This window comes from Taudactylus pleione, unplaced genomic scaffold (assembly GCF_031769625.1).
Source record: "Taudactylus pleione unplaced genomic scaffold, aTauple2 ptg000068l, whole genome shotgun sequence".
In the NCBI taxonomy this organism is placed as follows: Eukaryota; Metazoa; Chordata; class Amphibia; order Anura; family Myobatrachidae; genus Taudactylus; species Taudactylus pleione.
In genome coordinates, this window is record NW_028284470.1 from 87,259 (window position 1) to 375,616 (window position 288,358).

Consider the following 288,358-nt stretch of genomic DNA (forward strand, 5'->3'; position numbering starts at 1 on the left):
TGCCGGAGTACCACCTGAGATTGGCTCCCCAATCTCAGGTGCTACTCCGGCAGCCCGGAAAACCATTCAAGTCTGGCGGAGCTGCGTCACGTCCAGCTGGTGCCAGCCACTTCCCGAGAAAAGTGTCACATCATTGTAGCCACGATGATGCAATCGCACTGTCGGGTCCCCCATCACACCTACTGATGCTGCACCACGCTGTGCCGACCTGGCTGGCCCCAGCCAGAAAGTCGGTAACTACGCTCAGTGTTCGGCATGGAATTCCTGCTTTCAGTGCAAACCATTGCAGTGAGCAGTGTGTTTGAAAAGATCACTGTATTGATTTTTAATAAAAAAACATATTTTTCAAGCCTGGAGATTTTTTTTTACCTTTTTTTTTCTTATAAAGTGTCCACAAGTCTGTTAAATGCGAAAGACGTGAATGAAAATGATTCTCTGTCGAGTTGCCTACAAAAGAAAAGTAACAGAACGAGCGAAACTTGACTCCATGCCAGAAAGCTCAACTTCCATTTTACTGGTTCGGAGGGAAAAGATGTTAAAAGTGTTAAAGGCATTTTTCACAGCTGAATAGATGTGGCAGACTGTGAAGATTTACTGACTTCCGGCTACTGGTTATGGATTGGGAAGGAATAAAAACAGGCAGTGGCCCGCCTCCAATTGCCATCTGTCCGGATGTGATATTAAAGAAGAATGTCAGTGGTCTAACTTTCATTAAATAAACCCCCTCAAAAGACGCATATAAATATTTATGCCCAAATGCATAGTGTAGTATAAACAACTTAATGGCCTCTTTTAAACAAAACCACCTAAAATAATCCAATAAAAACCCTGTGAGGTATTGCACACTAAGCTGGGTTCACAGTGCAAAGACGTACTGGTCGGTTATATGACGTTCAAACCCCACCGGCCCTAGTGTGTCCATGTGTGAGTGCCTGTGATAGAGGGATGGGATGCAAGTTACACAGGGATATGGACAGAGATACCTGAATAATATTATTTGATTGCACATCGCTATATCAAATATAATATAACAATGACAACAAATGAGAGACAGGTAGCATAGCCAGACAAAATACACGGATGTAACTGAGGGGTCTATTTACTAAGCTTTGGATGGAGATAAAGTACCGGCCAATCAGCTCCTAACTGCCATGTCACAGGCAATGTTTGAAAAATGACAGTTAGGAGCTGGTTGGTTGGTACTTTATCTCAGTCCACTTTATGTCCATCTAAGGCTTAGTAAATAGACCCCCTAGACCTCAATGACTGACAAATGGCTATAACACATTTAGGGGTCTATATATTATCCCTTAATTTCTGCAAAAGTTGGTGAAAATTTAAATTTTCATCTACTTTTGCAGAAATTGACATTCATTATAATGGTAATGCAGGAGACATCACGATATTGCCGGCTGTCCCCATACAACAGTATGGTGACCTAAATCCATCAATTTACAAAAATACAAATTTCAGAACTTGACAGTGGGAACCATCGCCATCCTCAGATGGCATGCGCTGTAATGCTGCTGAGCTACGGATGCCCACAAACCTTGCTGAGCCAGGCATGTACACTAACACTACTGAGTCACACATGCACACTAACACTGCAGAGTCATGCATGTGCACTACCACTGCTGAGTCACACATGTGCACTAACACTGCTGAGTCACACATGTGCACTAAGTAACACTGCTGAGTCACGTATGTGCACTAACACTGCAGTCACACATGCACACTAACACTGCAGAGTCACACATGCACACTAACACTGCAGTCACACATGCGCACTAACACTGCAAAGTCACACATGTGCACTAACACTGCTGAATCACACATGTGCACTAACACTGCAGTCACACATGCACACTAACACTGCAGTCACACATGCACACTAACTGCAGAGTGACACATGCACACTAACACTGCAGTCACACATGCACACTAACACTGCAGTCACACATGCACACTAACACTGCAGTCACACATGCACACTAACACTGCTGAGTCACACATGCACACTAACACTGCAGTCACACATGCACACTAACACTGCTGAGTCACACATGCGCACTTACACTGCTGAGTCACACATGCGCACTTACACTGCTGAGTCACTCATGTGCACTAACATTGCAGTCACACGTGCACTAACACTGCAGTCACACATGCACACTAACACTGCAGAGTCACACATGCACACTAACACTGCAGTCACACATGCACACTAACACTGCAGTCACACATACACACTAACACTGCAGAGTCACACATGCACACTAACACTGCAGTCACACATGCATACTAACACTGCAGTCACACATGCACACTAACACTGCAGTCACACATGCATACTAACACTGCAGTCACACGTGCACACTAATACTGCTGAGTCACACGTGCACTAACACTGCAGTCACACATGCACACTAACACTGCAGAGTCACACATGCACACTAACACTGCAGTCACACATGCATACTAACACTGCAGTCACACGTGCACACTAACACTGCTGAGTCACACGTGCACTAACACTGCAGTCACACATGCACACTAACACTGCAGTCACACATCCACACTAACACTGCAGTCACTCATGCACACTAACACTGCAGTCACACATACACACTAACACTGCTGAGTCACACATGCACACTAACACTGCAGTCACACATACACACTAACACTGCAGAGTCACGCACATGGGTGGATTGGCCATAGACCTCACAGGGAGTTTTCCCGCTGGGCCGGACAGTTTTGGGGCGACTGTAAACAATTTATTTTTCTGATCTTTTTTTTTTTTAAATATGTGACCCAACAAACCCAATGATAGTCAGCCCTGGCATATTAATGGCTGAAACTGTCATGATTTTTTCAAGGTGGCTGACCCCTCCCCAGGCTGTGCTTCGCAGATCAGGCCACCCCTTTCTGATCCACTACTCACCCTCCCTTGGTCACCCGCTATTGGCGTCAGGTGATGGAAAGTAGGGATGTGAAGTGAGCAGCACAGGCAGCATCTCAAAGCCGGGGTCACACATATACACTGACTGCCTGTCGATCTATTCTGTGGATGCTGGGATTGGAGGCTGCTGCTCCTCCTGGTCACTGCAGCAGAGGTCACCTGTCACTTCCGCTCCCCTGCCTGCAGACCCCCGGAGATCATCTTCTCTTTCATCACCGGGCATGAGTTAGCCAGCAGTGGACACCAAGCAATGCCTGCCGCTGGATGAATTCCGGAGTGTGCATGCACCTGGGGGGCTGCTGTCTGGGGCACTGCTGGGAGTTTACCCACTTGGTTGTCTGTGAGGGCTGCAGCATCTTTCATTGCATTGTATTACAGGCTCCTGGAAGTACGCCAGGGTATATAGCCAGGCAGACTGGAAGTATGATAGGGTATAGGCTGGTGGTTTATGTGTTCCCCTCTCTGCCCTTACAGGACCTGGTCAAACTTTGAGGCTCTGGAGCTGGGTGCCCTCTACTCCTGGTAATCCAACTCATGTAGGGTCTGCAAAGGGGTGAACAAGTTGTGACTCTTGTTGCTAGTGTAGCTGGGGACAGCCCTATGGGTACTCACTGCTAAAGGTGGTACCTACACTGGTGCTAGCCCCTTGGGCACTCACTACTGAAGGTGTATCTACACTGGGCCCAACACACTGGACTAACTGCTGAGAGGGTACCTACACTGTGGTTAGCACTCTGGGCACTCACTGCTGAGGGAACACCTGCACTGGAGGCAGCCATGAGCACTCACTGCTGAGAGGGCACCTACACTGGGGCCAGCCCTCTGAACACTCACTGCTGAGGGGGTAACTACACTAGGGTTAGGCCCCTGTACAATCACTTCTGAGGGTATGGGTGGATTGGCCATAGCTTCTCCAGTAATTCCCAGTGTACTGTTTTGTGTTTTTATTTTGTATATACTGTAAATAATATTTTTATATTGCCCAGTGGTGTAACTTCCCTATGTGCATTCAAATAGGCTACATAACACAGTCTGCACTTACTGTGTACTGTGCAGATGTATCTGCCACAGCTGAAATTCCACTACTTGTCCTGCCCCCTTTATAAAATAAGCAGCCTTGCTTCTCCTAACCATGGCTGACAGGCAGGGCTGCATTAAGGGCTATATGGGCCTGAGGCTGTAAATGTACAATGGCTTATATTGAGAAGGGGAGAATCTGTGGCCAGTGCTGTGTGGGTGTGGCCAGTGCTGTGTGGGTGTGGCCAGTGCTGTGGGTGTGGCCAGTGCTGTGTGGGTGTGACCAGTGCTGTGGGTGTGGCCAGTGCTGTGTGGGTGTGGCCACCCCCTACACTCTCAGCCCCACTGTCTCCCTAAATACATAAAAAGAGAAAAGTTGCAGAATTTTGTGAAAAAAATAGAAAAACCATTTTAATAGTTGAGATATATGGCCGACTATTTGATGCAGCTGATCACCATCATGCTGCTATGATGATGGGCCTATTTTTATGTGGAGGCCTTAGCTCCCTCCCTGATGGCAGGAGAAAAAAAAACGCCCCAAGTCCAGCAGCTGGGAAGCTCCCTCACAGAGAGGAAAGTCCTGTCTACTCGGTTACCAATGAGCAGGGCCGGTTCTCCCGTTACGCATGGTACGCAGCAGTGTAAGGTGCCACATAGTGAAGGGCGCCTCAGCTGCGTACCATATGGGCCGCGGGCAGACTGTGTCTCTGTGACACAGCTGCACCGCGTGTGTAACGCTGACCGGACGGATTTCGGTCAGCGCTACACAGCACAAACATACAGCCGCCGGCTCCGGCAGCTGTGTGTTTGCTTTAGCAGCTGATGAGTGTCAGACAGACTCTCATCGGCTGCTGCTCCCACTGCCAGAGCCGAACATCTTCCGGCTCCCGCAGTGGGTAATGGGAGTGACGTCACTCCCATAATGCAAAGCGGCGGACGGAGGAGCTGATATTGGCAGCGGGACCAGGAGCAGGAACGGGTTTCAGGTAAGTTTATTTTTTTTAATTACGTCTCTACAGCGGAGGGGCGGGGGGGGAGGTGGATTACTACTGGGGGCACTACAAGGGGGGGCTACTACTGGGAGCACTACAGGGGGGGCTACTACTGGGGGCACAAGGGGAGATTACTACAGGGGGCACTACAGGGGGGAAATACTACTGGGGCACTACAAGGGGGAGAATTACTACTGGGGCACTACAAGGGGGGGATTACTACTGGGGTCACTACAAGAGGGGGGACTACTACTTGGGGCACTACAAGGGGCACTGCACAGGGGCGACCACTACCGGGGCACTGTAAAAGGGGCACTGCATAGGGGGTACCACTACTGGGGGCACTGCATAGGGGGACTACTACTGGGGGCACTATATAAGGGGAATACTACTGGGGGCACAAGGGGCACTGCACAGGGGGGACCACTACCGGTGGCACTGTAAAAGGGGCACTGCATAGGGGGGCGCCAAAAAATATACTCGCTTACCAAAAAATTTGGGCTAGGGCCGGCCCTGCCAATGAGCTTGAGTGGGTCCCAGCCAACAAGACCTCCCCTCCACATGATTTAATTGACTCTTCCTGTCTCATAAATGGGGTGAGGGAAATATTACATAAGCGTCCAAAGACACTGTGCACATATGAAGATCCCTTTATCAAACTAACAGAAACATACGTTATTTACGTTGCCAGCAATCAAAATACAATTGCGATTAAACCAACTCAGGGATACATAATTTGTCATTCTCGTACTCTAGTCTGCAGAATACTAACTTTTTAACGAATGGCAGGTTATGAGAAAACATACCTCTGTATAATAAATAATTAAATCAAAATTCTGACTAATTTTTACTAAACTATAGGAAACAATGACTTAAAATACTGATGCAGACTAGAATAACTATGAGCACCTAAACAGCAGGGCGGATTGGTCGTAGGCTTCACTGGTAGATGTATGTAATTTGTTTTGATCAACATGTAACAGTAATTGGGCAACAAGGGTCACTCAATTATGGTGATCTCCCATTATGATGTACTGTATGGCATCACCTTGATGCTCAATTTACTGTATGACATTCCATGGAGTGCTGTCTGTACATGATGGCAGTCACTGGGATGCTGTATGGTGATGATGGTATATAGACTTTGCTGTATGGTGGTAGCTGTTTGTGCTGTATTGTCACAAGGATGCTCAATATAAAGTGTGCCAGCCCCTGGAAGATCTATGTACTTTATGCTGGTAACCAAGATTGAGATGCTCTTTGTACTGTAAGATGTTTACTGGGATCACAAGCATGACCTATGGGGGCCCAAAAGCAAAATTTCCAAAGCCCCTCACCCCGGGCAAATTTTGATTGTAAATGACCTAATATCTACTGTACCTACTTAGCTGACATGCAGGATTAAATAAATTGTAATTAGCATATAGTAAGCATTGTATACGTAAAATATATATTAAAAACTATTATATAGTCTCCCTAATCCTAAATGTTTATGGAACAGCATGGTATATAAGAAGGCTATGATTCACTAATAAATCAGTTCATGGAGAGAGATGGAGGCAGAGACGACTGGGCCAGTGGCAGCAGATGCCCTGCAGCAACGCTCAAAGGCCGCCTGGGCCCCATAGCCGCCCCATTCTCTGTACCTACTGTCTGAGATTTGCTGCACAACTGGACAGGTGTGTAGCTATATACTGGACAGGTGTGTAGCTATATACTGGACAGGTGTGTAGCTATATACTGGACAGGTGTGTAGGCATATACTGGATGTTGAATCTGCATCCAGGTCTCCAGTAGGATTGTGTTAACGGCCTGGCCTGGAGTTGAATCCTCTTGGACAAGTGTGTATCTATCTTAAGTCATGCAGTGTCATATCAGATAAATAATTTGCTTATTCCATTGTTTCTAAATTAAAAACCGCTGGTAAAATGGAGGGAGGGGTAAGGGTGACAGGCCAAAATTTATTCTAAAGTCCTTACCTTAAGATGTTATTCAGATTCTTTTTCTAAAAATGTTGCTGTTCAGGACCTTATTAGGAGATATAATCCAAAGTTCATATCTGTAGTCGTTATCCAAAGTCGCCTACATAAAAAAGGAACTACTCAGAGAGTATCAATGTAGGACAATATGTGACCACAAAATGGCTGCCAGTAGCTGGGCATCCTTTATATAGGGCTGTGATCTGCACTGTGACATCACAATGCATGCAGGCAGCAGCTAGAGATGGCTAGAGTTAGATCAGCTCTGGGCCTAGATGTCCTACAGCAGCACTCTGGTGAGTATAGAAAAGCCGGGGCCCAGGAGATGGCGTTTTACTCAGTGCAGGGAGAGGGTGTCTGTAGCCCTCTCTGCACCTACTGTAGCCCTTGGCTGGGATGCTGTTTGTGCTGTATGGCAGACACAAAGCTACTCTCTGTATTGTATGGCTGTCAAGTTGGCTGTTTGCTAGCACAACTTATGATTGTTTTGGAGCGCCAAATTTGAATGAGGCCACTCTCAGAATTTTTTCCAGGGCCACTTTAAGTTCCCAATCCGCCCCTGGTCACGCATGTGCACTAAAACTTCTGAGTCACGCATGTGCACTAACACTTCTGAGTCACGCCTGTTCACTAACAGTGCTGAGTCTGACTCGGCAGTGCTGGGTTTCCTTGCTAGTAGCATTGTTAGGGATCATGGGTACAGCTAATCTTCGCAGTGGATTCAAATTTGTTAGTGATATAGCTGATACACAAATGTTTATTTCATTGTCTCATATTCAGTAAGGTTTCAGGTGTTTCACAGCGCTGTTATTTATCCTTTTTTGTTTCTTTCTATGGCTGGCAACCACAACAGCAGCGTGAAACACCTGTCACAACACTAAATAGTGTATATATATTGGGTGTTCTTTGCAGCGTCAGTGGCTTTATTTCTGTTTTTGCATTGAGTTGGATACCTAATTATCTCGGGCCACCATGCCCCCAACACTTAATAGGCCCCTTGGTGATGACAGAATAATGATTTCACTCCTTGCAGTGCCAAGCACAGACTTGAACAGATGCAGCGACACTGGAACACGCTGCCTTATCACAGCTAGCTCACCTGCTTATAGGCTGCTAGTACAGTCAGAAGGGGTTAAAGAGCTTGTGCACACAACTGGACTCAAAGGGCCTGATGCAGAGGTGGACTCAGTGCCAATGTTTGTGCAGTTGAGTGATTATTTCCCACTGCACATGCTCGAAAAGTCCTGAAAGCACCAACGGCACATGCATTCCCCAGAGTGTACGCGGAGTCTGCATTTGCCTACAGAGGCGCTGGTAGTATTAGAACTGGCGTGGCAAAACCATGGATGTTGCTGGGTGGTATCTGGGAGGTGGCCTGAAGTGTGCAAAAAAAAAAAGGCCATCTCAGAAGCGTGTTATGGTAGTGTCACCGGAATGTCAGTGAATGTGGCTGAGTTCATAAATGCAGAGCCGAGCCACGGAGGCCATGTTTAGCCGGTGTTGAGAAGGAGACACTGCATCAGCCAGAGGTTGGTGGAAGTGTTGATGGTGGACGTGATGGTGCACCAATGGTGGAATGTTTGGAACCACCAGTGGATTTGCACTGTCTACGGGCAGTGATAGTGGGTGTTTCAAGGCTTGCACTGTCCGGCGCATATTACCGCCGATGTGACAAAAAAAATCGCAAACACAGCGGCATTAACATCCACCTCTGAATCAAGCCCAAAGGCTGGAATGTTTAGCATAGGGCTGGCATATATATTATTGGGCATCTGCCCCCCTGTCATTTCCTGTATCATGATTTATACTAAATAAAGCCTTATCCACTGAAACTGTGAGTGCTGGTCGTACACTTTGGGGTATATTTACTAAGATGCGGGTTTTTAGAAGTCGTTTTGTTGCCCATAGCAACCAATCAGATTCTAGCTATTACCTTCTAGAAGGTGCTAGATAAATGTTAAGTAGAATCTGATTGGTTGCTATGGGCAACAAAACCACTTCTAAAAACCCGCACCTTAGTAAATATACCCCTTTGTCTGTAAAGGATGAGGCGAGTACTTTTGCTTAAGGACCATGCGCCATTCTTATTACACTGCCGTGAGCGCTTTCTCGGACTGTATATATATATATATATATATATATATATATATATATATCTATTTTTCAGCAGGAGCTCAGGGCCTAATTCAGACCCATTCGCTAGGCTGCGTCTGCACGTAGCCTGCCGATGTTTGCAATGTGCGCATGCGTACAAGATGCAGTGCGCGTGTGCAAACTAGTCCATGCGATCGGGAAGTGTTCGCACCCTGTACATAGAAGCCTCGCTAGAATGAGTGACAGGACGAGCCGTTTGTGGATGGTGACAGGGGTTGGTCGATGGAAACGGGGGTGTGATGGTGCGAACGCAGGTGTGTCTGTGCATCTTAACGCCGTTTCAGAGGTGTGCATAATTAAGACTGCCAATGTTACTCGATGTTACCGATTGTTGAATACACTTCCTGGAGATGACGTGTATTACTAAGGGAAAGTGGCCCTGATTCAGAGCCGGACGCTCTGACAGAGCACTCGCTCTGAATCAGGGCCGGGCATTTTTTTTTCCAGAACGGCCTCCTGGCCGCTCGCATAGCTGTGGGTGACCACCCACAGCTATAGCGAGCGGCCATGATGATGGTCGCGATGGTCAAGCCCATCACGACCATCGGGCTTGCGACGAGACCCTTGTGGAGAGCCGAAAGCTCTTTCACTGACATCACTTGTGATTTCAGTGGGGCCGGGCCCCAGACGGTAGGTGTTCCCATGGGAACGCCTCAGTCTGGGCAGCCATGTCCTCGGCCCGCCCACTAAAGGGGGCGTGCTGTCACCTTTGGTACGAGACCCGGAGCAACGGATTGCCCGTTGTTATCTGGGTCTCGCGCATACGCACGACGGAGCCGGCTCCGTCGTGCGCATGCACACTGTGCCACCATCGACCCGCTTGCGAGCGCACAGCCCAGTGGGCATACTTTGGCTGCTGATGGCTGCGTGCGAACGCATCTAGCAAGCGGGTCTGAATAGGGCCCTCAATTCCTGAACCTCTAATTAACCAAGACTTATGGCTTATACACACTAAACGATGTGCTGTATAAGTGATATTGGTGAAAAATTTCCCTTGAACTTTCCATAGTGCAGAACAAACGATATTAGTTGTACACACTGAACAATATCGTTCATTGACATCATCTTGCCACATCCCTGAACAGGCACTTTTTGACGATATCATCAGATTGCAAACAATAAGTATGGTGGTCGCTCATATCAGTTTAATGACATAGCACAGGTGCTTGTAAAGGGCGCGGTTTACACTGAACACAGAAAAAAAGGGATTTGCCCTCCAGCACACTGCAGCAAAATCAACAAAAATACTTAAATCCTACATGATAATAGAGATTCAGAGGTATTAGCTACATACATTTGCAAATATATGAATAAGCGCCAGGCCATCGTCAAGGCTCCTCTATACTGGCGTCCCTAACATTAAGGGGTTCACGTCCGAGAAGCAAGGTACCCCAAAAATCCAGCCAAGGACCATCCCCAGGGCATCACACGAAAAGGGGAAAAAAGGTGATAGTGAAGTGTAAAGGATAGATGTGTAAAGATAAATCAATAAGTGTTAATGAAATGAGAAAGAATTAAAACAACATAAATAATAAACTAACAATTAGAAAAGTGATAAAAAATTTCTATGTGAATTAAGTGGTGATGCCATGAGAAAGGTCCAGCTAGAACAACTCCGGGGGGCCCCACTCCCAAACGCTCACCCCAAAATTATTATTGCTACATAATATTAGCACCCACTCTGGGTCATATAATTACAAATTGGTGTACTGCATAATAACAGCACAGGTATAAGCTGAGAGCTTACTCACCTTGAGGTACCCCAGAAACCTCCACATGGCACTATAAGGACCAGCACATCCTCACAATGCTGGCTCCCTTCATGCCTCTCAAGACTGCAAACAAAAAGTATGGTGGTCGCCCCACGGGAGACTGCATCATTGGTCGTTTGGTGCATGCACACTGGACGATATGAACGATATATCGATATAGTTATCGTTCATAACGTTCATTTTTATCATCTAGTGTGTATGCCCCATTAATGTCCTGGGCCAAAATGTATTTTCCATAACAGAAGTTTAATTTTAAAGTCGCTTTTGAGTGCCTTCTATTCTAAATATTTTATATATGCAATATATATGTACACAGTTGAGTCACATTATTATGACCACCAGCTAATAGCCAGAGTAACCAACGTGTGCAGCTAGACGGGCTGGGAGTGACTCAATAAGATGCTGATAGGTTGGCAAGGGTACAGTATCTGGTGTGCAGTGAATCCCACAGCTGCTGGAAGGTGCGTGGTGGCGTATTCATAGAGCGTACACAACGATTGAGGTGGTCCCACAGAAGCTCAATTGGGCTCAAGTCCAGGGAATTAGGGGGCCAGGGAAGTAGTTGGAAGTCTTGGTCGTGCTCGTCCAACCACTGTAGGACATTTCTAGCCATGTGACATGTCGCATTGTCTTGCTGGAAGATCCCATCCGCCACAGGGAAGACAATGAATGGGTGTACGTGCTCTGCAAGGATGGATTCATAACCAAACCTTCCACATGGATGAGTGGGCCCAGAGAATGCCATGAAAACATTCCCCAGCCCATAACGCTGCCACCACCAGCTTTTGTTCTTCCAGCAATGGGTGCAGGGTGTTTGTTCTTCGATGTTTCTCGTCTGACACGCCAACGTCCATCCATTCGATGAAGCAGAAAACACGACTCATTGATGAAAGCAACCCTTCGCCAATCAGTGGAGGTACAATTCTGATACAGACATGAACATTGAAGCCTTTCCGCCGATGCACCTTTGTTAGGATAGGTGCAGTGACCATCCATTTGCTTTGGAGCCCATACACAGCAGGGTTCGCTGAACTGCCATTTTAGATGAATGTCTGGTGGCCCCCAGGTTCACAAACTGCGCTGTGTCAGAAATACTGCCACCCTTGGCCCGAAAGCCAATATTCATCCCTTTTTGCAACTCGGATAAATCGCCCCTTTTACCTATGACAACAACAAATGATATGTGTGCAGGCAGCATATCGCACACCTTATATACCCACCTAGCCAGCGTACAGCACGTGACGTAATTCATGGGCTATGCGCTTCTGACATCAAATGTAGGAGGTGGTCATTATAATGTGGCTCGACTGTGTATATATAATATAGATAATATATAATTGTTTTTCTATAGCTCCACCCCCAGTAGCTCCACCCAGAGTTCCTTAACCTATTTTTCCAGAAAAATAGCCTGGTATATATATATATCATAGAAGAAAGACTGCGGCACTCCGGAATTTAAATAATAATAATCATCTTGTATTGGCAACAAATACCGACGTTTCAGAGCAACATACTGTATGCTCTTTTTTCAAGGTGGCCAAAAACCAAGTTACATCATATACATAGAGAGACAATTGCATTCAGCAGGTCTTACCTTAAATAGTAAATAGTAGCCAGACATGCTACAATACCAGAGGGTCAAGGAAATCTTCGTATCGGGCTGTAGTACCCAGGGCATGATTCAGACCCGGACGCTAAGCCACGAATGCACGCTATGTGCGATTGTCGCCCCCGTCTGCGCATGCGTATGTGCCAATATGCGCATGCGCGAGCCACTCTCTGCGATTGGGAATCTTGCGCTTGTAGTACACACTCTGGACGCTACTTTGAGTGACAGACAGTGCCGTTTGAGGGTGGTGTCAGCGGAAGGTATATGTAAACGGGGGTATGGCTGTGTGAACGCCGGATTTGCCTGTATGTTCTAACGGCGTTTTATAGTACACGTCACCTGGTTGTATTTCAGCCTGCAGTGATCGCAGTGCTTGCGGCAGGATAGGGTCTACCTCATGGGGGCTACGAGCAGCTCTGATGGCTCTCAATGTTACTGATATTACATACACTTCCTGGAGATGAAGTGTGCTGCGACGGAAAAGGGAGCGTCTTTAGACCGGCGTGTGTTCGCTCTGCCATCGCTCTCTAAGACATAGAGGGCATCCTTAAGCCTTGCCGTGCAATCACCAAATTTGCATACCCTGTCCCTGATGGCTGCGAAAGTGCGCTGCTTTGCGTCCGAGTCAGAATCGCCCACTCAAACTTCAAATAGCTAGTGAGATATACTGTATATTAACTAGAACACTAGCTGTTTGAAGTCTGAGTACTACAGTTCGATACCATGCCTGTCGGGACCTGATGACGTCACACTCCTGAGCGCACGCCATCCGGTGTTCCCCAGGCTGCCGGGAGGTTGCCAAGCAACAAGTGTAAACCACCACCGTACTGTTAAAAACAAAGTAGCAATATAGAAAAACAGCAATCCTATAATCTTATTATCTAGCCCCTTATAGATACTACCTACATAATAGTAGAATATTACTTCAACTTTGAAACAATATACTCTTAAACCCTCCATAATATCTGTATCATCAATATGTACTCATATGAAACAATTCAGATTCAAGTTTTCATTAAGGGCCTGATTCAGCAAGGATGGTTTTTTGCGATCTGCGCATGCTTTGCAGTGCGAGTGCCCCAACTAGCCACTGCAATCGGGAATGAGATCGCAGTGTGTATGCAGACTTATCGCAGAGTGATTGACAGGAAGTGGCATTTGGGGGTGGTGACGGGGGGCGGTTGAGCGAACGCAGGTGTGTCAGGGCGTTTGAACGCTGTCACAGGGGCGTGCATGAATTATCCACTGCGAAACCCATACGCAGCTTGAGCACTCGCTGCGTGCGGGAAGTTTAGCAATTCCTGAGTGAGGTCAGGTCAACCACTATATTGCGCATGGGTCCGATGGTACTCGATTGTACCGAAGTTTTCGCAATCTTGCTAAGCATTACGGATGGGAGTAAAGAGAAAATGGGGCGGCTTCATGTAGTGCTCGGCGTCTGAGTACTGTGCTGCGGAGGCATTGCGATCGCATTCATTTGCATATTTTCACAGTTTCCGGGTGCGTGCGTCTTAGCACTTGCAATCCTTGCTGAATCAGGCCCTAAGGGCCTGATGCAGACCCGCTCGCGAGCGCTATGCGCTTGCAAGCGGGCCGATGGTGGCCCAGTGCGCATGCGCACGACGGAGCAGGCTCCATCGTGTGCATGCGCGAGACCCGGATAGCGACGGCCAAGCCGTTGCTCCGGGTCTCGTAACAAAGGGGGCGTGCTGTCGATGTTGAGTGACAGCACGCCCCCTTTGGTGGGCGGGCCGGGGGCATGGCTGCCCAGACAGAGGCGTTCCCATGAGAACGCCTACCATCTGGGGCCGGCCCTACTGACATCACAAGTTATGTCAGTGGGAGTGCTTCCGGCTCTGTTAGAACCGAAAGCTCTCTAGGGCTTGCGGAAACGAGACCCTACCGCAAGGTTCTCGTCGCAAGCCCAATGGTCGCGATGGTCTTGACCATCGCAACCATCATCATGGCCAGTCGCATAAGCTGTGGGTGGTAACCCACAGCTATGCGAGCGGCCAAGATGCCGCAACCAAAAAAAAAACAAAAAACACGCCGATTCAGAGCGGGCGCTCGTTCAGAGCGTCCGGCTCTGAATCAGGCCTTAAGTCCGCATGGGGATACTGTGTTGAGTCATTGTATCCAACGTAGCTCACATCTGAGTAGGGCATTAGCCCGTTCTCCTCCTCTGATGGACTTAAGGATATAGTCAATGATTTTGTAACATGATGTTGAAAGATTGTGTTTACACATCTTAAAATGTCAGGGCACCGGCTGGTCCACTTCTCTTCCCTCAAAGGCCAAACGAATAGAGGATCTATGTAAGGCCATTCTCTCCTTAAACTGCCTTGTGGTCTTCTCAACATAAAAAAGACCACAAGGACAGCGAATAAAGGAAACCACGTGTGTGGTAGAACAAGTTACAACGTGACGTATCTGCATGCGTATGCCAGTAATGATGGATGCTAGCGGGTGGCATGCAAAACTGTGTTTCTGTCCTAGGTTTGTGGTATATGGTGGTATGTGAACACTTATCCATTTGAGTAACTTGTACGACCAGATAATGAAGACCAACACTACTGATCTCGAACGTAAACTTAATGTCCTCATCCAAACTATTTACTATGGACAGAGGGCCTGATTCAGCTTGGATCACAGTTTATAATATGCACGCAATAGGATGTTTATGTTCTGCGCATGCGGAAGCATCGCAGCGCGCGTGTGCGAAATAGCTATTGTGATTGGGACTGCGACTGCAGAGGCTACGCAGACCCCTCGCAGAGTGATTGACAGGAAGAACCGCTTGTGGGCGGTGACGGGGGGTTGTCGGAGAAACAGAGACGTGCCCGTACATACGCATGCCATTGCAAGGGCGTGCATAAATTAGCCCACAGAGGCTGCGGGCTGGGAGAAGGGAGACACGGGGCAGAGTCTACAGGCTGGGAGCGTAGAAAGCATAGATTAAGGGAAAAGTATCATAATTCCGAAAAGCTGACTCAGCTGAAAGAGCAGTTTCTCCTTCATCCACTAGGGGACGCTGGAGGACTTCAAGACAGTGGGGGTATAGATGGTGCTGAGTGGAGCTGGCACTTTAAATTTAAATTAAGTGTGACTAGCTCCTCCCCTCTATACCACCCTATAGGCCGGTATTAGTTTGTGCCCGAGTGGGAGCAGGTCAGAAAAAAAAAAGGATCTCTCCTGCTCTTAGGGCTAGGACTACAACACTGAGGACAGACAGGCAGTAGCTGCAACTGCCTGTCTGCTACACGGGACGCTGCCGGAGGGGACCCACTCACAAGTGCATGCACTTAGCCTGGAGTCCCCGAGACCTGAGACCTCAGTCTTCGGAGGGGGGGCCACATGCCGCTGCTTGCAGCGCACATCGCGGACTCCCCACAGTCAGAGCCAGCACCGGCAGCAGCAGGAAGCTCACCAACCTAAATGTGAGTACAGCTGGCTCCCTGATTAGCAGGGCAGCCAGCTTTTATAGGCGACCCCACAGTCAGATCTGCGCCGGCGGCCAACTTAGCGCTGACAGAGGCGGCCTCACAAGACCCCCCAGAGAGCGCACCGACGGCAGTACAGCCAGCGTGTCTCTTTTTCTCTATGTACAGCTGGCTCCCTGATTAGCAGGGAAGCCAGCTTATGGCTATCAGAGGTGGCTTCCTGTGAGCTCCGGCTCCCTGATTAGCAGGGTAGCCGGGGTGTTCCTGACATTAAGCAGCTCAGCATAATACTGCAGAGGCAGTATATATATATATATATATATATATATACACAAGATATACTGGGAAGCGCCCGTTTACAAAACGGCGCTAGAATGCAGGGGGCGGAGCTTAGCTCCGACTTCCCTCTCCTGCCTCCCATCAGCCCCAGCGTTTCACTGCAGACTACTGGCGGCCATTACAGGGAGAGGCAGCGCTTGACAGCCTACAGACCTGTGTGTATTACAGCAGGGGTTTAGGCTGATATAAAGTGAGCGTTTTGGAGCAGAATAATAATTAATCCTTTGCCTGGCGTTCTGGCACTGCTAGGAGCGCTGTTGTGGGCAAGTGTGACTGTCTCCAAACTCTCTGTACCCCAGTATATTGTTTTTTCTTACCTTGTCACTTAACCTCTTCGTGGTTTGTGTGGGGTCTGTATGTAGCATGACTGGCAGGTCTAAGGCTTCGCAAAAGTTATTTACCTGCAAAAAGTGTGGAGTAAAATTTACACAGGGACAGTCATCTACCTCCAGATTGTGTGACGGTTGTTATACAGATCAGCAATCTGCAGAGATGTCAGAACCACCGTCTTGGATGCAGGTTACATCTGTTATGTCCTCTGTCTCGGCTGAACTGGAGACTTCTCGCAGAGAAAGAGAGGCTTATAGGTCAGCTGCTACAGAGGAACCAGCATGGGCGAGATCCCTAGCTGTTTCTATGGAGGGGATTTCCAAAGCCATGACAATGGCGTCCGCTCCGCAGGTCTCTACAAAGAGATTGTTACCCTCAGTCCTCCATTGGGAGGATCCAGAGGAGGAGGATATGCCGGAATTAGAAGAGGGTGAGTATGCCCCAGATTCACCTAAAGAGCCTCTGGAGTCTGAACCTGAACCGGTATCAGAGGGAATAGAAGCATTGATTGCTGCAATACGACAGGTATTGCAAATACAGGAAGAATACTCAGGTCCTGCAAAACAGTCTTTCTTTCTTAAGAAGCAAAGACAAGCTACGGCTTTCCCTATATCGGAAGAGCTGGATTCCCTTCTAACGACAGCCTGGGAACATCCAGATAAAAAGTTTCAGATATCCCGGCGTTTATTATAATTTTATCCCTTTCCAGCAGATAATGGAAAAGCTTGTGAAACTCCCCCTACAGTAGGTACATCTGTATCGCGATTGTCAAAAAAGACTATGCTCCCTGTTCCTGGAGTCACGTCGTTAAAGGACATGTCCGATCGGAGACTGGAGAGCACTCTTAAGTCCATTTACACCGCTGCAGGGGTGACTCTTCGTCCAGCTGCTGGACTAACAAGGCTATCGAAATTTGGGCTAAGCAATGGGCGGATGGAATGAAAGATCAGCTGGAGGAACTCATTCCACTAGCAGAACATATAGGTGAAGCAGCAGCTTACACTGGAGAAGTGTCTAAGGATGTTTGTTCTATTGCCTCCAGAACTTTAGCTCTGGCAATTTCAGCATGGCGGGCATTGTGGCTCAAAACTTGGCAGGCTGACGTAGAATCCAAAAAGGCTGTGGAAGCACTACCTTTCACTGCAAGTGTTCTTTTTGGAGCAGAATTAGATAAGTGGATATCTCAGGCTACTGGAGGTAAATCCACTTTTCTACCAACTACTGCTCCTCCACCTAGACGATCTTACTTGGGACCTTTGTTTCGGTCCTATCTGGCCCCGGGGCGCTCATGTGGTCGTTTCAGAGGAGGATCAACAACGTCCCGTGGTTCCAGAGGTTGGAGTAGAACCGCAGCCATCACAGGCTTGAGTCTACAGGAGGTTAAGTCCACTTCTAAACCCAGTGCATGACGGGCTTCCCTCACACCTGGGGGACCCCAGAGTGGGAGCGCATTTTTGGGACTTCAGCGAGGTCTGGACGGAAACCTGTGTGGACGCTTGGGTCCAAGATCTAATAATTTGGGGCTACAAGCTCGATTTCCAACTGCAACCCCCGAATCGTTTTTTTACAACAGGTTTGCCAGTTTCCAACGACAGAAGTGTGGTCTTACAGAAAGCAATGGACAGGCTTCTGTCCATGAAAGTGGTAATCCAAGTCCCCAGTCATCAGAAGGGAAAAGGATTTTACTCCAATCTTTTTGTCATTCCGAAGACAGACGGCTCGGTCAGACCCATTCTAAAATTAAAGGATCTCAATCCATACTTAGGGATTTTCAGGTTCAAGATGGAGTCTCTTCATTCAGTAATTGCAGGCCTGGAGGAGGGCGAGTTCATGGTATCTCTAGATATCAAGGACGCCTACCTGCACATTCCCATTTGGCCACCTCACCAGGCTTTCCTGAGATTCACAGTTCGGGATTCACATCTCCAGTTTCAGGCCTTGCCCTTCGGCTTATCTTTGGCCCCACGGGTATTCACAAAGGTTATGGCTGTGATGATGAGTCTCCTTCGGAAACAAGGAATCACTATTATTCCGTACCAGGATGACCTACTCCTGAAGGTGAATTCCAAGGATCAACTATTACAGGACATCACCGTGATGCACAACCTCCTCATTCGTCATGGATGGATCCTGAATTTTCCCAAATCGCATCTGCAACCATCACAGAGATTGCAGTTTGTAGGAATGATCATGGACACAGTGTCTCAATGGGTGTTCCTTCCCCAGGACAAGATAACTTCCATTCAGGAGATGGTGAGGTTGGTCCTTCAACGTCGGCAGGTTTCGGTTCATGCATGTATCCGACTTCTGGGGAAGATGGTGGCAGCCTTCGAGGCTGTCCAGTACGGTCGTTTTCACTCCAGACCTTTTCAGCTAGATCTCCTATCACAATGGTCGGGATCCCATCTGTTTCTTCACAAAAGAGTCAGATTACAACCCAAGACTCGGATTTCCCTACTGTGGTGGCTAAACTCAGTTCACCTTGCGGAGGGAAAGAGCTTTGGAGAGTGGGATTGGATGCTTCTTACCATGGATGCGAGTCTAAGAGGGTGGGGGGCAGTAATTCTGGAGCATCACTTCCAGGGACACTGGACAGCACAGGAATCGAGTCTTCCAATCAACATATTGGAGTTAAGAGCAGTTTTCTACGCATTACAGACAGCAGCTCACTTTCTGAGGGGCCGAGCAGTCAGGGTCCAGTCCGACAATGCCACAGCAGTGGCATACATAAACAAACAAGGAGGCACCAGAAGTCATGCGGCCATGAAGGAAGTCAGCCGCATTCTTATCTGGGAAGAAAGCTACTCAAGGTCGATTTCGGCAATCTTCATTCCGGGCATCGAAAATTGGGAGGCAGATCACCTCAGTCGTCAGGATGTACATCCAGGAGAATGGGCTCTACATCCACAGCTGTTTCAGCAGCTGGTCCAATGGTGGGGTCTTCCACAGGTCGACCTCATGGCATCCAGGCAGAACCATCAACTGCCCCTTTACTGCTCTCGAACAAGGGATCCACAAGCGGTGGCTGTGGATTCACTGTCAACACCATGGCGGTTCCAATTCATTTATCTGTTTCCTCCATTTCCCCTTCTTCCTCGAATCCTTCAACGCATCAAGAGGGAACAGGCCAAGATCCTGCTGATAGCTCTGGACTGGCCTTGCAGAGCTTGGTACTCCAACATTCAGCTCCTGTTGGTAGACAATCAGTGGCCCTTTACCACTCAGAGAGGATCTGCTCCTTCAGGGTCCTTTAGTCTATCCAAACTTAAAGCAGCTACGTTTGATGGCGTGGTTGTTGAAAGGGCCATCTTAAGACGTAAAGGGATACCTTCCAAGGTGATTCCTATGATGCTTAGAGCCAGGAAGGAAGTTACTTCCAAGCATTACCATTGTATTTGGAAGGCATATGTAGCCTGGTGCGAACATAAGAGTTTTGCCTTCTATGGAGTTCAGTCTTCCCAGATTTCTGCTTTTTCTGCAAGCAGGTCTCTCAGCAGGCCTTCAGTTGGGATCTCTGAAGGTACAAATTTCAACACTCTCTGTTTTCTTCCAAAAGAAATTGGCCTTATTACCGGACGTGCAGACTTTTCTGCAGGGTGCGGTTAGATTGCAACCACCTTTTGTTCCTCCTACAGCTCCATGGGACTTGGACTTCGTCCTGTCTTTCTATCAGTCTTCGCTGTTCGAGCCTTTGGAGTCGGTGGAATTGAAGTATCTTTCATGGAAGGTGATACTTCTGCTGGTTCTAGCTTCCACCAGGAGGGTGTCAGAGCTGGGAGCTTTATCATGTCATCCACCATATTTGGTATTTCATGAGGATAGAGCTGAGATGCGCACCAGAATGGATTTTCTGCCTAAGGTGGTTTTGGCCTTCCACATCAATCAACCCATTGTGGTTCTGGTTCTTCCACAGGATTCTCCTTCTTCTAGATCCTTGGATGTGGTTAGAGCTCTTTGTATATATGTAGACAGGACGGCAGCCATTCGCAAGACAGATACTCTCTTTGTTTTGTATCATGCTGCTCGTCTGGGTTGGCCAGCTTCCAAACAGACACTGGCTCGATGGATTCGTCTGACCATAAGACAGGCGTATATGGCCTCGTCTAGAGAACCTCCATCTTCCATTACTGCACATTCCACTCGCTCACTGGGTGCCTCGTGGGTGGCTGCTCGAGGCATTTCTATGGAATCTCTATGCCAGGCAGCTACCTGGTCAGGACGGCATACTTTTGTTCGGTTTTACAGATTTGACACCTTTGCGACTGCTGCAGCGCAATATGGTCGGTCTGTTTTGCAAGGTTCTCAGCGCTTTCCCACCTGTGATGGGAGCTCTGGGACGTCCCCACTGTCTTGAAGTCCTCCAGTGTCCCCTAGTGGATGAAGGAAAAAACTGGATTTTGGTACTTACCGATAAATCCCTTTCTCCGATTCCACAGGAGACACTGAACGCCCACCCGGCGCTGTTCTTCCTGCCATACCTGTTGGCGACATGTTTGTTGTCTAGGGTGATGTTATGAATGTTAGAGACATGTTTGTCGTCTCTTGTTTCATTCTATTTTACTTTGTTTTCAACTTTCAGTTGTTATGTGTACTTTTGCCTCCTCTTCTGTCAATCTTTTTTCTCTGCTCCCCTTGGGCAGGGTTCTAATACTCGCCTATAGGGGGGTATAGAGGGGAGGAGCTAGTCAAACTTCTTTTAAATTTAAAGTGCCAGCTCCACTCAGCATTGTCTATACCCCCACTGTCTTGAATACCTCCAGTGCCCCCTGTGGAATCGGAGAAAGGGATTTATCAGTAAGTACCAAAATCCTGTTTTTTCAGAAGTGATACTTTAGTTAATGAGGCATGATGAATGCTTTTGAACAGTTTAATGAGTTGCAGCAAGTTCAAAACATAATTATCACCACTGATTATGTAATGATGAATAGACCCCTGAGTGAGAAGGGCTTACATTGCCATGAGAGGCAGAAGAATGCCTGAGCCTTTCCTTGCCATTGTGTGTTGTGATTGGCATTTTGGTAATTTTATGTTTTTCTGCAATTAACTTTCTGCAATAAACTTTCTCTTTATTAGAAACTTTCTTTTTATTTTTTTCTTTACCACTGTAAAATATAGATTTTTTTATTTCAAATGCCCTGACGCTTTAGTAGATGACGTTGAGGAACTAGTATCGGATTTGTCATGATGACTGGTGTCAGCAGCTGCAGCACTAGTATTTGGTTGCCGCTTCTGCTTTACTCTTCAGTGATCATTATCCATATCGACAAATACAGAGATGTAGTGCAAACAATAGAAGAAAATATTTGTTTCTACTTTTTTTTAATTTGCAGCTCAGCTCACACTGCGTGCAGTCACAGCGCTTATATGTATGTGAACAAATGCACTGGGGTACAGCGCAGACAGGTTGTATAAAAATAAATATATTTTTTTAACTTTTTCTGCAAATAACTGCAGAGTCACACTGCTTATATGACTGCAGTGGGGTATGGCCTGTGGAGTCACAGTGCAGCACCACTATGTGACAGTTAGACTAGTAAGGGAGTGGATGTACACAGCTGCAGCCACTGGACGCAGGGGGTGGATGGACACAGCAGAGCAGCAGCCACTGGAGTTGGAGAAGATGGACACAACACAGCAGCCACCGGACAAAAGGAGTGAATGGATACCGCAACAGCCACTGGACACAAGGACTGGATGGACACAGCACAACAGCAGCCACTGGAGGTGGAGGGGATGGACACAGCACAGCAGCCACTGGACACAAGGAGTGGATGGATACAGCAGCAGCCACTGGACACAAGGACTGGATGGACATAGCACAGCAGCAGCCACTGGAGGTGGAGAGCATGGACACAGCACAACAGCCACTGGACACATTAGCACACACAGCACAACTCATCACAGACTGGAGTCAGTGTGACATGACGCCCGAATCACAGCGGGAGGGACTTATATAGAATCCAAAACCCATGAGAATCCGAGCAAGGTGAAAAAACCCGATCCGTCGCTTGGATTCACTCGGATCCATGAGGTTCGGGGGGGCTCCTTTTTCTGAAAACCAAGCCCACACATCTCTAGTTAATACTGTACATCTAAGACAGCTCTGCAAAATTATATAGCTTGTTGCAGCATGAAAAGACACTCTAGGCGTAGTGTGGACCAGTTCTACTGATGGAATGGGTATGAAATCCCGACACTGGAAGCCCTACAGTTCAGCATCCCGACGCGGACAGGTAAGTCCCCTATCCCTGTATTGTTCATTTTACGTTCAGGGGCAGATTCCCTTTGAATAACTTTAACATTATGTGTTTCCTAGTCTGTTTGCTTTCAATTATTTTTCAAATAAAATCAAGGGGTCTATTCATCGAGGTGAACGCGTCCATTACACAAGCGGTAGTCTCTGCATGCTTTATGTAACAGACCCTCATTAGTACCCCAATGTAACTGACGTTCATTTATCAAGCTCCAAAAACTGAAAGCAGTGGATCTGCGAGCTACACGGAGTTGTGCGGATGCCTAATTACGCCTGTTTTCAGACAGATCTCCAGCAACAAGGACAGGGCTGGTGCAAGTAGTGCACTAATGATAATGATGACGACAACTCGGAAACCAAGCTTACAGATAGGGGCGGACCAGCCGCAGATATGTGTAGAACCCGGCGTAGGCGCAAGTACAGTATACTTATTTAGTTCCGTGCGCACGGTATGAGAGCAATTACTGCCGACTTGTGTTCCACTGTGCACCAGCCCCTAGTGTTCAGCATTAAATCCCACATCTTGAACGGATTTCACGGTCATTGTTTCAATTTAAACATTGTTCAAAATTGCGGTTCCCTAAATGCAATCAAATACCTGAATGATGATGAATTAATTAATGGTTTTTTAACGGCAAACTGTTAAGTTAACAACTGTGGCCCTGTTGTACTGTCTCCTGGCATAGATATATAACTGTAATACCCACTTGGCACTTGGCCCTGATAATAGTTTGGGATTTCCTTCACTAATCTCTCACCACATAGCCACATAACACGGGATACACTCAACAGCTGCAAGACCCAGATGCTAGACTTGTAAAGATCATTTCTTAAATATGTTTTCCGTTTGAGATTTGCTTGAATTCCTGTTCAGCCAACAGAAAGTCTAACATTAAAATAGACGTAAAAAAGTATTTGGTTTAATGTTAGTGTCTAGGTGTTCACAGCATTGGCAAATCATGGTAATCCCTTATGTTTTAAGGGAATAGTGCCTATCTCTTTTCCAGAGCCTTAGCATTCCAGAATCTGTCCAAACAACAGCTGAGCTTAAAGGTGGGTACACACTATACAGATATATCTGCAGATGATGGTTGTTCGTACACACTGAACAACCATCATCTGTGTCTGCCGGCAGGTCCCGACATCCAGGGTGTGTGTCGCGGCGGGAGGGGGGCGTGTCCCCCCTACACGTGGCTGCCGCTCTTTGTGTACGGGCGGTCTACCGACCGCCCGTACACACCTGCCGATGGACAGATATGTCTGCAGACATATCTGTCCATCGGCTGTGCAGCACAGCCAATGCTATATGTCGTTGAACGCCGACGTTCACCGACATATCGAGGGTATGTACTGCCCGACGGGCAGCAGATACATTGGCCCATCAATTGATCGCCCAATGTATCGGTCAGTGTGTACCCAGCATAAGACACTAACAGCAGTGCCACCGACAGCAGCAACAGCGAGATAAAGGGGTCTATTTACTAAGCAGTGTTAGGAGACCAAGGGGCCTGTTTTCGGGGGTTTACCTAAAATATTAAGTATCCCCCGGATGTATGAAAGAGGGACCGCAGCAGCTATCTCCGATACCTGCTGCGATCCCTCCATTGCCGCCGGCAGCCGCCTCCCCCATAGGTTTCTATGGGGGATGCGATGCTGCCAAATGTATCAATATCGGGAATGCGAAGCAAGGGAATGAGATAAGGTGCCAGCCAATCAGCTCCTAACTGCCATGTCACAGGCTGTGTTTGAAAAATGACAGTTGGGAGCTGATTGGCTAGCACTTTATCTCCTTTCACTTTGTCTCCTAACACTGCTTAGCAAATAGACCCCAAAGTTGCAAGAACAGTTAGGAGAGAGCTTCACAGTCTGTCCTGATTTGGCTACACTGTCTCTAGGTGTAAGGACTTTGGCCCTCATTCAGAGGCGGTCGCAAGAAGCGAGCGTTCGCTCTGAATGAGCAAGACCATCACGACCTTTGGGACTTGCGACGAGACCCTAAGGTTGGATCTCGGCAACCGCAAGCCCCATGGAGCTTCCTACTCTGATCGAGCAGGAAGCTCCCCACTGACATCACTGCTGATGTCAGTGCGGCCGCCCACAAAATGGCAGGCGTTCTTTAAGGAACGCCTCCGTTTGTAAAACCAGCCCCCCGCCACTCCTACAAAACGGGTCGAGCTGTCGATCACCATTGACAGCCGCCCCTTTTGTAGTGAGCTCCGGAGCGAGAGAATTTCTCTCTCGCTCCGTTGCTTGCGCACGAGCAGTGCGGCCGCTGCGCGTGCACAGGGCCTAAACATCGACCCGGTTGCGAGCGCTCGCGACCGGGTCTGAATGAGGGCCTTTGTCCCATTTCTTGCTGCTCTTTTTGGTAATATGGTGCCTCCTGAATTTCTTGTGTGTTTGCAGGCTAAGGTTATGGACGCTGGCAAGCGCAGAGCTAGCCACACATTTTCATGCTTACACAAATATCAACAAGAAGCCAAAACACAGAGAAAGTTTGGGAAGGGTTCCAGTGCTTGATATCTACTTACACCCGAACATGTGGGGACAGTTTTCTCTCTTGTCCAGTGCACTATTAGGATTTTTTTATTTGACTGTAAAGGATTTTCCTGAGCTTTTGTATAATATTGGCTGCTGCAGAATTTTACATTTCGGAAGGGTAGATTGGAATAGAAAGCGCCCGTCTCATAACCCCACCTCTGTTTTGCAGGAGGTAAAATAAATACTTATTTTGGACATAATATTGACACAGTCACTAAAGTTCATATGTGCTATAAGCACATTTATTAAGCAAAATAATCGATGATTACTGCGCTAGTTGGGGTAAACTACAGGCATCAGACTGAGAGCAGACACAGGGGCTACATTCCTTCAGTATCTTTTGGTGAGAAGTCAGGCACAGTTGGATTCGCTGAGTTTTATTTACGAAAAGCTGCTTGAGTCACTAGTGTTACTCTGAGTTACATTAATGTCTATAACACTGATTTATTCTTCTCTTTTGAGGAGTCCAGAGATAATAATAGGCTCTTTAACCATTTGTTCTGCTCAAAACATCTATGACTGATGCGATTAAATATAAATGTTGCACTTGTTGATCTTCATATTCTCAAATAGACCTTCCACCTACTCAGCAGGATCCAGCTGTTGTGGAACTTCTAGGGGTAAATTTACTAAAGTGAGAGTTTTTAGAAGTGAGTTTTAGAAGAGATGTTGCCCAGCAATGATTGGACATGATTATCTCACGTGGTGCCGTACCAGGGCGACTTTCTGTCTTGTGCCATTCCCACACCCAAACATGTAAAATCACAATGCCACAACGAGGGGACGGGGTCATCAACACCAGGAATAAGACCACTGCTTGGAGCATCCTAAGGCTGCAGCTTGTGTGTCTGGAGTGTCCTGGGCACTGGGCAGCTCTGTAGCAGCTCTTTAGCCTACCGGGTGCCGTTCCAGGCACCATGCAAACCAAATACAGGTGCGTGGTGCAACGTTTGCCTGTGCTGTGCATGCGGCAGCATTGCTCACACACCCCTAGTTATGGCCTGATTACACAGAACATAGGTACCTGGCACGGCAAAGCACATGCCCATTCGTGGGCTGTATGATAGACACAGTCTGAAAAGTATAGAGGCTAGGATTTCTGAGTCAGATGATGTGGAGCATCTGTGGCCAAACCCGTGCTTGAAACTGCAGATTTATGGCTGTGTTCAGATTCGGCTGGATCTATGTGGTGGCACCACCCCTATCCATACGCTTGCGAGGACAGCCATCATCCCAATCATCACGGATTTGCACCAGCTCTATCCTGAGTGCAAAAGATCTGTCCGAAATCTCCAGATCTTTGTGAATGCCTAAAGGCCCCCCATACATCTACAACAGATTAAGGGCCTGATTCAGACCCACTCGCTAGATGCGGCCACTCGCTCCTTTCATATGTAAATTCATCTAAGTGACGTCAAGGCGCTCGCACAGCAAGACATAAGCACGCCCACTATGTCTTGGCGAGTGATCACTTTGTGTTTCCAGATGCCCACCAGCCTACGTCATCTCCAGGAAGTATATCAACCATCGGTACATCGGGAACCATCGGATCAGACTGCAGCGCTTGCGGTTGACTGTACCCTACCGCAAGCACTGCAAGCACTTCAGTGTAAAAAATAGGCATGTGACGTGTACTATGACGCTACCTGTTAAGTATGCACTCCACTCCTTCGTTACTACTGCTGCCCTGCCCCAGGTACCACCCACAAACGGCCTCTCTTGTCACTCATTCCACTGGGCTGACTTGGCGGGGCAAGGGAGCACATTCCGATCGCTCGTACTAGTTTGCGCACACGCACTACGAACTACACGCATGCGCACATTAGCGAACATCGTCTGCAACGAGTGGCCGCTTGCTAGCGAGCGGGTCTGAATCAGGTCCTAAGCCCATTCCCCATTCTGCCGACGGCTGAGTTGGGGAATTGTGAATACTAAATATTTTTAGGGATCTCAATTCCCCGATCCCGACCCGAATGATGGCATCACTTATTGACCATCTTGTGAATGAGTTAAAAGCCGAGCCGTTCAGATATGGACGGGATAGTAAAACTGTACAGTTCATTTTCCCGTACAAAATATTACAAAATATTGTTTTAGGTTTCGTTCCATTTCTAAATGTTACCCCCAGCATTCTGATGTTGTTCCTGATACCATTATATAGCTTCTGCGTGGGTTCTTTATTTCTTTTTATCAAGGACTTTCTTGTTATGGGTTCTACAAAACATTCCAGCACATTGTAAAAACAATCAGAGAGGATTATATCCGCTGTTTTAGTTTGTGGACTTGATAAACTTGGTTCCAAAACCTTTAACAGAGCTCACTTGAATGTAACTTTTTTTGGAAAGGGCTGAACATTTTTTGTGGTTGGTCCAACTGCTTCCGAACCTGACTGGCTTAGAAATGCTGGTGTCGAGTCTATACACAAATGAATAGAGTGAAATGTTTCACATTCCATTGTTTGAATCGAACGAGGTGTTTGCCCAGCACCCTGGGCTGAGCTGGACAATCATGTTTGAGTTTTATCATGCACAAGACTTATTCAAATAATATATATTTTACATATATAATAAATACCCTTAAATTGCGAGAGATAATAATCACTGTCCAGACAATTATTGTGGTTCCAACGCACAAAAGTTGTTATTGTAATAAAAGAAAGTTACACACTTTCATCTAGCACAATTAGCGCAAAGACAATAAAATACAGAATACGATACAGCCCAATAAATACGCGTGCGCACTGGTCCCAACATACAGTCATCAGTCCAGAAGCCTGTGGTCATCCAAAAAGAATGGCTATATACTAGAACCAGTATGCAAGCTATATACCCTCCCAGAACAAAGAAACTAGTTAACGGGTTTGTGGCTGCACGTGCATCAACAAAGGAGCAGCGCCAAGCGTGCGCCTGTGTCCCATAAGTAAAAGGCCGGCTGGCTTGTCCATTAAAGGGTGCTGTAACCCCTAAAGGGCACTCCAAACAAAATAAAAAAATATATTTTTTTGTGTTTGTGAATTGTGTGCGCAGTAGCCGCACGTGCCTCAACAAAGTAGTGCCAAGCGTGCGCCTGTGTCATAAGTAAAGGGCCGGCTGGCTTGACCGTTAAAGGGTGCTGTAACCCCCAAAGTACACTCCAAACAAAATAAAAAAATATTTTCTGTGTTTGTGAATTGTGTGCGCAGTAGCCGCACGTGCATCAACAAAGTAGTGCCAAGTGTGCGCCTGTGTCCCATAAATAAAGGGCCGGCTGGATTGACCGCTAAATGGTGCTGTAACCCCCAAAGGGCATTCCAAACAAAATATTTTTTTTTTTCTGTGTTTGTGAATTGTGTGCACTGTGGCTGCACGTGCATCAACGAATGAGCAGCTCCAAGCGTGCGTCTGTGTCCCATAAGTAAAGGGCCGGCTGGCTCATTTCTTAAAGGGTGGTGTAACCCACAAAGTGCACTAGTCTCCAACAAAAATAAAAAATTATTTTCTGTGTTTGTGTGCGCCTTAGCCGCACATATATATCAATATAACATAAATGGAGGACCAAACTTTCTCCGATAAAAATAAAATAGGGAAAGATCAAGAACCACTTCATCCTAGTGCTGAAGCTGCTGCCACTAGTCATGACATAGACGATAACATGCCATCAACGTCGTCTGCCAAGGCCGATGCCCAATGTCATAGTAGAGGGCACATACAATCCCAAATGACAAAGTTCAGGAAAATGACCTTGAAAAAAACATTTAAATCATCTGAAGAGAAACGTAAACTTGCCAATATGCCATTTACGACACGGAGTGGCAAGGAACGGCTAAGGTCTTTCCCTATGTTCATGACTAGTGGTTCAGCTTCACATGACAATGGAAGCCCTCATCACGCTAAAAAAATCAAACGAGTTAAGCTGGCAAAAGCACAGCGAAGAACTGTGCGTTCTAAGAAGATATCACAAATCCCCAAGGAGAGTCCAAGTGTGGTGGTGGTTGCGATGCCTGACCTTCCCAGCACTGGACGGGAAGAGGTGGCTCTTTCCACCATTTGCATGCCCCCTGCAAGTGCTGAAAGGAGCATCCACAGTCCACTTGCTGATATGCAAATTGAAGATGTCACTGTTGGAGTACAACAGGATGAGGATACTGGTGTAGCTGGCACTGAGGAGGAGGTTGGCGAGGAGGATTCTGATGGTGATGTGGTTTGTTTAAATCAGGCTCCGGGGGAGACAGTTGTTGTCCGTGGGATGAAAAAGCCCATCACGGTCATGCCTGGGCAGAAGACCAAACATTCCACCTCTTTGGTCTGGCAATATTTCTATCCAAATCCGGACAACTGTCTTGCCATATGTACCATATGTAAAGGTGCAATAAGTAGGGGTAGGGACGTTAACCACCTAGGAACATCCTCCCTTATACGGCACCTGCAGCGCGTTCATAAAAAGTTACTGTCAAGTTCAGAAACTTTGGCTAAGACTGTAAGCAGTCCAGGGACACCTAAATCCCTTTTTCCTGTTTTATCCAAGGAATCGGTGGATGAGGATGAGGACGACATCTTGCCTCCGTAGAGCCAGTTTGTGCAGGGACACATTAATTGCCAGCTTGTTTTGTGGGGGCCCAAACGAACCAATCATTTCAGCCACAGTCAAGTGGCAGACCCTGGCGCTGAAATGATTGGTTTGTTAAAGTGTGCATGTCCTATTTATACAACATAAGGGTGGGTGGGAGGGCCCAAGGACAATTCCATCTTGCACCTCTTTTTTTTCTTTGCAGTATGTACTGTTTGGGGCCTAGTTTTTCAAACTGCCATCCTGTCTGACGCTGCAGTGTCACCCCTAGATGGGCCACGTGTTTGTGCCGCCCACTCGTGTCGCTTAGCATAGTCATCCAGCTACCTCGGTGCAATCTTTTGGCCATAAAAACAATATTGTGAGGTGTCCAGAATAGACTGGAAATGAGTGGAAATGAAGGTTATTGAGGTTAATAATTGCATAGGAGCAGAAAAACCCACACATTCTGTGATTTAAGCTGTTTTTATGCTTTTTTTCAAAAAAATACAGATCCAAAACACAAAACCCAGAACCCAAAACACGGAAGGGTGGTTTTGGCAAAACCAATCCAGATCCAAAACACGAAGAAAGATCCAGATCCAAAACCAAAACACGAAAAGTGGCCGGTGCACACCCCTAGTTTAAACTTTAAACTAGTAAAAAACACTTCATACAGCTTCACATTCTAACCACTAATTTTCATATAGTTCATATCTTGCGAACGCATGATGCGATTTCCTTGCGGGTCAAACCGGAAATCTGCAAATAAACAGTGCTTTAGAATGGTACCAAACATGATATGTCTACTAGCTTATGTACCTTAAATATCGTATACATTACATTTCACAACATAAGTATTCGTTAATAAAACCTCTGATTATAAGCTTTTAATGCAGAGGAACCTTTTTATAAGTTTTGGTATGTGTGAGAATATTGCGTAAAGTCGCTAATATGCGTGGTGCGTTTATGTGTAGAGTGCTTTGATAATCAGCGCAACTGTGCGTTGTGCGTCTTGTATATTTTATATTATTTATTTAATGTGCATATGGGGTATGGTAGGACTTTCAACAATATGCGGTAGCAACACAGATGTACGACGCTAATAATCGCAACACAAGATGGCGTCGTCAGAGGAGACACAAAATGGCGTCGCACGATATTAATTTAAGATTTGCTCTCAGCCAATCATCCGGCTTCGACAATATATATATATATATATATATATAATTCAAAGGGCTGCTAATTAGAAATATGAAACAGTTTCATATAAAGGCCCCCTTTAAGAAAAGTACCTATGACCCCAATCTACCTAATATACTGCTCTTCAGCCATACGATCTCCTGCTCACACATTTGACAGTCTTCAATGCCTTCCGCTCTTCACCACTAAAGATCATGGGGGCAGCAGGGGATGAGTTCTTCTGTCATTGAGCCCTGCAGTGATATATCATTAGCCGCTTGGATAGTAAATCACAATGCCACTATTGTATTAGCACACTACACAATTCCCCTGGGCTTGGCGGGCTGCAATCGTGGGAAACACACCATAGGGGAGCGCCATGTGGATGACCCGATTCTGAGGGACTGGTTATCTTCTCTAATAACTGCTTTTGATTCATGGTTCACCCAGCGATACTCACGACTTGTATTCCTCTACCCCATTCCCCTCATCATGGGGATATTTTAAGCAGCTACTCAGGAGAAGATATCCGCCCCTCCTGCCAGAGACTCCAGCCAAAAGATGAAGAGTGACTGCAGTGTGACTGGAGGAAGCAGGAACTGGAGAGGCTGTCTGACATGACTGCACAGCACACTGAAGGCAGTAGGAGGCTTAGCTGTGACTGTCAGGTTTGTCTGTGACTGTCAGGTATGTCTGTGACTGTCATTTTGATTTTGTATTCTTTATAGGAGCACTGTGGGGAAAATAACATTGTGGGGCATATGGTGCACTAAAGTATGGTGGCATGTGGGGTATTTCTATGGTGAGCTATTTTTGTGTGGGGTTTTTCTGTGTGGGCATATGGGGTATTTCTGTGGTGGCATGTGAGGTATTTTTGTGGGGGCATGTCACTTTTTGTAACAGAAATCATTCTAAAATTTGTTCGTTGATCCCAATTATATAATAATAAGTGCATATCCCCCAACTTTTCATCCTCCAAAGGAGGGCCAGGTCTCGCGCGGCCGAAAAGAGGGCGTGGTTTAAGGAAAAGGGGCAGTGCTTACAGAAAATGGGGCGGAGCCTCTGGGCTTCTCACGTTTTCGTCACTTTGGGGGCGTGCCTAGCAGTCTCCGAAACGCTGGGCAGCCCCCAGGCTCTCCCTACACAAGAGAACAGATGCCGTGCGCATGTGCACAGCATCTGTTCTCCCAACTTTCCCCCCACTGCGGGACACTGCAGCCTGCGGGCGGGACAGTCCCAGAAAAACAGGGAGGTATGTAAGTGGCTTTGTAACATGCCACTTATATTCTTGAGTCCAGGCCCCATGCACTAGCGATGGATTGTTGCGATACTGAGATGCCGGGTTGCAGGATAGGTGAAATCCAGCATGTTGGATTTCACTGATTTGCCGATCACAATCAAAATATGATCGGAATTAGCAAACCAGTGAAATGTAACACCGACCCTCGGACGGATCGTGGAACATCGATAGCTGCCGGTAACCAATGCCAGGATCAGACAATATGTTGCCTGGTGTATGGGGGCTTTACTTCACATGTCTTTTGTCTCCCATACATGCAATGGTACGGGCCCACCGAAGGGAGGCGGTGTAAAGCTGAAGAGGAGATGCCAGCCGATTGAGGGGGTGTGGCTGAGAGTGTTGTAATGCCCGCCATATTATACAGAGAGCATCACAGTAACTGCCATGTAGTACGGGGAGTATCGCAGTGACCACCATATAATGCAGAGAGCATGACAGTGACCGCCATATAATATAGGGAGCGTTGCAGTGACCCACATACCTATATAACACAGATAATATAAATAAATACACTCCTCACACAACAGTAATATACACCACTGCCACCTCCCTTCGGTGAGCCTATACCATTGCATTCCCTCTGTGGGCCCCCAATGCGCCAGTCTGACACTGGGCTCGGGCCCAGGTAATTAGTACCCACTCCCACTGTCTCTGCACCACTGGGAATGCAGCAGGGTGACTTACTCTTCTGGGAATTTGTAGTACTTCCCAAAACACTGAAAGTTGGAGAGCACTACTGCACAGTCTCCATGTTGTTCATTTAGAGAAGCATTAGTACATAACCAAGATGTCCACCGTTTGGGCTTCTGCACATGCGCAGCGCCATCTTGTCACTGTGGAGAAGCGCCACCGTGGAACATGGACGTGTTCCATTTAGCTTAGTGAGACTCTGATTTCCACATCCTGTACCTACATACAGAGCCGGATTTAGACCACATGGGGCCCTAGGCAAAATACCAGTTTGGGGCACCCGTCATCAATCAATCCTGTTCATAAATTACAGTAGGTGTCGCTGAGGCAAGATACACACATCATATTATATACACACATCAATATATATATATATATATATATATATATATATAGGGGGATAAAGAACGGCACTCAGAGGCGTCTTCATATGCAAAAATATGGTGTATTAGGAGCAATATTTCGAGGTGTAACCCCCTTTCTCAAGCCCACATCACTCACTGTGTCAAACAGACATAGAACACTTACCCCAGTAAATACTCACACTGGTGCATGTGTTGTCTACACTGCCATCACCACTCACTCACCAGCCAGAAATACCTAGATGATGCAATTCAGGGTTCTGCATACCAGTGTTTGCTAGCAAAAGCAGACTTGCATTCCAGGGAAGGAAAGGTAAATCTGAGTTTCATCAGCATAGAGATGATAATGGAAGTCACAAGAGCTCATGAGTTCCCCTAGAGAGGACATATAGAGGGAGAATAGGACCTTGGGGAACACCTACTGTAAGAGTCTGTGGAGGGGAAGAGGAATCATGAGAGGAAACAAAAAAGGATCGGTCAGAGAGGTAGGAGCATGGCCAGGAGAGGGCAGTGTCACTTAGACCAAGCGAGTGAAGGATTTGCAGAAGGAGAGGGTGGACCACAGTTTCGAAAGCAGCAGAGAGGTCAAGAAGAATGAGCAGAGTGTACTGGCCCTTGGATTTCGTAGCAAGGAGGTCATTGCTGACTTTCGTGAGGGCAGTTTTAGTGGAGTGGAGAGAACGGAAGCCTGACTGAAATGGGTCAAGGAGGGAGTGGGAGGAAAGAAAGGCGATAAGGCGGTTGTAGACAATATGCTCCAGGAGTTTGGAGGCAAAAGGGAGGAGAGAGATGGGTCGGTAGTTAGATAGAATGTTAGGATCAAAGGTAGTTTTTTAAGAATGGGGGAGACAAGGGCATGCTTGAATGCAGAAGACACAGATTAAGGAGGTGGGCAAGATGGGAGCAGGCATAAGGAGAGAGGTAGCGGAGGAGGCGGGAGGGGATAGGGTCAAGGGGGAAGGTGCAAGGGGGGAGGACCGGATGAGGGCCATGACTTCCTCTCCAGATATAGGGGAGAAGGATGTCAAAATCGGTAAAATGGATGGGGAAGGATGATCTGGGTAAGGAGGAGGTGGAGAGCTGGGGGACTGTTGGGATATGATGTCCTGATGTATGGAATCAATTTTAGATGTAAAGTAGGTAGCAAAGTCAACGGCAGAGGAGGGGAGATGAGGAGGGGGTGGGCAGAGGAGGGAGTTGAAGGTGGTAATGAGATACTGGTGATTTCAGGACTGGGAGGAGATGAGGTTCTTGAAATATGACTGTTTAGAGAGGGAAAGGGCAGCACTGTAGGATGAGAGCATAAATTTGAAATGGAGAAAATCTGCCTGAGAGCGTGATCTTCTCCACTGTCGCTGGGAGGTTCGTGAACACTCTTGCAGGTGTCTGGTGTATCTGGAATGCTAGGAGCAACAGAGTCAAGAGCAGAAGTAAGGGAGGCATTGTATAGGGAAGCAGCTTGTACAGGGCAGGAGAGAGAGAGGATAGGGGAGAGAAGTGAGTCAAACAGGGAAGAAAAGGAAGCGGTGTTGATAGCCACAATGTTACGCTTAGTGATGGTGGCTTTAGGAGGTAAAGGAGGGGAAGGAGTGAGAGATAGGTTAAAAAGAGAGAAGGTGATGGTCAGAGAGGGAGAATGGGGAATTGGAGTAAATAGAAATATCACAACAGTGAATGAAGACCAGATCAATTAAATGTCCACTCACATGGGAGCATGAGGAGGTCCATTGGGAGACGCCAAGTGAAGATGTGAGGGTGTGGAGTTTGGAAGCAGAGGATTCTGTGGGGATATCAATTGGAATATTGTAGTCACCTATGATAATCGAGGGAGGGTCTGAGGAGAGAAAGTGAGGGAGCCATGAAGCAAAGTTGTCAAGGAACTTGGAGGGAGGGCCAGGGGGACGGTAAATGACAGCTACTTGGAGATATACTGTCTGGAAGAGGCGTATGGCATTAATTTCAAATGTAGAAAATGTAAGGGATGGTTCTGAGGGTATGAGTAACCGGGGGATAGAAGGACCCCATTACCACCACCATTAGAAGCAAACACAGTAAAGCTAACTATAGAAATTGTCAGAACAAAACTGTTGCTGTTCCAGAAACGTGTGTTAGTTGAATTGAAAGCTGAGAATAGTGCATTACACACCAAAAATGAGAAGCCCAGAAAATACAAGTGTTATATATGTCACAAAATAGGTCACAAAACATTGGCACGGCTCTCTCAGCCAACCAGTGCTTCTCCATTGACTTCAATGGGAATTACCATGAGTGGTTTGGTTATTTCACATTACATGTCAGCCTGGGATCAGAATTGTGTTATTTTATGTTCCAAAGACCATGGACTACTACAGTATATGGCCCAAGAGGATCCGATCCAAGGGGTTAATGAGAACAGATTTTTTAAAAATAAAATAATACTCCCTTCTGTGTCCATTTCCTGTCATTATATTAATATTTTCTTCACAGTGGGACTACAGGTACCAACGGGAACTTACTGTCCGGGCATGCTGGCACTTGCTGTTACACAAGTGTCTGCATGCCGGGGCAGGCTTGCTGGGACATGTAGTCCCACTGTAAAAAGCAATATTGTAATTTTTTTTTACACAATTAACCCTACATCCACTGGCCAGGGATGCGAGGAATAGTCCTGGGGGAGGGGGGACTCCATTTTATTTTTGGGGTCGCGACTTACTGAGGATTTCCAGTTTGGGGCTGGTTTTACATTATGACCCCATGCTGTGTGTCACCCAGCTATGGTGCAAGCCCCCCAGCTGGTTCAGCCCTGTGCTGGTTATAGGAAACTATTGGGCACCTCACACCGATTTGTCCCCCTTTTCCTGTACCTGCCCAGGCCTGAGAGGTCTGGGGCTGGTTATAGATTTAGGTGGGAAACCCACTAATTTTTTTTCTAACTTTAACCATTTCATTACTGTTTACTATAATGAAGCTTGCACAGATCACAATGATTTGTGCAGTGCTTCTCCTAAGCTCATCTGCCACAGGCAAGTCTATTGTTTGAATGGGTTTTCCATCGTTTTTGCATTGGTTTTTGGTTGGTTTTAAAACCTACCGTTAGTTTATCTCCGGTTTCTATTGTCGTTTATGTGAAAGTACTGTATCAATTGTTTGTTCGATGTTCTAGTAGACTGTTCTAAAGATTGAGTTTTGCTAGGTTCTGCATTGGTTTTGAATGTAGTAAATCTCCGATTTGCAAACTCGATGTCAAATAGGAGAAAAAACAAAATTGTCCAAAATAAACATTTAATAAATGTACCCTAAAACTGCAGATGACTAGTCCCACAAGTTGTACTCTTCAAGGGGATCCCGCCAAAACAAAAAATAGAAAAAAATTGCCTTCCCTATCAGACTGTGCAAACAGTGGAGACTTGCTTGTAGTATGGGGGGAAGGACTTTAAGTACCTCTATCTTCCCAGCCCTGGCACCTACGGGTTCCCTCCTTTGAAGAGGGTGCCCCATAAAATCTAATGACTGGTGATCAGTGTGGACACTAGACATTAACCTCTACATGCCATAAAAATAATGGAGCACTGTGACGGATGAAGATCTTCCCTCAACGTGGCATAAGGAGCACCCACATTTGAAAGACTGGGGTCCCCTTTTCAAATCATGGGGCCTTTTAGTAGTTATTGTATGGTGATGACCAGACAATATTATCCTGTACTCTGGAAAACATATCTGCCCTACATGCCCTTTCACACCTTAATTGCCCCTGTACATGGAGGAACCCATATTTTAAAGAGGGTAGTCTTTGAAATGATGTAGCCCACTTGCAGATAATGTGCAATGATTATCTGATGTTAACCAAGACTCATCACCCAGCGCTACCAAAAAATATAATTTTCCATAGATTAGGGAGCGGTATCTCCCTCACACTTACCAGCACATATAGGTGATTGGGGAGGTAAAGGGGGGTATCTAGACCACCCACAGCTATTGCGAGCAGCCAGGATGATGGTCGCAATGGTCAAGACCATCGCGACCATCGGGCTTACGACGAGACCCTTGTGGTAGGGTCTCGTGGCCGCAAGCCCCAGAGAGCTTCTGGCTCCAATAGAGCCGGAAGCTCTCTCACTGACATCACTGGTGATGTCACTGGCCCAAGAGGACATCACCAGTCATCACTGGTGATGTCAGTGGGGCCGCCCACAGACGGCAGGCGATCGCTTGGGAACACCTCCGTTTGTGAAGCCACCCCCTCGCCACGCCTACAAAACGGGGCGAGCTGTCGATCAGCATCGACAGCCGCCCCTTTTGTAGTGAGCCACGGAGCGAGTGCTTTTTGCGCTCGCTCCGGGGCTCGCGCGTGCGCACTGGGCCACCATCGACCCGCTTGCGAGCGCTATGCACTTGCGGACGGGTCTGAATCAGGCCCATAATCACAATACAATTGCTGAGCATGCGTAGTTGTGCTTACAAGCATGAGGAATGACTTACAATCTTGTGTGTGACTTTGCAATTCAGGCGATCAATTTCTACTGATCATGAATCAGTGGCATCACTAGGGGGCTGTGGATCTCACTGGGTGACACCAATCCTAGTGACGCCACTGCTTTTATGACATAGTGCCTAATTCAGGAGTGCATGCAAGTGCACTGCTCAATGCAGATTCCCGATTATCCAGAATCTGCGCATGCGCAGGACTCATTCTGTGAGCGTGCAGAATGGATCCTTCGTAATAGCACGGAACCCATTGAATGCCTCTGGCTGATTGACAGGCAGAGGCATTTAAGGGGCAGTGCAAGGGTGGGGTTGACCAGCGTTCCCACAAACGGGGCGTGTCTGCCCTGTTTTCCCAGAGTGGCCAGCCCAGGGACTGCGTAAACGTACGCAGTCTCCTGGTCTTGTAAACCGGCCAGCCTGAGTAAGCTGACTCAGCTGGCTGGCGGCATTCACCATCGCGACCATTGACCATCACTGGTTGCGATGCTGATCAACCTCCGTCGCAGTGCTGGGATCGCAAATGCAGCTGGGGGTATCATACACCTCCTGCTGCATTTACATAATAACAAGGACCGCAATTGCAAAGCTGCCTGCGAGCATTTTTGCCAATGCGATCCTTGCTGAATCAGGCCCATAGTGTAGTGGTGTACAAGACCTACAGGAGATGGGACTGGAATATGGATGAGACAGGACTAGACAGGAGGAGAAGGCAGGATTAATTGTTAAACCGCCCCCCCTAAAAGACAAGTTCTGATAGGTTGTGCTGCCTACATAAGCTGCTGTTGCCAGCTAACAGCACCAGGATGTATGTAGTTTGGGAGGCGGGGCATCCTGTATGATTGACCGGACGGGTGCCTCTCTGTCTGCTGAATAATGGCAGGACAAACAGACCTGAGACCTCAGACCAGGTAGGAAGGAGTACAGAGAAAGTGGCTGCAGCTTACAAGATCCACGCCCGCTGTCCAAGCAGTGTAAAAGCGCAAACGCCGACCCCGGGTAAAGGCACGCAGAAGTGTCCGGCAGCCGCAGCAGACAGCTTTTGGTTTGCACTCCACAGCAAAACGCAAATCCCGGAAGTGCATCAGCTGGCAGCCAGGGAGAGCCAGCCCGGCAGAGGAGAGCATGGGATTGGCCCAGCAATACCATTCCCGCTGTCCCGGTGGCCCAATCCGCTCCTGGCCTTGCTGGGGTGTAATATTATTCCTAAACACAGTAATTGTTTAATTCAGGATGGCGTAAATTAGCGCAAAAAAAAAGCAATTTATTATCATTTTCAAGTGCAGATTGTTTGGTGAAAACCTACTGTACATGCAGAATCCTATCGGCTGCAATTTTGGATTAATGCTGAAGCAAGAAGCGCAAAGTATTTGGTTCACTTTCTTGACACTTCTTCAATAAAAAGAAAATGTCTGTCTGTTTTGGTTACATTTTATTTGCCGTGTTAGAATGAGCGTATCGCCCTACAGTATGGGATTTTCTAAAAATACAAAGACTTCTTGGGAAAAATCAAAGTATAACTTCTAATTTGCGTGGTTACTGCATAGAAAAATATCAGTGATATTGATTTTGGAATGTGACGGCTGTAAAAACCAAAACATGGCCTCAGCGTAGGGGTGAGAAAACCCTCAGCAGTAAAAGTAAGAACCTCCACATATAACAGTGGGCCTGATTCAGACCCGCTCGCAAGCGGATCGATGGCCGGGCAGTGCGCACAACTGTGCATGCGCGAGCCCCGGAGCGAGCAAGAAATCACTCGCTCCGGGGCTCGCATCCAAAAGGGGAGGCTGTCGATGTTGATTGACAGCTCGCCCCGTTTGGTAGGCGGGCCGGGGGGGGGGGTGGCTGGCCAAATGGAGGCGTTCACGAGTGGTGTCAGTGGTGAGCTTCCGGCTCTATTAGAGCCGGAAGCTCACTGGGGCTTGCGACGGACGAGACCCTACAACAAGGGTCTCGTTGCAAGACCGATGGTCGCGACCATTGATACCATCACCTGGCCTCTCGCAAAAGCTGTGGGTGGTCACCCACAGCAATGCAAGTGGCCAGGAGGCCGGTCAAAAAAAAAAAAGCGGCCACCCTGATTCAGAGCGAGCTCTCGCTTTTTGCGAGCGCCTCTGAATCAGGCCCAGAGATCCCACATTGTATCTTATAGGTTTAACCAAGTTAAGCCATGTTCATTTCTATTCTATTTAGCTTACAAATATTGCATTAGGAGGACATTGTAGGGACAATTCTTCTTTGCCATTTGTACTCTTCCAACCTTTTGTCAGATACCAGTGTCTTAGCAGAATAGTCAGGGCCGGATTAAGGCTTGTGGGTCCCTGGGGCAACTAAGTTGTGGGGGCCCCCACCAAGCCACACGGAGCCTCGACAGGCTCACACCAACCCTATGTGGGCATGGGAAAACGCAGGATTTTCTGGGGTGGTTCTAATATGGGATGCTTTCAGCATCCCGGCAGTCGGGATGCCGACACTTACATTACCGGCGCCGGTCAGAATCCCGGCGCCTGCATCCCGATCGCCGGGATGCCAAAGGTAGTAGCGGGGTTGGGGGGAAGGCTTAGGTTTAGGGTTCGGGTAGGGGGAGGTTAGGTTCAGACACGGGGGCGACATTAGTGTCTCATGTTAAACATGCACAGACACATATATATGTAGCAATATGATATATATATATATTATATATATATATATTACATACATACTAACACACATATTCAGTGTACACACAAACACATACACAGTATACACACACACTAACACATATATACAAATGAACACATACATACACATATATACATACTAACACATTCACAGTATGCACACAATAACACATACAGTATATACACAAACACATGCACACACATATATACACAGTAAACCAGTACACATACTTACATTTTTATGCTGCAGCTGCAGGTTGAAAATGGGGATGGGCACCTCACATTAAACCCCTCCCCCTCACGGCATGCTGCCGTTATTAGCGGGTAAAATGGGGGCGGGGCTTGTCAATTTGGCTCCGCCCCCACTTTGCCGGGATTTGTCCGTCAGGGGGGGTTTCTAAGTACTCAGAACCCCACCTGCCTGCGCTTATTAAGGGGGCCCATCTATGTGTGGAGGCCCCGGGACGCCCGCACCTGTCGCCCCCCTCCCCTTAATCCAGCCCTGAGTATAGTAACAGGTGTCTGTGGCGTGGACCAGGCAAGTGCGAATGTCCAGAACGGGTTCTGCATGATTGCAAGCAGACCCTTTCTATGCCTCTGCCTGATTAACAGGCAGAGGCATTTAAGGAGTGGTGTGGGTGCGGGGATGGCCGGCGTTCTCGGAAACGGGGGGGTGTTGGTCCCATTTTCTGGGAGTAGCAAGGCCAGGGACTGCGTCTACGGACGCAGTTTCCTGGCCTCGCAACCTGGCCAGCCTGAGTAGGTCATACACCTCCTGTTGCATTTGCATATTAGCAAAGACAGATTTGCAAAGTTGCCTGCGTGTAGCTTTGCAATTCCGTCCGAAGCTAAATCACCCCAATAGTCTACAGTTTCCGACAATAAAAGATAAATGCTATTTCATTTTTATTTTTATAAAGCAACGTCTCTTTTTCATTAATGCCCATCCTGATACTTTGTGATGTCTGTAAAGGGATTTTATTCTGATTGTATAAATCAGCAGACAAATCTTAGCTTCCTCAATAAAACACAATCCCATGCATTTCCATCATGACTGGCCAAGGTACAAACCAGTGTAGAGAACAATTTGGGTCACAGACAGCGTATAACCACTGCTTAGACTGCTTCTGACACTTCCCAACACTACGTGTGTGGTAGAACACAGCCATGCATTGCTTTTAAGATGTTCTCTTTATGTTCAAGACAAATTCATGTAAATTTCTAGGTCTTTTTTTTTCTTCTTTTAGACAACTAGAAACAGATCTATTTATTACTGTAACACAGATGTAACTGTTATTGTAACAAAGAGCCAGAAACACAATGCCAGGCTTCAGAACCCAAAGGGAAATATTATGCTGCCTGGCCATTTAATTTATTATTATGTGTTTTTATATAGTTTTATTTGTTTCAGGTGTTTCAGACACCAAGGTGAGCCTGGAGCATACTGTTATTCCATAGAAGGTGAAGATCCTGCACAACCGATAAGAGAGAAGACTGCAAGAAATTTGTGCTGTATCAAAACCTCAGATTTAGACTTCTCTATCTATAGATATTATCTTGCAAATATAAATATCTTAAAAGTATAGTAGCTACAGGGTATAACTTCCTATCACTGGATCCTGCAGTGTGCAGAAAAGGAAAATTTAAGCTAACTAGTTGGCAACATTTTTTTCCCACTTTCTATCAATTGTAAGCTGTAAATGGGAGCTATGGGCTGGTGGACAGAAGCGAATTGGCAACATTGATTGTCAGAGTAACTGTGAGAGGCTGATATAAGATGTATCAGTTGCTAGTCCCAGTCTCTCACTACCTGGGAAACAGGCAGCAGGTCTGTTGAGAGATACTGTGATTATTGGCTGTAAGTACTGTGCTAATACTGTTGTTTTGTGAGATGGACATTAGGTTCCTCCAGGCTGAGAGAGGGAATCATTTTTAGCTAGAGGCGGACAGGTTAGGCCTTTCTTTTACCTTTATGCTGCAAATAAAACTAGCTGTGTCTACTTGGGTTGGTGTGCTACTAATTGACTGCTGTGTGAAAGTACATTCATCTACCCGAGGAGACGGCATCTTAATCTTGCCACACTCTAATAATAAAGTAAAAAACTAAATTTAAATAAACCAAAATCACTTTTTAATAAAACTCCCATCTTAGTAAATTTACCCCATAGAGTAGACCACAGGTTCTCAAACTCGGTCCTCAGGACCCCACACAGTGCATGATTTCCAGGTCTCTTCACAGAGTCAAAAGTGAATTATAACCACCTGTGGATCTTTTAAAATGTATCAGTGAGTAATGAATACACCTGTGCACCTGCTGGATGACCTTGAAAACGTAACGTGTGGGGTCCTGAAGACCGAATTTGAGAACCACTGGAGTAGACTAAACTGAGCAGTATTTTTGACAATTTTTTTTAAGTTTTCTATGATGAAAATGATGGAAAGGGGTAGTTCCCATAGTTTCTAATGTAGTAGAACTTTGGGGTAGATCTCCCGTTTCCAATTGGTTTTGTGACAGTTTATCCCGCCGAAATAAATGATCTGTGACTGACATTTTTGAAGTGGCCACGTTTCCTAGGGATTCCACCCCTAGACTGAGCAGTCTAGGGCTGGTTAAAATTATGGCAGAGGGTCCCCATGCTGCATGTCTACCTGCTATAGTGTCATCAAACCTGGCTGTTTCAGCCTAGGGCTGGCTAGTGAAAAATAAGGGGTACCCAGTGCATTTAAGCTTTATGAGGGAAACTTATCAAATCTTCTAAGGAGTGGGAAAGAGTAGAAGTTACCCATAGCAACCAATCAGCTTTAAACTGTCATTTATCAAGTACATTCTATAAAATGATAAGTAGAAGATAAAGATAATTGGTTGCTATGGGCAACTTCTCCATTCTTTAGAAGGCTTGATACACATTGCCGTCAGTACCATACAAACTCAAAATGCTTCTTACGACACCAGTTTTTATGGAAAGGGCTACCCATAGTGGGGGACAGGGATGACATATTTTGGGGTGCTCTGAATGTCAGAGGGCACACTGGCATGTCTGTCTAATGTTAGCAGTCATGCACTCTTTTTTTTGCTCTTTTAAAATGAGACCAGGTCCTCATTTTCAGCTGGCCCTGATGGGCTAATGGGAAGGAGGAGATTGGGGCCTACAGTGTACTAAGAAATCTATGTACTAAGCCTTGGAGAGAAATAAAGTACCACCCAATCAGCTCCTAACTGTCATTTATCAAACACAGCCTGTAAAGTGACAGTTATGAGCTGATTGGTTGGTACTTTATCTCCGTCCACGGCTTAGCACATAGACCCTTAAAGCCCTGCAGGAGTGCACAGGTGCTTCCTACCTACGGAAGCCCAGTTGTGTCAACCTAGCAGGGAAAGCAAAATCCAGACTTCATATACAGTATAACAAGACGTATCAGACATAACGACTGAGAGTCCTGGTGGGCCTGGGTGCTGGTGGGGATCTGGCCACAGACACAGTTATACCACTTTGTGTATTAATTCTCTTAGCTGTATATGTTGCGCTTTGGGGGCATGGCCACATCGTAGTGGGGCATGGCCATGGCATAGTGGGGGCATGGCTCCATGCAATCCCAGCCCCTTACAGAGACTGGGCCCACATCATCACTACCCACTACCTTCCCCTCTCGGCACCTCCGGCGTCAGAACCCACTCAATGAAAAACATGACATCTGCATAAGCCGGAAATGCAGAGATCCCAGCTGATAAGTCCTACAGAGGTTTCTAATTTTCCTACATTATGCAAGATAATAAATGTCGTGGCTGTATTTGGCTACCAATGCAACCCTGCCTGCCAGTGTTAATACTGTAGTTTAACTAAACATATAGATGAATACACGTGTGTCAAGCAGTCCCTGAGGGATTGCATTATGGCCCTCATTCAGAGCCACTCGTAAGCAGCAGCTCGTTCGCTCCGAGCGATGTTTGCCAAACTGCGCATGCGTACGGATCGTTATACGCATGCGCGAACCAGTCAGTGCGGCTGAAATTCACGTGCTCGCAAAATAGCGAATGCCTGCTAATTTGAGTGACAGGATGAGGCGTATGTGGGTGGTAACAGGGGAAGGTGCTTGAAAACGGGGAGTGGAAATCAGAACGCAGGCGTGCTTAAAGGTCAAAACGGGCGTTTTATGGGTGTGCATATTTAAAACAGCAGCGTCATTGACCACGTCACTGGGTTTTTTTTAGCCAGAACTGCTCGCAAAATTGTGGTAGCAAAAACCAACCACAAGAATAGCGAGCAGTTCATACCCTGTTCGATGTACTCGATTAATCTAATAAATAGCGGACATGACGTCGGATGCGAGCGGCCAGGGGGCGTAGTTTCCCAAAAAACGACCGCAAGTTTTGCTCGCTCGTTCAGACCTAGAGGCGTGAACAGACCGCAAACAGCGAACGTTTCATTTGAATAGCCACCCCTATTTTCTGGACGAGCGAGCGCAAATAGCGACCGGCTCTGAATCAGGGCCAATATCTCATATCTTTCCACCTTTGTTGGATTGATTAATAATTATGTGGCTTTTCGACTACAAATAATATTTTGCTACATTTTTTTTGTCATTTTTATCTCTATTTTTTGTTTCTTTTTGTGTGTTTTGTTCTGTTGTCTGTGCTTTGTTGTTGCTCTGTCCCACTGTCCTCTTGAGTTTTCTCTGATTTTCTTTTTTTGTGTCATTCAGTTATATTCTTGGTCACTCGATAATCTGATAATACATCGATAAACAGTGTCGGACTCGAGCATGAAGGGTCCACCGGGGGTTTTACATCAGTAGGGCCCATGCTTAAGGGGTGTGGCCATCCACCACAGAAGCTTGGCAGGAGGGCGGATCTTGGTGTAGAAACAAAGCAAGCATACATGTTCATCCATGTTCCTGCTTTACCAGGTAACTGACCCACTAATAGAGTAACAAAATATAATACGAGTGCAAGGTCTGGAACCTGACATTAGAGGATGGGTTGGGGCCCACAGGCAGTGGGGCCCACCAGAAATTTCCCCTGTACCCCTGTGGGCCAGTCCGACCCTGGCAATATACTACTGCCTAGTATGGTATGATATAGTCAGCAGGTTTATTTTAATACAAATATTCTGTCCAAAATGTCCAAAAACATAATACAATTATTCTAAACTTTATTTTAATAATTAGAATGTGAGGTAGAGGAGGTGGGGTGGAAGGGGGGGGGGCGCTGGAAGGATCAAAAATTGTCAGGGGCCGCAAAATTCCTATGGGCGACCCTGGGGGTTGGATAGGTACACATTAGAAGCATTCACCTGTAATGTTAATCACAAAAATATGGAATGTCCTTGTCATGCCTTCAGCATAGGGTTTGTTATGTTGCACTAATTCACATTAGCAGCCCCACCTAGTGGTCAGGACAGCAGCAGTTTAAATCTGATCCATTTTGACCTTCTTAGCATTCCATAGCAGTCTAGCAATGCATTCTGGGCTAAAGGAGCTGTAAGCAGCCATTTTCCTTTTCACATGGTCCCAGGCAGTCTTCATTACATATGCTCAACCTGGTACAGCATCCGATGGTGAGTTCTAAGCTTCAACTGTGCCATCATATTGTAGATCTGCTTAGTCAGTAATGCATGTTAGCTGTACTATGTGACATTGCAGCCTGTAATTTGCATACTATATGTTTCCTGTTGTTTGTATATCTCATGTTATGTATATGTTTGCCATGTATTCCCATGTACATATAGTAATTGCTTTTCATTGTTTGTTTACAGTTTTACCACGTCACTTGTCTTATCATCACATCACTTGCCATCACTTATCACATTATTTATCATCGCATTACTTATCATTTCTACACAAGTTCCTCTATCGAATAATAAACTCAGTTCTTCAGATCACATCTGACTGGATTATTGGAAGATAGAGTATTGGTTATGCTGGCTGCTCCAAATTTGGCAGACACTTAGTGCGGGGCAGTACAGTAAAACATTGGGCTCCCAGCATGTGATCCATATATCTGACTTCGTCAGCAACTTTTCTGTCAGCAAGTAAGACATACTGACTTACAGATCTGTTACGCTGCCAGCCAGAGCTATCTGCATATGACAGTACAAGAGTTTCTATACAGTATAACTGTGGCAGCTCAGAGATAGGAGTACCGCCATTGACTACACAGGAATTTCACACTGTCAGTACAGCCACCTGCATATGGCAAGACAACAGTCCCTGCACAGTCAAACAGCCTAACAACAGTCCCAAGACCCTGACTACTCAGAGACCTGCTACAGTGTCAGCTCAGTTATCTGCACATTACAATACAGCATCCACCACACAGTCAAGCATTTCCATTCCATCATCATGTCACAGACAATGACTTCTTCATACAAAACAAGGTCCAAAGTCTCTAGTTCCTCCAAATCTTTATCCGTCAGCAATGCAGCCATAATGGCATGCGCAAGAGCGGAAGCTGCAAAATTGCAGGCCACCTTTGCTGAACAAGAGATGCAATTGAAAATAGAAAAACCACGTTTAGAAGCAGAGAAAGGAATAGAGAAATCACGTCTGGATGCAGAAAGAACACGTCTGGATGCAGAAAGAGATATGGAGAGGTCATGTCTGGATGAAGAAAGAGATGCAGAAAGAACACGTCTAGATGCAGAAAGAGATATGGAGAGGTAGCATCTGAATGCAGAAAGAGATATGGAGAGGTCACGTCTGGATGCAGAAAGAGATATGGAGAGGTAGTATCTGAATGCAGAAAGAGTTATGGAGAAACAACGCCTAGAACCAATTAGTGAGAAGCTCACTGCAGAGAAGGAAGCGGCAGTCCGCCATGGCTGAAGCAGATTTCTTAGAGTCTGTAGAACTTATTAATATAAGGAGGATCAATGTGCTTGACGCAGAGCTTGGATTGCAGAATTCATTTCAACGTACATCAGTGTCACGACCAGGGTCTCTCGGCATGGTAGTCGACGGGTTATACCTGTGAGGACGCTATGGCGAGGGGCGTCTGGTGGTGGAGGTGGTGCCTGGCGAAGAGCATTGGCTGTGCGTGGTTCTGTGGGGGCATACTGTCACTCTGGTCTGGTTATGCCTGGTGGTGCTTCCGTTCTGTTCTGGCATGGGCGCCGCCATCTTGCCTCCGGACATGTGACCTACAGTAGTTGCGCTATCCTGGTGTGTCACATGCTCCTTTCTGACCAGTCACGGCTGAGCACTGGGGATTTAAGGGAGTTCAGAGCTCCCTTGCATTGCCAGTGCAACGTGTTTCTCTGCGAGAGCTGAGAGAGAGTGTTCCTGTGCTTAAACCTGTCTGTTGGATTCATTGCCTAAGCCTGCTTTTCCTAACCTGCTAACCTGCTCCAAACCCTGCTGGATTCCCCAACCTCCTCCATATACCTTTCTACCTGCCTGAGTACCTGAACCTGCTGTTTCCCCACTTTTTCATTTGTCTGCTCCTGTGTGTGCTTCTGTCACCACCCCGGGTCCACAACAAATTCAGAACCTAACAGTTTGCACTGGCCCCATGGATCCGGCCACGGAACAGGAGTCTGGAGCGGATTTTTTCCGAAGTATTGCTGGCCGTTTGGAAAACCTGGAAGCTATGCAGCACCAAGTGGCTCAGTTCATGCAAGAAATAACTAAACAACAGGATTTAATTCAGAGCATAGCAACTCGCTTGGAGAGTGTGGAGACTATACAGCGACAGATGGCACAGTTTTTGCAAGACATTGCACGCCGTCTGAATACTGTACAAGATACTCCTGTCCCCACTCCTGTGATTTCTTCATCTGGATCTACTCCTCGTTTGCATCTTCCCACACCTGATAAGTTTGATGGTACTCCAAAACTGTGTCGTGGATTTCTCAATCAGTGCGATGTGCACTTTACTTTGCAACCCTCTAATTTTCCTGCTCCTAGAACCAAAGTGGCTTACATTGTGTCCTTGTTATCCGGCTCCGCCCTAGAATGGGTTTTTCCGCTCTGGGAGCGTTCAGATCCGCTTCTGGACAATTACCCAGAGTTCATAGCAACATTCAGGAGGATTTTCGACGAGCCTGGAAGAACTTCCTCTGCTTCCTCCAGTATTATGAAGTTAAAACAAGGGACCCATCCTGTCAGCCAGTACGTCATTCAGTTTCAGACTTTGGCATCTGAACTCAAGTGGAACGAAGAAGCCTTGACATTGGCCTTTTGGCAAAGTCTATCAGATCGTTTAAATGATGATCTAGTGACTCGCGAATTACCCTCTAGTCTTAGTGATCTAATTTCCCTCTGTAATAAAGTTGATATACGCTTTAGAGAGCGCCAAAATGAAAAACACAGAGCTAAGCCTTTCCCTTCCCCTACCCGTCCCACTCCCTCCCTTTCCGAGGAAGAACCCATGCAGGTAAATCTGACCCGTCTTTCTAATGAAGAACGACAGAGACGCTTTAAAGAGAACTTTTGTCTATACTGTGGAGACTCGGGTCACCTGGTGGCTTTCTGTACCCGCAAGCCGGGTACAGGGTACTCAGCTAGGAGCAATTCTTCCGTCCTCTAAATGTATTGACTCTGTGTTGTCCATAGCCTTAGACATTAAGTCTAGCCCTGTGTTTGTGTCTGCCCTTTTGGACTCCGGGGCAGCGGGGAATTTCATGTCGTCTCGGTTGGCAGATAAATTACAAATTCCCTGCAGCACCTTGGATCATTCTGTCTCCTGGACCTCTATTGATGGTAAATCTCTTTGTTATGGAACTGTGTCTAAGAGAACTCAACCTGTTTTAGATCGTGTTGGAACGCCCTCCATGTTGAACATATCAGTTTTTTCATTATACCCAAGACTTCCCATGAAGTTATACTCTGATACCCGTGGCTGTGTAAGCACAACCCCAGAATTGATTGGAACACTATGCAGGTTCAGTCATGGAGTGTGGAATGTCAAGTGTCTTGCCTTCCGAAGACCGACGCCTTGTCACGGTCATTATCCCCTGATAGTGGTCTAGAAACACTACAGAATACACCTATGTTTGGGGCAAAGGTTTTGACAGCTATACAACTACAACCGCCTGTTGGGAAGTCCTTTGTAGCCCCAGGAGGGGTGACTCCAAAGCCTCAACCCCAGAGGATGTCTCTAAGGTCTCAACATCAAAGGAGGTCTCCAGAGCCTCAGCCCCTTAAGGGATTTCTGAGTGTCCAGCCCCAGGATGGGGTTTTCAGCCCCATACCTTGAGAGGATGTTTCAAGTTTTGTTCCCCAGGAGGGGATTTCATATCTAGCACCCCAGGAAGGGGCCTCAAGTCTCATACACCAGGAGGAGTTTTCAGTTTCCAGTTCCTGTTTCTGTTGGGCCAAAGCTGAGGATATCCACGTTTCCAGTCCTGTCAACAAAGTCCACTTGGCTCATCCTGAAAAGCCTAGAAGGTGTCCTGAGGCCACCCATAAAGGGGAGGGTACTGTCATGACCAGGGTCTCTCGGCATGGTAGTCGACGGGTTATACCTCTGAGGATGCTATGGCGAGGGGCGTCTGGCGGTGGCGCCTGGCGAAGAGCATTGGCTGTGCGTGGTTCTGTGGGGGCATACTGTCACTCTGGTCTGGTTAGGCCTGATGGTGCTTCCGTTCCGTTCTGGCATGGGCGCCGCCACCTTGCCTCCGGACATGTGACCTAGTTGCCCTATCCTGGTGTGTCACATGCTCCTCTCTGACCAGTCATGGCTGAGCACTGGGGATTTAAGGGAGTTCAGAGCTCCCTTGCATTGCCAGTGCAACGTGTTTCTCTGCGAGAGCTGAGAGAGAGTGTTCCTATGCTTAAACCTGTCTATTGGATTCATTGCCTAAGCCTGCTTTTCCTAACCTGCTCCAAACCCTGCTGGATTCCCCTACCTCCTCCATATACCTTTCTACCTGCCTGAGTACCTGAACCTGCTGTTTCCCTGCACCTTGCTTCATTTCACTCCCAGCTGGACTTCACTACCTCTGTCTGCATCAGCTACAGCTCACCAAACCTGCATTCACTTACAGCTCATCAAGCATGCATTCTGTTTTAGCTCACCATACCTATACTGGACTGTTCTGCCTGTCACTACCTGGACATTTGTTCATTAACCCTCACAACAGTTATCATGTGCACTTTAGTGCTATACCTGGACTTTTGTTTACCACTCCCATGTCTTCTCAGTCGCTTATTAAAAACCCCACTTTTTCATTTAAGTCTGCTCCTGTGTCTGCTTCTGTCACCACCCCGGGTCCACAACAAATTCAGAACCTAACAATCAGAATATGTAAGTCAAGCATCCAAAATGGACAACAAACCTCAATCAGTACAAAGCATGCATTCAGATTTCATCAGTGAAACAAGCCAAACACACAATGCAGTGCACACACTAGTCAACAGTGAACTGCAAACTTGCAAACAAGAGAATTCTAGACACAGGGAACCCATGAGGGACAACCTTCCCCCACACCAGGTGTCTGAATCTGCAAACTACAACAAAGGCACAATTACCCGCACACAAAAGTGGTATGATACAAACCAACAGGAACCATACAATCCTAACAGGTATGACCACACACCATTTACTCACCATGTTAATGCACAAACAGCATCTCCTAGAGCTAATCAAGACACATTAGACTTTGCCAAGATTCCGCTTCTGCCTTCACATCCCCAAGGACCCAGCTAAACCAGGTCCGGTTCATGGTTGATGCTTTCCGCTTTTGCCAAGTTTCTTGCTCACTGTGAGCTGGTCACAAACGGACTCTCAAAGTTCATTGATCGCCCTGAGAGCTTCAGAGCCTGGCAATCCTCTTTCCAAAATGTAATCAGAGGGTTAGACCGTTCACATAACGAAGAGATAGACCTTTTAATTAAATGGATTGGGAATGAATCCGCTGAACATGCTAGAAGGATCAGTGATCAATATTAACCACCCTGAGAATGGCCTTAACAAGATCTGGGATAGATTAAATGAGTGCTACGGCTCACCAGAGATGATAGACAGTGCACTATTCAAAAGAATTGATGATTTCCCTAGGTTACCTAACAAAAGCTATCAGAGACTGAGAGAATTAAGTGACCTACTAATGGAGCTTCAAGTAGCCAAGTGTGAGGGAGATTTACCAGGACTTGCTTTCCTTGACACAGCCAGAGGCATTAACCCTATAGTGCAAAAGCTACCTTACAATCTGCAAGAGCAATGGCTCATTCATGGTTCCAAATATAAGCAGCGGCACAACGTACCATTTCCAATCATTTCCTGTTTTTGTGGACTTCGTGCACCAACAAGCTAAGACCAGGAATGATCCTAGTTTTGCCTTTACCCTGACTACCTCAACCCCTATTCTACCTAACCCCCGCAAAATGTCAGTTGCAGTTCACAAGACTAATATGCATTATACAGATTCTTCCCACAGGTCTACCTATTCTACTCATCAAGAGAACAAAAATAAAGATCCCCTGTATAACAAACTGCATCCTCTCCTGAAATGCAGAGCCTTCAGAGAAAAGTCCCTGGAAAACCGCAAAGCATTCCTAAGAGAAAACGGCATCTGCTACAAGTGCTGCTCTTCTACAACCCACCTTGCCAAGGATTGTAAGGTTAGCGTTAATTGCATAGAATGTCACAGCACAGAACACAACACAGCTCTACACCCTGGATATTCCCCATTGACTTTACGACACAGTTATGGTGGCACAGAGCATGGCGGGGAGCTCAGTGTGGAGCAAAGAGACACTACTGCAGTACTAGCAGAGATAACTTCACAATGTACTGAAGTCTGCAAAGACACTATTAGCGGCAGATCTTGCTCCAAAATCTGTTTAGTCAGAGTCAAACTTTATGCAATCATAGATGATCAAAGTAATAAGTCTCTAGCCAGATCAACCTTCTTTGAGACCTTTAACATCAAAGGACCCCGTACTCCATACTCCTTAAGGACTTGTGCAGGGAGTTTTGAGACAATGGGGAGAAGAGCAATCGGCTATCAAGTCGAGTCCTTAGACAGAAAGACATGCTTCCCTTACCCACTATCACTGAATGCAATGAGATCCCTGATAATAGGTCTGAAATCCCTACACCAGATGCAGTAATCCATCAAGCACATTTGAAACGTATAGCACATCTGATACCACAACTGGACCCACTAGCCCAGATAATTCTACTCATTGGGAGAGATATCTAACAGGTCCACAAAGCCAGAAGTCAGATTAAAGGTCTACACAATGCTCCTTATGCTCAAAGATTAGACCTAGGATGGGTCATGATAGGAGAAGTATGTCTTGGAAAAGTGCATAAACCAGTTACTGTCAACAGCATGCTTACCTGTACTTTAGAAAATGGATGCCCTTCTCTATTTCAACCATGTCACAATCATTTCCTCATAAAGGAACTACCACACTGCACTGTCATAGACTCTCCTAGTGACAACCACATCTGTGACCGCTACCAAGAACATTTGGGGTGCACAGTCTTCCAAAGAACAAAAAGGGATGACCAAGTCGCAATGTCCATAGAAGACAATCTATTTCTGGAAATAATGAAAAAGGGACTAGTCAAAGATGATGCCAACAGCTGGGTTGCACCTCTACCCTTTAAAACACACAGACGGCGCCTACCTAACAACAGAGAACAAGTATTTAAACGCTTCTCTTCACTAAAATGCAACTTCCACAGGAAGCCAGAAATGAAAGATCACTCTCATGCTGAGATAGCTCCCATTCTTAAAGACACAGATGAATGCTGGTACTTACCAATGTTTGGAGTATACCACCCAAAGAAACCAGGTCAGATCAGAGTTGTGTTTGATTCCAGTGCCAAGATCGAAGGCATCTCCTTAAATGATGTTCTCCTGACAGGACCAGACTTTAACAACAAACTCCTCGGACTACTCATACGTTTCCGTAAGGACTCTATTGTCTTCACAGCTGACATTCAACAAATGTTTCATTGCTTCCTCGTGAGGGAAAGTGACAGGAATTCCTAAGATTCCTTTGGTTCAGAGACAATGACCCCTCTAAAGATATTGCAGAGTACCGCATGAGGGTACACATCTTTGGTAACAGCCCTTCCCCTGCAGTTGCCATCTACGGACTCAGACGTTCAGCTCAAGAGGGCGAGCTAGAGTATGGTTCTGATATTAGACAACTTGTGGAAAAAGATTTCTATGTAGATGACTGTTTAAAATCTATGCCAACGGATGAGACAGCAATCGGCCTCCTCAAGAGAGCTCAGGAAATGCTTGTCTGCTCTAATCACAGGCTTCACAAAATAGCTTCCAACAGCAAAAGAGTCATGGAAGCCTTCCCTTCTCAAGATCATACCAGTGACTTAAGAGATTTAGATTTAGGAACTGAGGGCCTGATTCCGACCCGCTCGCGAGCGCTGAGCGCTCGCAAGCGGATCGATGTTGCCCAAGTGCGCATGCCGTCATTATGGGTCTCACACTAAAGGGGCATGCTGTCGATGGTGATTGACAGCACGCCCCCTTTGGTGGGCGTGCCGGGGGCGTGACTGCCCAGACGGAGGCGTTCCCATGGGAATGCCTACTGTCTGGGGCCAGCACTAGTGATGTCAGTGGGAGTGCTTTTGGCTCTGATAGAGCCAAAAGCACTCCAGGGCTTGCGGCAGATGAGACCCTACCACAAGGGTCTCGTCGCAAACCCGATGGTCGCGATGGTCTTGACCATCGCGTCCATCATTTTGGCCGCTCGCTATAGCTGTGGATGGTCACCCTGATTAAGAGGGACGGCCCTGATTAAGAGCGAGCGCTCTGTCAGAGTGTCCAGCTCTGAATCAGGGCCTGATTCTCCACCAGCTCAACGCAGCCTTGGACTCTTATGGGACTTAAAATCCGATTCCTTTACGTTCCAAGTGAACAGTGAGGAAAGACCCTACACCCGCAGAGGTGTCTTGTCTGTTATAAACAGCTTGTACTGTATGACTCCTTAGGATTTGCTGCTAGTGTCACTATCCAAGGTGAAGCCTTGCTCAGAGACCTAACCTGCGAGTCATCTGACTGTCACATGCCACTGTCTCCTCAGAAAAGAGATTTGTGGGAGGAGTGGAAAAGTTCTCTGTCCACCTTAACCAACCTTTATTTTACATGTTCATATGCTCCTATGCCTTCTACAGAAGTACAAAACCAGAGACTATGGGGGGTCATTCAGACCCGATCGTTAGCGCCGATGCGCTCGGACTGGGTCGATGGCCCCCCACAGAGCATGCGCACGACGGCGCCGGCGCCGTCGTGCGCATGCGTGAGACCCGCTATGACCAACAAAGCCGGTCGTAGCGGGTCTCGATCCAAAGGGGGCGAGCTGTCAATGTTGATTCACAGCTCGCCCTGTTTGGAAGGCGGGCCGGGGGAGTGGCAGCCCAAACGGAGGCGTTCCCATGGGAACACCTACCGTTTGGGGGAGGCCCCACTGACATCACTAGTGATGTCAGTGGAGAGCTTCCGGCTCAGACAGAGCCAGAAGCTCTCCGGGGCTTACGACAAGTGAGACCCTACCCTAGGGTCTCGTCGTAAGCCCCGATGGTCGCGATGGTCTCTGACCATCGCGACCATCACCCGAGCGGTCGTTAGAGCTGTGGGTGTTAACCCACAGCCTAACGACCGCAACAGAGGCGGGCGGTCAGGATGCAAGTCGCCGCCCAGTTTCTGAGCGACCGCTTGCATCCTCCATCCACCTCTGAATGAGGTCCTATGTGTATTTTCTGATGCTTCAATCCAAGCAATTGCCGCTGTTGCATATCTTAAAACTGTGGATATTAGAGGCCAGTGTCATATTGGGTTTGTCATGGGCAAACCCAACCCATAGCACCACTAACACAACCACATAACCTAAACCCATAACACCACTTCCAGAGCATACCATACCCAGGCTAGAACTTTGCGCTGCAGTGCTAGCTGTGACAACGATCCATACCATGATCTCACATTGTCAACTTGAGCCACACAGATTCCAAAGATTCTCAATTTGGAAATCACTTCTTAGAGCAATTACCTGCCTAACTCATACAGCCCGTTCATTTAAACGTGCCACATTTCTAAGAGTGACTGAATGTATAGGTTGGCATCACTGTCAAAATATTTAAAGAACTACAAATTCGCTCAAACATCAACACTAAATGTTTAGAAAGATACCTCAGTGAGCAAAGTTGTACATGGACTTTCAACCTGCCTCATTCTTCTCATATGGGAGGTACATGGGAAAGGATGATTGGCATCATACGCAGAATCCTTGATTCCATATTCCTACAAGTAGGTACTGCAAGACTTACTCACGAGAGTTTAACAGCTTTCATGGCTGAAGTCTCAGCTATCGTCAATGCTAGACCTTTGACTTCAGTTTCTAATGACCCAGAAGATCCGCTTCTACTTACTCCTGCTACTCTTCTTACTCAGAAGACCGGGACTATCTATGCTCCTTTCGGAGAGTTTACCAACAAAGACTCATTCAAATGACAATGGAGGCAAGTTCAAAGCCTAGCAAACACCTTTTGGGACAGGTGGAAAAGACAATATATCTCTACCCTGCAGCCAAGGACCAAGTGGCAAGTTGCCAACCCCAACCTAAAACCTGGTGACATTGTGCTTGTCAGAGAATGCCAGTCACAATGTAACGAGTGGCCTTTGAGTATTGTCACCAAGACGTTCCCGAGCAAGGATGGAAAAGTTTGTAAGGTCGAGGTCAAGATCTGTAAGCAAGGAGAGACTAAGTTGTTTCTCAGACCAGTGTCTGAACTGTTTTTACTGTTACCTACTTAGAGTTTAAATTTGTGGTATCAACGATACCAGACGGGGAGTGTCATGCCTTCAGCATAGGGTTTGTTATGTTGCACTAATTCACACCTAGTGGTCAGGACAGCAGCAGTTTAAATCTGATCCATTTTGACCTTCTTAGCATTCCATAGCAGTCTAGCAATGCATTCTGGGCTAAAGGAGCTGTAAGCAGCCATTTTCCTTTTCACATGGTCCCAGACAGTCTTCATTACATATGCTCAGCCTGGTACAGCATCCGATGGTGAGTTCTAAGCTTCAACTGTGCCATCATATTGTAGATCTGCTTAGTCAGTAATGCATGTTAGCTGTACTATGTGACATTGCAGCCTGTAATTTGCATACTATATGTTTCATGTTGTTTGTATATCTCATGTTATGTATATGTTTGCCTTGCATTCCCATGTACATATAGTAATTGCTTTTCATTGTTTGTTTACAGTTTTACCACATCACTTGTCTTATCATCACATCACTTGCCATCACTTATCACATTACTTATCATCGCATTACTTATCATTACCACGCATGTTCCTCTATCGAATAATAAACTCAGTTCTTCAGATCACATCTGACTGCATTATTGGAAGATAGAGTATTGGTTATGCTGGCTGCTCCAAATTTGTCAGACACTTAGGGCCTGATTCAGAGCCGCTCGTAAGTGGCCGCTCGTTCGCTCCGAGCGATGTTCGCACAACTGCGCATGCGAATGGGTTGTATTACGCATGCGCGAACCAGTCATTGTGGTCGGAAATTGTGTGCTCGCAAAATAGCGAATGCCTGCTAATTTGAGTGACAGAATGTTGCGTTTGTGGGTGGTAACAGGGGAAGGTGCTTGAAAACGGGGAGTGGAGATCCGAACGCAGGCGTGCCAAACGGTCAAAACGGGCATTTTTAAGGGTGTGCATAATTAACAAAGCAGCGTCATCGACCACGTCACTTGGTTGTCTTTTAGCCTGAACTGCTCGCATGATTGCGGTAGGAAAATCCAACCACAAGCTCTGCGAGCAGTTCATACGCCTTTCGATGTACTCGATTAATCTAATAAATAGCGGAGATGACGTAGGATGCGAGCGGCCAGGGGACGTTTTTTTTAAAATAGCGAGCGCATGTTTAGTTCGCTCGTTCAGACATAGAGGCGTCAACAGACCGCAAAGAGCGAGCGCTCTATTTAAATATCCGGCCCCTTTTTCTGAATGAGCGAGCGCAAATAGCGGCTGGCTCTGAATGAGGTCCTTAGTGCGGGGCAGTACAGTCCTATTGAACAATGGAATGCCTGACAGCCATTTTCCACATATTCCCACCTACAAGTGTTATTCATCAGGGCTGCTCAATTCAAATGAAATCATTTTCTAATACAATGTATTCCCTCTTTAATCAAAAGCTTATTAGCTTTCAGTTGACTCAACGTTTCCTCCACTTGTGTTTCCTTAGCAGAGCCGCCGTTTCTTTTCCCTCTGGAAACATTTAAACATTGAAATCTCCTCACATTTGCATGTTTTCTCATTTTGAAGGTTTGCATTTACAGGATCCTGCGGAGAGGAAATTGTAGACATACTGTACCAGTTTCTGAACAGCTGAAAAGGTGGGGACAGAGGCGTTTGGTAGTCCCTGTTATGTTGGATTTCCATGAGGAAGTAATTCCAATGTGTCTGTAATACGGTTTTGGGTAATTACACATTTTTACGGTAAAAGAAGTAGGATGGTTTCAAAGTTAACATGCAATTCATTTGATGCATGATAACTCACTCTGGCAGCTAAGTTTAAACCACCTCCAAGTACACTGAGGAGTGGAATGTCTGCAATGAGGCGGAATCAGCAGACCAAAAATGTGGGATGTTCTCAGAATATTGTTCACTGCTAAAAACAGGAGGAAAAAAGGAAAAGTCTAGAAAAAGTAAAATATTCTATCAATCTATCCAGTGGCGGATCTTACCTAGGGGCAGCGAGGCTGAAGCCCCCTCACCCCCTCCAGTAAAACCAGCCACTTCAGTGAGCCAGTGCACTCCGTGACTGCACTGGCTTCACTGTGACTAGAGGTGGCTTCCCATTGGAAGCGCCACCTGCCAGTCACGCTGAAGACATGTAGCCAGGGGGGCGGTGTCTTCTCCCCCTGGGACTGCCAGTCTGGGCTGCGATCAGCAGAGGGCGACTTCCAGTGGAAGCCGCTGCTTTGCCTTTCGGGCAGCCCCAACGGGCTTCTCGGGGCTGCAACCAATGAAGCTCCGAGAAACTGGTGTTAGGTGTGCGCATACACGGCGCCACCGCCGCTCATGCGCATGCGCCGGTCCCGGGCAGGAGCCACTGCTGTATCTATCTATCTTTCTATCTATCTCATATCTATCTATCTATCTATCTATCATTCCATAAAATTTAGTACACAATACAAATGAAATTGTATTACAGCAGATGCCAAGACATTTTCAACTTCATTTAATGAACTTAAAGCAACTGTCACAATGACTTCAGATGATGTAGTTAATATTGGTGACTGGTTCTATGTTGAATATGATGGATAAGATGGTGAATACTTAGTGGGCCTATTCATCGAGTTTAAAAAATCTTTTGTAGGACTTCATCATGCCTCACTAACAAAAGTATCACTTCCGAAAAGCTGCTCTTTTTGCGGAGTTAGCGTTTCAGAAATGTGATACTATTCCCCCTTAACACTGAGGTATCCATAAGGATTCCATCACTGCCTGCCCCCCCCTTCCCCCCGCAACCAATGGTGTCCGACCCCCCTTCCCCCTGCTGCCACAGATGTCCGACCACCCCTACCCCCTACTGCCTACGGTGTCTATCCCGGCGCACCCCACCAATGCAGTGTCTATCCTGGCGTCCACCCCAACAGGTGTCCATTTCGATCCCCCCCTCCCCGGGTGTCCATTACAGCCCACCCTGCGGGTGTCCATTCTGTTTCCCCCCCCCCCCTGCACGCGAGTGTCCATTATGGACCCCTTAGCTGGTGTCCGATCACCACCTAAACCTCGCCCCCCTCCCCTGACCTGCTCCCTCTTACCTATGTGTCTTCTGTCGCTGGTGCCTCGGAGCTCTCAGCTTCGGGGCTCTGCAGTGCAGGCACAGCAGGGAGGGTTCTTAATAGATCCATCTGCTGGCTGCAGTGGCTGGGCTGCCTTGTAAATTTTCACAGGCTGCTGTGTAAACTAGGGATGTGCAGGCTTGGATAGGTTCGAGTTTGCACTCCGAGTTCAGATTTTTCCCTCCAAAAAAATGGAACTCAGAAAGAGGCAAAACGTCATCTTGCATGGACAAACATCATCATTACTGGACTTTTAACTATACTCAGGTGGAGCTTGGTGGTAGATTTTGGCATCACGTTTGGGGACAAGATCTGTCCGTACTTCTATCAAACAGCCTGAAATCATGTGCCATGGGAACATAAAAAAATGTTTGATATTTAGATAGAAAGGTTGAAGAAGAAGAACTTTATTTGACAGCAGTCATTGAAGACTTCTGAACTATCAAAAGTATTAACTTTGCATCCACATCTGACCATGCCTGAAGGAAGCATACTCGTATTTTCTACAGTGGTGGGAGTTTAGCTGTGTCGCTCAGAGGCTGAATCACCCTATTCTCTCCTGCTAAACCCCAGGAAAATCGTCTAAACTTCCCCTTCCGTAAAAGACTTTCAGTTGGTCCACTCGAAGTACTCCAGCATGAGGTATCACAGTCCTGTTTCCAGTGGAGGCACCAGAGGTGGGGTTGCAGCACAGTCCAAACTTCAAATAGTAGAGCCACACCAACTGCCACTCCAAACTTTGGCAGCCGGGACTCACTGGCAGTTGGTGTGGCTCCACTATTTGAATTTTGGACATTCCCGCAGCCCCACCTCTGGAGCCGCCACTAAATGCTTCCATTTTTTAAACAGTCAATGAATCAATCAGATCAAAACAGAAAACTATCTGCTACTGTGAGACAGATCCCCCTGGTAACCCTTAGACACTAAAGGCATATTTTTGTGGGGTCCAAACATTACTGAGAGGCACTAACACCTACAGTATAGACCTTACGATCCCAACTCCCGTAGTTGTAATTATTACACCATTTAGTGCCAGATTCATCCAGGCACAAAGCGGCAGCAAGTGTGGACGGCAGGGGCAGCCCGATTAACTGCCTCATTCTAATACAAATATCTTCATGCATATGGGTCTCACTACCCACTGTTTTTCCGTCTGCAGCTCCAAGCATCATAATTAGTATTGGCACTTACACCTGCCTCATGCAGGATGCGAAGGATCCATCAGACACAGACACCCCTTCTCCATGTATGCACCCTAAACGAGCATGGAAGTCTGGCTACATAAGCAGGGTCTTTTTTGAGGGATGTGCCCAACATAGCCACACCGTCTCTTAGCCACGCCTACCAACACAGCCTACTCACTATTTCGTGGGGGCCGCCTGATGACCTGGATTGAAGCACCTGCCAATGTCCCTGCTTCTGCCAGCCCAGGGTATGAGGCTGGGATAGGCTTCTGACAATCCCAGTTACTGCCAGTGGAGAGACTCGACTAAGGGTTGTGTGGGCGTACACCCTGCACATCCTATGCTCACATCTGTGGCGAAATCCGGCCTTGCACGGAGCAATGTAGCCTAACTTGTGAACGTCTGTGAACTAATTGAAAACTTTAGCAAAATGAATGTAAAGATGCCTTCTTAATAAATGATTGGGAAAATGTAAATAAATATATATAAAATTTCTGTTCATAATCAATTCATCACGACCTCTCAATTTAAATATCTCACAAAAATGTCCAGGTAGGACGGATCCTGTAACAAATTCCAAGAGTACTTTATAAAACAGAAACATCGCAGAATTCAGACCATAGAATTTTTTTTTTTTTTTCAGAACTATAAACATGAGGCGTATTGTGTTCATGCCAGGAAGAATGATGAAAGGATGTGAGCCGTGCTGACCATAATTTGCCTGGAATTAAAGTGCAGACAGATTTGAAGCCATATGTAAAGAGACAAGAAGAATGTTAAATGAAAATGAACACACGGCAAGAGATTTGTACATGCCAGCAGCCCAGCTTTACAGCCTGTGATCTGTTGCTAATCAAATCCTGAGCGTAAACACAAAATCAGAAAGGAAAATCTCGTCTAGTCTACGCTAGTCCTAGGTGTTTCCGAGATGCACTGGAGGCAGTCACATGGACTGCAGCGAGTGCATCAACTTAGATAAGACCTACTTTCCCAAACTAACCAATGGTAAATTACTGTGGCTCAGAGATTGTGTTTTATGCATTGCTCTCCTAGTACTAAAGTGATTAATGTCTGTAACTTTGTTCCTCTAAACGTATCCATTAAACAACATTTTCTTCAGACATACTGTAGTATCTTCTAAAATTCAGAATATCTAGAGTATGCAAGCCTGTGAGCACAAGGGGGCACACTGGCACTGCGCACATGGTGAGGTCTGGGTGGAATACACACAGTGCTGTGGTATAAAGACGAGAAAGTAAGAAATCTGAAATTAGGGGAGATTGATTTCCAGTTAGATATTAAATGAGAAGTTGAAATTCAGTAAATAAAGATAAAAAATAGATGATTTTAGCTGTTTTTAAAAAGTACAAAAAAATATATAATTTTTGCAATTCAAAACCCGATATTTGGATTTAAAATCTGAATTCCGAACCACAGGAAGATCAGAACTGTCTGGATCGCCTCAGGAGATTGGAACCGCGACTCGGCTCTGTCTGGATTCACGAAATTCGGGTGGATTCGGATTTCTGGGTGCAGTGGTATAAAGAATAGAAAGTAAGAAATCTAATATTAGGGGAGATTGATTTCCAGTTAGATTGTAAATGAGAATATGAAATAAAGATAAAATATATATATATCTAAACTATGTGATAGCATCTACCAGGTTTCCATCACTGTGACGGATAGTGTAGGACCTGCAGAAAGTGGGGTCCCGTGATGTGGGCTGCGGGCTTAAATGCATTGATCAATCCATGAACCAAATCCCCATTATTTATTTACTTATTTATACATCATTGTGGGTGTTTAAACATGGTGAGTGCTGGGTTTTCTGTTTTTATTTATTTAAGCAATGTGGTCACAGGCCACTTGCACCCCAGTCCTGGGAATGGCGAGTGCAGGTCTGCACCCCAAATCTAGGAGTGGCGAGTGCAGTGGATTTCTGACTTTGTTTATGCGGTTAATTTTTATTAACCTTTTGCGATCATAGCTTTCTCATGCACCCCATGTGCAAACTCGTTTATATTAACCTGTGTCAGCTGTCTTTTTGGTAGTGTGATAGAAGCTATGTCAGGTGACTGCCTTACCTTTAAAAGCCTATAGCTGGCAGGTGAGCTTTAAACCAGGTAACATTTTTTCAGTCTAAACTATGTGATAGCAGCTACCAGGTTTCCATCAGTGTGACGGATAGTGTAGGACCTGCAGAAAGTGGGGTCCCATGATGTGGGCTGCGGGCTTAAATGCATCGATCAATCCATGAACCAAATCCCCATTATTTATTTACTTATTTGTACATCATTGTGGGTGTTTAAACATGGTGAGTGCTGGGTTTTCTGTTTTTATTTTTATATATATATATATATATATATATATATATATATATTTATAAACCAATATTCTGATGAGTATTGTCTAATTGAAATAATAACATCATCATAATTACGCAATTTTTATGGGTAAAATAATTACATGGCGGAAAACCCAGTACCAGTTTTATAAATAAAAAAAAAGCCGCAAAGACCATTATACTGTAAATTTAGTTTTTAGCTCACAACACATATATTAATGTACTATTATTATTATTATTATTATTATTCTACTGCACTTATAATTCAGAGTCTATATAACATATATTTGAAAAGGGATCGGTATGAAACACCGCCGGACTCATGTTCAAATCCCGATGCCGGAAGACCGGCAACAGAAGATCCCGACAGGTAAGTTTTTTCACTTACTAACCCTCTCCCCCCCTAACCCTCCCATAGGGGTGCCTAACCCTAACCTCCCCCCCAATGCCTAACCACCCCCCCTGTAAGTGCCTAAACCTAACCCCCCCTTCCCCGCAACCTAAACCTAACCCTCCCGGGGGTTGCCTAATCCTAACCTCCCCCCGGGGGTGCCTGACCTTAAGCCCCTCTTCCCCTAACCCTCCCGGCGGAGTACCTAAACCTAAGTCCCCCCCGGGAGCCCCTAACTGAACCCTCCCCCCCCCACGGCTGTCCGCGCCCGCCGCCCGGCTTACCTTCGCTTGGTATGCCGGGTGTCAGGCTCCCGGTGTAGGGATAATGATAGGCATCAGGATTTTGTCGCCTATCATTAGTCCCCTATCGGGATTGCACAGTCTGGATTGCACAGTCAGGAAGCCGGCGGTCAGCATTCGACTGTTGGCTTCCTAGTTGCAACCCTTTGAAAAGATGTCTGAAAAGGTGACTTTTCAGGGAACACTTGAAGGTTTGGAGGCTAGATGAAAGTTGTGTTGTGCGAGGGGAGTGTATTCCACAGAGTAGGTGCAGCCCCCAAAAGCCTAGGAATGGGAGCAGGTAATCATTGTGGAGGAGAAATGCAGAGCTTGAGCAGAGCTGAGATGTTGAATTTGGAGGAACTACTGTATGAGACAAGTGAAGAGATATATGTATGTTGATGTAGTTTGGTTGATATCCTTGTACATTAATAGTAATAATTTATAATGTATTCAGGCAACCAATGTAAGAGCAGACAGAGTGGAGCAGCAGAAAGAAGATCAGCCTCATTGCTATATTCAAAATAAATTGTCGGTGTGAAAGTCTGTAAGGAGAGTATTACAATAATCCCTGCTGGAGATAATGAGTGAATTCATTTTTGACGTGTTTTGTGTGAAATACGTGTGTTTTCTGAATTATTTTCTTTGCTGAAATTAGGAAGATTTGGAAACATATTGGGGACATCATTTAGAGGTAGACTCTAGTGCAGCTCCGTCTGCATGTTTTTGAGGAGTCGCAGCGGCGATAATATGCAAATCCTAGTTTCAGCCTTCCCTTATGTAATAGTGTGAGCCGAATGTTCAAGCCCTGAGACTCCCGCTCTCAGCGGTGCTGCACGGTGCAACTCCGCCGGTGGTTCTGAGCACCATCGGCGCATCATAGCATTAACCACCGGCATTTGCACCAGCCTATTGCAGGTGCAGTGTATCCTCCTGGACTCCATCTCTACAGTGGCTGCGGCTCTGTGCCGTAGAACGCAGCCACTTTCCTTGAAGCATGCCTGCGTCACTCCCATAGCACGCCCACACGACAGGTATGTCTGCGTACACCTCACGCCATCTCCCAGGTATTCTCATGATTTTGCCAACTTCTGTTGAGGTGGACGCAGTTTCGATTCTTCCCAACCTGACCAATGTTTTGCCTACTGCGTGCGCATGCATCTGAGCTACTCTGCGCATGTGCTGCGAAAGTCATGTGACGGCATTCGCGCTGATGTGCGCTGACCCCCGTGTTTTGGTTTGGATTTTGGATCTCGATTCATCTTCATGTTTTGGTTTTGCAAAACCACCCTCAAGTGTTTTGGTTTTGGAAATTGTTTTTTTTTTTTTAATTTTTAAAAGTTTTTAAAAACAGCTAAAAGCATGTAATTTTTGCAATTTTTGGATTTAAAATCCATATTCCGAACCACGAGAAGATCAGAACTGTGCCTTTGGATCTGTCCGGATCTCCTCAGGCGATCAGAACCGCGACTCGGATCTGTCTGGATTCACGGAATTCGGCTGGATTCGGATTTCTGGAGAACCGAACATTAATTTAGATACAGTTTGATTGACAGCCAGCGACTGTTTGGGGGAGGAAAGGGGAGTGGTGACTAAAATGCAGGTGTGTCACGACCATTTTGGAGACGTGTCACATTGAGCGACTGCATCTTCAGAGCGTGGTGGTTCCTTGCCCCGGCGTCTCAGCTGTGATGGACATTCTGAGAAACCAAAATGTTGCTCAGAGATCCGATGGTACAACTGATGTTCTTTCGATGGTGCATCTTCAGAGGCAAGCGGTGGATCTGAGAAGCCATCAATGGGTGTCTCTTTACAAAAGACGGCTCAGGCAGCATTTGCATATCTTCTCAGATCTGCTGTGACCGAAGATGCAGCACAGACCCAATTTGCGTCCACTGCGGAATGAGGCCCATTATTAGTTCCACTTTTGAAAAATCGAGTTTGAGGCGATGAGATGACATCCACGATGAAATGGCAGAAAGACAGTCAGTAAGAAATCCAGAGAGCATAAGTACATTTTGGTATCCTTTGCATGGAATCCAACGAGATGCAATGGAACTGAGAGATAGGATGGCAATTTGAGAGAGAATATGGGTCAAAAGTGTTGAAAGTGAAGCGACCTCCTGGGAAGCTTCATTCTCTGTACCAAGATGGCCACAGATGTAAGAACTGCGCTTCCGTGACACCATTTTACCACAGTGTAAGAGTGACACAGTGGTACATGGTCGTGTACCCCTTAGTTCCAGAGAGACCCGGTATTACCCGTTGTCCTAGATGCTGTTCAGCATTCCTGCATCCAGCATACAATCACCGGGTGGTAAGCTGTATAGGTGCGTACACACTAGACAATGTGCTTACGATGTGATATCGTGAGCGATTTCCCTTTAACTCTCCCTGGCACTCCAGGAAAAAGATATGGTGCTAAAAAGTGTCCAATCTGACCAACGATCTATTGTGCATCCTTAACGATTTTCGTGTACGAGATCTGAAGATGCGATGTACAACCCATGGTGACGCGCATCGGCATCGTGATCATAAGTGCACACTCACGATTTGGACATATTTAACACTATTTGTCGTTCCTATGCGTAGAAATCGAGGCGAATTGTGCAATATATCGTCTAGTGCAGTGGTTCCCAAACTTTCTTGAATCATGGCACCCAAGAGTATCAAAAAAATGTTCACGGCACCCCTAGGCCAAATGTTTGTTATTGAGAAATTAAGAAAAAAGTAAATTGTGCTTCTGTAAAATGTACCTCTCATCCTTAGGGTCAGTAATGTGGTGGTGGACAGGGTTGCACTTCTGTTTGGCCATTTTTATGTTTTTGTCTCTTAAATTTACCATAAATAGTTTGATTTGGTGCTGGACCACCAACCTGAGGCACCCCTGAGAGTGTCCTGAGGCACCCCAGGGTGCCATGGCACACAGTTTGGGAACCACTGGTCTAGTGTATACGCACATTAAGACACCACACACAAGCTCCACTCCAACCTGACCAGAGTGTGTATAACAGTGAGTACAGCTGTACGCTGTTTAACATCAATAAACCACTCTAATGGTTACACAACTGGGCTGTTCATAGTTTTGAGGCATCTGTTGGTGTGTACAAGAAGTTAACTTTTTTCAAAATTGGAGCAATCATTGCATCTTGAATAAGGACGGAAAGATAGCAGTAAAGAGAAAGAAATTACAGATTGTAGTTAAGGTTAATATAAGCTCCAGATCTACTGATTTGCGAGGGTTGATGTAGTAGAAAGATATGAAGAAACACAATCTTCATTTGTGGGGAAAAAGTAGAAAAGATGATGAAGGAAGAAATTGAGCAGGTTCCTGGCTGATCAACAGCATACCATTTCATGTTGGGTTTTAGCAATCTTGTCTATGAATTAAGACACAAGCTCTTGGGCACTGATGGTGGTTGGTGGATTTGGGAGGATTGAGAAAATATTTCATTGTGTTAAAAAGGCAATTGTGGTCAGAAGTCTGGCAGCTTTCAATTAATGCTATAAAAGGCCTAGTTGGGTGTGGCTAACAGCCAGACCCTGTATAGATGTGTCCCTCTGTATCTAGGAAGTGAGTACATGTAACTGCAATGTAATGATGTGCTGGGAATATATGCTAGTGTAGGGACCTGCAGAAAAATTAGGTCTCTTGATGTTGGGCTGCAGGCTTAAATGCTTTGATCAAATCATGACAAAATCCCCTTTGTTTTATTTGCTGCACGCACATAAATTTGCAGTATATTATTGTTAGCACCGACAGCAAAAGTTTTTCTGTTTTGTATACATTTATAGCATTAATATTGCCATGCTGCTGGTACCATGTATGATTGATATGGGTAAAACTGAGCGCGGGCATATTTCTTTTCTGTTTTGTTTCAAAATTTTGCCTTGTGCTATCATGGCAGCTTTAAATTTTGGCTATAAAAGGCCTAGTTGGGTGTGGCTAATAGCCAGCCCCTGTATAGATGTGTCCCTCTGTATCTAGGAGGTGAGTACATGTAACTGCAATGTAATGCTAGTGTAGGGACCTGCAGAAAAACGGGGTCCCTTGATGCTGGGCTGCAGGCTTAAATGCTTTGATCAAATCATGACAAAATCCCCTTTGCTTTATTTGCTGCACACACATAAATTTGCAGTATATTATTGTTAGCGCCAATAGCAAAAGTTTTTCTGTTTTGTATACATTTATGGCATTAATATTACCATGCTGCTGGTTCCATGTATGATATGGGTAAAACCGTGCACGGGCATATTTCTTTTCTGTTTTGTCACAGAAAAGTAGGGCTGTGAGAAAATTGGGCAAATTCGTGCTGAGAGCAGGCCTCAAAGGGTGCAAGATGAGGTCCCGTTGCCAGTGCTTTAACGCCGTGGCAATGACAACTCGCACAATGTGCCATGGCTGTCACTGAGGCTGACGCAGAGTGTGAAGAGCCCCTGGAGCCTCTTGGTCAAGGGCTGTTCCTGGAGTTTGGTTAAGATGTGGTAATGCCATATCAGGATAGGAGAAAGTAGAAATTAGGGAGAGAACTTGCTGTGGAATGGTAAATAGTTATGGATAATTAATAGTACTGAGAATTCTGCAGGTATGAAGAAGCTTAACAGAGTTTGGCAGCGTTTAATGCAATGAGAGCAGAGCTCGCAGGGGATTAGGTGATGATCCGAGAGTAAGAAAGGAGTGTTAAAGAGATCGGAAACTGAGCGTAATCTAGGGCAGGCCTGGCCAACCTGTGGCTCTCCAGCTGTTGTGAAACTACAAGTCCCAGCATGCCCTGCAAAAGTTTTGCTATTAGGGAATGCTAAAACTGTGGCCAGCCATGCTGGGATGTGTAGTTTCACAACAGCTGGAGAGCAACAGGTTGGCCAGGCCTGGTCTAGGGAATACAAGTTCAAGGCAGTGGGTAGAGGAGTCAGTCTATTGTGAGAGGATTCTTAGGAATCTTGGTTCATCCTATTCATAGCAAGGCCCCACAAAGCAGAGGCTGATACATTAATATGTTACCATATAAGGCCTATGAAACGTTTGCTTCTCACTTTTATCATTATGCTGCATTAGATTAAAGACTGTTGAAGGCACAGATCTCCAACACTTGACTGACTAGATTGATTTCCACAATAACAGGGCTCCCCAGCCATAGTGAGACCCAGCACCAGGCTGGTCTGATGTCTTTATTGGGGTACAGTATGTTCCCCTCCCAGAGAGTACTAACCCTGCTCTAAATAGTGCTGGGTCACTTGCCAACATCTATGGACCTTGAGAAGAGACTGAATGATTGCTACCCAAGGTGTGGAAATTTTCCACCCTCTTCTTCCCATCATTGTAGACAGAGTGCTCAAAATGCCTATACATTATGTCAAATCTTTTTTTTAAATAATTTGGGTTCAAGTGTAAGGCTGGTAGTATCCCCAAGGTAGGGTCCAAATTTATTTTGTGCCCCATATAAGCAGGGTGGTCTTAACTGCATTGTTAGCCCTGGGCATATCAATGCACTGGGGTCCCAATGATCGGACACCCACTGCCCCCTCTCACCAATTAATAAGTTCAAAACCCCAGATCGGATGCCCAAATGCCACTCCCCCAATTAATAAAAGTGAACCCTAGATCTGTCAATCCCCCACTTTACAAAAATAAAAAAAAATCAGGCCCCAAATAAAAAAATTAAAAATCATAACTTACCTCTCCTGTGACCCCGCAACATCTCTCATATGCTTCCATACAGTGAATGCCTGTCAGCACTCTGATTGGTGGATAGCTCCAGCCATACACCAATCAGCATTCTGACAGCCATTCATTGTCTGGCTGCAGGTTGGGTGGCAGGTAGATAATATTGCCTGGCCACTTTGATTGTTTGTAACTCACAATCAGAGCGATGGGGAGCATCTTATTCTGTCTGCCTCTCAGCTGGCTGCCCTGTGCATGGAGTGAGCGTGCACACACTCAATGTAGTGTGAGGTCACTTGCTCTGTGCTTAGGGCTGCCGGCAAAGAGGCAGGCAGAGAAAGATGCTCCCTGGCTACCAGGGGCGTTTCTAGAGAGGAGGGGGCCCGTGTGCAGTCTCCGACACAGGCCCCCTCCTCTCTTTCCGGCGACCGGCAGTGCACTGAGCTGTGCACAGCCAGCTCCGGAGTTATAGACTCTGGGCACTAGAGTGCGCCCAGAGTCTATAGAGTATGCGCAGGTCACCGGGAAAATGGCAGCGGCGCCCCCTGCTGGCTACTCTGATTGTGCATTACATACAATCAGAAAGGCCAGGCAGCATTCTCTACCTTCCCTCTCAAGAAGCTCAGGAGGCACCAGTCTGCCCCTGCTCGAAGGCTGCTGCCCAGTGGGCCCATACATTAAGACAGTACTACATAAAAGCACCAACCCTACAGTATATTGGCCTATTTTAGAGATGTGCGCCAACCCCCGTGTTTAGGATTTGATTTCCAATCTGTATCTCCTTCATGTTTTGGATCTGGATTTGGTTTTGCGAAAACCTCCCCTTTGCGTGTTTTGGTTTGGGATCTGTATTTTATTCTAAAAAAATCATAAAAACAGCTGAAATCACATCATTTGGGCCTGTTTTTGTTCCTACAGTATTATTAACCTCAATAACATTTTTTTCCAGTCATTTCCAGTCAGTTTTGACCACCTCACAGCTCACAATATTGTTTTCACCATTATTGGTCAAAGGCTGCAGTGAGCTGGCTGAAGTGACAGCAGCGGGCGGCACAAACAGTTCAGCTTCCAACATGGCACAGAGTGGCACTGCAGTGGTAGACAGGATGACAGTTTAATAAACTATATGACCCTATAGGAAGTTTAAAAACAAAGATTTTATTCATTAATTAAGAACGAGAGGGAGTTGGAATATGCTTATGTAATGAGGACAGGTAAAGGATGGTAGGACTGATTACTTTGTATACAACGGATATTGGGCCTGATTCAGACCCACTCGCGAGCGGCTGTCCGCTCGCAAGTGGGTCAATGTTCTGGACTGAGCATGCGCACGACGGAGGGAGCTCCGTCGTGCGCATGCGCCAGACGCCACGAGCGAAGGAAAGTCCTTCGCTCGTTGTGTCTGATCAAAGGGGGCGTGCTGTCGATGTTGATTGACAGCACGCCCCCTTTGGCAGGCGTGCCGGGGGCGTGCCTCCCTGACGGGGGCGTTCCCACGGGAACGCCTCCCGTCAGAAGCCGGCCCACTGACATCACTAGTGATGTCAGTGGGAGTGATTTTGGCTCTGATAGAGCCAAAATCACTCCGGAGCTTGCGGTTGAAAACCTCAACCGCAGGCTCCGGCTCGCAGTTTTGATGGTCGCGATGGTCAAGACCATCGTGGCCATCAAACTGCACGCTCGTATAGCCTGAGGGTGGTGACCCACAGCTATACGAGCGTCCAGGAGGACGCTCCATTTTCATGGAGGCCGGCCCTCATTCAGAGCGTGCGCTCTGCTCAGAGCGTACGGCTCTGAATGAGGGCCATAGCCCAGGCGCTAAGGAGTTGCAAAAAGACAATAAATTTAATGTGGCTGTGTGAGATAGTCACTCCAACTAATCGAAAAAATGTGCACAAAGGATACAGCAACCACAGATTCTAAAAGCCGTTAGTAAAGGTCACTCAAATCAATGCAGAGAATTATAATAGTAAAAATTGTGTATTTATTACAATTAATAAAACAAAACACATAAATAAATAATGTATCATGTAAAGTAATCAAAAAACATGTAGCAGCTTCAGTAGCATATAACTGAAGATAACGAGGATAAAGTAAGCTTTAAAAGTGTGTTAAAATGCCCACTGTATCATCCGGCAATTCAGCACAGTAAATGAGTTGCAAACAGTCAAGTAACAGTAGTTACAAAGTTACCTTCCAGGCAGGCACATCAAGCCCGCATGTTATTTCAATAATCCAATTGTAACAGTGAAGAGAGCCGTGAATGTGGATGGATGACCTCCAGTACTCAACCCGACTAGCGGGGATCTTACAGGTAGGAGTGTGGTGCCAGCTCCAGAGTTCCATGTCCAGCGGGTAAGTATCAGGGAGCGCCGTGCTGGGTATTGATGAAAGGATAACAGCTCTAACCCGTGTCCACGAATAGCTGGCCTTCAGCGCTCGACCCGACTTGTGGGCAGACTGCAGGTGGAAGTGAGGTGGCCGCTCCAGAGTTCTGTGGTAGATGGATAGATGTCAGGGAGTCCCATGCTCCGTGATGATACAGAGCTGACGCTGCAAATTGTCAGCAGATGCGTGAGGGGCTCAAAGGAAATTGAGCGTCCTTTCTTGTTAAAGCAAGGAGGCTTCCAGCAGTGAGTCCAGGGACCAAGTGAGATGACAGTGACAAGCACCTACGCATTTCAGCGACCTCCTGACGACTTTCTCAATGGACTCATCTATTGACATTTTAGTGATTCCAGGTTGGGACATTTTAACACACTTTTAAAGATTGCTTTATCCTCATGATCTTCAGTTATATGCTACTGAAGCTGCTACATGTTTTTTGATTACTTTACAAGATACATTATATATTTATGTGTTTTGTTTTATTAATTGTAATAAATACACAATTGTTACTATTATAATTCTCTGCATTGGTTTGAGTGACCTTTACTAAGGACTTTTAGAATTCGTGGTTGCTTTATCCTTTCATTACTTTGTGAATGTATTTATTTGAATGTTTTGATTCTGAAAAAAATTTATGAGGGAAGATCAATGTAGGATCAAGTTCTTCAGTTTCTGAAAGACATCTTTGATCTGGAGGAGTTTTTTTTATACATATAATAGAAATACGGTGGCCTTGCTTGTGGAGGTGCTGCTAAATAGTACACACTGTAAACAGACATTTACTTTGTGCTCAGGGAGCTTGTTAGGGATAATGGGACCAAGACTTGCTGCTGACATCAGAGGAAAGCAGCCTGTAGCTCTACAGCTGAACTACAACTCCCAGCAGCCGTGCTGTTTGCCGGGCCTGCTGAAAGTTGTTTGTCAACAATGGGTGGCATGCCTCAGGTTACCTCAGCCTGCTTTACGCACTGTATGTCCCATGTAAATATGTATATATGTGACCATTATACACAACTAATTTTTGTATTAAACGTATTTGCACTTTGCTGCACACATCCTGGCAGGAAGATGCTCTGTGTTGCTGCTCACATTTCTGGTCTCTCGCATGACACCCACCATCTACATTATCCAGTTTTTCTGCTAAAGAGTCACCTATATACAAAGGAGGCAGCCATTGATTGAGCTGAACCGTTATTTATAACAGCCTATAAATTCACCAGGGTCCTGGGGCAACCGGTTGGCGTGGGAGGTTGGGGGTGCAATAAAAAAACCTGGGCAAATTTTAAAATCTACCATGTTTTGACCACCGAATCAACTTGGTGGTTCAGAGTTTGTTTAAAAATGAAAGGGGCATACAGGCAGTGGCGTAACTAGGGCAGGGCGAGCGGGGTGTGTACCCTGGGCGCCGTGGGACCGGCGGCGCGGGGGGGTGCCGCCGGCCACGGTAGCGGCCCGCCCGCCCTAGTTAGCCAGTGTAGTGCCGCAATGAGTGCGGTCAGCGCTACACATTTACACAGGACCGGCGCTAGGCTTCCAGCGCCGGTCCTGTGCTGCACAGCTGAGCCCGTTCCCTCCCCCTGAGCGCTTGCCCAATAGTACGGGGAGGCGGGCTCAGGCTGTGCATAACACACGCATCGCCACCAGTGCTGGCGGCGATGCGTGTGTTAAACAGCATCCCCCATTGTGCCCCCAGTGCACTACTGGGGGCACAACGGGGGAGGGAGGTGGCTACTACTCAGGGGACCTCTACTAGGGGTGTGGGCACAATGGGGGAGGGGTGGATACTACTGGAGGCACCATTATTGGGAGGACCTCTACTGGGGGCACTTAATCGGGAGGGGGAACCTCTACTGGGGACTACTACTTGGGGGGGGGAACTACCACTGGGGACATTATAAAAGGGGCCTACTACTAGAGGCACTGCACTGGGGGGGACCACTACTGGGGGCAATAATAGGAAGGGCCACTACAGGGGGCACTGGATAGGGGGGATCACTACTGGGTGCCTGCATACGGGGACCACTACTGGGAAAACTGCATGGGGGGGACTACTGCTGGGGGCACTGTATAAAGGGCACTGCATAGGGGGGGGGACCACTACTGGGGGCACTGTATAAAGGGCACTGCATAGGGGGGGACTACTATTGGGGGCACTATATATAGGGCACTGCATAAGGGGATACCGCTACTGGGCACACTGCATTGTGGGGACTGCTACTGGGGGCACTGCATAAGGGGGAACACTACATGGGGCACTGCATTTGGGGGGGCACTACTGGGGGTACTGAGTAAGGGGAACTAATTGGGGGCTGTACAAGGTGGACCACTACTGGGGATACTGTATAAGGGGCACTACTATGGGCCTGCATAAGAGGGACCACAACTGCATACTGGGGGTACTGTATAAGGGGTACTACTGGGGTTAAGGTGCATATGGATAGGAATGTTCAGTGTGAAAATAAAGGGGTGTGTCATGTTGACACGCCCCATTTTTAAGTGACCACGCCCATTTTTTTTGCCGCACGCGCACATCGGGGGTGGGGGGGGCTTTTTTTTTAAAATTTGCCCTGGGCTCCAAATACCCTAGTTACGCCACTGCATCCAGGGGATTCTGTCTATGGTCATAAAAATTTTGGGACATTTTTGGCATTCAGCAACCGCACGTCGAAGACTTCAGCGGCTGTCGCAGTTCAGTAACCAACATGGCACATCTAGGATGACAGTTTAATCAACTATAACAATTTTTGTCATCTACACAAAAAGACAGTCAGCAGTGCCCCAAACAGCGCATAATGCAAAGAAAAGAGGTGCAAGATGGAATTGTCCTTGGGCCCTCCCACCAACGGGAGAAATGTTGGTGTCGCACCTGCCCATTTCGATTCTTGAATGAGTGGTTGAACACAAAACGGAAGCTCTGAACAGGAAGGGGGCAGAGGGATTTTTAGAGTCTAGTACTACACATCTCTTATCATTGTGCTTCTGGAATTATGTATGGGACGGCTGGGAGTGGAGGAGGGAGAACATCTCCAGATACCATCCATTTGGTGCTTGAGTTGCATCTCACCAAACATGGCTGTTATAATCAAGGAAAGCCAAGCTCACCAGGTTGGTATCTACAAATCAAGGTTGAAAAATGGCATAAGAGTGTTTTTGCAAGTATACCGATTTGTGATTTTAGTTGAAATAAATACAGTATGAAACAAAAAAAAAGTAAGCGACACAAATGCACAGTGCTTATATGGATACACTGGGGTGGTACGGCCTGCAGCGTCACAGTGCTTATATGGATACCCTGGGGTGGTACGGCCTGCAGCGTCACAGTGCTTATATGGATACACTGGGGTGGTACGGCCTGCAGCGTCACAGTGCTTATATGGATACACTGGGGTTGTACGGCCTGCAGCGTCACAGTGTTTATTTGGATACACTGGGGTGGTATGGCCTGCAGCATCACAGTGCTTATATGGATACCCTGGGGTGGTACGGCCTGCAGCGTCACAGTGCTTATATGGATACACTGGGGTGGTACGGCCTGCAGCGTCACAGTGTTTATTTGGATACACTGGGGTGGTATGGCCTGCAGCATCACAGTGCTTATATGGATACCCTGGGGTGGTACGGCCTGCAGCGTCACAGTGCTTATATGGATACCCTGGGGTGGTACGGCCTGCAGCGTCACAGTGTTTATTTGGATACACTGGGGTGGTACGGCCTGCAGCGTCACAGTGCTTATATGGATACACTGGGGTGGTACGGCCTGCAGCGTCACAGTGTTTATTTGGATACACTGGGGTGGTACGGCCTGCAGCGTCACAGTGCTTATATGGATACGGAAACATACACTGGGGCACGGTCTGCAGCATCACAGTGCTTATATGGATACACTGGGGTACGGAAGCATACACTGGGGTATGGCCAGAGGCGGATATACACTTCTAGGGGCCCTAAGCAAGTTATTGGTCTGGGGCCCCCCACCCATCCCTACAAGCAAAAAATAAATAAATAAATAAAAATTCTACATAAAAGAAAAACATTCTGCAAGGAATAAAGCATTTTTTAAAGAATTTTAATCTGCTGAAAGAACAGGTATTGTGGCGATAAAAGTACCGCCAAAAAGCCTGTGCTGTTCATATGGGGAAGCTTTACTGGTGAAACTTGACATAATTTACTGCCATTAGGGTTTTCACCAGTGACAGCAGAATTATAAAGAAGAAAAACAAATTTAAAAACAGAAGATTGTGCTTACCCGGCATGCTCAGGTTTCTCCTCGCCACTTCTGATCGTCGACCAGCAGGACTCCATCGCCTTCAGTAGAAAAGGAGGAGGATGGTGAGGGGTCAAGGAGGGACAAGTGAAAGACGAAAGGGGCGGAATGAGGAGCAGGGTAAGAGGAACAGTGGTGGGTCATGGGGGTACAGGAAACGATGGGTGATGGTGTATAAATAATAAAAATAGGGACAGAATTAAAAGGAGTAATGGAAGACACAGGTAAAGGAATGAGAAAAAACAAAGACCAGATACACAGACGCAAAGATGTTACAGAGACACGCTGGGGCCTGGGGAGACATGGATACATACACACCATGACTGGGGGGGGGAGGGACATGGAGACATACACACATGTGACTGGGGGGGGGGGGTGACATGAAAAGATACACACTGGTGACTGACAGGGGTAGGGGGGTTGGACATTTAGCCATACACATCGGTGATTAAGGAGCGGGGGACATGGAGACATACACATTGGTGACTGGGATGGAGAAGTACATGGAAACATACACACTGCTGGTGGGGGGAGGGGGACATGGAGACATACACACTGCTGGTGGGGGTGGGAGGCATGGAGTCATACACACTGCTGGAGGGGGGACATGGAGACACTGTTGGTGGGGGGAGGGGACATGGAGACACACTGCTGGTGAGGGGAGGGGTACATGGAGACATATACACTGCTGATGGGGGAGGGGACATGGAGACACACACTGCTGGTGGAGGGAGGGGGACATGGAGACACACACACTGCTGGTGGAGGGAGGGGACATGGAGACACACACACTGCTGGTGGGGGGAGGGGGACATGGAGACACATACACACTGCTGGTGGGGGAGGGGGACATGGAGACACACACAATGCTGGTGGAGGGAGGGGACATGGAGACACACACTGCTGGTGAGGGGGACATGGAGACACACACATTGCTGGTGGGGGGAGGGGGACATGGAGACACACACACTGCTGGTGGGGGGAGGGGGACATGGAGACACACACACTGCTGGTGGGGAGAGGAGGACATGAAGACACACACACTGCTGGTGGGGGGAGGGGGACATGAAGACACATACTGCTGGTGGGGGAGGGGGACATGGAGACACACACTGCTGGTGGGGGGAGGGGGACATGGAGACAGACACACTGCTGGTGGAGGGAGGGGGACATGGAGTCACACACACTGCTGGTGGGGGGAGGGGTACATGGAGTCACATACACTGCTGGTGGGGGGAGGGGGACATGGAGACACACACACTGCTGGTGGGGGAGGGGGACATGGAGTCACACACACTGCTGGTGGGGGAGAGGGACATGGAGACACACACTGCTGGTGGAGGGAGGGGACATGGAGACAAACACACAGACTGAGAGAGACAGGTATATAATAGAAGTACACAGAGAAGGACAGAGATGCTGAGACAGGAAGCACAGAGGGGAGGAGGAGCACAGGTTACTTACTGTAGTGTAGGGCCATCCTTGTCACCTTCCACTGTAACTCCGTGCTCGGGGCGGGGCTAAAGGTGATGGGCACAATGCATCAACTCCCCATCTTCACTGGTGGCTCCGCCAACACCACGCCCCCCGCCTGAAGGCAGTAGTGAGCTGCGGGGGGTTCCCTTACAAAGAGCAGCGTGAGCTGATGCCAGCACCTGGCAGCTGTCGAATCAATACACTGACAGCCTGCCGGGGCCCTCCATTATACAGCCCTGTTGGTGGGCCCCCTGGGACTCGCCGGGCCCTAGGCAACTGCTTGTGTTGCCTAGCGGTAAATCCGCCACTGGGTATGGCCTGTAGTGTCATACTACTTGTATGGATTAACTGGGGTACGGCCTGCAGCGTCACAGTATTTGTATGGATTCACTGGGGTACGGCCTGCAGCGTCATAGTACTTATATGGATACACTGAGGGTACGGCCAGCAGCTTCACAGTGCATATATGGAATCTGGATACACTGGGGTACAGCCTGCAGCATCATAGTGCTTATATGTATATGCTGGAGTAAGGAAGCATATATGGATACACTGGGGTACGGCCTGCAGCGTCACAGTGCTTATATGGATACCCTGGGGTGGTACGGCCTGCAGCGTCGCAGTGCTTATATGGATACACTGGGGTGGTATGGCCTGCAGCATCACAGTGCTTATATAGATACACTGAGGGTACGGCCAGCAGCATCACAGTGCATATATGGAATCTGGATACACTGGGGTACAGCCTGCAGCGTCATAGTGCTTATATGTATATGCTGGAGTAAGGAAGCATATATGGATACACTGGGGTACGGCCTGCAGCGTCATAGTACTTATATAGATACACTGGGGGGGGGGGGGTACGGCCTGCAGCATCACAGTTCTTATATGAATGCCCTGGGGTACAGAAAAAAAAATATTGTCTACCATAGAACTATTATTCACTGTGGCCCCATGCTCATCTATTATTGTGGAACCCAGCCCAGGTTGAGTAGCACCATTGTGTGTCTCCAATATTCAGGGGAAGCACACCTTGCTTAATTCTAAGGCTCATCTATGAATATGCAAAATTGCAAATTCTCAGTTAATTTGTGAAGTCACATGACTACTTTTGTGCAATTATTTGGGTATGAGGGGTATACAAATGCTTGCAACAGTCATCAGAGAAAATTACTGGGGCTGTGTCTCATGTGACTGAAAAATGCCATGCATAGGCACGGATGTGGATTACCAGCTAGACAGTAAAAAGGTAGACAATGTCTAGATAGGCACCAGATGTTAGACAGTCAATAGGTCGACTGGGACAAAAGGTCGACATGTAAGAAGGCCGACGGGTACAAATGGTCGACAGGGTCAAAGGTCGACATGAAAATGGTAGACACATGATTTTATTTTATTTTTTATCCCTAATCTTCACCCTAACCCTCCCCCTGGTGCCTAACCCTCCCTCGGGGTAGGTGCCTGACCCTAACCGTCCCTCCTAGTACCTAACCATAACCCTAGGGTAAGTGCCTAACCCTATCCTTCCCTCCTGGTGCCTAACCCTAACTGTTAGGGTAAGTGCCTAACCCTCTGGTAAGTGCCTAACCCTAAACCTAACCATAATCCTAAAATTTTTTAAAAAAATTGTCAACCATTTTTGTGTCGATCTTTTGACTCTGTTAACCATTTGTACCTGTCGACCTTCTCACATGTCGACCTTTAGTGTATCGACCTTTTCTCCCTGTCGACCTTTTGCCCCAGTCGACCTATTGACCAGATAACATCTGGTGTCTATCTAGACATTGTCTTCCTTTTTACTGCCTATCTATAGTTCGGCACTCGACATGTATAGTGGCTGCACAAATTCTGGGGGTGTCCAGCACCTGCAACACCTACAGAGCCTGCTCCTATGGCACCATATGATTGGAGGAGTTAGGCAGATCAAGGCTGCTCCTAGCTGAGTGCAGAATGCACCTACTTTTGCACTACAATGCAAAAAGAAGATTTAAATTAGCCCACCCGAACATTGCTATTCCGAGTCAGATCCAAGTCCGGCTCCAGTTTTCCCATCTGACTCGGATCCGAAAAAGAGGCAAAACGCCATCCTCCGGCTGTCAGATTCTTGAGGGTTTTGGATTCTATAAAGGTCTCGGTGATCGGCGCCATTTTCACTCTGGCTGTGGAGAGTGTACGGAACAGATGTACTCTGTTCTTCACTGTTGTTCAAGGGTGCAGTGTTGTCGGGCTGGGGCTGCAGTACATAAAGTGGGGGGTGCTGCTGTGTCGCTGTTGTCCTGTCAATCAAGGGGCTAGGGCTACAGTTCATAAAGGGGTGCTGTGTCATCCAGGGGTGCTCTGTCAATCCAGGGGTTCTCTTCCCCAGTTAAAATTAATAATTATCATAACACAAAAAATAAAAAGATCTTTTTTAAAAAAATATATATATTTTTTGTGCTAGCTACGCTGTTATTGTTTGGTGACACTGCTGTCCAGACCGCAGTTTATCATCCACATATTTGTGACTCTGCAGGTGGTCTGTCCACTCTCCGCAGGAGTGCTTTGTTGTTCATCAAGGGCCTGCTGCCTCCTCCAGTGGTGCTCTTTCCCATTGTAAAAAAATAAAAGTTAATAAAATTAGCATTTCACAAAATGAAAAAAATATATATTTTATTTTCAGGTTTTTTTGTTTGTGCTAGCTATGTTATCATTGTGACACTGCCGGCTAGACCTCAGTTTATCATCCACGTATTGTGACACTATAAGACGTAGCGCAGTGTATTATTCTTATTCATAAAAAATCTTGTGACACTGTAGGTCACTGGTACCGCAGTGTAATATTTAAAATTGGTACGAATTGACGTGTGTGCTTGACACCATTTCAGTCGTGTTTGTTGATATGGAGAACGATCAGCTGAGAGGAGAGCAGGAGCCACATACTAGTGCTGCAGCTGCTGCCAGTTCCACCAGTCATGATGATACTAGTCCGTCTACATCATCTATTAAAGCTGATGCCCAAGGGCATACAGGGTTTAAGTCTAAAATCAAAGAACCAATCTTTTACATTGGTAAAGAAAAAAACATGAAAGGGAAAGTTAGCTGCAGAAAGACATAAAATTGTCAATATGCTTTTTACCATACAAAGTGGCAAGGAAAGGCTAAGGCCTTTCAAAATAATTTAAATGGCTAAGGCACAGGAACCAACTGCGCTCAGAAATGTCACAAATCCCTGAGGAGAGTCTAAGTGTGTTGGCAGGTGCCATGTTTGAGCCTGACCTTTCCAATACTGTACTCGAAGAAGAGCCTTCTTCCACTACTTGTGCATCCTCTGCAAATGTGGGGATGAGCAGCACAAGTCAACATGTTGACATAGAAATTGAGGATGCTTCTGTGGAAGTGCACTAGGATGAGGAGGATAATTGTGTAGCTGACACTAATAAGGATGTTGAGGATGCTGATGATGAGAATGTTGTTGTAAATCAGGCCCCAGTGGAAACAGTTGTTGCCCATGATAAGGAAAAGCTCATTGTCATGCCTGGGCATAAAACAAAAACAAAAAATCCACTTCTTATGTGTGGAATCATTTCTACCCAAATCCAGACAACAATTGTCAAGCCATCTATAACCGTTGTCATGAAAAAGTAAGTAGAGGTAGGGACCCTAACCATCTAGGAACCTCCTCCCTGTTACCTATTCTACATCGCATCCATCAAAAGTGTTTGCAAAATTCAGAAACTTTGGCTAAAAATGTAACAAGCAGTCCAGCATCAGCTAGATTCCTTCTCTCTGCTAGATCCAAGCACCTGGCATCTTCACCATCAACAACATCCTCAATCATGATCAGAAGTAGTCCTGCATCCAATTTGATAAGGATAACTCAGTTCTCCCCTATCCTGGAATCTTCAGATGAATCTTTGAGCGCTACACCTGTTGCTGGGAGTGGATCTTCATCCCAGAAGGGGACCAGGAAGACTACTAGTATAGTTCTAAAAAACAATAGATTTTTAAACAATCCTATGCAAGGGGGAGCAAGTATGACAGCAGTCACCCAGTTGCACAGCGGATCACTGATGCCATAACATCTTTGCTGGTATTAGATGTGCATCCGATATCCGCCATTAGTGCAGTGGATTTTAGACAAGTAATTGAGGTCCTCTGTCCCTGCTACCAAATCCCATCTAGATTCCACTTCACTAGAAAAGCAATTCCCAGCCTGTACAGGGATGTTAAAAAAAACTTAACTGGTCTCCTCCAAAATGCCATTGTTCCCACTGACCAGTTTACCACACCTGGGTGGGTGTATTGCCTTCAGCGCACCAATAGGAGCAGCAACATCCAAGAAAAAGCTAATTCAGAGGCAGGTGTATAACCAGTTTCACTAAGAGGCATACTGCTGACAACCCTTGGAAAAACTCAGGGAAGTCATTGCAAAATGGCTTACCCCATTTGGACTCTCCTCGGGATTTATGATTTCTGACAATGCCACCAATATTGTGAGAGCATTACAGCTGGGTGAATTCCAACATGTCCCATGTTTTGCTCACACTACTAACTTGGTGGTGCAAAATATTAAAAAAAAATGACAGGAGCGTGCATGAGATGCTCTCCATGGCCCGCACAATTTCTGGGCATTTTTACCATTCAGCAGGTGCATGTAGAAGATTGCATCATCTGCAAGAAATGTTGAATTTGCCCTGTCACCAGCTGAACCACCCTTTATATGCTTGATTGGATGGACGAACAGCAAAAAGCCATCCAAAGCTACACGAAGTATGACATAGGAAGAGGAGGGGAACTATACAATACTCACGCTCAGTGGAAAATACTTTCTATGTTGTGCAGAGTGCTGAAACCCTTTGAAGTAGTCACTTGTGAAGTGAGGGCCTGATTCAGAGCCGCTCGTAAGCGGCCGCTCGTTCGCTCTGAGCAATGTTCGCACAACTGCGCATGCGTATGGGTCGTAATGCGCATGCGCAAACCAGTCATTGCGGTCGGAAATCGTGCGCTCGCAAAACAGCGAGGTGCTGCTAATTTGATTGACAGAATGTACCGTTTTGTGGGTGGTAACAGGGGAAGATGCTTAAAACGGGGGAGTGGAGATCCGAACGCAGGCGTGCCTAACAGTCAAAAGGGCGTTTAATGGGAGTGCATAATTAGTAAAGGAGCGTCATCGACCACGTCACTTGGTTGTCTTTTAGCCTGAACTGCTCGCAGTGATAGCGGTGAGAAAAACCTACCACAAGCACTGCGAGCAGTTCGATGTACCCGATTAATCTTATAAATACTGGAGATGACGTGTGATATGAACGGCAAAGGGGCGTCTTTACAAAATAGCGAGCGCATTTTTCGTTCGCTCGCTCAGACATAGTGGCGTCAACAAACCGCAAAGAGTGAGCGCTCAATTTAAATAGCCGGCCCCTTTTTTGGAACGACCGTCCGCAAATAGCATCTGGCTCTAAATCAGGCCCTGAGTTCAGACACTGCCAGCTTAATTCAGATAATTACCCTCATTAGACTGTTGGAAAAGCAGCTAGAGAAACTGAAGGAGGAGCTGAAACGAAGCGATTCTGCTAAGTATGTCGGACTTGTAGATCAAGTCCTTTAGTCGCTTCACCAGGATCCAAGGGTTGTCAGGATCTTCCAATTGGAGCAATACATTTTAGCGACCGCACTCAACTCTAGGTTTAAGTCATACAGTACGTTGTGTCTTTCTTCCCAACGAACACAGAGATACAAAGAGCTGTTTGTAAGCAAATTGTCAGATCAAGCAGCACGTGATGCAGTGATGGCTTCTCCTTCAATTTCTCCAGCAAGTGTGGCTGCCAGGAAAAAACTAAACTTTCCCAAAAAAAGACCCACTAGTGATGCAGATGAGTCAACACAACCAAGTTTTAACATCTGGTCAGGTTTAAAAGAATTGCCTACAATTAATGAGACCTTTACCGTGACTACATCTGATACAGTCACCATTCAAAGAATGGTTGAGGACTATTTTAAAGATAGCTTCCAAATAGGCATGTCAGACAGTCCGTTTCACTACTGGCATGAAAAAAGGCAATTTGAAGGCACTTGCACAAGCTGGCTTTGGTCTACTTGAGCTGCCCACCCTCCAGTGTGTAGTCAGAAAGAGTTTTCAGCACAGCTGGGAACCTTGTCAGCAATTGGCGTAGAAGGCTACTTCCTCAAAATGTGGAAAAAATGATGTTCATCAAAACGAGCTACAAATTTCATGAGGAAGACCTTTACCGCCAATTACATCCAAAAATTACAGAGGCACCTGAGGCTGTAATGGTGGATTCCAGCGGGGACGAATTAATATTGTGTGAAGATGATGTACACACTGACGAGGGTGAGGAATCGGATGATGATGGCGACAACGTCTTGCCTCTGTAAAGTCAGTTTGTGCACAGAGAGATCATTGCCATCAATGTCAGCTGCCCATTGGTAGCTTGTTTTGTGGGGCCCCAAACAAGCCAATCGCCTCAGCCACAATTGGCAGTCTCTGTCGCTGAAGTGATTGGTTTGTTAAACTGTGCATGACCTATATACAACACAAGGGTGGGTGGAAGGGCCCAAGGACAATTCCATCTTGCACCTTTTTTTCTTCGAATTATGTGCTGTTTGGGGCACTGCTGACTGACATTTTTAATTTTATAGTTTATGAAACTGCCATCCTGTCTGCCACTGCTGTGTTACAAAAGTTTAATAGATGTCCTATATTTTTTTAAACTGCCGTGCTTTTGTGCTGCTGCTCTGACACTTACTTTTTTTATAGTTTCATACTGTATTTATTTCAACTAAAATCACAAATAGGTATACTTGCAAAATACTCTTATGCCATTTTTCAACTTGATTTCTAGATACCAATCTGGTGGGCTTGGTTTTCCTTAATCATAACAGCCATATTTGGTCAGATGCAACTGGAACACCAAATGGAAAGGCTATTTTGTGATGGTATCTGGAGATGTTCTCTCTCCTCACCTCCCAGCCTTCCCATCCATAATCCCAGAAGCACAATGATAAGAGATGTTTAGTACCAGACTTTAAAAATCCCTCTGCTCCCTTCCTGTTTAGAACTTCCATTTTGTGTGCTGCCACAGACAGCATCTCCTACATGCCTCTATCATTTAAAAAAAAAAATGCTGGACCACCACAAGAGCTCAACTGGGGAAGGACTGATGTGAATGAGTCAAATATTCTTTTAAAATGACTCCCCACCTCCCTCACTCATAAATTTGCTTTGGAATCAAAACTTAAATTAAATTGACTATAAATCAACCCTTCCTATTCCTGCCTTCAACTACATACATACTCCATCTCTCTCAGGCCTCTGTATTAATGAAACCATATGTTTCCTTATGTGCCATGTTGGAAGTTGAACTACCACATGTTTGTGCCGCTCACTGTGCCACTTAGCTTAGTCAGCCAGCTAATTTGGTGCAAATTATGGGCTAAAACTGGATGAAAACAAAATTGTGAGGTGGTCAAAATTGACTGGAAATGAGTGGAAATTAATGTTATTGAGGTTAATAATACTGTAGGAACAAAAACAGGCCCAAATGATGTGATTTTAGCTGTTTTCATGATTTTTTAAAGAAAAAATATAGATCCAAAACCAAAACACGCAAGGGTGGTTTTGCCAAAATCAAATCCAGATCCAAAACACGAAGGAGATACAGGTCTAAAACCAAAACCAAAACACGGGGTCGGCGCACATCCCTAATTTAAATAAGATAAAGGCACAGAGAAGGCACATTTATCTGCTGAACTAAACATTGTTGTCTGGCTATCAAATTGGTAAAATATATATTATGAGTAATGTACAATATGCAGGTGTTATTGTAACTGTTTGCTGAGGGCTAAACATCAGTAACAATAGTAATACTAAATGCAAGAAGTAAAAAGATTATGGAAAGTGTGGAAAGCCGTGCTGGGTTCAAGTGTCTTTTCTGCAGAGGCAGACAAAGGATATGCTTCCCCTGTCTGACACATTCGTAGCTGGCGCTGGGGCAGTGTGTCCCCAGCGCCGGTCCAGCAACTGCGGAGGCTAGTGGGACTTGGCTCCCGGTGCGGGATTACTGTAGCCCGCCGCCCGGTAGCCTTGATGCAGCAGCGGGTGTTTGGCTCTGGCACGGCTCGCAATCCAGCAGCCAATAGTAGATGGCTGCAGCGAGCCAATCACAGATCACTGCATCATTGCCCCACCCACTCTCAGCATCTTATAATAGATACCGCAGAGTGGGAATATTTAGTCTGGTGGTGGAGAGGGAGGAAAGAAGATCTCCTGAAGAAGAGAAGTGGAGCGTCGCGGCAAGAGTTACGACGGCAGAAGAGGCCAGAAGACGCCGCTGTCAAGAAATAAGATGAACAGCGGTGGCTGGAGAAGAGGAGGTGGCACCGTGGCCAGGGCGGGCCAGTGGCAGAAGAAAGAAGTTGAGGACCGGAGAAGTGCTGCAGTGGTGGAATGCAAAAGAGCAAATGAAGCTCCCCACTGCATCATCTCCCAGCATACCGGTAGGCGGCCTTGGGCCACCGCTATTATTTAACCCCTCTCTAGACCACCAGGTGTCGGGCATTAGGTCCATGGGGGTAAGTCAGGCTTTAGGCCTGTGCCATCATTAGGTGGGCAGTAGGCCCGGGCTACACAGGAGGCTTTAGGCCCTAATAAATTGTTATTGCCCTTGTTAGGAGTGAATGATCTGGGTATTAGGCCCAGGTCACTAAACAAGCAAATAAGTGAGCGACCCTGCCCGTGCCCATTTTTGTATAAAGTGGCCCTGGGCATTAGGCCCAGGCCACTAGGTATGCCCCACAGTTAGGCAGGCCTATAGGCCTGAGCCTCCAATACAGTTGATCTGGGCACTAGGCCCAGATCAACTAAGAATGAGCCCCTCCATTAGTCAGTCCCATAGGCCTGAGACAATATATATAGGGGACTCTGGGCATTAGGCCTGAGTCCCTTTGTGCCCTGAAATAGGCAGGCTTATAGCCTAGCCACCGGTAAGACCCTCTGCGTTAGGCCCTGGACACTAAGCCCATTGAGAGTGGCTCTGGGCTTTAGACATATAAGTAGGCAGCCCCTGTGTTAGTGTTTAGAGGTGTGAGCTGTAGTGCGACACTCACCCTCCAAGTCCCTCATGGAGAGCTGTCAGGCTCCCACTAAAATAACAAGTGTTTCCCAGTCTAGAAGAGGAGCCGGCCAGCTCTAGTTAGGCAGGATTAAAAGGGTAGCACTGATCTTATTGGTCTGTGGTTATCTTGGAATTTTATACATCTGTTCTTACTATGTTTATGGATTGTTGTGCCGTGAAGAGTAGATTGACGTAGCCTTGTTACCAATTGTTGCATTTGCAGAATGTGTTAGACCACACACATAGTTTGTTAGGCCGGTGAGTTAGGGCCAATCTTAATGTAGATAGGTGTATATTAGTGTGCCACACTGTTAGAGCATTATAGTGCCCTGCACGGCATTATTGTTGTCTCCCTACAGGGACCTGTGAGGGATCGAGCGGGCGAAGTTACAAGTTACAAGAGTGCCACTGGTAAGAAGAACCTCTGTGTTTGTCTGTTTTCCATTCTGTCTTCCTTTCCTTCTGGGTGGACAGTGGACCTTGCACTCCAGTGTAAGGTCGAGTCTTCACCTGGTGTGCGTCTACCTGTAGGTGAAACTCGGGACCTGATGCCAAAAGTGTCGGTGATGATCTTCACTTAAATCCCGAATTCCTGTTATCATTCATCGTTTGTAGTTATCATTCATCGTCCATTTCAGACTGTCCACATGACGATTTTTATTAAGGAAAGGAACATTATTCGTTCATCGTTCAAAAAATCATTCATTACACTTCACAAAAAAATCGTTAACTTTTTCAAGGGAAAATCTGACAGAAAATCGTTGGTTACAAAATCGTTACGTGTATATGCACCTTTAGGGACATAACCACTTTCCTATTGTGTAGATTTAATAAAAATGTGGTCTTCGTTCTGGTCGACGTTGAGGAAAGATGGTTCTCAATTCATCTCCTTCCTCCTAGGTCATAGTGTCCGTGCCCAGTCTAGTGTACCAGGACCGTCTGTTCATCATACGGCCTGAAGGTGAGAGTGTGCGACGCACGGTAAGATACAGGAGTACACCTGCACGGCAACAGGTTGACCCCACCCCTCTTACAAAAGCGCATATCTTATGAATAATGAATCTTGCAGAAATAATAAAATCAATATTTTAATAAACTCTCATAGTGGCCAGATACAGGCAACCATGCTAGTTGGCTCCAGTGAACAGTATTATTTTTGACATGGCTATGGATTAGGGTGGCCAAAGTGGGCAAGATCCTGTGCTCAATGCTTGGTCAAGAACCAGTTTATATCTGATTTCATTGGGGTCTGCATGGTGCTTGAAGATTAACGCACATATGGCCGACAACGGCCGTCTTCCCTTGTGCCAATTTGCCTGATACTGAGCTAGTAATTTTCATTAATCCCACTCACTTTATGGCCACATACTGTATGTAATTATCCAACAGCATTCAATGCTGCAGCATATATGAACAGTTTGACCAAAATTGACAGTAACTTTCAAGCAACCTTGCAGATTGTATTAAATCTAGCCTTTGCAAAGGTTCTTTTCCAATTATTTATCATTATTATGCTATTATGACATAGCTATTTATTACATAGGTACGAAAGTTCTCTTCCAGTTATTGCTAATTATAATTTTTATTGCATAGTTATTATTACATACTGTAGGTATGAAGTTTCTCTACCAGTTATTGCTAATAATTACCGTTCTATTATTGAATAGTAACTAAGAAACCATCGTGTTTGCCTCTAAGCGTGTGGATTACTGAGAATGTTTTCATTGCTTGACTTTGAGCGTTAAGTACAGCTCTGTCCCTTGATGAAGAATGTCTGCTTTGCTAATACAGACTTGCCCAATATTAGCTGTGATTCTTACCCTATGGGGCTTTCCTTGCCATCTGCTGTTTCAATATTTTTTGTGGACTAACTTTCACTGGGCTGTCCCGCAGCCCTCCTTACACATCTGGAATGGGAGGAATTTAAAAATTGTTGGTATTTAAAGTCTTTTACTGGGGAGCACATGTGAAATATCCTTTCATTAATCAGCAGGGGAATTCCTTTCAAGGCTTAGGTGCACATAATCCCCCATTTTAAGTAAATGTTAATAAAAGAATGTTTGCTGTTTTAAACATGTACGTGTGTGTGTGTGTACTAACACACACACACAAAACACACACATGTGGGGGGCGGGGAGAGAGAGGGGGGGCTGGGGGAGAGAGAGGGAGTGGTGCAGGGAGAGAGAGAGAGACTATGTCACCCTCATTAACAAGTTATTTTAAATTAATTTAAATAATTGTTGTTTAAAACTTTCAATATGATTTTCATTCAGCGATGAGTTGTACACATACTTCTTTCTGCCTATACCTTAGGGCAGAGGTTCCCAAACTCCACCATTACAGTTCAGGTTTTAAGGATATCCATACTTGATCTGGATGTTTAAATCAAATTGACTGAGGTACTAAATAAGTCACCTGTACTCAAGTATGGATATCCTTAAAATGTGGACTGTAATGGTGGAGTTTGGGAACCTCTACCTAAAGGTGCATACACACCTAACGATTTTTTGAACGATTTGTCGATGACGACGTCGTTATTGTTAAATCGTCTAAAAAAATTGTTCAGTTTATGAGTTATAACGATGAACAACAATCACAAATGCGCACTCCCGTTTGTAGTTTGTAGTTATCGTTCATCGTCCATTTCAGACTGTCCAACATGACGATTTTTATTAAGGGAAGGAACATTATTCGTTCATCGTTCAAAAAATCGTTCATTACACTTCAAAAAATCGTTCACTTTTTCAAGGGAAAATCTGGCAGAAAATCTGACAGAAAATCATTGGTTACAAAATCGTTACATGTGTATGCACCTTTAGGAACATAACCACTTTCCTATTGTGCAGATTTAATAAAGATTCTAAAAAGAAAAGGTGGAGGTGTGGTCCACAGAAACCAATCAAATATTAGCTATCATTTTCTAGCCTGTACTAGATAAATAATAGCTACGTATAGTCTGGTTGGTTGCAACGGGAAATAGCAGTACATTTCCTTTCTAGAAGTTAAATAAATCTACCCCTTAATGTCTACTCAACCCTCTGTCTATACAACCCTCCGTCCACACAGTTTGTCCATTACACACAATACACCCCTATATGTCCATTATACACTATACAAGCTTACAACCATTCCTATATGTCTATTACACACAATACACCCCTATATGTCCATTATACACTATACACGTTTACAACCATTCCTATTGTAACAACCCGAACCCACTATACCTGGTGGCTTACCCAGTTCGTTATCCTCAGGTGGTGGATGTACAAAGGTTCTCTCCAATTAAGTTTTCAGAGAGGCAAGCTCCCCAAATAACACTTAAACTTCACACAACTTGGTCAGGAATTTCGAATACAATTTTGACAAAAACCGTAAACTTTATTTAGCAGGAACGTTTCCATAGTCGACTTTGCTAGGCCACATTCTCCGAAAATAAGATTATATATTGAAATTTGAAACACATATTTCTATACCCTTACATGTGTAACTTTAAAATTCAACAATATATTTATATCCCCATGTTTACAAGGAACTCAATTAATTAATTTTACCAATTTATAATACCACTTTGACAATAAACCCTTCTAGCTAGTTTTATACTGCAGTATAAGGAATCACTATTACAGTATTTGAAGTCTCACAGTCCTAACCTAGGTTACAACCACGGTGGTGCACAATCCTTTCTCTGTCGATTTCCTCTGACTAGATTGTTAGTTGTTAATGGCATTTAGTTTCTGGTTTTAATTTGTCTGCACAAAACTATTGTATGCTTATCGGAGCTACTGCCTTTTACCAGTGAGGGTAATATTGTATTTGTAAACTGTAACTGTTGTCAGGCTTCACTGTCACCATGTAATAACTGGCTGGTTGTAAATCCGGACACTGATCCAGCAAATAGCCATGTACAGTTACTCTAATATCTCTCTCCGTATGATGAGTCGGACTGGCTAAATAATAAGTTGGCTTAATGATAACAAGTCTCACTTTACACAGCTCCTTCATCTATCTCTTACATTTACATCTGCTAAGGCTTCCTGCCACTGAGTAATCTATGGAAGTTGAATACTTTGGCTGTGAATGATGTTTAGATTAATCCATATGTCCTGCACTGTAAGGGTGTATTTAAGTCCACGGACTCACTGGCTACACTGTAGTCAGAATCACCTCTCAATATGTCCACTACAGAGGGGCTGCTGCAACTCTCACTCCTATCTATGTAGCTGCTCACTCTCTCCTGTCAGCTCCGGAGCTATCAGCGGTATATAGGCTGGGGGTGTGTGTACACTTTCACGATTACCTTTGCTCTGGCAGACACCAATCAGTGTGCTCACCACTTCACTGCACCGCGCAGGGGCCGTTCTCAGGGCCTGATTCAGAGCCGCTCGTAAGCGGCCGCTCGTTCGCTCCAAGCGATGTTTGCCCAACTGCGCATGTGTACAGATCGTTATACGCATGCGCGAACCAGTCAGTGCGGCCGAAATTCATGTGCTCGCAAAATAGCGAATGCCTGATAATTTGAGTGACAGGAGGAGGCGTATGTGGGTGGTAACAGGGGAAGGTGCTTGAAAACGGGGAGTGGAGATCCGATCGCAGGCGTGCTTAAAGGTCAAAACGGGCGTTTTAAGGGTGTGCATAATTAATACAGCAGCGTCATTGACCACGTCACTGGGTTATTTTATAGCCAGAACTGCTCGCAAAATTGTGGTAGCAAAAACCAACCACAAGAATAGCGAGCAGTTCATACCCTGGTCGATGTACTCGATTAATCTTATAAATAGCGGACATGACGTAGGATGCGAGCGGCCAGGGGGCGTAGATTCCCAAAAAACGACCGCAAGTTTTGTTCGCTCGTTCAGACCTAGAGGCGTGAACAGACCGCAAAAAGCGAACGGTTCATTTGAATAGCCACCCCTATTTTTTGAACGAACGACCGCAAATAGCGACCAGCTCTGAATCAGGCCCTCAGTCTTCAGCCGGAATGTACAATACTGCAGCTGACAGGGGTGTAGCATTACCTTTGTCAGAGGACTCTTCTAGCAGCAACCAGTCTGCCCACCTCACGCAGATGCCGTTCTCCCCTCCTGGATGGGCTGTCAGATGCTGAGAGGGGGAGCTTGGGGCTGCCTCTCCTCTGTGACAGCTGCACCTCCAGGTCTGCCTTCCTAACTGGAACAAGTCACAGAGGGGGGTGTGGCTTTGGTTCTCAGCTCCACCTGAGTCCGCCTTCAGCTCTGAAGTCACTGCACTGTGCTGCTGCCCTCACTGACAGCCGGGACACACACATGCTGAGGTAACCTCCATAGCGCAGGTCTGCCCTCTCCCTAAGCTCCCTCAGGACTGCTCTGTAACCGACCTAACTGTCCCCCTCAGTCACCTGCAGCTGGTTCTAGCAGGTTCTGCATCATGTGACCTCCTGCTGATTGGAAGAGTCCATATTTCCCCCATTAGAGGGGTAGTCCAATAGGGCAATAACACAGGGGTGGAGCACCATAAAACCACTATAAAGATACTGTAGATACAACATTGGCCACATTTTAATACATTGACATTTGTTTAAAAACACCATTTTACATATATATATATTAGAGATGAGCGGTTCGGATTCTGTGGAATCCGAACCGCTCCGAACATTGGGGATCCGAGTCCACCCGAACCCTGTTCGGGTGTTCACCGCCTGACTCGGATCCCCGTTCGGGGCCGAACGGCGGCCGCCTGATGTCGGATTCTCACTAGAGAATCCGACATCAGGTCTCCTCGCGTGTAGGGCAGAGCGCAGTGATAGCGCTCTGCCCTACACAGACACAGACACACAGCCGCCAGCGGCAGCTGTGTGTTTGTTACAGCAGCCAATGAGAGTCACACAGACTCTCATTGGCTGCTGCACGGAGGGAGCCGGCTGGAGCTCACACATGAGCTCCATCTTCCGGCTCCCTCCTCAGCGTGTGACAGAGCGGACGGCGCGGGAGCGGGGATACAGGTAAGTTTTATTTTTTTTATTTTTTTACTTGTCAAAGGTCCGGGGGCGCTACTGGGGGGGGGGGGGTCTGCACTACTGGGGGGGTCTGCTACTGGGGGGGGCTATACTACTGGGGGGGGCCATACTACAGAGGGGCCTGCTACTGGGGGGGCTATACTACTGGGGGGGGTCTGCTACTGGGGGAGGCAATACTACTGGGGGGGCCATACTACAGAGGGGCCTGCTACTGGGGGGGGCTATACTACTGGGGGGGGGGTCTGCTACTGGGGGGGCCATACTACTGGGGGGGATCTGCACTATTGGGGGGCCATACTACAGAGGGGCCTGCTACTGGGGGGGGGCTATACTACTGGGGGGGTCTGCACTACTGGGGGGGGTCTGCTACTGGGCAGGGCTATACTACTGGGGGGGCCATACTACAGAGGGGCCTGCTACTGGGGGGGGCTATACTACTGGGGGGGGTCTGCTACTGGGGGGGCCATACTACTGAGGGGCCTGCTACTGGGGGGGGCCATACTACTGGGGGGGCCTACTACAGGGGGGGCCATACTACAGGGGGGGGGGCCCATACTACAGGGGGGGCTACTACTGGAGCAGCCTACTACTGGGGGGGCCTGCTACTGGGGCAGCCTACTACTGGGGGAGCCATACTACTGGGGGGGCATACTACTGGGTGGCATGCTAATGGGGGGCATACTACTGGGGGGGCCTGCTAATGGGGGACATACTACTGGGGGGGCCTGCTAATGGGGGGCATACTACTGGGGAGCATTCAACTGGGGGCACTGCATAGTGGACCGTACTACTAAGGGGACTGCATAGGGGGCACCACTGCTGGGGGACATTGTGTAAGGGACACCGCTACTGTGGGCATTGTGTAAAAGGGTCACTACTGTGGGCATTGTGTAAAAGGGGCACTACTGTGTGTCGTAACATAAATAAGAGACACTACTTTATGGTGTAATGTGAATCAGGCCCTATGTGCGGTGTAATGCTAATAAGATTGTGCACTGTGACTCCTAGGGCCGTAGCCCACTTTGTAAACAAGTACTGTGACTCTGCTGGCCGTACCCCACTGGGTGGGTGCACTACTTTTCATTTCTGCCACTGCTGTGTGGCAATGTGTCATAGATGTGCTTTATACTGTGGTGTCTGTGTCGTTGTGCCGCTGCTTTGTCGCTTAGTAACCAGTCAGCTCACTGCAACCTTTGGCCAGTAATGTTGAAAACAATATTATAAGCTGTGATATGGTCTAAATTGACTGGAAATTAATGTTATTGAGGTTAATAATACTCTAGGAAGAAAAAAAAGACCAATTTATGTGATTTTAGCTTTTTTTGTCAATTTTTGTAAAAAAATCCAAATCCAAATCCAAATCCAAAGCCAGTCACCGCAGTTTGGCAAATCCAAATCCAAATCCAAAGCCGGACGACGAATTAGAACCAAATCCAAATCCAAATCCGGCAAAAATGGTCCGGCGCACATCCCTAATATATATACATATGTGTATCTTCAACATGTGGTGCACCCAGGTTCTGGGGTACCACACTATATGTCCATTACACACACTACACCCCTATATGTCCATTATACACTATACAACCATTCCTATAGGTCTATTACACACAATACACCCCTATATGTCCATTATACACTATACAACCATTCCTATAGGTCTATTACACACAATACACCCCTATATGTCCATTATACACTATACAACCATTCCTATAGGTCTATTACACACAATACACCCCTATATGTCCATTATACACTATACAACCATTCTTATATGTCTATTACACACAATACACCCCTATATGTCCATTATACACTATACAACCATTCTTATATGTCTATTACACACAATACACCCCTATATGTCCATTATACACTATACAACCATTCTTATATGTCTATTACATACAGTACAGCTCTCCGTCGTTAAATATAAAAAGTCTATACGCACATTACACACAACACAACCCCCTGCTTATCCACACATTATACTCCACCCACAATCTATGATCCCATTACACAGATCACACATCATCCAGCTTATATGATACACATCTAGGCGCAAATTACACATCATGCAACTGCCCGCTTATGTCACGTTATACAGCATACAACCCCTGCTTCTGTATACATTATACAACACACAATTTTCTGCTTGTATGTACTGTACATTATACAACACAACTCCCTGCTTGTGTGTACTGTACATTATAGGCCACACAACTCCCTACTTGTGCGTACTGTACATTATACACAACACAACTCCCTGCTTATGGTAGACGAAATCTGTATAGGATTGAGGATAGATAAGATTGATGGTTTCTGCAAGGTGTTTGTATATGACAGCCTGTTGGCTGAGTGAAGGGTTTGTGTCAGGTGGTCAGTTCATCCTATAAGCAGAGGGATAGGAGGAGTTAAATGGAGGATATATAAGGCAGGGTTAGAGGGCAGCTCAGCCTCTTTTGCAGTGGAATTTCGGAAAGGCTGAGTATCACTTACATATTTATTCCTATCCATTTATACCAACTGTCTCTTTCACCATGTCCCGTCCTCGTCGCGATGCCCCCCCTCCCCGCAGGCTGGCTGAATTTGCATGTCCTCTGCGCTCTGTGCCAGCCCGCTTATCTCCCCCATCCTCCCCTTCCCAGTTTCATTTATCTTCCCCGAGCGGCTCTGCCCCGCTTGCCGTCGGCGCCCCACTGGCTACTGGGTCCGCTCCCTCCTCTGCCTGCACTCTGTCCCCGGGCGCGTCAGTATCTGGCCCGGCTGCTTCCCCACCACGCCCCGGCGCCAGCTCTTCTGGCGGCGTCGCGGCCCCTGGTTCTCCGCCGCGCGTCGCGCCCGGACATCCCCTTCCACTCACCCTTGCTCCGGTCGACGTCGCGTCTCCTTCGGCGCCGCTGGGGTCCCCTACCATACCGGCTTTGGCCGCGGCGCCTGCGGGGGCCCTCGGCGGCGTTGGGGAAGTGCGCGCGGCGTTTGCCGCGGGTCTGCCCCATGCGGTCAGCGGGGGTCACCTGACCTCAGCCCCGTCCTGGCCTTCTGTTGGGTCCGGTGGGGGTGTATACACCCCGGCTGCGACCTCCGCCACTTTGATTTCCAGTGGCCCAGTCGGCCTGGCCCATGCGGCGGGTCCGGCGGCCATCTTGCCTCAGGCGGCCATTTTAGGTGCGGGGTCTCCCTATTTCCCAGGCACCTTTTCACATTTTTCGGGGGGTTCAGTGCAGCGTTTAAGCTCCCCAACTCTGCCCGCGACTCCATTCGCTGGAGTATCATTTGGGCACACGGTGCCAGTTTCGATTCAACCCCCATGGTACACTCCGGCCGGCAGCCAGGCACCCTCCTTTAATGTGCCACCCCCCCTTTCTATGGCAGGCCCTTCTTGGGGTCAGACTTCTTGGAGCTCAGGCGTAGCTCCTCCGATTTTGTCATCTTCTGTTGCTGTTCCTCCTGCCCCCTTTTATTCTCCCCATTTCGCGGCCCCTCCTTCGGCATATCCTCCTGCTTTTCAGAATGCGCAATTTCAGTACCCTTACATGCCAGCTTGGCATGTTTACCCACCTGCCTCGGCCGCGCCCCCGCTTTTGCCTTCAGTGTCATCTTTCAGCACGCACTCTGGCCAAACCACCTTTTCTTTGCCCCCGCCCAGTTTGTCGCCTCTTCCACGTGCGCCAGCCATTCCTCCTCCTAAGCCAGTCCCCATGTCTTTCCCCACGTCGGAGGTTTCCAGGTCTGTTTCTGCGGTGGCTCACGCGTCTTCCTTAGTTCCAGGCCTAGAAGTATCTGAGGGTCCAGGTGGTGAGGTGTCCGCGGTTCTTTCGTTGCCTGCTTCGGGACAGGAAGATTCGGCACCGGTATCCGAAGCTTTGGCGTCGTCAAGGGAGAAGTCTGCGGAAGCGGATCCGCTTCCATCTGGTTCCGGTGAGTATGAAACTCCTTTGTCTTCTTCTGACTCTTCTTCTTCTTCATCTCACTCTTCTGGTTCCCCCGCTCGCCCCCGTAAAATTGCTAGACTGGTTGCGCGACGGCTGGCGAAAAAGTCAGGTAGCGAGACTAAGAAGTCTAATGAGTCAGGGGCAAAAGCGCAGGAGGCAGGGGCTGATACAGTGCATTGCGCGAATACCGCGGTGCTACGAGGCTTGCGGAAAAGTGTAAAAGGCAAAATTCGTAAAGGGAAATTTGTAGACCTTTTTGCGCTCACAGATGACATGAAGAAAGGCTTTGCGCAGGCTAAAAAATCGGGAGGCATGGGGGAAGATGTTTTTTGCAGCTTTAATACTTGGTTGAAAGGCATGCTCATATTTGCGACATGTTATTTGGAGACCAGGGCGCAGGAGCACGTTAACATTCTCAGGTATCTATTTTTAGTGCTCGACATGTTCGTCAGGTCTCGTAACTTGGCATGGCGTGAATATGATTCACAATTTAGGAAAAAACATGACGGTTCTTCAGTTATTCCTTTCGGGGTTAAGGATGTTGAGGTATGGTTAGAGGACTCTCAACAGCGTCGGCCTCCCTTGGACGGTGCGCCTCCTCGGAAAAGCTATGCTGCCAGCAGACAGGGGTCGACAGGAGTGGGGAGAGGGAAATGCTTTGCCTATAATGACTCCAAATGTACTAGGGGGTCGGGGTGTCGCTTTCGCCACTCCTGTCGTCTCTGCGGAGGTGAGCATCCGGCCAAGGAATGTCGAAGTGGGGCAGGAGGTATTTCCCAGGAACGTGCCGAGGGGCACAAGAGTGCTAGTTAAGGCTTGTTCTCCAGTTCATTTAGATTCTCTTATTAGATGGTTACATTTATACCCATGTAGAGAGGATGCACTTTTTCTTTACGAAGGTTTTTCAGTAGGTTTTCGTTTGCCCATAGACAGCCAGTTGATAGTTAGGGCATCCCAGAATTTGCGCTCTGCCAGGGATTTTCCCGGGGAATTGAGGGTTAAAGTGCGTGCGGAGGTTTTGCTGGGGAGGATGGAGGGTCCTTTTCCTTGTCCTCCCTTGCATAATCTCTGTATTTCGCCAGTGGGAGTAGTTCCTAAAAAAGTGCCGGGCAAGTTTCGTTTGATTCAGCATCTCTCATATCCGCAGGGAGGTTCTGTTAATGATGCCATACCAGAGAATTGTCGTAGGGTCGTTTACCAATCATTTGACGATACCTTGAACTTAGTTCGTAGTTTTGGGCATGGCGCTTTGTTGGCAAAATTAGATATAGAATCGGCTTTTCGTTTATTACCAATGCATCCTGAGGCCATGAGATTTCTGGGTTTTAGGCTAGACTCGGGTTATTTTGTAGACAAGTGTTTACCTATGGGCTGCGCGGTTTCCTGTGCCTATTTTGAGAAATTCAGCTCCTTTCTGCAGTGGTGTCTACATGCCGGGACCGGACAAACGGGCATAGCACACTATTTAGATGATTTTCTCTTTATTGGTCCAGGAAGAAGTGACGTTTGTGCTGACCTCCTTTTTTCTGCGCAGTCCTTATTTAGAGTTTTAGGTGTTCCCGTTGCTAATGAGAAGACAGAGGGTCCGTCTGTTTGTTTATCTTATTTGGGAATTGAGATAGATACGTTGGAGGGCTGTTGTAGACTTCCCATTGATAAGGTTGAGAAACTGAGGGGTCTTATTGAGGTCTGCTTAGCAGAGGATTCGGTTAGGTTACGTAGAGTTCAGTCTCTCCTCGGCTCCTTAAATTTTGCTTGCCGTATTATTCCAGTGGGTAGGGTTTTTTGTAGAATTTTGGAGAGGGCAACAGCGGGCGTGGTTCGGCCGCATCACTACATTCGCCTGTCCGCGGAGATAAAGGAGGATCTTCGTATGTGGAATAGGTTTTTGATACACTTTAATGGCGAACGCATTTGGCCTTCGCCTCCGTTAGCGAACAGTTCATTGCAACTTTTTACGGATGCGGCCGGATCGTCCGGTTTTGGGGCCTTTTTCAATGGGGAATGGTGCGCGGCTCCGTGGCCGATAGCTTGGCGTGAGGAGGGTTTGACGGACAACTTGTTGCTGCTGGAACTTTTTCCAATTGTCGTATCAGTTGAACTTTGGTCCGTGCGACTGAGCAACTGTCATGTAGTATTTTGGTGCGACAATTTGGGTGTGGTTCATGCCATCAACAACCAGCGTTCGTCTTCACATTTTGTTTTGCGTTTGCTTCGGCATTTAGTTTTGCGCTGCTTGGAGTTTAATATTAGATTCAGGGCGAAACATGTGCCAGGGGTGTGTAATGACATTGCAGACGCGCTGTCCCGTTTTCAATTTGATCGCTTCCGGGCGCTTGTGCCGTCAGCTTCTAACGTTGGTTTGGTATGCCCCTCGTTTGTGTGGCAGATTATCAGGCCGGCTTAGAAGGTTTGGCATTAAAGTCGCTTGCTCCATCGACTTTCCGGGCTTACTCAGTCGCTTGGCGGGATTGGTGCACGCATTGTGCTCTCCCAGACGTGGAGGGTAAGTCTCCGGAACAGTTGATTTCATCTTTTGTTTGGTTTAGATATCAGCAGGGCAGATCTAGAGCGTTTATAGGTTCCGCGCTTGCTGGTATATCCTTTTTCTGCAAATTAAAAGGTTTACATGATCCCACCAAGGCTTTCGTGTTAGTAAAGGCTTTGAGGGGTTGGGCTAAGGGGTTGCCAGCTCGTTCAGACTCTCGCCGGCCAATTGATTTGCAGCTTTTGTCTGGCTTGTTGACTGCAATGGGAAAGATAGCGGTTGATTCTTATGAAACTTTTCTTTTTAGGCTGGCTTTTGCGGTAGCATTTTTTGGGGCTTTTCGTGTTAGCGAGGTAGTGTCTAGCAATAAAACGTCCACAGTTTCTGGTCTTTTGTTAAAAGACATTGTTTTTCGTGACTCAGCGATACTTTGCAAGCTGCGTTTCTCCAAAACAGATCAAACAGGCAGGGGGAAATGGGTTACTCTGCATAAGAATAGGGATTTAGACATCTGTCCAGTTCAGTTAGCTGCCAGGTTTATGGAGTTACGTCCTAGTGGGGGTGCGCAGTGGCTAATTCATGCGGATGGCACTCCTCTGACCAAGTTTCAATTTGCAGCGTTTTTTAAGAAAGGTTTGTTAGAGTTGGGTTTGAATCCTTCAGAGTATGGCACGCATTCTTTTCGTATTGGCGCTGCTACTTGTGCGGCCCTCTCAGGGGCATCTGTGCAGGACATTCAGAAGGTGGGGCGTTGGAAGTCAGCTGCATATAAAAAGTACGTGCGTTGCGATAAGGTATAGGGGCGCACCCTGCGTTAACCCGAAAACGTTGCTTACCCGCCAATTGGTCAACGGTTAGCGTTGAGCAATTGGGGGTGTGAAGGGATTTTTAATTTTTCCTCCCGTTAGCCATGATTTGACCCATTTGGTTCACGGGCAGGTTTTTTGGTTTTTCTTCTTCACTCGGGTTCCTGTTTTTTCCCCAGTTCTGCATCCCTGCTAGTCAGTTGCTATGTGTTACTAAAGTTGTGTTCGTTGGAATTGGGTTTGGTGCGGTTCTCACGGTTAGGTTCTCTCTTTTTCCACAGCATTGGCGGAAGAAGAGGGGCAGGTGTGGCTTCTTGGTCACTCATATATTTTTTGGGCGGAAAAATATGTGTTGTCCCAAAAACAGGTTTTGTGGCCTCGCAGGTTTAGAGTGCGTTGGATTGGTGTAAGGGGCTTGCGTGTGGCATCTGTTTTGGCACTGATAGTTTCATCAGTGGCTAAGTGGGGAGTTCCAAAAATATTGGTTTTACATGTTGGTGGCAATGATGTGGGCCAGTTGAAAGGTGTGGAGTTGATTGTCAGGATTCGTGAAGTGATGGACGAGATACGTTTGCAGTGGCCCACTATTCGGATTGTATGGTCTGAAATGATGCCTCGTTTGACATGGAGGGGAGTGCGCAAGTATGGTGCTTTGGAGAGAGCGCGTAAGAAAGCCAATGTTGCGATTGCCAAGCATGTGGAAAAAATTGGAGGAATTTTGGTGAGTCATGGCTTTTTGGTTGGTGATATTGGGAAGTTCCTTCGTCATGATGGTGTGCATTTGAATGCTTTGGGGACCAGTTTGTTTGTGAAGGATTTATTCTCAATTTTGGTGTAGTTTTTGGGTGGCGGGCCAGTCTTTCCTTAGGGCCTGGCTTTGGCGGGAGTTCGCTGCAACTCAGTGGCTTTAGGTGGCGTAAGACAACTTTGTGGGGGCACTGTCCCTCATTGCCCCTGGCGAATTTGTCCTTCTCTTTGCGGGGGGACCAGGGTGCTGTTTTAGTGCGAAAGCACCTCGGATTGGCCCAGGAGGGAAGTGAGACTCTCGCATCGTTAGTACGTCTTGAAGGGGGGTCGTTTAGTCGTCCTCCGAGTATTGATCAAGGTGAAAGCTAGAACTGAGTTGCAGCGTCTCTTGGCCACCCTGGTTAGGTTGATTGAATTTAATTTATAAATAAAAAGCTGTGACCTTTTTTAGCCAAGCTCTGGTGTCCGTGTCTTTATTTATTTGTAACTTAAGTTAAGTAAGCTAATCAGGTGTTAAGGTATTGTGAAGCAGTAAACCAATACAGATCTTATGGTAGACGAAATCTGTATAGGATTGAGGATAGATAAGATTGATGGTTTCTGCAAGGTGTTTGTATATGACAGCCTGTTGGCTGAGTGAAGGGTTTGTGTCAGGTGGTCAGTTCATCCTATAAGCAGAGGGATAGGAGGAGTTAAATGGAGGATATATAAGGCAGGGTTAGAGGGCAGCTCAGCCTCTTTTGCAGTGGAATTTCGGAACCCACCATCCCACCCACATTTAAGTTGTGTTCACTAATCTGCTTTTTTCCAATTTAGGTGAGGCACAGCATGGCGGGAGTTCGCTGCAACTCAGTGGCTTTAGGTGGCGTAAGACAACTTTGTGGGGGCACTGTCCCTCATTGCCCCTGGCGAATTTGTCCTTCTCTTTGCGGGGGGACCCGGGTGCTGTTTTAGTGCGAAAGCACCTCGGATTGGCCCAGGAGGGAAGTGAGACTCTCGCATCGTTAGTACGTCTTGAAGGGGGGTCGTTTAGTCGTCCTCCGAGTATTGATCAAGGTGAAAGCTAGAACTGAGTTGCAGCGTCTCTTGGCCACCCTGGTTAGGTTGATTGAATTTAATTTATAAATAAAAAGCTGTGACCTTTTTTAGCCAAGCTCTGGTGTCCGTGTCTTTATTTATTTGTAACTTAAGTTAAGTAAGCTAATCAGGTGTTAAGGTATTGTGAAGCAGTAAACCAATACAGATCTTATGTGTACTGTACATACATATGTCATTGTACCTTAGGCCACAAACTTTTCAATCACCCCTCGTACACCACACAACTCCCTGCTTGTGTGTACATTACACTCCACACAACTTCCTGCTTGTGTGTACATTATACTCCACACAACTTCCTGCTTGTGTGTACATTATACTCCACACAACTACCTGCTTGTATGTCCATATGATTATACACCACATAACTCCATGCTTGTGTGTACATTATACTCCACACAACTCCCTGCTTGTGTGTCCATATGATTATACGCCATATAACTCTCTGCTTGTGTGTACATTATACTCCAAACAACTTCATGCTTGTGTGTACATTATACTCCACACAACTTCCTGCTTGTGTGTACATTATACTCCACACAACTACCTGCTTGTGTGTCCATATGATTATACACCACAGAACTCTCTGCTTGTGTGTACATTATACTCCACATAACTCCCTGCTTGTGTGTACATTATACTCCACATAACTCCCTGCTTGTGTGTACATTATACTCCACATAACTCCCTGCATGTGTGCATTATACTCCACACAACTTCCTGCTTGTGTGTACTTTATACTCCACACAACTTCCTTCTTGTGTGTACATTATACTCCACACAACTTTCTGCTTGTGTGTACATTATACTCCACACAACTTTCTGCTTGTGTGTACATTATACTCCACACAACTTCCTTCTTGTGTGTACATTATACTCCACACAACTTTCTGCTTGTGTGTACATTATACTCCACACAACTTCTTGCTTGTGTTTATTAAACACCACATAACCACCAGTCAATGTGCACATTACACACCACATTATCCCTACTACTAATTCACACAGTAAGGCAGAGGTTCTCAAACGCGGCCCAGAAGGCACCCCAACAGTTCAGGTTTTAGAGATATTCATGGTTGAGCAGAGGTGGTTAAATCAAATTAACTGTAGTACTAATGTAGTTAGATGTGGTCAAGCATGGATATTCCTAAAACTTGGACTGTTAGGTTGCCCTGAGGACCGAGTTTGGGAACCTGTGCACTAATGCACTTTATACGTTTCTGTCTCTGTACTCATTACACTCCCCACAACTCAGCCCGGTCCTATCCCACAGTTTTCTATGGGGCCGGGTAATGTACTGTTCTACCCCGGGAGGTGTCTTTATTTACTAAATAGGGCCAGTGAAGACAGCTGCAGGGACTTGTCTGAAAATGATCTTGTCCTTTAAATAAGGAGAGTAGAACTCAATCTTCATAATGAATATAATATTGTGCAGCATATTCAAAGTGAATAATTATTACATTTGTTATTATTCTTTGTGCGCAGATTAAATTGGCATAGCCTAAGGGCCTGATTCAGACCCGCTCGCTAGATGCGGGCGCTCGCTCCTAGCGTATGCAAATTCAGCTAAGTGACGTCAAGGAAGCCGCTCGCACGGCAAGGCATAAGCACGCCCACTATGTCTTGGCGTGCGATCACTTTGTGTGTATAGACGCCCACCAGCCTGTCTTTAGCCGCCCACAAGCGAACATCATCTCCAGAAAGTTTATACAACCATCGGTACATCGGGTTCCTTCGGATCTGACCGCAGCGCTTGCGGTTGACTGTACCCTACCACATGCACTGCGAGCACTTCAATGTATAATTCAACCAGGTGACGTGTACTATGACGCTGCCTGTTAATTATGCACGCCTCTGAAACGTCGTTGAAACACTCAGGCACGTCTGCGTTCGCACCCCCACTCCCCCGTTACTACTGCCCTGCCCGTTACCACCCTCAACCGGCCTCTCCTGTCACTCATTCCACTGGGCTGTCTTTCCTGGGCGAGCGAGCACTTCCCGATCGCTCGAACTAGTCCGCGCACTGCAATGCATTTGCATGCGCAATTGCATAACATTGGCCGCGTACGAGCGAGAGGCAGCTTGCGAGAGGGTCTGAAATGAGTTCCTGGCTGCAATTCTACCTTCTAATTGAACAGCGGGCAGAAGTATCCCTTATAATTTTGGAATTCACATAATGTGTTTTCTTATAATTATTTAACTTTGAAGAATTTTAAATATTCCCCGCTGTGCTAGATCAACATGTGGCGAGGACATAGGAGAAGGAATTCAACAATAGGAAAGTTGATACCTACAGATCCGAAAAAGGGGGTGTTTAAAACAATAAAAATCACAAAGGTTTATTTTTTTGTACTTATTCTGGGTTTTATTTCATGGCAGTAAAAGATGAATAGCATGTTTAAGGTATATTATTATTTCACAGTCCTGAAACAGAGATCTCAACTTGACCAACGCAAAAAGTTCTGCTAAACATGTATTGCAGGGGATACAATTCTAGCATTGCTTCAGAATGAGAACAGCTTTAATGCAGGAAACCTTGAGCAGGAGAGGATCTATTATCTAATTGTACGGATGGAACATTTTTTAATGTATGGCTTAAACTGATCAGCCAATATGATAATGGCATAGTCCTGCAGTGATCCATGTAATAAAGTCTTTATAATTAATAATAATTGCTCTAGTCTCTCCGGTTTGCCTTAAAAACATTGATTGCTGGATTTACAAGGGGGTGCGATTGGGGGGAATACCATAATAGTGTAGTACATGAATTTTCTGCAATAGAAGTAGATCAAATGTTTAAAGTTTTAAATGTAACATTTGATAACGAAACAAATAAACCTCTCGAATCTGTTATATCTGAGCTCATGATATGTAATTCAAATGCATAATAAAGGTGACTAAAAGTAAAAATTTATTTTATTCTGGGTTCGGACGCGGCAGACCTAGGGTGCTAGCTGGTGGCGCTGCGGGACACATGCGATGGTTTCCGTATTTTTAAAGCGCCAATCATTTTGAAGGCAAAACTGTCTCGGTTGCGGGCGGGGGGAGAGGGAGGGTTGGGTAGCATCAGGGCATGTGCGGACACAGGGCCTGGTTCAGAGACGGACGCTCTGAAAGAGCGCTCACTCTGAATCTGGGCGTTTTTTTCTTTTGTGCAGCCTCCTGGCCGCTCGCATAGCTGTGGGTGACCACCCACAGCTATTGCGAGCGGCCAGGATGATGGTCGCGACGGTCAAGACCATCACGACCATCGGGGCTTGTGACGAGACCCTTGTGGTAAGGTCTCGTGGCCGCAAGCCCCAGAGAGCTTCTGGCTCTAACAGAGCCGGAAGCTCTCCCACTGACATCACTGGTGATGTCACTGGGCCGCCCACATCACTGGGTGTCACTGGGCCGCCACATCACTGGGTGTCACTGATGTCACTGGGCCGCCAGGATGATGGTCGCGACGGTCAAGACCATCACTGGGTGTCACTGGGCCGCCACATCACTGGGTGTCACTGATGTCACTGGGCCGCCAGGATGATGGTCGCGACGGTCAAGACCATCACGACCATCGGGGCTTGCGACGAGACCCTTGTGGTAAGGTCTCGTGGCCGCAAGCCCCAGAGAGCTTCTGGCTCTAACAGAGCCGGAAGCTCTCCCACTGACATCACTGGTGATGTCACTGGGCCGCCCACAAACGGCAGGCGTTCGCATGGGAACGCCTCCGTTTGTGAAGCCACCCCCCCTCCCCGCCTACAAAACGGGGCCAGCTGTCGATCAACATCGACAGCCGCCCCTTTTGTAGTGAGCCACGGAGCGAGAGAATTTCTCTCTTGCTCCGGGACTTGCGCACACGCAGTGCGGCCACTGCGCATGCGCAGAGCACACCATCGACCCGCTAGAGAGCACTCAAGTGCTTGCGAGCAGGTCTGAATGAGGCCGAGAGTTTCACTGTTGGGATTCTGGCGCAGGTATTTTGACTGTCGGCATCCCACACGCAGGAATGCTGACAACATCCCCTTGTGATGTATTCAAATATCGCATTGCGATATTGAGTGAATTTATCACAGGCGATCCGCATCTGTGATATGGATTGTGTTAAATATGCCCTTACCTATCAAGAAGCCAAATGATAAACCTGAGCCCAAAACATTAGTTCTTTAAAGAGACCCTAATATCAGAGCACCTACGCTAAGAAGGCTGGGGATTATTTATTACTAGTGATAACCTGGCACCTGTCAGATGTAAGACAGAGGGCCTGATTCAGAGCCGCTCGTAAGCGGGCGCTCGTTCGCTCCGAGCGAAGTTTGCCCAACTGCGCATGCGTACGGATCGTAATACGCATGCGCGAACCAGTCAGTGCGGCCGAAAATCGTTTGTTCGCTAAATAGCGAATGCCTGCTATTTTGAGTGACAGGAGGAGGCGTATGTGGGTGGTAACAGGGGAAGGTGCTTGAAAACGGGGAGTGGAGATCCGAACGCATGCATGCTTAAAGGTCAAAACGGGCGTTTTATGGGTGTGCATAATTAATACAGCAGCGTCACTGACCACGTCACTGGGTTATTTTATAGTCAGAACTGCTCGCAAATTTGTGGTAGGAAAAACCAACCCCAAGAATAGCGAGCAGTTCATATGCTGGTCGATGTACTCGATTAATCTAATAAATAGCGGACATGACGTAGGATGCGAGCGGCCAGGGGGCGCAGTTATCCAAAAAACGACCGCAAGTTTTGTTCGCTCGTTCAGACATAGAGGCGTGAACAGACCGCAAAGAGCGAACGGTTCATTTGAATAGCCACCCCTTTTTTTGGAACGAACGAGCGCAAATAGAATTTGTTGCACTGTGCATGTTGTACGAAGCTTGTATCTAGGAAAGCAATTGTAAATCTTGATCTTACATGTACAAGTGATGCATATACTATATGCAATTTGTTTGGAATCAAAATTTCGCTTCCAGACTTTCTTGTGTAACCTGAGGGCGTTCACACAGGATTAATTTCTCCTTTGCGCTATGTTGTACATGCAGGGAACTGAAAGAGAGATAATAAATTAGCATGCAATTGGAGCATAAACAAATGAGCGAACAAGAAAACAGCAACTTGCAAAACAAAACAATACAGGAGAAGGACATGGTTTATAAACATTGCTACATTTATACATTATCGATCAAACAGTGAAATAAGCAGCAGGGCGGTAGCAACCAAGTGTTAGGTACCCTTGTGGGGAGATAGGAGTAGATTATAATATGAGTAAGGGAAGGAGAAGCACATAAGGGAAGAGGACCTTGTTCGTGAGAGCTTACATGTTAAAGGGGAGGGGCAGACAGACAGGGGTGACACAGATGGGGTAGACAGTGAGGAAGGAGCATGGATCAGTGGGTTGGGATGAAAGCTGGAAGGCTTTGATGACGTATTGGGTATTGGGTCTTGAGAGCCTGTCTGAAGATTTGCAGAGAGGTGGAGAGTCTAATAGGGAGAGGGATAGAGGACCTCATTCAGAGTCGGTCGTTGCGGCCGCACGGTCGTACGCCACCGATGTTCGCTAAACTGCGCATGCGTAAAATTCGCAATGCGCGTGCGCAAACTAGCTGTTACGATTGGAAATATCTCTCTCTTTGAACTTGGCCAGGTCGTTAGTTTGAGTGACAGGATGGTTTGTGGGTGGTAACAGGGGAAAGTTCTTGTGAACGGGGGAGTGGAGATCCGAACGCAGGCGTGCCTGACTATGCAAATGGCGTTTTATGGGAGTGCATAATTAACTAAGTAGTGTCATAGCACACGTGACATGGGAGGATTTTACACTGACTTGATCGTAGAGCTTAAGAGAGGGTATGGTCAACCTTAAGCTCTACGACCAGCTCCGATGGTTCCCGATGGTCTTGATTAATCCTTATATGCACGGAGATGACGTGTAATGCGAACGAGAAGGGGGCGTATTTTTAGTCTTACGGCCGCATCCTCCCTTTGGTCGTCCAGCTAACGATCCCATCTTAACAACGCAACTTGCGAGTGCATCATTTGCATATCCGGCCCCTTTTCCCTTACGACCGTGCGGCCGCAACGACCGACTCTGAATGAGATCCTGAGTTTCAGAGGTAGGGAGCATATACGTATACCACTTAGGGCCGTATTCAATTAGGCTGCGAAAAACCCATTCTCGGCAAAACTTTTTCACCGATGACATAATTTTCGCATTTGTCACTTATCCCCATATTTAATTGTAGCGTCTTTTCGCCGGTGCGAAAACGCAATGCAATGTAATAGGCGTGTGGTTTCCGCACCTCTGCACCCTTTGTACACCCCCTTGACGGTAAAAAACTCTTAAAAAAACACAAAGGACACCCCAAAAAAGTTCAAAGTGGGAGTACAAATATAAACTAGCGAAATAGCCTTTGGGGGGGGTCTGCAAGTATGGGGGAGGTGTTTTGTTGATTGCAGGTGTTTGCTGAAGGTGCATTCTTTTGTGCTTTTGTATGCTTGACTTTAGCGACTTTTAAATATGCTTGCATCCATTTTCATGTACCCCAAATTTGATGGGACAACTTATTTTTCCAAAAAAACTGTGCTAAATACTAGGAGTGAGCACCGGCCACTTTTCGTGTTTTGGTTTTGGATCTGGATCTTTCTTCGTGTTTTGGGTTCTGGGTTTTGTGTTTTGGATCTGTATTTTTTTGAAAAAAGGCATAAAAACAACTAAAATCACAGAATTTGTGGGTTTTTCTGCTCCTATGCTATTATTAACCTCAATAACCTTAATTTCCACTCATTTCCAGTCTATTCTGAACACCTCACACCTCACAATAGTGTTTTTATGTCCAAAAGGTTGCACCGAGGTAGCTGGATGACTATGCTAAGCGACACGAGTGGGCGGCACAAACACGTGGCCCATCTAGGAGTGACACTGCAGTGGCAGACAGAATGGCAGTTTGAAAAACTAGGCCCCAAACTGTACATAATGCAAAGAAAAAAAAGAGGTTCAAGATGGAATTGTCCTTGGGCCCTCCCACCCACCCTTATGTTGTATAAACAGGACATGCACACTTTAACAAACCAATCATTTCAGCGCCAGGGTCTGCCACACGACTGTGGCTGAAATGATTGGTTCGTTTGGGCCCCCACAAAACAAGCTGGCAATTAATCTGTCCCTGCACAAACTGGCTCTACGGAGGCAAGATGTCGTCCTCATCCTCCTCATTCACCGATTCCTCACCCTCTTCAGTGTTGTGTACATCCTCATCCTCACAGAGTATTAATTCGTCCCTGCTGGAATCCACCACCACAGGTCCCTCTGTACGTTATGGAGGCTGGTCTCCCTGGAAGAGTTGATAATTCATTTTTATGAACATCATCTTCTCCACATTTTGTGGAAGCAACCTCCTACGCCTTTTGCTGACAAGGTTCCCGGCTGCACTAAACACTCTTTCGGAGTACACACTGGAGGGGGGGCAACTCAGGTAAAATAGAGCCAGTTTGTACAGGGGCCTCCAAATTGCCTCTTTTTCCTGCCAGTACATGTACGGACTGTCTGACATGCCTACTTGGATGCTGTCACCGATGTAATCCTTTAACAGACAGACGCACGCACGCACGCACGCACGCACACAAAGACAGAAAAAAAAAGATTTATTTTTTGTGGAGCGCACTTTGGGGGTTACACCACCCTTTAACAGACAGACGCACGCTTGTCGCTGCTGCTTTGAGGATGCAGGTGCGGCTGCAGCCCACACAATTCACAAAGACAGAAAAAAAAGAAGAATTTTTTTGTTTGTGGAGCGCACTTTGAGGGTTACACCACCCTTTAACAGACAGACGCACACTTGTCGCTGCTGTTTTGATGACAGTATCATATGCAGTGACAGTAGACTTGTCAGAAATTGTTGGCACATCCTTCAGTCCGGACCAGATGTCCAAACCGGCCCTTGACTTATGACACAGGCGCACACTTGGCGCTGCTACTGTGTTGATGCACGTGTGGCTACATCGCACACAAGTTACAAACACAGAAAAAAAATAGTTTTTTATTTTTTGGAGCACTTTGGGGGTTACACCACCCTTTAACAGACTTATGGGACACAGGCGCACGCTTGGCGCTGCTCCTTTGTTGATGCACGTGCAGCTACAGTGCACACAATTCACAAAGACAGAAAAAAAAGAAGAATTTTTTTTTTTGTGGAGCGCACTTTGAGGGTTACACCACCCTTTAACAGACAGACGCACGCTTGTCGCTGCTGCTTTGAGGATGCAGGTGCAGCTACAGCCCACACAATTCACAAAGACAGAAAAAAAAGAATTTTTTTATTGTTTGTGGAGCGCACTTTGAGGGTTACACCACCCTTTAACAGACAGACGTACGCTTGTCGCTGCTGCTTTGAGGATGCAGGCGCGGCTACAGCCCACACAATTCACAAAGACAGAAAAAAAAGAAGAATTTTTTTATTGTTTGTGGAGCGCACTTTGAGGGTTTACACCACCCTTTAACAGACAGACGCACGCTTGTCGCTGCTGCTTTGAGGATGCAGGCGCGGCTACAGCCCACACAATTCACAAAGACAGAAAAAAAGAAGAATTTTTTTATTTTTTGTGGAGCGCACTGGGGGTTACACCACCCTTTAACAGACAGACACACGCTTGTCGCTGCTGCTTTGAGGATGCAGGTGGAATCTAGATGGGATTTGGAACCGGGGACACACTACCTCCATCAATTATCTAAATCCCACTGCACTAATGGCGGATACCGGACAAACGTCTAACACCAACATAGCAGCCAAGGCCTCAGTTATACATTTTGCTTCAGGATGACTGCTGTCGTACTTCATCCTCCTCGCTAAGGACTGTTGGAGGGTCAATTGTTTAGTAAAAGTAGTGGTGTTCCTACTTCCTCTCTGGGATGATGAACAACTCCCAGCAGCAGCAACAGCACTAGGAGGAAGTGGTTCTTGATCTTTCCCTATTTTATTTTTATCAGAGAAAGTTTGGTCCTCCATTTATGTTATATTGATATATACGTGCGGCTAAAGCGCACACAAACACAGAAAATATTTTTTTATTTTTGCTGGAGAGTAGTGCACTTTGTGGGTTATATCACCCTTTAAAAAATGAACCAGCCGGCCCTTTACTTATGGGACACAGGCGCACGCTTGGCGCTGCTCCTTTGTTGATGCACGTGCAGCCACAGTGCACACAATTCACAAACACAGAAAATATTTTTTATTTTGTTTGGAGTGCACTTTGAGGGTTACAGCACCCTTTAACGGTCAAGCCAGCCAGCCCTTTACTTATGACACAGGCGCACGCTTTGCACAGCACAACACTACACTGCACTACACTGCACTACACTACACTACACAGCCCAGCCAGAACTAACTCCCGCCCTCCCTCTTCACTGTCCACAGCCGAGTGAGAAAATGGCTCCGACGCGGGTACCTTATATAGGATCCAAAACCTGCGAGACCCGGAAGGCGGGATGATGACGTTTTGCCTCGATTTCAGATCCGAGTCAGGCGTGAAAAGTCGAGCCTGACTCGGATTGGCCTCGGATCGGGGGGGCTCGGGGGGGTTCGGATTTCAGAAATCCAAACCCGCTCACCCCTAGTAAATACTGTTCTTCACCACTTGCTCAAAGACGCTAAATAGCACCTATTGAGACCATTTAAAGACCTCAAATACCTTTAGCAGGGCTATTCGGGGGTACCCATAGTTAACCCCCATGTCAGAGAATCTTTTGGGGGGTGTCAGGCTGATTTCCCCAAAAATTACAGGATTTTTTGCTGTTTTCGTTTTCGCCGGGTCCCATTTTTGCCGAATTTGGAATTGAATATGGGGATATGCGGGGACGAGCGCGATATGTTTTCGACCTGAAAACTTCTGATGACGGCGAAAGGTCCAGCAACGGACTTTTTGTTTTAAATTGAATATGGCCCTTAGACTCGCTCACTTTGGACACCGGTGACTTCCATATGCATCTTTATCCCCCCACTTACCCTTCTTCCTTCCATACCAACTCTTATTACAGGTTTATTATACATACGTTCAATAAGACCATTATTCTATTACACACGTTTTTATACGACTTAGACTTTTCTGTACATTGAGATTTGCATATGTCATCCCTCTGAGCTGGTACAATCTCTTTACTTAAGCTGGGTACACGCTACGCGATCCATTGCACGATCTATCATTCCACTGCGGATCGGAATGATATACAGTATAGTACAGATCGCATAATGGGTATGCGCAATCGAACGTGCCCATGGATTGTTCATTGCATCGTCGCATCTTCTGTGCAGTGCAGCAGATGTGTCGATGTGCTGAACTGTGCCATGCTGCTAAATGCGGCATGGAAAGACATGTCGTGCCACCGTACACTGCATTGTGCTGTATGTATGGACCGTGCGATGTACTGTGCCATCATATTTTTCCATCACTGGGTACACATATCATGTAGAGTATACCCACTTTAAGATTTATATATGAAAAAAAAAAGTTTATGGGTCCATTGAGTCAGTATTAAAGATTCTGTCTCAATTTGTCGGCAGTCAACAAGCAAGTCGTAATTGCTTTTAGATAAATACCAGACGGTCAATTGCTGACTGTTCTATACCGTCTTCTACAGCATACACTCAAGGGTGAGCATTTTAGATAACCCATGGCCAGTCTGTACACAGGGCTACAAAGAAACTTCTTTTCCCACAGGGCTGTCTCCAATGTCACTTTCTCTATTATCAGTAAAATAATATCTCGCCATATGAGCCCCAGAGAGTGTTTCAGTTTGAAATGTCGCAGAGGTGCATGATATTTGGCAAAGTCTTTTAACCAGATTTCAAAATAATCTTTGATGTGTGTGCTATGGTGACTCAGGAACCATGGATTATTCTTCTCATAAAAATTCAGATTTATTTTTCAGATGAAAGCAGCACATTTGCAGAAGGAGTGGCACATTTTTGGGCCGCTTAAGTTGACAAAGTGTTGTCAAGGAGCTGTTTACTTTTTGTTATATCTGTGTCTGTTGAAAAGGCCCCCATACATCTGAAATGGATTGTGACAATTCCACATTTTGCAGTTCATTGGGACAAAAAATCGTCAGTGGGCTCGATTCTATTCAGCGCGATGTAAATAGCTCCAGGAGTGAGCTCCCGGAGCTATTCAATACACCGCGCTGACAAGTCCGACTAATGATTTCTTCTCTCATCCCTCCGGGGATGAGAGAAGAAATCCGACAAAAGTCCCGGCGCAAGGCTGTTTTCTGCCCTTAGCGCCGGCAAAACAGCCTCGCGCCGGGAAGTTAGGTCGGGGAATGCCCGTTATCGCGCCTAAACACCCTGTTTAAGGCACGATAATGAGCCTTCCCCGACCTAACAGTGCGATGAATTGAATAGCTCCGGGAGCTATCTCCCGGCGCGATTTACATCACGCTGAATTGAATCGTGCCCAATGTATGGGTTACACCAATTGGCAATACTGACCAAAAAGTGATAGGAATCAGTAAATCAGGTGGTCCAACATGTTGGATTTCACTCGGGGCTGTAGATTGCTAGTGTATGGTAATGATCAGCTGATGTGCTGACCGTTACTAGTAAAATGATGAGCCTTTCAAGATTTGCAGATACAGTATGTCTTTCCTGAAAAAAATTTGCAAATCATTGAAAAATATCTGTAATGTATGGGTGCAAATTGGTATATTGGGGAATCTTTAGAATGGGGGGAAAAAAAATCACAGGATCTGTTAATTGTTCTTTTGTGATTGCTTTGAATGCATTGGCCCCTTAAAGCCTATGACCAGGTTTAGATGCCAGTAGATAGTGATCAGATTCTATACTGCTCTAAATATGCTTGATCCTCTTGGCCCATATACTTAACAGTCACTTGTTTTAATAGACTCCATCTGCTTCTCCAGCTGCTTTTCTGCTAGTTTAATGAAGGGTATGACTTGACTCTGGCTGGCAGTAATTGAACTCCCTTTATTTGTTACTATTTCAAAAAGTTTACATAGGTTGCATAAAAACAAAAGGATTCTGCATTGTATAGCCCTCAATGGGTTGCGGCTCTTCTTCAAGTCACAGAAAGCTACTTCCTGATACCACTTGCTTCAGTTAGTGGCATAGCAGACTTTTTGTTTTTTTAAGATAATGCAAGGCGGTTCAGGTGGATACGTTATGTAGCCAGTGATTGGCTCTATGCGCTGTGAATTGTGATCACATGTGCAGTATCATAACTTCAGAGTGGAGGTGGGATTTGCATGTGTCTCTTTACAACTTCCATTCATGTATACACAATTTACTAGTCTCTCTATCCAGGACTGTCAGTCCACCTCTCCCAACTAAAGAGCATTATTCTTCTTAGCTCTAATTTGTCACATCTATTCTTCCCTCCACCTTTACCTCCTGATCTTTTCCTTTCTCTCCCTGCTCTTCCTCTTTGTTCCTCCTCATTGCTCCTTCCCTCTTTAGATAACCCTCTCTGTTCTTCTTGCTGTAACTCCCCTGGGGCTGTCCTTCCTCCCCCAGCAGCGTGCGTGACTGGGTGCAGGGGGAGTGGCGGGCCCTGGAGGTAGCCTGGGCCCCATATCAGCCACACCCTCTTGCACTAATGGTAGTTATGCCTATGTCAGTACTACCTGTATATCCAGTGCCGGAGTAGAGTAATTTTGCACACTGCTGCCAGCACCAGGAAGAAGAGCACTGCTCTACAGGATTCAGGGTGCCATTCCAGACACATTGCAAACCAAATGCAGGTGTCGTGGGGCAGCAACGGTGCAGCCCCCAGGGCTCTGCAGCCAGAAGGCTGCACCTTTCGCACAACCCTAATTACTGCCCTGCTTATATTCATGGTTAAGTGGATAACTGGAACAATGGAACTTTATCTTCCCAGAAGAGCTGAGGATAATCACACCTAATTGAATTCTACCTAGAATATAAAATCTTTTTTTATCTGAATTTTATTTATTATATATTCCCCTCCATATACAGTATTGTTCTCTTCTTCCATCAACTTTTTGCCATTTAATGTTTAAACAAAACTAATACAAACACTGATTTGGTCAATTTGACACATTTGCAATTACTCGAATGGAAACCAACAATGGCATTTTGCTCTGCCAATGACACACATACAATATGAAATTATTCAATATTAATAATAGTGCATCTAATAGTATTCCTGACTTGAATCTCTGTTTTGGCTCTATTATTATATTTTTTGTATCCTACATTTATTTTGGATAGAAATGTTACTAAATAAGGTTTTGCTGCTGCCATAATTATGCTTTATTATTATTATTATTATTATTATTATTATTAATAATAATATAATTAAATAAATCATTGCTGGCTTTTGGAAAAATACTAAAAATGTCAAACACACCTGTGTAACAAGCACAATAACCACTGTCACTACAATGTTTAGTACAATATATAGTCATTATTTATTTTCCATTGCACGGTAGCAGTACAACCCTCTACAGCGTCTTGCATGGCAAAAAAGATTTCTGATCCATAAAAGTGATTAATTAGTTGACCACTGAATATATTAATAATATTATTTATTTTCAACTGTAGTATTCCAAATACACTTTGAAGCCTCTCCTACTCGCATCATCAAAATGGTGGACGTCGCAATGATGGAGATAAGAGGCATTCATGCATACTGCAAATTTTAAAACTCAGTAGATTTCAACCTCAAGGAAAGTTCAGAGCCTGATGTTTTAAAATCCGGAATTGTTGGATTCACTAAAGTCTGATCCGATCATCTATAGATTCTGTACAAATTTTCTATATTTACACCCCAAGTGGCTGCGGCCTCCTGTAGTTGTGCAAACATTATGCTACCAACCCTCAACTCTATAGTTTCTCTTTAAAAAATAAAAACAAATAAACAATCTATTTTCCTTTTAACGTTGATATTGATGTTACAACTTTTTGAATTTTGAATGAGTTATAGAGATCCAAAGCAGCTTGGAATACACCCTGGATGTAGTTGCTAGCGCAGATGTCAGACGTTCCCCTTCTGCTCGCTCACGACAATCTAGAGATACACAAGTTACATAAAACCTCTGTTTTTTTTTTTTTCACAAGGAATATCCAATTACAGAATGCTGTCTTGCGAGTACCTAGGGGGATACTAAAAGGAAACACAGCTGAGAACCACTGTGGTTTGATTCCTCTCCAGACACTTTGAAAGTATTTTGGCAAAAACAAAATTTTAAGTAAAACTGTTTCCTTTGGTAAAACACCCAGAAGAGCAGGTTTCACATTGTTGTATTTTGACAGATAGCCAAAAAAATAAAAGCCTTGTGTGCGAATGCCATCCGTATGGCAGGGAAATACGTTTTATTAGGAGTAGACTTGAGACAGGAAAATGAGTAATATTGAAAAAATTGTTTCTACCGAGAAAAATAATTTGCATTCCATTCATCTTAAAGTAAAAGAAGGAGCAGGAATCAGAGGCCTTGACAACAATTGTTGGACAAAGCTGCCTGTAAATCAGCACACTGATGACAGTAATGAAAGATAGGACATTATATATAGGATTTGTTATGCTTAAATTTAAAAAAGGTTTGTGTCAGTCAAATACTATATAAGATTTTAAGATTGTGAGCATACACAGAGCACTGAGATTTTAATCATCCTTAAATCACATTTTTGTTTGCAGAATATTATTATACCTGAATAATACAACAGATCATGCACTGCATGCCTGTAATTATAGTCAAGGAATAATACATGATATACTAAAAATTATTATGAATATTATAAATCATCGAGGAGTTTTGTGACCATATAAAAGCACAAGGTTGTTATTGGGGTGTCAATACAGATTAGATGAGATCCAAGAAGATTTCCAATATCTGTACTAATGGACAATAGTGGGTACTTTGTTCATTATAATTAGGCATCAAGTTTTGCTTTTCTTTAATAAAAAAATTGTCAGGTCAGAGACCTTCAGTAGCACTCGGTGACCTTCCACCTTCTCCACCGGCTTTTTAACAAGTTCCATCCTACCGTTTGCATTGTTGCTCCACTGTTGCAGAGGAAACATAGGTATTTCTTCACTAGTGGAGCAAAGGGCTGGTTTCCTGTTTCATCATCAACGGTAAACATGGTGGTGCCATGGACATAGTGGGGATTTCATGGAAATACCAAGGGCCTCCCAATGCAGGCTGGGTTTTCTCCTAGGCTCAATACCAGTGCAAAAGCCTAAATCAATAAACAGTAGGTGGAGGCTCTGCACTATAAAATGTCTGACATGCAGTGGACATTGCAGAATATTATACCATCAATAGGGATGTTATAGCATGCCACATATAATTGGTCCCAATTAAATGCATCTTTTGATTTGCTATTTTTTGGAATTATATATATCATGACTTATTTGTGATAGATCTTCCATTCATCAGTGTCCATCTTTGAGTCGTCATTAGACGCGCAGGTGTACCAATAAGATAATTCATTTAGTAATTAACACACCAAGATGTTTTTTTCACATTTTATATTTCACTGGAGAGAATATTATTTATCATACATATTTTTAAGACTGTTTAATAAAAGTTAAATTTTAATCATATATTCTTTGTAAGTGTGCCAACCAAGGGACATTTCTGTCTTCTTTTTTTATTTTTCTTATATGGTGAATTTTGTCCCTGGCAGCATGCCCCAGACATTGTATAAACATTGTATTTATAATTTTCTATATTGGGGTTTCACACTTATTTCTGACTAATTATTTACTGGTGCAGAAGCTTTTCCCAGATCCCTTTCCCTTTATTCTTAAAAGTAGAAAAATACATTTGAATAATTATTATTATTATTAATAATAATAATAATAATACTATTACTACTACTACTACTACTAATAATAATAATAATAATAATAATAATACAGGTTGAGTCTCCCATATCCAAAATGTTTGGGACCAGGGGTATTTTGGATATCGGAATATTCCGTATTTCTGAATATTTGCATACCAAAATTAGATATCTTGGAAATGGGACCCATATCTAAACACAGAATGCTTTTATGTTTCATACACCTTATACAAACAGCCTGCAGGTAATTCTATACAATATTTTCAATAATTTTGTGGCTCAAGCAAAGTTTGTGTACATACATGAAATTCCTTTGTTTCAGTTACACCTTATACACAAAGCCAGAAGGTAATTTTATACAATATTTTTAATAATTCTATGCCTTAAACAAAGTTTGTGTACATTGAGCCATCAAAAAGCAAAGGTTCTACTATCTCAGTCATAAATTGTATTCTGTATTGTATTTCTGTATGTCTGTATTTTGTAATATTCCTTATTTCGGAATATTGCGATATGGGATACTCAATGTGTAATAATAATAATAATAATAATAATAATAATAATAATAATAATAATAATATTATATGTAATCCACCTCCTTCCCTCCTAGGCTCTCCATAACACCCCAATTATATTGAGTGTTTTTTTTTCATGGTATATTTTTTCTTTAACACTACAAAAATACAGTACCCTATACTAGTGGTCAAGTTTTCCTAATGAACACTTAGTTTATGGCATTAGAATTCACAGATTATTAGCAATTACATCAAAATTCTCTGTTTATAAAGATATTAATGGCAGAATATATATTCTTTCTTCTGTTATCCTGAAAGTTGTTGGTCAGAATCAATTACTGCTGACAAGTTAAATATCATAAACAAAGACAATGCCACCATGTCCCAGCCTGCAGTGACTAATAGGAAAGCAGCTATATTATGCCAAGATTCAGGTGATTAAATGTTGTTATATTTTAGGCATGAATGAACCCAAAGAGCACATTTTCCCAAGCATTTAAGATAACAGATCCTGTCTTAGTACTTGTAAACAGGAATTACTCTTTATTTTGGACTATTTTTCTGTGAATGTCTTCCTAAGAACAACTGTGCATCAGACTTCACGTAATAATCATTATAGTCATTATTATAATCATCATCAACATCATCATAATCACCATCATTTACTTACTAGAGATGAGCGGTTCGGTTTTGCTGAAAACCGAACACACCCGAACTTTGGGGTTGCGAGTCAAATCAAATCCCGACTCAAATCACTTTTGGGGTTCTACTCAGATTACTTTGGGGTTCCAAGTAGAACCGATTCCCAACTCAGGTCTTCTTGCCAAGTTCAGAACTCGGATCTATAAACCAGATCTCACGTGTTCTGCATTGCATTTAAGTCTTTCTTCATTTTAGGTGTTGTGAGGTGGTCAAGATTTACTGAAAATGACTGGAAATTAATGTTATCGATTTAATAATACTATAGGAACAAAAACAGGTCCAAATTACATGATTTTAGCTGTTTTTATAAATTTTTAAAGAAATCCAAAACCGAACCAAAACAATTGAGGATGGTTTGGCCAAAACCATAACACAATGATGATTTAGACCCAAATCCAAAAAATGGGGGTCTGCGCACATCTCTATTACTTTTAAGAATGATAAAGCACTATACAACTCTGCATCTTGGGCAAACTTTAAATCTAGAGTTGGAGCCCAGACAGAAGTATAAAGCAGAAGTGGTACAAGGTCAAGAAACCCTGGAAGACCTCACATGTCAAGGATCCAATCAGGGTAGACTTGCAATAATCAAACCCAGACTGCTGGGCTGATCCTCCTTAGGGGGAATCAGTGATGTCAGCTCACCAAGCTGAGAAGAAATGGCAGAGGGCGTGCATGCACACACTGATCCCCTTCCTTGAGTGGGTGAAATTATAGTGGCAACAGAGAGCTGCAATGGCAAACCACCAGGGCTTGTAACTGTGTGCCTGAACCAGGGAGATATAAGGAAAAGTACACTGCTGCCAGGTACACCTCCTGCACTTGACCCCCTCCTTCTGGCATGCTGCAGTGAACCACCCTTCCCAGTGTGTACCATTCATGACAAAGAATAAGGACATATAATCTGGAGCCAAAGGGTAGTGGTTAATCAATAGGAACTAGAATCACAGTACTGTGCGGATACTTAGCTCCTGAGATGAGACACCTAAATACTGCTGGTAACTAGGGGTGAGTGGGTTCGGATTTCTGAAATCCGAACCCCCCCGAGCCCCCCCGATCCGAGTCCGATCCGAGTCAGGCTCGACTTTTCCCGCCTGACTCGGATCTGAAATCGAGGCAAAACGTCATCATCCCGCCTTCCTAGTCTCGCGGGATGATGACGTTTTGCCTCGATTTCAGATCCGAGTCAGGTGGGAAAAGTCGAGCCTGACCCTATGGACTTTGAAGTAGTGGACACAGCCCCTATTAACAACAGCAGCACAGCACAACACAGCCAGCCCCTATGGACTTTGAAGTAGTGGACACAGCCCCTATGGACAACAGCACCCACAGCTATGCGAGCGGCCAGGAGGCCGCTCTAAAAAGGAACTGGGACGGCCCAGATTCAGAGCGAGCGCTCTGTCAGAGCGTCCGGCTCTGAATCAGGGCCTCTGTGTATAAGGTGTATATGAAACATAAATGAATTTCATGTACAGTATGTACACAAACTTTGTTTGAGCCAAAAAATTATTGAAAATATTGTATAAAATTACCTGCAGGCTGTGTGTATAAGGTGTATATAATACATAAATGCATTAAGGGCCTGATTCAGAGCCGCTCGTAAGCGGCCGCTCGTTCGCTCCGAGCGATGTTCGCACAACTGCGCATGCGTATGGGTTGTAATACGTATGCGCGAACCAGTCATTGCGGTCGGAAATTGTGTGCTCTCAAAATAGCGAATGCCTGCTAATTTGAGTGACAGAATGTGGGTGGTAATAGGGGAAGGTGCTTGAAAATGGGGAGTGGAGATCCGAACGCAGGCGTGCCAAAAGGTAAAAACGGGCGTTTTAAGGGTGTGCATAATTAACAAAGCAGCGTCATCGACCACGTCACTTGGTTGTTTCTTAGCCTGAACTGTTCGCATGATTGCGGTAGGAAAATCCAACCACAAGCACTGCGAGCAGTTCAGACGCCTTTCGATGTACTCGATTAATCAAATAAATAGCGGAGATGAGGTAGGATGCGAGCGGCCAGGGGGCATCTTTACAAAATAGCGAGCGCATATTTCGTTCGCTCGCTCAGACATAGAGGCGTCAACAGACCGCAAAGAGCGAGCGCTCAATTTAAATAGCCGGCCCCTTTTTCTGAACGACCGTTCGCAAATAGCGTCCGGCTCTGAATCAGGCCCTCTGTGTATAGATTTGGGTCTCCCAATATATTTCATTATGATATGATAATATTCCAAAATACGGAATATTCCGATATCCAAAATACCTCTGGTCCCAACCATTTTATGGGAGACCCAACCTGTGTATGTATATATAATTATATATATATATATATATATGTATGTACATATATATATATATATATATATGTATATACAGGGCCGCCATCAGGGGGGGGACGACTGCCGGGACTGTAGTCCCAGTCCCGGACACTTGGCAGAAAGGAGGAGATCCTACCGCCCACTACTACCTCCTTTTACTAACTCATTATTAAGTAAAAGGGGCAAGCGCTCCAACTGGTGCACCGCACCGGACCTCATTGATTTACAGAGGCCGCTCCTCCATCCCAATCACTTGTTCAATAAAGCTTTTTTTTTTCCCTTTGAGTCGGCGCGTGTGACGTCACGCCGCGCCACTAGAAGAGAGAGGAGCCGCGCCTGCCAGCCACCCAGCCCGGGAGAAGAAGTGTGCAGCAGCAGATTGCGGGGAGTGCAGACTGCCTGGCTAGCAATGGAGTGGGAGAGGGAGAGTGTAGATTAAGAAAGGAGAGTAGAGTGAGCTGGGCAATCTGTTTTAGTTATATATACACAACCAGCTGGGGCGCTGGGGGATGCGGCGTGTGTGGGGGGATAGGCTTTTGGGGGGCCCTGCCTATTATGTTAGTCCCGGGCCTCAAAATCTTTGAAGGCAGCCCTGTCTATATATATATATATATATAGAACATGTAGAGGGGCACTCAGTATTCCAATGTGATAATGCCTGGGTGCCTTCCTAGGAACAATGTAGAAATACGATGTCTGTTAAGAAACAGCAACAGGCGGCACTCCACGGACTTTATAGTTGAAGTAAAGTGACTTTATTTCAACTATAAAGTCCGTGGAGTGCCGCCTGTTGCTGTTTCTTAACAGACATCGTATTTCTATATATATATATATATATATATATACAGTCAGGTGCATAAATATTGGGACATTGACATAATTTTCATATTTTGGCCTCTATTCACCACCACAATGGCTTTGAAATGAAACAAACAAGATGTGCTTTAACTGTGGACTTTCAGATTTAATTTGAGGGTAATTACATCCAAGTCAGGTGAACGGTGTAGGAATTACAATGGTTTCTATATGTGCCTCCCACTTTTTAAGGGGCCAAAAGTAATGGGACTATCAACTCAAAAGCTATTTCAGGGACAAGTGCGGGCTATTCCCTCGTTATTTCATTATCAATTAAGCAGGTAAAAGGTCTGGAGTTGATTCTAGGTGTGACATTTGCATTTGGAATCAGTTGCTGTCGACTCTCAATATGAGATCCAAAGAGCTGTCACTATCAGGGAAGCAAGCCATCATTAGACTGAAAAATCAAAACAAACCCATCAGAGAGATAGAAAAAACATTAGGTGGGGCCAAATCAACTGTTTGGAACATTCTTAAAAAGAAAGAACGCACCGGAGAGCTCAGCAACACCAAATGACTCCGAAGACCATGGAAAACAACTGTGGTGGATGACAGAAGAATTATTTCCCTGGTGAAGAAAAACCCCTTCACAACAGTTGGCCAAATCAAGAACACTCTCCAGGAGGTAGGTGTATATGTGTCAAAGTCAACAATCAAGAGAAGACCTCACAAGAGTGAATATAGAGGGTTCACCACAAGATGTAAATCATTGGTGAGCCACAAAAACAGGAAGACCAGATTAGAGTTTGAAAAACAACATCTAAAAAAGCCATTACAGTTCTGGAACAACATCCTATGGACAGATGAGACAAAGATCAACTTGTACCAGAGTGATGGGAAGAGAAGAGTATGGAGAAGGAAAGGAACTGCTCATGATTCAAAACATACCACCTCATCAGTGAAGCATGGTGGTGGTAGTGTCATGGCGTGGGCATGTATGGCTGCCAATGGAACTGGCTCCCTTGTATTTATTGATGATGTGACTGCTGACAAAAGGAGCAGAATGAATTCTGAAGTGTTTCGGGTAATATTATATGCTCATATTCAGTCAAATGCTTCAGAACTCATTGGACGGTGCTTCACAGTGCAGATGGACAGTGACCCGAAGCATACTGCAAAAGCAACCAAAGAGTTTTTTAAGGCTAAAAAGTGGAATATTATGCAATTGCCAAGTCAATCCCCTGACCTGAATCCGATTGGGCATGCATTTCACTTGATGAAGACAAAACTGAAGGGAAAATGCCCCAAGAACAAGCAGGAACTGAACACATTTGCAGTAGAGGCCTGGCAGAGCATCACCAGGGATGAAACCCAGCGTCTGGTGATGTCTATGCGTTCCAGACTTCAGGCTGTAATTGCCTGCAAAGGATTTGCAACAAAGTATTAAAAAGTGAAAGTTAGATTTAGGATTGTTTAGTTTGTCCCATTACTTTTGGCCCATTAAAAAGTGGGAGGCACATATAGAAACCGTTGTAATTCCTACACCGTTCACCTGATTTGGATGTAATTACCCTCAAATTAAATCTGAAAGTCTGCAGTTAAAGCACATCTTGTTTGTTTCATTTCAAAGCTATTGTGGTGGTGAATAGAGGCCAAAATATGAAAATTCTGTCAATGTCCCAATATTTATGCACCTGACTATACATATATATATATATATATATATATCTAATATATATATATATATACTTTGTCTCGTGAGCAATAACTAGGCAGTAGTTTTCTTGCTTTCTCATTGTACAGATTGCGCTACTGCGAATGTGCTTCTTCTCTACATGTCTTTCTCCTGGGCGTCCATCGGCACCCTGTACCACCACTGCTTGTCTAGTGGAGCACATTGCCACACACCACTAAGGTGTATGCTTCAATTCTACCTGGCGCACTACAACACCGAGCATTCCCAATCACTCCAGGCTGCATCCAATAACCAGTTATATATTGTACCTGCTTAATCAAGGCCCTAAATGCTTCAAAAGTTTGGACATTTATGGTTCACTAGAGGATTAATGGCAAAGCAGTTGTAACAGACATTGAAGATGTACTATTGGTGCCAGATCTAGGAAGCAATCTAATGACCATTAGTGCACTAGAGAAAAAAAGTATACAGAGTCCAATTTGCAAAGGGTCGGTGTGTTGTGTACAGCCAAAGACGGTGATTACTGCAGCAGCTCAATGCAAACAAGTCTACCCCCTAGACACAGTGAGAGGTCGTGCAATGGTAGCTACGGAATCCAGCCAGTCAATGCAGCTCTGGCACAGAAGACTAGGGGCCTGATTCAGACCCACTCGCGAGCGGCTGTCCGCTCGCAAGTGGGTCGATGGTGTGCACTGAGCATGTGCAAGACGGAGGGAGCTCCGTCGTGCGCATGCGCCAGACGCGACGAGCGAAGGACTTTCCTTCGCTCGTTGTGTCTGATCAAAGTGGGCGTGCTGTCGATGTTGATTGACAGCACGCCCCCTTTGGTGGGTGTGCCTCCCAGACGGGGGCGTTCCCAAGGGAACGCCTACCGTCAGAAGCCGGCCCACTGACATCACTAGTGATGTCAGTGGGAGTGATTTTGGCTCTGATAGAGCCAAAATCACTCCGGGCCTTGCGGTTGAAAACCTCATCCGCAGGCTCCGGCTCGCAGTGGCGATGGTCGCGATGGTCACGACCATCGTGGCCATCAAACTGCATTCTCGTATAGGCTGTGGGTGGTGACCCACAGCTATACGAGCGTCCAGGAGGACGCTCCATTTTTATGGAGGGCGGCCCTCATTCAGAGCGTGCGCTCTGCTCAGAGCGTACGGCTCTGAATGAGGGCCTAGGATAGCTAAGGTATGATAAATGCAGAAATTTAAAAATGGCATGGTGACTGGGATGTCGGTGAACAATCCTGAAAGCTGCATGAAAGGGAAGTAAACACATTGATCCTTTCCCAAGTCTGCAGAGCAAAAGTGCAATTGGAATTAGTGCATACTGGGCCTCATTTAGGTTAGTACGTAAACCCATTCTGCGCATGTGCAGAGCAAGTCCTGCGATCACGCACGCAGTGCCCCACAGCCGAAGCCTGACTAACAATACAGTACTTGTTAGCTGTGAACCTTAGCTACACCATGATCCAACTAGATATGTGCGCCTGCGAATTTTGCTGGATTTGGATTTGGCTCTGATTCGTCGGCCGGATTTGGATTTGCCAAACCGCCGTGGCTGGTTTTGGATTAGCATTTTTTTACAAAAATTTATAAAAAAAAAGTTAAAATCACATCATTTGGGCCTATTTTTGTTCCTAGAATATTATTAAACTCAATAACGTTAATTTCCAGTCATTTCCAGTCAATTTTGACCACCTCACAGCTGCGTGGAGTCAGACTGCTTTTATCCACACGCTCTGGGGTAATACAGAGTACTGGGGTGCAGTGCGCAGAACAGTACCAATACAACAATTTTATTTTTTTTACTGTTTTTGCTGACAAATATGGAGTCACACTGTGAATGCAGTAGGTGGGGCCTGCGGAGTCAGTGCAGCACCACTGTGATGGAATTAGACTAATTAGACTAAGGGGACTGGACACAGCTTGTGGATGGACAGCAGTGACAGCACCACAGCCCGTTACAGATGGACACAGTGACAGCAACACAGCCCCTTAGAGATGGACACAGCCCCAGCAGCACAGCCCCTTAGCGATGGACACAGCCCCAGCAGCACAGCCCCTTAGCGATGGACACAGCCCCAGCAGCACAGCCCCTTAGAGATGGACACAGCCCCAGCAGCACAGCCCCTTAGAGATGGACACAGCCCCAGCAGCACAGCCCCTTAGAGAGGGACACAGCCCCAGCAGCACAGCCCCTTAGGAATAGACACAGCCCCAGCAGCACAGCCCCTTAGAGATGGACACAGCCCCAGCAGCACAGCCCCCTAGAGATGGACTTAGCCCCAGCAGCACAGCCCCTTAGAGATGAACACAGCCCCTTAGAGATGGACACAGCCCCAGCAGCACAGCCCCATAGAGATGGACACAGCCCCAGCAGCACAGCCCCTTAGAGATGGACTTAGCCCCAGCAGCACAGCCCCTTAGAGATGGACTTAGCCCCAGCAGCACAGCCCCTTAGAGATGAACACAGCCCCAGCAGCACAGCCCCTTAGAGATGGACACAGCCCCAGCAGCACAGCCCCTTAGAGAGGGACACAGCCCCAGCAGCACAGCCCCTTAGAGATGGACAGCCCCAGCAGCACAGCCCCTTAGAGATGGACACAGCCCCAGCAGCACAGCCCCTTAGAGATGGACACAGCCCCAGCAGCACAGCCCCTTAGAGAAGGACACAGCCCCAGCAGCACAGCCCCTTAGAGAAGGACACAGCCCCAGCAGCACAGCCCTTTAGAGATGGACACAGCCCCACTTGGACACAGCATAGCAGAACGCAGTATGGAGATGCGTGACTGGACTAGAGATGAGCGGGTTCGGTTCTCAGAGAACCGGACCCACCCTAACTTCCAGATCTAAGGCAAGAACCGAGCTCGGCTCGGGTTTTCACGCCTGACTCGGATCTCAAAAAGAGGCAAAATGTCATCCTCCCACTATCGGATTCTCGCGGGTTTTGGATTCTATAAAGGTCGTGGTAATCGGCGCCATTTTCACTCCGGGTGTGGATGGTGAACTGAATAGACGTGTTGCTGTCACTGTCTACTTCAGTGTGTTGTCCAACTTATCCTGTTGGGATCTGGGGCTGAATGCTGCTGCTGTGTTGTACATAAAGGGGCTGGGGCTGCTGTATATAAAGGGGGGCTTCAGTAGGTGCTGCTGTGTCACTTGCCCTGTCAATCAAAGGGCTGCTGCTATGTTATACATAAGGGCTGCTGCTGTGTTGTTGTCCTGTCCATCAAGGTGCTAGGGCTGCAGTCCCTAAAGGGTGCTGTGTTGTCCAGGGGGCGTGCTCTGTCAATCAGGGGTGCTCTTCCCCAGTGTAAAATAAAATAAAACTGCTTTTTTTGTGTGTGTTAACAACTTAGCTGCGCTATTATTGTTTAGTGACACTGCCGGCCAGACCGCAGTTTATCGTCCACGTATTTGTGACTCTGCAGGTAGTCTGTCCGCACTCGGCAGGGATGCTTTGTTGTCCATAAAGAAGGGGTGCTGTCTGTGTTGTTCATCAAGGGGCTTCTGCCTAATTCAAGGGTGCCTTTCCTCAGTGTCCAAAAAAATAAAAGTGAAATAAAATTAATATTATCAATCCACAAGAAATAAAATAAAAGATTTTTTTTTTGTGTGTGTGTGTGTGCGTTAGCAACTTAGCTGCGATATTATTGTTTGGTGACACTGCCGGCCAGACTGCAGTTTATTGTATTTGTGACTCTGCACTGCAGGTGGTCTGCCCGCACTTGGCATGGGTGCTCTGTTGTCCATAAAAAAGGGGTGCTGTCTGTGTTGTTCATCAAGGGGCTGCTGTCTCATTCAGGGGTGCTCTTCCCCAGTGTTAAAAAAAATATATTGTTCGGTGAAACTGCCGGTTTAAGTTTGTTGCTATGGAGGATGATCAAATGAGAGGAGAGCAGGAACCACATAACAGTCTTGCAGCTGCTGCCAGCAGTCATGATGCAAGGCCATCAACGTCATCTACGAAGACCGATGCCCAAGGGCTTGTCAGGGCATTTAAAATCAAACAAGCAATGTTTTACAGTGTTAAAGAAAAAAAATGAAAAGCTAAGTTAGCTGCACAGAAACAAAAAATTGGCAATATGCCATATACTACGCGAAGTGGCAAGGAAAGGATAATGGTGCATACACATGGTCAGATTTCTTATCAGGTATGGATGATAACGATTTAAACAACCGTTCAATCGTTCATATCTTTGACATGTAGGGCATGCATTGACGAACAATGCGCGTGCCCGCATGTCAGATAACGAGATGTGACATCGACTGTGTTTGCAGTAAGATTTGGATGATTTCATTCATGCAGCGGTGACGGTCACCACGGCTGAGTCCCGCTCTGGGAATCTAACCAGCTGGGGGACCAAACGCCGGCATAAGAGGGTGAGTCAAGAGCCTGTTATGGCGCTGACTCACTCCATAACTGCAGGGGGTAGAGCCAATGGCCATCTTCTCGGGCCAGGGGGAGCAGGTGGTAGCTATCTTCTGGGACCAGGGGATCAAATCAGGGGCAGTATGGTCTGCTTGCTGCCTTGGGATCCCCCATGGCAGCCCCTGTACTGCCCTCTGGTAGTGCTGCTTTAAGCCCAGCCAGCCAGGCTGGTCACACGGGTACAGCCACTCTAGATTGTCAAAGCTGAATAATTGGCTGAGACAGAGGCCCTGATTCAGAGCCGGATGCTCTGACAGAGCGCTCGCTCTGAATCAGGGCCGGTCTATTTTTTTTTAGAACGGCCTCCTGGCTGCTCGCATAGCTGTGGGTGACCACCCATAGCTATAGCGAGCGGCCAGGCAGATGGTCGCGATGGGCTTGCGACGAGACCCTTGTGGTAGGGTCTCGTTGCCGCAAGCCCCAGAGAGATTTCGGCTCTAACAGAGCCGGAATCTCTCCACTGACATCACTTGTGATGTCAGTGGGGCCGCCCCCAGACGGTAGGTGTTCTCATGGGAATGCCTTCGTCTGGGCAGCCACCCCCCGGCCCACCCACCAAAGGGGGCGTGCTGTCACTCAACATCGACAGCACACTCCCTTTGGTACGAGACCCAGAGCGATGGATTGCCCGTCGCTATCCAGGTCTCGCGCATGCGCACAATGGAGCCGGCTCTGTCGTGCGCATGCGCTCTGGCCCACCATCGACCTGGTTGCGAGCGCACAGCGCTTGCGACCGGGTCTGAATCAGGCCCAGAATCTGTTTAAAATAAAATCTGCACAACGCCATTTTGCAAATGGCAACAAGACGCCATTTTGCGACTGGCCGCCTAGCGCCATTTTAGCGAATTTCACCCATTATAAGTACATACGGTGATGCTATTATTTAGCGTCGTGCGATTCCCACGCAATAGAAAGATGTTAAAAGTCTGCATTATATAAATACAGACAGTTACTAAAACATATAATATGATCAATCCTGCAAAACACGTACCACGGTGTACTCCACAAAACATGTAGTCGCACAATGCTAACTAGCGTCTTTTCTCAATACCCCAATACTTACACACTGCACACTTACGTAAAAAGGTTCCCTAGCATTAAGGTTAATATTTAAGGTTTTATTCATTATCAGTAATGTTGTGAAATACATGTTGTTTGATATCTAAGGTTTAGTACATGATAAGCAGACCGTGTTTGGTGTCATTCTAAACCACTGTGTCTTTGCAGATTTCCGGTTCCATCGGGGAAGAAATCGCAACATGTGTCTGCAAGTTATGGGTCATAGAGAGTTAGGCATTGAAATGTATCCTGTAATGCAGCCAGTCTAATTTGTTATGCAGTGGGAAAATGGACAAGAGCTGTTGGAGGCTGGAATGTGACCATACGAATTGATCTATGAACTGTACTGTAACAGAAGAACCAGGAAGAAGAACCAATGGAATCATGCCAAACTGTTCTATTGTATTGCCTATCTCTGTAAGAGTATATATGCAGGCTCTCTGAAACTAGATGCTAGTCTTCTTGCTTTGCTGTTGACGGAGGATTCATCTTTGATGCCGGGATCTGGACCCAGAGCGCGTGTGTATGTAACGACTGTACCTTGTGTCTGTATAATTTGTTTGCGCTAATTGTATTTTTATCACAGCGTGTAGATATCTGTTTTTATGGTGAATAATAACTTTTTGTGCTTTGGAACCACAATCAAAGTCTGAAAGCAATTATTTCTTGTGGGACTCATAACGCTAAACAGCGACAATTTTAGAGTGTATAGATAGGTAGGAATCCATAAGATAACGAAGCCATTGCAGGGCTGCTGGTGGCAGTGGTGGGTGCTCTGACACCCCTGCTGTATCCGTAGCCTGGGGGTGCGGGAACATCTGGTGTGGCCTCGTCTGGGACTGCATCAGACAATATGTGGGTGCAGCTAAGTCCAATCCTACAGCAATTAGGGAATATGTGTGGCCTCTCCCTCGCAGCCTCACCTGTTTCTGGTTTCCTTTGCCCCAGTAGTGGATATGGGTAATGATTCACATGATTCTGCCTCTGTATCTTCTGTTTCAGCTGAAAGTGGGGCGGACGCTCCCTTTGTCAAACCTCCTGCTCTCACTGTCAACCCAGCTACCTCGGGATCCCCCAGGGTTGGCGTCGTCGCGGATTCTGGTCCCCGGAACATGGTCAATGTGCGTGTTGGTGAGTGCAATAGTTCATCTGATATTAGTTATTCTTCCAGTTCTTTGTCTTCTTTGGACGATAGTTCCCACAGGGTTCGGCGCAGGCGATCTAAGTGATCGCGGTGTCATTGTACAAAGAGACGCCATAATTCTAGTGATAGGTCCTCAGGAAGTAGTACTAGCGTGGAGGGTGGGGCTGGTCCAGCCAACATAGTGCACTGCGCAAATACAGAAGTCACGTGGGGTTTACTCACGCACATTTGAAAGCGCATTCGCATAGGGTGCTATGTTGACATGTTCACCCTCACTGCAAAAGCTAAAAAGGAGTCTGCCCCAGCAAAAAAGAAAGGAGGCATAAGGGTGGAGGCTTATAAGTCCTATATTAATTGGTTGTCAGTGTTTTGTGTATTTTTCTGCCTGCTACTTGAAGACTATACCGTCCGAATACCTTAATGTTATTTGCCATCTCTACTTGATTCACAGTCTTTTCCGGTCATCTCGGGTTTTGGCCTGGCGCCACTATGATGAACAATTTTGCAGGAAACAGGATAAGGTGGTAAATTTAGATCTGGGTTGTAAGGATGTGGAAGTCTGGATGGAGAATTCTCAGTCCGCTGGGGAACCAACTCAGGGTCGTCAGGTGCAAACTGCGACCCCATTGCCCGCAAGGACAACTGGTAATCCTCAGGCGAAGGGGAATTGTTTCACCTTCAACCACGGCAACTGCACGATGGGTGGTCATTGTCGTTTTCGTCATATCTGTATCCATTGCAATGCAGCCCACCCCAGCTAGGATTGCCACAGGAACAGCGGGGGAAGCCCCCAGCAGCTGTCCCAGGGCCTGCACCCAAGCGTGTTACCTCTGGATCCTCTAAGTAAGGCTATGTCCCCTATTCGGCTGGATACAATGTCCAGGTGGCTTGATTGGTATCCGTTACGTGATGACGCAGAATTTTTGCGCACAGGGCTTACAGAAGGGTTTCGCCTTCAAGTTTCAGGGGCGGTGAGTTTGGGGTTCCCCAGGAATCTCTGTTCTGCCTACAATTTACCTCAAATTGTTAAAGATAAGGTGAGGAAGGAGGTTGGTCTGGGGCGCATGATGGGACCTATTGACAAACCTCCGGTGATGGGCCTGATTCTTTCCCCTGTCGGAGAGGTACCCAAAAAAAACCCAGGTAGTTACAGGCTTATACAACATCTGTCCCACCCCCTTGGAATGTCGGTCAAAGATGCCATTGCCGAGGAAGAGTGTTCCGTTCACCATCAACCATTTGACGTGATCTGGTTTGCGCTGCCGGTGCTGGCTTGCTTTTAGCCAAAGTCGATATCGAATCCGCTTTCAGACTGTTACCCTTGCATCTGGATTCCTTCCGTTTCATGGGTTTTAGGCTGTCGGATGGGTATTATGTGGACAAATGTCTCCCGATGGGTTGCTCAGCGTCATGTGCCTTCTTTGAGTGCTTTAGTTCCTTCCTCCATTGGTGCGTGGCTGCGGGCTCTGGTGAGGTGGGTCTGGCTCACTACTTAGATGACTTTTTATGTGTGGGGCCTTCCAGTTCCAATCATTGCGCTCGCCTCCTTTTTTCACTGCAAGCTCTATTCACGGAATTTGGGGTTCCAATCGCGCATGACAAGACAGAGGGTCCTTCCACTTGTTTAGTCTTCTTAGGTATTGAGATCGATAATGTAGTTGGCTGTTGTTGTCTGCCTCAGGACAAAGTTCGACGTTTGCAGGGTGCCATTATTCTTGCGCTAGCATCAGGGAAGGTCACACTCAGACAGGGTCAATCCTTGCTCGGGTTGCTGAACTTTGCTTGTAAGGTTATTCTTATGGGAAGGATCTTCTGCCGCAAGTTACAACATGCGTTAGGGACTTTGCGACTACCTCATCATTTTTTGCATCTGTCTGCAGAGTTAAAACTTGATCTCGCGGTTTGGAAGGCCTTTCTGTCAGAATTCAATGGGGTGCGTATTTGGCCTTCAGTTCTATAAACTAATCGTTGCCTTCAGCTCCTCACAGATGCTGCGAGTTCCTCTGGGTTTTGGGCCTTTCTGAATGGGTCTTGGTGCTTCACCAAATGGTGGAGGAGTGGGTGCGGTCAGGTCTGACCACAAACTTGCTTCTACTAGAGCCTTTTCCCATCATTGTGGCCCTTGAACTTTGGGGTTGGCGGTTGCTCGATCGGTCTGTGGTATTCTGGTGTGATAATCTGGAGGTTATGCAGGCCATCAACAATCAAAGATCCTCGTGTATCCCAGTGCTGTGACTCTCAGCCTACTTGGTGTTGTGCGCGTTACAGATGAATATTAACTTTGCCACCAGTCATGTGCCTGGGGTTGACAATGCTATCGCTGACACGCTGTCTAGACAGGATTGGGTGAGATTCAGGGACTTGGCCCCTGCAGCTGCTTTACAGGGTGACCCGTGTCCATCTCATTGTTGTTAGATTATCAAGCCAGCATGGAGTATCTCGCATGTTGCATGGAGAATCTCGTAGCTCCCTCGGACCTTGACTGCGTATCAGGCCTCATGGCACCAGTGGGAATCCTTCTTACAGAGTCGAAGATCAGCAGGTACTTCAAAGCCTGCCCTCATGCTCGAATTTGTGTGGAGTCTATTTGGTGACGGCAGGTCGCGGGCTTATGTGGCCCAGAGGCTTGCCGGCATTTCTTTCTTTTTGCAACTGGCAGGAAGTAAAGATGTCACTACAGGTTTTTTGATTCAAAAGGCTCTTAGAGGCTAGTCACGCGCACAACCGACGTCGGATGATCGTCGACATCCCATTGGTCCTGACCTATTACTAAGGTTAATTGAGTGTTTGCAAGTTGTGTGTTCATCCAATTTCGAAACGTTGCTCTTCCGGCTCGCTTTCGCGATGGTCTTCCATGGGGCTTTCGCATCAGCGAGTTGGTTGCACAGTCGCATTCCGCCCCCCCCCCCCGCTGCTGCACTCTCACTTTGTCGATCATGACTCCATGCTCTGCCAGATTCAACGATTTAAGACCGATCAGATGGGCAGGGGTCGCTGGGTGTCCCTGCGAACCTATCCAGTGATGGTGATTTGTCCGGTACACCTAGCTTCCCAGTGTATTAATTGCTGCCCCACGCTTGAGGGGGCTTGGCTCATGCATTTAGATGGTTCACCTCCAACTAAATTTCAATTTCAATCGGTTTTCAATTGTTGCATCCGCCACATTGGGCTTTCCACCTCGGAGTTCTGTACCCATTCTTTTCGGATTGGCGCGGCAAATTTTGCAGCTTCTTCAGGTTTTCTCCCACAGGCGATCAAGGCCCTGGGACGGTGGAAGTCCAACGCCTTTAGAAGATATGTTCGTGTGGAATCTTGATGTACTTTGTTATAGGTTTGAGTGCTGCGGCCAACTCGCACCTTTTAGGTGGGAGTCTCGGGGTATTTTGCCCTGTTTTTTGCCCTGCGTTGGGCAATGATTGGCCATATACAAAAAACAAAACTTATGATTATGATAGTACTAAAACGAAAAGACCCATTTTTTTTGTAGGTTTTTACCTCAGGTCAAGCCTTCCTTACCCCTATACCCACCCCCCACCCATCACCTCCCTCTGCAATAAGTTACTCACAGTATTTTTCTGTGTATTGCAGGTGGTATCCAGGATTGTAAACCCATTTGGTTTGTCGGACACTCTTTTATATTTTGGACGGGTCAATCCCGGTTCGCTGCAAATGTTTCTGTTTTCCCTCATTAGGATAGTGTTAGGTGGTTAGGTCAGAGAGGTATGTGTGGTGGAGCTTTATTGCCCTGTCTACAGACAGCGGCAGAGACCTTTGGTTCTCCTATAGCAGGGCCGCAACTAGGGGGGGGCTGAGGGGTCATGTGCACCGGGCGCCATCCTGCAGCGGCACCGGCCACACACTTTTCTGTGCCGGAGGTCTGCAGATAGAGACCTCCGGCTGGTGCGCGCCGGACATTGAAAAATTGCCGGAAGATCCCGCCGCCCTCCTGTTGCCGAAAGGTAGGGTAAGCGCTCAGGAGGGGGCGGAGAGGGAGTGAGAGGGGCGGCAGTGCTGCACTGGGCGCACTGCCGTCTAGCTATGGCGCTGCCTATAGTCTTAGTGATTCACTTGGGAGGGAATGATTTGTGTCTTTCAAATTGCGGCACACTGTACGAGATTTGGATGAGTTGCTCAGACTTTGGCCGGGTTGTGTGATTGTATGGTCTGACATTATTGCCAGGCTTTCCTAGAGGTGTAGGAATAATGTGGTGGGGCTGAGTTTTGGAAATGGGAGGTTTGGTCGTGCATCACCCTTTAATTAGGATACAAGATGCCCATATTTTTCGTAGTGATGGAGTTCACCTCACAGAGGGGGACAATTTTATTTCTTGAGAGTATATGTTCAGTGTTGGGAGGTTTAGTTTGTTAGGTGGTATGGTGGTGGGCATGTTTCCATTTTTGGGAACATGTGTGGCAAGAAAGAAAGGCAGTCTATATAAAGCGTCCACCTTGCTGCAGTAATTGGCGGTGCATCCCCCTTCAATGCACTGGTTAGGGCGATTTTACCCTACTGGGGTTAGCAACACCTCTCGTCAGAGTGGGCTAAAATAGTGCATTGGGATGGGGGCTGGATACCGTCTAACTTGCCAGAGAGGGATATCGGCCCTTGCAAGTTTTTACTTCACTCTTACACTTGAATTGGGATAGTGGCCCTTTTAAGTGAGTGCATTACATCATTGCTTAAGTCAAGTGGGGTGTCAGATGACTTGACGTTATTTATTATTTCACCATAATCACTGTCATGGCTTGGAGCGAACCTGGACCCGGAGTGGAATCAGACTGTGCTGGAAGGGTTGCTTTATGGTACTGGAAGGCAGCCGGTCTTATCGGGGTGTAACTCATGCATGGAGGATACACGTAGGGGGAGGACAGTTATGGAAATACTGGCAGTACTAGTGAACCGGGGTCAGCCGGGCGTATAGCAGATGGTGAGCGTCGGAGGCAGCTGGATACCAGGAGCCGGACTGCAAGTGGGCTATGAGACAGAGGTACTGGGAAGCACTGGAACTGGAGCACACTGGTTCTGGAACACTCTGGTACTGGAACACACTGGTACACACTGGAACTCACTGATACTATTTAGTACAGAGGCAAGGGAGCACAGAGAACTAGCTCACAGCATAAGCTGTGATAGATGTTGCACTGGCAACTAAAGAGCCTTTAGTACCCTCAGGTAGTGCAGGATTGGTTGCTAGCACTCCAGCCCAAGCTGCAAGCTGATTGGCCCAAATTAGACATGTGACCTGGACCCAAGATGGCCGCACCCAGTGGTCACAGTGCGGGAGCGCTGCCAGTTACATCCCCTCTCACCTGCCTCCAGATGGAAGCCCCTCAGTCTGCAGAGACTCCCTGTGCCCAGCGCAGCTCTCCAGGGCCCTGCACCCCTGCCAGACGCCCCGCGCCAGAGCGCCCGAAGTGGTAAGGACCACGATCTTGGCAGCCCCTAAGCCCTGGTCGTGACAGCACTGCTTTCAGGGAGTTAGGACGAGACCAGTCCAGGATAGCTTTTACTTTTTTGGGATCCATTTCAAGGCTGGAGCCAGAGATGATATAACCTAAAAATAGAACGGAGGGTACTTCAAACACACACTTCTCAGCCTTGCAATATAGATGATTCTTGGGCAGACGAGCCAGGACTTCCTTGACTTGAAGACGATGTTTGTCGATACTGGAGGAGAAAATCAAGATGTCGTCTAGGTAGACCACTACAGAAACATACAATAAGTCTCGGAAGATCTCATTCACAAAATTTTGTAACACAGCAGGAGCGTTGCAGAGGCCAAAGGGCATAACAAGATATTCAAAATGACCGTCCCGTGTATTGAAGGCGGTCTTCCACTCATCACCGGCACGTATTATAATAAGATTATAAGCCCCTCTTAAATCCAATTTGGTAAAAATCGTAGCACCCTTAACTCGGTCAAAAAGTTCAGTAATAAGGGGTAGCGGATAACGGTTCTTGATTGTTATGTCGTTTAAACCCCTGTAATCGATACAGGGACGCAGGCCTCCATCTTTTTTGGCTACGAAAAAGAAACCTGCCCCAGCCGGTGATGAAGATGGTCAAATGAACCCCTTCTGAAGATTTTCCTGAATGTATGCTGACATGGCTTTGGTTTCCGGCAATGACAGTGGGTAGGTACGACCTCGTGGAGGGGTTTACCCGGGAGTCAAGTCGATAGGACAGTCCCATTCTCGGTGTGGAGGCAGAATGTCTGCTCCTGCTTTGCAGAACACATCACTAAAAGACTGATAATGAATGGGTATTAGTGCGGTAGTTTCAGTATGGACTCCTTTAAGGGGCTTTATCCGAGGCAGACAGGATTTAAGACAGGTTTCTCCCCAGGATAATATTTGCATGGTACTCCAGTCAATCATGGGGGTATGCTTGCATAACCAAGGGTATCCAAGGATGATTCCATGGGAGGCTTTGGAGATAACTAGGAATTGAATGGTTTCTGTGTGAAGGGCCCCCACACGAACCTGTACGGGTCGAGTATGGTGAGAAACAGTTCCGTGAGTAATTAAAGTGCCATCCACGGCAGATCGGGTGATAGTATGATCGAGGACAGTCACAGGAATCTGGAACTTCCGGACGAGCTCAGCGGAGATGAGCTCCTTGATTCAGGCCGCCCCTGAATCAAGGAGAGAGAGAACAATTTTAGGACCGTATTTTAATTCCAGAGTAATGGTCAAGGCAGACTCCGCTTTTGATGGAGACAAGGACATAACTCCCAACCTGGTGTCTCCGGTACCGGTTAGGAGCGGGAGTTTCCCGACGACGGGGACAGGTAACGACCAGATGACCAGTCTCCCTGCAGTATATACAAAAGGTTCTCTCGATGGCGTCTTTGACATTCAGAAATAAAGACCTGGATAGAGCGTCACTAGATGGGTGTATACATATATCAATTATCCCAATAGTATTATAAAACTTGTGACTGAATCCAGACAAGGAGCGCTATATAAACAATTTATTACATTAGCATAAAAGGACAAGGAATGGATAATATATATAAAAATCACACACAATGCAAAGTAAATAAATACATATAAGCTGGTTCCGTAATTATTGTGCAAATGACATAACAAATGACACAACAGATACACCCCTGCAGAAGGTGTCTCTGATGTCCTAAACTCCCGGAGTTTAGCTGAACCATTCATCGATCTCGAGCCGGCTCGTTCTTCCAGACAGTAGCGAACCAGCTGATGATGAATTAAGGATCCCTTACGCGTTTCTCCGCTACAAGTCCTTGCGGTTTCGTCAGAGGGTGAAACTCGAGATCGATGAATGGTTCAGCTAAACTCCGGGAGTTCACACACAAGATATCACTAGCCGGTAGAGCTAGAACACCTGTGGGAGTTAGGTCCGGTACTCTCTGGTATGACTGACGGATCAGTACATCTACTACCATAAGCCGGCCGGCGGTAATGTATTATCATTGAGACCAATCTATACCAAGCAGTCTCTATTATCCTCTCCCCTCTGTGTGCATGGACAGTGTTGCTATTGGTAGGACTGTGAGTCCTCATGAGTGAACTCGTGCCTAAGTGACTTTTAAACAATTCACTACACAAGTGTTTTTTCTTACCCGGTATTGGCACATCAGCACTGAGTGCTTATTCTAAGTGAAATTGCATCAGTTTGTGACTCCGTACTAACACGAGTGGCGACCACTCTTGGTCACGTGTAGCAAGGATGGCACCAAACCTGCATATATATATATACGCGCATGAAGGAGAATTGATACAACTGGTGATTTGTATCCATTATGTATCTGGAGGCTGATGTTTATTGTGGAACAACATCAAAATAGTGCTATATTTTACATAGGACATCAGAGACACCTTCTGCAGGGGTGTATCTGTTGTGTCATTTGCACAATAATTCCGGAACCAGCTTATATGTATTTATTTACTTTGTGTTGTGTGTGATTTTTATATATTTTATCCATTCCTTGTCCTTTTATGCTAATGTAATAAATTGTTTATATAGCGCTCCTTGTCTGGATTCAGTCACAAGTTTTATAATACTATTGGGATAATTGATATACAGGTTGAGTCTCCCATATCCAAAATGCTTGGGACCAGGGGTATTTTGGATATCGGAATATTCCGTATTTTGGAATAATTGCACACCATAATGAAATGTCTTAGGTATAGGGCCCAAATCTAAACACAGAATGCATTTATGTGTTATATACACCTTATACACACAGCCTGCAGATAATTTTATACAATATTTTCAATAATTTTGTGCCTCAAACAAAGTGTGTGTACATACATGAAATTCATTCATGTGTCATATACACCTTATGCACACAGTCTATAGGTCATTTTATACTTTAGTTTTAATTAATTTGTGCCTTAAACAAAGCTGGTGTGCATTGAACCATCAAAAATCAAAGTTTTCACTATCTCAGTCATGTTAAAAATATTCCGTATTTCGGAATATTTGGATATGGGAGACTCAACCTGTATGTATACACCCATCTAGTGACGCTCTATCCAGGTCTTTATGTTTCTGGTTGTTTTAGATGTGTTTACAGATATAACACTTTTTAGGAGCAGCTTATTTATAGACATTCATTCTACACTAAGATTTATTCTTCACATGCGCCTGAATTATATGTGCAAACATATATATCTTTTTTGTCTTTGACATTCGTCAATAGTGAGACAAGCCCGGTTGATTTGCATGGGTTCGTCGCCCACTGGTTCGGGTGGCGTAGGTAGGTGGCGTAGAGGCAGGCGGGAATCTGAAGCGATCACCTCTAGTTTTCTCAATTTGTCGCTCACGAAACCGCAGATCCACTTTATTACAGAGAGAACAAAGTTTATTAAGAGTAGTAGGAAGGTCTCGGGTGGCGAGGTCGTCCTTTATTCGGTCAGACAACCCACTCCAAAAGGCAGAAATCAGGGTTTCCTCGTCCCATTTTAGCTCTGATGCCAGCGTTTGGAACTGTATAATATACTGGCTGACTGGGCGGTTCCCTTGACGTAGGCGTAGAATCTCGGCAGCAGCCGATGTAGTTCTTCCTGGTTCATCAAAAATCCTTCTGAAGGACGTGAGGAATTCAGAGTAATTGTCCAACAATGGGTCAGACCTTTCCCAGAGTGGTGAAACCCATTCAAGGGCCGTGCCGGACAATAGAGAGACAATATAGGCCACTTTGGATTTAGGGGAAGGAAAGTTCATCGGCTGCAACGTAAAGTGGACATCACATTGGTTAAGGAACCCCCGGCATAAATTAGGGTTCCCGTCAAACTTGTTGGGTGTTGGGAGATGCAAATGGGGTGGTGCGACTGGGGCGAGGGCAGCTGGAGGCGGTGGCTGGTTCGTAGCGGCAGGCATATTTACTGTGACCAGGGAAGCAGGTAACGTGTCCTGACGAGTGGACATTTCCTGTAGGAACTGAGCCATCTGCCGTTGTGTAGCCTCTAATCCTTCTAACCGACTGGCAATACCTTGAAGTAAGTCGGCCCTCAAGTCCTGTCCACTAGCCGAATCCATTTGTGCAAGTGCAAACTGTCATGGCTTGGAGCGAACCTGGACCCGGAGGGGAGTTGGATGGTGCTGGAAGGTGTCGAAGCCAGATAATTGGCTAAGACAGAATCTGTTTACAATCGGAATCTGCACGACGCCATCTTGCGAATGGCAAACTAGACGCCATTTTACAACTAGTCGCAAAACGCCATTTTTAGCTATAACTAAAATAAAATCCTTACATTAAACATTCAGGGTCGACAAGACGGGTTTTGTGGATTTGTCTGTGACAAGTGATTGAAGAATAAACAAAGATACAGTGAGCATTTGCTCTGCACACAGAACAGTATGCCTATGAAAATTGAACCACAATACAGACATTGATATACTCAGACAGAGTGAATTAGGAAACCATTGCTAGGCATTTAAGCTATCGATAGCCATTGTAGGCCGTTTAGTATCTGATGTGGTTTAAGCTAAATAAACCAGTGTATTTATGTCTGAGGCCTAAACGAATTAGCCTTGCCTTTGTGATTTCATTAGACATCGTTTGATCATCTGTGTAAACCCCATTGCCTGTCATTTTTGTAACCCAGACAAATAATGTCAAAACCAAGAAATTCATAGAGAGATATATATATACAGTTGCTATTTCATACACACGAACGCATACCCGCACAGCGCTAACTAGCGTCCTTTCCTCATATTCCTAATGCTCACATATTACACAATTACATAAAAAAAGGTTCCGCATTAATTAAGGTTATTTACCAAAGTGTTATTTATATTTACAATGATGTGAAGTGCATGTTATATGATATTTATGGTTTAGTACATAATAAGTAGATCATGTTTGGTGCCATTCTGATCCGCTGTGTATTTGCAGATCTCCGGTACTATCGGTGGGGAAATCGCTACAAGCATCTGCAAGTTATAAACTATAGGGAATTAGGTGATAGAATGTACAATGTATGAAGTGTTCATTGCTTAGTTATGCGGCAGGAAAAAGTACACTGGGAGGCTGAACTTACAAACAGACCAATGAACTATGGCCCTGATTCAGAGCCGGACGCTATTAGCGCTCGCTCGTTCAGAAAAAGGGGGTGGCTATTCAAATGAATCGTTCGCTCTTTGCGGTCTGTTGCCGCCTCTATGTCTGAACGAGCGAACTAAACATGCGGACGTTTATTTGATAAAAACGCCCCCTGGCCGCTCGCATCATACGTCATGTCTGCTATTTATTAGATTAATCGAGTACATCGATCAGCGTATGAACTGCTCGCTATTCTTGTGGCTGGTTTTTCCTACCACTATATTGCGAGCAGTTCTGACTATAAAACAACCAAGTGACGTGGTCAATGACGCTGCTGTATTAATTATGCACACCCATAAAACGCCCGTTTTGACCTTTAAGCACGCCTGCGTTCTGAATTCCACTCCCCGTTTTCAAGCACCTTCCCCTTTTACCACCCACATACGCCTCATCCTGTCACTCAAAATAGCAGGCATTCGCTATATAGCGAACAATCGATTTTCGGCCGCACTGACTGGTTTGCGCATGCGTATTACAAACCGTACGCATACGCAAACATCGCTCGGAACGAGCGTACAAACCGTACGCATGCGCGAACATCGCTCAGAACGAGCGTCCGGCCGCTTCCGAGTGGCTCTGAATGAGGTCCTATGTCGTAACAGAAGACCAAAGAAGAAGAACCAATGAAACAATACCAGCTCATGTCCATTGTATTGCCAATTCCTGAAAGAGTATATATGTGCGCTCTCTGACCCCAGTCTTGAGTCTTCTTGCTGTGCTGTTGATGGAGGTTTCTAATGCTGATGCCGGTATCTGGGCCCAGAGCGCGTGCGTATATAACAACTGTACCTTGGGTCTGTATGATTTATTTGTGCTTAATATATTAGATCACAGAGTGTAACTATCTGTACTTTTCTTGAATAATAACTTTTGTGCGTTGGACCACAAGTGCCAAAGTCTGAGAGCATTTATTGGGGTGTGCCATAGCGCTACTTAGCGCCATCTATGTTTAGAGGTTTATAGGCAGGATTGTCTAGAGGTTTATAGGCAAGATTGTACCAAGGTTTAATCAGGATATAACAAAGGATTGCTTTTTGGTACTGGAAGGCAGCCGGTCTTATCGGGGTGTAACTCATGAATGAAGGATACACGTAGGACGAGGACGGTTATGGAGATACTGGCAGTATTAGCGAACCGGGGTCAGCCAGGCATATAGCAGATGGTGAGCGCTGGAGGCAGCTGGAGACCAGGAGCCAGACTGCAAGTGGGCTATGAGACAAAGGTACTGGGAAGCACTGGAACTGGAGCACACTGGTTCTGGAACACTCTGGTACTGGAACACACTGGTGCACACTGGAACTCACTGATACTGTGGAGTACAGAGGCAAAGGAACACAGACAACTAGCTCACAGCATAAGCTGTGATAGACGTTGCACTGGCAACTAAAGAGCCTCTTGACAGCCCTTTAGTACCCTCAGGCAGTGCAGGTTTGGTTGCTAGCACTCCAGCCCAAGCTGCAAGCTGATTGGACCAAATTCCATATGTGACCTGGATCCAAGATGGCCATGCCCAGTGGTCACAGTGCGGGAGCGCTGCCAGTTACATCCCCTCTCACCTGTCTCCAGATGGAAGCCCCTCAGTCTGCAGAGACTCCATGTGCCCAGCGCCACTCTCCAGGGCCCTGCACCCCCGCCAGACGCCCCGCGCCAGAGTGCCCGAATCGGTAAGGACCGTGATCTCGGCAGCCCCACAGCCCTGGCCGTGATACTCTGATTGTAAAATAAATAAAGCTGACCATTTATTTTGATCGCATATACTTGGTCTGTCTCTTTATTTTAGTTAAGTTGTGATAATATGTTTATGGTTGCACACATTATCTGCTGGTAGGGAGTTTATGTTCTAGCAGCTCCTCCACAAGCATGGCCACCTCATTTCTATTAGATGTATAAAAAATTTAAAAACCTCCTCCAGATCAAAGATGTCTTTTAGGAACTGAAGAAATTGATCCTAGCTTGATCTTCCCTCATAATTGTTTTTAAGAATCAAAACATCAAAATAAATAAATTAAAAACTAATCAATTCTTCTGTCCTTTCCCTGTTTTGAGTCCATAAACATATTCCAACTCCATCGGGCGTCTGACCTTAGTTTAATAAACTGCCATCCTGTCTACCACTGCAATGCCACTCTGTGCCATGTTGGAAGCTGAACTGACAAATTTTAGTGCCTCCCACAATGGCATAACTATGGGGGGTCGAGCGGGGCTCGTACCCTGGGCACCATGGCAAGCCCAGCAGAGGGGGCGTTGGCAGGGCATCGTACCTGCACGTCCCCCCTCCCTGCCACTATTGTGTCCTGAACGAGCAGGCAAGTGTGCTGTGCCTGCTAGCCTGGTGCTAATTGGGCTGCCTCTAGGGGGAGCTGCAGCGGAAGCACGCAGCCCCTCACAGGCAGTCTTGTTGCTGAGAGCTCTATCCTGTTTCCTGACCTGCCTGAGACTTGAGCTGCCACCTGACTCCGGGTACCAGGTGACGAGTGATTCTCCGCTCACAGCAGATGGGTAATGGGGGTGGGGAGGGAGGGAGGTGGGTGTGTGTTAATTTTTCATGGGTGGGGTGAATATATGTCAGTGTGTGTATGTGTATATGTCAGTGTGTGTATATGTGTCAGTATGTACTGTATGTGTATATATCAGTGTGTGTATATATGTGTCAGTGTGTGTATATGTGTCAGTATGTACTCTATGTGTCAGTGTGTGAATATATGTCAGTGTGTGTATATGTGTCAGTATGTACTGTATGTGTATATATCAGTGTGTGTGTGTATGTGTATATGTCAGTGTGTGTATATGTGTCAGTATGTACTGTATGTGTCAGTGTGTGAATATATGTCAGTGTGTGTATGTATGTGTATATGTCAGTGTGTATGTCAGTGTGTGTATGTGTATATGTCAGTGTGTGTATGTGTATATGTCAGTGTGTATGTCAGTGTGTGTATGTGTATATGTCAGTTGTATGTCAGTGTGTGTATATGTGTCAGTATGTACTGTATGTGTATATGTCAGTGTGTATGTATGTGTATATGTGTCAGTATGTACGGTATGTGTATATGTCAGTGTGTGTATATGTGTCAGTATGTACTGTATGTGTATATGTCAGGGTGTATGTATGTGTATATGTCAGTGTGTATGTATGTGTATATGTGTCAGTATGTACGGTATGTGTATATGTCAGTGTGTGTATATGTGTCAGTATGTACTGTATGTGTATATGTCAGTGTGTATGTATGTGTATATGTGTCAGTATGTACTGTATGTGTATATGTCAGTGTGTATGTATGTGTATATGTGTCAGTATGTACTGTATGTGTATATGTCAGTGTGTATGTATGTGTATATGTGTCAGTATGTACGGTATGTGTATATGTCAGGGTGTATGTATGTGTATATGTCAGTGTGTATATATGTCTCAATATGTACTATATGTATATATGTCAGTGTGAATATATGTCAGTGTGTGTATGTGCATATGTCAGTGTGTACGTATGTGTATATGTCAATGTATGTGTGTATACACAGTTTGTGTCAGTGTGTATATATATATATATATATATATATATATAAAAACAAAAAGCACTAATCCACGGCACTCACCATTCCTAGTTTTGGGGTGCAACATGGTATGTGACCACATTGTTTAAATGCGAGAATGTACTCCCCGTAACCATATATGTGCATGTAGCACATCCGATACACTTGTAACAACCACCCTTTTTCCGCACACCAGAATTTTTATGCCATTCAGGCAGAATCTTCACCATTAAATTTCCTTTGACATGCACATCCATGTTTGTGGTGTACCTGCTGTCTTGCCCATGTGGGTTACACTACGTGGGCAAGACAGACAGGCAATTCAAAGAGAGGATGGCACAGCATAGAGCTGCCATCCGAATGGCATTGGTGTCAGGGTCCAGCGAACAAGCTGTGGCCAGACACTTTGCGGAAACGAGACACAACATGGCTATGTTAAGATATCGTGTCATTGATCAGGTGCCCCCATCTATGTGGAGGGGAGATAGGTCGAAGAAACTATTGCAATTAGAAAGCAACTGGATTTTTCGCTTGGACACAGTGAGCCCTAGAGGTCTCAATGAATCTTTGAGTCTTAGTTGCTTTTTGTAGTTTATGTTGACACGGCTTTGAGAGCATCATTTAGGTTCTTATTGAGTTTTCCATACATTGAGAAATATTTCAAATTTGTGAGTTTTATTTCTCAAGGTTTGAGGAATTGCTGTTGATGAGGTATCAGTTGGTCATTACATTAAAAATAGAACTTATGGTGCATACACACGATCAGATTTTTCCTTCAGATATGAACGATAACGATTTAAAAATCGTTCAGTCGTTCATATCTGAAGGAAAATCGTTCATATCTGACATGCCTGAACGATGGACGATCAACGATGCGCGTTCCCGATGGTCAGATAACGATTTCTGACATCTGATGGGTTTGCAGTCAGACTTGGACGATTCCATTCATTTTAATGCAGTCAAAAATCGTTCAATCGTTCAGATCGTTAAATCGTTCAAAACTTTGTTAAAATCGTTCAAATCGTTCAGATCATTAAATCGTTCAATCGTTCATCTGACAAATCTGACAAGTCTGACAAATCTGACCGTGTGTACGCTCCATTATGCATTCAGTGATTGCATTAGTTATTATAAGATTGATGACATTTATGGAAGGACTTAGGGCCTCATTCAGAGGCGGTCGTAGGATGCAAGCGGTCGCTCAGAAACAGGGCGGCCACTTGCATCCTGAACGGCCGCCTCCATGTCGGTCGTTAGGCTGTGGGTTAACACCCACAGCTCTAACGACCGCTAAGGGAGATGGTCGCGATGGTCAAGACCATCGCGACCATCGGGGCTTACGACGAGACCCTAGGGTAGGGTCTCGTCAACCTTAAGCCCCAGGGAGCTTCCTGCTCTGTTTGAGCAGGAAGCTCCCCACTGACATCACTGATGATGTCAGTGGGGACGCCCACAAAACGGCAAGCGTTCCGAAAGGAACGCCTCCATTTGGCCGGGCACGCCCCCTGCCCGCCCAGAAAACGTAATGAGCTGTCAATCAACATCGACAGCTCGCTCCGTCTGCTTCGAGCCCGCTAACGACGGGTGATCCGTCATTAGCGGGGGCTCGCGCATGCGCACGACGGAGCAGTCTCCGTCGTGCGCATGCCCTGTGGACCAACATCAAGTCGGTTTGCGAGAACTCAGCGCTCACGACTGACTCTGAATAAGGTCCTTAGTATTTTTGTTTTCAGATCAGACGGAGGTTACCAGTGTAAGAATTAACATTTTTTCTTTTTTCTATTTTTCTTTAAGCATAAGCATAGTCAATTTTTAAGTTTATGTAGTTTTTGTTTAACACATATACACGTTCATTATTTGCACCATTTTATTTACTTTGTATTTAGATACGGTGTATTCAGGAGTCTGTATCACTTTTTTCAATTGTATTTGTGCAACAGGCATTTTTATAAAGTTTTTATATAAATTTGATACATTTATGCTTTAATGTCACTAGCTACATTTAGAGCAATGTTTGTGTGTATACACAATTTTTTGTGCGTAAATATTAGTCATGTATTCAATTAATAATTTATTTATTTATTCACTGAATTATTTATTTATTTGTTCACTGAATTTTGTTTTATTAGTGCTGTGAGCATATTGGTGTTAGTTTATATATTCAGATCTTTCACATTTGAGTTTCACCAATGTTATATATTAGGCTCTGTTATAGTTTATTATGGTTGATTATTTCCTTCTCTCTTTGATAGTTGTAACAGCGCTGCACGGATGGATGGTGTGTGCATCCGTTTCCATGGAGACGCTGACACCTGGGAACCCTTGCTCCCCTGGGTCCATTTCGAGTGACATCACATCCGGTGAGATGTCACTTCCGGTAGCGGAGGTGCGGCAGGTGCTGGACGCCGGTGACCCGCGGGAGGACGGGTAAGTCCTGATTAGTATTAGTATTTATTGTCACAGTGTGTGTCACTGTTTTATGTCTTGATGAAGGGGTGAAAGGCCCCGAAACGCCGATTGCTAAATACACTCGTTTTTACACCAGCCTGGGAGTGCCGCCTGTTTGTTCTTATCGGTATATATATATATATATATATGTCAGTGTGTGTATTATATGTCAGTGTGTGTGTGTATCTGTCACTGTGTCTGTGCTGAGAGACAACGCGAGGAGAAGATGATGGTGTGGCTGAGAGATGGCGCAGGGGGGGAGCTGATCGCGTGACTGAGAGACGACAAGGGGGGAGCTGATGGCATGACAGAGACGATGCAAGGGGGGAACTGATCGTGCGACTGAGAGATGACTCAGAGGGGGGAGCTGACAGCGTGACTGAGAGACCCCGCAGGAGGGGAGCTGATCGCGTGACAGAGATGACACAGGGGGGGAGCTGATCGCCTGACTGAGAGACGATGCAGGGGGGGGAGCTGATCGCCTGACTGAGAGACGACGCAGGTGGGGAGCTGATCGCCTGACTGAGAGACGATGCAGGGGGGGAGATGATCACATGATGAGAGACGACGCATGGGGGAGATGATGGTGTGGCTGAGAGTTGACACAGGGTGATGGTGTGGCTGAGAGAGAATGCAGGGAGGGAGATGATGGTGTGGCTAAGAGACGATGCAGTGAGATGATGGTGTGGCTGAAAGATGCAGGGGGAAGGAAGTTACACAGGGGGAACGAGTCTGGTTGAACCGCTGTTGTATGATGATGACTTTGTTATTATTCCCACACAAACAGGCATCTTCCGGACGATGTGACCTACGTGAATAGTTAATACCGACTGAAGACGCCATCATCCCAGGGAGGATACATTTCTTCAGAGGCTCCACATTGTGAGAAACCACCGCAGAGGTAAGGTGCATATGGAATATAAAGGAATGTGCCAAAAAATGGGTGGCGTGTCATGTTGGCACGCCCCATTTTCAGTAGCCATTCCCCTTCCGGTAGGAGACCACGCCCATATTTTTGGCACACGCCGAAGGCGTGCAAGATATACTTGTCTGTGTAGTGGGGGGGGCGAGCCAATCTGAAACTTGCCCTGGGCTCCGAAATCCCTAGTTACGCCATTGGCCGCCCACTGCTGTCGCTTAGCTTACTCAAACAGCTAGCTGGTTACAACCTTTTTGCCCTAAACTAAATGAAAAAAATCAATATTGTGAGCAGTGAGGTGGTCAAAATTGACTGGAAATAAATGTTATTGAGGTTAATAATACAGTAGGAACACAAACAGGCCCAAATTACAGTATGTGATTTTAGCTGTTTTCATGATCTTTTTTAGAAAAAATACAGATCCAAAGCAAAAACACACAAGGGGCGGTTTTGGCAAAACCAAACCCAGATCCAAAGCACAAGGAGATACAGATCCAAAACCAAAACACGGGGGTCGGCGCACATCCCTAGACTGGACTGGAGTTCCAGCCTTGGCTCCTTATATGGAAGCCGATGCTGGGGGATGACATTTGGCCTTCGATCTGACATCCGAGCCTGGTGGGAAACCCCGAGCCAGGACTCGGATGCGGCTCTGATTAACAAGTTTGGAGCTGTACGGATTCAAGGTAATCCGAACTGCTCATCTCTATGCAAACCCGAGTAGCAACTGGCAAGTCCATAAGACAACATCAAAGACCAAATGTAATAGAGTGAGAGTTTAGAAAATGTGAGAGTCTAGCAGTAACCTCTCACATTGGTCGAGTTTTATCTTCAAAATGGGAAAACTTCTTGATGAGAGTTTAAATTGTGAGAGTTTTTAGTCTGAAAACATGCGGGTTTGCCTGTTCTCGAACTCTATTACATTGGCCGAGTTTATAAGTTATCAGAGTTTACTGCTAAACTCTCACATTTTCCAAACTCTCACCCTATTACATTTGGCCCAAAGTGTCCAAAAGATGTGAAGGCATCAAAAGCTGTTAGTCCAACTGCAAGTGCAGAAGCTGGAGAAATACTTGCAGTAGCATTACCTAACATTGTGACTAAGGGCCTGATTGAGAGTTGTACGCTTTTGCAACTTTATACGCAGCAGCTGTGCAATAATGATGTCATCCGCTGGTGTGTCCAGAGCTGCAGCAGCATCGTAGCATATGTGTAAACTGAACGTCGGTCAATAGCAACCGAATAGCCTTTTGCGTCTGGATTTGAAACCTTAGATGCGATACTCCTGCTGACAGGAGTACATTCGTTTACGTCCAGGTCTGAAAAAGATGAATTTACATGAACATGACATTCCTTAAATATGTCCACATGAGAACATCCCTTCACGAGGGCTGACCGGATTCAGCATGGCCGGCAGTTCAAATCCCGACAGCGGCATCTCGGCAGCAGTGAAAATCCCGAACGACCCAAGGTAAGTATTTCCTAAACTATTCTGCCCCTTAACCCCAACCCTCCCTTAGGGGTGCCTAACCCTAACCCTAATCCCCCCTCTAAGTGCCTAAACCTAACCCCCCCTTCCCCGCCGCCTACACCTAAGGCCCCTGGGGGGGTGCCTAACCCTAACCTCCCCCCGGGGGTGCCTAACCCTCCCTTCCCCTAGCCTAACCCTAAACTCCTGGGGGGTGCCTAACCCTAAGTCCCCACCGGGAACCCTAAACCTAACCCTCCCCCATCCGCGGCTGTCCGCCCCTGGCGCCCGGCTTACCTTCGATCGGTAAGCCGGGTGTCGGACTCCCGGCGTAGGTAAAATGACAGGTGTCGGGATTTCGACGCCTGTCATTTAACCCCTTGCTGGGATTAGACAGTCGGGAAGTCCATCCGTTGACTTCCCGACTGCTTCCCAGTGAGACAAGCTACTGGCCTGGGAGAGACAGGGGGAGCGGCCTAATTATGTGAGGAAGTGCCACACCCCTTCAGAAAAACGCAAAGAAAAATACTATGCACGCCACTGCGATATGGTGGAATCTGCTACAGAAGGGGCATTTCTCCACCACAACTCGCCAGGCCCTTCAAATAATGTCAGGCTTGGGTAATTAGTACCCACCATCCTTCCTCTCAGTGCCCCTGTCCTTCATATCTCTGTTCTCCCTCTCTGCCTCTCATAAGTGTAGATCTTATCATAATATGTAAGACTTTGCATTGCAATTTTCTGCATGCGCAGAGTGAATATATGCAATTGCAAAGATCCATGTGGCTTCAGAATATGGATGAATAAAAGCCCATCCAGGTGAAGAGTTGGAAGAAGTATATAGCAAGCGCTATAACTTTGCTCCTAGGCAGTGGCATATCTAGGGAGGGGTCAAGCAGGGCATGTGCCCAGGATGCCGTTGCGCGCGCAGGTGGAGGGGGGCGTTACCTACCGCAGTCTAGGACACTGGTTTCAAGTCAGTGTACTGCGTACCGCACGGAGGCCCTAATTCAGAGCCGGACGCTCTGACAGAGCGCTCGCTCTGAATCAGGGCCGTCCCTCCTACCTTTTGGAGCGGCCTCCTGGCCGCTCGCATAGCTGTGGGTGACCACCCACAGCTATAGCGAGTGGCCAAAATGATGGTCGCTATGATCAAGACCATCGCGACCATCGGGCTTGTGACGCGACCCTTGCGGTAGGGTCTCGCTGCCGCAAGCCCTGGAGTGCTTTTGGCTCTATCAGAGCCAAAAGCACTCCCACTGGCATCACTAGTGATGTCAGTGGGGCCGTCGTGCGCATGCGCACTTGGGCAACATCGACCTGCTTGCGAGCGCTCAGTGCTCGCGAGCGGGTCTGAATTAGGCCCGGAGTGCGGTCTGCACCACACAGTAGTAAACACCAGCGCCAGGTAGTACACTCGTACTACCCGGCGGCGGTGTGTTCGTTTTGGCAGCCAATGACAGTCAGACAGACTCTCATTGGCTGCTGCACCCGGAGCCTTCTGGCTCCCGCAGTGGGTGATGGAAAAGACGTCATGACGTCTCTCCCATAGTGCAGAGCTGGGCGGGAGGACGGAGTAGCGGACAGCGGCGAGCGCAGGAGTGGGGATTCATGTAAGTGTTCTGGGTTTTTTTTGTGAGTCTTTGTCCTATATATGAAAGGGGCACTGGCAGTGCATAGGGGGGCCACTACTGGGGGCACTCACTATATAAGGGGCACTACTGGGGGCACTGCACAGGGGGGACTACTACTGGGGGCACTCATTATATAAGGGGCACTACTGGGGGCACTGCATAGGAGGACTACTACTTGGGGCACTGCATTAGGGGGGACACTACTCGGGGCACTACTGGGGTCACTGCATGGGGGGGCACTGCATAGGGAGGACTATTACTGAGGGAACTCATTATATAAGGGGCACTACTGGGGGCACTGCATAGGGAGGACTACTACTGAGGGAACTTCATAGGGGGGCTACTATTGGGGCAGTATATAAGGGGCACTACTGGTGGCACTGTGTAGGGGGGCTACTACTGAGGGCACTGTATAAGGGGCACTGCATAGGGGGAGCACTACTGGGGGCACTGTATAAGGGGCACTACTGGGAGCACTGCATAGGGTGACCACTACTGGGGCCACTGCATAGGGGGTCCACTACTGGGGGGCACTGTATAAGGGGGACCACTACTGGGGGCACTGTATAATGGGGCAGTGCATAGGGGGGACCACTACTGGGGGTACTGTATAAGGGGAACTACTGGGGGCACTGCATAAGGGGCACTAGTGGGGGCACTGTATAAAGGTGCACTGCTGTGAGCACTGTATAAGGGGCACTGCTACAGGGGACAATGCATAAGACACGCAGTTACTAGGGACAATGCATAAGGGGCACTACTACAGTGGGTTTGCAAGAGGGACACTACTACTGGGGGCATGAAGGTGCATATGGAATGGAAAGGAAAGTTCCCAGAGTGACGAGAAACAGTGGTGTGTCATGTGGACACCCTCCATTTTCCTGTGGCCATGCCCCTTGTGGCATGTGACCACACCCACTTTTTTGGCACACGCCTTCTCCTCACGCACATCATTTTGGGGGGGGTCCATTTCTTTTAACTTGCCTTGGGCTCCAAATACCCTCATTACGCCACTGCTCCCAGGTTTGGACCCGGCCAGCTTAATGCACATAGGCAGCAGTTGTGCTGTACATGCGTCAGTGGGGGACGGTGGGGATGTGTCAACAATATCCCTCTTCGTAAAATAATGTGGAGGAGTAGCTCATAGGCAACTATGGGCTAACGCCACCTAAAGATGGCATCAGTTACCGGGGCCAATCTCGCATTATGGAGATTGGCAAACCTTGCAATTTAGCATCCCCCATAGAAACCTAAGGGGGTTACTTTTGCAATCCAACACAGGGGACTGCAACGGACATCTCAGTTATCTGCTGCTGTCACACACTTGATACATCATGGGGATTTCTTATGATAAATATGCCCCTTTGTCTTGCCATGATCCAGTCACCAACTCTCACATGGGCGTGACATGCTTGTATGCCAAGAGCCGACTTGGAATATGGGACACAAAGTTGTTTATGTGAAATGGATACACAATGTGGTGAGAGTCCCGCCAGCTAATGCATATTTAGGGAAGCTATTCCTGACTACTTACTTACTCATCCGTTATATCATTCTGAATATATGGAAGTAAATATAGCTGTTAATATTAGAACCCTTTATATTTTCCTAGTTCTGCCCAGTCTCGCCCTCCTCCTGTTTATTTTCTTTTTTCATTGCCGTGTGGTTTCGAACCATCATCACTTTGAGTGTTTGTTGAACATGTTTATCCTTCAAGGTGATTCCCCCCCCCCTCCCCATAACTACAAAACAACACAACCCTCAAACAAAAACAATATTGACTATTTGCCCCACCGGGGGGGGTGCTTTGCCATTTGCCATTATGTTTGCCTGACTTTGCAGTGAACCATATAACAGCACAAGAAGGCATCTGTCTTTTTCCCCCGCAGTAGCGAATACATTTTGGTTAACCACGATGGCAAACTCAGTCAAGGTGCTTATGTCAACGAATCCATTTACTTAACAAAATGACATTCTTAGTTTCTAGGGTAACAGACAGGATTGTAAGTAATAAGGTGTTTATTACTTAGGCAGTAAATCTTGGTCTATAAACATGTCAAATCTCCTATTAAACCTGCTGCTGTTTCAGAGCCACAATAAACTCTGTTTATACGCTCCATAGTGGCAGTCACATTGACGTTCCAGTTTAAATTGTTGTTGATGTAAAAAGTTACCACTGTCTCCGGCAGCGTTAGGCTCTCGAGTCTTGACCTTTGTTTTGCTTTTCTTTACAAATCCCAAAGCTGGTTAAAAAGGGTTTTAATGATGTGTACCTGCTGCGATGTTGTAAAGGATTGTTATGTACTTTATTTCGTTTTATGACAAAATAATAAACCCGGCTTCTAATGACTTGGCTGAGTGCGCTGAGCGAAATATTCAGATTTAGCAGCTTATTGAAGTATTAAAGAGGAAGAAGAAAAATAACCCGTCTATTTAACACCTTTTTATTTGGTTGTCTGGGAATTCGAGAGCACAGACGATTTAAATGGATTATGCTGGTGAGGTGAGGCGATTATCCGTGCTACAGTCTTGTTGTCCAGGCAGAGTTAGAGGTGCAGTACTTAATTACATTCATTTTGAGGGATTTATTATTGTGTGGACTCCTGATAAGACACAATGGGGCTGTTTAGCGTCGCGCGCTTTTCGGCTGAATCAGCAGGCCCACTGCGGGCTTGACAATTGATGCGGATCTCTGTCTGCGCCTATGCGGCCTCGGTGTCCCTATACGACCGATAGCGAATGTAGATATCATCATTATCATCATTATTAGCGCACGGTTGCACCAGTCCAATCGTTTGTGCATGAGATGACTTCCTAATCACCGGCACTAACAGTACACATATACTAGGTACAGGAGACCCGTTTGAATTTGGCATCCAGAATGCATATATATGACTTAGATTAGTGGGTAACTTGCACAGTATGCAAAAAATCCAGAGGCGTCACACTGGGCACCCTGTGAAAGGGGGTGTGGCCTGGTGCCCACGAGGCCACACCCCAAGAGTTGTCCCATTTTGGGTTGTGGGTGTCATGGGGCCTTGCCCGGTGCGCCGAGAGCTGCTGGGTAGCCCCCAGCTTCTCCAGACGGGAGAGGTGGGGTGTAATGGATAACATATTAGCCGCTTGGTGACACCTTTCTGAGGGAGTGACACCCAAATAGCAGTTCTGCTAATTGGGTGCCTCCCCTTCAGATGGTGTCACCTGGTGCAGCGTGCACCCCCCTAGTAACGCCACTGGCGCTCTATGAAATAAAGGTGCACAGTGGATTCTTTCTCACAAAACAGCGTGTCACAGGGGCTCTCCAAACTTCTGCATCTTATCACTCCCCTGCAACTTGTCCGTCCGATTCTTCTTTACACTTAGGATTTCTCTCAGATTACTACAGCTGTCTCTCTCTTAAGATCTCTTAGCCTGAAATGTCTTTGTCAGGATGCGGCCTGGGATCGGCCGCTACTCACCTCTGCGCTGGCGTCCCTGGGCTTAGGTGTTCAGTCGCTGGGAGTGGAGGTGAGTGATGACTAAGTATTCTACCTCGGGTCTGCTAGGGCTTCCGTGCGTGCGTCCTGGTTTCTGGGGTGCCGGGCATGGGCGCAGCCATGTTGGTCCATATCACCTGACAAGTCTCTCCCAATGGTAGGCCTGTGGTCACCCAGCTGATCCTCTGATCCAATGATCAGCTACCCATGGTTATTTAAGTCTGACCCCAGGAACAGGAAACTGCTGTTCAACCTCACTGTTCCAGTGACTGTGACTCTCACCAGTGTTGCTCTGTGTTATTCCCTGCAGAGTGTTGCTTCAGCCTATTCACAGTTTTCCAGGGTTGCCTGTATTAGCTTCCATGCTAATACTTAGTCTAAAGCTGGCCACACACTAGACCAACTTTCATCCAACCATCCAACTAGTTGGCTGGTTGGAATGAAAATCTGGTAACGTATAAGAGTAAATGATGATCAGCAAGTTGCTCCTAAATGCCAGAAAACAGATGAAAATGGTCGTTCAGACAAGTTTGTTAAATGTTTGATCTAAACAATTTGTTCAAACAACAGTTTTTGTCCATTTTCTGGCATTTGGGAGCAAATTGCTGATTGTCATTTGCTTTCATACGTTACCAGATTTTCATTCCAATCAATCAACTAGTTGGATGGTTGGATGTAAGTTGGTCTAGTGTGTGGCCAGCTTAAGACTTTAGTTCTCTCTCAGAACTCCAGTGTTTTATGTTATTTTTCCTGTGTGTCTTGTAGTGTGCTGCTAGCTCAACTGTAGCTTCCCTGTGTTACCGAGGTGTCAGGTTTCCTGCTAATTTCTAGTTAGCTCTCAGCTGGATCAATAGCAATCCCCAGTACATGCCTGTGTCCGCTTCTCTCTGTGTCTCTCTGTGCAAATCAGCACCTGAATCTGTTGCAGTTCCCACTACATTTCCCTGTGTTCTAAAGCAACCTGCGACTAGGATCTCTACATTCTCAAGTTCATCACCAGTGTACAAGTATTCTGTTCATCACCAGTGTTCAAGTATTCTGTTCATCTCCAATATTCAAGTATTCAGCTCATATAGAGTGTTCCAGTATTCAGTTCAGCTACAGTTTTCCAGTATTCAAGTATTTAGTTCATCTCCAGTGTTCAAGTATTTAGTTAATCTCCAGTGCTCAAGCATTCAGTTCATTTCTTGTATTCAGTTCATCTCTTGTGTACTAGTTACAGTGTCATCCTTGTTTTCTCATCTCTCCCAGATACCTAGTCAGAGAGCCATGACCTGCTCACTCGGTGCCCACATCCCAATTGGAGGGGTCACTGTTGAAGACCACCGAGTGGGTTAGACTCTGCGCCTCTGGATAGGTCTCGCCAACACCTCGGTTTGACCTTTATTGGGGAAACTAGGACTGCATTCGAACCCCCCCCCCCGGCTCACCGTCCTTTACAGAGGAACTCTTGCACCGGACCATGACAGTCTTCTTCTGTCTTCAAGATGTCACTTCCTCTGTAGCTGCTTTTCCGCCTACCTCCGTCCTTTACAAGATGGCGCCACCTCACCTAACAGTCTCAGGGCAGGATGTACTATGCATCGCTTCCGAGAAGCGGTACATCCCGCCTCTCTACGGGTACATACCACGGTTGATTACTGCGGTATGTACCTAGAAATGCAATTTACATCACAAAGGACAGCTCTCCCAATAGGAGCTGTCCTTTGCGATGGCTCCGGACTGAGGGACTTCCGGGTTTAATACACAGAAGTTCCTTTAGCATCCTCCTGCGCATGTGGGGGGTGATGGGAGGGATCCGATCGGATCCCTTTCAGGGTAAGCATTCCTGTATGAAGTCCATAGGTTTCTATTGGGTAATGTCACCTGAAGGCGTTACCCACCACAGAAAATGTGGTAAATCCCCCGTTTCTGGGGTTTGCTGTATTTTCTGATTGTAACCGACGGTTCAGGCAGCTGCCGCTCCAGGATCTAAGAGCTTCACCTCAGGCTACTGACATTTACTGACACTCATCTGTCCTCTCTCCAACTGTCAGGTTTTTGCCACCCAGAGGATTTGGAGGTTTAGCCTCAGTGCATCTCCTACCCAAAAGAAAGTCATGCCTAGGGATTTCAGGGTATCCCATAACCTAATAAAGAGGGTAAGTGGCAGATTGTGGTGTGTGTGAGGGAGTGAGGTTGCGGCTGCCTTGGCTGTATGGAGGCAATGGAGCCAGACCAGACATTAAGGATGCTAGAGAAGAAGGCTGTGAGACACTGGGGAGGAGGACCCTGCTCCTAGGAGCTTACAATCTAGGGGAGTCTATATATCTGTGTAGTCTATATATATATTTATACAGCACTCATAGAGTATTCCACAAATTTTTTTTCCGATTTCAAAGTTTTCTACCTAACCTAATAATGAAAACAATAAAATTGGGGGTGGCAGGGAGGGCGGTCAATAAAGTTGTGCCTATGGTCGAGTAGGTTACAGTGCAAGCCAGCAGGGGGAGACGGCGAGCATATAATGGGTCTGCACCTTTGGTTCCTATTCTCATCTGTAATTGACAGTTGTCAAAGACATAGCAGTGAAATTTACAGCAGTGTATGCCACACTTTATCGACCTCGCCAACGCTGTGGATAACCGACATTTCAGCCCTTAGGTTCTAAGGGCATCGAAAATATATTTGGATGTAGATGGAGCTAGACTGTAATTCTGCAAAGTATGAAGCAAAATAATATATTCAGTTGGATATTGACCTGAGGGCTCCGGCCTGTCCAGGGACGGCCCGGCCTAGAATGACTCTGCCGGTATAGTTGCTTGTTTGTTAGAAATTTGACCCTAGTCCACAACACTCCATAAACACACTGCATATACTGTGTGCCATACAGATGTATTTGTGACAAGAGTTAAAATAAGGTAGCAAAGGGAGGACCTGACATTTGAGGTTTGTCTTGGCATATAATCCATTTTATGGCCAATATTTGCTGCTTTTTAGCATAGATGCAATATGAAGTGTATTCTATTAATTCACTGTTTTCTAGGCTTAATATGTCCAACTGAAAAAAAAATAGATATTTTTAAACAGAAACTATCTTGTCTCTCAGAAATGCCAGCAAGTGGCATTGGGAACAAGACCTGTTTGACTGCATAGTGTGTACTAGACCTCTTTATGTTCTGTAAGGCTTCCTTCAGTGCAGTTCTCATTCAAACGGCACTTCGCTAGGTCCACGTTCTCACATCCCTAATGTACTGCACTGGATCTCTTCACTACAGTATTTGTTTCACAAACATTTAATGAATGTGTGTATGTAAGAAGTTATGTTATTTAGCACAGTAAGCCTTCTTTCTCTGTACACTTTATAAAAATTGATTAAGAGACTGACATGCCAGATGCTTGTACAGTAAAATAATAATAGTAATTATTATACAGTACATGTTTCAGTATTATTTCCTTTCAGAACTAATATATTTAACCTCTAAGGCAAAAAATAATAATGAAAAAAAAATTAACATAATAGAACCATGTGCAGTAAAAGTATACATAATTACAGCACAGTATATCAGATATCACTATAAACTGTAGTGCTATACACCTTAAGGCCAAACACAAAGTAAAAGTTGTTGATATGTTAAAAGCAGATGCTATAGCAACTACAACTAGTCAAGGCAAAACAAAACTAATAACGAAAAAATGTATCATCATTGAATTCCCTCTGAGAAATCTAAACAACCAAATCTATCTATCTATCTATCTATCTATCTATCTATCTATCTATCTATCTATCTATCTATCTATCTATTTATCAGTCACCAATAGTTTTATTATTTTCACACCACTTTTAAGCTATAACTAAATAATAAAAAAGACGCAACAACTGTATAAATTGCAAAAATAGGTCACAGCCAAATTTATTAATACGAATTAGAATTAGAATTAAGTCTGGTGGCAAAAAAAGCAGTGCTCACTCGGTCTACAGCCCATATAAGTATTATTTACCAAACAATGGGGTGGAGTTTCCACCCCGTGCGCAAACCATCCTGGGTAGTACCACCTCCCCTTAACTAGCACAGTGCTGGTCCCTCCTTAGGATGATGACCTGGTCCTCTCATAAAGTAATGACCGACTCGCCTTTCTCAAAGGAGAAATGCTAGCCAAGATCTGTTACGCTAAATCGAGCCGCCGATGAGCACTGCTTTCCGCCACACAAACGTGGACCCTGACCACGTTACGCCACCAAGACCCCAAAGACGCCTCTAAATTACGCCAAGCACGACAAAATGGCTGCGACAAATAACTCTAAACCCTCGTCTGTCAGGTGAACCCCATCTGGCCTATACAAATGCTCCTCCTTATAACGAATACGCGGATGCTTCACCACAATCCCATTCAAACCAACTATAAACCTGGACACTGCAGCATTCAACTTTCTCCTGATCCGATCTATAGCAGGCCCAGTGTGCATACCACGCCAAAACCTCTGCGGGATGACCTCTGAACAACATAGCTTAACTTGTGGCCAATGTTCACCAATCACCTTCATATCCCTCTTAATGGCAATGATCAACTCCACTCCTTTACCGGTACCCAGATCATTACCACCTAAATGTACCACCAAACAATCCGGAACACCCCATTTACTCTGATTGCCACAGAAGGTCCAACAGACCACTCCACTTAAAACCTCTCAACCCGATCCAGCAGATTCCGCAAGGACCTGGCCTGGCACAAGGGTGTCTACTCGCCCAGAAAACAAAAGAGTGTCCTACAATCCACACCCGACAATCTCTTCCCAAAAAACTGTAAATGTGAAGTTTATAACAAAGCTTTAGTAATGTAAATTCATTAATGCGATTAACCAAGGCAGGGGAAAACTGAGTTATTTGGGTGACCCAGATGGAGGTGAACGACACCAAACCTCTTTTTACTTTTGAGGGCAAAAGGTGAAAAGAGCTCCAAATCCTCCCTAGCGGCGGGTGACATAAGGCCCTGGGTTTCCCAAAGAACAAACTCGCAGGGAGCACCACTACTTTTGCAGCTTATCGCTTCTTAGATAACTTTTAAATGCAGAAGATTTCCACCTTCCTAAGCGTTTTATCGACTCAGCAGAATAGCCTGGCTCTGCCGCACATGTTGCTGCTCCTATTCTGAACGAATGAGTGCCATATAGCTCAATATAGCTCAACTGGTAAGCCCAGAGCCACAAGGCAATCATTAAACTGAAACTTAGATAGCGGGGAAAGGTCCGCATGCGCTAACCATTGCACCCCTCCATTGGGCCTACGTTGGTTGTAACTACCAGCCAACGCCACTGGGCATATGCACGGCTCCGGATGCGATGGGACAGAGATCCAACGCCCTCTCCCTAACTGATCTGTCTTTGATCTCTGTATCTTAATAAGAAGCAAATCTGGTTTAACTATCACATTAACCAACATAATACCTGTAGTAATGGATTTCTTATTAACAGCCGTCAACTCCCCAACCCTTAATGCCCCAAAAATGCTAATGTAAAAGCCAAACTAAACAAACTGGCCTCAAAATTGTCTTTAGCTATACCCGATACTGCCACTACCAAGTCCTTAGCATCCCCGTGTCAATAGGCCTACGAGAATGGCTCGGCCTCAACTGTTCCTTTGCCCATCCCTTCAGTGCTTTAGAGATTACAAAAGACTTGGTAGGGTCCACCAGACCATTTAAACGAGCAAAATATGAAATTCCTGCTAAAGCGCCCGACATGGATGACTTTGAACGCCCGCTCTCATGCCAACGCCATACGAACTCTAACATCAAATCCTGAATGCTCTTACCCTCTTCTTTGCCAGCAATGAAAGCCTGCCATTCGCTCCAAGCCGCAGAGTAGGATCTCAAAGTACCAGGAGACAGTGCTTTTAAAGCAAGTCCTATAATGCCGGCCTTATGATCTGCCAAACATAATCAGGACAAGACAAACCATGGACCGCCGCAGAAGGCGCAAACGCTCTAAATCTTTCCCATTGAAAACGAGATAACGCGTCCGCAATCCCATTCTCAACTCCAGGAACATGCCTAGCCATAAAATCAATATTCATAGACAGACAAACAAAAAACAAATGCCTAAGAAGCCTTATCACTTGCTGGCAAACTGAGCTTTGATTATTGATGGCCTGTACTACCCCCAGGTTATCACACCAAAATATGATTCTATGATTACTAAGCTTTAGAGCCCAAATCTCAACCGCTACCACAATGGGAAACAGCTCCAGCAGGAGTAAATTGCCAGTCAAACCTTCAACGCGCCACGATTCTGGCCAAGCTTCCGCGCACCATTCTCCCTCAAAGAATGCACCAAAGCCCATAGATTCTGACGCATCTGTATACAACTGCAAATCATTATTAGCTACTGGCGATGGCAGCCAAATTCGTACCCCGTTAAATTCGCGTAAAAAATTGAACCAAACCTTGAAGTCATCTTTCATTTCTTCAGACAGGCGAATCATATGATGGGGTTTTTTAACACCTGCTGAAGCTCGCTCTAACCTCCTGCAAAACAACCTTGCCCATTGGGATGACTCTACACGCGAAGTTAAGTAAACCTAGCAAAGACTGCAGCTGCTTCAAAGAAACTTTTTTGGGTGAAACCAAACTGAACAATAAGTCACTTTAACCCCTTTCAGACATACCGAGATTCCCGGGAATTTGGACTGCCTCGGCCAAATTCCTGGGATGTCGCGTATGTCTGAAAGGTACCTACCCAGGAACATGTTCCTGGGTAGCCGACCCTCCAATCGACCAGGGAATTTCCCAGGACTTAAGTCCCGGGAAATTACCCTGCTCATTTCTGAATGGTGCTACCTGGGAATCTACTCCCGGGATTCACCAAACAGCTCCTGATTGGCCGGCCACGGCTGCCTGCTGCATGGTGATGACATCAGCAGCAGCAGCCGCAGAGAAACAGAAGAGACGCCAGACATATTGCAACAGAACCACGATCTGGAATTGGTGAGGAGAGGGGACAGGAGAGGAGTGGCAATAAAGGCGTTTATTAAATAAAACTTTGTTTTGAAAACACATGTTGTGCCATAATTTTTTTAAGTTACACCATTGAATTAATGATGCATGACCTCATTAAAGTGTGCCAGAAAGCGTTCACTTTAAATGAGAAAACTGTAATTTTCTGTGTAGATAACAGAAAAACCCTGCTTATGTATGAAAGGGGTCTATCCGGAAATTTCCCAGGTAAAAGCTGTAGTGGGAAAGGGGGGTCTTGACCAAATTCCCAGGAATTTGCACAGGAGAAATTCCCTGGTCTGAGCAGGAAATTTCCCGGGTCGTATGTCTGAAAGGGGTATAAGTTTCTGCACTTTATCACATGGTAATCTGCAAAGGCCCAAATCAGTATCGAGTTCAATAGCTAGATAAGACAATCTGGTAATCGCCCCTGCCTTTTTTTTACTGAGCGATGGGAACTCCCAACACCGAGAAAAAAGCCTGCACCGAAAAAAGAAGCTCACTGCACACATCACTATTACTTGGCCCTATTGATAAAAAGTTGTCTGAGTAATGTGCGACACCTGACTGACTTGTACCCGCCTGAATACACCACTGTAAGAATGAGCTAAAACACTCAAAAAAGGAGCATGAAATAGAACAGCCCATAGGTAAACATTTGTCTACATAGAATGAACTGCCCACTTTAAAACCCATATAACGAAAGGAATCAGGATGCAGGGGAAGCAACCTAAAGGCAGACTCAATATCTATCTTAGCTAACAAAGCCCCCTTCCCAAAACCCTGCACTATACTAAGGGCATCCTCGAATGATTGGTAAGTGACGCTGCAATCCGCTGGATCTAAAGCGTCATTCACCAATCCACCCTCTGGGTAAGACAGGTGCTGAAGTAACCTGAATTACCCAGGCTCCTTTTTTGGTACCACACCAAAAGGTGAAATACAAAGGTTATCTAATAGAGGTGAGGTAAAAGGACCACACATCCTACCCAAACTAACCTCTAAATTAATTTTCTCTGCTATCACGTCTGGTAAGTCCCTATCTGACTTCAAGTTCCTTTTGGCCACTACTAAAACCGGTCTTCCTAACGGCAGCCTAAATTCTTCTTTAAAACCTTGAAATAAAAATTCTGCCTCCTCCTTAAGAGGATAACAGTTTAACCAACGCTCTAAAACTTTAACATTAATCGGAGACGCAGCTTTACTTAGAGTTAGGGCGCTGGTCTCCTTACCCCCCTGCGTGACCCCCGGGACGACTGCATTGCTTTGATGGGTGATTTCCCCCGCAGAGAATGCAGACATGTCTATAACGGCAGCTTGTCCCTCTAGTGCATTGCGAGTTGTTAAACGCATAACACTTCCCTCTACCTGCTGTGTTGAAACCTGGTCACGCCACAAAGGGCTGCTTACACCCCACTGGTGTTTCGTTAGTAGGTCGCGTATGCTGCGTACCTCTAACCACACTTCAACGTCCTTAAAACCAAAATTAAAAATATTTTGGCCATCCTGCTTTTTTCTAAAAAGCTCGTCATATTGCTTCCATATATTAACCCTAGCAGAAACATACATGCCCTGTACTAGATGTAAATATTTTAATATATTTAAGTATTCAGCTGGCCGGGTTTCTATATAACAGGCTGCAAAAACATAAATACCAGAAAGCCAATTCTGGTAACTCCTCCTAGCCTCCTCCGCTGCTGGACCCCCAGCAGTACGCTCGCAAGCGGGTCGATGTTCCCCACTGCGCATGTGCACGACGGAGGGAGCTCCGTCGTGCGCATGCGCGAGACTCGGGGAGCGACGGGCTTTCCATCGCTCCGGGTCTCGCACCAAAGGGGGCGTGCTGTCGATGTTGATTGACAGCACGCCCCCTTTGGTGGGCGTGCCGGGGGCGTGCCTGCCAGACGGAGGCATTCCCATGGGAACGCCTACCGTCTAAAGCCGGCCCCACTGACATCACTAGTGATGTCAGTGGGAGTGATTTTGGCTCTGATAGAGCCAAAATCACTCCAGGGCTTGTGGCAGGGAGACCCTACCGCAGGGTCTCCGTCGCAAGTCCGATGGTCGCGATGGTCAAGACCATCGCGACCATCTTTTTGGCCGCTCGCATATGCTGTGGGTGGTCACCCACAGCTATTCGAGCGGCCAGGAGGCCGCTCCATTTTCATGGAGGAGGGCCCTGATTCAGAGCGAGCGCTCTGGTCAGAGCGTCCGGCTCTGAATCAGACCCTAAGTCCAATGCTTTTTTAGCGTCATGCGTGATTGAAAACATATCTACATAACGACCTTTTCTAATCCGCTCTCTAACCTTAGACCTAACCCCCCTCAAAATCGCCTTATTGGAGCAATGGACCGTATCCCCCGACGCATCCGGAGCAGAGATGGCCACGCTACCTGCTCTTTTAGGTCTCTTGCCCTTGCCTTTTAACTGCTGCACAAAATACTTCATCAGCTTACGTGGTCTTTCCGCAGAGCTATAAGAATCAGAAGATTCTTCCGATTGCAACAATTGAGCGCTGAAATTGGGCATAATGTTTTTCTCACCTGCTCCTGATGTGGAAGGAACCACCGTCTCGACCGCAGATGAAGAGGCCTGTTCCTCATTGCACAGCGCGCCCACCGTACTTTGACACGACGATAACTGATCCTCAGCGACCATAGAAGTGGATGCAGACACCGCCCTTGCTGAATGAAAAGAAGGAGCCTGCGAACTCAAAACAGCAGTAGTAGGGCCTACAACATCTAAAACATTTGCATTGACTAACTGCACTGACACAATCTGCGGCGATGGAGAAGCTGGGGGCTGCGTTGGTGGTGCCTGCCTGGGAATGGGGGGCAAAGCTGGTGGAGGAGCAAGTGGAAGGGGGGGTTGCAGCATCTGTTGCTGACTACCCTGTTGGCCATGCATATACTGCACCTGCTGTGCATATGGATTGAACGGCGCAGGAGCCGTCCCATAATGTTGAGGAAATTGACTGGCTCCTTGAATAAATTGAGGGGGGCAAAACTGTTGGATAGGCCCTGTAAATTGTGTTTGGTGGCTGATGTCCTAAACCTTGATTGAAATAAGGGGACCAATAGAAACCCTGCACAGGCATCCCTCCTTGGGCAAAATTTAATGCTTGCATCCCACCTTGATTATTTACTACAGCCAATGGAGAGGGAATCATAGGAGGAACAAAATTAGAAAGCTGGGCCCTTGCTTGAGGGGTAGCTAGCCCATGCAAGGAGCCCACACCCGGTGAAGCATGACAGCTACCTACTTGACCCACTAAATGTCCCCTGGGAGAGGAATGCACACTGCTGCTTGGGGATATGCCAGAAACCCCAGCTCTTAGAGCTGTGTGGGGGGGAACCTGAAGAGGTTAAAACCTCTTTATCCCCCAAAATGGTGCCCGTGTCCTGGTGTGTGGGGCTTATCACCGGGGCTGCCTGCCTGTCCCCTCTGGCGCTAATAATGGAGACCTGCGACCGGGGGGTGCCTATAACTCCCGCCGCTCCCCTCGCCAACCATGCTTGCAGGCTGGAAGGAGAGGGAGACAGTGGTGTGGGTCCGGAGCCCTGAACAGCCGTCGCGGAGGCTGACAGGGAGCGGGTTCCGGCGCGCGCCATGGGTGACATAAGAAGCAGCAGTGACCGTTAATGGTCTTGCTGCTTCTACCAAGCGGCGGGGAGGTGGGGCGTTATGGCGTGGACGGGGCATTGTGAGATGAGTTACCACAAGGTAAGCCAGCAGGGGGAAAAAACGGGAGGAGGGAGACGCTGAAGGCTGCAGGGGGGGGATGAGAAGGATTAAATATATAATGGACAAAACAGCATATATGAATTGAATAAAGAGGGACAAAGTATGATTAGCTAAAACAATATAGGGAGTATATATGTGTACAGAAAGGATAGAGCACATTATCAAAGACACAATGTACTTATCCCACTGGAATCACAATCTGGAAAGAGGAATTTAAACCCCTCCTCCAGCCTTGAAATAGTAATGGTAAATCTATCTATCTGTCTATCTATCTCATATCTATCTATCTATCTATCTATCTATCTATCTGTGGCGTAACTAGGGTCTTTGGAGCCCCCCACCCCCCATACACATAATAAACTATATTTGCGCCCCTTCTGGTATGGGCGTGGCAACATACCAGAAGGGGCGTGGCCACTGAAAATGGGGCGTGCCAACATGACACCCCCCGTCTCTTGTCACTCTGGGACCATTCATTTCCAAATGCACCTTACCTATATGGTGATTTTTCACAATGTGAAACCTTTGAAGAAATGTATCGTCCATGAGAAGACGGCATCTCGGTATTCACTATTCATGTAGGTCACATCGTCTGGAAGATGCCTGTTTGTGTAGGAATAGTAACAAGGTCATCAGCATACAACAGCGGTTCAAACAGACTCGTTCCCCCTGTGTAACTTCCTGCCCCCTGCGTCTCTGCCACACCATCTCCCCCAGTGTTTTCACCCAGGCACACCATCAGGACACGTGAATGAGGAAAATGAAAAGCTATATAATTATAATCCAACACACAGACTCTGGCACTCTGATCTCTTGAAAAGGGTTCCTTGCTGCGGTGCCCTCCTATGGGGACGCACACCAAATATACAGACCAACAAAGGCAACACTCGGAGACTTCAGTAACGTGAAAGCAAAAATAATCTTTACTGGTATCAACGTTTCGAGGACGTGCTTTCACGCTATTGAAGTCTCCGAGTGCACCTCTGTTGGTCTGTATATATATATATATATATATATATATATATATATATAAGGGGTGTGCACTGGCCACTTTACATGTTTTGTGTTTTGGATCTGGACCTTTCTTGGTGTTTTGGATCTGGATTGGTTTTGCCAAAACCACCCTTCCGTGTTTTGGGTTCTGGGTTTTGCGATTTGGATATGTATTTTTTTTTTTAAAAAGTATAAAAACAGCTAAAATCACAGAATTTATGGGTTTTTCTGCTATTATTAACCTCAATAACATTAATTTCCACTCATTTCCAGTATATTCTGAACACCTCACAATATTGTTTTTAGTCCAAAAGGTTGCACCGAGGTAGCTGGATGACTATGCTAAGCAACACGTTTGGGCGGCACAAACACGTGGCCCATCTAGGAGAGACACTGCAGTGGCAGACAGGATGGCAGTTTGAAAAACTAGGCCCCAAACAGTACATAATGCAAAGAAAAAAAAGAGGTGCAAGATGGAATTGTCCTTGGGCCCTCCCTCCCACCCTTATTTTGTATAAACAGGACATGCACACTTTAACAAACCAATCATTTCAGTACCAGGGTCTGCCACATGACTGTGGCTGAAATGATTGGTTTGTTTGGGCCCCCACAAAACAAGCTGGCAATTAATCTGTTCCTGCACAAATTAACCAATTAAACTGTCCCTGCTCTACAGAGGCAAGATGTTGTCCTCATCCTCCTCATCCACCGATTCTTCACCCTCTTCAGTGTTGTGTACATCCTCATCCTCACAGAGTATTAATTGTCCCCGCTGGAATCCACCACCACAGATCCCTCTGTACGTTCTGGTGGCTGGTCTCCCTGGAAGAGTTGATAATTAATTTTTATGAACATCATCTTCTCCACATTTTGTGGAAGCAACTTCCTACGCCTTTCGCTGACAAGGTTCCCGGCTGCACTAAACACTCTTTCGGAGTACACACTGGAGGGGGGGCAACTCAGGTAAAATAGAGCCAGTTTGTACAGGGGCCTCCAAATTGCCTCTTTTTCCTGCCAGTACAGGAACGGACTGTCTGACATGCCTACTTGGATGCTGTCACCAATGTAATCCTCCACCATTCTGTCAGTGGTGACAGTATTATATGCAGTGACAGTGGACATGTCAGAAATTGTTGGCACGTCCTTCAGTCCGGACCAGATGTCCAAACCGGCCCTTGACTTATGACACAGGCGCATGCTTGGCGCTGCTACTGTGTTGATGCACGTGCGGCTACAGCGCACACAAGTCACAAACACAGAAGAAAAAGAAGAATTTTTTATTTTTTGGAGCACTTTGAGGGTTACACCACCCTTTAACAGACTTATGGGACACAGGCGCATGCTTGGCGCTGCTCCTTTGTTGATGCCTGTGCAGCTACAGTGCACACAATTCACAAAGACAGAAAAAAAAGAAGAATTTTTTATTTTTTGTGGAGCGCATTTTGGGGGTTACACCACCCTTTAACAGACTTATGGGACACAGGCGCACACTTGGCGCTGCTCCTTTGTTGATGCACATGCGGCTACTGCGCATACATTTCGCACACAAACAGCAAAAAAAGAAGAATTGTTTATTTTTTGTGGAGCGTACTTTGGGGGTTACACCACCGTTCAACAGACTTATGGGTCACAGGCGCACGCTTGGCGCTGCTCCTTTGTTGATGCATGTGCAGCTACAGTGCACACAATTCACCAAGACAGAAAAAAAAGAAGATTTTTTTATTTTTTGTGGAGCGCCCTTTGGGGGTTACACCACTCTTTAACAGACAGACGCACGCTTGGCGCTGCTGCTTTGAGGATGCACGTACAGTGCACACAATTCACAAACACAGAAGAAAATGTTTTATTTTTGTTGGAGTGCACTTTGGGGGTTACACCACCCTTTAACAGACAGACGCACACTTGGCGCTGCTGCTTTGAGGATGTACGTACAGTGCACACAATTCACAAACACAGAAGAAAATGTTTAATTTTTGTTGGAGTGCACTTTGGGGGTTACACCACCCTTTACCGGACAGACGCACGCTTGGCGCTGCTGCTTTGAGGATGCACATACAGTGCGCACAATTCACAAACACAGAAAAAAAAAAATATTTTTTGGAGTGCACTTTGGGGGTTACACCACCCTTTAACGGATGAGCCAGCCGGCCCTTTACTTATGACACAGGCGCACGCTTGGCGCTACTTTGCTGATGCATGTGCGGCTACTGTGCACACAATTCACAAACACAGAAAAAAAAATAATTTTTTTTTGCACTTGGGGGGAGCACCCCTGATGGACAGAGCACCCCCTGGACAACACTACAGCAGCCATTTAGGACTGGGACACTGCACAACACAGCCCAGCCAGCCCCTAAAGACTTTGGAGTGGACACAGCCCCTATGGACAACTGACTGCACAACACAGCCCAGCTAGCCCCTATGGACAACAAACTGCGCAACACAGCCCAGCCAGCCCCTATGGACTTTGGAGAAGTGGACACAGCCCCTATGGACAACAGCAGCACAGCACAACACAGCCAGCCCCTATGGACTTTGGAGGAGTGGACACAGCCCCTATGGACAACAGCAGCACAGCACTACACAACACTACACTACACAGCCCAGCCAGCCCTAACTCCCACCCTCCCTCTTCACTGTCCACAGCCGAGTGAGAAAATGGCGCCAACGCGGGTACCTTTTATAGAATCCAAAACCCTCGAGATCCGGAAGGCGGGATGATGATGTTTTGCCTTGATTTCAGATCCGAGTCAGGCGGGAAAAGTCGAGCCTGAATCGGATACGACTCGGATCGGGGGGGGGGCTCAGGGGGGTTCGGATTTCCGAAATCCGAACCTGCTCACCCCTAATATATATATATACCTGCTCTGTCCGTCAGGGGTGCTCCCCCCAAGTGCTAAAAAAAAATATTTTTTTTCTGTGTTTGTGAATTGTCTGCGCAGTAGCCGCACGTGCATCAACAAAGTAGTGCCAAGCGTGCGCCTGTGTCATAAGTAAAGGGCCGGCTGGCTTGACCATTAAAGGGTGCTGTAACCCCCAAAGTACACTCCAAACCAAATAAAAAAATATTTTCTGTGTTTGTGAATTGTGTGCGCAGTAGCCGCACGTGCATCAACAAAGTAGTGCCAAGCGTGCGCCTGTGTCATAAGTAAAAGGCTGGCTGGCTTGACCGTTAAAGGGTGCTATAACCCCCAAAGTACACTCCAAACCAAATAAAAAAATATTTTCTGTGTTTGTGAATTGTGTGCGCAGTAGCCGCACAAGCATCAACAAAGTAGTGCCAAGCGTGCGCCTGTGTCATAAGTAAAGGGCCGGCTGGCTTGACCGTTAAAGGGTGCTGTAACCCCCAAAGTACACTCCAAACCAAATAAAAAAATATTTTCTGTGTTTGTGAATTGTGTGCGCAGTAGCCGCACGTGCATCAACAAAGTAGTGCCAAGCGTGCGCCTGTGTCATAAGTAAAGGGCCGGCTGGCTTGACCGTTAAAGGGTGCTGTAACCCCCAAAGTACACTCCAAAGCAAATAAAAAAATATTTTCTGTGTTTGTGAATTGTGTGCGCAGTAGCCGCACGTGCATCAACAAAGTAGTGCCAAGCGAGCGCCTGTGTCATAAGTAAAGGGCCGGCTGGCTTGACCGTTAAAGGGTGCTGTAACCCCCAAAGTACACTCCAAACCAAATAAAAAAATATTTTCTGTGTTTGTGAATTGTGTGCGCAGTAGCCGCACATGCATCAACAAAGTAGTGCCAAGCGTGCGCCTGTGTCATAAGTAAAGGGCCGGCTGGCTTGACCGTTAAAGGGTGCTGTAACCCCCAAAGTACACTCCAAACCAAATAAAAAAATATTTTCTGTGTTTGTGAATTGTGTGCGCAGTAGCCGCACGTGCATCAACAAAGTAGTGCCAAGCGTGCGCCTGTGTCATAAGTAAAGGGCCGGCTGGCTTGACCGTTAAAGGGTGCTGTAACCCCCAAAGTACACTCCAAACCAAATAAAAAAATATTTTCTGTGTTTGTGAATTGTGTGCACTGTGGCTGCACGTGCATCAACAAAGGAGCAGCGCCAAGCGTGCGCCTGTGTCCCATAAGTAAAGAGCCGGCTGGCTCATTTCTTAAAGGGTGGTGTAACCCACAAAGTGCACTACTCTCCAGCAAAAATAAAAAAATATTTTCTGTGTTTGTGTGCGCCTTAGCCGCACGTATATATCAATATAACATAAATGGAGGACCAAACTTTCTCCGATAAAAATAAAATAGGGAAAGATCAAGAACCACTTCCTCCTAGTGCTGCTGCTGCTGCTGGGAGTTGTTCATCATCCCAGAGAGGAAGTAGGAACACCACTACTTTTACTAAACAATTGACCCTCCAACAGTCCCTAGCGATGAGGATGAAGTACGACAGCAGTCATCCTGAAGCAAAACGTATAACTGAGGCCTTGACTGCTATGTTGGTGTTAGACGTGCATCCGGTATCCGCCATTAGTGCAGTGGGATTTAGACAATTGATGGAGGTAGTGTGTCCCCGGTTCCAAATCCCGTCTAGATTCCACCTGCATCCTCAAAGCAGCAGCGACAAGCGTGCGTCTGTCTGTTAAAGGGTGGTGTAACCCTCAAAGTGCGCTCCACAAACAATTAAAAAATTCTTTTTTTTTTTCTGTCTTTGTGAATTGTGTGGGCTGTAGCCGCACTTGCATCCTCAAAGCAGCAGCGACAAGTGTGCGTCTGTCTGTTAAAGGGTGGTGTAACCCTCAAAAAGCGCTCCACAAACAATAAAAAAAAAAAGAAAAATTTCTGTCTTTGTGAAATGTGTGGGCTGTAGCCGCACCTGCATCCTTAAAGCAGCAGCGACAAGCATGCGTCTGTCTGTTAAAGGGTGGTGTAACCATCAAAGTGCGCTCCACAAACAATAAAAATATTCTTCTTTTTTTTTCTGCCTTTGTGAATTGTGTGGGCTGTAGCCACACTTGCATCCTCAAAGCAGCAGCGACAAGCGTGCGTCTGTCTGTTAAAGGGTGGTGTAACCCTCAAAGTGCGCTCCACAAACAATAAAAAAATTCTTATTTTTTTTCCTGTCTTTGTGAAATGTGTGGGCTGTAGCCGCACCTGCATCCTTAAAGCAGCAGCGACAAGCGTGCGTCTGTCTGTTAAAGGGTGGTGTAACCCTCAAAGTGCGCTCCACAAACAATAAAAAATTTCTTATTTTTTTTTCTGTCTTTGTGAAATGTGTGGGATGTAGCCGCACCTGCATCCTTAAAGCAGCAGCGACAAGCGTGCGTCTGTCTGTTAAAGGATTACATCAGTGACAACATCCAAGTAGGCATGTCAGACAGTCCGTACCTGTACTGGCAGGAAAAAGAAGCAATTTGGAGGTCCCTGTACAAACTGGCTCTATTTTACCTGAGTTGCCCCCCCTCCAGTGTGTACTCCGAAAGAGTGTTTAGTGCAGCCGGGAACCTTGTCAGCGAAAGGCGTAGGAGGTTGCTTCCACAAAATGTGGAGAAGATGATGTTCATAAAATGAATTATCAACTCTTCTAGGGAGACCAGCCTCCTAAACGTACAGATTAATTGCCAGCTTGTTTTGTGGGGGCCCAAACGAACCAATAATTTCAGCCACAGTCGTGTGGCAGACCCTGGCGCTGAAATGTTTGGTTCGTTAAAATGTGCATGTCCTGTTTATACAACATAAGAGTGGGTGGGAGGGCCCAAGGACAATTCCATCTTGCACCTCTTTTTTTTCTTTGAATTATGTACTGTTTGGGGCCTAATTTTTCAAACTGCCATCCTGTCTGCCACTGCAGTGCCACTCCTAGATGGACCACGTGTTTGTGCCGCCCACTCGTATCTCTTAGCATAGTCATCCAGCTACCTCGATGCAACCTTTTGGACATAAAAACACTATTGTGAGGTGTGAGGTGTTCAGAATAGACTGGAAATGAGTGGAAATTAAGGTTATTGAGGTTAATAATAGCATAGGAGCAGAAAAACCCACAAATTCTGTGATTTTAGCTGTTTTTATGCTTTTTTTAAAAAAAATACAGATCCAAAACACAAAACCCAGAACCCAAAACACGGAAGGGTGGTTTTGGCAAAACCAATCCAGATCCAAAACACGAAGAAAGATCCAGATCCAAAACCAAAACACGAAAAGTGGCCGGTGCACACCCCTAGTTCTTATGCACACTTGAATGTATGAGACGCCTTCAATCTAGGCTAGCACCCCTTTCCACCTGTCCCTAATTGGTTTTAAGCAGGGATCTGGCATTTTGACTGCACTTTAACAAGAGGCTCAATCTAGGTAAGTCCTAAAAATGTTTATACTGTAGTGCAGCTAAGGGTTGATTTTTGGGGCGTGGGTCCCCTGGATTGCTTTGGTTGGGCTGCTTCAGGGCATCGCATTATATACACATTTTTCCTTTCTTTCACTTTAGCACCTTTATTGTTTGTTTAATATATATGTATTATTTTCACATCTTTATTTCTCACCTCCCTACATGCAGCAGTAGCTGCTCTTATCTATCCTACACCTTTTTACACTTCACCTTTCCTTATTGGAGTGATGCCCTGGGGTGACTCAGCTAGGCTGGTTTGGGGGTGTCCTGCGCTCTGGATTTCAACCCCAGTATGTTAGGGACCTACCCTCAGAGGTTACCTGGGCACGGTGGGTAGGCCCATAAGCATGGCCATGATTATGCTAAAACCTCTTTTATTATTTGCAAAATGCTATTGCAAAATGTATTATACATAATGAGTAATGTTGGAGTTGTGCATCTGTAAATCTTTTTTTTTGTATGTTTGCAACAATAGTCTCCACAGGTAGCACCTCCCATTACATATATTTTCAGGGTGTGCAGTCTAGGGCCCCCCTTTCCACATATTTAATTAAGGTGCCATTTTCTCATGGAAAAAGCCATACCCATGAGCCAAACCCCATTTTTGTCACACTGGATGCATGCCCAGCATTCCGGGATCTACTGGGCATGCCCCCAGATCCCCTCTCCAGTGTATAGATGTGGCGCGCATGTGCACGCCAATTTTTACAAAAACCAGCTACCTTTTGTTTGTTTGTATTTTTACTGAGGATAGATATGGCTATGAAGGTGTATAGAAGTCACCCATGTCACACACACCAGTCAGATGTTGTCTTGCGTACCCACAGCAGTCATCCATTGTCTCATATGCACACACACACACACACACACAGCAGTCAGACATTGTCACACACACATGTCACACATTCTCTCTCTCACACACACAGTCACCCATTCTCTCTCTCACACACACACACACACACACAGTCACCCATTCTTGCTCGCACAGTCACCCATTCTCAATCACACACAGTCACCCATTCTCGCTCACACACACACAGTCACCCATTCTCGCTCACACACACACAGTCACCCATTCTCTCTCTCACACACACACACACAGTCACCCATTCTCGCTCACACAGTCACCCATTCTTGCTCACACAGTCACCCATTCTCGCTCACACACAGTCACCCATTCTCGCTCACACACACACAGTCACCCATTCTCGCTCACACACAGTCACCCATTCTCGCTCACACACACACAGTCACCCATTCTCGCTCACACACACACACACAGTCACCCATTCTCGCTCACACACACACACACAGTCACCCATTCTCGCTCACACACACAGTCACCCATTCTCTCTCTCACACACACACACACACACACACACACACACACACACACACAGTCACCCATTCTCGCTCACACAGTCACCCATTCTTGCTCACACAGTCACCCATTCTCGCTCACACACAGTCACCCATTCTCGATCACACACACACAGTCACCCATTCTCGCTCACACACAGTCACCCATTCTCGCTCACACACAGTCACCCATTCTCGCTCACACACACACAGTCACCCATTCTCGCTCACACACACACAGTCACCCATTCTCGCTCACACACACGCAGTCACCCATTCTCGCTCACACACACAGTCACCCATTCTCGCTCACACACACACAGTCACCCATTCTCGCTCACACACACAGTCACCCATTCTCACTCACACACACACAGTCACCCATTCTCTCTCTCACACACACAGTCACCCATTCTCGCTCACACACACACAGTCACCCATTCTCGCTCAGTCACCCATTCTCTCACACACACACATTCACCCATTCTCTCTCTCACACACAGTCCCTGTCCCGGACCGGCGGGGCTCCTCCTGGAGTGGCGGTGTGACATTTACATACAGTCCTCCTTACTTACTTACTTACATATAGTCCTCCTTACATACATACATACAGCCCTCCTTACATACATACAGTCCTCCTTACTTACATAAGTCATACATACATACATACAGCCCTCTTTACTTACATAAATCATACATACATACATACAGTCCTACATATATACATACAGTCCTCCTTACTTACATAAGTCATACATACATACAGTCCTCCTTACTTACATAAGTCATACATACATACATACAGCCCTCCTTACATAATAACAGTCCTCCTTACATACATACAGTCCTCCTTACTTACATAAGTCATACATACATACAGCCCTCTTTACTTACATAAATCATACATACATACAGTCCTACATGTATACATACAGTCCTCCTTACTTACATAAGTCATACATACATACAGTCCTCCTTACTTACATAAGTCATACATACATACATACAGCCCTCCTTACATAATAACAGTCCTCCTTACTTACATAAGTCATACATACATACATACAGCCCTCCTTACATAATAACAGTCCTCCTTACTTACATAAGTCATACATACATACAGTCCTACATACATACATACATACAGTCCTTCTTATATAAGTTATACATACATACATACAGTCCTCCTTACTTACATAAGTCATACATACAAACTGTACATACAGTCCTCCTTACATACATACAAACAGTCCTCCTTACATACATACAGTCCTCCTTACTTACATAAGTCAAACCTACATACAGACCTCTTTACTTACATAAGTCATACATACATACAGTCCTACATATATACATACAGTCCTCCTTACTTACATAAGTCAAACATACATACATACAGTCCTCCTTACTTACATAAGTCATACATACATACATACATACATACAGTCCTCCTTACTTACATAAGTCATACATACATACTTACAGTCCTCCTTACTTACATAAGTCATACACACATACATACAGTCCTCCTTACTTACATAAGTCATACACACATACATACAGTCCTCCTTACTTACATAAGTCATACATACATACATACAGTCCTCCTTACTTAAATAAGTCATACATACATACATACAGTCCTCCTTACATAAGTCATACATACATACATACATACATACAGTCCTCCTTACATAAGTCATACATACATACATACATACATACATACATACAGTCCTCCTTACTTACAAAAGTCATACATACATACAGTCCTCCTTACTTACATTAATCATATATACATACAGTCCTCCTTCCTTACATTAGTCATATATACATACAGTCCTCCTTTCTTACATAAGTCATACATACATACATACATACAGTCCTCCTTACTTACATAAGTCATACATACATACTTACAGTCCTCCTTACTTACATAAGTCATACATACATACATACATACATACAGTCCTCCTTACTTACATAAGTCATACATACATACAGTCCTCCTTACTTACATTAGTCATATATACATACAGTCCTCCTTTCTTACATAAGTCATACATACATACAGCCCTCCTTACTTACATACAAGCATACAGTCCTCTTGTCTGATTCCAAGAGTCAGTGATACAGATGCCATTATGTGCTAACAGCCCCAATAAGCCATACTGCCACCATGACTGATGTGTGGGGAGAGCCGGATACTAATAATACAGTGTTATGGTGCATACACACGGTCAGATTTTTCTTCAGATCTGAACGATAACGATTTAAAAAAATCGTTCAATCATTCATATCTGAAAGAAAATCTGACAAATCTGACATGTCTGAACAGTAAACGATGCGCGTTCTCGATGGTCAGATAACGATATCTGACATCTGATGTGTTTGCAGTCAGATTTGGACGATTTCCATTCATTTTAAAGCAGTCAAAAATCGTTCAAAGTTTAAATCATTCAAATCTTGGTCAAATCGTTCATCAAATCGTTCATCAAATCGTTCAGATCGTTAAAATCGTTCAATCGTTCATCTGACACATCTGACAAATCTGACCGTGTGTATGCACCATTAGTAGCATGTAGACCCAGTTGCTAGGATCTGCTAATGCTGCAGCCAGCTACTCAGCTGACAGGATAAAGGATCCTCCATATCATGCACTGGCCACCGTAGAAGCTCTAAGATCAGCAGAAATGTCTGCACTCTCTCCTTACTGTATACGGGCTCCCCCCTCCAAGGTGTTACCTGCTGAGGGCTTCTCTCCAACCTCCCGTCAAACCTCTCACAAGAGCAGCAGTGCAGCAATTGACTATACTGGTCTGAAGCAGGCTGTTTAATGGATAAGGTCACCAAGCCTGCACAGCGCAGGCTGTGCTCCTCGGGGCCGGCACAGTGGGGTCGTGAATAGTGGGCTGCGGCTAGGACCTGCTGTCGGCTCCAATACTTTAAAAAGCCTAGTTGGGTGTGTCTAACAGCCAGCCCCTGTATAGATGTGTCACTCTGTATCTAGGAGATGAGTACATTTAACTGCAATGTAATGATGTGCTAGGCATATATGCTAGTGTTAGGGACCTGCAGAAAAATGGGGTCCCTTGATGCTGGGCTGCAGGCTTAAATGCTTTGATCAAATCATGACAAAATCCCCTTTGTTTTATTTGCTGCACACTGATAAATTTGCAGTATATTATTGTTAGCGCCGATAGCAAAAGTTTTTCTGTTTTGTATACATATATGGCTTTAATATTGCCATGCTGCTGGTACCATGTATGATATGGGTAAAACCGAGCGCGGGCATATTTCTTGTATATATATATATATATATATATATATATATATATACATCCTTTACCTGTCCTCCAGCACCAGGCATGAAGAGAGCAGCTGAAGACTGCCTGCGCCCTTCAGCTACTTCCCCTCCTCAATGTGCCCGGTGTAATTAAAGTGCTGACCTGGCTGCCCCTTCGCGTCACTGGTGGTCCAGATGGGCAGATTCGATCCTTCTCAAAGGCTGGCTACAGCTGTCACTCTGCTCCCACCAGCTTTGTTTGCGCCTGCCGCCTGCGACCTTGCGGCGTGATGTCATGACGTCACGTCGCCGCATACAAGCCATCAGACGGCCGCCCTTTAGAACCGCGGTGCAGCTGTGTCACAGTGACACAGGCTGCCTGCGGTCAGCCTCTCCGCTGCTGGGTGCTGGCTAGTGGCTAAGTAAATTAATCGCATGGTCGTGGCCACGGCGCCCTTCACTATGTGGCGCTCTACGCGGCCGCGTACCTTGCGTAATCATTGAGCCGGCCCTGGGTGTAAGGTTTGTCTTAGATTTAGGGTTTGAGTAATGGTTAGGTTGTAGGTGTTAGGTTTAGGATTCAATTTTCGGTTTGGGTTAGGCTTAGGTTTTGGTTCGGTGTAGGGTTAGGCTTAGATTTAGAGTTTGGGTTAGGGTTAGGCTTGGATTTAGGGTTTGGGTTAGATTTAGGGTGAGGTTTAGACTTAGGTTTAATGTTTGGGTTAGGTTTATGTTTAAGGTTTGGGTTATGGTTAGGCTTAGGGTTTGGGTTAGGTGTAGGGTTAGGCTTAGATTTAGGGTTAGGTTTAGGGTTTGGGTTAGGCTTAGGCTTTCTGTTAGGTTTAGGGTAAGGATTAGGGTTAGGTTTAGGGTAAGGATTAGGGTCAGGTTTAGGGTTAGGTTTAGGCTAACATAAGTAAAAGACTGTATTTTGACATTCAGGTGTTGACATGTTAAATGATGACTATATGAAATGTCACCATTTTTGTATGTCGACATATTGGTTGTCGACCTAAAGTCCATGTCAGCGTTCTGACTGTTGATATTCAGAACCTGTTCAACTTTTCATACCACACCCCCATGAAGCATCACCAGTCAGCTACTGATGACTGTATAGTAGAAATAGGAAAATAAAAACTGTGAGCGAATCTATACTATGTATACATTTGTTTCCTTTTTCTCCCAGCTAATACAGCTGCCCCCACAGTGTAGGTCTGGAAACCTACAGAAATTGGAGAACTATACAAAAAGTAATAGGGGTGCTTATAACAGCTTGTTTTCAAAAATTTAATTTCATTTTTTTATTTAAAATAACAATTATAGCAATTAAAATAAAAATATCACATATGATACAGTTTTAAACAGGTCGACTATTTTTAAATAGTAAAAACAATATATTTTTTATACATTTCTGTGGCCACAGAATGATTGTGCAAGTCCAGATGCATTCAATTCATCTCAGGAAGCCTACTGAAGTCAATTTGGCAAGCATGTTAGAAGCAGATAGCGAAAAGTTTTAGTGGCGGAGCAGGATAGAGATTAATGAAGCAAGTGATATAGCATAGTCACCGTATCCTAAATAGGGAAAATTGACATTTTCCTCCAGAATGTGTAACACAATCCACTGCCCTGGATACAGCTTCCAACAGCAGATAAAAGATGTTCATCAATATACACCTGCCATAGCTCAACATTGTACTGGTCCAAACTTACCCCAGCATCAGGGGACTGGGACCACACCGGGACTGGGACCACACCAATGTTAAGCGGAGCACGATCTCCTGTCACTTAGAAAGCCCTTTCAAGGTGGACCAAGGGGCTACTGAGTCCTGCACTCTCACTGGGCTCCAATCACTGTTTGGGACAGACAGGCAGAAGAACCTCTACTCTCACAAAGCAGCCTTATTCCTCTGGACACAGCTTGCCGATGATGCTGGCGGTTTTGCGCTCCACCTGCATGTCACTGTTACGATGGTCTTTTGATTAGTTTCTCCTCCCTATGACATTACAGTGTCATCAGATGAAACTGATGACTGAAAGGTCTTATGGACCATTCAATCAAAATTGTAATTGTTTGGTTCCTCAATTTGTGGAGTTTGTTTACACTTCCCAGCATGGTTAAGCTCAAAATTTAAAAGGCAATGAAAAGTTTTGCTATTCAAAGCATTGCCCTTTTAAATTTATGCATTCCGGAAAGTGCTTAGTAAATAAACCCCTGTGACACCAACTGTCGAACATGGAGGAGGAAGTGTCATTGTATGGAGCTTTTTTTTTTTGCTGACTCCAGAGTTGGTTACTTGCACAGAGTGACTGGCACCTTGAACTAAAAGGGCTACCACAGCAGTTTGCAGCGCCATACAATACCCTCTAGTCCAGGCCTGGCCAACCTGTGGCTCTCCAGCTGTTGTGAAACTACAAGTCCCACCATGCCTTGCTACAGTTTTGCTATTAGGGTATGCTAAAACTGTTGCAGGGCGTGCTGGAACTTGTAGTTTCATAACAGCTGGAGAGCCACAGGTTGACCAGGCCTGCTCTGGTCAATGACTAGTTGGTCATGGGTTCATCCTACAGCAAGATATTGACAGAAAACATACCTCCAGGCTATGTCAGAACTGCCTTCTATGAAAAGAACAAGACGGCAGGCTTCACATCATGGAGTGGCTACACAGTCTCTAGACTTATACTCCATCCAACTGGTTTGGGATGAATTGGACAGAAGGGTGATGGTAAAGCAGCCTATAGTTGCCGCACATTCGTGGGAACTTCTGCAGCAGTGCTGGGAAGAATGTCCTGAACAGTATGTAAGTCAGGAAGCCAGCAGGCGAAATGCACAACCGCCGGCTTCCCGACAGTGAAATCCCAGCATGGGACTAATACCGACGCCTATCATTAGCCCCACGCCGAAATCTCGACACCTGACATACCGAGTCTAGGTAAGCCGGACGTCAGGAGCGGATAGTAGTGCGGGGGAGGGCTGGTTAGGGTCAGGCACCCCCGGGAGGTTAGGGCGAACCCCCCCCCCCAGGAGGGTTAGGTTTAGGGTGCGGGGACGGAGGGTTAGCTTTAGGCACCCCTGGGAGGAGGTTAGGGTTAGGCATGAGGGGGGGAGGTTAGGGTTAGGCACGAGGGGGGGAGGTTAGGGTTAGGCACCACTAAGGGAGGGTTAGAGTTGGGGGGAGAGGGGAGGGTTAGGGATAGCTTACTTACATCCCCTGTCGTGATCTTCATCTGCCAGACTTCTGGCGTCTGTATTTATTCCGCTGGGCTGACGTCCGGCAGTATAACTTACCGATTCCTCCTGAACAATATATGATTTCCATTGTAGAAAGAATTGCTGTGTGTGTTCCTGTGGTTATACTGTATCTGCAAAAGGCGGCTACTTTGACGAGTCAAAAAATGTTATGTCATTTTGTTAAACAAAACGATTCTATGATCTCTTTATTTATTCTTTGCACTATGCTTTCATTTCAGAGTACATTGAGCCATCAAACTGTGTACATTTCAATAACAACTGGAATAATGCGGGTGTTATAAAAATTGTTTACAGATAGAGTTGGTTGCACAACATTCTTCTGTTGAAGTGCATACAGGGCAACTTGTGAGAGTTATACTATATTTTATAGGTAATTTCGAACAGCCGGGCAGCAACAGCAGTTACTACTTTGCAGCATTAAGGCAGGGATAACTTCAACAAGAAACCTACTTTAGACAGAGCAACATATGGTACAGTATCTCCCAAAGGGGCCCATTTATCATTTAATATTTGCAGTGTATTCCCTGAAAACCAGATGTATTATGGAGGGATCGTAAAAGATATCTCCGATATCTACTAAACTGCGGTTCCCTCCATTTCCGCCAGCACCGCAACCCTCATAGGTTTCTATGGGGGACGCTATACTGTCAGATTAACCAAGTTCCAGAATGTGAAGATGGCGTAAGACACTGTAGCCTATGGGCTACATATAACATAACTAGCCGGGAGAGGGTTCCATAGCCCTCCTTCATGGATGCACATGCACAGGATCCCCAGAAAAAGAGTAAAGAGACCGCAAACGCAGTTACTTCATTCCCAGCAGATTGCAGGGACGGGCTCTGCAGGTGTACATTCGGCCGGAATGATCGCATCTTGCAATGCGATCATAGGTACTAATATCGCGCCCAAATTGCATTACAAATGCCATAATTAATTATTCTGCTTCTAAAGCTGGGTGCACACCTCATTAAACCGGCGACCCAGCGAAGTGGCGAAACGAGGGGGGGGTCGAGTTGGGCACATGCCCTGGGCGCCGTGGGACACAGTTCAGCCGGGGGCGTCACCGGCCCCAGTCCAGGGCAGTACAGTCCAAGGCACTACACACTAAAACAAACACACCACCGCCGGCCACAGTCCATGGCAGTGCGGTCCACGGCACTACAGTCTAAAACAAACACGCCACCGCCGGATTCAGTCCAGGACAGTGCAGTCCACGGCACTACTGTACACGCAAAAACAAACACGCAGCTGACGGTGTGTTTGTTTTAGCAGCCAGTAGCGCACGCAGGGGGCTTTTCTAAGCACCCAGAAACCCCCCCTGATGGGCCACTTTTTTTTATTCAGAGACAGCCTTGTCGGAACCAGTCCAAATTGGTTGTCGGTACAAAGTTTAAGCCTTTAGAGAGAACACTTTTTTCAATGTTGGAAAGATGTTTAGATGACAAATTAAATATTTGTTCAGTTATTTCTGTAACGAGGGCGCTTGCCATCGTGTCCTCTTGCATTGGCCGCCACGTCTGGTGTATCTCCTCCGGTAAGTGCCGTTTGTGCACGAGTTTGTGCCCCTAAAGGGATCTGACCGCAGGAGCGGTAAGAGGGTTCTGATTCAACAGCAGAGGATGTTTCCTGTGTCTAGACCAGTGGTTCTCAAACTTGGTCCTCGGGACCCCACACAGGCCACGTTTTCCAGGTCACCCAGCTGGTGCACAGGTGTAGTCATCACTCACTGACACATTTTAAAAGATCCACAGATGGAGCTAATTATTTCACTTTTGATTCTGTGAGGAGACATGGAAAACATGCACTGTTTGGGGTCCTGAGGACCGAGTTTGAGAACCTGTGGGCTAGACCAATGCGATTGAATCTAGGTGTGGGACGTCTTCTAAAGGTTTGACGAGGTAATTCACCACCTGTGAGCCAGGGATACACTAGGTGATGGTCATAGTCATTGTTAACTTTGTCCATATATATATTTATTTATATGTGTGCGTGTATATATACATATATACACAGTGTATATATATATATATATATATAAACCCCCCACTAAAAATCCTGCGTTTGCCACTGATAGCAGCCAATAAGTGTCAGAAAGACTCTTATTGGATGCTGCCCCAAGGGCCGGAGTCGGGCTGGAGCTCGCTCATGTGCTCCATTTTCCAGCTCCCGCAGTGGGTGAATGGAGAGACATCATGGTGTCTCTGCCATAGTGCCCTGGGACGGGAGGAGCGGACAGCGGCGGACGAAGGAGAGTGGATTCTGGTGAGTATAGTTTTCTTTGTCTGTGTGTTTTATGTGTAAGAGGCACTACTACTGGGGGCACTGTATAAGGGGCACTACTGGGGGCACTGTATAAGGGGCACTACTGGGGCACTGTATAAGGGGCACTACTGGGGGCACTGTATAAAGGGCACTATTGGGGGCACTGCATAAGGGGCACTACTGGGGGCACTGCATAAAGGGCACTACTGGGGGCACTGCTTAAGGGGCACTGCATAATGTGCACTACAACAGGGGGCATTGCATAAGGGGCACTACTACTGGGGGCACTGCATAATGTGCACTACAATGGGCACTGCATAAGGGGTACTACTACTGGGGGCACTGCATAAGGGGCACTGCTACTGGGGGCACTGCATAAGGGGTACTACTACTGGGGGCACTGTATAATGGGCACTACTATTGGAGGCACTGCATAAGGGGCACTACTACTGGGGGCACTGCATAAGGGGTACTACTACTGGGGGCACTGCATAAGGGGCACTACTACTGGAGGCACTGCATAAGGGGCACTACTACGGGGGGCACTGCTGCTGGGGACATTGCATAAAGTGCACTACTACAGTGGGCATTGCATGAGGGGCACTACAACTAGGGGCATTACATAAGGGGCACTACCACTGGGGGCATTAAGGTGCATATGGAATGGAAAAGGCTTAACAGCACCCTGTGCCAACCCCGCCCCCTTTGCGCATGAAATGATAAAATTGTGCATAGGGGACAGGGCCGCTCACACCCGGAAGTGCAGCAGAGGTTAAGATGCTCCATACAGCTGTACAAATGATATGGTCCAGTGGCATAACTAGGGCAGGGCGAGCGGGGTGCATGCCCCCGCGCCGCCGACCCCAGTACCGGCCCGCCCTAGTTAGCCAGTGTAGGGCCGACCGCAGAGAGTGCGGTCAGCGCTACACATTTACACTGGACCGGCGCTAGGCTTCCAGCGCCGGTCCTCTGCTGCACAGCTGAGCCTGTTCCCTCCCCCTGAGCGCTTGCCATATAGCGCCAGGAGGAGGGTGGCAGACGGGTTCAGACTGTGCATAACACACACATCGCCGCCAGCACTGGCGGTGATGTGTGTGTCAATCAGCAGCCAATGAGAGTCAGACAGACTCTCATTGGCTGCTGCTGCTGCACACACGTCACTGCCGAGTGGCAGCGATGTGTGTGTGTGAATCAGCAGCCAATGAGAGTCAGATAGACTCTCATTGACTGCTGCGCGCCCACTGCAAGAGCCGGGCTTCCACCCGGCTCGTGCAGTGGTAATGGGAGAAACGTTATGATGTCATGACGTCTCTCCCAGAATGCAGAGCGGCCCGGGAGGATGGACGTGCGGATGGCGGCGGGAGCAGGAGCATGGATACAGGTAAGTATTTTTCTTTTGTTTCATGTTAGTGTGTATTTCGGGGGGGGGGGGGTTTAGGGCGTGAGCGCTTGTGCTCTTTTACAAAGAAGGGGACTACTACTGAGGGCACTACTGGGGGGGATACTACTGTGGGCACTGCTTCAGGTGGGGGGGGAACCATGACTGGGGACTACTACTGGGTGGGGGATACTACTGGGGGCACTGCTTCGGGGGGGACCACTACTGGGGACAACTACTGGGGGGGATACTACTGGGGCGCTGCCTCGGGGGGGGGAACCACTACCTGGGGGATACTACTGGGGGGGATACTACTGAGGGCACTGCTTCAGGGGGGGACCACTACTGGGGGGGATACTACTGTTGTCACTGCATCGTGGGGGACCACTACTGGGGACTACCACTGTGGGGGGGGATACTACTGTGGGCACTGCATTGTGGGGGACCACTACTGGGGACTACTACAGGGGGCACTGCATCAAGGGGGACTCCTACTGGGGGAACTATATAAAGGGCACTGTATAGGAGGGACTACTACTGGGTGCACTACTGGGGGCACTATATAAAGGGCTCACTAGTGGGGGCACTGCACAGTGGGGTCCACTACAGGGGGAACTGAAAAGGGAGAACCACAACAGGGGGCACTGCATAAGGGGGACAATTACTGGGAGCACTGTATAAGGGGCATGGTATATGGGGGATCACTACTGGGGGCCTGCATATGAGGGATCACTACTGGGGGCACCGTATAAGGGGAACTACTGGGGGGCTGCATAAGGGGGACCACTACAGGGGGCACTGTGTAAGGGGCACTGCATATGGGGGACCACTACTGGGGGCCTGTATAAGGGGAACTAATTGGGGCCTGCATAAGGGGGACCACTACTAGGGGCACTGCATAGGGGGGGGACTGTATAAGGGGCACTGCATTAAGGTGCAAATGGAAAGAAATGTTCCCAGTGTCAAGAAAGGGGTGTGTGTCATGTTGACACGACCCATTTTTCAGTGGCCACGCCCATTTTTCATGGCGTGCGCACATGGGGTGGGGCTCCATTTTCAAATTTGCCCTGGGCTCCAAATACCCTAGTTACGCCACTGGTAAGGTCCCTACCTGTAGTCTCCAAAGCAGGGCCGCAATTGGGGGGAGGCTGGAGGTGCATGTGCACCAGGTGCACCGCTGCACCCGCCATCGGTGTCTTCCAGCCCGGCGCTGCAGGGAGGCTCCAAGCCAGACACCCGCTGAGATTTTATTACCAGCAGTCGCCCGGCTCCTTCCCTCCAGCTTCCGGCTCTCCCCACGGCACGGGCACTATGGGAGAGATGTCATGACGTCTTTCCCATAGTTCCAAGTAGCAGCCGGGCGGACCAGACAGCGGCGGATGCAGGAGCGTGGTTTAAGGTAAGTATTGTTGTTTTTTTATGTAAGCGACACTGCAGGGGCATTACCGTATGGGCACTACCATATGGGCACTACAGCGGCATTACTATGGGGGCATTACAGGGGCATTACCGTCTGGGCACTACAGGGACATTACCATATGGGCACTACAGGGGCATTACAGGGGCATTACTGTATGGGCACTACAATATGGGTACTACAGGGGTATTACTATGGAAGCATTACAGGGGCATTACCATATGGGCACTACAAGGGTATTACTATATGGGCACTACAGGGGCATTACATGGGCACTACAGGGGCATTACCATATGGGCACTAGAGAGGCATTACTATGGGGGTATTAACATATGGGCACTACAGGGGCATTACTATGGGGCATTACCATATGGGCACTAGTACAGCGGCATTACTATATGGGCACTACTACAGGGGCACCCTGCTAGCCAGCAGCAAGAGCTGCGGGGCAGGGATGGTGCCATCCCGGACAGACTGATGAACTGGGTGGAATTGAGGGTACACACTATATGATGCTCATTGCGATCCATCGTTCATTGCAAGATTGCCCAATATATCGTATAGTGTGTAACCAGCTTAAGACAGAAATGTTGTTGAACATCATGGAAAAGATACATTTTCCCAACTGTAAGAATTAATAAGGAACGTAAGAAATGCTAGGAAGGCGACAATAACAAGACCACTAAAAAATACCACTGAAATCAGAAGAGGACAGTGGTGTGAAGTGGACCTCAGCCATATGGAAGTCATTTGCATTTTGATTTAAAGTCAGGGGAGGGGAGGGTTGTTATGTTACTGAAATCAAAGTGTAAGACTGGAGGTTCCTGGTATTTCTGTGATGCAAAAGCATACATTACGTGCCTCTCATGTTGGCATTTGTACCCCTTGCAGAGCTACTGTACATGGACTGGTGAGGTAGAATATTACACCTGGCCAAAATTAGCTCCAAACTAACTATATCAGACACAATCTACAAAGTACTCACAGCAGCTATAGCACTGATTATTCATCTTAGAATTATTTCCAGTATGATGATCACTAATACTGTATGCTACATAAACATATCAGTACATCATAAACACCGGAGTATTTTCACAATGCAAAACTACTATGAGCATATACTGTATGTGCTATATGTGCTTCTGTGCCCTAGGGTTACACATGACTAGGGGTGTGCTGTTTTTTTTGACCCACTACATATCCTCTCCCAATGTACAGTAGCACCATTGTCAAATAAAAATCTTTTGATCCTCTATCTATCTATCTATCTATCTATCTATCTATCTATCTATCTATCTATCTATCTATCTCATAACCCCATCTGTGGCTCACCTGTTTGTCTGCCCTTCCCCTTTAGAATGTAAGCTCTTATGAGCAGGGCCCTCTATCCTCTTGTGATTCTCCTTACTTTACTATCTTCCTCTTACTCCCCACTAGGGCACCTAACACTTGGTTGCTTATGCTCTGCTGCTTATGTGGGTGTTAGGAAAAAGAGGACTTAAGGCCCTCATTCAGACCCGGACGCAAGTGGCCGTTCGTACGTTCGGCGTACGTAAAAAAATATTTAAATTCAAGCACTCGCTCGTATTTTCTCTCGTAGCCAAACATCCTCCCCAAACTCAAGCGACCCCTCCTCTAACTAACGAGCATGCCAAATAGCGAGCGTACATCCCCGAAGTGGCTTGAAGGGAACGCATGCACAAGTACTACCCGGAAGTTGGACTGTCAGGTTTCGATTAACTGCTCGTTTATTCTGCCTACCTCCCTCAATCGTATCATGCCAATCAATATATCAATTAGCTTAATTGTTTTTTTTGTTTTTTTTTCACAATGCAATAAACTTTAATCTTGTCCGTGTTTGTGTTTACCCGCAGAATACGTACGGCTTAAACATTCGCTTTTAATTGTCAAAATACATGTTAGCCCCAATTAAACAATTGTTCTATGTGTTTTTCTACCCGCATATTTCCCGGAGTTCATTTCTCTATTTAAATTTGCTTACGCATGTCACTGCATCAAGCCTATCATAACTCTCAAGAGATTTCTGGCCTTGTCGAACACATGACTCATACACTAACCAATAGAATTGGTCCTGTTAATTACCCAAATACATTAGCCAATCAAAAATTTTTTGGGCACTTTATTAAAAATGATTTTTCACAAATACACCATTGCCATCATGAGAGCCTCCGCATTCACCAGGCGCGAGCTGCTGGTGCTAACGGAGTTCATGGATAGGCGGATCACCAGCCAGCCTCCACCCATCACCAACAGCGAAAAGCGTTCCGCATATGCGGAGGTACGGGCCCGCCTGCGCTCCTTCGGCTCACGCCGCCAGATCGGGCAGCTGGAGCGCAGGTGGTCGGACCTGCAACGGCGGACGCCCCGCTTGCTGGCATGCTTTCGCATGCAGATCGCCGAAAGTAAGTTTTATGGACTGTGGTTTTCATGTTTGTCTTTGTGGCCCTAACTGCGTGTGCATGTTTTCCATGTAGTTCATATTTATTCATTGTACTCATATCTGCGTGTGCATGTTTTCCATGTAGTTCATATTTATTCATTGTACTCATATCTGCATGGCCATGTTTTCCATGTAGTTCATATTTATTCATTGTACTCATATCTGCATGTCTTTTTTTGGGGGGGGGTGATTAGAAAATGGTGTTTTTCGCGGATTTGTGTGGAAACTAACCACAATTTGTTTCACATCTTTTAGGGGCCCAGCGAAGACTACGCCGTCATCGTCAGCCCAGACAGCGCTCACGGCCACTCTCCCCAACCCCCAGCCATCCCTCCACAACCACAAATTCCCCTATTCGCCACTCCTCCCCAGCCTTCCAAGACCCTCTGGTTGAAATTTCGGGGCTCCTTCCCCTCCGTCCCAATTCCCCCTCTCCTCCAACCACCCCTCTTCGAATTACCCCCTCCCCGGAATCGATAATTACCCCACCCCGATCGTTGGGGAATGGAGGCACCTCCGAGGAGGACGAGGGAGGGCCTTCTGGAGCTGCCGTTTTATCTTCCGGTATGTTTTTCTTTGGGGTTTTTTTTCGCCACAAACTGTTTGTATGTAATCATGTGTCGTTCCTTTTTTTGGCGTTTTTTTGCTAGACTTTTGGGGATTTTGCAGATTGCCTTTACCTGTTACTGCTGATTTCAACATACACATATCACACCTGTCGGAATTTGTACATTGGCCTTGTATTTTTGGCCTACACCATTTTTGGTGGATGGGTTTTAATGGTGTAATTATGGTTAGTTTGTTTTTTTTTATTTTGGGGGGTTTTGGTTTTGGCTTGTTTTTTAATGTGGTTTCATTATTGTTGTATTAATCCCCACACTTTTCTCACCCACAGAGGAACAGAGGCGTCGGGCAGAATTAGCCGCCTGTGTGGCCCGTATGCGGCACAATATCATCGGTCTGCTGGTGGTCCTTGACCATATGTCGGTCCTCCTTAGGGACTAGTTTTTTTTGTTTTTTGCCCAATTATAAATAAATTGTTATTTTCTAAGTAACGTTCTGGCTCATTCGTTTTTTCAAAATCAGAGATTGTTTACCCTGACATAAGTAGACTGTTCCTGCAAGGATTAGCAACTGTTGTCACTAAGATTGTGTGTTGTATTTTTATGTAAAACAGCCACAAGAAACACCTAACAGTAACAATCTCATTTCCCTTTTTTGGTGTAGTCACAATTAGATATTACTACATTTTACAGGTTCCTAGTTGGGGTGCAAGCTGCTTAGGCCAATATTACGAAGCCAAATGATTGTACAGGATTCCTTTGGGTGTTGGTTTGGATCCTGAAAACATATTACATTTTAGCTCAACTGGCGTCATTACTGGATTACCCCTTAGTCAAATGTAACGTGTGTGAACCTGGTTACACTTGCTTGTAACGTTCAAAAAAAGGTACAAAATTTCACTCTCCAAACATTTATTCACAACATAACTGAAAAATCAAAGTGGTCACTCACAAACAAAACACACAGTGATAATCACAAATACAACACATACCAACAAAACAAAAAAACAAATCAAGAACTGGTTGACGAAGGACCATGCCAACATGATTCCACAAATATGGTGTTGCAATATGGGTTTCATAATATATCCCCAAAATGTCCACATACAGGTTTTTTAAGGGTAGCAGGAAGTAGTCATCGTTGGAGTGCCAAAGTTTATGTGAAAAAATAGAAGATGGAGAAAATAAAAAAAATTAATTAGATGTTCTCAAACAAACTCTACCACATTAGGTATAAACACTGTTGTTTTGACAATAATTACCTAAAAAATCTGGCCACCACATCATCGCGTATGGCCCCCCCACATACTGACCTCCGACCAACCTCGGGGGGGCCATCCTCAGGTAAGGCATCCTCTGGCTGCATTGGGACACCACTCCTTATGGCGATGTTGTGAAATATCCCACACAGGACCACAATTTTCGAAACCATATCCGGCAAATACATGAGCTCGCCACCAGAGCGGTGGAGGCATCTGAATCGGCCTTTTAAAAGGCCGATACAGTGCTCCACCACTTGCCTGGTGGCTGTAAGTGCGGAATTATACTCACTTTGTGGCCCTGGTGTGGGAGCCAAATAAGGAGTGAGCAGCCAGGGCATGCAAGGGTAGCCACTGTCTCCTGTGAAAAAGAATAGACAACATCAGGATCACTCTGTATGAAGCTTAACATTGTTATGTACTAAAGGTGTTCTGAGGCACAGAAATGTAACACCGCCATAAATTGCGTAAGTGGTGGTATTGATGTAGGACTGTCAATTTGCCGCTCAAGATCACTCTCTATTAATGAGAGAGTGTCTATGATGATTTTTGGAGGAAGACGGTAGCGTCTTAAAACCTCATCATCGGGCATTCCAAAAAGGGTGACACGTGTTCGAAATATCTGGGGCCTTGCACGCCTACGATGCCTACGCCTGGGACGAGATTGAGGTTGGTCGGCTTCCGGGAGCATGGCCAGAACAATCCGACCCAGATCAGAATGGCAAGATTTGAATGTCAGGCTTTTTAACCCCCCCAAAAATTAAAATTTTCACTTAGCTTGAAGATACCATCCATTGATGCTTACATTCCGGGGTATTGTCATGATATGTGCAAACTGGAAATAATCACAACATAAATATACATCATTTTATGCTAGCCATTTCTGATTCCAAATTTTAACCAAGCCAAAACATAAAAGGGGAGAAACACACATTTGGGCAAAGAGCAAAACGACATTGCGCACACTACGTCAAATTGAGGCCAAATGTAAGCAGCAAATGCTCTATAGAAAACACAAACAATTTTACAGGATGAATAAGCATTTCACAAAGCGCTAATTAGTTCGCAAATACAAGTCACAATAGAAATTAATAAAAATGCGCTAATTAGTTCGCAAATACAAGTCACAATAGAAAGTAATAAAAATGCGCTAATTAGTTCGCAAATACAAGTCACAATAGAAAGTAATAAAAATGCGCTAATTAGTTCGCAAATACAAGTCACAATAGAAAGTAATAAAAATGCGCTAATTAGTTCGCAAATACAAGTTAAAAAAACGCAGCTAAAATAAACAAAAAAAACCACAGATTTCGGATTTTGAAAAACAAAGGTTACATGTGTAAGGCCAACCAAAGTTGCGTAAAGACAAACAAGAACATTTACAAAACAATTTAACAAATGAACTTACCAAGAGATAATATATAAGAATCCGGATCAAAAGGTCTTTGGGGCAGAGCCAAAATAAAACCTAAGAGAGATGAAATGACGGCCAAAAAAAATTAGAAAATTCTTAAACAGAAGGAGACACAAACTGACCCAAAGTTAGACTTGCCAAAACTTACCAAAACTGGAAACGACCAAAAAAATTACAACCGCAAAAAAACGAACGGAAATCAAAAAACGAATATATCCAAAAAAACTACTTCCACCAATGCAAACTCCTACACCAGCCAACAATCAACTCCAACCAACGTAACCTCCAACATTCAAAAAACGCCACCTCGATTCGAGACGCCCCAAGCCATAAATAGTGTTTCGTTTCCCGCACAAATTAAGGAGGGATCATAGGAACGCACAATCAATGATGCGGCCGCAAAATAAGGACGCATGTATAAATACGTCACGAGCCAAAAAAACATTCTGGTGTATTTTTTGTTTGGAGCTCAGACATGGCTACAGATCAGGGAAACAATGGACAACAGTCTGGCGGTAAGTATTTCAGGCATTTTGACTCAATGATTAATTAGAAACATAATATTGTGCAAGTTGTGAAGTTGAGAATTCTCCAAATTTACACAAATAGGTGAGGAGGATGACATGGAAGAGGCTGCTGGGCCCAGTATTCCGGTCAAAGCTGCCAAAAAGAAAAGGCAGCCACAATTCACAAGAAAGGAGATGGAGGTTTTGATTCAGAAGTGTGTGGACTTCCTGCCACAGGCAGACAGGAATATGAGTTCAAGCCAGAAGTGGAGAATGTGGGAAGAGGTAGCCGTTGAGGTCAATAGGGTGGGTGATTATGTCCGTCTAGCCCGGGATGTCAAACGGCGGTAAGTAAACACTTGACCACCCTAAAACCAAAAACATAATAAAATAAAAAATAATGGTTCCTTTTTCACCCACAGATGGCAAGACTTCAAATATCGCCTGAAACAAAAAATGGTGGACAGGGCTAGGCATGCAAGGGGGACAGGTGGAGGTCCCACCCCTGTGTCATTGGAGTTGACTGATTTAGAAGAGCTGGCACAGGGGTGTGTGCAGGCTGTGGAGGTGTTTGGCGTGTCCAACATGGATACGGACATGCCAGACTTTGCGGCTCCTCATATTGTCCCAGGTAAATATTGTGATGTCACCAACTCTGAAATGTTATTGTGCCAATATGTAGATTCTAATGTGACTCTTTTCTCATTTTTCCAACAGAGACACAGGCGGATGAGTCTGCTCCAGAGGGGAGCCTTGGCAGCAGAATTTCTGCAGGCTCTGCAGGGGATGAACCAGTACATCCGGCTGAGGACCCTGCAGAAGCCAGTCCTGGGCAATCCCCCTCACAGGCAGTGTCCCTCCTCACAGAACTCAATTTTAAATCGGATTTCCATACAGAGATTCTGCAGAGGATGGACGCCAGTCTGGTACGGGTGGCTGAGGCCCTGGAGCAAAATGCTGCGGCCAACGTGACCATTGGTCAGGCCCTGGGGGAAAATACCAGGGCCAACATCCGCATCGCCAATGCCCTGGAGCAGCTCGTTCGCCAGCACATGGTGGAGCCGACCTCCCTTCCTGCCGGAACATCAGGATCCTCCACCTCTGGCACAACATTAGCCAATCCTCCAAATGTGCCTAGCCCTGTGCCTAGTCCAGAGGCCACAACATCTGCCTCTGGACAGGCCAGCCCGATGACATCCCGGACCCGGTCTGACGCCCTCCCTCCCCCAGCCAAACGGCCGAAAAAACGGTGACAGCATTGGCTACTTTTCCCACACTCCTTCTGTGCTTGCCTCATATTCCTTTCTGGCCAAAACTTCCCTCTCCTTTCTTGTGAATTGTTTTTAATTTTTGCATTTACGTTTAACAACAATTTATTATTTGCACAATTAATAAATATTGTGGAATGAACACTGCCAAAAATGTTTGTGTTAAATATGTGCATTAATTTTTTGGGGGATACCAATAAATTTACATCAAATGTACGACTTTGCATTCTAACATTATTGTAAAAATGGGTTACATTTAATCCGGGCCCACAAGCCAACAACGTTCAACCTAAAAAATTACACATTGGAAAAAAAGGGCTTGTTAAGGAACGTTTAAAACATTACCTAAGGAGGAAAAATCACCTTGCAAACACAAAATGAGGCACCAAACCGAAACATGATGACATTATTGTTACAATAGTCCAAAAACAACACATTGCGGCCAAAATACACCCCCACAAATGTACGCTAATTGATTGTGTAATCCAGACATTAGCAGCTATGATTTCCACCTGCGTTCGGTTTTGTGCTATCCAAAAAAACTGCTTTCCAAACACATACCAAGCCGGTTTTCAATCCAACACTAATTGATTTTCTGACAAGCCGTGATTAATCGATGCAACATCGTGGAGTGCCGGGACGGAGGAGAAGGCCATCGCCACTGTGGTCGAGTTATCCAGCCCCTAAGTTGTGCGAGCATTTTGAAGGGAAAGAGGATCATCCAGTGACGTATGAGTTTGTACGAACACATTTGACGTTCGCATTTGTTAATGTATGTAAGCCCCAAAAACGCCTCGCCACGCCTGCGTTTTTCCATCTCCTCCCCCGTCAACACCCAAAAACGCCCTGTTCAGTCAATCACATTTGACATGTCACTTCCTGTACGCTATTTGACGAACGAGACAAAAAAAGCTCGCAATCTGCCGTACGCACATGCGCAGTGTAACACCGACGCATGCGCGGTTAGTCAACATCTGAACGCAACGAGCGTACTGCTGTTAACGAGCGGCTCTGAATCAGGGCCTAATTGTGCACTGGACTGTGGCTAGGTGTGCGGGGTAGGCTGCACTTATAGAAGGGTGTCTAACCTTCTATGGTACATAATATAATGATGTAAACAATACAGATAAATGCGCTCTATACCCCTAAATATGATCGTAATGTCAAATATCGGTATGAGTAATGGCGGCAATGGTAGTGGGTATATAGATAGGAATCAACTCGTGGATACTGAATAAAAGGCAATACTTTAATGAATAATAATGTGCACATATACATAGGTAATAATGGGATAGGTCAGTCTGTACGAATGAGTATGGTGGGAAGTCTGTACTCAATTGTGGAACTGTAAAGGAAAAAAATTGGTATAAATAAAAAATAAAAAATAGCAAAGTATGATGCTGCAAATGGGTTAGGTCCAAAGTGTTGCCCAAAACGGAGTGAGGTCTGGAGACCCTTGGGTCCAATATGAGAGTATGTCCGAGATAAAATATGTTGTAGCTGGTGCGGCGTCCCACACTTGAATAGTAAAGGTGCTGCAGAGATGTTCTGTGTGACGTGATTGCCCGGGATGTGTTCCTGGGGTAAGTAGTACGGACTTGGGCTGGAGTGCACCGGGAGGTGTAGCTCAAAACACTGTGTCTAGCTCCGAGGGAATCGCCGAAGACCGCTCGGGCCACCTGACAATCTCCGGCGCGCCCTGACAGACTGACCCCTGTGTGTGCAAAGGGGGGGGGGTTAAACGGTTGTGGCTCGCAGGAACCAGTCGCCGTTTTCCCCCTCCTAGCTGGGAACTCACCTCCTCTGGACTCAACAGGGATCCGCTCTTTCCCCTTGCTGGCTCGAAGCTGTCCCGATTCTTCTCCTCAGTGTTGAGCCTCCGTGCCCTGTCTCGTGTTCACGGCTCGTCAGGTGCCGCCAATGTGGCCGATCTCGGGGGTGATCTCCTGAATCCTCACTAGGATATCTATCTATCTATCTATCTATATATCTCATATCTGTCTATCTATCTATATATCTCATATGTATCTATCTATCTATCTATCTATCTATATATATATCCAGTGGCATAACTTCATCCCAGGTGCCCGAAGGCAAGATAAATGTTGGTGCCCCCCCAAACTAAAATGTACCACCCCCCAGCACCTATGCCAGCCCCAGCTGCTGCCGCCGCCCCCCTTATGCAGTTCCTTTTATATAATGCCCCCAGTAGTGGTCTGCCTATGTAGTGCTCCCCAGTAATGGTCCCCCTATGCAGTACATCCAATAGTGAGCCCCCGGTAGTCACTCCCATAGTGCACTGCGGGACCTGGAAGACGGAGCTCACTCCTGAGCTCCGTCCCCGGCGTCCGCTCCTCGGCACTATGGCAAATGGAGGGTGCGTCACACCCCTTGCACCCTCCGTAGTTACGCCAATGGAGGTGGAGCGCCGGGAGCAGCTCCCAGGGACAATGGAGCCAGGTGCCCCCTTCAGGGCTGACGCCCGGCGGCAAATGACTCCATTGTCTCCGGGAGTTCCGCCACTGTATATATCTTATATCTATCTATCTATCTATCTCATATCTATCTATCTAACTATCTATCTATCTATCTATCTCATATCTATCTATCTCATATCTATCTATCTATCCTTGTGATATCTATCTATCTCATATCTATTTATCTATCTATCTAACTATCTATCTATCTCATATCTATCTATCTATCTATCTAACTATCTATCTATCTCATATCTATCTATCTATCTATCTATCTATCTATCTATCTATCTATCCTTGTGATATCTATCTATCTATCTATCTCATATCTATTTATCTATCCTTGTGATATCTATCTATCTATCTAATATCTATCTATCTATCTATCTATCTATCTATCTATCTATCTGTCTGTCTGTCTGTCTGTCTATCTATCTATCTATCTATCTATCTATCTATCTATCTCATATTTATCTATCTATCCTTGTGATATCTATCTACCAGTATCTATCTAATATCTATCTATCTATCTATCTATCTATCTATCTATCTATCTCATATATATCTATCTATCTCATATGTATCTATCTATCTATCTATCTATCTATCTATCTATCTATCTATCTATCTATCTCTACACCTCAATATACTAGAGATATGCTGAGCTGACCCCCCTGTTTTGGTTTTGGCAAAATCACCACCAATGTTTTAGTTTGGTTTTGGTTTTGGATTATTTTAAAGAATTTATAAAACCAGCAAAAAATCATGTAACTTGGACCTGTTTTTGTTCTTATAGTATTATTAACAGCAATAGCATTCATTTCCAGTGAATTTTGTCCAATTTTGGCACCTGAACTCACAAAGAAGGGACTTACATGCAATAAAAAACACACAAGATCCGTTTTTTATTTCCGTGATCCTACTTGCGGGAAGAGGCGAGTGAGGACTCAGTTCGACTGGGAAGTTCAGGTGTATTCGGTTTTCGGCAAAACCCGAACCCCTCATCTCTAGTACTGTATATACATGCTAAGTGTAATGATTAAATGCCCTGTTACTTGTGACCAGTGGCAGATCTTACCTAGGGGCTGCAAGGCTGCAGCCCTCCCAGTAAAATCCTCCACTGTTTAGTGAGCCAGTGAAGTCCGTGACTGCACTGGCTACACTGTGACTGGAGGTGGCTTCCTATTGGAAGCGCTACCTGCCAGTCACGCTGAAGACAGGCAGCCAGAGGGAGGTGTCTCCTCCCCCTGGGACTGCCAGTCCGGGCTGCGATCAGCAGAGAGCGACTTCCAGTGGAAGCCACTGCTCTGCCTTTCGTGCAGCCCTACAGGACTTCTCGGGGCTGCAAACAATCTCCGAGAAGCTGTTGTTAGGCGTGCGCATGCGCGGCACCACCACCACTCATGCGCATGCGGAGGTCCCGATGCCTGCCGGATTCATTGAGCTGGCGCCGGGACCCAGGTAAGAGGGCAGGAGCTGCTGCTGCTTGTGACCATGAACAGCTTTCAATACCAAAAGTAGATTGTTTGATCTTTGGACAGAAATATTTAAAACTTCAGAGTATATCACTGCCTAGAAATATAACTGTATACAAAATAATAAATAAGCATCTACAAGGTACATTTACATACAAGATATACAACTGGACAAGTGTGTTGTTAGTAAGCCAGCATTCAAATAAATGACCAGCGTTTACTTACAGACATCACAATATTTATGGTAACATGTAGGAATTTAAAAAACTGCCCCAGTTAGGACCTGATTTGATCATTTTCTTTTTTGCTGTTCAACAGATACAGATTAGTATAGTACATTTAGTCCTGTTTTAAATATTTTATCTACTTATATTTAATCATTAAATATATAACCTTTAAACTATGTCCCAAGAAAAATGTATGTTACAAAACATTTAGAAAATATTACACACGCCACAATTCGTTCACACCTAGCAGCTTTAATGGTTTTAATATGATATCCATAGATAAATTCATACATAGTCTGGAGGCTGTTACAGACGCCCACATACTTTTACAAAATGTACTTTATTTTTTTGCATTTGCTGTTTACAGTAACTAGGCAACTTGGCAGCTATTTTAAACTATGGTATGTTGTACTTGAATCTGATAAACAAAGGTTGGTCCTTACCTGTCTGGACCAATCTCCGTCTTGACATAACTTTGCAGCTGCTGCCTTTGGAATCAACACAAATATGTTAAACCTCTCAATAAAACATAATTTAACTGAAATAATTAAAATATGGACGTAAGTTTGTTTTCTTTAGCAGATAATTCCTAACCTAATCATCGCACTTTTGAAACATACTATAGACGACAAAGATCATTGTGTAATAATGTGCATGAGTCAGCTGTAGATGTTTGTAATTGGCTTTGGCTGTAATGGTGATTACTAGCTTTTGCAATTGTTAAGTCTTTAAATACGAGCATTTTGCTAGACCAATATTATTTTGATGGCACCATAGCAAATGCACATTCAAGCTATATAATCTCTTGAAAACAGGCCAACTTTATAATGATATTTGCTCTGAATAAAGTAAAAGATACATACATAATACAGTTATCACAAAGTGACTGTGGGTTGAAAATCTGACTGGCTGATAGTCATACAGAGACTACAGCAGACCAATGGTCAAATTATCACCATACTCTTCCTCATGTGTTTCACCATGCTCTTCCCCATGCATTTTACCATTCTCCTCCCCATGCATTTCACCATACTGTTTATAATGTATTTCACCAAGCTCTTCCTCATGTGTTTGACTATTCTCCTCCCATGCGTTTCACCATGTTCTACCTCATGTATTTCACTGTGTTTTTACTCATGTGTTTTACTATGCTCTTCCCCATGCATTTCACCATGCTCTTCCTCATGCTTTTTACTCATGTGTTTTACTATTCCCCTTCCCATGCGTTTCACCATGCTCCTGCACATGCGTTTCACCATTCTCTCAATGCGTTTCACCATACTGTTTATAATGTATTTCCCCAAACTCTCCTCATGCATTTCACCATGTTCTTCCTCATGTATTTCACTGTGTCCTTACTCATGTGTTTACTATGTTCTTCCTCATATGTTTTACCATGTTCTTCCTCATGTATTTCACCATGCTCTTACTCATATATTTCATTGTGTTCTTACTCATGTGTTTAACTGTGTTCTTCCTCATATATTTCACTATGATTTTCCTCATGTGTTTCAATGTACTCTTCCTCATTTCACCAACCAGTAATATTGAGTGTAATGGTGCTTAGGAATAAAAAAAAATAGTACTCCCCTTGTTATCCAGTTTTTCTTAAGTGACAAGATGAATTTATATGTCAGGGTAATATAAGAGAGAGAAAAACAACCAATCGTGTAATCTGTTTACATGTTGTACAGTATTTAATATAAAGTACATAACCATGTGGCTCTAATATTATTAGTCCATCACCTAAAGAGCTAAAGATTGTTGGAGCTGCCCCCCATATGTAGCACTCACAGCTGTGCACTGAATTCTAGGTATATAATGGTCTGAAACCCATGGCCTGCACCCCCACCTCAAACTGGGATAATTTTCGAGGTTGGCACTCACAACTTAAAGCTGGTCAATCAGGCAAGTAGCATGTACTTTCACAAATTTCAGAAGACTCCTCCTGTTCAAACGCGATTTATTCATATATTCAAAACAAGTAAAATTATAAAAAATAACCACATTATTAAAACATGAAGAATCCATAAAAACAGGCGAAAGGAACTTATACCCTTAGCAGCAGGGTGTTCAGAGGGTTTTTTCAATGGTAGGTGATAGTTTGGGATCCTACAATACTGTGAATAGTCCTTCCTTCTCTCTTATGGTAGGTCCACAAAAAGTCCCCACTGACGCGTTTTGTCCCTGTAGGATCTTTTTCAAGGTGTAGGGGACTACTGGTATTAGCAACTATAACTACCCTATCCAATTAGCAATTGGATTGAGGTGCAAGCTGACGGAGACTGACTGAACAACCAGGGCAACAAAGTCAAAGGTGGAGGTGAGGATGTTGTCTCCAGAGAGGAGATGAAAAAGGCTGGGTCAATGGCATCAAGGTTGGACGGCCGCGATACTTTTCCGCCTACAAACGACGCGATGTAGGCGAAAAGTCTGGGAGGTGAAAAAGTATCGCGGATCCGCTCCAATTGAATACGGCTCCAAGTCAGTATTTCAGGTATACTCACTACTCTGTGCTTATAAATATGAGTCGTCTACTTTTATTATGCTGCACTTTCTTATAATACATCATTTAAAATGTTTCCAGGTTTCCTTGAACCAGGCCCTGCTAACTGGCAAAATTGGCAGTAGGTGAAATCTAAAACTGTATTAAACGGTCGAATCCTAATTCTGATGTATCATGGAATAAATTCTCTGCACCATGATATATGACTGACACTATGATCTATTGACCAACACCGGCTTAATTAGCCAGTGGTCCCCCTCATACAGTATTCACATAAAGGATTATCTCTTAATTCTTCAGTGCATTATTCAGGTATGTTTTTTAAGTGCTGCCAACTTCAGATCAATTCAGTTAATCAAAATAAGACTGATGAACTGCAATAAGCTCACACCTCACGTACTAGGTCCAATGTTAGGAAACAGTAAAATTCAATCACGCGGCAGACATACGCAGTAAGACATCATACATGTAAGAAATGTCATGCCGTTCCATGGTGGTTAGAATATGGAACATTGCGAAACATACACAAATCTATGGAGGATTTTTCATAGGCTAATAAAACATTTTATCAATTAGCCTCTTTCCATGTAGCTCAGTGGATCACGCATTGGCCCTCTACACTTAAACGGAGTAATGATTAAATAAATTGTATCACATTTAAGCAAAGAAAGAGACACTTATCTGTAATAACTAGAGATGTGCGGGTCCAGATTTCTGAAATCCAAACACACAAATTTAGGGGTTCAGGGTAGAACCGGGTCAAGGATCGGATTAACTTTTGTGTCCCGGTTCGAACCGAGTCCCGGTTCGGATCTGCTGCCGCTTCGACCTTTTTTAAAATCCGGACTCGGGTTTTGGATTCGGACATTTTAGCTGTTTTTATTTTTCTCTATTATTGATCCATTTTTTTAAGAATTTTTTATCAAAATCCAAAAACCAAAACATGAAGATGAATCCAGATCCATAACCAAACCACGGTGGTCCGAACATGTCTCTAGTACTAACTAGCAATGTGTATGGTCCCCCGACTTTTGGTTTTGGTTCTAATTCATCATCGTATTTTTTTGGTTGTGGCAAAACCACCCTCAAGTGTTTGTGTTCGGATTTGGTTCCGTTTTGTATTCCTTAAAAATTGATAAAAATCTATAAAAACAGCTAAAATCATGTCATTTGGACCTGTTCGCACATGCAATCCAAAAACCCGAGTTTGGTTTTTAAATCTGAGTTCCAAACTCAGCAGACATGAGCCAGGACTCGGTTCCACTCAGAACCCCAAAGTGATTCCGAACTGGTACTCAATTTGACTTGAACTCTTAAGTTCCGATGTGTTCGTATTTCAGGAAAACCAAACCGCACATCTCTAATTTAAACAAAGGCAGCACTTACTCTTAATGGGTACCTTCTGAACAAGCCGCACAGAGGAGAACCACGTGTACAATACATGTGGTACCGGTCTGTACAGGGGGGGCGTTTCTAGAAGTAGGAGGCCTGTGTGCAGTCTTCTCCAACACGGGTCCCCTCCTCTCCGCCCGGCAGCCGGCAGCGCACTGAGCTGTGTGCGGCCAGTGCCTGTTATAGACTCTGGGCACTAGAGTGTGCCCAGAGTCTATAGTGTATGCACAGGTCACTGGGAAAATGGCCGCGGCGGCCATTTCCCCTGTACTGCGCATGCGCAAACGACGGAAAATGGCCACCTCGCCATTTTCCAGTCGTTTTACAGCACCAGACGCCCGCGCCCCCACGTGGGACTCTGGTGAGGTAAATATTATTATGGGTGCAGGATGTGCGGTGTGGGTCCCCCCTGGACCCAGGGGCCCGTGTTCCCCACACACCCTGCACCCATTATAGATACGCCCCTGGGTCTGTACACTGACCGGGCCACAGAAGCAGTGACTGTTATCTCATGCTCTCACTTCTATTTATAATCTCTGCCATTTATATTAATCCCCTTCTTTTGCAGACAGACTTTCATTGTTACCCTGTTTGGTGATTGTCCTGCACTGGGTATCTCCAACAAGACTGTCACCAAGGCTCTCTCAACAGTAGATCCACCCACTTTCCTCATTTCAATCAGGATTCGGTCTCCTCTGAGCCCTCACCTTCCTGCTCACTGCCTAGGCACACTGGGGGCAGCAGACACAAGGGGATATCTAACACTGACTCTTTTGGTTTACTTTTCCTCATTTAAGCTGTTTGATCAATTATATGTATTTCAATAAATAGCCCATATCCATATTGGTCTGGACTGTTCCACTGGGTAGACACTGGTAGATATATTATGTGCCCATCGGCCAGTGTGTACCAGCGATATGTCTGTGAACTACATTGTTTACAGACAAAGCGCGTCGGCTATGGCAGATATATCTGCTCATAGTGCTGTGTGTAAGAGCTGTCATCCAACCGCCCGTGTACTTGTAACAGAGGCTGCAGGGAGGAGGGAGCAATGCAAACCCCCGGCCAGCGGGACCCACGGCCAGATGACAGATGATGGTCGTTCAGTGTGTATGAACAACCATAATCTGCAGATATATCTTTTAGGTGTGTACCCAGCATTCCTGTGTGATTGATTGTGCAAATGGCCAATGAGAGGAGGCATGCATACACGCCTCCTCTCATTGTCCCCATAAAGGAGTCTTATTTCTCCTTCTTCTATTGCAAGTGAAATTTTCACTGACTCCTGGGAGCACCAGCAACTATTATTTGTATTTCTCTCTTGACATCTATAAAACTATATTATTGCTTCCTTCATAAAGTGTTCTTACATTATGCATAAATATTAGAGATGAACGGTTCAGATTCCTTGGAATCCAAACACACCTTCAACTTCCACAGGGAGTTAGGGATCCTAGGCAGACAGGGAGGGATCCTAGGCAGACAGGGAGATCCTGTCCACAGCTCGGATCTCCCTGTCTGCCTAGGATCCCTAGCCAAAACATAGCCAATGTTTTTTGTTAAGCGGGAATAGATTTTGGCGCCCCTCAGTGGACCTTCATCCTAGCTCACTCATCCCCCCCATGGAGCCCCTCACAGCCCAGCACCCCTCATCACAGCCCCTCAAAGCACCCCTCACCACAGCCCCAGTCATCACAACCTCCCTCATCATAGCCCCTTTTACTTCCCTCATCACAGCCCCCATATCCCACTCATCACAGCCACTCCATCACAGGCCCCTCATATCTCCTCTCACTCCCCCTCATCACAGCACCTCCATTACAGCCACTTTCCATCACAGACCCTTATATCCCCTCTTCACAGCCCCTTAACATAGCCCCTCTCACTTCCCCTCATCACAGTCACCTCCATCAGTCACCTTCCATACCTCCATCACAGCCCCTCATATCACCCTCATCACAGCCCCTCCATCACAGACCCTCATATCCCCTCTTCACAGCCCCTCAACATAGCCCCTCTCACTCCCCCTCATCACAGTCACCTCCATCAGTCACCTCCCATACCTCCATCACAGTCACCTCCCATACCTCCATCACAGCCCCTCATACCCCTCTTCACAGCCCCTGTCAATCCCCCTCAACACAGACACCTTCATCACAGCCCCTCCATCACAGCCCTTCCATTACAGCACCCCTCCATCACAGCCCCCCTCCATCACATCACCCCTCCATCACAGCCCCTTACTCAGACTTACCTGCGGCAGCAGAGGACTGAAGGTGGGGAACAGGTCTGGCTGGCATTGACGTTGGCAAACGCCCTTCTGAGCACTGCAGCGTGCCTGAGCAGACAGCTGTGTCACAGTGACACAGTCTGCCCAGAGGCACATGACCCGTCACCTGGCTCCGCCCCCTCTCGCGTAGGTCTCAGTGCAGCCAGGACTGCTCGGTTCAGATTACCAAAGTGATGATCCGTGGCCAGCTACTGGCCGCGGATCATTACTTTGGTAATCCGATCACTTCATCGCACTATCCGTGACTGCCCTGGCGCCCTCCTCAGTCTGGAGCTCTACGAGGCCATGTACCCAGCGTATAGGTCGGGCTGGCCCTGCTCGGGTGCCAATTTCATAAGTCCCATTGAAATCAATGGGCTGACCTCTGATTGACTGAGAGAGCCATCTGTCATGCCACTCATCGCTTCCCCATATACTTTAATGAAGCAGACAGATGCAAGATGGCAGCTTCCACTGCATCAAGAACAATGCCATTCGGAGTGCCAACCTGCCGGCACCCCCTTAGTGCCAAACACCATTGGCACCCCAGCACTGCCAACACCACCAGCAATGCTGCACTGAGGACACTGCTGGCATTCCTGCACTGCCAACACTGCTGGCACTCCTGCACTGCCGACACCACCAGCAACTCTGCACTGAGGACTCCGCTGGCACAACTACACTGCCGACACCACTAGCACTCTCCCACTGAGGATACTGTCGGCACTCCTGCACTGCTGACACTACTGGCACCCCCATGCTGAGAACACTACCGGCATTCCTGCACTACCAACACCGGCAGCACTCCCACAATGAGGACACCGCCACCATACCCGCACTACCAACACAACCGATACTCCGCATTGCCAACATCACCAGCACTCACGCATTGAGGACACCGGCACCACCCCTGCATGCCCGACATCACCAGCACCCCTCCACTGAGGACAACGCCGGCACTCTCTGTCACAGTAAGTGCACCATTGGTGTATCCAACCTGCACTGTATTGGACCATCACCGTAACCTTCACTGTATCCGACCCATACTGTGTCCAACACACACTGTATCCAACCCACACTGTATCCCGCACTGTATCTGACCTGTACTGTATCTGACCCACACAGTATCTGACCCGCACCCGACCTGCACTGTATCCAACCCACACTGTATGTGACCCGCACTGTATCCAACCTGTAGGTATGGAACACTGTTTTTATGGTTGGGGATATATTGGGGAACTACTCAACAAAAAGGCTGATGATTGGGGCTTTCCATGGTAACAAGGGAGCTCATTCACACCCGCTCGCTAGATGCATATGCGCGCACACAGCATATGCAAATTCGGCTAAGTGACTGCATGGCAGGTGATCGCACGGCAAACCATAAGCACGCCCACTATATCTTGGCGTGCGATCGCTTTGTGCATGCAGATGCCCACCAGCCTGTTTTAAGACGCCCACTAGCGCAAGTCATCTCCAGGAAGTGTATGCAATCATCGGTACATCGGGTACCATCGGATGCGATCACAGCGCTTGAAGTTGACTATACCCTGCCACAAGCACTGCGTTCACTTCAGTGTGAAATACAAGCAGGTGACGTGTACTATGACGCTGCCTGTTAATTATGCATGCCTCTGAAACAGCGTTGAGACGCTCAGGCACGCGAGCGTTCGCATCTTCACTCCCCCGTTTCTAGCAGCCAGCCCCTGCCACCACCCACAAACGGCTTCTCCTGTCACTCACTCTGTTGGGCTGTCTACGCGCAGCGAGCGACCGCTTCCTGATCTTTTGCACTGGTTCACGCACGCGCACAGCGATGCATTCACAGATTGCGGCAATCGGCCAGCTATGAGCGAACGCATCCTAGTGAGCGGGTCTGAATCAGGTCCTGAATGCCAGTCAACAGTGGCCCAGGGCCCCAAGGAGGGATGTTTATTTTTCTTTGCTGTTTGTTAACTACTCCTACTTTAGAGCAAGGATATTCCATGCATGAGTAAATTTCTGTGTTGGATTGTTTTCTATTGAAAGTATTATGAGTTGGTTCGATTGCTTATTGCTAATACTTTTCTAATTTGCAAAACATTTTTAAACAGAAATAACTTCTGTGTGTTTGTGCCGCTGCTCTGTTGCTTAGTTTAGCCAACAAGCCTTTGGCTTATATTGGTGAACAATATTGTGGGCTATGATGTGGTCAAAATTGAATAGAAATGACTGGAAATTAATATTATTGAGGTTATTAATACTGTAGGAACAAAAAAATGCCCAAATTATGTTGTTATAGCTTTTTTTGCCAATTTTTTTTTTTAAAAATCCAAAACCAAAACCTGACGACTAATCAGAACCAAAACCATCAAAAATGGTCAGCGCACATCTCTAATTATAAATAGTACCACTTTAGAAAATATGTGTAGAACAAACAGAGCTCACTCCCAAAATAGTTTTCTCTTCTCAATAATAAACATTAAAGAATTCCACTAAATAGAACATTATGGTGGAGATGTACAGTATCAAACCTTGGAGAGAGAATAAAAGACCTGATTCAGACCCGGACGCTAAGAAGCGTTCACTCGTAGCTGGCCGATGTTTGCATTCAGCGCATGCATATTTATCGCAGTGCGCGTGCGCGAACCGGGAAGTTTGTGAGAAGCCGTTTGTGGGTGGTGACAGGGGCTGGCCAGTACAAATGGGGGAATGGAGGTGTGAACGCAGGCGTGCCTGAGCATCTTAACTAGGGATGTGTGTATACCCCCGTGTTTTGGTTTTGGATCTGGATCCCCCCTGGTTTTGGACCGAGATTGGTTTTGCCAAAAACTCACCTCCGTGTTTTGTTTTTCGGTTTTGGATTTGGATCTGGATTTTTTCTTAAAAAATCATAAAAACAGCTGTAATCATATAAAATGGGCCTGGTTTTGTTCCTACAGTATTATTAACCTCAATAACATTTGTTTCCACTCGTTTCCAGTCAATTTTGACAACCTCACAGCTCACAATATTGATTTTTTTCATCTAGTTAAGGGCCAAAAGGTTGCATCCAGCTAGCTGGCTCAAAACTGAGTGATAAATAGAGTTGAGGACTGTGCAAAGATGATGGTTGGGGTACCCCTTGAGGATTGAATAATTGATAGTTGATAATTGATACTGTCACTGACTGAAGGAGGAATTGATAGTTGGTAATTGGTGCAGCCACTGGCTAAAGTAAGAGTTTAAGAATTGATAGTTGGCGCAGCCACTGGCTGAAGTAAGAATAGTTGATACTTGATAATTGGTGCAGCCACAGGCTGAAATAAGAATAGTTGATACTTGATAATTGGTGCAGCCACAGGCTGAAGTAAGAATAGTTGATACTTGATAATTGGTGCAGCCACTGGCTGAAGTAAGAATTGATAGTTGATAGTTAATTGTTGATGCAGCTTCCGGGCTGAGTAGTAGTGGAATACAGAGCTATGATTAGGAACCAGTCCTGCAACAGCTTTGAAGGCTGTAACTCTTGGTAAGTTGTGGCCATTACAGTCTTGAGGGCTGGTGAGGAGTGATGACAGCTGTCCTTTGGGCCATGAAGCAGGATGCGGCCTTTGGGCCGTGTAGCAGCCTTGAGGGCTGAGAACTCTTGGCAGGATGTCACAGTGGTGCGACTTGTGCCGCCAGCTTGACACAAGCAGCAGTTGGTTCAGAATTTTCTTTAAAAAAAATGAAAGGGGCATGCAGGAGATGCTGTCTGTGGCCATTACAATTTCTGGACATTCATAAACCATAACATTAAAAATGTTAGACAGCAATGCCCCAACCAGCACATAATGGAAAGGAAAAAGGTGCAAGATGGAATTGTCCTTGGGCCCTCCAACCCACCCTTAAGTTGGATATATGAAACAGGACATTCACAGTTTAACAAAACAGGGACTGATACTTGTGGCTGAAATGATTGGTTTGTTTGGACCCCCCACAAAACAAGCTGTCAATGCGCAGTGGACAATGGTGGCAAAGATCCCATACACAAACTGGCTTTACAACATAGGTTAGATCAGATGTCGTCATCATCATCCCCATCAGTGTGTACATCCTCTTCTTCTTCACACAATATTAATTAGTCCCTGCTGGAATCCACTTTTACAGACGCTTCTGTAATTTTTTTACTTAATTGATGGCAAAGGTGGAATTCCTTGTGGAATTTGTAATTATTTTGATGAACATGATCTTTTCCACATTCTGGGGAAGTAATCTCATATGCCGATCACTGACAAGGTTCCCGGCTACTCTGAAAACACACAGGGGGGTGGGCACCTTAAGTACAGCAAAGCCATTATGGGTAAGGGACTCCAAATTGCTTCTTTTTCCTGCCAGTAGTGAAATGGACTGTCTGACATGCCTATTTGGATGCTATCCCTAAAAAAGTCATCCACCATTCTCTTAATAGTGACCGTATCAGACAAAGTCACGGTAGACATGTCACTCATTGTAGGCAGTTCTTTCAGACCCAACCAGATGTCATTAGTTTTTGATGACTGATCTGCATCACTACCAGCAGTGGGTCTCTTAGGAAAATTTAGTTTTTCCCTAGAAGCTGCAGAAACTGAAGGAGGATAAGATGCCTTGTCACGTGTCGCTTGAGCTGACAATTTTTTCACTAACAGCTTAGAGATTGACAAACCTTGGATCCTGGTGAAGCGAGTGAAAGGCTTGATCTACCAGTCCAACATACCTAGTGGAATCACACTGTTTCAGCTCCTCCTACAGTTTCTCCAGCTGCTTTTGCAAAATTCTGATTAGAGGAATGACCTGACTCAAGCTGGCAGTGTCTGAACTAACTTCACATGTGGCAAGTCCAAAGGGTTTAAGAACCTTGCACAACATGGAAATTATTCTCCACTGTGCTTGACTAAGGTGTATTCCCGCTCCTCTCCCTATGTCATAAGCTGTAGTGTAGCCTTGGATTGCCTTTTTCTGCTCCTTCATCCACTGAAACATATAAAGGGTAGAATTCTACCTAGTTACTACCTCTTGCTTCAGCTGATGGCAGGGCAAAATGTCCCGAAATCTAATGGGCCACCGAGAGCATCTCCTGCAGGCCCCTGTAATTTTTAAAAAAATGTTGCACCACCAAATTAATTGTGTGAGCAAAACATGGGATGTGTTCAAATTCACCCACATGTAATGCTCGCACAATATTGTTGGCATTGTTAGAAATCCCAAATCCCGTGCAGAGTCCAAGTGGGGTAAGCCATTTTGCAATGATTTCCCTGAGTTTTTCTAAGCGGTATGCCTCTTAGTGAAACCGTTGATACACAGAGTAGCCTGTCTCTGATTGAGCTGGCATTTGTTACATGCTGCTGCTACTGTTTGCACTGATGGAGGCAATACATCTACCCAGTGGGCTGTCACACTCATGTTATCTTTAGTTTGCCCTGTCCCACTTGTCCACATATCTGTGGCTAAGTGGACAGTGGGCACAACGGCATTTCGGAGGACATTAATATGTTTTTTGTTAATGTCCTTGTAGATATTCGGAATTGCTATTCTAGAGAAGTGGAATCTAGAAGCGACATGGTAGCGCAGACACAGGACCTCCATTAACAGTCTAAAATACACTGCATTAGTGGCAGATACTGGAAGCACATCTAATACCAGCATAGCTGTTATGGCATCAGTAATCCGCTGTGCAACTGGGTGTTTGCTGTTATACTTGTTTGCCAATGCAAAGGACTGTGTGACAGTCAATTGTTTGGTTGAACTTGGACTACTAAAAGTAGTCTTCTTCCTGGTCCCCTTCTGGAATAAGATCTACTCATGGCAACATCAGTAACACCAGGCATAAAACAGTCAAGGATTCTTCTGAGGAACAATGGATAGAAGAGGAATCAGTCCTTATGAAATTGGATGCAGAACAACTTCCGATCACGAATGAGGATGTTGATGATGATGCAGGTGTTGGTGGTGGATATTGCAGGTGCTTGGATCCAGATAGATGGGAGCAGCTAGGTGACACTGGACTGATTGTTGGTTTTTTTTTGTTTCAGAATTTGAAATACCCTTTCCAATTTGATGAATGCGCTGCAAGTGACGTAACATGGAGGAGGTTCCTTGATGGTTAAAGTCCTTACCTCTACTCATTGTTAGATGTCAATAGTTACAAATGGCTTGGTAAAGGTTGTCTGAATTTGGATGGGAATAATTCCACACATGAGAAGTGGATTTTTTCGTCCTTTGCCCAGGCATCCCAACAATGAGATTTTTCCCACCATGGGCAACAACTATTGCCTGATTTAGTTTTTACACAAACATCCTCGGCATCAACATGCTCATCATCATCAACATCCTCATCATCCTTGTTGTTATCTCCAACTACATAAATATCCTCTTCATCCTACTGGTGCGATTCCACAGAAGCATCCTCGATATTTATGTCAGCATGTTGACTTGTGCTGCTCATCCCCACATATGCAGAGGGCACACAAATGGTGGAAGGAGGATCCTCATCAAGTACAGTATTAGAAAGGTCAGGCTCAGACATGGCAACCACAGACACATTTGGACTCTCCTCGGGAATCTGTGACTTTTCGGAGACAATTTAATTTTTTTTGTACCTCTTCTACAAGCAGAAGGGCTTTAATCATCACATCTAGAACCACCAGTCATAAATAATAAAGGCCAAGGCCTTAATCCTTCCTTGCCGCTTTGTGTAGTGAATGGCATATTGCCAATTTTTTGTTTCTCTAAAGCAAACTTAGCTTTAGATTTTTTTTCTTTAACAGGGTAAAAGTTAATTTTTTCACATAGACTGACTTAAGCCCTGGTACATTGGCTTTCATATATGACATTGACGGCCTTGCATCGTCATCATGACTGCTGCCGGCAGCTATAAGACTGGTATGTGCATCCTACTCTCCTGTCATGTGACTGTCCTCCATACTCACTGTGGTCTTACAGCAGTGTCACCAAGCAATTATAGTGCAGCTAAGTCGCGGCTAATGCACACAACCAACCACACACACAAAAAATTGTTTTATTTTCACACTGGTGGTGTGGCTAACACGCAAACACAAAAAGTTGCTTTTATTTTTTCACTGGTGGTGTGTCTAACACGCACACACAAAAAAATATTTTATTTTTTTCATTTTCACACTGGTGGTGTGGCTGACACGCATACACAAAATTTATTTTTTATTTTTTTCACATTGGAGGTGAAGAAGAGCAGCTCTGATGGACAGAGCACCCCCTGGACAACACAGCAGAACAGTCAGCCAGCCCCTAAGGACAACAGCCAACCAGCCCCTATGGACTACAGCCAGCCAGCCCCTTTGGACAGGACAAAAGCCAGCTACCGCCTATATGGATTATGGTCAACAGCCAGCCAGCCCCTATGGACAACAGCCAGCCAGGACAACCTCAAAACAGCCAGCCCCTAAGGACAACAGTTAGCCAGCACCTATGAACAGGACAACAGCCAACCAGCCCCTATATGGTATGGATTATGGACAACAGCCAGCCAGCCCCTATATGGTATGGATTATGGACAACAGCCAGCCCCTATGGACAACAGCCAGCCAGCACAACCTCAGAACAGCCAGCCAGCCCTACGGACCACAGCCAGCCAGCCCCTATATGGTATGGATTAAGGACAACAGCCAGCCAGCCCCATGGACAACAGCCAGCAAGCCCCTATGGACAGGACAACCTCACAATAGCCAGCCAGCCCCTATATGGACAACAGCCAGCCCCTATGGACATTAGGCAACTAGCCCCTGAGTGACAAAACAAAGGTAGCCAGACCTATTATGCACAACAGCAGCAAAGCACAGCTCCCAGCTCCCTCTCTCTTCTCTCTCCACAGCCGGAATGAAAAATGGCGGCGATCGCGGGACCTTTATACTATCCAAAACCCGTGAGAATCCAGCGGGATGATGACGTTTTGCCTTGTTTTGAAATCCGAGTCAGGCGGAAATACCCGAGCCGGCCCGGATCTGACTCAGATCCCCTAAGTTCGGGTGGGTTCGGGTTTCTCTGAGATCCGAGCCCGCTCATCTCTAGTCTTAACGCTGTTGCAGGGCCGTGCATAATTAACAGGCAGTGTCATAGTACACGTCACCTGGTTGTATTTCACACAGAAGTGATCGCAGTGCTTGCGGCAGGGTATAGTCGACCTCAAGCGCTGTGATCGTATCAGATGGTTACATACACTTCCTGGAGATGACTTGCACAAGTGGGCGTCTTATAATAGGCTAGTGGGCATCTGCAAACACAAAGTGATCGCACGCCAAGGCATAGTGGGCGTGCTTATGCCTTGCCGTGCGATCGACTGCCTTGCTGGGTGTGTGCCGGATTTGCATACACTGGGTGCGAACGAACACATCTAGCGAGAAGGTCTGAATGAGCTCGAAAGTTCCAACTAATCAGCTCTTAACTGGTAGTTATAAGCTGATTGGCCGGTACTCACTCTCTCCACTTTATCTCTCTCCAATGTTTGTTACATCTGCCCCTCAGTCCTTTTTTATAAAACTTGTTCTTTAGTAATAAAATTATTCTACAACAAGATACAACATTTTGAACCAGTGAAGCCTAATTATTTCAGACAATACTCTGCTATACCTCCCAACATTCGGGAGGGGGGAGTCAATACACTGTGCATGTGCCTTTGTCACATGCACATAAAAATGGGGCATTACGACATGTCACACTCCCATTGCATGCTTCCCAAGCTTCTGCACTGCCCTTAGCCTCTCTGGGCCTGATTCAGACCTGGTCGCAAGTGCTGAGCGCTCGCAACCGGGCCGATGGTGGCCCAGAGCGCATGTGCACGACGGAGCCGGCTCCATAGTGCGCATGCGCGAGACCCGGATAACGATGGGCAATCCGTCGCTCCGGGTCTCGCACCAAAGGGGCGTGCTGTCGATGTTGAGTGACAGCACGCCCCCTTTGGTGGGTGGGCCGGGGAGGTGGCTGCCCAAACGGAGGCGTTCCCATGAGAACGCCTACCATTTGGTGCCGGCCCCACTGAAATCACAAGTGATGTCAGTGGAGAGATTCCGGCTCTGTTAGAGCCGAAATCTCTTTGGGGCTTGCGGCCACGAGACCCTACCACAAGGGTCTCGTCGCAAGCACGATGGTCGCGATGGTCTTGACCATCGCGACCATCATCATGGCCGCTCGCTATAGCTGTGGGTGGCCGGCCCTGATTCAGAGCGAGCGCTATGTCAGAGCGACCGGCTCTGAATCAGGCTCTCTGTTCAATGTTTAGATTGGTGCATGCTGTAAACCAGTACAAATAAATACATTAAATATCCAACTTTTAATTGAAATTAAATAGTATAAGTACTGTTTGTTTTCACTTCATTTATGGCTTTAGGGCCTGATTCAAAGATGGACGCTAATGCATTTGCTAGTACAACCGCTGTCTCAACTGCGGCGGTGGAAATATGGTAGTCTCAGCCTTCCCCTTGTACACCAGCGTGCGACGGAGAGTACAAGTTCTGAGACACCCACTTTTAGGCTCTATGGAATGTGCAATTACAATGATGGTTGTAAACACTCTACCATCGGCAAGTGCGGTAGCATAGGGTTTACTCTGGCTATTCATCTCAAGTACTTCCAAATATGGCCTCTGTGGATGTGTGAGTGGGAACGCAGCCGCAATCGCAAAACACGCCCTTGACAGTCCCATTATACACGCCCATGAGACAGCCTTTTCTTGCAAACACTTTAGCTCACCTCCTAGTCTCCACCCTGAAATGCCCATGGATCGCAGACGCCGTTCCTTACCATAGTGATGCCATACGCAATTCCGTTAGTAACGGTTTTCTAGGTTTTTCTCTGCAGTTTTACACTTATTGGTTCCTAAATGACATTTAATGAACATACAAAGTCCACAGACAAGGATCGTTTTACATAGAGCCACCACAGGGAGCATCGTCTCATTCTCAACAAACCTGCTGTTTTAAATACAAACATTTAATATAATATATATTATTAATTTATAATATAAAGGTAAAACCATACACAATAAAATAATGTAATGAAGCGTCACCACCACTACTGTTGTTACTGTTAGAGCTACATTTAATAACGTAACTAGCAGTGGCGGGCTGGGCCGGGGGGCAGGGTGCCATGTGCCCCCCGGGCCGCAGCGTCATGCGGGCCGCGGGCAGTCTGTGTCACTGTGACACAGACTGCACTGCATGTGTAGCGCTGACCGGACGGAGTTCGGTCAGCGCTACACAGCACAAACACACAGCCGCCGGCGCCGGCAGCTGTGTGTTTGCTTTAGCAGCTGATGAGTCAGACAGACTCTCATCGGCTGCTGCTGCTCCCACTGCCAGAGCCGGACATCTTCAGGCTCCCGCAGTGGGTAAAATGGGAGTGACGCGTCACTCCCATAATGCAAAGCGGCGGATGGAGGAGCTGATCTCGGCGGCGGGACCAGGAGCGGGTGTCAGGTAAGTGTTTTTTTTTTAATATTATGTGTGTCTTCTGCGGGGGGTCTGGCACTATAAGGAGGAGACCACTACTGAGGGCATTACAAAGGGGGGGACTACATCTACTGGGGGCGCTACAAGGGGGGGACTACTACTACTGGGGGCACTACAAGGGGGGGACTACTACTACTGGGGGCACTACAAGGGGGGGACTACTACTACTGGGGGCACTACAAGGGGGGGACAACTGCTACTGGGGGCACTACAAGGGGGGGACTACTACTGGGGGCACTACAAGGGGGGTACTACTACTGGGGGGGACTACTACTAGGGGCACTACAAGGGGACTACTACTAGGGGCATTGAATAGGGGGGAGGGGACTACTACATAGGGGGAGGGGACTACCACTGGGGGCACTGCATCGAGGGACCACTGCTGGGGGCTCTATATAAAGGGCAATAGTGGGGGTACTGCATAGGGGGAAGACTACAACTGGGGCCACTATTTAAGGGGCACTGCATAAGGGTTACCACTACTGGGGGCACTATATAAGGGGCTTCCTACTGGGGGCACAAGGGGCACTGCATAAGGGGGATCACTACTGGGGGCACTACTCGAGGCCTGCATAAGGGTGTCCTCTCCTGAGGGGGGGCGCCGTAGCACGCACATTCTTTCGGGCACCCTGGCTACACGCTACTCCTCTGCCAGGGCCGCCTGCATGCATTTGCCCCCCAGGCTAAAAGTTGCCAGCCAGCCCCTGGTAACTAGCTGCCGGCAGTATAATTATCTAAGTATCTCACAGTGTCTCCCTCCTCCAATGCATCTTCTGCTGTGTTGCCGACTACCTATTGCAGCCAGACATGGGTTACTGACTAATTCACATGTGTGAAGGTCGACTGAAAGGTTTCTCTGATGAAAAGCTTTTCTGGATGCCCATTACCGGCAATGGAACCCCAGTGGTACACAAAGGGGGTTTTTTGAAATACCCAGAAACCCCCTGACATACCACATTTTTTTTCAAAGATGAAGACAACCTTGTCTACATCTCTGCAGCACCTGCGGTCCCTCCGCCCGTGCGATCAGATCTGCTGCACATGCACAGCAGCTCCTCAGACAGAGAGCTCTGATTGACAGATTGGCAGAGCTCTCTGCACTGGAGAATTATGCACCAGCAGACTGCCTCTAAAGCATTGGCTGCCCAACAAGAGCCCTGTTTGAGATGATGTGAGTGCAGGTGTTGATTTTGCAGAGCTATGTAGGCACACACCAATGGTGACTCAAACTATGAACATCCCAGTTACTTAACCAGTGGTGTTGGTTTATTGAAGTATATAGTAGGTACAGCCGTACTCACTGTTACATGCACACTGGTAATTGAGCTGAACTTGAGCGATGCAGGGTTCTATACAGCTCACCAGCCATTCCAGCATCCTGCATTACTACCTGCAAACAGCTTACACTCACAAGTTGGTGAGCTGTATAGGACCCCATTCCACTAAAGCTCGGCTCCATCACCAGTGTACATGTAACAGTGAGTACGTCTGTACCTGGTATCTATCAATAAACCAACACAAATGGTTAAGTAACTGGGATGTTCATAGTTTGAGTCATCTGCTGGTGTGCACCTACATAACTCTGCATTATAAACATTTGCACACACATAATTTGCAACAGGTTATGGACCCAGGCAAACAGGTGTAAAGTACTCAGACAGATATACATTTTGAATACTTAGTTTTCTCATTATTGCTATACATTATATGTTACATATTCCATGTACAATCAGTGAGACAAATTTGTCATATGAGAGGATTCATAGCTATTTGCAATACGTACGGGTATGTTTGATTAAAGATGGATTGTAAAAAGTGGTAGAGCACTTTCACAAATAAGCACTAAGCTGCCAAGTGGTGAAGTTTAAAACAAGTTAATGTATTCCAGAGTACAGATGCAGCACAACTGCAAACAAGGAAGTCATAATCTGTAGCAGCTCCAGAGGTGGGGCGGCAGAGCAGTCAAAAATTGAAATAGTGGAATCACACCAACTGCCACTCCGTATGCCGCCAAACTGCCAGCCATGAATTACTGGCAGTTGGTGTGGCTCCCCTAATTGAATTTTGGACTGCACTGCAACTGCACCTCTGGAGTCACCTCTGGTCATAATAACGGAGGATGATAGGTGTAGGTGTAGGTCATATATATTCTTAGTTAGTGGTGTCACTAGGGAAGTGCTCCAAACTTCAGACTCCTCCTTATTGCCCTGGATCCAGACGCTGCCCTGCGATGTTGTTGTGCAGCACGGGGCTGCTGAACACTGAGAAGGAGCCGGCAGTGCGGGAAGAGTCTCTGGGGGCAGCCCGGCATCTCCAGGAGTGCTGTACCCACCCTCAGAGTGATAAAACCAGGGCATGTCACAAGACCACAACCTTTACTAGCAAGGTCCCCCCCCTTTTCTTGACATGCAACCACAGTGGCACCAATGTACTTAGATATGTAACTATAAATGTGCTTCATCATGGCGGTAATCAGTGGTGGCTCCAGCGGTGGGGCTGCAGCGCAGTTCAAAATTCAAATAAGGGAGTCACACTAACTGTCATTTCACACACTGCCAAACATCGCCGTCTGGGACTCACTGGCAGTTGGTGTGACTCCCCTATTTGAATTTTGGACTGTGCTGCAGCCCCTCGCCACTGGAGGTAATACAAAGTTAAAACCAATATTTTGCCCAGGAAGAAACAGGTAGAGAATTACAGTGCTAGTAAAATGGTTAGTAAGGTTAATTAACTCAGTAGCAGCATTTAAAAGAACAAGAACTGTAGTGGCTGGATAAATGACTCGCCAATTACTAGAGAGTCACAACAATCACGGTAGTGAATTAGGAGTGCATGTTTTTAATTGTGTTGCTAGAAAGATAACAAAGGATTCAGGAGATGTCTCTGTTGCATCATCTCTCCTGGTATTATTACTCAAATTAACTTAGGATGTGTTAAACATACTGAGTTTAATTTTCAATAATCACAGGTGAAAAAGGGCCCAACACATACTGTACATAAACATGTCTTTTTTTAAATAACAAATGTATGATTTATCAATACTGAAGAATTATTTTGATAAACTTATGTAAGACGTCTTTTGGCTCATCGACTATTGTACCAGGGTGCCAAGATTGCATTCAAAACACTCCCTTGGCTCCCAATCAAAAACTATATATCATACAAGGTTCAACTTCTACATTTTAGTCTTAACACTCGTGTTCTTTTTTTTTATCATACTTATAGACAATATCCTTATCAAAGAATTGTAATCTTTTTTTTAACATCTTATATGTTATCCTGGCATCAGTGATTTGAGGTGGGATTCTGGCTTCTCGTTAACATAAAGTATCAATGGCACGGTACGTGGTTCACTAAATAATGCGTCTAGTTTCTTACACCATGAAGCCATTCCTGTCTGATTGCTGCTACTGTATCTGCCAAATCATAAATCTGCCACATTTATCAGTTTTATTATGATTTTTCCTAGAATTACTCGTGTGTTTGTTTTCCTAGAACCTCGCCCTTTTTTTTTTTATCATAGTTTTGCTAAATATACTGAGAACATCCATTGTTATTATCCGAACAAATAAGTTATTTTCATCTTTTGTTTTTTTTCACATCCTTATCCATTGTTATTTTGTTGTTTTTATGGGATTAAGCAAAAAAGTATGAAGACAACAGACAAATATTAGTATTAGTTTAAAGCAGTATTCCCCCATATCGCATGGACCATAACAGACTTTCCCTGAAATACAAACTTAAACCTAAAGGTGCATACACACGTAACGATTTTGCAACCGATTTTCTGTCAGATTTTCCCTTGAAAAGTTAATGATTTTTTGAAGTGTAATAAACGAATTTTACAATGATGAACGAAAAATGTTCCTTCCCTTAATGAAAATCGTTATGTTGGACAGTCTGAAATGGACGATGAACGACAACTACAAACTACAAACGGGAGCGCGCTTGAACGATTATCGTTCATCGTTATAACTCAGAAACTGAATGATTTTTTGAACGATAACGACGTCGTTAATGACAAATCGTTCAAAAATCGTTATGGGTGTATGCACCTTTAGTCATTTTCTTTAATGTTGCAGGCAGTTATTATTAGTGGATGTAATTGTGCAGAATCTATAAAACGCTGCAAGCTGTAAACTCTTTGAAAGGCTTTTAAAAAAAAAAATACTATTTCTCAGTTTTAAGATGTTCACATTTTTAAAAAATGTGTGTACTAATGCTGGGTACACACTTAAATAGCGGATCATTCAGCAAATTGTTCCGCCGTTCTGAGTGGCCGATTTGTAAGCTGTACACAGTTATCAATTGGCCACTCGATATGTCTGCCCAGCATCACAACTGAGTTGGCAATTGTGAGGTCTACCAGCTTGGTTTTGCCTTTAAAATGATTGCCTCATCAAAAGTACTGGAGACTCGCAAGAGTTCCCGTCGAGGCTGTAAGTCGCAACCTATTACATAAGCCCCAAGGTGTGGAACAAGCATTATTGGGTCTAATTACTAAGCAGTGTTAGGAGACAGAGTGAAAAGTGATAAGGTACCAGCCAATCAGCTCTTAACTGCCAAGTACCAACCAATCGGCTTTCAACTACCATTTTGCAAACACAGCCTGTAAATTGACAGTTAGGAGCTGATTGGTTGGTACTTTATCTCTCTCCACTTTATCACTCTTCAAGGCTAAGTATATACCCCCCTCAGTATTTCTTTACCTGCATTCCTTTGTCAAAATTTTCGGCCATAAAGGGGAAGGTACTGGAGGCATGTACACATGTCTAAAGCACATAATTTATTGAAAAAAAAAATGTAATTGTAAATTAAGAAATTGTGCTCAGATAAACAACACTACAAAAAGAGCAGATGACCTTGTGTATAATTTCTTAAGTCTACAGTACACAATGTACACAGGGAAGAGGCTACTATTAGTTACCAAACTAGGCAGTCATTGAGTACATCAAAGGTTAAAGAACATTTATAACTCTGAATGGAGGTGACTAAATGGAACGCTTCCAGTGTTTTTAATGCCACCACATTAATCGCCACATTATAGCGCAATCACATGTAAAAGCAGCACCAAGCAGATTCCTACCCGTGTAGCTGCCAACTTCTGCTCCTCCATGTCATTGATATGTATGTTAGGAGTATCACAGTCCAGTAAGAGGAGCAGACAGTGCTGTCATCACCATCCACCGGCTAAGGACACGTAAGTAGTAGTGGGATTGGGTTTCCACTTCTGGGGCAGGGGAAAGGTTCTGCTTAGGGTACCCACAGAGCTTGGGCTGGCCCTGAATGTACAACATAACACAACAAAGTGTCTATAGCGATGGAACTGACATTTCTGTGTGCGGTGCTGCAGAACCTTGTGACATTGGGCCCGATTCACAGATGGACAGTATTGCTCAGCTGCATGGAATCCAGCAGAAGGCATCTGTAGCTACTGTAGCAGAAATTGCCGAAAAAAATAATGTTACATATACGGCCGTGTAGCCGCAGATCGGACAGAGGCCCTGATTCAGAGCCGGACGTTCTGACAGAGCACTCGCTCTGAATCAGGGGCGGGCTATTTTTTTTTAGAGCGGCCTCCTGGCCGCTTGCATAGCTGTGGGTAGCCACCCACAGCTATAGCGAGCGGCCTTGATGATGGTTGCGATGGTCAAGACCATCGCGACCATCGGGCTTGCGACAAGACCCTTGTGGTAGGGTCTCATTGCTGCAAGCCCCAGAGAGATTTCGGCTCTAACAGAGCCAAAATCTTTCCCACTGACATCACTCGTGATGTCAGTGGGGCCGGCCCCAAACGGAGGCGTTCACATGGGAACGCCTCCGTTTGGGCAGCCACTCCCCCGGCCCGCCCACCAAAGGGGGCGTTCTGTCACTCAACATCAACAGCACGCCAACTTTGGTATGAGATCCGGAGCGACGACTTGCCCGTCGCTATCCGGGTCTCGCGCATGCGCATGATGGAGCAGGCTCCGTCGTGCGCATGCGCTCTGGGCCACCATTGACCTGGTTGGGAGCGCTCAGTGCTTGCGACTGGGTCTGAATCAGGCCCAGAGTCCACTACCAAATAGCACCTACAATGGGCACGTGAGTGTCATAACTGGAAGAAGGTGGCCTGGTCTGACCAATCACGTTTTGTTTTACATCATGTGGATGGCCGGGTACATGTGTGTTCCTTACCTGGAGAAGAGATGGCACCAGGATGCACTATGGGTAGAAGGCAAGCCGGCGGAGGCAGTGTGATGCTCTGGGCAGTGTTCTGCTGGGAGTCCTTGGGTTCTGGCTTTCATGTGAATGTTACTTTGACACACCTAAACATTGTTGCAGACCAAGTACACCCATTCATGGCAACAGTATTCCCTGATGTCAGTGGTCTATACCAGCAGGATAATGCTCCCTGCCACACTGCAAAAAGTGTCCAGAAATAGTTTGAGGGACATGACAAAGGACTCGGTCACGAGATTTACGCAATGCCCGATACTTACACAGATTGAGCGATTGTTTACCATTGCGGAAACCTGAATGCCGCACTGTGTACAGGCAGCGATTGCATTGCAATTACTCTTGCACAGAGGGCTCACTCACAAGTTGAATGACAGGTAGTCAGGATCTGGGGGAGGTAACGGGGTGGATATAAAAACGCAGGAGTGTCTTCCCATTTACATGACATTTCATGGGCATGCACACATTAGCCATTGTGATCTCCTTCCCAGCGTGTCAGGATAGCCGCAGTGTTTGAGGCAGGTCAAACTTGATTTACAAGCTGCGTGGCCGCCCGATCCGCGTCAGTGTTACAGATGTTGATGCTCTTGCACGTTGTTGGACGGATATGAGGCAGCAGTGGGAGTTCCTATGCTCGGCTAAGCTTTTGGAAGGCATTAGCATATTTTAGCAACTGCGATCCGTAAAAGATTGCTGTTGCGATTGCATTAGGGTAATCAGGCCCAAAGAGTTCATGCTGTTGACTTGGCCTCCAAATTCTCCAGATCTCTATCCAATCGAGCATCAGTAGGATGTGCTGGAAAAACAAGTCCGAGCCATGGAGAACCCACCTCGCAACTTACAGAACTTAAAGAATCTGCTACTAAGATTTGGTGACAGATACCACAGGACATCTTCAGAGGTCTTGTGGAGTCCATGCCTCGACAAGTCAGAGCTGTTTTGGAGGGGACCAACACAATATTAGGCAGATGGTTTTAATGTTATGGCTGATGGGTATATTCTGGGTCTATGGTGTTATTTCTTGTGGTTAAAGTAATTGTCCACCATTGGTGTAGTTACTACAGAAAACCTCCCTAGTGTCACCTAGTACAACTGTGGGATCTCGGGCCATAAACATTTTACAAGATATTTGTCACCCCAGTGGTTCAGCAACCATCTTTCTCACGCTGATACTTTGGCCCAAAATTGTGTTAGAGGGGATTAGTGGTGGGGTGCTGTGCTTTGCCAAATACGCCTTTATATAGGTGCCGTAAGAACCAATGGACTTCAGAATTTTGGAGATTATAGGCGAATCCATCCAGGTCCCACAAGGAAACAAAATATCTGTGTACATCACTGGTCATTCTTGTAAAAACTATAAGACAACCACGTTGGTCTACCCACTGATTAATATACTGTGTGCTTGTATTGATGGTGTTCTGGCCACTTAGTGATGTTGTGTCAGTTAGTATTATACTTGGCAGGTCCTCACTTCTGTTACACAAACACTGATGACAGGAAACCCCAAGTACCAAACAGCTTCAAAAGTATTTATTTTGTAAGAAAATGCTTCGTTAGATGAGAAATAAAAACATACTTCAAAACATAGGGAACCCAACTAAAAGTTCACCGATTTCAGCTTGTTTATTTTATGTTTTGCATGATAGGGGTCTTTAGTTACGGCATGTTGTGCATTAGCATATTAAGCATGTAAATTGAGATCTGCTTCTATCATCAGATAATTCTGTCCTTTATTTTCAAGCACAGAAGTTTCATTAAGAGGAGCATTTACTATTTTTTTTATTTTCTTTTTGAATTTACAGTATGCCTAACAAAAATATTAAACAATGAATGTTTAATAGAAAATATATAAGTAGTGTTGCCTCTAGAGCTCTTGCAAATGTGTTACTACAGAAAAACTTTGGGTACAGTCTATCATACATTTAACAACCAGTTTTTGTCCCATAACCCTCAAACGCTCTCCAAAATGCTCAGCTCTATTTGCTGTTTATGATTGGCCGCCGTGGATTAAAGCAGAACAAGAACAGAGCTCTCAGACAGGGGCTGCTCTGAGTCGCATGTAATGTGGCTGTAATTGCGGGCAGTCGTGGGACCCTGAGTTTCCGAATCGTGCATGTGCATGCGGAAAGCAGTTACGCCCATTGATTTTATGCCAGCCGCAGCAACCGTCGTAATTAATTTCTGCACTTGCACCAAACCCCATGCTAAGTGCAAAAGATCAATCAAAAACAGGCTTCACTTCCCATGCCCACAACACTCCCATGATGCTTTGCCACCACCCAGTTCACGCCCCAAAACACTCTACTTCACTGAAAGACAGATGTGGTTACATGTCTCCTCCCAATCACCACAGCCTCTCATAACAGGGAGATTTTGAAGCCAGGAGCGCACGACTGCACAGTCTCCATATTGGTTCTTTTAGGGAGGTTTCATCCCCCTAACCAAGATGACCACCATCTTTATTTCTGGCACATGCATCTTGTCATTTTGTTATGTTGCACAGTGGAACATGAATGTGTTCCACTTAGTTCAGTGAGACCGTGCAATATACTGCATCCACAGCATTGTTCACTGCTTTCATAGTACACCGTTTTCAACATACCACCACCTGCTGTCTTCTATAGACATCTGTAGAAAAGATGGCTGGTATATTGAGACAGTAGCTACCAGGTATTTCAGCTGCAATGAAGAGTGGTTTACCACATTAACCATGTTTAATCCTATAACAATCAAACAAATTGGAAATAAAGTGCTTACAGCTATTAAAGTTGGAACAGTCACTACTCACTTGAAAATATAGACTAAAACTAAAGTCACAGAAATACTTTATGTACCAGAGATTGGAACAAATCTCAGCCATCAGTGTCCTAGAGCAAAGAGTTATTGGAATGCCAGTTAATCTCAAAGAACTCACTTCAATTTTATGACATCAAATTAATGTCACCATCAATAAGACAAATCAAATCTTATTGTCCTCCTAACCCTAACTAGCCACGTAAAAGGGAATAAGTGGCCAGGTGATCCGCAGGTCTGTTAATCAATATCCCTTTTACACCAGAGCTAAAACCCGGGTTATTGCAAAGTTAACCAGGGTAGCTCCTTGGTGTAAAAGGGTACAGGATTGGATTCCCGGGTTGAGTGACAGGGGAATCCAACCCAGGTAACTTGCAATGTTTAACACTGGAATGATCCATGAAACGCTGCAGTGTAAATGGCGTGATCCGGGTCACGATGACCTGGAGCATGCCGCATGCCGACCGATTGTCTGGCTTCAGTGGCGCTTGGAGATGACGTCATCTCCAAGCGTCCACTTCCACGCCGGAAGAGCTGGGTCACTGCAGACCCGGCTCTGGTGTGAACGGTGCCGACTCGGGAATATCCTGGGTCGGCGCAGGCTAAATTCTGATCCGGTTTGGAACCCTGTTCCAGACCCGGAATTTAGGTATAAAAGCGGTATTAGAATCAATTTCCCCCTAATTTGTAATGTTAGAATTAGCAAAGAGATGTGACTCAGTGTAAATACACAAAATAGTCGTCATAGACAGTTATCAAAGAAAATTTGATATTCCATATTTCAGTATTTGGGAAAAATTGGTTCCCAAGTTACGTTGACATACAAGAAATGCATAACGAGTGTGAACTATAACTAACTGTCATATAGGGACTGTCAAGTGATAACATATTTTCCAGAATAAAGTTTGTTTATTCCAGAAAAGTGACACTTTTTATATGAAAAAGATACATTATGTCTGATGTATTGATGGGGAAGTTCAGTCTCTGGGTCGGATTCAGATGTGGACGCAGGGTCAGTTTTGGTCACAAGCGGCCAATGTTTTTTAGTCTGCGCATACGTCAGAGTCACACAGCGCATGTGCCACGATGGATGCTGTAGGGTGGATTAGGACTGATACTGACTGTTTGGGAGAGGTAACGGGGGAGCAGTGACTAAAAAGCAGACATGTCGTGGCCATCTTGGGGGCGCAACTCAGCCAGCGACTGCGTTTTTTGCAGTTTCACCGGCCCCAGCTGTTCATTCGCTGTAAGAAAACCCGTGAGCGTCATGCTTTTTGTTCAACTTTTTCCCCTTAAAATGCATCTTATTCGCAAAGCGATGCAAATACTATATGTACCGTATCTGCATGTGAAACATAGCATTTGGCATGCAGATAGCTCCGCAGTCACACACAGAATATAGGCATGCCGCATATCATTTCATCAGCAGAAGCTGCCTGTGCATCCTAGTTGCATTACTTTGCGAATACGTCAGACCAAAATACACTCTGCGCTATCGACAAGAAGGGCTGTTTAATGCGCAAGAAGGCTAGGTGTATGTCTACACATCTGTAGAATTGAAAAGGTTTTGGACCTTTTTTTTAACCCACTTTGGTTCACACATAGAAGACATTTACTCCCCCACATTAACATCTACGCTGATTTTCTTGTTGTCCACCCAGTGGAAAATGTTTATACTGTATTATAAAATTCTCTTCTATGAACTTTTATCCTTGTTGGTCCTGAAGTGGAAGAATATTTCACTTAGGTGTATAGTTTTACTGTATCCAGTACAGTATGTGCACTTGCCAGAATTTCTGCCCAGGGGCACCAAGAAGGGGGAACATTTACAAAGTACTCATGCCCTAGCATGTCCAGGGACCAAGAGGTACTGGGGTAAATCTATGCCCACAAAATGCAGGGCATCATTTCAGCATGTCCCGGGTATTCACAACAAGATCTGGAGGCCCTGCCTCCTTCAACCTGCAAACCTAGGTGCGGTCTAATTTTACTGGGATATTTCCAAAAACGTTTCCGTGCCCTTAGAATGCACCTACCGGACAAGTAGATCAACTTGCTCTCAAAAATAAGCATTACGGTAAACAACTGTTAGGGGTCTAGTTACTAAGCAGTGTTAGGAGACAGAGTGAAAAGTGATAAGAAAGTCATAAGGTGCCAGCCAATCAGCTCCCAACTGTCATCTCACAGGTTGTGTTTGAAAAATGAGTTGGGAGCTGATTGGCTGGCACCTTATCACTTTTCACTGTCTCCTAACACTGCTTAGTAAATAGACCCCTTATTGTTCAAACTTATACTAGACAAACAAAATCTAACTGACTACAGGTTAGATTTGTACCTAAATTAAATATTAGTAATTGAGCCCTTTTTGTATCAAAGGGGTCTATTTACTAAGCTGTGTTAGAAGATAAAGTGAATGGCTATAAGGTACCAGCCAATCAGCTCCTAATGCCATTTTTCAAACACAGTCTGTGACATGGCAGTTAGGAGCTGACTGGCTGATACCTTACCACCGTTCACTGAATCTCCTAACACAGCTTAGTAAATAGACCCCTAAATCTTTATTGATGTCTGGTTGACTTATATGGCTTTACATTATCCAAAATAAATCGACCCCTTATAAAATAAACTGATCACATAAGCATTGCCAGACATGTCATAAATCATTTTCCATGACATAAAGTCACAAACGATTAAATCATGTTGGTTTGTTTTACCATTGTAATGATTTTGTTTGATATTAATTTAAGAAATGTGAATCTCACATTGCGTTTCTGAGATGGCAGCTGACATAACTGATTATCTCAGCATTATTGCTAAATTAAAATCACCGATCTTTATTCATGATCCTGTGTGAGAACAGACAGATAAAAGTGATTTATTAATTGCAGGGATCAAACACATCTAAACGGGATTCTTCAAATTACCAGACAGTGCATCTAGATTCAGAAACAAACAATGCAGACAAACATGAAAACCTCAAAATAGGTTTTTGTTATTAAAATAAAAAAATAATAATACGTTGTACCATTAAAGTAGAGATGTGCGCGGACCCCCGTATTTTGGGTTTGCCAATACCACTCTCTCATGTTTCGGTTCGGATTCAGTTTTGGTTTTGAATTTCTTTAAAGAAAATATAAGAAAAAAAACAGCTAAAATCATGTAATTTGGACCCTTTTGCTTCTATTGTATTATTAACAGCAAAACCTTTTATTTCAAGTCATTCAATGATGACTTCATCACAGCACCTGAAATGACGAGGGAGGGACTTAAATGCAAATCCAAAATTCGTAGTTTTTAAATTTGAGTTCCATATTCTGAGTCAGGACTCAGGGCGTGATTCAGAGCCGGACGCAATTAGCGCTCGCTCATCCAGAAAAAAGGGGTGGCTATTCAAATGAACCGTTCGCTCTTTGCGGTCTGTTCACACCTCTAGGTCTGAACGAGCGAACAAAACATGCGAACGTAATTTTGAAAAATACGCCCCCTGGCCGCTCGCATCCTACGTCATGTCCGCTATTTATTAGATTAATCGAGTACATCGACCAGCGTATGAACTGCTCGCTATTCTTGTGTTTGGTTTTTGCTACCACAATTTTGCGAGCAGTTCTGGCTATAAAATAACCCAGTGACGTGGTCAATGACGCTGCTGTATTAATTATGCACACCCATAAAATGCCCGTTTTGACCTTTATGCACGCCTGCGTTCTGATCTCCACTCCCCGTTTTCAAGCACCTTCCCCTGTTACCACCCACATACGCCTCCTCCTGTCACTCAAAATAGCAGGCATTCTCTATTTAGCGAACAAACGATTTTCGGCTGCACTGACAGGTTCGCGCATGCGTATTACAATCTGTACGCATGCGCAGTTGGGCAAACATCGCTCGGAGCGAACGAGCGGCTCTGAATCAGGCCCTCAGTTCTACTCGAAACCCTAAAGTGGTTCCGAACTGAAGCTCGGTTCGAAAACCTGTTTTCTTTCTTTCTCTTTTTACTCTTAAGGTGTGCGGTTATATGCACGCCTTGAGTGGTTTAACGCACTCGACCTTTGGCCTCATGCACACACCAAGGCATGCATATATCAGAGTGACACCCTAGAGTGGTATAGAGTCACAGCCAAGATTGGTATAGCTATGGTGATGCGATGTAAGTATTGTTGTTGTGTTCTCACCTGATTGTAATGCCCGTGGCAGATGTCAGGCAGACCCCTAGTACCCACCATTGCCTAGCTGCCCGTCTACACCGTCTTTTTGGATAATCCCTGTCCATACCTACATGTACACACACGTACACACTAGGTTAATTTTTGTCAGGAGCCAATTAACCTACCCAGTGTATTTTTGGATTGTGGGAGGAAACCAGAGCACCCGGAGGAAATCCATGCATGCATGGGGAGAACATACAAACTCCACACAGTTCAGGTTTTGGAGGGAATCGAACCCAGAACCTCAGTGCTGTGAGGAAGCAATGCTAACCATTACACCATCCATGCTGTCCACATTTCTTTATTTATCAATACCTCCTTATTAAAGGTACGGGTGCACCTAGTGTATTATTCTCACATAGAGATTGATTCTGATGGAACATCTGCAGCGAGATCAGTTCCAGATGTGACACGGAGGATCCAAAACTGTTCTAACAAAGTAAACACATCTACAATGGCCAAGGATGTGTGTACAGAAGTGCTAGAGCAGAGGCCGTAAATCCCAGCCTTATACACTCCCGCACTCATCCACATGACATTTATTTACCTCTCTCTGCTTGTTCTACCCACTGAGGTTACTCCTATTTGAACATGTTAAGAGTCTCTCTGGAGCGATGTAAGCTCACATTAAACGCCTGTTAAATCCTCTCTTAACCTTAATGCAAGTGGAGGCCTCCTCGGCCCCACTCGCTGTTGCTCCACACTCGGTAGTAAAATGACTCAAACCTATAAGCTTGTGGGTGTGCTTACTAATGTGACATGGGATATGTTATTGTTATTTAATTTCTAGAACCAGTTTAGGCATCTGTGGCTAATGTCACAGCGTGTTATGTAGTAAAGGGGCCCACTGCTGACTTGAAACTAAGATCTATACATGAAGGAAGCTCGGGATGAACGGTGTAAGCACAATCCTTGGTTTATTGCTCTGCATTACCACATATGGGCAGACATCAATCTGTGATCATATAACTGCTAATAGGACCTCCTAGTATACATTAATAGGTTATCATGAGTGTAACAATATCCAACTTAACCATTTACCCAGGACTAGTCCCTAGCATATGAGGCCACCCTACTTGCACATCTACATCATGGTTGCTAGACCAAAGGGTCTAATTATGAAGCAGTGATTGCTACTTTGTCCAAGCATTTCTCCTGTTTTATCTCCACTTCTCTTGGTTTACCAGGAATGTCCAGTCAGGGTAGGCAGCTTTGTGGAGCTCCCTTGGACTGCAGAGAGACGAGTGATGAGACAGCAACAGCTCAGCCTTGCTGGGAGCAGGGCCACTCCACGGGCAGTAAGCTGCAGAGAAAGTGAGCTAATAGAGCCATGCCTCTGAGTATGGGGGGGCATGCCTTGAGCACTAATGGACACCTTGAATGTGTCACGCGACCAGGAAGTGCACTGCAGTGTTTAGAGATTGGAGCTCAGTCAGCAGAAGCAAGAGAAGACACAGTGATGCAGGTAGGAGAAACAATGGACACCGAAGCTTAGTGTAGTGAGGGGATAGTTACAGTGAGTAGGGGGTGAAACAGGCTTCCAGCATTCAGACCCATCTCTCCATGTGTGCCTCCCTAGCCATTGACCTCAACGCATGTCACTGTGGTTTACCAAGGTTGGTGTTAGTTATACCTGGCAATAGGGACCCAGTGAAGCTGGAGAGAACTTAAACATTCTTCTCTTTTCTTTTCTGACCTCAACTTATGACTTTGATTATCCTATCTCCAGTCCCTGGCCTCAGCGTGCTTGTTCTAGTGTCCTTCTGTTATAATCTATTTCCTGAACAATCAGACAGGATAGTTTCCAGGTACAGGTAGGTAATTTTAGTCCCTATCTGTGCCGGGTGGTTCCTACCATCTGTAAAGTAAAGTTTTACCAGCAGTCACTGAGGACATCTCTTTCCAGCAAAACAAGCAAAAATAAGGTAAACAAAGGAATGTCTTCAATAATGTAAATTCAAAATAAAGTCCTGTACAGGATTTCAGATAAGCAACAAATCTTTTTACACTTTGTTTTTCTATGTATATATTTTTTTTAATAAGTGCTTTTATAACAAACATACTGCACTATGGGAACTTTTTGTCTGTACTGAGGTAATACTGAATATTGGAAGAGGGAGTCAAACTTCCAGTCCAGGATGGAGACATTATAGGAAGAAAGAGACCCTTGCTGATACGCTATCATTTAGCGTCCATGTGGTACGCACATATTGATTACTTGTTATTGGTGTCAATTGGGTTTACATAATTATTACAGTAGATTACAAAGACATCAATGACCTCTGCAGGGTAGTTACATCTATAATTCATTTTAAAAAATGGGGGTACTTACCAGGGTAAGGACACTGGATTTCAACCTCTATACCCACCTACCTATACCTTCTAAACCCTGCCTATAAACCTCTAAAATCGACGCTATTTGCGTACGCAATCATACAGTAAAATAAAGACTTTAGACCTTGAACATGTGTTTCCAAAGCACAAAGTATTATTCAAGTAAAGTACAGTCAGTTACACACTGTGATCTAAGTACAATTTAGTGCAAAGAATTATACAGACCCAAGATACAGTTATACATACGCATGCGCTCTGCACCAGATACCGGCATCAGCAAGAAACCTCCGTCAAGCAGCAATCAGTAAGAAGACTCCAGACTGGGGTCACAACATACACATTTATACCCTTACAGAAACAGACACAATAGAGAGGTTTGTTGCTGATCCCATTGGTTCCCAGTGTGGGTGCATCTGTTACAGGGTATTTAACAGGTTGATTCAAATGGACACAGGTCAGCCTCCGACAGCCTATTGTCTCCTCTATTCCTACTGCATGCTAATCTAAGCTGTTAGTTTCACAAAATACATTTTGGTGCTTTATATCTCTACGGTCCATAAGTTGAGAATGCATGTTGCGATCTTCACACCAATGATACCGGTAAGCTGTTGAGAAAGTGCAGATCAGTATAATACCAAACACAGCTTACTTATCACGTATTAAACCTTAGATACCAAAATAGCCTTTATTTCACAGCATTTGTAATAAATGAATAAAACTTGGATCTTATACTTTAAAGCTATGGAACCTTTTATGTGAGTGTGCATTATGTAAGTATTAGGGGTTTGGGAAAAGACGCTAGTTAGGTTTATCTGATTTGGGGCAGATGTGCACGCATGCAGCTAATAAACAGCGTTCGCATGCAGGATATTGTGCATTCACTAATGTGCGTCATGTGAATCTATTTATGATGGATTTAATATATGTATATATATCTCAGTCCTTACTAACATTTTCAAACTGCAATGCAAATGTGTTATGGGCAGTGAGCTTCACTCTCAAACAGGGTGGAGACCCCCAGCCGTGCTGGTGCCAGCCTGTCTGACAGTGAGTTTAAAAGAGCAGATTTAATTCAAGTGTCTGGGCCATATTACAATTGCCACAGCTACACCTGTCCACATGTGGAGTCTCTCCATTTACATGCAAAAACACCCACAGTTTATGGTGTATTGTTTTTTTCTAATTCCTTTTCTCAGGAAGCTGTTTTTCTAGTTGCTAACTGATACTGTGTTTGTTTTGGTATTTCTCTATGCAACGTTGTCCCCAGAATGGGCCTGTCATGGCTTCTTAAAAGATTATCAAAAACATTGCCATCTGTACTTAGCTCGTAAGTTGTAATTTAAAATGGCGCTGGTCGCAAAATGGCATCTTGCAGATTCTTATTTTTAAGATGGAGTCTGGTTGCCATTCGCAAGATGGCATCGCTCCAAGCTAATTTTACACTGATTCTGTCTCAGCCACTAAACCAGCTTCGACAGTCCACCCTTTGATAGCGAACAACATGCTATCACACTCTGATTTAAAATTAATTTAGGCATACATTTATATATTACTTAAAGTTATTAGGGGATGGCACAAGGTGGTTCTTAATCCATCAATAATGTGTCTCTAGGAGGGGACATAAAACTACCATTATACGCACACCGCGGACCTTGGGAGATCATGTGAAAGATGTGGGGATGCACCAGTCCTATAAAGGAAGTTTTGATTGGGGAATAGAGACTTACATCATCTAAAATGTTTGAATGAGAAAAATAACATTTTAATAATACTTTTTATGCACATCTAAATATAATACATTATATGATGGTATTTCTAGTTCAGGGTTGTAATGCAGTACTACATTTACCTCAGTATTCATATGGGCACTACTAACCACCATCATAATTTTGCTCTTCTGATTTACCTTATTTTTACATTTTCCACACTTCAACACATTAGGAACACACTTGACACATATGCCAATTACTATGATGACAACCAGTATAAGGATCAGGAGTTTACCTATGCTTGCGATCAGTTCCTGTACCCACTCCCCTAGACCTGAGAACCACTTCACTGGGTTCAACCATGAAACCCATTCCTCTACCTTTTCCTCTACTTCAGCCACTGAAGCATTATGGTTCTTCCGAAATCCCTATTTTAGCTGCAGAATTTCATCCATCTTCCGGTCTATCACCTCCTTGGGGTCACTGGTATTGTTATTAGTAATATATGTCCAGCACTTTACTCCAAACTGGGTGGCCAAAGTTACGCAATACCCTCCCGTGACAGCTGTTTAATAATTTAGCACTAGTCTGTGTTGCACCAGTTCTTTCTTGTACGCTTGCAATTCCCTTCCTGTGTACCTGAAGGTGTCATCATACATCTCGGTGATATTATCTATCAATTTAGCAAGATCTTTCATATATCTAAAATTTAGCATACCCCGAGCAATCCTGGTGGGATCCAATGCGACTAAAACTTGAAAGCCAGTTGTCTCACTAATTAACTGAGTGGCTTTATGCACGTCACCAGGTATCATATTTCTTTGGTCTCTGTGTTCATACTGTGTGTGAAGATATGGTGATGGAGTGTTTTTATGAATACCAAGCATTTCACCATGTGTAAGGGTCATAATTTCTGGAAGTAGTCTTCCCAAATAACATAACAATTACAGTACTAAGATTGGTCAGACACTCCCCTGATTTGGTTTAGCACTCCTCCTCCTGACTCCACTCCATCAGCACTGCCATCAGCTCCCATCTCCTCTATCGGTCCTCCATCACAGAAACTGGGTATCCCCAAACAGATCATCACGACAGAAACTCTGGAAGAAAGAACTAGGATGACCACAGCAGACCACTCCATTGCTGGAAGCACTGATCTACACATTTCTTTAGCTTAGGTATCTCAACGCACCTTTTAACCATCCCGGAACAGGCTCGCAATTGACAGGTTCACATTATCTGCCTCGACTCCACCCCGTATCTCCACCGGGTTGGTTGACCCTTCTACAGTGAGTGGGATGGACCCAGGTATCTCTCCCGGCCACCTTCAGCAACACCTGATACGGACCTTCCCAACGATCAGTCAAACAACCTGAGCTAAAGAAATTCAGTTCATAACAAATTCCCCAGGTATGACATCATGACAGTTTGCATCAAACATGTTAGAAAATAACATTTTCAATTTCAGTTGTTCTTACTCATCTTCGTGAGACACTGCACAGTAACCTCATTATCATATTTTCAAATGAGGCTGCCTGTTAAACAGTATCTCAAAGGGTGACAGATAAAAAGACAGTCTGGGATGATCTTGATATTAATACCCATCACCTTACACATGTTCTGGAAGACATCACCTGTGAAATGAGTACCCCTATCACTTTTAATAATTCTAGGGATATCGTATCTGCATACAAATTCCTGCAATTAAATCCTGTTATCAATAGCTACTGCTCTAAATATTGCCTGGGCCCCTGAGTTGGACAGTATTCCGAGTATTTGACCTTAGCCTGGCATGGCTGCCGTTTGTCCTTAGCAACCTTGTGTCCTGTGTGTGAGAGATAAAGCACAACAGTTTAATATCATTTAAACATAACCTAAATACAACAATAAATCGTCCACATTTTACATTAGAACAGATCCATTGGCAGGTTGAAAAGATTGTAAACAGTCATATAAGGCCTGGGAGAAGATACTGGGGTTGTCTATGAACCCATGGGACACTCGTGTCCATGTGTAGTGTACACCTCCCCCTAGGTGGGAAAAGAAAAATACTGACAGACAGGGAAGAAAGCAGAACAGAGATTGGGTATCAGTTACATCAATTACCATTACCAGTTTTTCCCTAGTACTTCCCGTCAACCTGTCTATCTGCAGACCACAAGTATGACCCGACTCCTAGTGTTGTCTCCCACTCTCCAATAAAGCATTAACGGCCACAATTGGAGCTGGTGCCTGTTGGACATTCACTGGTCTCTGTGCATATCCCTTATGGGGATATCCAGGTACTCCCTGGTTTGGGGATCCTACCCTCTTTGCCGTGCAGCTCTTACTTATGTGTCCTGGCTGGCTGCAATTAAAACACTTTTGTGGAAAGGATTGTTGTGTGGGTTGAGCAGGAGAGAAAGGTGATGGGTATGGGTAAGGATATTGAGGAAAAGGATATTGTGGGAGGTATGGAGCTTGTGGGTAGTATGGGACTTGTGGTTGTGTAGGATAAGTGGGATAAGGCTGTGTTTGCTGTGGTGTAGGATTAGTGAGGGCTTATAACTGTTCAGGTGCAGGTGTGTGTGTGGGTGCAGGTGTGTCTGCTGGCTGTGATGTTACCGTCATTCCTTCCAGAGCTTGAATACTGACAGCCATTAGTTTCTCGCTCTGGGTCTCTGTCTTTGAGATGTTTTTGTCATGTTCTATGGCGGATTCTATGAGGGTATCTATTGTGACTCCCCTCCAGCCAGGCTGTGAGGTCTGAACCCGGGTTTTTCTGTTCTCTTTAAGGCCATCCATGAGTATGGTGACAATCATTCCCCTGTGGTGAGTGCTATCTTTAATATCCTCTAACCCAGTGTACTGGGCGATAGCCTGCAGAGCCCGGTCGCAATAATCTTCTGCAGATTCACTCTCCTTTTGCTTTATGGTGAAAATTAACTACTACTGGAAAATATATACCCAATTGAGTTACAATGCGGGAAATGTTACCTTGGTTTAATTGGTCTGTTAAGGGAACGTCACCATCCATTACACAATCCGTGATAAATTTTGTCACGCCGATATTGTGTGGTAGACAGGCCCTTAACACCATCCGCCAATCTTTTTTGGTGGGCTCGTGAGAACTACCCAAATTTCTCAAAAATCTTTGACATTTGGCTAATTCCTTCTTGGGATTGGGGAAATCATTTATGATGGAATTTAGCTCCGCTCTTGTCCAAGGACAATGCATTACCAGTTCCCTTGTAGGTACAACTCTGCTCGCATCCGCATTCCCATTTGGAACAGTTATTGTACGGATGGGATACAGACCGGCCGCATTGCTACCTTTGACCTTATTACCTGGCCTGACTGGGGGTTTAGTCTGTTGCTGCAACGTATAGTATTAACAACTTCCTCCACAGGCGCAGAGGAGTTTAACACTTCCCGTGCTGTTACTGATGGAGATGATGGCACCACTTGGGCTTGTCGTGGTGCCACATCTAACATGTGTACAGCATGGGAAACGGCAGACATGACAATAGGCTCATCATCCACATCATAAACATTTTCCTTATGGTTACTTAAGAGAGGGTACAAATTGCTTGTTACATTTTTATGAGTTTTTCAACAACTGTACGTGCACCCCCATCCACATAAGGTGGTGGTGGTGCGCGTGAACTGCTGGCAATACCTTCTGCAGTGCTACCTTGTCACACGTGTGCGCCAATTTTGCGGCTCGCATGCATTGCAATTTAGCGCCGCGGATGTATTTTCTGGCAATGCATTCGCAACGCTAGTTTGCGTCGCTTGCACATTTTTAAGCCACGCATCCCCTTCATGCTGCCACAATTTTAAACATTCGTAATATTTTACCTTTTTCACTCAAGAACGCATCAGACTGATGTGATCCCGGACATTTAACAATACATCCTTATCAAAACTACCAATTCTGGGAAACGGTCTAACACTCTTCATCGTTGTCTTAAACCATACGTCACAATACCTTATTGCATAAGCACCGTACTTAGTATGCATAATACGACGGGCCAATCCAAGCGGTGCTTCCATTAGCAGCACATCATTGTCTAACATCTCTACTGGTTGCGTGGCTTCCATCTTGAGACAACTCCTACGTTTTTCAATAAAGATTTAAACTGGTGAAAAGACAGTCAAGACACTTTCACTTACCTGCGGGCGCCTTTGAAAAAGGGTATATCTGCGAACCCTATGGAGGACTTCTAGACGCCTCCACTCACCTACGGAAGTAAAGGCCGCTTCCACTCAGCAATCCCTTTTTGACTACGTTTCAACTCCTGGGGGGCAGCAAAGTACCCTTTGTTTTCCAGTTGATTTCGTCCACCCTCTCACCAGCTCACAATCATAATCTAACCAAATTATAGTGTTCAAATAAGCCTAACAGATCACACACATTGATTACTGAACGCTATAATCACGCTGGGAGCCGAACCCTAACAAAAATAACCCATACACCTGCTTTGTGTAAAGAAAATGGTAAGCTGCTACCGAGTCACTAGGCCGTTCGTTACGCCTAGCACTTAAGGGTCCTACGATACCCTTAACATTTAGGTCCCGTGTTACACCCCTAAACAAGTACTCACAGTTACACACTTTTTTCCTGCGCAGAAAAATACACGTTAACCGAGTTATTGGCAACAATTGACAATGTGACCTTATCGGCTTTGTTTAAACACATGGCAGCACTACCGGAAGTCTGTATACGCTATTGTGCCACTAGTCGCATACACAATAATGCGACTACTACACAACCGTATAACTTAACGTTAGCTGCGTACGCAAAAGTGCGTCTCTATTACGCGCGCAAAAATACGACTCAGCCGCGTGCGCAATACTACGGTACCCTTTTTAGCGTAAAATACTATCAACAAAGGAAAACAAACTTTTTTCTTTCTTGTCCCTGGATTCTAGTCAGTGTACCTTGACTCACACGATAACGGATAGCGATCTCTCAGCACCGAGTGGTTGCAGGGAAAACTGCGTGTGGCCACTATCCACCCTTTGGTGAGATATCGATAACCGTATTTTATTGTGTGAACAGGTAAGTGACCTCACACTATGAGCCCCCAACTAAGGACACTGGATTTCAACCTCTATACCCACCTACCTATACCTTCTAAACCTTGCCTATAAACCTCTAAAATTGACGCTATTTGCGTACGCAGTCATACAGTAAAATAAAGACTTTAGACCTTGAACATGTGTTTCCAAAGCACAGTAAAGTACAGTCAGTTACACGCTCCAAGGGCCTGATTCAGAGCCGGACGCTCTGACCAGAGCACTCGCTCTGAATCAGGGCCCTCCTACCTCAACTTGGAGCGGCCTCTTGGACGCTCGCATAGCTGTGGGTTACCACCCACAGCTATAGCGAGCGTCCATGGTGATGGTCGCGATGTAGGGTAGGGTCTCATGGCCGCAAGCCCAGGAGTGATTTTGGCTCTATCAGAGCCAAAATCACTCCCACTGACATCACTAGTGATGTCAGTGGGGTCGGACCCAGATGGTAGGCATTCCCATGGGAACACCTCCGTCTGGCAGCCACGCCCCCGGCATGCCCACCAAAGGGGGCATGCTGTCAGTCACCATCGACAGCACATCCCCTTTGTTGCGAGACCCATAGCGACAGCTTGGCTGTCGCTATGCGGGTCTCGCGCATGCGCACGATGGAGCTCCCTCCGTCGTGCACATGCACATTAGGGCACCATCGACCCGCTTGTGAGTGTCCTCTGCTCGCAAGCGGGTTTGAATTAGGCCCTAAGTACAATTTAGCGCAAAGAATTATACAGATCCAAGATACAGTTATATATACGCACGCGCTCTGGACCAGATACCGGCATCAGCAAGAAACCTCCGTCAATCAGCAATCAGCAAGAAGATTCCAGACTGGGGTCACAACACACACATTTGTACCCTTACAGAAACAGACAACACAATAGAGAGGTTTGTTGCTGATCCCATTGGTTCCCAGTGCGGGTGCATCTGTTACAGGGTATTTAACAGGTTGATTCAAATGGACACAGGTCAGCCTCCGACAGCCTATTGTCTCCTCTATTCCCCCTGCATGCAAATCTAAGCTGTTAGTTTCACAAAATACATTTTGGTGCTTTATATCTCTTCGGTCCATAAGTTGAGAATGCATGTTGCGATCTTCACACCGATGATACCGGAAAGCTGTTGAGAAAGTGCAGATCAGTATAATACCAAACACAGCTTACTTAACACGTATTAAACCTTAGATACCACAATAGCCTTTATTTCACAGCATTGGTAATAAAGGAATAAAACTTGGATCTTATACTTTAAAGCTATGGAACCTTTTATGTGAGTGTGCTTTATGTAAGTATTAGGGGTTTGGGAAAAGATGCTAGCTAGGTTTATCTGATTTGGGGCAGATGTGCACGCATGCAGCAAATAAACAGCGTTCGCATGCAGGATATTGTGCATTCGCTAATGTGTGTCATGTGATTCTATTTATGATGGATTTAATATATATATATATATATATATATATATATATAAAAATGCAAAAAATGGGGTGCACTCACCAGTCTTCCAATAAAATCCTTTATTTAAATGTTACATAGCAGCAGGTATCATAGTATGTCGACGTTTCGGTCCCAAGTGTGGACCTTTGTCAAGATGTATTACAAAGTACTGACAACCCATTTATACCTTCACAGTACACAGAAACACCACCCACTCTAATTACTAAACCCACCCCTAATTAACAAGTATAACATAGAAACGACTATAAGCATAAAAACAATACCTGATCTGAAGGGTACACACCTTATATATCACATATTAATCTAGCATAAGTATATCCAAGGCATATATACACTTTAGAGTCAATGACAATAACCTGATGCCGCTGTAGAGCGTGGTTAAGCTGTCCAGCCGCGTGCGTTCCACCTAGGAAACACTTCCGGTCGGTGGAGCGCATATCCGGCTGAGGTGTAGTCATAGAAACACAGCATACAAAATAATGCAGGAAGTCACCTGACCACCGCGGCATGTTACATCCACACAACATTAAAGTATAGGGGATGACAATGTGCGTTCCACCAAAGGAAAACTTCCTATCGGTGAGACACAATGCCCATCCCATTATCACCAAGGCAACGATATAAACAATCAAGATAGTGATCCATAGTGCTTTCAGGTATCAAACAACTGTGCAAACATCCTATATTGAAAAATATTATACAAACAACACATCAAAGTAAAACTTAATATCACAGGCTAAATATAGCACTATAGGCAAAAGTTGATAAATAACATGCCCTATTCATTATAAGCCACATAGAAAAAAGACCGCAAAAAATAATGAAAAAAATGAAAAAAATACAAAATGTTAATGAAAAATATTTAAAATAAAGAAAAACGTATATCCATTGAAAAATATATTAGCAACAATCCAAGGTGGTGCACCCCAAAGAGAACCAAATTTATTATAAAAAAATACCATAATGTATTGCCTCATTGAGGCCCCGAGGCCAAATGGTGTCCAGTTTGTTAATCCAAACGGCTTCTCTCTTTAAGAGCATTTTCGCTCGATCGCCTCCTCTTCGGGGTGGTGGCACCCAATCGATGATCATACATTTGAGCGATGCTAACAAATGATGGGCTTCAAGAAAGTGCCTGGCTACTGGTTTATCGGAATCCATATTCACTAATGCACTGCGAATAGAAGACCTGTGATTCGCCATGCGTTCTCGAAAAGGGCGAATAGTCTTCCCAACATACACCTTTGAGCATGGACAAGTCAAGATATATATCACATGGTCTGTAGTACATGTAACCCGATGTTGAATCTTGATTCTTCGCCCTGTGTGGGGGTGATGGAATCCTTCCCCTACAGACATGCTCCTGCATGTGGTACAGTTGGCGCATCTGAAGCAACCGGTTTTTTGATATGATAACCATGTTGAGCTGTCCCTCATAGGATTCAAATCTGGACGCATCAATATGTCCTTCAGATTGCGACCACGTCTGTAACTAATTAGCGGTCTATTTGGTAATTTATTACCCAAATTCGGGTCTGAAGAAACCAAGTGCCAGTGCTTGTTAATGGCTTTACGAATGTCCGTACCCGCTGTGTCATAGGTAGTCGTGATGACAAAAGGATTCTGGGGCCTTTTCTTCTTAGCAGTTTTTTTATCACCAGTCAAAAAGATGTTTTGTGCCCTAGCTAGGCATTTATCAATGGTTGGTTTGTTGTAGCCTCTTTCCAGAAATCTTAGTTTCATATCTTCAACCTGAGATAGTGAATTCAATGAATCCGAATTATTACGGAACACTCTCAAAAATTGAGACACTGGTAAGCTCCGTTTTAGAGATTCTGGATGGTGGCTCTTGAAAAATAATAATGTGTTGCGATCTGTAGATTTTCTATATAGCTTATAACCATACCCAGAGCTGGTGGCATAAATGGTAATATCTAGAAAATCTATCTGTACCTTACTGTACTGCATTGTGAACCTAATAGGTGAATCAATTTGATTAAGAACCTGTATCATCTCAAGTAGAGCTTCTTCAGCTCCACACCAGATCAAAAATACATCGTCAATATATCGACGGTAAAAAGCGATACTATCTCCAAACGGTGGCAGGATGTGAGTATTCTCATATCTGTCCATATATAAATTGGCATATGCCGGGGCGATGTTACTACCCATTGCCGTACCGGCCGTTTGGAGATAGTATCGCTCACCATATCGAAAATAATTACACGTTAGTGATAGTTCCAAAAGACTCATCAGAAATTCAACTGGTGGCATACCATCATGACTTTTAGTTAAAGCATCCCTGGCTGTAGAGATGCCTCTTATGTGTGGTATTACAGTATATAAGGATGAAACATCCATGGTTACCAAAATACCATTATTTAGTGGAGGTAGGACCTTTATTTGGTCGATCAGATCCTGAGTATCCTTTAAGTAACTATCTATACAAACCACCGCCTTCTGTAAAAATATATCGACATATTGTGCAACTGGTGAAAATAGTGAGTTACGGGCTGAGATTATGGGACGCCCAGGCGGCTTATCCAAAGTCTTATGGATTTTGGGAAGTAGGTATAGAATAGGACAAATAGGAAAATCGGTTTTCAAAAAACCTACAGTGTCACTATCTATCCAACAGTTGGATAGAGCCAAAGATAACAGTGAATCCAATCTACTCTTAAAGCCCAACATAGGATCCCCCTGTAGTATTCGATAGGTGTTGTTATCACTTAGTTGTCTTAATGCTTCAGCATCATAATCTCTAGTATCAAGTACCACTACTGCTCCACCCTTATCAGCCGATCTAATGGTGATAGAGGTATTGTTTTTCAAAGCTTTGAGAGAAGCTCTCTCTGCTGATGTCAAATTGTATCTAACTCTAGTTTGCTGTTCGATAGATTCACGCACAGTATGATCCAACAATCTATTAAAAGTTTTAATGCTGGGGTTTTGAGATGGTGGATCAAATGTACTTTTTTTCTTTAATTTAGTAATCATATTTTGTTCTCCCGTGTCATCTTTGAACTTCTCTTTTAATCTAAGTTTGCGATTCAATTTGTATCTATCAATAGACCATCTAAAGTCATTGAATCTGGTGGTGGGGACAAAAGAAAGTCCTTTAGATAAGAGACTCATCTCTGAACTACTTAGGATATGGTGGGATAAATTAATTACCGCCCCCTCTGTGTTTTTACTTGGGTCACTTTTTTCTTTCCTTTTGAATTTGCCCCACCTTGGGTGGGGCCTTCTGCATTTAAAGGAAACGTGCCTACTTAAGACCTTGTATTGGCCCTTGGTAGAGGTGGTCTTGAATTGACCTGAGGATCTGAAGAATCGTGGTCAGAGGAAGTGTAACTCTCCAATTGAGATGGTTGAATACGAAATCTTTGATTTCTAAACCTCTGAGAGTAATTATCGTTCCCAGTCAACCATCGATAAACACGATGATCTTGATAATCTCGTGAAACCTTTTCTAATTTGGCTCGTTTAAATGATATTAGATCCTTGCGATATTTGTCTACCTGTTGTTTTAATTTATCTAGCCACTGTTCTGTACTATCATTCTGTAAAACATTAAGTACCACAGGACGAAGAGCAGCAATATCTGTCCTGACTTTCTTTAAATCCACCCCCACCTCTTCAATGACCAATAATAACAAATCAAACGAACATTTGTTTAACACAGAGCACCACCTGTTGCAGAATGCTGGATTATTCCTACCAATAGTAGGTATGTTTTTCAATCCAGCATTCAGCAGCAGGTGGTGCTCTGTGTTAAACAAATGTTCGTTTGATTTGTTATTATTGGTCATTGAAGAGGTGGGGGTGGATTTAAAGAAAGTCAGGACAGATATTGCTGCTCTTCGTCCTGTGGTACTTAATGTTTTACAGAATGATAGTACAGAACAGTGGCTAGATAAATTAAAACAACAGGTAGACAAATATCGCAAGGATCTAATATCATTTAAACGAGCCAAATTAGAAAAGGTTTCACGAGATTATCAAGATCATCGTGTTTATCGATGGTTGACTGGGAACGATAATTACTCTCAGAGGTTTAGAAATCAAAGATTTCGTATTCAACCATCTCAATTGGAGAGTTACACTTCCTCTGACCACGATTCTTCAGATCCTCAGGTCAATTCAAGACCACCTCTACCAAGGGCCAATACAAGGTCTCAAGTAGGCACGTTTCCTTTAAACGCAGAAGGCCCCACCCAAGGCGGGGCAAATTCAAAAGGAAAGAAAAAAGTGACCCAAGTAAAAACACAGAGGGGGCGGTAATTAATTTATCCCACCATATCCTAAGTAGTTCAGAGATGAGTCTCTTATCTAAAGGACTTTCTTTTGTCCCCACCACCAGATTCAATGACTTTAGATGGTCTATTGATAGATACAAATTGAATCGCAAACTTAGATTAAAAGAGAAGTTCAAAGATGACACGGGAGAACAAAATATGATTACTAAATTAAAGAAAAAAAGTACATTTGATCCACCATCTCAAAACCCCAGCATTAAAACTTTTAATAGATTGTTGGATCATACTGTGCGTGAATCTATCGAACAGCAAACTAGAGTTAGATACAATTTGACATCAGCAGAGAGAGCTTCTCTCAAAGCTTTGAAAAACAATACCTCTATCACCATTAGATCGGCTGATAAGGGTGGAGCAGTAGTGGTACTTGATACTAGAGATTATGATGCTGAAGCATTAAGACAACTAAGTGATAACAACACCTATCGAATACTACAGGGGGATCCTATGTTGGGCTTTAAGAGTAGATTGGATTCACTGTTATCTTTGGCTCTATCCAACTGTTGGATAGATAGTGACACTGTAGGTTTTTTGAAAACTGATTTTCCTATTTGTCCTATTCTATACCTACTTCCCAAAATCCATAAGACTTTGGATAAGCCGCCTGGGCGTCCCATAATCTCAGCCCGTAACTCACTATTTTCACCAGTTGCACAATATGTTGATATATTTTTACAGAAGGCGGTGGTTTGTATAGATAGTTACTTAAAGGATACTCAGGATCTGATCGATCAAATAAAGGTCCTACCTCCACTAAATAATGGTATTTTGGTAACCATGGATGTTTCATCCTTATATACTGTAATACCACACATAAGAGGCATCTCTACAGCCAGGGATGCTTTAACTAAAAGTCATGATGGTATGCCACCAGTTGAATTTCTGATGAGTCTTTTGGAACTATCACTAACATGTAATTATTTTCGATACGGTGAGCGATACTATCTCCAAACGGCCGGTACGGCAATGGGTAGTAACATCGCCCCGGCATATGCCAATTTATATATGGACAGATATGAGAATACTCACATCCTGCCACTGTTTGGAGATAGTATCGCTTTTTACCGTCGATATATTGACAATGTATTTTTGATCTGGTGTGGAGCTGAAGAAGCTCTACTTGAGATGATACAGGTTCTTAATCAAATTGATTCACCTATTAGGTTCACAATGCAGTACAGTAAGGTACAGATAGATTTTCTAGATATTACCATTTATGCCACCAGCTCTGGGTATGGTTATAAGCTATATAGAAAATCTACAGATCGCAACACATTATTATTTTTCAAGAGCCACCATCCAGAATCTCTAAAACGGAGCTTACCAGTGTCTCAATTTTTGAGAGTGTTCCGTAATAATTCGGATTCATTGAATTCACTATCTCAGGTTGAAGATATGAAACTAAGATTTCTGGAAAGAGGCTACAACAAACCAACCATTGATAAATGCCTAGCTAGGGCACAAAACATCTTTTTGACTGGTGATAAAAAAACTGCTAAGAAGAAAAGGCCCCAGAATCCTTTTGTCATCACGACTACCTATGACACAGCGGGTACGGACATTCGTAAAGCCATTAACAAGCACTGGCACTTGGTTTCTTCAGACCCGAATTTGGGTAATAAATTACCAAATAGACCGCTAATTAGTTACAGACGTGGTCGCAATCTGAAGGACATATTGATGCGTCCAGATTTGAATCCTATGAGGGACAGCTCAACATGGTTATCATATCAAAAAACCGGTTGCTTCAGGTGCGCCAACTGTACCACATGCAGGAGCATGTCTGTAGGGGAAGGATTCCATCACCCCCACACAGGGCGAAGAATCAAGATTCAACATCGGGTTACATGTACTACAGACCATGTGATATATATCTTGACTTGTCCATGCTCAAAGGTGTATGTTGGGAAGACTATTCGCCCTTTTCGAGAACGCATGGCGAATCACAGGTCTTCTATTCGCAGTGCATTAGTGAATATGGATTCCGATAAACCAGTAGCCAGGCACTTTCTTGAAGCCCATCATTTGTTAGCATCGCTCAAATGTATGATCATCAATTGGGTGCCACCACCCCGAAGAGGAGGCGATCGAGTGAAAATGCTCTTAAAGAGAGAAGCCGTTTGGATTAACAAACTGGACACCATTTGGCCTCGGGGCCTCAATGAGGCAATACATTATGGTATTTTTTTATAATAAATTTGGTTCTCTTTGGGGTGCACCACCTTGGATTGTTGCTAATATATTTTTCAATGGATATACGTTTTTCTTTATTTTAAATATTTTTCATTAACATTTTGTATTTTTTTCATTTTTTTCATTATTTTTTGCGGTCTTTTTTCTATGTGGCTTATAATGAATAGGGCATGTTATTTATCAACTTTTGCCTATAGTGCTATATTTAGCCTGTGATATTAAGTTTTACTTTGATGTGTTGTTTGTATAATATTTTTCAATATAGGATGTTTGCACAGTTGTTTGATACCTGAAAGCACTATGGATCACTATCTTGATTGTTTATATCGTTGCCTTGGTGATAATGGGATGGGCATTGTGTCTCACCGATAGGAAGTTTTCCTTTGGTGGAACGCACATTGTCATCCCCTATACTTTAATGTTGTGTGGATGTAACATGCCGCGGTGGTCAGGTGACTTCCTGCATTATTTTGTATGCTGTGTTTCTATGACTACACCTCAGCCGGATATGCGCTCCACCGACCGGAAGTGTTTCCTAGGTGGAACGCACGCGGCTGGACAGCTTAACCACGCTCTACAGCGGCATCAGGTTATTGTCATTGACTCTAAAGTGTATATATGCCTTGGATATACTTATGCTAGATTAATATGTGATATATAAGGTGTGTACCCATCAGATCAGGTATTGTTTTTATGCTTATAGTCTGTTTCTATGTTATACTTGTTAATTAGGGGTGGGTTTAGTAATTAGAGTGGGTGGTGTTTCTGTGTACTGTGAAGGTATAAATGGGTTGTCAGTACTTTGTAATACATCTTGACAAAGGTCCACACTTGGGACCGAAACGTCGACATACTATGATACCTGCTGCTATGTAACTTTTAAATAAAGGATTTTATTGGAAGACTGGTGAGTGCACCCCATTTTTTGCATATTTTTGTTCTTTATGGGTGGTTTTTGGACTTCCTTTTGGGTAAGCTACCCCAGCAATTTAACTATGAGGACGTGAGTGTGGACCAACCCGAACTATATATATATATATATATATATATATATCTCCTTTCTTACTAACATTTTCAAACTGCAATGCAAATGTGTTATGGGCAGTGAGCTTCACTCTCAAACAGGGTGGAGACCCCTAACTGTGCTGGTGCCAGCCTGTCTGACAGTGAGTTTAAAAGAGCAGATTTAATTCGAGTGTCTGGGCCATATTACAATTGCCACAGCTACACCTGTCCACATGTGGAGTCTCTCCATTTACATGCAAAATCACCCACAGTTTCTGGTGTATTGTTTTTTTCTAATTCCTTTTCTCAGGAAGCTGTTTTTCTAGTTGCTAACTGCTACTGTGTTTGTTTTGGTATTTCTCTATGCAAGGTTGTCCAAGATTATCAAAAACATTGCCATCTGTACTTAGCTCGTGAGTTGTAACTTAAAATGGCGCTGGTTGCAAAATGGCGTCTTGCAGATTTTTATTTTTAAGATGGAGTCTGGATGCCATTCACAAGATGGCACTGCTCCAAGCTATTTTACACTGATTCTGTCTCAGTCACTAAACCAGCTTCAACAAGGGTATTATTCAAAGAGGTACTCGGTTTATTACTCACATTAGTATCATAACTGTACATGTTTATGTTTCCTGTGGGACCCTGGCATTATTGTCTCAGAATCTACAACACTTTGATCTGTGGAAGATTTTATACAGGCATCAAAGCGTCATTTTCTCAGCCAAGGTCAATCTTTGCCATGATCATTGGAAATGGAACGAGACAGGGTTCCTACTCATCTCTGATCATTGGGCCCGTTAGGGCAACTATCCTCTGAACACTTGGGGAGCCGAGAGACTCTCCACCAACCCCTACCTCCCCCCCCACCTCTTCCGCCTATGAACCATAACAGTGACCTTTTTGGCTACAAAATACATATTGTAAGGTCGGAAGCAATGTTTTTGACATCCCTCTTGCACATTATTATATCTTATTTTCACCTTAAATGGCAAAAAATATAATGTCTTATGGTATTTGCTACAGGTTCTGATGATCCCTTATTCCAGGAGAACTTTTTGTGCCTTTTTGCCAAATGAAGACTGAATTTAATTCATCTGGGATTTTCATTTTTTGTACAGGGTCATTGACATAAAGAGGAATATAGTCCCCAAACTTCTCTATAACTTCTAATTCCTCACCATCAAAGTTTACTTTGAGCTCATTTCCCTCCAAAAATGTCTTGTGAAACTTATTTGTATCAAATTTCACAGATTCAAGTTTGAGCCCCTCAAAAAATCCACAAACTGAAGAGGAAGAGGCTTTTTAGACGTAAAAACCTACTATTGGGATGTCCACCTCAACCAGATCACTACTTCTTTTCAGCTTCTCTGTCTTGGGTAGACATAGAACCATCCTATCTCATGTTGTCCTCATACTCTTCCAGTGAGGGTTCCCCAAACCGAGCACAAAGACCCTCATAAAACTCATCTCTGACCAAACCAACATTGTACAGAAAAACTCACTTATCTATACCACCTATATCACCTCCCATGCTACCTCTCTGGGACAATCCTGATTTCCCCCCAGGCTTTCCACCTCATCCTCTTAGGTCTAAATGATTTTGGAAACATGTTTTGCTGGAGACCTATTGGAGAGGGAGATACTCCTTTTCTTTGTTGGTCTATGTGCCAAATACTGTACAATGGGCCTGATTCAGAGCCACTCGTAAGCGGCCGCTCGTTCGTTCCGAGCGATGTTCGCACAACTGCGCACGCGTACTGACTGTAATACGCATGCACGAACCAGTCAGTGCGGCCAAAAATTGTGTGCTCGCTAAATAGCGAATGCCTGCTATTTTGAGTGACAGAATGTGGCGTATGTGGGTGGTAACAGGGGAAGGTGCTTGAAAACGGGGAGTGGAGATCCGAACGCAGGCGTGCCTAAAGGTCAAAACGGGCGTTTTAAGGGTGTGCATAATTAATACAGCAGCGTCATCGACCACGTCACTTGGTTATTTTATAGTCAGAACTGCTCGCAAGATTGCGGTAGGAAAAACCAACCACAAGAATAGCGAGCAGTTAATTCGTCTTTGATGTACTCGATTAATCTAATAGCGGACATGACGTATGATGCGAGCGGCCAGGGGGCGTCTTTACAAAATAGCGCACACATATTTCGTTCGATCGCTCAGACATAGAGGCGTCAACAGACCGCAAAGAGCGAGTGTTCTATTTAAATATCCGGACTCTTTTTCTGAACGAGTGAGCGCAAATAGCGTCCGGGTCTGAGTCAGGCCCAGTATTCCCCCATATTGCATGGACCATAACAGACTTTTCCTGAAATACAAACCTAAAGGTGCATACACACGTAACGATTTTGTACACTCCGGGTACATAGTTACAGCCCTAAGTGGGGTGAATATGTTGTGGACAATGGAGGAGGTGCCCCCTTCAGAGCTGGAGCACGGCGGCAGGCGCCTCCATTGTCTCTAATAGTTCTGCCCCTGTCTCTTAATCAACCTCGTCTGTGTTCCCATAGGAAGGGCCGGGAACTGGAGATGGCGGCAGCTACTGCTGTCAAACTTCTTCTAAAAACATGTGTTTCGGCATGTGTAACGGGCCTATTCCACTAAATATATATTACTGTCTTGCCCCTGGTGACTAAACTCCTAGTTTCGGCCCTGACCTAGCAGATGTGTCTTAGGTCTAGATTTAATTTGCAAGCTGCCAATTCTCTGCAGTTTTGACCACCGGATTTTAAAACAGCAATAGTATAAACAGGTAGTTTTGCATTAAATAATATTTTACATTTCGGGATCAAAACTGTTGAGAATTGTCAGATTGCAAAGTAAATCTAGCATTTAGGGGTTGATGTACTGTATTACGCAGTTAAGAGAGTGGAGAAGTTACCATAGCAACCAATCAGCCTATCATTTTAGAGAATGTACTTGATAAATGCTACCGCAAAGCTGATAGGTTGCTATGGGCAACTAATCCACTGGTCCACTCCTCTGCTCTTTTCACTTCTTCATACCTTATATCTCCCCATCATTAGTCTGAGTTACACATCTTGAAATATGATTGTTACCAGATTTTTCACCTGGATAAGCTGGGTGGAAGTATCGGAGTTGATGATGATGATTGACCCATCTTTGCTCTGGGCCCTTGATACATCAGAATTAAGATTGCACATACCAGGAGATGCCTGCGACTCACAAATACAGATGTGGAAACACCATTGCAAAGACACAGCTTTGCTCACACATACAGTAAATGGAGCCTTTTGATGCATAACTCTAAATCAGGTTTATAGAACATACTTGTATTTTCCTTGAATGCCACTTGCCTTATTTTTCCTAGAAATATATATTTTTAAGTACATGTTCCTCACATCATCCAGGGTTATGTTGTCCATTAGTATATGTACAATGCACGTTAAATATTCAGCTGTTGAATCAGCTGACTGCCACATTGAACCAAGGGGCTGTAGAGAGCTAAAAAAAAATTTGCAATATATTAAACATCAATACATCTAAACTTTTACAGAGGTCACTGCAAAGATCTGGCCACACAAAAGAGCTACAATTGCCTTAATAAATTGTCTGTCACTTATAAGGGTGGTGAAATTGGGATATGTTTATGACTCGTGACCTTCGGTGAGTGAGTGTTTTACATGCTGGGTATTGGCCTCAATCATTTTACAGATGGTTAGAACAAAGGACTCTTGTTCAGGAAGTTACTGTTGATCTTCCAGTTAATATACGTGCTCTTGTGTAAATACAGTGCCTTTAATTGCTATACAGCGCTTATACACAAAATGATGATGATTTACTGGCCTATTCTATCTAATCATTAAAGATGAGTTTAAATGTAAAAGTAGCTCCACCCAAAAGTGCCCACTTTTTAAAAATAGTGTAGGTACTCACAGGGGCGGTTTAAGATAGGAAGGGGTCCATACCTTATTACAGCAGTACTTACAGTATATTACCACCCCCCGTTAGTATATTGTACATGGTTAGTGGCTACGACAGCACAAATATTGGGGATGTTCTTGCACCCACAGAACACACAGAACCTGCCTCCTCTGTTTCCATCCTATTTTAAATTATTTTGTTAATATTTAGTAATTAGTGATGTGTGGCAGCTTGAGACGACTTTAGTCTCTCCAAAAAGCCTGCGTAGGCATGCCACAGGTGTTTTAGATATTCTCCAGGTTACTACTACCTGTATATCTGTATCTGGTTTACAAATAAAATTTCAGTTCCTAAAAACACTGGAGAGCTAATAATCATTAATATAATATACCAATAAAAATAACCTGTCTCTCTACACTTCTAAATTGTCGTCAGGGTACAGGAAAACTTTCCCATTAGTTCCTGTTTGGCTCATTCAATTATAATGTCACCTACCGTGTCTATTATTTAAGCTGCATACACACGTAAAGATTTTTTGTCCAACCATCCAACTAGTTGATTGGTTGGAATGAAAATCTGGTAACGTATGGGAGTAACTGATGATCAGCAATTTGCTCCTAAATGCCAGAAAACAGATGAAAATGGTCGGTCAGACAAGTTTGTTAAGTGTTTGATCAAAACAATTTGTTCAAACAACAGTTTTTGTCCATTTTCCGGCGTTTGGGAGCAAATTGCTGAATGTCATTTACTTTCATACCTTACCAGATTTTCATTCCAACCAATCAACTAGTTTGATGGTTGGAGAGAAAATCTTTACGTGTGTATGCAGCTTAAGTCTTTAATTTGTATTTTATGATCATTTTGACCATTGAATGTAAGGGCAAGAAATATTAAATGTGTTTTAAGACAGATTGAAAGAGTACTGTAACCTAAAATATTTGTTGGGTTAATTGTGCAAAGGACAAAAAGGACAAAAAAGGACAAGACAATAGAAAGTATATGATAGACATAATTTTATGTTATCCCTTTGCACATGCTATTACCATACTATTTAGAGCATTGTCTCTGCTCTTGGTCATATTTTGGTCCTTTCCAAACCTGATCAAGCCTCATTGATGTCATACTGTGCCCCCAATGATGTCACACATATCACTTGCCACAAGGCCATGCACCCTGTCTATTGTATAGTCATTGAACTTTAAAGTGATTATTGAAAATCAAATATTATGGTGATGAGAAGAGAATTAATGGAAACTCTCTTGAATTGAAAGTTTCCCAAGTAGATTCACTAGCACGGACATAGAAACTAGGCAAATTCCCTCAGCAAGATTTTTTTTTTTCATTTACAAGCAAAAAATGGATATTAAAAATATAATGTTAAAAACCCTTGTCACCTTTATCAGCTGTAACTTGCTTCTTTGTCCATCACAACCACCCTTCCTACTTTCCATACTGCTCTTGATTTTGCCATATACAGCAAAAGCTAAGAGGTCTATGTACTAAGCCTTAGAGAGAGATAAAGTGGACAAAGATAAAGTGATAACCATCCAGCTCCTAACTGTCATGTTACAGGCTGTGTTTGAAAAATGACAGTTAGGAGCTGATTGGTTGGTACTTTATCTTTTCCCACTTTATATCTCTCCAAGGCATGGTACATAGACCCCTGTATCTATACTATTATACTATGCATTAAGAAATCTCCTCTTGCCATATCCAACACCCCAAACCCACCTTCTCCTCCTCTACACTATCCACCCCCAGTTCTTTCAATCCTGTTACTGTGGATGAGGTCTTTGTACTCTCTTCCCACTTTCTCCTCAACCTATTCCCTTGTCTTCATTCTCCCTACTCCTTCGATCCTTCCTACCAATGAATGCACACATCTAGCTCACCTCTTGTCCCTTGTCCATGATGTTTTCCCTTCCATCTTCTAATATGTCCTAGACTCTCCAATCTTCAAGAAGACGTCTCTCGTCTCTACCTATTTTTCCGAGTACTGCCCTATTTCTCTCCTCTGCTTTGAGTCCAAACTGTCCTAGAGACTTGTGTACAACCACTTAACCCAATTTCTCTCCTCTCACTCCTTCCTCAACCTCTTGGGTGTAGACACTCTAGATTCCCCAGAGATTAGCCTCACAATAGTGATCAATGATCACAGGTAAATCTAATGAAAAAATTGACCAAACCTGGTGGACATTGATAGGTATAGAGTACTAAACCACTGAATTTACTATTCAGCAAGTTTTTGGTCTGTTTCTTGTGTGAGTACGGTATGGCTAGGCTTAGTTATGAGTAGTTATTTTTTTCATGTTTGTTTGTTATTTTTTCTGTGCTTTATGTGTCTTATTAGAAAGGAGAGGGAACAGAGAAGCAATGTTGAAGAGGACAGAGAGCAACAAGGGCAGAGGAGGTAGAGGATATGGTAGTCAACCTGCTAAAACAAAACATGGTGAAAACATAACATTTTCATATATGAAAACTCTACTTTAGTTTCCTCTAATCTATATATTAATTTGGGGGAAAAACTTCAGTAAGGCGTAAACGCCAATTATGGACCTCTACTCTGCATTAAAGCTACTACACCAGAGGTCTCTACCCACCAGAAGGGATTCAGAGCTAGAGATAGCAGAATCCATTGCCAATTTTCAAACCACTCAAAAAGAGTTTCTTGCAACTCAAACTTGCCATAATTCAATAGACAGTCATGTTTTATGTAAATATATATTGCTCTGTATGTGCCAAATAGCTCTGTGTGTACATTGATTTATGTTTACATTTTTCAAAATGTTTTATTTAGAAAGTATATGTTTGTGTGAAAGGTCATTTTAGACAAATTGCATAAAACAAGGCTGTTCATAATTATGTGTTACACTTGTGGCCAAGGCTTATACATTTTTGTGTAATAAGGCAATCAATTTAAAATAAAATTATATCAATGTAGCACAAAAAACACATGCAGTGGCAAGATGTTTATATTAAGTGCACAAAAAGCAACTAAAATAAAAACAAAAACACTTAGCAGACACATGAAAAAATAAAGTATTAAAAAACAATACTGACACAAAAAGAAGGTGTCAATAAGTATCTGCCTAACCTACCTCCCGTCTACAGTATTAGCTGTGCAACTCTCCAGAAGGTAAAAAGACCTCTGCATGTTAACTGTTTACTGTAATAGCGAAAAGGCCAGGTTTCTGCTGACTAGATTATGTAGGAGATAGAAACACACCACAATATCAAATATATTTGCAGGGCTGTAGTGGAACACGCCACCAGACTTATCACCTCATCCTGGTCCAAATGTTCACTCTATTCTACATCTACTTGATTAGTAGGCCTCCTTATGTATGTGGTATTGCATACATACTGTAGTGTTGCCAAAAAATGCTATTTTCCTACAGTCACAGTAGAGCACATGCTTGTGTCCTTTTTTATAGGCATCACAATTCAGCATATTGTAGACCAATTGGCAGTGTATTTTCTAATTCTCAGAAGACACTCATTTTTGGGGAGTGGTTCTGACAGCAGTTTTAAGGCAGTTTACCAAACTGCCATCTGGTGCATTGGGACAGCATGGGAACACTCAGGTTATAATGGGGGGATATTGGTCAAAGCTTGGCGATAAAGTACCAACCAATCAGCTCCTAACTGATATTTTCAAACCGATGGTCGTGATGGTTGCTTCTTTGGTCAGGCTGCAGTAGCTGAAACTTCCAGCAGCCTGACTGGGTGCTGGTCACGTAAGAGGACAGAAATCTGCGTCCATCGAGGCAGACCCTGGACTTGTCTCTCCCGAAAAATGGTGGTGAAATGCCTCCATTTCTGGGAAGGGTGACAAGGCACACCCCTGCTCCGCCCCCCAAACACAGCAGCATGTCAAACATTCTGCGGCTTGGGGGGGGGGGGTCTGCGTGCAAGATCGCAGGACCCGTTCTGCACATGCACAAAATTGGCCCTGCACAGACGCAGAACCCTAACAATCGTCGGACGAATTCTAAATCAGGCTCTCAGTGTATAGACTGATATAGTGGGAGATGGACGTCTTCCCCTTAGCTCCAAGAGACCTGCAGCTTTTATTTGCCATACTGGTGTTCCAGCACCCTGCACCCCTACCCACATCCAAAATACTTTCACCGGCTGGTCAGATGTAACAATCCTGCTCTGCTTCATTCCTTAGCAAGTGTAACAGTGAGTATGGCTGTACCTTCACTTATCAATAAACTACACTACTGGTTAAGCCACTGGATATGTGATTGGGTCAAATTACAATTCAACTAGTGTGTAAATGACTCTGTTAAACCATATTCCTAACAGGTTATGGGCCCAGGGTGCTCAGTTGTAAAAGGCACCCGGATACACAAGTGTGAAAAGGCATCTAGGGAGCACAATTGTACATGGAACCCAAATACACACGTGTGGAAATGGCACCCAGGGTGCACAGCTGTATAAGGCACCCAGATACACAGTGTGGAAAAAGCACCCAGAGCGCACAGATAAAAAAAATAAGTAGAAAGTGTCAAGCGTATATACAAAAGTGTCCCAGATTATTACAGAGCAGTGCAGAGGCGCCATCTTGGTCACATGTAAAGGCACAGACAACTCTATCACCGCAGAGCACAGAGGGCCTGATTCAGAGCCGGACGCTATTTGCGCTCGCTCGTCCAGAAAAAGGGGCTGGCTATTTAAATTGACCGTTCGCTCTTTGCGGTCTGTTGACGCCTCTATGTCTGAACGAGCGAACAAAACATGCAGACTTTTTTTGTAAAAAACGCCCCCTGGCCGCTCACATCATATGTCATTTATTAGATTAATCGAGTACATCGAAAGGCGAATGAACTGCTCGCTATTCATGTGGTTGCATTTTCCTACCGTAATCATGCGAGCAGATCTGGCTAAAAAACACCCAACTGACGTGGTCGATGACGCTGCTTTGTTAATTATGCACACCCTTAAAACGCCCGTTTTGACCTTTTGGCACGCCTGCGTTCGGATCTCCACTCCCCGTTTTCAAGCACCTTCCCCTGTTACCACCCACAAACGCCTCATCCTGTCACTCAAATTAGCAGGCATTCACTATTTTGCAAGCACACGATTTTTGGCCGCACTGACTGGTTCAGGCATGCCTACTAAAACCCATACGCATGCGCAGATGTGCGAACATCGCTCGGAACGAACGAGCGGCCGCTTACGAGCGGCTCTGAATCAGGCCCAGAGAGCACAGTGTGTTTAAAATTAAAAAGTGTAACAGCAAATACATTTTAGAGTATAACAGCTACATCTACAGTGCATCCGGAAAGTATTCACAACGCTTCACTTTTTCCACATTTTGTTATGTTATAGTCTTATTCCAAAATGGAATAAAAATTTTTTTGTCCTCAAAATTCTACACACAATACCCCATAATGACAACGTGTAAAAAGTTTTTTGAGATTTTTGCAAATTTAATTAAAAAAAACCCCACTAAAGCTGCATACACACACAACGATTTTGTTACCAACGATTTTCTGAACGATTATCTGTCAGATTATGTCAGATTTTTTAAAGTGTAATGAACGATTTTTTTTTAACTACAAACAATTTTTGCATATTCCCTTAATGAAAATCATTGAGTTGACAAGTCTGACTGAACTACAAACTACAAACGTGAAGGGGTATGAACGATAATCATTCATCATTTGACTCATAAAGTGAACGATTTTTCCAAACGATTATCGTTAAACGATAATCGTTCAAAAAATCGTTGTGTGTGTATGCAGCTTTAGAAATCACATGTACATAAGTATTCACAACCTTTGCCATGAAGCTCAAAGTTGAACTCAGGTGCATCCTGTTTCCACTGATCATCCTTGAAATGTTCCTTCAGCTTAATTGGAGTCCACCTGTGGTAAATTCAGTTGATTGGACATGATTTTGAAAGGCATACACATGTCTATATAAGTTCCCACACTTGACAGTGCATGTCAGAGCACAAACCAAGCATGAAGTCCAAGGAATTGTCTGCAGACCTCCGAGACAGGATTGTCTCGAGACACAAATCTGGGGAAGGGTACAGAAAAATATCTGCTGCTTTGAAGGTCCCAATGAGCACAGTGGCCTCCATCATCCATAAATGGAAGAAGTTCAGAACCACCAGGATTCTTCCTAGAGTTGGCTGGCCATCTAAACTGAGCGATCGGGTGAGAAGGGCCCTAGTCAGGGAGGTGATTGAGAACCCGATGGTCACTCTATCAGAGCTACAGTACTCCCCTGTGGAGGGAGGAGTACCTTCCAGAAGGACAACCATCTCTGCAGCAATCCACCAATCAGGCTTCTATCGTAGAGTGGCCAGACGAAGCCACTACTTAGTAAAAAGCACATGGCAGCCCGCCTGGAGTTTGCCAAAATGCACCTGAAGGACTCTAAGACCATGAGAGACAAAGATTGAACTCTTTAGCGTGAATGACAGGTGTTATGTTTGGAGGAAACCAGGCACCGCTCATCACCAGGCCAATACCATCCCTACAGTGAAGCATGGTTGTGGCAGCATCATGCTGTGGGGATGTTTTTCAGCGGCAGGAACTGGGAAACTAGTCAGGATAGAGGGAAAGATGAATGCAGCAATGTACAGAGACATCCTGGATGAATACCTGCTCCAGTGCGCTCTTGACATCAGACTGGGACGAAGGTTCATTTTTCAGCAGGACAACGACCCTAAGCACACAGCCAAGATATCAAAGGAGTGGCTTCAGGACAACTCTGTGAATGTCCTTGAGTGGCCCAGCCAGAGCCCAGACTTGAATCCAACTGAACATCTCTGGAGAGATCTGAAAATGGCTGTGCACCGACGCTTCCCATCCAACGTAATGGAGCTTGAGAGGTGCTGGAAAGAGAAATGGCTGAAATTGCCCAAAGATAGGTGTGCCAAGCTTGCTGCATTATATTCAAAGAGACTTGAGGCTGTAATTGCTGCCAAAGGTGCATCAACAAAGTATTGAGCAAAGGTTGTGAATACTTATGTACATGTGATTTCTTCGTGTTTTTTTTTATTACATTTGCAAAAATCTCAAGAAAAACTTTTTACAGTTTGTCATTATGGGGTATTGTGTTTAGAATTTTGAGGACAAAAATTAATTTATTCCATTTTGGAATAAGGCTGTAACATTGTGAATACTTTCTGGATGCACTGTATAAAGGGGTTTATTAAACTAATAGGTGCCGATAAATATACTATATAGAAGTTTGCTATCCAACTAAATCCACTAAAGTGGTAAAGACTGTGAGTAGTAACAGTAGATCCTGGTGACAGTCCAAGCCCAGATGATGCCTTGGGCATCACAGGCTTAAGTGTGCATCAACATGTATACTCCATAATTCATGGAAGAATGTCAGCCAGGGACATGTGGACGTCACTGCAGAAAGCATATCAGGATAGAGGTCTCCTAACCCTAACTTCACCTACATTACCAAATGTGTACTCTGTGTATAATATACAACTCAATTAAAAACAATTTGTTCTCTTTTCCTTTCCTTGCTCTGCAAACTGCCCAACTCATAATGAATATGTTTGCATGAAAGAAAAAAAGGAACAAAAAAACACATATGTGTAGAAATGTTTCAAAAAAGAAAGTTCATATAAGTCTTTTGCATATGGATCTTGCACGTGATCATTCTTTATATAAAGGATCTTGTAGAAGATAGGGTCATGTAACAATATAATAACATACCACACTCACATAGAGTCGGTGTGGTGAAAATCATATAAAGGTATCTTTAGGTCACAGCACACAGTATTTCACAATCTGGGGGGTAAACGTACCCTACTCACTTAAAACAGAGCAGGTGAAATTATATAAAGGTATCTTTTTCCAAAGGGTAGTCAGCACGTACCAAAACTCACATCAAATGAATGTAGATAAAACACATCAAGGTTTCTTTGTGTTGAAAAGGTTTCTCCAATATATCAGAAGTCAATCAGCCAAAAATAATTTTTTTAATTTAATGGTTTAACTTCATATAAAACATACAATATCAAAAATTTTTAAAAAATACAATAAATAAATGAGCACACAGTCCCGTGCTGCCACACATACGCAAAGGGCCACCATCGACCCGCTTTCGAGCGCTACGCGCTCGCGAGCGGGTCTGAATCAGGCCCTGAGTTCACATTTCTGCGAAACGCCTATGACACTCCCGTAACACACCCATGAGACAGTACAGACTGACCAATATATATTGGCCGATCAATTGATCGGCCAATATATCCTGCCCCTGTCGGCCAGTGTGTACAGACGATATGTCTGTGAACAACGTCATTCACAGATATATCACAGACATCTGTCCATCGGCCAATGTGTACGGGCGATCAGCCGATCACCTGTCCACAGGGACGCCGAGAGGGGGGGGAGACGCGAGCAAGTACTACTTACCCGAGTCCGGCACAGCTCCCCATCCACAGCAGCCCAGCACACGCTCATGTGTGCTGGGCTGCACTGGGAGACTGTCCGAGGCTGCTAAAGCAGCAGCCCGAGCAGTCTCCTATGCCAAAGGGGGGGATTGATCATGCACACAGCACCCCCATCCCCAGCGAGCAGCGCCACGTCACAAATGTTTTTTCCCCCCCGAAGGGGGCATGGCCATGCCTTCCGCTATTAGGCCACTGTTGACATATTGTAATGAGTGCATACCCCACAACACTAAATAGCCAGATACATTGATAAAACTAAAGTGTCACTGGATGAAAGCCACCTAACTTGCAGCTTGTATTCTTACCACTGCTTCAACACTAGCTTCACCAGAGCAGTGCACGGGAGCAAAGTCCATCCACGCGGGAAGCTTACATTGTTGTACAAAGGAAACAAGCTGTGTAATCACAAGGCTGATATTCTGGTAAGCAGTCGGGAAGCTGGCGGACCTAATCCCGACAGCCGGCTTCCCGACTGTCATATCCCAGCAAGGGTCTAAAGACAGGCGTCAATATGCCGATGCCTGTCATTAGACATACATCGGGAGCCCGACGCCCAGCATCCTGATCAAAGGGATGCCGTGCGCCAAGCGCGGATAGCTGCTTTTAGGTTTAGGGTCCCGGGGGATACTTAGGGTTAGGCACCCCCCGGGAGGTTAGGTTTAGGCTAGGGGATGGGTGGGTTAGCGTTAGGCACCCCCAGGGGGGGGTTAGACACCCCCCCTCGGGGGACTTAGGTTTAGGCGGCGGGGAAGGGGGGGTTAGATTTAGGCACTTAGAGGGGGGATTAGGGTTAGGCACTGGGGGGGAAGGTTAGGGTTAGGCACCCCTAAGGGAGGGTTAGGGTTAGGGGGTAGAAATAGGTTAGTATATACTTACCTTTGACGATCCGGATTTCCTCCTCTGCCGGGATGCCGCTGTTGGAATTCCAACCGCCGGGCATGGGTCCGGCGGTAAATCATACCGATTCCGATATTCTAAGGTCTCCTACTATACTAAATAAAAAGGTCCCATCACAAAAAGACCTACATTTTTGATTATTTTTTTATTGATTATTTGTGTCTTTATAGCAATGTGATTTTGAAACTGTGCAAACCAGCGCGATAACTAGGGAGCTTAATTAATTTTATTTCTGTTAAAAGAAAGGCATTCAGTTTGAAGATATAGGAACCTATTAAACACGAATAACCCCTTCATGTCGATATGCAACTTATTATCGGCACTAAGCATGGCAATAAAAAATCTCACAATTTAGCAAAAAATATATATATATTTATATAATACTGGCAGGAAGAAGTAAGGGTTAACTAACTATTTTGCCAGGCCAGCCTTAGAACTGATGTGTAAGATTTGCATTGTAATTTCCAATAAATGTAATTAAATACAATATTTGAAAAAAAGTTTCAATAGATTTTTTTTATAAAAATGTAAAATATTTGGAAACCTTTATACATTAATCAATGCTTTATTTTTAAGAAATAATGAGAGTTATGGTAAAATCTACCTTTGTTAACTCTCTTTTTTCGATGTCCATCGGGTCCACAGGGAGACCTTGGGGTGTAGGTGGGGGTTGAGGACCGGGCATCACACAGTTAAAGCTTTCAGATCCGAGGATGCATCGGTCCATCCCCCAATACCCCGCCCCCTAGCCAGTTCGTGACAAGCCAAAAGCCAGAGGCGGAGAAGAGAGAAGGAAGACTGGCACACACAAAAATCACACTCTCACTTAGAAGGAGATGGGAAACCGGTGACCAGAAACATAGCCCATGCTAAGTCAGGTTCATCAGGGTGGGTGTCCTGTGGACCTTATGAACTTCAAAGAAAGAGTCAACAAAGGTAAGTTTTGCCATAACTCTCATTTTTTTCTTCAGGGCCATAGGGCTCCACAGGGAGACCTTGGGGATGTCCCAAAGCAGTTATTCAAGGGTAGGGATGCTCCTGCTCTGTGAGGAGAATCCGGCGTCCAATTAAAGCATCCTGAGAGGCAAATGTATCGAAGGCATAGAATCTCAGAAAGGTATGGATAGAGGACCACATGGAAGCCTTACAAAGCTGTTCAGCAGAGGGCGAGCTGCCCACGAGTGACCCACAGAATGAGAAGAATGATCATTAACAGTAGCCGGTACAGGAAGGCCTGTCTGAAAGCCTGTGAGATAGTCATGCAAAGACATCTAGCCAATGTCTGTTTGTTGGCTGGCCATCCCTTCTTATGAAATCCATAGAGCAGAAATAAGGAGTCTGATTTCCGAAGAAAACTGGTACGGTCCACCTACATCCTGAGGGCACAGACCACATCCAAGGAGGCCTCACCAGCCGATACGTCTGGTGATTGAAAGGCCGGGACTACAATTTTCCTCATTAATGTGGAAACGAGTAACAACTTTTGGAAGGAAACCAGGGCGAGTCTGAAGCACAGACCTGTCCTGATGGAATATCAGAAATGGGGAGCGAAAGGAGAGCGCTCTTAAATTTGACACCCTTCTGACGGACACCATGCCAAGAAGAAAAAGATTCTTCGCTGTGAGTGACTTGAGTTCCACAGATTCCAGGGTTTCAAGTAGAGGAGCAATAGAGATTACCAACAGGTTGGGTACAGGCGCTGAGATGGGCTGTCAGTTCCAAGCTGCTACTGAGTAGGGCTAGTCAGGCCCATGAAGGCATATATATAAAACAAAGTATGTGGTAGCACTTTTGATGTAATGAATAAATTGATATACGTCTAATTGCATACATAATTCATTGTATTTATTAAAAAACAAATATGATATAAAAAGCAATTGATAGCAAATACAATAAAAATGTGCTGTAGATCAGCAAACTAAAATATTGGGACAATATTCCGCCCTAATTACACATCCATTCAGGCATATAACATCTGTTCCTATAATGCTCCCGGATAGAATGTTTGTCTCAATGATAGACAATGACACTTGTAAAATTCACTGTAACTGTCCCGTATACATGGTCAAAAGACAACAGGTGGTACTTGAAACAGTGGTAAATAGGACTGTTCATGGTATAATTACCGTTCCTTACACCGATAGGGGGAATGCTCCTATTGACATACACACTTGATATGCTGCACTTGGAGTCCTCCAAAGTTCACGGTGTGGATCTGTGTTATGGTCCAGTGAATATAAAGGCAATAAGTGTTCCAAATAGAGCCCCTGTTGGGGTATATCCAGTGAGCTGGTCCAGAGTATTCGATTCAACAGTGACGCTGTTAGTGGGTTCACTTGGGCAAATTGGGGTGGTGTCCTAGTGGTATTCTAAAGCGTTCACTTGGGCAAATTGGGGTGGTGCCGTATTGCTGTACAAAATGACAGCTTTTTCAAACTGAGGACCCTGGAGGGCACGGAGAACTACTGACAAATCCCATGGAGCCACTGGAGGGACAAAGGGAGGTTGTATATGGAGGACACCCTGGAGGTAGGTGTGGACATCCGGTAGTGGAGCAAGTCTATGCAGAGACTTGCACTTTCAGCGAGGCAAGGTGGAGTCCAAGTTCCAATCCAGCTTGAAGGAAGGCCAGGACTCTGGAAATCCTAAACACTTGAGTATCGTAGCATCTGGTATGACACCATTAGAAATATGTATGCCATACTCTGTGGTAGATCTGAGCATAGTCTGAACTACAGAGCAAGAGAATCCTTTGGACCTGAAAAAGAATGTCTCAAGAGCCACGCCATCAAAGACAGATGACCCAGGTCCTGGTAAAGGCAAGGACCCTGCGACAACAGGTCCAGACATTGAGGCAGCAGGAACGGAGTGTTGATGGAGAGACTTCGAAGATCTGAGTACCAATGATGTCTGGGCCAAGCTGGAGCCACCAGCAGGACAGTGCCTCTGTCTTGTTTGAACTTCCAAAGAACTCGAGGAAGAAGGAAGACTGGAAGGAATAGGTACACTAACTAGAAGGTCCACTTCACTGACAATGCATCTACGAAAGTTGCCTCAGCATCCCTTGTTCTGGACCCGTACACTGGCAATTTGTGCTTGTATCAGGAGGCCATGAGGTCCACCTCTGGTAGGCCCCATCTGTTCACTAGGAGTTGAAAAACCTCTGGGTGAAGAGACCATTCCCCCGTATGCACATCATGACAGCTGAGGAAGTCAGCTTCCCAATTGAGAACTCCTGGAATGAACACTGCAGAGATGGCCGGGAGGTAACCCTTGGCCCATGTTAGAATTCATGACGCTTCTGTCATTGCTGCATGACTTTGAGTGCCTCCTTGATGGTTGATGTAAGCCACTGTTGTGGTATTGTTGGACTGTACCTGTACAGGTTTTCCTTGAAGTATGTACTGGACCAGTATGAGGGCCCTGTAGGCAGCTCAAAGTTCCAATATGTTGATTGGCAGGGTCAACTCGACCAATGTGCAACGGCCCTGGAAGGAGTGTTGACCGGTCACTGTGCCCCAGCCCCGGAGACTGGCATCCGTTGTTAGGAGTGTCCAGTCCAGGATCCAAAATGGGCGACCCTTGGTTAGATGAGATGTCTGTAGCCACCAAGATAAGGACAGATGAACCTCTGGAGAGAGCACTGAGCCAATGGGGCAACCTGTTCCATCTGGAGAGGATTAGCCCTTGCAGAGGCCTGGAGTGGAACTGAGCATACTCGACCATGTCGAAGGTGGATACCATGGATCCCAGAACCTGCATTGCTGAGTGGACTGATATTCGGAGACTGTGGAGGAATCTGCGCACTAGTAGTTAAAGTGTAGAGATCTTGTCTGATGTCAGAAAGATTCTCTGATCCTGAGAATCTAGCAGGGTTCCCAGATGAACCATTCTTTGTGAAGGATTCAGGGAGTGCTTTTTCCAGTTGATTAACCATCCATGCTTTTGAAGAAAAGTGATGGTTAGCTGCAGATGGAGTTGAAGAACCTCTGGGGATCCTGCTAAGAGCAGGAGGTCATCCAGATATTATAGCAGTCAGACACCGTGACCACGCAGGTGGCCCGCCATGATAGCCATCATTTTGGTAAATACCTGTGGAGCTGTGGGTAGTCCAAAGGGCAGAGCCTGAAATTGGAAGTGTTGCTGTAGTATAGCAAACCAGAGATATCGCTGATGAGAGGGTGCTATCGGTAAGCATCCTGAATATCCACAGATACCATAAAGTCCCCAAGCTCCATAGCTAGGATGATAGAGCATAGGGTTTCCATCCTGAACCTGGGTACCCTGAGGAATTTGTTCAGGGATTTGAGGTTGAGGATAGGCTGATGAGACCCATTTGGCTTCTGAACCAGAAAGAGAGTAAAACTGGCACAATTACCCCTGTTTGCAGCAAGGACTGTATGGCTTTGTGGATTTGCAGGGCCTTGTTTAGGTCTGAAAGAGGGCCTGTGTAGAAAATTGGTGGGATGGCCATCTTAGAAATGCGGGGCGTACCCTTAAGAGACCACTTCTCTTACCCAAGCATCCATGGTGGTTTGACACCAGCACTGGGCAAATTGAAGAAGTTGGTCTCCTACTCTGAGGTCCCCCAGGGGGAGGCCCGTCCTGTCAGGCTGATGGCCTGTCCTCAGATTCTAAAGCAGGTCGTCTGGTGGTCCAGGCCTGCTTGATCCTGGGCTTGGCGGCCCTAGTAGAAGCCGACTGCCTAGGAAAGGACTGACCTTTAGGCTTTCCTTGAGGATGAAAGGACCTAAAAGATGTAGACCGAGGCTTTGTAGTAGTAGTCGCTGAAGGCAGAAATGCAATTTTTGATGCAGCCAATGTGGTTACAATCTTGTCAAGGTCTGGGCCAAACAAGATCTCCCAGTTGCAGGGCAATACTTCTAAGCCCTTCTTGGAATCTGCATCGGCCTTCCATGAGCGTAGCCACAGGGTACGGTGGGCAAACACCGCCGTGGCATCCGATGTCACTTCTCCAATATAGGAAGCTGCATCTCGTATGTGAGCTATGAAAGACATCTGATCCCTAGATGCATCTGAGGGAAAAGAGTCTTCAAGTGCATCAACCCAGCTCTCTATTGCTTTAGCCACCCATGCAATAGCCGTGGTCAGACGAGCAACAGCCCCTGAAAGAGAGTACATCGATTTAAGGCAACATTCAACCTTTCTATCCGTGGGTCCTTCAGAGAGGATACTGTAGGGATAGGCAATGTAGCACTCTTAATTAATCACTTAACATGGGAATCCTCCGCAGGGGGAATCTTCCATTTTGAACAATGAGCCACAGGAAATGGATAACAGGAGGTCAGACATTTTTGGGGTTGAAACCTCATACCAGGCGTCTGCCAGGCTGCTGCCATGTGTTCAGCTAGTTGATCCGATAGAGGTAATTCTGCTGAAGCCACTTTCTGTCGTTTAAACAGTGGGTGCTTTGATTTAGAGGCTGGTTCGTCATCTTCTATTAGTAAGATGGGTCTAACAGCTCGCACCAGAGCAGGAATATTAATTTTTGACTGACTCTCTTCCTCACCCGGAGGGGAGTCAGTGTCAGAGAGATCAGCATCTTCTGCCTCCTCAGATGACACCTCAGAATGTGAGAGCTGCGTGGACTGTGAGGATAACACAGGACGCTTAGAAGTTTTACTGGGTAGGGGCTTCTCAACTTGCAACATAGTTTGTAAGGCTGTAGAGGTAGCCACCAGACTCTGTACTGAGCTATAGAGTACGTCTACCTATGGAGGGGGTACAGGAGGTACCTGTATAGTCTGAACCTTTTGTGGAAACCCCAGAGGGGGAATTACAATCTATTGTGGTACCCCCATAGGGGAAATTACAGCCAGCACCCGAGCAAAGGAAGCCCCGTGGGCCTTTTGTTCAGGAGCTGGGGGGTCTGATGGGCCTGGTTGGGTATAACACTTGGCACATAACCAATCTTGTATCAAATCCTCCTCACTTAAGCCTGCAGCACATAATTTGCATGATAGCAGTATGGGTGCAGATGCTTGCTTGCTACTCTTACCCTTGCTAGACATAGCTGCAGAGTAGTATAGCACACAATATGGCATTAGGTATAATGCACCCACTAGGTATGTAGAATACAAGTAGGAATGCAATATACTGATCCTGTCTCATGCTTGGTCAAGCTGCAGGAGCGCACAGCACAAATATGGCACAGTGCAGTAACCAACTGTATGTGACAACCCTCACAAACACAAGAGATGTGAGGCACAGGAAAACCCTGAATACACCTGTATGTTAGGGCAAAGTAAGGAAAAGAAGCTATTTGGGCTGCCTAAGCAGCCCACTGCAGAATGGTGACCCGACTCTGGCCGGGCACCGACGAAACTGAGGTGCCTCTGGCTCGGGGGCGGGGTATAGGGGGATGGACCGATGCATCCTGGGAGCTGAAAGCTTTAACTGCATGATGCCCGGTCCTCAAAAACCACATACACCCCGAGGTCTCCCTGTGGAGCCCTATGGACCCTGATGAAGAAAAACATTTTTTTAAAATGTTTAAAAGATTTTAATCTGTTAACAGAGTAGATGATGCAGCATACTCATACTGCCATAATATACATGGGGAACCCTTCGCTGATGCCACCAGGGTTATTGCCAGCAGTAAGATTCACTGGCCTTAGAGGGCAGAAATGATTAATATCAGAAGACGTTGCTCATCCTCCATAGTCAGGTTCATCCTTATTGCTTCTGATCAGCAGCCGGGGACCTCAGCAAAAGAGGAATTTAAGTTGTGCAGATGGGGATTGTGGGAGAAGGTGCAGGGCAAGAGGAAAAGTGGGTTGTGATGGGCAAATGGTAGATGAAGGTGGTGGTTGGAAAAAAACACAAAATGGGAGACAGAAATGACACCCGCAATGTACAGAAACACAAAGGCTAAGAGAGAGAGACATGAGGTGATAGACGGGCACATACAAAATATAGGCAAACAGAGAGTAGGCCAGAGACTCCCTCTCTGAAAAGTTTTGCGATTTAGTAGTCAATAGACTACTATACAGTAGGGTAACGCCATCTAGAGATGGCGTTATCCTATCAGGGCCAAGCTTGGCAAATATGACAGCTTCGCAGTCCCTCTATGCTGTGGGAAATGGAGGGTCATTCCCCAGGTGTTTTGGGGGGAATGTCCCACAAATATTATTTGAGAAATAGGCCCCTCAGAGAGGAGACACGGGTGCATACAAAGGGGAGGAAATACAGGGGTGATAGAGAAATACCCCTTAGGGCATACTTGCCAACAATCAGTTCCCTCCTTCCGGGAGGGAGCTGATTGTCGGCTAACAGCGGGGGGCGTGCCAGGCCATTGACGGCACATTGGGGGCGGAGCTGGGGCGGGGCCACATGATCACAACATCGTGATCACGTCATCATGGCCCCGCCCCCTCTCCAGGGCCACGATGACGCGATTCAGCGCAAATCGCATCACCGTTTATTCTGGGGGGAGGTCGGGAGGGTCGCTGGCTGCCGGGAGGCCTAGCCTCCCTTTCTGGGGGGCCGGGAGCGGCACCCGAAAATCGGAGGGTCCCGGCTAAATTGGGAGGGTAGGCAAGCCTGCCTTAGGGGGAGCGGGTGGGTAGACGCTAGGATATACTATGATGCAGTGGGGGGAGGAGGATAACTAACTTCCTTAGATAGAGAGGTAAGGTGCATTGGGCATTGAGATGTAACATGTTTATTTATATCTTGTATCATCAGATATCTGCTTAAGGTGCGTACACACGGTACGATATCTATGAGCCATATGAACGATAACGATATCTTTCAACGATAAATCGTTCATATCGTTCACTTTTATGCAGCGAACGACCAAAGATGCCAGCTCCCGCATGGACGATAACGATATCTATGGTCGTCCGTACACATGCAGGCCAACTTGGACGATTTCACCACGATTTGCCTGTTCAGAGATGTGGCAGGATGACTTCACTGAAAGATATCTATCATAGATATCTCTCAGTGTGTACACCCAATATTGTTTGTCCTGCACTATAGAAAATTCAAGGGAAATCTTTCAGTGATATCGTTCACTGAACAGATCGTACCCTGTGTACGCAGCATTACCGTGTAGTTTTGCGAAGTGCTAGACATACTTAAAATAATCTATGCTATACTACTTTCCAACAGGACCAGGGGACACAAACCTGTCCCTTCTGAGCAATAAGCATGATTGGAATTCTTCCAGGGTTCCGATTCTATGATTGTCTCGTTGAGGCTGCAGCGTATAGGTCCGCTGATAGCTGAAGACACAATGACATTCAAGCCCTTATACAGTATATTGCTTTCCAAACCTTATTGCTCTTCCATTTAAATCTGACATTTTTTATGTGTCAAATATTATTGATTTAAGTGGGGAAAAAATCTGAATGTCTAAACTGAACCAACTTATATTACACACAGCAAAATAAACACACATGGTGAAAGGAAAAAAACAACTCTGCATTTAAATACATGACTCAGCGGGCAGCTCCCTAACAACCTCAAGCCATGCTCAGTCCTTCCTGCAGTGATTTCAGTGGCCGAATTTGTTACCAGGTCTCAGTTATTATTCACAGGACGCGTTGTTGCCTTTATCAGTAGGTGGCCCTGTTATAACAAATTCCAACTATACTATAAAAAGTTTAACTTCAGCAATCTTATGGATAAACAACTGTAATATATTTCCTTTATTAAATCGACATTATAGCTAACCCCAGCTGATCTGCATTCCTCGTTATTATTTCTGTATTTATATATTGTGAAACCACTTCGGCAATTAAAAGAGGCATGATGGAAATGATTTATAAAAGTGTAATTGAATGTGACCTAGATGCATCATGGTTGGGATCAAAACACATTTATAAAATAGTTCAATTTAATCGGTTTTGTATAGCACTTTTAACCCAGGGTCCTGTAATTATCTGTTCTAGGGCTCAGGTAGGTAAAGTATATCCATGAGCAATATGAGCAATACTAAAGACCCCCATACATCAGCAATTGATTGCAGCAATTGTGCAATTTGCAATCGATTGTGTATAAAATCTTTCCCTTTTTCAATCGATTGCAGATTGCAGAATTGCCACAATCAATTGAAAAAGGGAAAGATTTTTATACACAATCGATTGCAAATTGCACGATTGCTGCAATTAATTGCTGATGTATGGTTGTGGTACATTATACCAGCATACCCTCTTCTCTCATGTGCTTTTCCTTCCCTCACTTACTGTAACCATAATCGCCTCCCCATAGAGGCAGATAAATGGGGGGCACAAGGGTCGAGTACCACGGGCCCTCCTCTCTCACAAATCCCCCCCCCCTCCCCTTGCTGGAGCTGCTCAGACCCTGCTCTGGCGCTACCATCTGGGAATGATTCTTCTTGTCTCCAGCCTCTGCCAACAGCAGCAGTGCAGCAAAGGCTGGGAACAAGCAGGATCAGTCCCTGTACTACCCGAGAGGAGGCTCCGGAGTCTGACATTACTGCAGAAGTGCAGGTAGGATATACACCAGTGGCATCCCTACCTCTCTTTGTACCTGGTGCGGGTAGCAGCAGGTTGCTTGTATTGCGTGTGGCAACTAAGGGGGTGTGAACTTATGGGCGAGGGTGTGGCTTCTCAGTGGGTGAGGGCGTGGCCTCATGGTGGGGGCGTGGCCTCGCGGCCCGAACCCCCATTTTTTGTCACAATGGGGGTGCCGGAGGTGCAGGCTGCCCCCAGGGACCAGCCTGTGTGAAGTGCCGGCTCCCTCACTGTGCTAGGAGCCGAGTGCTGCACGTAATGCAGTACCCAGCTCCTGTCACTGAGTCAGAACTTTGGTGTCACCCCTCGGCTGGTGACACCCGGGTGCAGCCCGCACCCCCTGCACCCCCTCCTGATGCCAGTGATATACACAGTGCTACCTCATGGAGCGCATGGAGAGGAGGCACACACACAGCGGGCATAGCCAGTGGGTGGTGCTAAGGAGAGGGGGAGAACCCCTTTGTCTTAAGGGCCCCGAAGGCTTAATCTGGCCCTTATTCCTGCCTACAATGGCACCAAAGGTTCTGTTCATTTGTATCTTATGATTGCTACTGCAGGAATGCTTATAAACCTTGTCCATATCCTGCAATGTAATCTATTGTGTCACTTTTTTTGTGTATTGTTCATACTGTTTCTGTTTATGCACTTTGTAAGCCGCTGCAACACCTTGTGCCACCATATAAATAAGGAATAATAATAATAATAATAATAATAATAATAAAAGATCAAGTTGCAGAACTGTTAGGTGGAAATCCCTTCTCATTGCATTATTAGGGTACCCCACTTGGAGTCATGTGGTCCCATCTCAGAGTATCAGGAAATAACAATTAGAATCTTATTTTATGATATAGGTAACAGCCTTGTAAATTATAAGGGGCATATACAACTGGGCGCGAGGTTTGGCGAGTTAAAAACCTTGCGCACTTCACGCCCAATTCCAGAATACCGTGGGTATACGCGCTCCTGCTACCCGCAGTAGTCAAATAATTAAATAGTGGTTGCGGGGTTTTCAGCTCTGAAAACCCCGCGCCACGTAAAAAGTTAATTAAAAAAAAGACACCTACCTGGCAGGGGGTCTCCGCGGCTCCTAGTGGCTTCCCCTCTCTCTTCTTACTGGAGAAGGGGCTGCTGGGAGTCCCGGGGGCTAATGGGAGGAGCAAGAGCTGCTGGGAGATGTAGTTCTCCCAGCGCCAATTCCGGGGGGGCCACACACACCACACCGGGGGTCACACACACACACATGCACACACACACACACACTCACTCATACACACTTACATACAGCACACACACTGACATACTCACCCTGCTGCAGAAGAGCCGGCTCCTGACGCTGGATGCAGAAGAAGATGCAGAAAACAGCGCTTCGGAAGGTGAGTAATTAAGGACTAATTAAGCTAATTGGATACTTCCAATTGCTTAATTAGTCCTCAGGGGGAGTGCTGCGGGGGTGTCAGAGCAAGTCTTGGTGATTTTTCCTAAATCATAGATTTTAGGAAAAATCACGCTTGCTCAGGAGGTGCGTGAAAAAAAAAACCTCCCGGTGCGTATTTTTAAAAAAAACACGCACCTAATAGAATAGCAAAAATCCCGCAACTGCAGGAAAAACCTTGCAGGTGCAGGTTTTTTGCTATTCTCGCACACAATTGAATATGCCCCTAAATGTGTTGTATTTTCAGGGGACATTTCCTAGTAGTATAGTGAAATGTGTTACTTTTTAGCAAAAGAAAAATACACTTTCCCATTATTATTCCCACTGTTACTTAAGAAGAAGAGGAAAGTAGAGAATGGAGAAGCACAAGAGGGTAGAGGGCCCTGCTCGTAAGAGCTTACATTCTAAAGGGGAGGGGCAGATAAACAGGTGTGACACAGATGGGGTAGGCAGGGAGGAAGGAGTATGTAGCAGCAAGTTAAGATGAGAGCTGGAAGGCTTTGATGAAATAGTGGGTCTTGAGAGCCCGTTTGAAGGATTGTAGAGAGGTGGAGCGTCTGATGGGAAGAGTTCTAAAGGTGGGAAGCAGCGCAGGCAAAATCTTGGAGGTGGGAGTCGGAGGAAGTAATCATGAGAGGCGGCGTGCATTTGTTGAACGAAGAGGGTGGACAGGAGAGTGAAGGGAGATTAGGTCCGAGATGTAAATGGGAGAGGAATAGGTGAGAGCTTTGTAAGTAAGTGTGAGAACCTTAAATTGGGTTCTGAAAAGGAAGAGGAGCCAGTGGAGAGCTAGTAGGGGAGGGGAGGCAGATGCAGAGTGTTTTGAGAGGAAGATGAGCTGAGCAGCAGCATTTAGGACAGACTGGAGAGGGGAGAGAAGGGAGTTGGGGAGGCCAGATAGGAGGAGGTTACAGTAGTCCAATCTGGAGATTACAAATGAGTGTATGAGGGTTTAAGTGGCATCCTGGGTGAGAAAGGATCTAATCTTGGAAATATTTTTAAGATGAAAACGACAGGACTGTGAGAGATTCTGGATATGTGGTTTGAAGGAGAGGGAGGAGTCCAGGATAACTCCAAGACAGCACACTTTGGGGCTAGAGGAGATAGTTGTCCCATCAATTGATAAAGCCCGGGTACCCGTCATTCCCTCCTGCCAAGGTTCCTGCAGCACAGAGCCATTTTCCAAACCACCAATGCGTTTCAACGATTATGTCTTTCACACCTTGAAAAAGACATAATTGTTGAAATGCAGTGGTGGTTTGGAAAACGTTCAAGGATTCTTGTGAGGAGTCCTGGAAAGGGGATGATTCACCTAGTAAATTGGATGCTGGACTTCCTCTGATCATTACTGAGGATATTGAGGATGAAGGTGTTGGCGGTGGAGATTACAGATGCTGGGATCTAGTAGAGAGAAGAGAACTAGCTGATGCTGGACTGCTTGTTGTTATTTTTCTAGCACCAGTTTCTGAGCTCGCTGCAGATGACGCATAATAGAGTGGAGGTTCCTAGATACTTAACGTCCCTACCTCTATTTACTGTGGTTCCACAACGGCTACATATGTTGTCCGGATTTTGGTAAAAATTATTCCAGACATAAGAGGTGGATTTGTTGGTCCTATGCCCAGGCATGACAATGGCCTTCTTCTTATCATGGCCAAGAGCTGCTTCCACCAGTGCCTGACAACATCCTCATCCTCAATATCCTCATTAGTGCCAGTGTCAACTACAGAAATATCCCCTCATCCTCTTGCAATTCCACATTGGCATCCTCAATTTCTATGTCATCAGCAATACTTATGCTGCTCATCCCCACAAATACAGAGGGAGCAGAAACTGTGGAAGGAGGCTCCTCTGAAAGGTCAGGCTCACACATAGCACTCATGGACACACTTACACTCTCCTCAGTGATTTCTGACATTTGTATTTCTGAATGCACAGTTTGATCAACTGCCTTATTGGTTTTCAGTTTTTTTACACTTCTTCTAACAGATCTTTCATTGTCATCATGAGAGGCAGAAGATGCCTCACTGACAGGTGCAGAACCACCACTAAAAAATAAAGGCCAAGGCCTGAGCCTTTCCTTGCCAGTGGATGTGGTGAATGGTATGTTGCCAATTTTCTGTTTTTCTGCACTAACCTTTAGAAGTTTTTTTGTGTTTACCCATGTGAAATCTCAATTTTTTTTATTTCTGATACCCTAATTTTTGAAGCCTCTACGCCCTTGAGCATCAGCTTTAGATGATAGTGAATGACTAGTATCGTCATCATAACTGGTTCCAGCAGCTGCACTGCTAGCATTTTCTTGCTGCTTCTGCTCTACACTCGGTTGGTTGTCATTATCCATATTGATGAAACACAAAAAGGGCTACTGCCCAATTAGCCATGGTGCTTTTATACACAGTGGGCTTATGCCCAAGAAGTCACTTTGCTTGTATACAGTAGGCTAAGGCCCAATTAGTCACGGTGCTTTTATACACAGAGGGTTAAGGCACACAGAGTCATGGAGCTTGTATACAGTGGGCTAAGGCCCAAGCAGTCACGGAGATTGTATATACAGAGGGCTAAGGCCCACTGACTCATGGAGCTTGTATACAGTAGGCTAAGGCCCAAGCAGTCACGGAGCTTGTATACACAGTGGGCTTATGCTCAAGAAGTCACAGTGCTTGTATACAGTGGGCTAAGGCCCAATTAGTCACAGTGCTTTTATACACAGAGGGCTAAGGCCCATGGAGTCATGGAGCAAAGTGGGCTAAGGCCCAAGCAGTCACGGAGCTTGTATACACAGAGGGCTTATGCCCAATAAGTCACAGTGCTTGTATACAGAGCGCTAAGGCCCAGAAGCTTGTATACACAGTGGGCTTATGTCGACGAAGTCACAGTGCTTGTATACAGTGGGCTAAGGCCCAATTAGTCACAGCACTTTTATACACAGAGGGCTAAGGCACATGGAGTCACAGAGCTTGTATACAGAGAGCTAAGGCCCAATTAGTCATGGTGCTTTTATACACAGAGGGCTAAGGCCCACAGAGTCACTGTGCTTTTAATTTATTTAATGCACAAAGGGCTAAGGCCCACGGAGTCATGGTGCTTGTATACGCGGAATCAGTATGATTTACCGCCGGCCGCATGGCCAGCGGTTCTTCCCGGCAGCGACAGCCCGACAGATGAGGAAATCCCGATCGTCCCTAAGGTAAGTGCAACTAACCTAATTCTACTCCCTAACCCTAACCCTCCCTTAGGGGTTCCTAACCCTAACCTCCCCCCCCGAGTGCCTAACCCTAACCCTCTTTAAGTGCCTAAACCTATCCCCCCTTTCCCCACAGCCTAACCCTAAGTCCCCCGGGGGGGTGCCTAACCCTAACCTACCCCCCCCGGGGGTGCCTAACCCTAACCCCCCCTTTCCCTAACCTAACCCCAACCTCCCGGGGGGAGGGGTGCCTAACCCTAAGTCCCCCTAACTCTCCCCCGCATGGCTGCCCGCACCCTGCACCCAGCTTTCCTTCGATCGGTAAGCTGGGTGTTGGGCTCCCAGCGTAGGTCTAATGACAGGCATCGGGATCTCGACACCTGTCATTTGACACTTGCCGGGATTAGACAGTCGGGAAGCTGGTGGTCGGCATTGCGTCCGCCGGCTACCCGAATGCTTCCCGTATACACAGAAGGCTAAGGCCCAAAGAGTCACGGTGCTTGTATACACAGAGGGCTAAGGCCCAAAGAGTCACGTTGCTTGTTTACACAGAGGGCTAAGGCCCACGGAGTCACGGTGCTTGTATACACAGAAGGCTAAGGCCCACGGAGTGACGGTGCTTGTATACACAGAGGGCTAAGGCCCAAAGTCACAGTGCCTGTATACACAGTGGGGTACAGCATCAAAAAATACGTTTTCTTTTTAAACTTTTAACTTTCTTTTTTTTACTTTTTTAAACTTTTTTTTTTTTTACACACAGCTACTTGTGAGTCTCGACACTTTAATCTGCAGAGTATAGTGCAGCATGCATCAGCGTGCAGTTAGTGTGCCCCCTAAACAGTCACTTTGCCAGTACAGCCACTTGTCCCAATCCCTGTACACAGCCAGTGAATAGACTATCAGCAGAGTATAGCGCAGCATACATCAGCGTGCAGTGTGCCCCCTATACAGGGCCGGATTACTATTGGGGCGGATGGAGCTGCAGCTCCAAGCTTCCCATCAAAATAGGCCCATTCTGCTGTGCTGCTGTAGTCAGGGAAAACATTTTTCCCGCTACAGCAGCAGCCTGCGCTACCAGCCTGCGGCTGTATGAAGCCCCGCCCCCAGAGACCCAGCAGGCCACGCCCCCTGAGACCCCGGCCCTCCCGGCTGATCATCCTCAGCTCCCTCTCCTCTAGTCTCTCAGCCGCTGCTCAGTGGTCCACGCAGTGGAATGGTTCAATAGCCCTACACCAGTGTCTCAGCGCCTCCTACGTGCCGCGTGCCATAACAGGTGCCGCCCCCACCACTGCTACCTTAAGCAGCCGAGCAGGCGAAACTTATCTCCATGAAGAGGCCCGCCGCCCCCGCCGCCCATATGACAGTATGAGGATGACTGATCCAGACTCTCGTGTAGCAGTGCTGCTGACTGCCGTTTGGGATAACGTGTCCAGCTGGCTGCTGCTGATGATGATCGCTGAGCCTCAAAGTCAGTGCTCCTGCAAAAAGGTATGCAAGCACTGACAGGAATTGCATTTTATTGATCAAGTTTCATGTGTGCGTGTATACTGTGGAGTGCTTATACAGTGTGTATATATATATATATATTATATATATATATATATATATAAAATATACACACTAGTTTAGCTGGCACCTCTGTCTCCATCTCCCGCTCAGCCCTGCCCCCTCTCTGCAGACTTCCCCTTCCTCGCGCTGCTCTGTCCCGCCCACACCCCTTGCCGCAACTCTGTTCCCACCCACGCCATCATGGCTCTGTCCCGACATCCCTGCTACCATACCATGTGTATCAGGGGGGCACTACAATGTGGTATAATGTGTATCAGGGGGCACTACAATTGGTATAATGTGTATCAGGGGGGTACTACAATGTGATATAATGTGTGTCAGGGGGGCACTACAATTGGTATAATGTGTATCAGGGGGGCACTACAATTGGTATAATGTGTATCAGGGGGGTACTACAATGTGATATAATGTGTGTCAGGGGGGCACTACAATTGGTATAATGTGTATCAGGGGGGCACTACAATTGGTCTAATGTGTATCAGGGGGGCACTACAATGTGATATAATGTGTATCAGGGGGGTACTACAATGTGGTATAATGTGTATCAGGGGGGTACTACAATTGGTATAATGTGTATCAGGGGGGTACTACAATTGGTATAATGTGTATCAGGGGGGTACTACAATGTGATATAATATGTGTCAGGGGGGCACTACAATTGGTATAATGTGTATCAGGGGGGCACTACAATTGGTATAATGTGTATCAGGGGGGCACTACAATGTGATATAATGTGTATCGGGGGGTACTACAATGTGGTATAATGTGTATCAGGGGGGTACTACAATTGGTATAATGTGTATCAGGGGGGCACTACAATTGGTCTAATGTGTATCAGGGGGCACTACAATTGGTCTAATGTGTATCAGGGGGGCACTACAATGTGATATAATGTGTATCAGGGGGGCACTACAATGTGATATAATGTGTATCAGGGGGGCACTACAATGTGATATAATGTGTATCAGGGGGGCACTACTATGTGGTATAATGTGTATCAGGGGGGCACTACAATGTGATATAATGTGTATCAGGGGGCACTACAATGTGGTATAATGTGTATCAGGGGGGTACTACAATTGGTATAATGTGTATCAGGGGGCACTACAATTGATATAATGTGTATCAGGGGGGCACTACAATTGGTATAATGTGTATCAGGGTGGCACTACAATTGGTATAATGTGTATCGGGGGGCACTACAATTGGTATAATGTGTATCAGGGGGGCACTACAATTGGTATAATGTGTATCAGGGGGGCACTACAATGTGATATAATGTGTATCAAGGGGGCACTACAATGTGGTATAATGTGTATCAGGGGGGTACTACAATTGGTATAATGTGTATCAGGGGGGCACTACATTTGGTATAATGTGTATCAGGGGGCACTACAATTGGTATAATGTGTATCAGGGGGGCACTACAATTGGTATAATGTGTATCAGGGGGGCACTACAATGTGATATAATGTGTATCGGGGGGCACTACAATGTGATATAATGTGTATCAGGGGGGTACTACAATTGGTATAATGTGTATCAGGGGGGCACTACATTTGGTATAATGTGTATCAGGGGGGCACTACAATTGGTATAATGTGTATCAGGGAGGCACTACAATTGGTATAATGTGTATCAGGGGAGCACTACAATTGGTATAATGTGTATCAGGGGGGCACTACAATGTGATATAATGTGTATTGGGGCACTGGGATGTAAAATAATGGACAGACATTTAGTGACTGTGCATGCAGTAATACCAATTGGTGCATCCTTATATGCCATGAGTCACACCATCCAAACTTGCACCAGCTCTATGGCATCTGCAGTCTCTGTCTGGCTATGGATTCCATTGTCTGCGGCTGTGTGTCTGGGAACGTAGCCACTTGCAATTAGTATGCCCGCACCACTGTCATTATGCGCCCAATGAACAGACCATTTTTACGAGCATATCTAGCCACTCCCAGTCACCACCCAGGAGCGCTCATCACTTTTCCATAGCATTTCTGATACCATGTGTTTCTTTCACAAAAGCGCCCTTGTGTATACACTCTGTGTAACGCATGCACCATAGTGGTTTTTAGGAATTATGAGGCATGTGTAGTTGCAAAACATTGCTTAATTACGACAACATCTGCATTGCGTGCGGCCCTAATTCATGTTCAAAATGTGTACTGAGGACGCTACTATGTGCAATAATGTGTATCAATAGGCACTACTAAGTGGCATAGTATGCGTTGGGGTCACTACTAAAAACACTGATGGTGATCATTTTAGCTTCTTCAGTGTGTTGTGAGTTGAAAGGGTAAAAGTGAGTTTTCGTGGCGGCAGGGCGGCTGTATGTGCATTACTTTGGTGCTTCTGTTTTGCCTTTGGGAGGTGATATATAATCAGTAATTGAATCGCAGATGTCTTATCTCCCAGCAGAGGCCATTCAATCGTCCCCCCTCACTCTCCTCTGCCCTACATCTCTGATATATACAGTCTGTGGGGTGTGTTATGAATGACCGCCGGATGTTAGTCCGACGGTGAAAATCCCGATGCCGGCAGCCTGATGGGTGAAGATCCCAACAGCGCAGGTAAGTATACTATCCCTCCCCCTCCCCTAATGCTCCCTTGGGGGTGCCTAACCCTAATCTCCCCCCAGGGGTGCCTAAACCTAACCCCCCCCTCCCCGTACCCTAATCCTCCCGGGGGGGGTGCCTAACCCTAACCTCTCCCCGGGGTGCCTAACCCTATCCTTTCCCAGGGATGTCGTCGGGATTTCCACAGGCGCATAATGGTAGGCATTGGGATTTCGACACCTACCATTAGTCCCATGCCGGGATTTGACAGTCAGGAAGCCGTCGGTCGGTGCAGTATTTCGACCGTCTGTTTCCTGACTACATCCCAGTCTGTGTGTATGATTCACTGTTCCTCTTATGTCCTAAACTACACTGCAAACAGCTCCTGACTGCTTGAGTACAATTATATGCAGTATATACTTTATATCTTTAATAAATAAAACATTTTATTTAATGCTCAATAACATAACATTTACACAAAGAGGGGAGAGAGTTTGAGGTGGTTGACAGCAGGTATGTCCTCCATGGTGATGTGCAGACCAAACTTCCACAACTGTAGTCACAGCCCACTGTGCTAGTCACGCCTCCTGCGGAAGCACACAATAGGCCCTTTATAAATTTCAGCTCCAGGCCCATTTGGAACTTAATCTGGCACTGCCCCTATACAGTCACTTTCCAGCACTGCCACTTGTCCCTGTACACAGCAGAGCAGTGACCATCAAGCGGAGCGTGGAAGTTAAATGGTGCCGAGTCCTGGTCTCGGCGCCTTATGTAGAGGCGAACTCTCGCCTCTCGCGAGAATCCGGCACTCTCGCCTCTCGCGAGGATCTGACGTCAGGAGGATGACGTTTGGCCTCACAGTGGGATAGAGGGCCTGATTCAGACCTGCTCGCGAGCGCAGGATGCTCGCAAGCGGGTCGATGGTGCCCTAATGCGTATGCGCCCGCCAGAGGGAGCTCTGTCGTGCGCATGCGCGAGACCCGGCTAACGATGGGGTAGCCGTCGCCCCGGGTCTCGCACCAAAGGGGGCGTGCTGTCGATGTTGATTGACAGCACGACCCCTTTGGTGGGCGTGCCGGGGGCGTTGCTGCCAGATGGAGGCGTTCCCATGGGAACGCCTACCGTCTGAAGCCGGCCCCACTGACATCAGTAGTGATGTCAGTGGGAGTGATTTTGGCTCTGATAGAGCCAAAATCACTCCAGGGCTTGCGGCAGTGAGACCCTACCGCAGAGTCTCCGTCGCAAGCCCGATGGTCGCAATGGTCTTGACCATCGCGACCATCATCACGGACGCTCGCTATAGCTGTGGGTGGTCACCCACAGCTATGCGAGCGTCCAAGAGTCCGCTCCATTTTCTTGTAGGAGGGCCCCGATTCAGAGCGAGCGCTCTGGTCAGAGTGTCCGGCTCTGAATCAGGCCCAGAGTCCGCAGGGAACACCTGAGCCACGGCTCGGGGGTACTCGGATCCCCGATGTTCGGAGCGGTTTGGATTCCACAGAATCCGAACTGCTCATCCCTACTTCAAACACATAAAAAATAAATAAAGTCTAGCCTGATGTATCCTCAGTCTTAAGTTTGACTTAAGCCATAAACAAAGGAAGTCAAGCAGTAATTTATAAATGTCTTTTGATACCCTTCCACATGAAAAGTTATTCTCAGTTTAACTTAATTATAACAGTTTTTTTAAACTTTTCTGATCACTATCTATCTCTTAATAGAAATTGTAGGTCATTTCTAATTAAACAATATAAAAATATACAAAATGCATGCTAATGGGAACCCAACATTATCATTAATAAGTTCTGGTATCAGAACATTTTAGGATACTACTAGTCAACAGGAAGTAAAGTCAGCAACTATTTAAATAGATTTAACACTTATATACATTATATTACTGCCAGTACAATTAACTGCATCCACCACAATGTCGTCATAGACGCCCCCCAGTAAAACCATGGGAGATTTGTTGCTGCAATTAACTTTTTAAAATGTTGCAAATAATTTAATGCCTCATATTTTATTGACGAGTGCTAAAGTCTTAGTGGTTACCCGCAAACGATTGTAAAATGCTTGAGTCTGGCTGCTGAATTGGTAGATGTCAGAAACTGTCTTTTCAGAATGTATGATCTCCTATGAACAGTAGATTGCTTTTTAAGTCATAGGACGACTACTGATCTAGAATTTTGATGTGCATCTGGCCATCCTACCGAGGTGCTATTTTGGGGGAATTCAATCTCAAAGTTACGCTTTGCCGTTCCAAATAATGCCATACCACACTCTTGGGCTCATTTAAATATGAATATTTATAATGCCATACAAATGCTGCTTGAGGCAAATACTGTGGCACACAAGGATTGTAATGTACAGATAAGGTTTGTGGGAGCCCTAGGGCAATTAACGCTTGGGGATCCTTGGTGATGTCTGAACCCCTCTCGGTTTTCAGGATGAAACTGCTTTGACATTGAAACGTTGACCACAGGAAGACAGTTGTTGTGTATTATTGAAACCTCTGAATGCCAGTTATACAATACTTTCTAGGTACAGGGTCTCTGCTACTGACATGTGCCTGCTGGCAACGGGGTAAAGTAATCATTGTTATTAGTGAGTGCCAGCTTTCTGGAAAGTGTGTATATGTATAAATATAAATACATATATATATATACTGTAAATAAATATAATATATATACTGTTTTTACATTTGTGGCTGTCCAACAGTTTTAAGTGAACAGATGTAGAGACTTTGCAGAATTCTCTCTGTTTCATGTGGTTATTTCAGCAAATATGCTTTGATCCAGCACCCACAGTAAAGGAATTTTCACCTGGGAAAGTTGATATACAAATGCTGTTCCAAGATAGGAAGGAGTCTTTGACCTTCTGCTTGGGGAAACTTTACAAGCGGGTGGTCTCGCCCTAATCAAACATGCTTATCGCACTAAGGCACCTGGTTTTCATTTACTAAAAGAGCCTCCTGTTAATTAGATATCATCTGTTCTAAATTTTCAAATATTTCTTTAGCCACTGTCTGCAGCCATTTCTGCCACTTTGGATGTATTTCCTTTGAAATTGTTCAAATTGGTTCTGTATAAACCTTGATGAAATCTTTCGTATAAAGCTAAATAGATGTACGGTCCATATACTGTATGACGCCTGTAATTATTCAACAGAATTGTGTATAGTTTTGAAACTTTAAATTCTGTTTTTTAATATATATATATAAATATTTTTTTTTTTTTTTTCATATTTCATAACCTGACTAAGGTTTATGTTAAACCAAATATTTAATCCTTTTAATTTTTTTGTTTTCCAGTACTGATGTTAAAGGCAGATTTGCACTCCCCTGCACCAGAGATCAATGCAGCAGGTGGTCTCACAGTACTGAACGGACCACCCACCATACACCAAAAATATATTAACTTACCGAGACGTGGCGGAGAGCTTCTGTGTAATGTAAGTCTGGAAACATGTGTTTTTGCACTTCATTCACTTGTTTGCCAGTGACAACTTGGAGTATTTTATGAAAACTCAGAAATTGGTTTATCCATCAAGATTTCCGTCCGTTAAATAATATATCTGGGTTTTATTATTTCATTTTCTAGCCAGGACTGGGATATCCCGTCTCATTTATAATTTTCAGTCTAAATCAAAGTGATACAAAATGATACAGACTAATTAACAGAGGTAAGATATGCTACCATAATCACTTATGCTGGGCATACACTATACAGTTACAGTAATTGTACAGTGTATGTGCGTGACCTACCCAAAAATATCAATTGATCAGACATGTCCATCCAATGCGATATTTTGAAAGTGCAATTTGGCCACATATATACACACACACATATACATATATACACACACACACATATATATACACATATATGTGTATATGTATGTATGTACAGTATGTATGTAAAAAAACCTAAAAAACATAAAAAATTTAAATTAATTACTGTTAATTTTTAGTTCATTAAAAAACACAATTTTTGCTGGACGCTCATTGTGGGGCCTCACGGCATATGGGTAGGGCCTCGGAGCGAGCGTTCTGCGTTATCATGTTTTGTCATGATCTTAATGTTTATTATCGAAGAGAGCTTTAGCAGGCTTTCCCAGCATTCTCAGCTCTCTCACTATACCAAATTACGCAACAATATTGACTTCTTTCTTCGAACTGTGTCAAAATGATGACTTTGCAAGGACCCTGCTGTACTGTGAGCAGCCAAAATATTACACATGGAATGCTTCTCCAAAAGTTTTTCTGCGCAGAAAACAGGGAGTCGCTGTAGATGGTCATCCTGGTATCAGAGCAACAGAAGCTCTTGGCCGTGTTTACACTGTATATCCGACAAATTTTGAATGCTTCTATCTCTGAAGTTTGCTTTACACCATTACAGGTCCTGCTTCCATCGAATACCTTAGGACTGTGGATGGGGAAGTTTGTCACACTTTTCGTGTGGCCTGCCTAAGGAGAGGTGTGTTGGAGGATGATGTGTAAACAAACATTCTTAAAATCCCGGGCACCACCGGCTACTCCAGCTAGTATATCTATATATATATATATGTATATATATATATATATATATATATATATATATAATTTAATATACAGGTTGGGTCTCCCATATCCAAATATTCCGAAATTCAGAAGTTTTTTTAGCATGACTGAGATAGTAAATACTTTGCTTTTTTGATGGCTCAATGTACACAAACGTTGTTTAAAGCACAAATTTATTAAAACTATTTTCTAAAATTACCTTCAGGCTGTGTGTACAAGGTGTATAAGAAACAAATTAATTTCATGTATGTACACAAACTGTGTGTGACCACAAAATTACTGAAAATATTGTGTAAAACTGCCTGAAGGCTGTGTGTATAAGATGTATTAAGGCACCCATTGTTTGAATCTTACATTTTGCTAATTAACTCACTTAACTACTAACTAGAAATAACCACACAGACACCTATGTGGAATTAAAAGAGGACACAGCCGAAATTTATTGATCAATTTGTAATTAGAAAGATGGTGGCAGTAAAAAAGCTGTGCTCCAAGGCCACAGCCCGGCAAATATATTTGACTAAATAAATAAGAGGTGCATCCCCACCCAGTGCAAACTGGCCTGAGGCAGACCCATTCTACCTTAAATGGCACAGCATTGACCCCTCCCTAAGATGATGGCCCGGTCCCCCCCTAAGGTAAATGACCAACTCGCCGCTATCAAAAGGCAAATGCTACACAGACACTCTTACGCTGTAATAGGCCGCCTAGGAGCACTGATCCCGCCAGGCTGCACCTCCACCTGTTGGAAGGAAAACATGAAAATTGCACAATCCAACAAAATGAAGCAAGAATTGCATACAATACAGCTTAGTTGGGTGGGTGGGGTTTCATAACTGGAAAAGAGGAAGATGGCTCCTCTTCCAGCCTATTTATAATGAATAGTAGGGGCCCTGCCCTTTATTACTGCCATATGCTATTGTTTTGATGGAGACAATCTTGGCTACGCCCCCTCTTCTCCCTTAACCCCTGGTGAACTAGCAATATTCCATCACTAAACAGGGTGCTTATCTTTCCTCAAACTTATTCAAGTATTTGGATCTACGTAAAACATAAATGCATTCTGTGTTTAGATTTGGCTCCCATTCCCAAGATATTTCATCATGGTATGCAAATATTAGAAAATACGGAATATTCCGATATCCAAAATACCCCTGGTCCCAAGCATTTTGGACATGGGAGACCTTTTTATCAGGACTGTGAATAAAGCTAAGCACAGTCCTGATGCAAAGGTCTTAGGACCTTGAAACGTCGACACCCTGTAATGTTTATTTTTATATGATATTTTGAATACAAAAAACCTGTTTTCATCACTAAGGAGTTCCGCCATCTTCCTAAACATGTGGGGCTGCCAGCCCACACTATAGGATACTCTCTATACAACAATTTTAGGAAGGTACCCTTCTGTTGCATTTGATCATCCTGAGGGCCAAGTTTACAAAACTCTCTCTCTCTCTCTCTCTCTCTCTTACTCTGGCCCTCATTCAGAGGCGGTCGCAAGAAGCGAGCGCTCATTTTGAATGAGGGCGGCCTCTTCTATTTTTAAGTGCGGCCTCCTTGTCACTAGCTAAGCTGTGGGTTACCACCCACAGGTTTAGCGACCGGCCAGGTTGATGGTCGCAATGGTCAAGACCATCACGACCATCGGGGGTTGCGATGAGACCCTAAGGTTGTGTCTCGGCAACCGCAAGCCCCAGGGAGCTTCCTGCTCTGAACGAGCAGGAAGCTCCCCACTGACATCACTGCTGATGTCAGTGCAGCCGCCCACAAAACGTCAGGCGTTCCTTAAGGAACGCCTCCGTTTGTGAAACCACCGCCCCGCCACGCCTACAAAACGGGCCGAGCTGTCGTTCAACATCGACAACCGGCCCTTTTGTAGTGAGCTCCGGAGCGAGAGAATATCTATCTCGCTCCGGGGCTTGCGCACATGCACAGGGCCTAAACATCGACCCGGTTGCGAGCGCTCAGCGCTTGCGACCAGGTCTGAATGAGGACCTCTATCTCTACTGCTTACTTCTTCTGGATTCAGAGGCAGCAGGAGAAGTTGGACCAGCGTGATTCACAGGTCTTTGAAGAGGGGGCGGAGCCAAATGCCGGGAGCGGTGCTTAACCGCAGGCGGCTCCTTTAAAAGAAAAAAATACTGGTTCATCTAGGGGATGTAGCCGGGGGCCGGGGACAGTGTGTGATGCCCCTTATGTGTGGGGGCCCCGGGACGACCGCCCCTGTTGCCCTGCTTATAATCCGACCCTGGCTATTTGCTGATACTACAGCCATAGTGCATGAGGATACATCTGTACATCATCATGTGGACAACCTGTGTTTTATGGCCAAGGCAGGGGTGTCTTATGAGGGGAGTGGGCACGTCTCCAGGTGTACCCACCCCCTTGTGCCACATTATGCACAGTCTAGACTCTGGCACTGATGTACTATCAAAATGTGACAAAAACATAAAGCAGATTTTGCTTTGAATTCAGTTTAGCACACTGAACTTAACAAGGGGTTGTTGAAGTTGGACACATTTAACATTAAAATGCAGTCATAAAATATGCCCCCCCCCTAAAAATCGCAGGGGTTAGGCACCCCTAAGGGAGAATTAGGGTTAGGGGGACGAGAAGGTTAAGGATAGCTTACTTACCAGCCCTCTCGGTATCTGCGCTGTTCGGGCTGCCGGCGTCGGGATTTGAACCGCCGGGCTCACGTCCGGCGGTCATTCATACCAATCCCGTGCTCAAGGCACACCCCCTTACTTCAGAGGCATGCAGCTATTAGCTCTCTTTCTGTGCAGCCTACTGTCTGTAGTGTGGCCCCGCCCCCAGCTCTGTCAGCAGTGTCTGACTATACAGAAGTGAGGCTGAGCTGTTGCTGCCTCATCTCTCGTCTCCCTGCAGTCCTAGGGAGCTCCACAAAGCTGGTGAGTGTTAACTATAAAAATTAGTACAATAAACAAAGAAGATGTTTCTAAGTTATAAATATCTTCTTCTCAGGAGTATGACAGGGGCGGCTCTGCCTCACCTGCCTTATGTTATGGACTGAGGTAGTGTCCAAGCAGATTAGTTCCACAACAGCCCTGGGGGCTGGAATAACTGATAAGTAGGGCCTGTGGGCCAAAGAACTAGATGCAGCCTTCAGACTGTGTAGCAGCCTTGAGGGCTGATAAGCTGCCTTGAGGCTAGTAAACTTGACTGGATGCGGCCTTTGGGCTGAGTAGCGGCCTCTGGGCTGAGTAGCAGGCTTTGGGCTGAGTAGCAGCCTTGGGGGCTGGTAAACTTGGCTGGATGCGGCCTTTGGGCTGAGTAGCGGCCTCTGGGCTGAGTAGCAACCTTTGGGCTGAGTAACAGTCTCTAAGCCTAGTAGCAGTCTTGAGGGCTGGTGAACTTGGCTGGAAGACGCTAAGATACGGTGAGTACCGCCGGGATTACACTTGCGGCAGAGCATAGGCTTGGGTACTCAGGACGCTGGGGTGTGCTAAGTGCCGCCGGGATAACACTAGCGGTAGTAAACAGGATTGTGTACACAGAATACTGAGATGCGCTTAATGCTGCCGGGATGACACTAGCGGCAGTACACAGGATTGTGTACACAGGACGCTGAGGTGCGCTTAGTGCCGCCGAGTTGACACTAGCGGTAGTACACAGAATTGTGTACACAGGACGCTGAGATGCGCTTAATGCCACCTAGATGACACAAACGACAGGTAGATGGTATGCGAACCGTGCCGCCCAGATGACCCTAACGGCAGGTATACAGAACAGACAGGAAGACTGGAGACTCGACTGGTAACAGGAGACGATGCCAGAACCGGAAACGTGAACGCTATCAGAGCAGCGTTCACACCAGGAAGAAATAGATGGAGGAGCCAATTCAGATCAATCCCGGCATGATAGACAGGAGGTAGGAGGAGCTTCAGTGAACACTTGCCCGGTATATGTCTCGCCCTGCATACGCAGTGCGGCGGCTTGTGACGCCTTACCTGACTGCACGGCCCTGCCAGAGTGACGCAAAGACACATATCCTCTTGGTTATGGCAGTAGATTATAGTTAGTAGTAAATACTAAAGGTACAGAACCTAAATACACAATATACTGTAGTACTTTAATTTAGTATCATATACATAAAACTAACAGTCTGTATCTGGACAGTGTTAAAATTAAATTTGCATTTAGCATGTGCAGTACACTTCGATGCAAGCGGATGTAATGCAAATACAGGGTCAGACTGGCCTACAGGGGTACAGGGGAAATCCCCGGTGGACTCCACTGCCTTAGAGCCCCACCTCCTCTTCTAATGTCAAGTTTCAGACAGTATTCTCAAATTATACATTGTTACTCTATTACAGGGTCAGTTACCTGGTAGAGCAGGACCATGGATGAACAGACCATGCACTGTAGTATCCATGTTGTCAGCATGCTATGTCCTCTATAATGGCTGGCCAAGCATCCATGTTGGCTGGCCACACCCCTTAAGGATGGGCCCCTACCACTGGCTTTCACCAGTGGGCCCTTCATGCCCCAGTCCGACACTGTGCAAATATCAATGACATAATGTCAACAGGATGTAGCAACCAGATTATTAATTTATATAGTATCAGTGGGAGTTATCAAGATACAGATGTGTCCACATACACCTTTCCTAAAATCTAGCCATATGGCCAAATATGTCATGCCTTTAATTCCGCAAATTAGCCACATCTTGTGATTTTCCTTAAGATTTGCTACTCTAATCGGATACTTTATATGAATACTTTTGCAGGAAAAAAAATTGGGATCTATCTAATTGATACTCATCGTGGTGCATCTTAGCCGTGCTGGCATCTTGTGCCAAATGAAGTGAAAATGGAAACGTGTATGAGGACACATCTGTACACTGAGAAACAGCCAGTGAGCATCATAATTATCATTACGAAGGCTCAGGGGCATTTCTAGAGAGGAGGGGGCCCGTGTGCAGTCTCCGACATTGGCCCCCTCCTCGCCGCCCGGTGGCCGGCAGCGCACTGAGTTATAGACTCTGGGAACTAGAGTGTGCCTAGAGTCTATAGCGTCTGCACAGGTCACCGGGAAAATGGCCGTGGCGCCCATGTTCCCTGCATGCGCAAACGATGGGAAAATGACCGCCACTGCCATTTTTAAGTCGTTTTACAGCGCCGGACGCCCGCACCGACGTGGGACTCCGTAGAGGTAAGTAATATTATGGGTGCAGGGTGTGCGGTGCGGGGCCCCCCTGGACCCAGGGGCCCGTGTTCCCCCGCACACCCTGCACCCATTATAGATACGCCCCTGCGAAGGCTTGTGGGCCTATTTCAGTGGAACTGCGCATAGACACAAATGCAGCTAGATACATAACAAATACATGTTACACTTGATACTGGATGGACCTGGACGAACCATGTCCAGTCTGCCATAGGTCAAGAGCAATGACAACTGAGGCTTATGGTACTGAATTTTAATATTTTAAATGTACAGGTACTTCAGGCCTTGCAAGGTGAACAGGGCTACCAAGTCATGATAACAGCCTGAAACTTGGGGGTATATTTACTAAAGGTCGATTTGAATAGATTTTAATCGATTTAAAATCGATCAAAATCGATGTTGGGTTTCTGGGGCCTAATCACACATTTGCCAACAGACAATTTTTTATTTAGTTTTTTAAGTATAAAAGTGTTCAATGAACATATAAATAAACCATAAACATGACTGATGAGAGCGCACAGGTGAGCACAGGCCAGTGAAAGTTGGCAATATCAGTCTATAGATGGACTGTGCTGTGCTATTTGTACTCTTTATAAATAAACCTTACTGAGTGGGTAAGGAGCTACACTACCGCATGAGAAATAAGGATGCAGTTATTCATTTATTTATTAACATTTACTTATTTAGCTTCGGCATAATCCGTTGTGCTTTACGCTTGGCATTGTGCAAGGTAGTGAGAAGACAGCGTAGTCACTGATGCTCTGTTGGGACCTAAGGACAAGAAATAACTGCAGCAGTCACTCGAGACGTACTTAAAACTGAGAATAAAAACAAATGGGGAATTCATTTGACTGTTTGGCAGAATCACAGATTTTTTAGCAATTGTTGCTTCATGATTTATTGTAGCGGTTTTAATTATTTTTTTAGGCAACATCAGGATGCTTTAAATCCACGGCAAAAATTGGTGAGACTGAAGCAATAGTAAGAAAGGACACATAGGATTGACTGTCCTGTTAAATAGACCTGTTTTAAACATGATGGGCCAAATGTAATAGGTAGTCTGTTTTGGTGCTAAACTCGCAATTTTTCACAACTCTCCAATGTAATAGGGTGTCTGTTCACTAAAACTCGCATTTTTCAGAGTTACTAAAACTCCCCATTCTCAAACTCGCATCCAGATGTTTTCACATTGAAAACAATCAACTCGCCCAATATAATAGAGTGTCTGTTTCAGACTCGCAAAAAAAAGATTACCAAAAGTCCCCAAATAATAGACCTGCTTCAGGCTAGTGAGTACATCCTGAGCAGGTCAGATTAACACAGAAACATGCACATATCCATGAGATATGTACATGTTTCTGTGTGTACTTATGTTAAATATTTTAAAATAAAAAAAAATGACGTGCACCCCCTCCCCAAAAGCATAACCAGCCCCGGGCTTTATAAAGCCTGTTCTGGTTCTAAAAATACAGGGGCCAAAATGCGTAGGGGGCCCCTGTATATTAAGAACCAGCAAAGGGCTTTGTTGAGCTGGTCCTGGTTCTGGAAAATCAGGGGACAAAACGAGTAGGGGTCCCCTGAAAATTCCAGAACCAGTACCGAACTCTTTCTAGCAGGGGGATAATGCCACAGCCAGGGAAAACCTTTCACCGGGTTTCCCCGGCCAAAGCATTATCCCTGACTGCTAGTCAGTCCAGGCCGGGGATCCCTGGGGAGTTGAGGACCCCCCCTATAAAGGGGTCCCCCTCTCCAGGGCACCCCAGGCCTAGACTGATAGCCCGGGGCTATCCCCGGCACCCTAGGGCGGTGGGTGCCGGGTTGATAGTGTAAAGTGTAAAGTGTAAAATTAAAGTTTCCATATTGTCTTTGGTCGTAGAATCACAAGTACCAGCAAGCCTCCCCTGCATGCTGGTATTTGGAGAACCACAAATACCAGCATGCGGGGCATTACGGGCCCGCTGGCACTTATAGTTCCACAACTAAAGAAATACGTAAATAAACAAACATACACCGTGAAAGTATAATTTTAATAAAACATACATGCACACTCACACTCACACATACTCACCTAGTATCCGAAGTAATCCATAGGGGTGTACCTGAAAAAAAAAATCCATACTCACCTCTCCTATGCGTCGATCATGTCCACTGGCAATCCAGGGGTTAAAAAAAAAACGCAAAAAAACCCGATCCATACGGACTGAGCAAAGGTATGTATGTACACATACCTTTGCTTCGCGTAAATGACTGGGGCACACGTGTGCCCGTCAGTGAAGGGGCCGCCAGCCAATCAGGGAGCATCTCCGTCGGAGCAGCTCCCTGATTAGCTGAATGCGGCCAGCCTGTGTGTCCCATAGACGTCTATGGCGAGAAATCCCCATAGACGTCTATGGTGAGAACCGCTACATCGTAGCCGCAAGATTAATTGTGGTTAATCTTGTGGTTACATCAATGATACAATGTCAATGATACAGTGTGCATGTATGTTTTATTAAAATTATACTTTCACGGTGTATGTTTGTTTATTTACGTATTTCTTTAGTTGTGGAACTAGAAGTGCCAGCGGGCCCGTAATGCCCC